Genomic DNA, 288,358 nt, shown 5'->3' on the forward strand with positions numbered 1-288,358 from the left:
TATATTTTTTTTAGTAGTTGATGGAGAAATCTTTCAACACACTGCTCTCTGATTTATAAAACAGCCCAAGATTAAAGCTGGGGAGACTGGATTAATCTGACACTAGGTTTTCCTATAACATAGTTGATATATGATACGATACCTGTAAACATGTAATAAACAGTCAAGGGAGTTTCAGTTCAGTTCAGTTCAGTCGCGTCCGACTCTTAGCGACCCCATGAACCACAGCACGTCAGGCCTCCCTGTCCATCACCAACTCCCGGAGTTCACTCAAACCCATGTCCATCGAGTCGGTGATGCCATCCAGCCACCTCATTCTCTGTCGTCCCCGTCTCCTCCTACCCCCAATCGCTCCCAGCATCAGAGTCTTTTCCAGTGAGTCAACTCATCGCATGAGGGGTCCCGATATAATTAAAAAAAAAAACCAGACAGTGGCTTTGCAAAGAATTAAAAATACAGCAATTAATTATCTGACTAGGGCTGAAATATATCCAAGTCTGGATATAAGATTCTATAGGATTGAAATGCTAGTAGCTGGAATATTACTGCACGGGGTAGTTGATTTTACCAGGTCTAGGGAATGAGCTTAGTCATCAATGTCTTATGATCTCTAAGGGGTCTTCTCGTTCCAACGTTGTATGATTTGGTTACTTTCTCAAATTGCTTACCCTCATCTTTCGTTACCCACAGTCCTTTCCCAAGTGTCCTTTTGTACCACACAGCTTGGAATGATGTATTTTTAGATTACTGGACAATATTGCTTACCTACACTCCCTTTTTTTTTTCCTTAAAGAACATTTTCACGAACTGTCATAGTTCTGTGTTATATGGCTAATTGATTAAAAGAGTAAAAATCCAGCATCTCAGCAAGTACTCCACAGTCAGCCATATTTATAAACACAGTTTCATAAAAATATTCCATTGGCTGTAGAATGACTAAACCCTAACTCCTTGGAGAATCCTGCTCACGTTCGGTGACCCATTCACAGACATTTTTATCTATCACCAAAAGAGCAACCCAGTTAAAGCCTTTCCCCATGGTAATCAAGGTTCAAGCCAGAGAAAAATTATATTCCCTTCAGAGACAACATCAAGATGAGCTGAATAGTTTTAGAAGACGAGCCTATTGGATCAATTTCTTTCCATGATAATATCGTCTTGACTAAATTTGCCTTTCCCGTTTCACTGCCAAGATGTTTGTTGACTTTTTTCTTGAAAAAAATATCAATTTCTAATGTCTTTTGCCTGGAGGCCAGAATATACTATTTCTTTTATTATTATACTTTATCTTTCTTCAATTGCTTGTTGTAAAGATTGCTATAAGATTTATTTGGTTCAGTGCTCACAGTTTCAACAGAGTTTTGGTAACATGATAATGTGTTTGAAGCTGTAAAATACTTCTAGTATTCTAGTGTTCCTAAGTTGGGCTTCCCTGGTGGCTCAGCGGTAAAGGATCTGTCTGCAATACAGGAGCTGCAGGAGACGTGAGTTTGATCCTTGGGTTGGGAAGATCCCCTGAAAGACAGCATAGCAGCCCACTCCAGGATTCTTGCCTGGAGAATCCCATGGACAGAGGGGCCTGGCGGACTACAGTCCATAGGATCACAAAAGGATCTCAAAGAGCTGGACGTGACTGAAGTGACTGAGCGCATACACAGGCGCGCATTCATAGGTCAATTCTTAAGAACGGTCAGGCCTCCTAATCTTGCTTCCAACGCGAGGCGCTCCTGTCCTCTGGACAGCTGCAGGTATAATGAACTCATTCAGCCCACAAGTACTTACTTGCTGCTGCTACTGCTAAGTCACTTTAGTCGTGTCCGACTCTTTGTGACCCCATAGACGGAAGCCCACCAGGCTCCCCCTTCCCTGGGATTCTCTAAGTACTTACTTAGATCTCCTATATGCCGTTCGCTAGGGTCGCTGTGGAGTAAGTCACCATCTGGGGAGCCTAGTGTTTAATAAGGGAGGCAACCAACATTCATCTTACAGTGTGAAAACCGAGACGCAGGGGCTGGCTTTAACAGCTGGGAGAGTGAGGGAGAAAGCCCGCCCGCGCTGAGTTGGAGTAGGAGTGGGTTCGCTGACTGCGCTCAGCATGGCGTGAAGGCTCCTGCGGAGGGAACAGCCTGTGCAACGTGTGAGGGAAGAGGGCCACGTCCAGAACGAACTGCAGGGACTTCCTGGGGGTCTGGGGGTCGGGGCATCACCTTCCGATGCTGGGGGTGCAGGCTTGACCCCTGGCTGGGGGCTAAGATCCCACGTGCCTCGTGGCCGAGAGACCAAAACATGGAACAGAAGCGGTATTGTGACAAGTTGAATAAAAAACTTTAAAAGTGGCCTGTATGAAAAACGACGACAAAACCCCAAAACACTAACCGTAGGGCATGTGGGGGAGGAGGGGCCCGTCTGGGCGGTGGGGCTTGAACGTGACGGCTCTTTAGGCGAAATGCGAGGCCCTGGAGATTTTAGGGGATCAAGTGGCGTGAGAAGACAGCAGTGTGATGGCTCAGCGCTGCACCAGCTGGGCTACATCCTGTCTCTGTTACTTTATTTTGTTCGAAAGACAGTTGATTTTCAGGGTTTCATGAGTCCAGCAAGGTGATTCCATTTTACATATATGTGTATGTGTGTGTGTGTATGTATGTGTAACTGAATCACGGAAACACACACACACACACACTTGCATGCTGCTGCTCAGTTGTGTCCGACTCTGCAACCCATGGACTATAGCCCGCCAGGCTCCTCTGTCCATGGGATTTCCCAGGCAATAATCCTGGAGTGGGTTACCAGTTTCCTCCTCCAGGGGATCTTCCCAACCCAGGGATAGAACCTGCATCTCCTGTGGCTTCTGCATTGGCAGCTGAATTCTTTACCCCTGCGCCCCTGGGAAACCCCCTACCTCCACACACACATACATACATATTTTTTGGCCGTGCCTCAAGGCATGTGGGATCTTAGTTCCCCAACCTGGGGCTGAACCCATGCCTCCTGCCGTGGAGGCTCAGAGTCTTAGCCACAGGATGGCCAGGGAATTCCCTGAAACACAGCTTAGCGTTTGTTTGACTCTGGTTCAGTTTCAGCAGGTTATCTCGCATGTGACAGAGCTGATGGAGAAAATTAATATAGGAACTAGGTCACGGAGAAGAAGGGAATTCTGTCGTGTACAGAGAATCTTGGTAGCTGGGAGCACACCTTGCGAGGTGGTATGTTAACAATACCTGGCCTTGATTGAGTTCTTACTCTCCGCTGGGTCCTAGGTCAGGGTCTCATCAAGCCTTCGCAGTGACCCTGTGACTTACTCCTGTGAGCATCACCATTTACAGCTGAGGAGGCTGAGGCTCCTCAGGTGAGCAGGTGGCAAGGCCTCACACTTAGGAAGTGGCAAGGAGGCTTGTGCCGGGGTCTGTCTGCACAGTCCCAGAGCGGCTCTCCTTTCTCCTTGGGTGGAAGCCAGCCCCTCACCGAGAACCCGCTGCCTCTAATTAAGTCTCCGGTTTCTTTCAAGCCTTTTCCTTCAGTCAGCTCTGGAGTATTTAGTTGATGGTGGGCTTTGAGCTATTCTTTTCACTGTAGCTGTTTCTCCCTCAGAAAGGTTGAGAGAAACCATTGCTCAAGGAAGGGTGGGATGTGCGTCTCACCCTCTCTGGTCATTGGTTAAGGCTTCCCTGGTGGCTCAGCTGGTCAAGAACCCGCCTGCAATGCGGGAGACCTGGCTTCGATCCCTGGGTTGGCAAGATCCCCTGGAGAAGGGAATGGCTACCCACTCCAGCATTGTGGCCTGGAGAATTCCAGGGACTGTGCAGGCCATGGGGTTGCAAAGATTCTTTTGTCCTTTGTTACATGTTCAATCTCAACAGAAACCCAGCTCAAGTCCCCAAGTTCCAGATTCAAGAGGGAGGCGTTTTCGTAAGGGGCGCAGGAGTCCATAGGTTTGTAAGCATTTTTTGGGGAAAATCCCAAGCCGCGTGGCCCTGTACATATGGAGCACTCAGGAAATGGCAGCTAAGCCTGGGGCTGCAGAGGGGGCCCAGCTCCCGGCTCCGAGTAGCTGGGCCTCGTGCTGAAGACGGCTGATAGGACTCCGAAGGACTTCAGTGGCGGGGAGCGTGTGGACAGAACGTGGGGAAGGATAGATCACTATGGAGTCAGAGTTTATCATGGATGTATGTGGCCAAGATGGGAGGTGGAGGCACTTCCCTGGGGGTTCCGTGGTTAATACTCTATGCAGGGAGCCTGAGTTCTATACCTGGCTGGGGAAATAAGATTCCACATGCAGTGTGGTGTGGCCAAAAATAAATAAAAATATTTTTAAAATTTTTAAAAAACAAAATCAACTGCACTTTAAAAAAGTACTTACTGCCTCATATTTAAAATAAAGTTGGGCAGCCGAGAGAAGAGTTAGGACGCCATTGGTGAGGGTCTAGGGGAGAGAGCGGAGGGCTGCCATGTTGGACATAAGGACAGAGCGGACGCTGGAGAGTGGGTCGGAGCCAGAGTACAGTATCAAGAACCGTTTACTAGTTAAGAGGGTTCTGGGCCGGTTCCTGGGTTTCTGACCGGGTGACCGGTGGTGCGTGTCGCTGGAATAGCTGTTGAGCAGGGGAACGGTGGGGTAGGGTCCTCGTCCAGAGGGTCCGGTGTGTCCCACACGAGGAACCCAGAGGGGAGCCAGGGGGCCCAGAGATGCTATTGTGGGGGAGAACGAGGCGATCAAATCAACAATAAAAAAAAGACAAATGATTAAAAACTTACGCTTTTGCTTTCTTTTCAGACTCATTTTCCCAAGGTGGCATTTCTTGAAACGCCATATTTTAGAAAAATATGAGAATTTCCTCTTTATGGCCCCCTGGCCTGTGAGATGAAGACTTCTTGCAGTTTCAATCTCTCTCGTCAGATCCGGGGGTAAATAGGCTTCAGTCACCCCTGACAACGGCGTGAGGAACAGCCCCTCCGTAGGATGGAGCGGCATTGATTTTTCATAAAAGTTTAATAAGATGCTACAGGTCAAAAGCTTTGCAAAGTTTGCTATAAATTTTAGTGAGGAACTGAGCAAGATGTAATTGGATGAGAAAATGGAAATGAAACTTGGATCAGGGCGGCAGCATGGATGGGGGACAGAGACGAGGAGGCCCTCCCACCCTCTCACTGACCTTCAGGAACAGGCTCAGGCCTGGCCCCTGACCGCCTGGTGCACCCATTACCCACCAGTTACCCGCATGTCACTCACATCGATCAGGTTCGTTCTAGGGGCACCCATTCCATAGGACCACCAGTATGCTTTGCAACTGGACTTGATTTCCAGGTTGTACTTTCTGGTTATGTTTGTTTAATACCAGAGTAAAGAACAGTGTACATTATCTTCCTTTAAAACCAGCTCCACAATTTCCAGCACCTATAATTTGTCATATTGATTTACTTGGAATTTTCTAGATGAATGCAAATTTATGTCACTTTTACGTAAGATGCTCTCTCTGCCTAAACATGACAGTATTTCACATCCACAATACATCCTAATTTGAGATTTTTAAAGTCCGCTTTCTTGCATTAGCACTGGAATGAAGGCAATCCATGCATTCCTGTTTTCTTATTATTACAAAGTGATGATCTCTTTAAAGACCTTTGGGTAGTGTCTGCCATTGATTTAAATTTTCTTGCTCTGTGCGCACTTCAGCAGCACATATACTAAATTTTCTTGCTCAACACAGCACACTCTACCCAGTCAATCTGTTTGTAATCAATTTAATGTCATGGAATATCACACACACACATGAACAATATTTCTTCCAACTGTGTTCCTGTAGAGCTACGGGGGAAGATAAGCTTGTCAGGGTTAATTTCGGGTGGGTCCCTTTGCTGTATTACTTTTTCAGTTGCCACATAAACCTCTTCTCCCCCTTGTTGGTGAAACTTAGGATAGCGTTAGAGGGATGCTTTTAGAATCTGTTCTCTGCCATGGAAAGAGCAGCTGGTTTTCTTTCTGGTTTAAAAGCCCCGAGCCTAACGAGACTGGGAGGGTGAGATCACGGAGGCAAAAACATGCTCAAGAAGCGGCCTTATAATTTAGGGTTCCTGTAAATTACTAGGAAGTTGTGCAACTGCTGTTTAATAGACATGGACTAATTATAGCCCCAAGTGGTGAGTCTCATCCTGCGGATATGCAGTGTAATTCCTTTCAGAGAAGCAATGACATGTTGTTAATACCGGGCCATATTAGTGTATATCCCCCCAATTTCAAAGGGCTCTCTAAAAAAGGGACATATGACAGAGAACCAGCAGGTAACCATCTGAGCTTTGGAACTGTCCTTTGGCGGCTCTTTTGTAAATGGATGGACATAACTCAAAGTTCTGTGTCCCAGTCCTTTACTCTGCAACACTTGTATTTATTAATGATCATGGCCAGTGATTACTGAACCTTCACTCTTTGCTTAGGGGTTTATATAACCTGCCAATTACCCGGAGAGAGTGTCATTCCATTATCTTATAACAGATGGAAATTGGTAGCTCAAAGAGGTTAAGGAACTTGCCCAAGGTCACACAGCTAATAAGTGGGGGAGCCTGGATTCAAACCTGAGTCAGTCTGTGCAGTACCATTCATCCTACTCAGAGATGGCTAATTGGGCCACTCCTAGTTCTGGGGCTCAGTGTGACTGAATTTTCCTGTCCCTTGAAGCTTTCACAGGTATTGGATGCTCTTGCAGGAAAGAGGCAGGTTGGCCCTTGAGCTCCAAAAGGACTGAGTTCTGTAATTTGACTACAGATTGTCCAGAGAGCTGGGTTTCATGCCAGTGGGTCTCTGGGAGCTGCTCCAGGTCTTGGAACCCTCAGATGCTCCTGGGGTCCTCCACGTCTCCTTGGTGGGAAGCACATTTATCCACATGATGAGTTTATGCCTTGTAAGATCCAGGAAGCGCCTAGGCATATGCATATGTGAACCTGTTTGTTTATTTGAGATCTACTTCTTCAGTCTCTGAGTGATGCCCAACTCTTTGCGACCCCATGGACTGTAGCACGCCAGGCCTCCCTGTCCATCACTGACTCCTGGAGCTTACTCAAACTCATGTCCATTGAGTCAGTGATACCATCCAACCATCTCATCCTCTGTCGTCCCCTTCTCCTCCTGCCTTCAATCTTTCCCAGCATCAGGGTCTTTTCCAGTGAGTTGTTGACTCTTCACATCAGGTGGCCAAAGTACTGGACCTTCAGCTTCAGCATGAGACATACTGGTAAGATTCAAATCCTTTTGGGTCTTTGAAGGACTCAATTTCTTGCCAGTTGCTCTTCTTGCCAGGAACCTTGCCTATTCTAGACACCGGGCCTCCTCGGGGGCTGGGGCTGCTGCACAGCAGCCTGGGTGAACTCTTGGGTCTTCGTGCTCCGGTACAGACGAGGGAGCCTCTCGGCGAGGAGGAATAATGCACATAATACAACGGATGTTAACTAGACTTTCTGTGGTGGTCACTTTGCAACATACACAAATAGTGAAGCATCACGTCCACCTGAAACTGGTATGTCGATGATACCTAATTTTTATTTTCTTGATTTTTTAAAAATTTGAATTTTATTGGCGTATAGTTGGTTTACAGTGTTGTGTTAGCTTCAGGTAACTCCCAGGTCAGCTCCTCCACCAGGCACCCAGCATCACCCCTTCACACCTTTCCGAGTGTCATGCCTGGGGTCATGGAAACTCCCTGGGGAAGGGGAGGCTGAGGTGAGACGTGGCGTACATGCAGTGATCATCTGGGCAAGGGGTGGACAGGGGGTTCCAGGTGCAGGGACTCACCCACGTGGGGTCAGGGGTCGCGGGAGGATGGGGTGGCAGTGCGGTGTGGACACAGCAGGTGGTGAGCGGGCGGGTTCGCAAGACTTGCAAATTGTACGTGACAGAGCCATGCATGAATGCATTTTTTAAAAATGAGGTATCAATATTCCATGATAAAGACTCTAAAAGAGAATGAATATATGTATGTGTGTGACTGAATCACTGCTGTACACCTGAAGCTAACACAACACTGTAAACCAACTACACGCCAATAAAATTCAAATTTTTAAAAAATCAAGAAAATAAAAATCTAGGTATCATCGACATACCAGTTTCAGGTGGACGTGATGATTCACTATTTGTGTATGTTGCAAAGTGACCACCACAGAAAGTCTAGTTAATATCCGTTGTATTATGTGCATTATTCCCAAACACACAATTGCATTTTTATTTTATTTTTTGGTTAAAATGGGATATTTATTCAATTTCAGTATCAGTACCAGTTCAGTCGCTTAGTTGTGTCCGACTCTTTGCAACCCCGTGGACTGCAGCAGGCCAGGCCTTCCTGTCCATCACCAACTCCCAGAGCTTGCTCAAACTCATGTCCATCAAGTCGGTGATGCCATCCAATCATCTCATCTGTCGTCCCCTTCTCCTCCTGCCTTCAATCTTTCCCAGTGTCAGGGTCTTGTCAAATGAGTCAATTCTTCGCATCAGGTGGCCAAAGGATTGCAGTTTCAGCTTTTGCATCAGTCCTTCCAACGACCATTCAGGACTGATTTCCTTTAGGATGGACAAAATAGACATGTTAGAAAACAAAATTCTCAGCGAGAACTCTGTTATGAAGCCCCGTCCACATATAATTCTGCACCCAGTTGAAGAGCGCGCTGGGTTTTTCTCATTTCACTTACTCTTCATAGTCAAGGCTTGGTACACAGGATGAGCTGCCAGGCATGCGTACAAACGCCTTTTTAAACTTCAGAAACAAGAGAATCCGCTGCCGTGCAAGATGCGAATCAGAAAGGGGAGAGGGGATGGTTAGTATCTGCAGTTTGCAGAGGGAGACTCGGACCCGGGGCAGGTCTCGCGTCCACACGACGCTTCTGGAAGCCGCGACGGCGGAAGGCGCACGGCCTGGTCCGGCCCGGCCCGGCAGCGCGCGTGCCCCTGCTTTCCGGCAGCGGCCCCCGGCGCCTTCATAAACAAGTTATCTTGGTAACAAAGGATGCGGCGCGGGCAGGAAGGAAGGTCAGGCAGCGCCCAGAGCGCGGGGAGGCCGCGCTTTCCGGGGGAGACGGTGCGGCCGCGGCGGCTCACGAGGGCCGGCGGGCGGCTCGGAAGCGCGCACCTCGCTGGCCCGGGAGGCGGGGGTCCGGGCGCCCCGGGGGCCCCGCTCGGGTCGCGCTTGCGGGTCCCTCCCCAAGACTCCGGGGGAGGCGGAGGCGACACTCCGGGCGCGGTTCATGGAATTCGATCTAAGTGAAAGCCATTCCCTGTGCTGCCTTGCTGCCCTGGGGAGCCTGAGGCACCCGTCCTTATTTAGTTCCTTTGTTTTCTTTTTGGTGACCGTTTGTGTGTAGCGTCGCGTGTTTCCTGTGCGCAGCGTTGTCCTTCCATTGCTGTTGACACTACCAGACGCTCACCGCCAGAAGCTGAGCATCGTCCATCAGCGTGGATCCCCTCCACCCGCCTCCCCGTCCCTCACCCCAGTGGAAGCCCTCGGGTTGCCGGTACTCTGTTTTCTGTAGCTACGCGTGATAAACCACCGTATTTAGTCTTCTGTTAATATATGGACTATGTTAATGGAGTAGCTGACAGATCCTTTTCCAAGGTGCATCTCCTAAGGGCGTGCTTTACGGATTTGAAAGATGGCTACTTTGTGCATATTTTGAAAACTCAGTGGAGCCCGAGGCTCTCTCTGGATGGTTTGTGGGTAACAGAAGAATTAGGAAGCATTTTATTTGGATGAGTGTGAGCAACTCTTGTTTACTTGAAGCAGTTAAAGACAAGACTGCTAGGAGGTCCCTGGTGGTCCAGTGGTTAGGATTGCAGGCTTTCACTGCTGAGGGTGTGGGTTCAGTCCCTGGTTGGAGAACTAAGATCCCACAAGCTGTGTGGCAGTGACTGGAAAAAAAAAAAAAAAGACAAGATTCCTCAAGAAACCATATAATAACATCTTTCTTAATAAGAATTCTGGTATAGCCATCAATTTCTAATTTTCTTTGAAGGATCTAGGCAAAAATGACCAAAGACTTTGTTATGTTTATTTGTGTGTGTTTCAAACTATTCTTTATGGTTCAGTTCAGTTGCTCAATTGTGTCTGACTCTTTGTGACTCCATGAACCGCAGCACGCTGGGCCTCCCTGTCCCTCACCAACCCATGTCCATTGAGTCGGTGATGCCACCCAACCATCTCATCCTCTGTCGTCCCCTTCTCCTCCTGCCCTCAATCCTTCCCAGCATCAGGGTCTTTTCAAATGAGTCAGCTCTCTGCATCAGGTGGCCAAAGTATTGGAGCTTCAGCATCAGTCCTTCCAGTGAACACCCAGGACTGATCTCCTTTAGGATGGACTGGTTGGATCTCCTTGCAGTCCAAGGGACTCTCAAGAGTCTTCTCCAGCTCCACAGTTCAAAAACATCAATTCTTCGGTGATCAGCTTTCTTCACAGTCCAACTCTCACATCCATACATGACCATGGGAAAACCATAGCCTTGACTAGACGGACCTTTGTTGACAAAGTAGTGTCTCTGCTCTTTAACGTGCTCTCTAGGTTGGTCATAGCTTTCCTTCCAAGGAGCAAGCGTCTTCTGACTCTTCACGGTAGGAAACTACAGATTGCATGTACATCTCTCTGCCTGTGTAACTGCATCATTATATATTTTGTTGTTGTTCAGTCCCTAAGTCGTGTCCCACTCTTTGCCACCCCGTGGACTGCAGCATGCCAGGCTTCCCTGTCCTTCACCATCTCTTGGAGTTTGCTAAAACTCGTGTCCATTGGAGCCGGTGATGCCATCCAACCAACTCATCCTCTGTCGTCCCCTTCTCCTCCTGCCTTCAATCTTTCCCAGCGTCAGGGTCTTTTTCCGTTCATATATTTACCTATGCATAAAAATGATACACTGCCAATTCAGCTTAAAAGCTTAGAAAGAAGTGATTACTGCATACTGCTGAAAGGGGCACAAAAGTTTTACTTTGCACCCTGATTAAGGGACTTGCTACAGAACTTCCTTCCTCGTTGCAAATAAGGCACATAGCCAGGTTGTCCATAAGGCAGGAAGCAGGCAAATACACAGAATGGCATTAGGACTATCTTCAGTCTTTACAAGAGATTGTATCACACCGTCTGTTTCCCGCCTTTATCAACACCCTGAGTTAGACAGCTGCTCTAAGAGGTGCCTGTTCCTCTGCCCCCACCCTCCTCCCACCCCACCCCATCCCTGCTCCCGGAGCAGGTCTGTGGTCCTCAAAGGGCATTTTTTTCTGAAGTTACTGAGGTTGAGCTTACTGGGTGTCTCTTAGAAAGCGTGAGTAGTTATACAAAGCAGCATTCTGGTCAAAGCTCAGAGACGGTTAGCCTCCAGGGGAAGCAACACAGGCTGGGGGAAATCAGGAAGGCTTTCTGGAGGAGGTGAAACTTGGGCTTGGCTTTTAAAGTAGGAGCTGGACTCAGACCAATTGCAGAAGATGAGGAAAATGGTCATTCTGGACAGAGAAAAGCTTCCACTCCTATCTGAGCCCCACGGAATGTAATAATGAACAGATGCTTCCAGAATGGTCCAGGAATCACAGATCCCCTCGGCATTTCATGAGCCTCATTTGTAAAGCCAGGATCTGGACTCCAGTCGCTGAGGTCCCCCCAGAGCTCTGTGGTTAATTGTGGTTCAGAGGCTCCCTTTCTCTGATTTCCTTCAAGAACGAAGTATAAACCCATCTGGTAGCGTCTTTTCAGCCCAAGCCCATCACAAACCTCCTGCTTCTGAGTCGAGGATCTTTGTCACTCTTGCCTTTTCTGGCGTGAATCTTCCTGTCTCTTCTCCAGAGTTTTCGTTCTCTATCTGCTGATTGAGACTGAAGTGATCACCGAGCTCCGGGCGGGAAGTGCAGGTGCCGAGTCATCAATTCTCCCTAATCCGTCCTCACTCAGCCGGCTCCCCTGCAGCCTTCATCCCAGATGAAGAGAGGAAGGAGGAGAGGATTCACTTCTGATGTCGGACATCGGAATGAGGGCCGGCTTTCCTGCCCTGAGGGGCTCAGAGGGATCTGGGGTGATGGACTCCCGCCAGGCTGGGAAAATGGCAAGAGGCAGCCCACTTAGGGATCAGGACGCTGCACTGAGTTTCAGGTCGAGTGCCGAGAGCACAGACGTCTCTCAGAGACTTCAGAAGTGTGCTCCCACCTCTGTGTAGACCTGGGAGCTGTCGTTGTTCAGTTGCTCAGTTGTGGCTGACTCTTTGTGACTCCATGGACTGCAGCGCGCCAGGCTTCTCTGTCCATCACCATCTCCCAGAGTTTGCTCAAACTCATGTCCGTTGAGTCGGTGATGCCATCCAACCATCTCATCCTCTGCCGTCCCCTTCTCCTCCCACCTTCAATCTTTCCCAGCATCAGGGTCTTTTCTAATGAGTGGGCTCTTCGCATGAGGTGGCCAAAGTATTGGAGTTTCAGCTTCAGCATCAGTCCTTCCGATGAACTCCCAGGACTGATCTCCTTTAGAATGGACTGGTTGGATCTCCTTGCAGTCCAAGGGACTCTCAAGAGTCTTCTCCAGCACCACAGTTCCCTTCTCTAAGTGACACTGATTCTGAAAGTTTCTTCTTCTTTTTTTTTTTAACACTTATTTATTTGGCTGTGCTGGGCCTCAGTTTCAGCACACGGAGTGTTTAGTTGTGGCATGCAAACTCTTAGTTGAGGCTGTGGGATCTAGTTCCCGACCAGGGATCAAACCCGGGCTCCCTGCCGTGGGATCACGGAATCTCAGCCACTGGATGACCAGGGAAGTTCCTGAAGTTTCTTAGGAATTAAACTGAAAAGTCAAATCCAAGGGCCCGTGGTCGGTAGAATATCAGCATCTTCAGAAGGCCTGCTTTGGGCTTAGCTGCCTGGCTCTATTGCCCCGTTCTCCTGCTTTGTGGGTATGTGGTGTACATGTGTGTGCTTCCGCGAGTGTGTGTGTGTGCACACGCCGAGTGCCTCTTTGCTCTTCAGACCATTCTCGAGTGAATGGAACTGGTGTCAGACAGCTGAGATTTGCAGTGAGAATCTGGATTAAAAGATTTCCCTGTTAGCGATGGAGTTACTGGTGCAGCGGGTGCAATTATACGATGCCCCTTTAGTTCTCGTTGTGCTAAAAATAGCAACGGCCCAGGACTGCCAGGTGGGAGGTTTGCGGTTTAGATTTAAATCCCTCTGACACGGTGGAAATCTCTCAGGGACAGTGCCTGCATCCTCTGCAGGCGAGGAGGAGGAGAGAGGAGAGATTTTCAGGCGTTTGGTGTGTCAGGTCGTGTGAAGCAAGCTCGCCTGTGGGTTACTGAAGGACGCTTCTGCCCTGACATAGTCTAGATCCTTCAGGAGGTTTGGGGAGAAAATGCTTGAACTTCATCAGCAAACGGCTGCTCTACAGATTTGCAATTGTGACTCTGGCCTGGAGACCCTTGGAAAATGCAGAGGACCATGCATTCATTGGTGATAACGACTTTTCTGAGACTTGGTTTCGGTATTTCGAAGTGAACTTAGGAGCAAGGTATAGAGAAAATGGGGGCTCCCCTGATGGCTCAGGAGGCTAAGAAGCCACCTGCACTGCAGGAGACCCAGGAGATGCAGGTTCAGTCCCTGGGTCGGGAGGATCCCCTGGAGGAGGACATGGCACCCCGCTCCAGCATTCCTGCCTGGAGAATCCTACAGACAGAGGAGGCTGGCGGGCTGCAGCCCATCGGCTCACAGAGAGTCAGACACGACTGAGTGACTAAACAAAGTAAACAACCCAGAAACGTCTTGATACTTATCAGGAGAACTTGCGTCCCCGTGGATCCTTGGAACACGTATTTTATTGTGGAAACTGAAAAAAAAAATCGCATTTACTGAGAATAAGTTTGAAAAATACAAAACTTATCTTGATCTTTCTAGCTGTTGCTATGGTTTTGAGTAATACATCATTAGCAGCCTGGCACCCCAATGATGTATTGAAGCCATACATCATACCACTGCCGTAGCTTTGATGATATATTAATGTAATTCGTGGTTAAGGCGCCATTGGCCCCATGATGTATGACTCAAAACACTACCAATTGGTTAGATCAACACACAGGGACCTGTGTGTTCGGGACAGGAAAATGGCAAATGGTTCTGGACGAAAACACAATTGAACTTCTCAGGGGTGTCTCAGTGGTCTGTGCTGTAGGTGAAGCGCGGGTGTGCAGCTGCTCAGACCGCGATGGAACCTGTGCCCGGGGCCAAGTTGGCACGAGGTGGGAGAGGAACAGGCCTCTGCTCTGCCCGCCCCAGCCGTGCCCGCGTGTCCCCCGTGCTGAGACGATAGCAGATGTTACTCACTTGGTGCTAGAGATCGGGAGCCCGGGGTCGAGAGGTGAGAGAGGTGACTGCCCAGAGTGACGGGGCCGTGGTGGGAGCGCTGTCTGCCCGGCTCTTGAGCCTGGTGGGGGCGGGGTTCCTTCTGATTTCGTGCCCCCCATTTCGAGGAAGGATGTTTTCCTCCCTGAAGAGGGACAGTGGAGAGTGAGGTGTCTTCCCCTCTTCCCCTCCACCTTCCTGGCCTCCACCCTGTGGGTGTACGGTGTCGGGAGGAGGGGTCTGAAGGCACAGACCTGGGGAGGCTCAGGCAGCGTGCTGGGCTTCTGGCGCATCTCCTCAGGGTCCTGCCAAGTGCCTGCCCCCCGGCTGAGGGCGGGTGGCCCCCGGAGGGCGGCTCAGTTGGCGGCCCGAAGCCCCACTTGGCTCCTTCGTTCTGCTGACCGGCCTCCTCCCTGCGGTCTAGCATTCACGCCAGCTCCCGGGACAAATGCATCCCACACACGGTAGCCAGCGTCATCATTTAAACATGTGAATCCCATCGCAGAGCCATTCGACTTGGGTCCCTTCGAGGCTCCCCGCTGCACTTAGAGGAAAATCGAACTCCTTACCCTGGTCCCAGGAGCCCTGACCCGTGTGGGGCTTCTTTCTGCTGCCCGAGGCTTTTACACGAGCTGGCGACCAGGACCAGCACTGGAGGGCCGCTTCTAAGGTCTCCCCTCAGACGCAGCATCTCAGAGAGGCCATCCCAGACCTCCCAGGCAGGCGTTTTTCTTTATTCGGCTGCGCTGGGTGTTCACACAGCCTGGGGGCCTTGCGTCCCCTTTGTGGGCCCTTCCCTGCGGGGCGGTGTGCTTTCTAGTTGTTGCTTCCAGACTCACTTGCCCCGTGGTGTGTGGGAGCTTAGCTCCCGGACCCGGGATTGAACCTGTGCCCCCGCCTTGGAAGCGTGGAGTCTTAACTGCTGCACCGCCAGGAAGCACTTAGGGGGTCCTCAACTCAAGGGAGGTTCTCTCTGCCCCTTTATTAATAGCTTAAATAATTAAGCCAATTTGTTGGGTGTCTTCCGAGTGGTAACTGCTGAGAGTTTAACAGTGACTCAAATCAGAGGCCGTGTCCCTTAAAATTACGTTTGAGGAATTATACTTCAATTTCCAAATTAAGTCCTAAATGGTCATGTTTTACGTGTCATTCACTAGTGTTAGAAAATGTAGAGTGTTTGACTTTAATATCAGACAATGCGGGGTTAGAAAATTTTAAGAATGCTTTAAAAAACTTAACCTGGCTTTAACTAGCAGTGAATATTAGTTGTCTATAATTCAGTTCAGTCACTCAGTCGTGTCTGACTCTTTGCGACCCCATGGACTGCAGCACGCCAGGCTTCCCTGTCCATCACTAACTCCCGGAGCTTACTATATTAATATACACAGTTAGATTCTCATGAGCAAATGAACTTGATAAGTATTATTCGTGTTTGTTGAGAGGCCTATTTAGGACTTGGGAGATTGGGGTAGAGAAGACATTTCATGGGGCCTGAGGACATAAAGGCTTAACTCGTCAAAAATAGAAATAACAGCCCCCAAAATAGCAAAAGAATTGTATTTCATGGTTGGTTGCTCAGTTAACTTATAGATGAAAATGCGAGGGTAGTTTTTATTTAATTTTAATTTTATTTGGTGTATTGCCGGTGTCCAGTGTGGTGTTGTTTCAAGTGTACAGCACAGTGATTCAGTTACGTGTTTGCACATGTCCGCTCTTTGTCAGATTCTCTTCCCTTATAGGTTACTGCAGCACGCTGAGCAGAGCTCCCTGTGCTGCACAGCAGGTTGGTGATCTAGTCTACAAACTGTGTGTGTATGTTCATCCCAAGCTCCTGGTTTACCCCTCCCCTGCGCCTTCCCCTTCGGTAACCGTGAGTTTGTTTTCCGTGTCTGTGGGTCTGTTTCTGTTTTGTGAGTCAGTGCGTTGCTATATCGCCGTTTTAGGTTCCATACACAAGTGATGCCATCTGGCCGCTGCCTTCCTCCTGACTCACTCAGGATGATCATCTCCAGGCTCCCCCATGGAGCCGCAGGTGGCGTCATTTCCTCCTTTCTTTTCAGCTGAGGGATAAAGGACCAAGGGGCCCTGAAGGACAGAAGGGCCAGGAGGCGTGGCGGTGATGGGATCTGAGCTCTGTCTTCCGAGGCTGAAGAGGGGTCATCAACCAGGTCAGGAGGTTATTAATTAGTCCCGTTATTTCATATGCTTATATCTTATCTCTCATCAGGCTAGCTGAATGTGAAATGACTTCTGCCTTCAAGATACTTTCAATCTAATAGGGGTAGTAATTAAAAAGATGGAGGCTTCCTAGGGGATGGGGTCATGTGGGCTACAGGACTAGGGGGCCGCCGTGGAGCCGGTTTGCCTGGAAGGGCAATTTCCTGAGAGCCGGGGAAGCGCAGGTGTGGATGGCTAAGGGGCTTCCAGAACTTTTCTCCCCGGCAGCCAGCGTTGCCGTTGTTCAGTCACTCAGTTGTGTCCAACTCTTTGCTGCCCCCTGGACTGCAGCACGCCAGGCTTCCCTGTCCATCATCTCTCGGACTTTGCTCAAACTCCATTGAGTTGGTGATGCCATCCAACCATCTCATCCTCTGCAGCCCCTTCTCCTCCTGCCCTCAATGCAGCCAATGAGGAATCATTTAAATGCCATGAGCAGACACGTTCTTCTGTGCTCTTCCCACCTCTGCCCATCCTGCTAAGCACATCCATAACACGACTGAATCCAAACTGCCTGGTCCCATGTTTTCAGGCGAGTGATGGAGGCAGAATTGACAGCAGAGGGACTGTGAGGCGGAGTCCAGACGGTGCAGGGAGCGAATCGGGACGCGCAGAGCGTTTTAATCACCTGAAACAGGAGCGAGATGCATGGCTGTGGATTAAGAAGACACGGGACCCGTATACAATGGAACAGTCCTCAGTACTAAGAAAGAATGAAATAATGCCATTCGCAGCAACACTGGAGATGATCATACTAAATGAAGCAAGTCAAACAGAGAAAGACAGACACCACGTGATATCACTTCATGTGGAATCTAAAAAGGCGATGCAAATGAACATCTTTACGAAACAGAAGCAGACTCTCAACAGACATAGAAAGCAAACTTATGCTTCCCAAAGGAGGAGGGAGGAGGGATAAACTTGGAACTAACAGATAAAAGGAAAGATGCATTGTAACAGCTCTTCCTTTTGGGCCAGCATGTCATCATTCCCCCCGGGTTGCTATTTTTTCCAGCTATTATTAGTTCACATACGACCAGAACCCATGGGGCTGCCCCCAGGACCCAGAGGGGCCTTGGTTACATGTCGTTCAGTCATAGGAACAGCTGCGTGAAACGTGACAGTGGTATGTTTCTTCAAGGTCTTTCCTGTACCCTAATTTGTGCACCTGCCTTTGAGTTTATCGAGACCAAAAAATCTAAGTGAAACATGAAGCCTGCAGGCTCTGGGGTCCCCAGGAGCCCTGTAGCTTTGGCAGCCAGACACAGTGGGGGTGCTGCCACAGACCCCGGCTGTCACGGGGTCACAGCCTGCCTGTCATGTCAGGACTGACAGGTGCCTTCTCGCTGTTCCCTTTGATCTGAGCTGCAAGGGGTTTCTTGGAAACCGTCACCCTCTCTTGCAGGCTGTGTTGGGGTCTCTGAGTCTGTGATAGGTGTGGCAGGGGACATGGTGTCTCCGCTTGCTAGATTGGCCCCTGGCAGGGCCCAAATCCCCCAGGATTTACGGCTGGTTGGAGGAACTGGTGGCAATGAAGGGGCAGGGTGAGTGGAAAGTGTGCCGGCCCTGATCTTGGTGGATCAGTGTGGTGAGCGGTGTATCCTGAGCTCCTGGCCATGAGGGAGGCCTGAACCCAGAAGGAGACAACTGGGGGCATTTTCCAGGGGTCTGTGATGTCACCCTGCTTATTTACTTATATGGAGAGTGCATCATGAGGAACGCTGGGCTGGAGGAAGCACAAGCTGGAATCAAGATTGCCGGGAGAAATATCAATAACCTCAGATACGCAGATGACACCACCCTTATGGCAGAAAGTGAAGAACTAATGAGCCTTTTGATGAAAGTGAAAGAGGAGAGTGAAACAGTTGGCTTAAAACTCAACATTCAGAAAACTAAGACCATGGCATCCGGTCCCATCACTTCATGGCAAATAGATGGGGAAACAATGGAAACAGTGGCTGACTTTATTTTTGGGGCTTCAAAATCACTGCAGATGGTGAGTGCAGCCAAAAAATAAAAAGATGCTTGCTCCTTGGAAGAATAGTTATGACCAACCTCAGTTCAGTTCAGTTCAGTCGCTCAGTCGTGTCCGACTCTTTGCGACCCCATGAATCACAACACACCAGGTCTCCCTGTCCATCACCAACTCCTGGAGTTCACTCAAACTCATGTCCATCGAGTCGGTGATGCCATCCAGCCATCTTATTCTTTGTTGTCCCCTTCTCCTCCTGCCTCCAATCCCTCCAAGCATCTAGACAGCATATTAAGAAGCAAAGACATTCCTTTGCCAACAAAGGTCCATCTAGACTAAGCTATGGTTTTTCCAATAGTCATGTATGGATGTGAGAGTTGGACCATAAAGAAAGCTGAGCGCCGAAGAATTGATGCTTTTGAACTGTAGTGTTGGAGAAGACTCTTGAGAGTCCCTTAGACAGCAAGGAGATCCAACCAGTCCATCCCAAAGGAAATCAGTCCTGAATATTCACTGGAAGGACTGATGCTGAAGCTGAAACTCCAATACTCTGGCCACTGATGCGAAGAACTGACTCATTTGAAAAGACCCTGATGCTGGGAAAGATTGGAGGTGGGAGGAGAAGGGGACGACAGAGGATGAGATGGTTGGATGGTGTCACTGACTCGATGGACATGAGTCTGAGTAAACTCCAGGAGTTGGTGATGGACAGGGAGACCTGGCGTGTTGTGATTCATGGGGTCGCGGAGAGTCGGACATGACTGAGAGACTGAACTTAGCTGAGCTGAGCTGAGCTGAGCTGTGAGGTTTTCCTGCAGTCACGTTTCTGGGATGGCTGTGTTTGCACCAGTGAGAAATTCACCTCAAGAGATAAGTAGTGACTGTTCTTTCATGAACTTTCCTGTACACATGGAGTACTTTTGCAAGTATATCTATAAGCTAATTTCCTAGAAATGGACTTATTCAAGTAGTCTACACATTTTAACTTTGTGTTCAGTTCAGTTCAGTCGCTCAGTCGTGTCCGACTCTCCGCGACCCTATGAATCACAGCACGCCAGGCCTCCCTGTCCATCACCAACTCCCGGAGTTCACTCAAACTCATGTCCATCGAGTCGGTGATGCCATCCAGCCATCTCATTCTCTGTCGTCCCCTTCTCCTCCCGCCCCCAATCCTTCCCAGCATCAGAGTCTTTTTCAGTGAGTCAACTCGTCGCATGAGGTGGCCAAAGTATTGCAGTTCCAGCTTTAGCATCAGTCCTTCCAATGAACACCCAGGATTGATCTCCTTTAGAATGGACTGGTTGGATCTCCTTGCAGTACAAGGGACTCTCAAGAGTCTTCTCCAGTACCACAGTTCAAAAGCATCAATTCTTCGGTGATCAGCCTTCTTCACAGTCCAACTCTCACGCTTATCATTAGGGGGACTTAAAAATGAGAATCCATCTGTCACAGACTTTAATCCAAGCACCCTAAGTACATAGATCCCAGACTTCACTGTCTCCACCATGTCTCCTTGTTTTTTTCCCCTTCCAAAGGAGCAAGACTTTTTATTATTTTTATAATTTATCTAGGTCTTCTTTTTTAAGAGTATATTTTTAAAATTAAAGAACTTATAACTTCAAGTTATAAAGGGACTGATATAATCTTCCATTTGCTAGAATAAAAAACTTGATTTTGAGGAAAAGAATGAACAAAATAGGAATAATTGGCCATGGAATGCTTAAACTGCATGTTACAAAGTAATCTACATTAGAAAGCAAAAAAGTGAGTTCAAATACAGGAAAAGTATATTTGAATTTTAAATACTGTAATTGATAGAAAATGCTTAATACGAGGTCTCAAAATTTATTTTTCAGCCAAATGTGTGCAGCTCAACTGTAGTTCGGAAATCTCAGTGCGCTATTTCTGTTTTCTGAGCGCGTTGTTTTATTCCCCTCCCTTCATTTCCAGGTTATGGTGAGCTAATTACGAAAATGCTGAACATTCTGTCTGGATACTTGAAAGTTCTTGACTTCTAAGTATAATGGGTACCGGGGAAATTCTCCCAGTCCTGTTTTACTGACCTTCTCTCTGAGTACATTCGTAAGAAGCTGCGTTCAAATCAGTGGAATTGTACCTTTGGTTTCAGCTAAATGCAGCTGGAAACTAGTGTATTCATACCAATAAAAATGTTCTTGTTTTCAGAAGCTGACTGTGACAGTCACGGCAAATGTCAAGTATTTGCAGTACACATTCAAGGGAACGGATTTCTAATGAAAAGGCAGAGACAGGGTTGGATGAGGCCAGGGGACAGCATCCCCCTTGGCGGGTTCTGTGGGGACACAGCACAGAAGCTGAGAGCTGAGCTGGGAGCAGCAGCTGATGAAAGACGCGTCCACCTGCAAAGAAAGTACTTTGCTGCTGTTCAGTCACTTCAGTCGTATTTAACTCTGTGACCCCGTGGACTGCAGCCCGCCAGGCCCCTCTGTCCATGGGATTGTCCAGGCAAGAATACTGGAGTGGGTTGCCATGCCTTCCTCCAGGGGATCTTCCCGGCCCAGGGATCGAACCTGTGTCTCATATGTCTCCTGCATTGGCAGGCAGATTCTTTACCACTAGCGCCACCTGGGAAGCCCCTTACATACATTTGTTGTTCAGCTGTCAAGTTGTGTCCAACTCTTTGCCACCAGGCTTCCCTGCCCTTCACTGTCTCCCAGAGCTTGCTCAAGCTCCTGTCCATTGAGTCAGTGATGACATCCAACCACCTCATCCTCTGTCGTCCCCTTCTCCTCTTGCCCTCAATCTTTCCAGCATCAGGTCTCTTCCATTGAGTCAGCTGTTCACATCAGGTGACCAAAGTATTGGAACCTCAGCATCAGACCTTCCAATGAATATTCAGGGTTGATTTCCTTTAGGACTGAGTGATTTGATCTCCTTGCAGTCCAAGGGACTTGCTTCTCCAGCACCATAGTTCGAAAGCATCAGTGATTTGGTGCTCAGCCTTCTTTATAATCCAACTCTCACATCCACACATGATTACTGGAAAAACCATAGCTTTGAGTAGACGGACCTTTGTTGGCAAAGTGGTCTCTGCTTTTTAACATGCTGTCTAGGTTTGTTCTTTTCTTCCAAGGAGCAAGCATCTTTTAATTTCACGGCTGTAGTCACCAATCTGCAGTGATTTTGGAGTCCAAGAAAAGGAAATCTGTCCCATTACCACATGTAAAATAAATGGCTAATGGAAAGTTGCTGTATACAGGGAGCTCAAACCCAGTGATCTGTGATGACCTTGAGGGGTGCGGTGGGTGGGAAGTGCGGGAGATTCAAGAGGGAGGGACGTATGTATCCCTATGACTGACTCATGTTGAGGTATGGCTGAAACTGATACAATATTGTAAAGCAATTATGCTCCAATTAAAAGTAATTTTTAAAAATAAAAAAAGAACTGTTTTCTAAGTATTTCCTTGATCCTAGATAAAGGATATAGAAATTAGGATATAGAAATTTCTACTGACATAGAAATTAGGACTTGTGAAAGCACAATGTTTGGTTCTGTTTGAAAGCAGTTATAAGGGCAGAGGAGGGTTTTCTTCTGTTTCAGGATGCATCTGTCTTTTTCACAGTGAACCATCATTAATCCTGCTTTTTAAACTATTTGTTTTCAAACATATGTTAAATTATGAGAAAAGCCATTAAATATTTGATTCAACCCAAGAAATGTTTATTAAGCCCCTATTATAAGTAGGTGTGGAGTTACAAGGGCTTCCCTGGTGTCTCAGAGGGTATAGCATCTGCCTGCAATGTGGGAGACCCGGGTTCAATCCCTGGGTTGGGAAGATCCCCTGGAGAAGGAAATAGCACCCCACTCCAGTATTCTTGCCTGGAGAATCCCAGGGTTGGAGGAGCCTGCTGGGCTACAGTCCACCGGGTCGCAAAGAGTCGGACACGACTGAGTGACTTCACTTTCACTTATGGTTACAAGACCCCAAGGATGTGAACAGGCTTGGAGGTCCCTGGTGGAGAGCCTGGCCCCCGAAAGCTTCCCCGCGGGAGAAACTCGGGGGTGTTGCTAGACCTCCCTTTTTAATTCTTTAGGCCCACGTGAGGGCACGTCCCCCTCCTGGAGACTTGTGACTGCTGCTCTGCGGGCCTGGTTCTCGGAGAGCACAGCAGGGTCAGAAAGGAAGCTGAGCGGGAGGATGGGAAGGACGTCTGGGCCAGGACCGGGACCCCTGCTGCCCTGAGCCCCTGACCACCAGTGGGTGGCCTGCCTGTTCACCTTCCTCTGCCCAAGGAAAGCGCAGGTCTGAGACTGTGTCCCCAGGATGCAGAGAGAGATCCGGGAGAGCTGGGGGCGACATCCGAGGCAGGGCGGGGAGCACAGTCTGAGACTGTGTCCCCAGGATGCAGAGAGAGATCCGGGAGAGCTGGGGGCGACGTCCGAGGCAGGGCGGGGAGCACAGTCTGAGACTGTGTCCCCAGGATGTAGAGAGAGATCCGGGAGAGCTGGGGGCGACGTCCGAGGCAGGGCGGGGAGCACAGTCTGAGACTTGTGTCCCCAAGATGCAGAGAGAGATCCGGGAGAGCTGGGGGCGACGTCCGAGGCAGGGCGGGGAGCACAGTGGCCTCATTTACCGGGAGCTGACGACAGAGCGGACGGCGAGGCGGGTGGACGGGGACCCCTGCCTGCTGCTCTCCCACTCCCCTCCCCCTCTGGGAGCTGGACGCTCTCTTGGCCGTGTCCCCCAGTATACAGGGGGCAGGCGTGTAGCCCCCATGTTCGCAAAGCCTCTGCACTTCCCCCGCCCACCCACGACAAGTCCACACTTCTGACCAGGGGCTGAAGGCGGCCAGGACCCCCGGGGAGGCACCTAGGGGACGATGGTAGCTCCTTTCCACTCCTGACGCCCTGAGAAATTCCTGGTGAGAGTCAAGAGGAGGTCCCAGGCCTTTATTCTGCTTGGAGGGCTTAGAAGCAAGCAGAGATGATTAACCATAAAAGAATAAGTGGCTCGTGAACAGATTACAAAATAAGCGGGCTTGGGGTTTCCCTGTGCCCCCCGGGATGATCCTGCACTGTGTTCACCATATAAACACACTTGCAGCCCCGGTCCCCAGCTGCCCCCTTCCTCCCACACCTGCTGGGGGCTCTGTTGCCCAGCAGATCATATCTGGGAAAGTTCCCCGCAGGGCTGGAAAAACAGGAACTTGGCACCTCTGAGGGTCGTAAATCAGAGCTGGGTGGAAACCCCCTTCTCCTGACTCTCTGCGCCAGGGAATCGCTTGTGGCTGCACGGGAAAATAAACGCAGGAAGTTTAGAGGGTGCTTCAGCGGAGCTGAAAACCACACAACCGGTGAGACTGTTCCATTCCACCTCCCAAACCCCAGCTCCTTATTTGGCCACGGTTGTCCACACAATGAGGTAATGCAGTGACCGCTTAATGTTAGAACAATGCCCCTTCTCATTGCTCCCCAGCGGATCCCAGATTACACACTTTTTCTCTTGCGGTGTGGGGTGCCCCCACCCCTGCTTTACCACCCCCCCACACTCTGGGCCCACCCTCCCGTCCCGGCTGGGCTCTCAAGTTCCTTGTGTCTCCCTCACGCCATCCGGTTCCCACTTCTCACCCCTCAGTCCTCACCAGGGCTCAGCCTTTCATGCCTCTGCGAGCAGCTTCCGCGTCTGAATACCGCACCTTCCACCAGATTCTCTTTGGCCAGTAATTCTAGGCACCAGTGCGGCTGCAGAAAGTGCCTGCATTTTAGTGTTGAAAATAACCCAGGTCCTCATTTGAGTCCCTTTACATAAAGCACCGAAGAACTGATGCTTTTGAACTGCGGTGTTGGAGAAGACTCTTGAGAGTCCCTTGGACTGCAAGGAGATCCAACCAGTCCATTCTAAAGGAAATCAGTCCCGACTATTCATTAGAAGGACTGATGCTGAAGCTGAAGCTTCAATACTTTCACCACCTGATGCTGAGTGGACTCATTAGAAAAGACTCTGAAGATGGGAAAGATTTGAGGGCAGGAGGAGAAGGGGACAACAGGATGAGACGGTTGGATGGTTATCACCGATTGAACGGACATGAGTCTGAGCAAGCTCCGAGAGTTGGTGATGGACAGGGAAGCCTGGCGTGCTGCAGACCATGGGGTCGCAAAGAGTCGGACATGACTGAGGGACTGAACAACAATAACATATTAAGATGAAATAAAGCAAAAGCAGACAAAGAGAAAACAAGCAGCAAAACTGCAGGGGCTCACTGCCGCCCGGGCTTACTGCCGCCCGGGCTTTCGACTTTAACTTCTGTGCTTAGTTATGTTGAGGTGGCTGTGTTTACTGACATGAAATTATCGCGTGACCAGGGTGTGTTGTCCTGCTGTTTCTTGATATGGACCTGGATCTCAACTGAACTTGGGCAAAGGGACGTTTGCCCCAGAGTTAGGCAGTGTGACGATGAGATGAACCAGCAGGCCAGGAGTTAGGCGCCTCTCTCGCCGTGCGCTTTCACGGGTCCATGTTGAGCTGCTGGGCTGCATGGAGAAGAGCTGGGTTTGCATCCTGGCCTGGCCCTGCCAGCTGTGTGACCTTAGGAAACCACCGTGATTCAGGCGTGGCTTCCTCGTCTGCGATGCGACAGTGAGAAACAGCCCACCTCGCAGGCTTGCTGTGAGGCTTGGGGAGGTGCTCGGCCTGAGCGGCGCTCAGCCCGTTTCAGGGCTCAGTCTGCTTCCCCACCATCACCCTCATCAGTGGCGCTGGGAGTGGGTCGTAGGGGGAGACCTCTTCTCCCATAGGATGGGCAATCGTACACTTTCTGCTCCTTCAAGGGAGGCGGGAGGTTGGGTGAGCACCGGCCGGGCATTGCCAGGGGAACTTGGCTGCAATCCAGGCCACACAATAGTTGTAGGAACATTTGACACTGGAATAACACAAGGCCGCGGAGGAGCAGAGGGGAAATGAAACCTGTTACGGCCACACCAGGGGCAGTGCGACACGTGTTTCCACACTTATTTATAGAAGCTGCTCCTCCGCGGTGCCAGAGAGATTTTGACAGTCCTGATTTATTTCTGGGGAAAATCCTTGGGACAAGATTTTTTTTTTTTAATACTGAATATGTTAGTAAGTGGGCTAATGGCAAAGAAAGTGAGCTGAATTGACCAAGTGTTTACTCTTCATAAACATTACTGCCCTGGATTTCCAGACAGGCTGGCTATGAATACTTTTTAAAATGTTGATTTATTTGGGTGTCAGGTCTTAGTGGGGGCATGCAGGATATTCAGCTGCAGCACGTGGAAGCTTTCCTCTGTGGCTGTGGCATGTGCCATCCAGCTCCCTGACCGGGGACCGAACCTGGCCCCAGACACTGGGAGTGCAGAGTCTCAGCAACTGGACCGGCAGGGAAGTCCCACAGACAGGATGTTATGAACAATGGATGCAAATAGGATGCTTCTCGAACGGTTTAGTGGTGACACTAAATAGGGAAACTACTTGTTGGACTATAGTATGGGAAAATTAGGGGAGCCCTTAAAGTTGTAACGTGGTCAGGGCTAACGGTGGGTGGCGCTGGTGCCGACGTTTCCTGTTGAGAAGGGGCACAAACATAGCTTTCCACCGCTGGTTCTCCTGTGGGTGAAGCTCAAACAATCTGTAGGTTTGGGGGGTCCCTGAGGTGCTTGGCAGTCAACACCTGCTTTACTTATGTATTCATTTTAAACCTTTTATTTGTACTGGAGTATAGCTGGTTAATAATGCTGTGACAGTTTCAGGGGGAACGGCAAAGGGGCTCAGCCATGCATCTATTAATACATGTGTCCATTCTCCCCCAAACTCCCCTCCCATCCAGGCTGCCACGTGACAGTGAGCAGAGTCCCTAGTGCTGTGTGGTAGGACTTAGTTGGTTATCCATTTTAAATAGAGCAGTGTGTCCCATCCATGTCCATCTCAAGCTCTCTAACTATCCCTTCCCCCATCCTTCCCGCCGACAACCGTAATTCATTCTCTAAGTCAGTCAGCACCTGTTTTGGATGTCAGTGGTTATAACTGATCACTCCTGCTCTTGTTGAGACAAAGTACGTTTTTGGGTTTTGGGTGCCATTATTTTAAAAAATGTGTCTGTCACCATCGCGTCTTTTGAGTCCTAAAGAAAAGGGTCAGTAATGAACACGAGTCCTGGGGTGCCTTGGTTTGTGCTTCCAGGGGTTTCAAAGCATGGCGTTTGGAATCAGAACTGTGTGCACCCTGCCCTACCACCTCCTGGTTGGGACTTGGGCAAATTACTTAACTCCTGTAAATGCTGGTTTCCTTTTGTGAAGATGGGGTTGCCTTGAGGATTCGGCAAGATCATTTTCGTATATTTGTGGAAATACCAAGCTTTTGAAACAGAGAGACGCCGTCATACAGTGGATTAAATAAGAGCAGTCATTTCTCTCTCATCTGAGCCTGGTGGGTGGACATGCCTCACCGGCCATTCTGGGACCCACTGTGCCCCCAGAGAAGGCATGTTGGGCAGCCAACACTTCCACTACCACAGCTTACCTCCACTCAATGGCAGATGCTGGAGAAGCAGGTTTTTTTTTTTTTTTCATATTGTATTGGCGTATGTTATTGTTCAGTCACCCAGTCATGTCCGACTCTTTGTGACCCCATGGACTTTGGCACGCCAGACCTCCCTGTCCCTCACTATCTCCTGAAGTTTGCCCAAGTTCGTGTCCATTGCATCAGTGATGCCATCCAGCCATCTCATCCTCTGACACCCTCTTCTCCTTGGGGTGAAGCTGATTAATAATGCTGTGATAATTTCAGGTGGACAGCAAAGGGACTTAGACGTACATATACATGTATCCATTCTTCCCTAATCCCCTCCCATTCAGGCTTCCACATAACATTGAGCAGAGTTCCCTGTGCTATAAGGACCTTGCTGTTTATCCATTTAAAATATAGCAATGTGTACATATCCATCCCACTCCCTATCCCCATGGCAACCATAAGTTCGTTCTCAAAGTCTGTGAGTGAGTCTCTTTCTGCTTTGTAAGTAAGTTCATTTGCATCATTTCTTTTTGGATTCCACGTATAAGGGATGTCATATGGTATTTCTTCTTCCCTGACTTAGTATGACACTCTCTGGGTCCATCCATTTTGCTGCAAATGGCATTATTTCATTCTTTTTAATGGCTGAGTAATAGCTTATACGCAGAGTACATCATGAGGAACGGTGGGCTAGAGGAAGCAGAAGCTGGAATCAAGATTGCGGGGAGAAATATCAATAACCTCAGATATGCAGATGACACCACCCTTATGGCAGAAAGTGAAGAGAAGCTAAAAAGCCTCTTGATGAAAGTGGAAGAGGAGAGTGAAAAGGTTGGCTTAAAGCTCAACATTCAGAAAACTAAGATCATGGCATCTGGTCCCATCACTTCATGGCAAAGAGATGGGGAAACATGTGGAAACAGTGTCAGACTATTTTTTTGGATCTCCAAAATCACTGAAGATGGTGATTGCAGCCATGAAATTAAAAGACGCTTACTCCTTGGAAGGAAATTTATGACCAACCTAGACAGCATATTAAAAAGCAGAGACATTACTTTGCCAACAAAGGTCCGTCTAGTCAAGGCTATGGTTTTTCCCATGGTCATGTATGGATGTGAGAGTTGGACTGTGAAGAAAGCTGATCGCCAAAGAATTGATGGTTTTGAACTGTGGTGTTGGAGAAGACTCTTGCGAGTCCCTTGGACTGCAAGGAGATCCAACCAGTCCATCCTAAAGGAGATCAGTCCTGGGTGTTCATTGGAAGGACTGATGTTGAGGCTGAAACTCCAATCCTTTGGCCACCTCATGCGAAGGGCTGACTCATTTGAAAAGACCCTGATGCTAGGAAAGATTGAGGGCGGGAGGAGAAGGGGATGACAGAGGATGAGATGGTTGGATGACATCACCGACTTGATGGACATGGGTTTGGGTGGACTCTGGGAGTTGGTGATGGACAGGGAGGCCTGGCGTGCTGCAATTCATGGGGTCGCAGAGTCGGAGCGAGCAACTGAACTGAACTGAGCAACTGAACTGAACTGAACTGAGTATTCCGTTGTATGAATGTACCACATCTCCATGATCCATTCCTCTGTTGATGGACAGTGAGGTTGCTTCTGTGGCTTGGCCATTGTAAACAGTGCTTCAGCGAACATCAGTGAACATTAGGGAGCATGTATCCTTTTGGATCATGTTTTTTTCTCCAGATATATGCCCAGGAGTGGGACTGCAGGATCACATGGCAGCTCTGTTTTTACTTTTTAAAGGAAACGCCACCCTGCTCTCCATAGTGGCTGCACCAATTTACATTCCCACCAAGAGTGCAGAAGGGTTCCCTTATAGAAGCAGTTTTGAATGAATTTATAGAATTTTTCAAAGTTGTCCTTGCAAGGACACCTCCCATCTCCTCTCGGCTCTTTCTCACTGACTTGGTTCTGAAAACAATCTTAGACACAGAGGCCCAGGGAGGCTGGTCTTGGGGCCACCAGACCTCCCGGGGAGTCCAGGGTCCGCCCCACACGGCCCTCAGCTCAGGAGGGGAGCAGGAGGGCCTGCAGTCTCCAGTCTGTTGGCTTCCTGATCATTTAGTGCCAGACTCACGTCAGGGATACTCAGCGATTAATCTAATGACACCCGCTTCTTCCCTCCTTCCCAGCAACAATTAAACATGTGACGTTTCAGAGTGGCTCTAAGCTTTCCTGCAAACAAAACCACCACCACACACTGATCTCAGTCACTGAATTATTAATTCCTCACTTAACATAAAACAAATGCCTGTGTGCAGCAGTTCAAGTCCTGCAGGAATATTTATTTTGAGTGACTAAACTATACACTTCCTGTTCGGTGTGCAGGAAAATTGGTCTTTATTATTCCAGGGAAATGTCAAGATCACTGAGTGTCGGAGCGTTTTGACCCACGTTGCAGAGAACAAACCCTCCACATGGTTCTCATAAAAATATACATCAGAGGTGGCTTCAAGCCGAACGTCAAACTTCGTTAAAGGTACAAACCCCTTCAAAGTTACTGTGAATATCGAATATAACAATCAAATGCACATCAGCAAGAACCATTTCCCGCCCCCCGCCCCCGCACCCCAGGGCTGGTTCATGCTGACGGACTCTGCAACTTTGTGAGAGTTACTCCAAGGGCTGGGAGTGAGGTCTCTGCTTATCAGAATCACCTTCACTGGCCGCCGGGCTGGGCTTTTGGAAAAACGGCCCCTCCACCAACTTTTTAAAAAATGTACATGGTCTCTTATAAAAACATTAAAAAAAACTATGTTCTATGACTCCCGTGACCTGTGTGATTACCTGGGTGTACACATATGTAAAAGTTTATGCACTTTTCTATGTGTTAAGTTACAGGTCATGAATGAACTATATAATATTTGTATGTATGAATGTAGATAACGTATGAACATATACATATTTTTTCATATCCCACGGAATGTCAGCAAGCATTTTTAAGTTCTTCCTAGTAAGGGGTGACAAGGGAGATGTCTTTTGTGGGCCACTGTTTACTTGATGAAAAATCTGAGCTCCATAATCGACTAGACCTTAGCTATGGCGTTCTGATTCTTTGGTGTCCTATGTGGGTAGTTGCTCAATTGCATCCAATTCTTTGTGACCCCATGGACTGTAGCCTGCCAGGCTCTTCTGCCCATGGAATTTTCCAGGCAAGAATACTGGAGTGAGTTGCCATTTTCTCCTCCAGGAGGTCTTCCCCACCCGGGGACCAAACCCTCAGTGCGCGTTATCTCCTGCACTGGCTGGTGGGTTCTCTACCACCGCTCCATCTGGATAACACCAGTGATAATGTATATCAAACACCAGTAACTCAGCACCACCGCTCCATCTGGGTAACACCACTGATAAAATGTATATCAAACACCAGTAACTCAGCACCACCGCTCCATCTGGGTGATACCACTGATAAAATTTATATCAAACACCAGTAACTCAGCACCACCGCTCCATCTGGGTAACACCATTGATAAAATGTATATCAAACACCAGTAACTCAGCACCACCGCTCCATCTGGGTAACACCAGTGATAAAATTTATATCAAACACCAGTAACTCAGCACCACCGCTCCATCTGGGTAATACCAGTGATAAAATGTATATCAAACACCAGTAACTCAGCACCACCGCTCCATATGGGTAACACCACTGATAAAATTTATATCAAACACCAGTAACTCAGCACCACCGCTCCATCTGGGTAACACCAGTGATAAAATGTATATCAAACACCAGTAACTCAGCACCACCGCTCCATCTGGGTGACACCAGTGATAAAATTTATATCAAACACCAGTAACTCAGCACCACCGCTCCATCTGGGTAATACCAGTGATAAAATGTATATCAAACACCAGTAACTCAGCACCACCGCTCCATCTGGGTGACACCAGTGATAAAATTTATATCAAACACCAGTAACTCAGCACCACCGCTCCATCTGGGTAACACCACTGATAAAATTTATATCAAACACCAGTAACTCAGCACCACCGCTCCATCTGGGTAATATCACTGATAAAATTTATATCAAACACCAGTAACTCAGCACCAGATGCCTGACTTTGTCTAACATATCTTTTCTTTTTGATGCAAATCCTAGGTGTCAGCCTGGCCTAGAGACAAACACAATATTGTGTTTAAGGGCTTCTGAGTCTTGGATCCACACTTCCCACCGACTAATGTACCACTTTGAGCAAGAAACTGTCAGAGGAAGAGGCTGCTGCCTCGTGAAGCTGATCTGCTCTTCAGTCGCTCACTCGTGTCTGACTCTCTGCGACCCCATGGTCTGCTGCGTGCCAAGCTTTCCTGCTCTTCACCATCTCCTGGGCTTTGCAAAAACTCATGTCCATTGAGTCAGACTTTGGAGCTGGTCCGAGGATCAGCTGAACTGACCTAACACCTGGGAAAATGACTAGCACACAGTGAGGGCCACAAAGACAGACCCGCTAAGGTATCGCCATCGGCTGTACAGTAAGTGAGACAGAACGCCTTACGTATGGAGTGCTAAGCACAGGTTGAGTTCAGGGCTTCAAGTTTCCCAGGGAGGACAGTGGGCCACCCGAGGAGCGTGTATGCGTGCGGAATGCTTCGGACTCCATTCCTAGTCAAGGATCTCAGTTACTTTAGATGCTTTAGAACCCTGTCGAATGAGGACACCATAAAAACTTTTAAAAATGATCAGGCTGGGCATATCAATATTTATTGAAATACTGAGAAAAAAAATTCCATTTTGTTGAGAAATTCCTGGCAAGAAGCAACATGACAATTTGATTTCACGGATACAGTTAAGTAATGTCAGCAAGGAACCGACTTCACACTCTAGACAGCGTGTGGATTCAGATCCAGGGGGCAGCAGAAGATCCACAAGATAAATATCCAGATGTGACAGATTGTCTGTTTATAAACACAGACCAACGACAGTGAACCTGGCCAAGCCCCAAACCTTCATATCTAAGTCTGCCTCTACTAGTAAATCCTGTAGCTGATAGGTCAGTGGCTAAGTCAATGTCTGGTTGCAGCCCAGTTAATGACAAACACCAGAGAAAGTCAGCATGCGCCATGGACACCAAGTGGCCTTCTTGTTTATCAGCTTCTGTCTTTAATGTCACCATTAGCATGGCTTAAGTCTCTATGTTCCCCATCTTTCTAACTGTTCTCATGGTGTAATTTATTAGGTTAACAACACAATACTGTGTGGCCTTGTTTAGATAAAATAGTCAGTGGGCAATACTGTACATTTAAAATAAAACTTGGACTTTGGGGATCAATGTATTTGTTTTTGAAAATCTTTTTTGTGTGTGCAATGTTAAGGACCCTCCAAATAACTATCTCCCAGATCTGGAAATTGTCTCAACCCGTGTTCCATATACATTGATGGAACCATCTCATAAACTGTTGACACTTTTCCAACTTGCGGAGAGTAAAGATGCTGCTCTATTTACTGCTTTGGGTATGGACTCTGATCAACTATTTTCCTGTTGTCCTTTGAGCCATGGAGACAACACAGGTGCCCTCTGAGTGATGAGCATGGCCCGGCTTAGCTATGGGTACCCTTCACTTGGACGTGTGTCAGAGGTGATTAATAAAAATAATAAAATAATCTTCTCTGTACTCACAGAAGTAATAACTAATATCTTTGGTATACAAGTTACAACGCTTGGAAAGAAAACCAGATAAGACTCCACCCTCGTTAAATTTACTAGAAAACAGAGGAAGCTACAAGTCACATAATTTACAATAGACATTAAATAAACTACAGTAAGAACCATGAAGATTTACTGACATGTAATCGAGTGAGTGATTTAAATTCATTAAGACCCCTCTCTGTCTCTGAACTATGCTCCACTAACTGGACATGCTACAATAGACACATAGATTTGGTTTCTTCAGTCTTGGCTATAGTTTAGACAAAGGTGAAACCAAGGAACAATAAATTAGCATCATAATTGTCTACAGTTGAAACTATGATATACAATATAAATAAACTATTCAAAAGCCAGAAACATTTATGAAAAAATTAAGGGACTAGGAGATACTTTCATTTTTTTACAGTTTCTACAAGTGATTGTGCCGCCAATAATTTCAAAAAAGAAGAAATTAAAATATAAATGAGATCCCCGTTTCTGATTTTAGTGTCTCACGACATACAATAACTAAGTACTGTTAAAAATAATTACCGATCAGAAAAATAACATTAAGGAAATTGCGACTTCAGCTCTTTCGTCACATCACAGCTCCCCACCTCCCCCCAGGGGACCTAAGGAATGTAAACACTCTATTTCGTTTGACTTTAAAGTATTAATACTTTATTTTAAAGAAGTGTTGATCCACATCTGCTACCTTTGAGAATTGTGAAGTAAGGCAAGACTTCTGTATCTCTGGCATCGCTTATTGATAATACTGACAGCGTGGTCTGGAGACTGTGTTTCGCAGTTCTCTGTCCTCCAATATTTGTTCTATAGCAGACTTTGGTCTATACAGTGACTTACAAAGGTCACTATCACTCTCTTCCTTCCCTACTGGGGAAGATTTGAAGCACACTGCTATCTTTCCAGGCTCACCGTTTCCTTTCTACGTTCAGGGGATGATCAATTGCAACACGTCAATCAATGTATCTGCTCACCCCCGCCTTTATTTTGCATAGCTTAACATGCTTCCGTGTTGTTTTCCAGTTCAGAACGGTGACTGACATTCCAGCAAAATATGTTTCCTATTGTATTTTTTTAATGAACTACAAACCTTGATGGTTAAAAAGGCTGATGTATCCTAACAAGCCTTTCCGCTGGGACTTTTTATGAAATCCAGTAATGCTAAAGCTAAAGCTTTAAAAGTTCATAGTTGCTGCCCTTAATATTAATGAATGCTTGTAATAGGATCAGAAGAGGGACACTGCCTGCCTTTTTTCCCAAACATTATGAACACGTGGCAAAACAAACCGGAACACAGTCAAAATAGCAAGCTCACGGATCAGTGGACTGTTCTTATTAGCTGTTGGCAGGTCTAAGATACAGATAGTCAAGATTAGGCTTTTCAAGGTTTGGCGGAGCTCCTGGGGGCTGCGGCTGAGCACAGGTCCTCGGTACAGACTCCGGGATCACAGGACAGAAGGTGCCGGGTCCTTAGAAGGAAGAGGAGAGGGCTGTTACTGGTGCAGCTGATGGATTCTTGAGGATGGTTTCAGTTCAGCTTTACCATGGAGGAATTCTGTAAGCTCAAATTCCCTGCCACGTAAGCCTAACGAATAACACAGATCAGTTCCTAGATTTCTTCACAGCGGAGATCAGTTTCAATATACAAGAAAGCTTCTGTCCGTTTCCAGCCTGACATGGTGTTGGGATCCGTCTGTGGGTTCAGTCCATTGCGTTCCAGTGTCTTTGCACGGAACGCTTTGGGGATGTGACACTTTTGATTCACAGTTTGCGATACAAATACCCTGATACATCATTTGTTGGCTATTCAGTATTTGACTACTATGCCTTATTAAATTCAGTATCTTTAAAGCAAGTGTTTAATCACGTTGCTCGAGCCACTCAGAGTATTTTGTTCCCCTTTCCTCCTGCTCCTCTCCTCCCCACCCACTGGTCTCTGTTCTGGCGGGAAGCCGCGCTCTGGGGGCTGGGACTACGCGCGTTTCGCGTGCAGCATCTCGATCAGCAGGTTGTTGTAGGGGACGTCCCCATTCAGGTGCTTGTAGTAGAGGTACTCCTCGGCCTGCATGCTGATGGCCCGGATCTCTGGGAGGCGGAGCAGCAGCTGCCCGAACTTCTCCGTCTGCTGCGGGTAGTTACACACCGTGTAGTCCAGCAGGGCGGCGTTGACTTGCTCCTGGACACCTTCGACCAGCTGGAAGTTCTCCAGGTTTTTGACATCTGGATTAAAAAAACAACAACAACACAATATTTCAATGGTGTTTTAATTCCTGTTTACAGCAGCATGTTTCAATTAAGGGTTGCATTTTCCTCCTGACATAAAGCCCACCTGACACACCGCTGGATGGTCGGTCAGCCCCACTCATGGAAACTACCTGAGGAAACGGTCACAAATGTGCTTTAGAAGAATGTCCTGTTGAAATTCTGCCTATGCCTCCAATCAATTAGACACCAGTGGGTTTTGAGCAAGGTCAGTTCTTTTCATATCTCACAAAAGAAAAGGTTTGAGGATTCCGAAAGTAGAAGGATCATAATATATTGCCAGCAAATGAGTCCCTTGAGGAAGACTGATCTTAACCCAGTATATGACACAATGCACGGAACTCTGTATTAATTTTTCTGACCCAAGGTGAAATCTGTGTCCAGGCTATGATGTAGTTAATTCTAATAAAAAGTGACAGGGTTCTTGTTTCTGTTTGACATTTTCTAAATGATTCTGAAAGCCTCTGACTTGTCTAGCCTATGCTAATGAACCATCTGGTACACTCCAGTGACTGCCAGTGGAGTTGTCGCTGCTGGGAACTCTCTAAAATATATGTCTTGGTGACTAATGATCTTTATCAAATGAAAGGTTCGTCCTTTAGGCAGAGTTCAAGCAGGATGGCCGGTGCCCTTTAACCTAAATGTGGTTTCCGCAGTTGATACTTTGCTTTTTTTTTTTTTTATTTTCCCTTCTAGACAGGAGCTGTTCACACAGAGGAGATGGATTCAGACAATCCACCCGGCCTGACTCCTAAGGATCCTCGCCCTGCAGGTCCTCATAATGTGGAGTAAGAGGGACACGGTCAAAAGGCAGACTGACACACACAGACAGTGAGCGGGGGAGAACGGTTATGGTGGATTTCCCTTCTGGAGTTTGTTCACGTGAACTGTACAACTTGTTTGCAGTGTGCAGACAGACGCCTCTGGGAGAAGTCTATAGATACGTGTGTGTGTTTACATACATCATCCGTGCTGAGAAAGTAAACAGACGCAGGCACCTCTCCCCCTGCTTTATCTTCTAATTGGACAAAAATAAATAAGAACGATTCCACAGAAAACCAAATAATACTATGGCTAAAAGGTTAAACGTACCAAACCCCGTGAAGTCACCAAGATACTCGCGTCCCAAGTTTTTGCCACCGTACGTTGTGACACTTAGCCTGTACACATGGGCATGGCCCTTTTGGTGTCTCTACGTGCTGCGACAACAGGCTGCCTCACATTTGCTGTTGAAACCTGTCCAGGATGATTTCGGTGTTTACATTTTGAGCTATAACTTTGCATGAAGCATGCTTCCCCAATTCCGTCCCCACATCTCTGCCCCAAATTAAAAACAGTGGGGAATTAGTACCGAAATAGCGTGGGCACTGGCACGATCACAGCTACTTCAACGTGCAATGGGAGAGTCAAAAATACTCGATTACTTATTAATGAGATGCACAAACAGACAAATGCTACCCGATGATGAGCTCGTGCCTTCCGAGGTGTTGGCCACCGGACACTACACGGGTGGCAACTGACAGTTAATTACGCGTTTTCCATCTGTCTCATCTCAAATGTCTTAGAATTTAATTAAAATACTTATTAGTTATATCTGGGTCAAAATTATAAGATGTAAACAATTGGAAATCCCTTGAACATGCTGTACCAAGACAGATGACAGAAAAAGGCACGTTCATGTCAGCCTGGTTCTCTGCCACGCTGTTTGAATTTCAGAGGCGCACACCCTGGTTACAGACACTGGTCCTTCCTAGAGCATCATGGCAGAGAACCAGTCATTCAAAAATAGTTCATCTGAATTCTGACCAGCTTCTTAGCGCTGCTTCTCTTTACCCTCCTGTGCAACCTAAAGAAAATATTTAAGCCTAAAACCTAATGAATAATTTAGTTTTCTCTTTTATATACTATTAAGAAGTTGAAAGGGAAAAAAAGACAAGCAAATTCCAGCATTAGAGTGATTTTAACACAATCATAGGAAAAAAATCGAAGTATTATTTTATGCTACATTGACAGATATTGTCACAGCAAGAAAAGCTAATGAAAGTCACCGAGATTCATAGGGAGGATGCAGGAATTTGCACAGAATAAAACGAAAGATAAACGAACAATAGTCTTTTCAGAGAGTTTTTTTTGAAACTTTTTTGATAAATGTATTTTTTGAGAATAAGGTTCAACCTTCTGTGATAAATTATGCACTCTCTTAATAAAAACGAAACACAACACAATGTGCTGCTCAGAAACAAAGCAAAGGACAGATCCTAAGTTCTGGTTGAATCACTTACTCCTGTTACAGACAAACACTTAAAGTCTTCAGGTCCGCATTTGCTGGATAATGTCTACGAATACTGGTCCGAACTCCCCAAAGTTTAGACACACAAGCAGTTGTCCTTCTGAGGGAAAATCCTGTTTAATATGTCTATCGTTAACTGTAACAGAAGCTGCGCTGCTGGTTGTCCCAAAGGCACCTGCTTACTGAGTGTCCACCTTGCTTCTCTGTCTGTACAGGCAGTTTGTAATCCAGGGGCAATGATTCTGATATTAAAACTACACAGTGAAAGAAAGAGAGAGAGAGAAAGGAAGGAAGGAAGTAAAGAAAAACCATTCTGACTGAGTTCCTGTCATCCACTGACCAGGAAGTTCCCAATCACAGCTCCGGCTGATCTGTCTCAGCTCTGTCCTCTTTCATTTCCCCATGGAAACTGCCAGCATCTTGGGATGAGAACTGTGTTATACTTTAGTCAAGGCCTCCCCAGAGGTTTCTTCAATTGTTTGCTTTATATTTAGGTGTATTTGTCCAAAAGCTGCTTGATTATAAAATGACCTATGACGTTAGCTGCTGCATATTTTTTATGTCACTTGTGTGTGTGCTCTCTGGCTCTTTGCGACCCCATGGACTGCAGCCCGTAAGGCTCCTCTGTCCGTGTGATTATCCCGGCAAGAATCCTGGAGTGGGGTGACATTTCCTCCTCTAGAGGATCTTCCCATCCAGGGACTGAACCTGAGTCTCCCGCATCTCCTTCAAAGGCAGGTGGATTCTTTACCACTGAGCCACCTGGGAAACCCTTGAGCTGCTGTGTATCTTCTAAGTCGGTTTCCTTTCTTTTTCTAGCTTGACACTGGCTTTCAAAAATCGACTTATACCATAAATCTCTCCCTGAAGTAAAACAGTTTAAGTGTAACAGTGTGTTCTACTCAAGAACCCTGTGGGAGCCTTTTCACGATCTGAATAACCGAGTCTCAGTCCACGTGTTCTGACAACGGGTCAGTTTCGCTCCAGGGAGAACCTGCCCCGCCCGCATCTGGGTGTGCGATATGGCCCCTTGTTAGTCTCTCGTATTTTCCATCCGACAAGCAGAACTTGGTGTTTCCACGTGGAGAATGTAAACTGGCGCAGCCACTGTGGAAGACAGCATGAAGGTTTCTCAAAAAACTAGAAATGAAGCTACCATATGACCCAGAAATTTCACTCCTGGGTACGTATCTGAAGAAAATGAAAACAACAACTGGAAAAGGCACATGCACCCCAATGTTCATAGCAGCACTATTCACAATACCAAGACGTGGAAGCAACCTCGGTGTCCATCAAGAGATGATAAAGAAGGTGTAATGAGTTCAAGCAAACTCTGGGAGATGGTGAAGGACAGGGAAGCCTGGAATGCTGCAGTCCACGGGGTTGCAAAGAGGCGGACATGACTGAGTGACTGAACAACAAATGTATATATGTATGTATATATATGTATAATGGAACAGTTTGCCAACAAAGGTCCTTCTAGTCAAGGCTATGGTTTTTCCAGTAGTCATGTATGGATATGAGAGTTGGACCATAAAGAAAGCTGATCGCCAAAGAATTGATGCTTTTGAACTGTGGTGTTGGAGAAGACTCTTGAGAGTCCCTTGGACTGCAAGGAGATCCAACCAGTCCATCCTAAAGGAAATCAGTGCTGAATATTCATTGGAACGACTGATGCTGAAGCTGAAACTCCAATACTTTGGCCACCTGATACGAAGAGCTGACTCATTGGGAAACACCCTGATACTGGAAAGATTGAAGGCAGGAGGAAAACGGGACGATAGAAGATGAGATGGTTGGATGGCATCACTGACTCCATGGACATGAGTCTGAGCAAGCTCTGGGAATTGGTGATGGACAGGGAGGCCTGGTGCGCTTCAGTCCATGGGGTCGCAAAGAGTTGGACCCCATAGACGGCAGCCCACCAGGCTCCCCCGTCCCTGGGATTCTCCAGGCAAGAACACTGGAGTGGGTTGCCATTTCCTTCTCCAATGTGTGAAAGTGAAGTTGCTCAGTCAAGTCTGACTCGTAACGACCCCATGGACTGCAGCCTACCAGGCTCCTGTGTCCATGGGATTTTCCAGGCAAGAGTACTGGAGTGGCTTGCCATTGCCTTCTCCGGAATAATGGAACACTACCCAGCTATAAAAAAGAATGAGATTCTGCCATTTGCAATAACATGGATACACTTGGAGGGCGTTATTCTTAGTGAAGTAAGTCAGACAGAGAAAGACACATACTGTGTGATATCACTTACCCGTGGAATCTAAAATACAACAAACTAGTGAATATAACAACAACAACTTTGTATCTGCGAGTATGCCGACTCGCAGATACAAAGAACAACGTGGTGCTCACCTGTGGGGAGAGGGAAACGGGGAAGGGAGATACACAGCCCGCGACACAGGGAGCACAGCCGGCGTGTCGCGTGAACAACAGTGACGAGTGGACCACCACCTTCAAACACTGTGAATTCAGAAGGGAAAGCAAGTAGAGAAGAAAAGTGCCAAACACGGTGCCACCGCCTCTCCGAAGACTTGGAACTTTCTCTTTCACAAGGGTCACGTGTGTGTACTTTTCAGGAAGAGGCCAGGTTTAAGTGAGCTCATGGAATTCATTTTTAGGCTAATTGAGGCCCTATCCTAAAAAACTGAACATGAAGTACCTTTAAAATGCGAATCATTTTCTCTGCGATGCTGCCTTACAAATCAAGCCCCACAATACAAGTAACAAATGGGTGCTGGCAGGCCTCGGGGGTCTTTACTCACCTCTAGCAGGAGTCCATAACGCTGGAAATTCGTGAATGAACTGATAGCTAATTATATGAGAAAGCAAAATTTGGACAAATTATTCCATGTTCTGGGGTCCTTGGAAATCTGCTTTTTGCGATTTGCTCTTCAGTTCCCAGATGAAACAGCCTTGCCCCACATGTGGGTTTGAGAAGGAGACCCAGCTGGGGGAGATCGACAGGAGACCAAAATCCGCCCCCAGCTCTTCTGGGGCGTCATGCCAGATCCCCGAGCCTCCTGCGTTTGGCACACTACACATTTCTTTGAAACTGATGTAAGCTTCATCTTAATACAATTTAGAAACGCAAGTTAATGAACCCCATCATTACAAATTCTGAGTCGGAAACAGTACGTAAACAGGCAGAGGCACCCCCAACCCTTTCTCCCCCTGCCTTTAAATTTTGATGACCAGCAAAAAAGCATTTTGAGCGCCTCCTCTAAGTATCCATCTCCTATCATCTATTCTACTTTACCCACTCAGGGACTAATTACCAACTTGTTATATGGAGCAGCCTGACGATCAGCTCACAGTGGGGGCCCAGAGTCTCTTCCATCCTTATTGGAAAGTAAACCCTTAGGTCTTCTTGAATACATTACAGCTGGCTTTTCGGTCACACGCAGCTTTCAGCCTCCTTCTGAAGCTAAAGATGCCACTTTCCGCCGCCCTGGTCTCTGCCGCATGGCCCGGCTCCCGCACAGCCCGCTCTTTTGGGAGACTGGTTCTCTACAGAGCCAGGGGGCTGGGGGCTGGGGGCTCAAATGGCCGGAGAATATAATTATCTTTGTTAACTTTCCGCACGTTGCGGGAAAAAAAGAAATCTCATCCGGTCCTTTCAAAGATACAAAAGTGGGGGCAAGAGGTACCACTTCGCACCCGGACAATACTGCTTCCCCTTGAGGCTTCTGGAGGGGCGACCTCTAAACTGGCTTGTGACTTGTCCTGCGAAGACCTTTTCCTCTGATAACGCGAGCAGAGGACAAAACAAACGAATTTTCTATTGGGAAATCATTTTAAAATTATTTTTAAAGGGCTAACCTTAAATAATTTGTAGAGATAATTTTGTAGCAACTTTTGGAGAGCAACATGCTACCTCTTTTCGTGTGAACCAAGTTGCCTGAATAAAGAGTAAGGGTTGTCTGGGGTTGGAGACGGGCAGACAGGGCACTCTGAAGTGCCGACGCCTGCAGTTAGAGTCTATGCTCTGTTTCTGGCAAAACTGAAACAATATTTTAAATTAACTATTACTAAGTCCTTTATAAAGCTAGTGGAGGTGATGGAATCCTAGTTTGAGCTATTTCAAATCCTGAAAGATGATGCTGTGAATGTGCTGCCCTCAATATGCCAGCAAATTTGGAAAACTCAGCAGTGGCCACAGGACTGGAAAAGGTCAGTCTTCATTACAATCCCAGAGGAAGGCAATGCCAAAGAATGCTCAAACTACCGCACTATTGCACTCATCTCACACGCTAGTAGAGTAATGCTCAAAATTCTCCAAGTCAGGCTTCAGCAATACATGAACCATGAACTTCCAGATGTTCAAGCTGGTTTTAGAAAAAGCAGAGGAACCAGAGATCAAATTGCCAACATCCAATGGATCATCAAAAAAGCAAGAGAGTTCCAGAAAAACATCTATTTCTGCTTCATTGACTATGCCAAAGCCTTTGACTGTGTGGATCACAATAAACTGTGGAACATTCTGAAAGACATGGGAATACCAGACCACCTGACCTGCCTCTTGAGAAACCTATATGCAAGTCAGGAAGCAACAGTTAGCACTGGACATGGAACAACAGACTGGTTCCAAAAAGGAAAAGGAGTACATCAAGGCTGTATATTGTCACTCTGCTTATTTAACTTATGTGCAGAGTACATCATGAGGAACGCTGGGCTGGAAGAAGCACGAGCTGGAATCAAGATTGCCAGGAGAAATATCAATAACCTCAGATATGCAGATGACACCACCCTTATGGCAGAAAGTGAAGAGCTAAAAAGCCTCTTGATGAAAGTGAAAGAAGAGAGTGAAAAAGTTGGCTTAAAGCTCAACATTCAGAAAACTAAGATCATGGCATCTGGTCCCATCACTTCATGGCAAACAGATGGGGAAACAGTGGAAACAGTGTCAGACTTTATTTTTTTGGGCTCCAAAATCACTGAAGATGGTGATTGCAGCCATGATATTAAAAGACACTCCTTGGAAGGAAAGTTATGACTAACATAGACAGCATATTAAGAAGCAGAGACGTTACTTTGCCTACAAAGGTCCGTCTAGTCAAGGCTATAGTTTTTCCCGTGGTCATGTATGGATGTGAGAGTTGGACTGTGAAGAAAGCTGAGAGCAGAAGAATTGATGCTTTTGAACTGTGGTGTTGGAGAAGACTCTTGCAAGTCCCTTGGACTGCAAGGAGATCCAACCAGTCCATCCTAAAGGAGATTAGTCCTGGGTGTTCATTGGAAGGACTGATGCTAAAGCTGAAACTCCAATACTTTGGCCACCTCATGTGAAGAGTTGACTCACTGAAAAAGACCCTGACGCTGGGAGGGATTGGGGGCAGGAGGAGAAGGGGACGAGAGAATGAGATGGCTGGATGGCATCACCAACTTGATGGACATGAGTTTGAGTGAACTCCGGGAGTTGGTGATGGACAGGGAGGCTTGGCGTGCTGCGATTCATGGGGTGGCAGAGTCAGACACGACTAAGTGACTGAACTGAACTGAAGTCCTTTATATAAATCTGTGTATGTGTACACATGTGTATGATTATTAGCCACGAACTATTTGTAGTGACCAGAACAGACAATCCAGTGTCTTCACAGAACAAGAAAATCTAAGTCTTTGGCAGGAACTGTGTGTAAAAATGTGGGCATATAGGATATGTATTATTTTTGTACATAGAAATGAGCCCTTACAACTTGTTCAGTTCAGTTGCTCAGTCATGTCCGACTCTTTGCGACCCTATGGACTGCAGCACGCCAGGCCTCCCTATCCATCACCAACTCCCGGAGTTTACCCAAACTCACGTCCATCATGTCGGTGATGCCATCCAACCACCTCATCCTCTGTTGTCCCCTTCTGCTCACACCTTCAATCTTTCCCAGCATCAGGGGCTTTTCAAATGAGTTGGCTCTTCCCATCAGGTGACCAAAGTATTGGAGCTTCAGCATCAGTCCTTCCAATGAATATTCAGGACTGATTTCCTTTAGGATGAACTGGTTGGATCCCCTCAAAACTAGCTGGAGCTTTATATATGACAAAGCACACTACCGTGCTTTACTACTTCACACCTTATGTATATACACCCTATGAATTCATTCCTTCATTCAGCCCTGTGTGAGATGATGGAGATATAGGAATAAAGACAGGCTCTGGGTCAAGTGCTAGAGACAAATGGTGGGTACCCCGGGCACACACAGGACCGAGGGGCAGAAGAGTTCTTGGGGGAGGTGATGTCTGAGAGGTTTCGAGAAACGAGGCAGAGTGAGCTGAGCAACACGCCGAAGTGAGAGGTGCGACCGCACACAGAGCCCCAGAAACAGGGAACGGGTCCTCGGAGCAGCTCAGCTTCTGTGAAGGGCTGCGGGGTTGGGGGGGCTGGGGGTGGGCACCGGGGCAGGAGCGGGTACAGAAGGGTGGACTGTAAGGTTTGGGGTGGGGGGTGCTGTACAAGTCTGCCTTTTGTCCTGGAAGCTACACAGAAGCGTTGCGAGATGTGAAGGAAGGACACGGTCAGCTCTCTGAGTGGGAAACAGCAGGTGTGCACAGGACCACAGGCGACAAACTCGGTGGCCAGAGGGGAGGGTGGGCCTGAAGGTCATCCAGGCCGTGCCCGCCACAGGGCTTGCCGGCCCCGGGTTAACCAGGAGTGGGAGAGAGCAGAGGCCCTGGCTGGTGGTTTGGGTGTCTGTCAAGGGGGAGAGTGATGGGCACCTCACCCCTGCACCCCGGCAGGAGGACAGCAGGAGGCACTGGACGTGGTGAGTCCAGGTGCAGCCACAGTGAGTTCAGGGGCACGTGGGGCATCCCCAGGGATGCAGGGCAAATGGCTGGAGACGGGGGGCGGGGGGGGGCGGGGCAGTCCAGACTCAGCAGGGAAGCTTGACTGGTGTCCAGATGCGGGAGCCATCAGTGGTCAGGTGAGGACGAAATGCCAGGAGTCAAGGGAGTGTGTGGAGAGAGACGAGAAGGGGCCGGGGCTGGGAGTCTGGAGACTACCAACTCGCCAAGGATTCTCTCGTGAGGAGGCATTACAGGTTATGAGATTTAGACTCGGAAAGATTAAATAGCTTTTCCACGATTTCTAAGTTAAGGACAGACCCAGAGAAGGCGGGAATGGCTAACATTCAGCCAGCATTAGTCAACCTGCAAAGGTTGTTTTCACAGACCTCTTTAGACTGTGAAAGTGTCACACAGCCCCAAGTTCCTGCCACCTAAGGGGGTTTCGGAATGGGACGTACTGGTTGGTCCAACAGCTCAGCTTCTAAAGGGTCTCAAGGTCTGTGAATGAACAGTTTTCAGAGAATCTGAATGAAGTAACATACCCCTGAAACTCATACTGATGCATGCCAAGTTGCTTCAGTCATGTCCAACTCTTTGTGACCCCATGGGCTGTAGCCCGCCAGGCTCCTCTGTCCATGGAATTCTCCAGGCAAGAATCCTGGAGTGGGTTGCCATTTCCTTCTCCAGGGGATCGTCTGGACCCAGGGATCCAACCAGCGTCTCTCATGTCTCCTGCACTGACAGGTGGGCTCTTTAACACTAGCCCATATTTATGTATTAGACACCTTAATCGTCGTAAAGCCCCAGGTCATGGTTATAGAAAGTCACAGTGACACTGAGCAGAGACCCGAGTCGTGAGTGCCCTCCTGGAGGGCTTTTCTGCACACCTCCCCACCCCAGCTCTTGACACTGGGGCTGTTTAATGGACAAACCAGTATCTCTGATGTTTTCCAAAATCAGTGAAAGGTAGAGGATTCCTTGCACACTTATCCCATTCTCAATCACAAAGCATATTCAGGAAAACATGGCCAAGCCTTAAGTTTCAGTTAGAGACTTTCCACTCTCTTTTCTTAATTTTGAAGTGCAATTTCCCCAAACAAAAACTACTAACTCAGTGCCTCCTGGGGCTGCCGAAAGCGCAGGCTCAGGAAGCGCCGCTGCATAAAGAACGTCACCCGTGGGGGCTGTGCGTGTGTCAGCTCTGCGTTCAGAGTTCGTCACCACCAACGGGCAGCAGCTTTCTCCCCAGTGGAAAAGAACACCGTGCACGAACCAAACGCCATGCTTCCGGTCCTGATCCCGTCTCCAGCTGTGAGATCACGGGTGCATCTCTCTTTGGGGCCCTGAGTTTCCTGGTCCCTGAAGGGCAAGGGCTGCATTCGACCATCTCCCATCACCCAGCCCGAAGAGTCCACAACTGCGTGACTAGGAGTCCAAGCTTTGGAAGGAAGGTGCTGGATTTGCGCTGTCCACACAGACGTAGTGACACGTCTCTCTCTGCACCCACCTGGTCAGCTGCGTTTTCACTCAACTGTCCCGGCTTGACTTCGATTCCCCGAGATGGTTTTGGGCTTGAATCGCAAATTATTTTGAACTCTGTTTAGTAGGCAGCCAAGAGTGGACACAATGTTAGGGAAACGGTGCCTCAGTTGATGTGCATCCACGTGGCACCCCTTTTGCAAGGAGGGGAGGGAGTGTGGTTTCTGTGTGGACTTGACCACAAAGCTCACAGACGGTGCAAAGCGGGCTGTGGAGTGCTAACCCAAGTCAGGCGGCCTGGTCCGGGGATCTACAGAGTGTAGACCAATTAAATACAAATGGCTTCGTTCAAATAGTCAAAGCAAACACTACTCAGGGACTTCCTCAGTGGTGTGGTGGGTAAGAATCCCCCAGCCAGTGCAGGGGATGCGGTCTGGTCCCTGGTCCGGGAAGATCCCACGTGCCTGGGAGCGGCTCAGCCTGTGCATCACGACTACTGAGCCCTCGAGCCCACGGCCGGGCGCTCTGCATGGAGAGAAGCCACTGCAACGAACAGCCTGTGCACCGCAAAGGACAGGCCCTGCTCGCTGCAGCTAGAGAGAGCCTGCGCCAGCAATGGACCCAGCGCAGCCAGAACACACCGCCGTTCCACTGAGCTCGCGCACTTTTCCTTCTCAGAACAGCACCGACATCCTCGCCTGGGTCCAACCCTGAGCCACGTCTCTGCCGGGCTCCTCTCCAGACACGCTGGTCTCCTTTGTTGACACAACTACAATTCAGTGAAAAACAAGAAATTTTATGTGCTGTGTATTTCACCACAGTTAAACATTGAAAATGGTACTGTTGGTGTGGTGTTTAAACACAAAAGAACAACGACCTGAGAAGCACCGCTCTGCAGAGCCAGACCATCCCCGAGGCTCTCCAGGCTGCCCGCAATGTGTGTTCCTCCCACGGACCAGGTTCCTGCAGCTGAAGGGTGACCACCGTCCACTCTGTGCTTCCCTTAGCTCACACCCTTACGCTGCACCTTCTTGCTGATGCCTGCCTGGCCGACTTCACAGTGCAGTTACTTATCTAATTCTTTATAAAGTGTTTATCTGATCTCTAAGCTTGCCTGTCGCCCTCACGAGGGGTGCTGTGAAGGCAGGCATACCCAGGCCGGGGGGCAGCATGTGGGACGCCCTCCGACGCAGAAGGGATGACTGCAGAGGACGCTTCTTGACCTAATGCTGCGCGGCCCTGAACCAAAGTGTTTCCTTCTTCCTCTTTTGGCCTTTGACACACTGTTCGTGCTTCCACATCAAACTCACGGCAGATTGTGTTTTTCTTTTGTGTAGAACCGTTTCATGATCAGAAGCAAAAGCAGCAACCCCACTATGCACTGTGCTTTCTAGGGACACAGATCCTGAACCGGTGCTGGCTGTGCACACTGATGACAGTGCCAGGCCCGCCGGCTTCCCTGGGCTGCTCCGCGCCTCCCATGTGTAGGGCACTTACTTCCTCTGCCCGGGGTCCACCTTCGCTGTGCACTCCAGGCGCAGGATGATGGCTCCAGGGCGTGACTTCACTCTAGATCCAACCACTTCTGCACATCCTGGCTTCAGGACCTCCTGCCCAAATGGCGAGTGGGCACCGCAGGCTCGGTGGTAACATCGCCCTCCATTCCCTGGGTACCCAAGCCTGCTGTCTGCCTCCGTATTTCCCTGTTCTGATCATCAGCCAACATCCCCAGGCCTCGGCCCAGACACCCTGGCCTCCAGGGGCCCTCTCCAATCCCATCTCTGTGGACTGTGCTCTGTTTGCCCATCGCAGGGGGCGTCGGGTGTCATGTGGTTACCTGTCAATCGTGGCGACGGGATGTCGACCTTGGCAATGGCCACTTTCCCCCGTCCTACCACGGGGCCTGGGCAAAGTCGGAGCCCCCTTCACACTCGGCGAATGGAAGAACGCATTCTCACATTAAGTACACATCCCTCTTCGCCTTGCGTGTGTCTGGAAGGCCCTCTGAACACGTCTGATCGGACCCTCCCACACCCACAGCCCGTGTTCTGCCTCCCCTGCGAGACAGCCTCCTTGGGGAAGTCAAGATGCCCAGCACAGACCTGAGAAGACTCGCCACTTGGAACCAAGCTCCCACGAGCAGGAACCACGTGCTGACTAACTCCCTAAGAAGGGCCTGCTAATCCTGCCTGAGCCACAGCCCCGGCGACTAGAGCCCTAGGCGGCTTCAGAGCTCCGCACGGCGTGAAGTCACGACCAACCTCAGATACAACAGCAGGTTGCCTTTCTATTGTTCAGCTCTGGAAAAAGAGATGAAACCGAGCTCAGTGAACTTCAGAAGGAAAAACATTTGGTTTGCCTGGTACTATGAAGCGGTGCGTCATCTGAAGATGCTGAGAAAAGCCTGTCTGGGCACTGTGAGCCGCGTCCGGCCCACCGCTGACACAGGGCATTCATCCTTTCCTTCACGGGTGTTTTCCAGAATGCTAGGGTATAAACACAAGGAAGGAAGGCCATACTGCAGGGGTTTTAAGATCAAGAATTGAAGCAGCTCGTAAGTTTTATCAAGTTCTATATGCCAGATGATACTGAAAGCCACATAAAAATGCATGCAGAATGAAAGGCAAAAAAACCCCAAAAATCTCTGACTGGGAATTAATGGAGTCGTTTGAAGCAGGAAACAGAGCTGAAAGGGGCACGGGATAGAACCCTAAATTTCAAATGAAACTGTGTGTCAGACAGACTTACTCCTTAGGGCAGATGCACACAGTGCTTGATAAACAGGAACTACTTCTAGCTGGAGCGGCCCTGGCCGGCCAGCCTCGGCAGCCTCGGTCCTTGCCTTGTCATAAAGACCATCTCTCTGCTCAGAAGACAACACGTCCACATGCAGGAAAACCTGTCCGCCTTCAGGGAAAAGCTCCTCTCCCCACTCCCGTAGTCACGTCCCAGAATAGGTTTCGACTCACAAGTTTGCATTTTTGATTTTGACTCAGGAATTTCTGTGGTTTTGGCCAAGTTTTCTTACTCTCTTCAAATAAGGTTATGTATGGTCTTCAGTTTGTTCAGGTGGCAAGTCAAGCCTATGAATAAACCAACGTTATCATATGAAAGAGAATTAAACAGGCAGATCCAAGTGGGGATATATTAAACCAAATTTAAGCTCCAGTTGTTGAATTTAGCCTGGGATCTCTGTCTGGTTTGCCTGGGGATAAATTCAGCTTTCCAGCTAATCGAATGAAGAAAACCGCCTCAGGTATGATAAAATTTACAAGAGAGCGCTGTCCAACCGTTCTTGTTAAAAATATTAGCTTAAAGGCATTCTTATCGTCTTTGGGATGAAGACCATATTTGCATTTAATGATCTGATTTCAAACTTTTATGAACTTGGATCCAATATTAGCTTAGCCAATTAAAATCTTATTTGGAGGGAGAGTGAGGGGCAAAAAGCCCGACCTACTCAGCTCTGGTTAGTATTTGAGAACTTCCTACGGACTCTCGAAGAGGTTATTTCTAAGAGAAAACATAAAGGGGGAGGTTAACGTTTCAGAATATAAATGAACATTTAGTAAACAATGTTATATTCACAATACGCAATTGACTTGAAGCTTTTCTGCACGTTAGAGCCTTGGTCCAGAAGACAAAAGAGGTAATCTTCCAGATATTTCCACTATACAATCAATACTCCTTCATAATTCAGCATTTGAAAGAAATGCTTTTTCTCTAAACTGCCGGTTAGTCCACAGGCCACAGGGTGGCTGCAGGGCCAGGGGTGGCCTGCTCCCCATCCTCCAGGCCTGGGAGGAGGCAGACGGGGCCAGGGATGTGAAGGGCCGAGGGTCCACGGGGAGAAGGAGCTGACTGCAAACTACAGGGTGGGTGGCAGTGTTGGGAAAAAGAGTTCAGAATCCTCCCCCGGAGAAGCAGTTTATTCTGCATAATGTGCACCGCGCAGACCTCAGAGCCCCCGGCTGACTGCGCAGGAGCCTCACGGACTCTCCCAGGGCACCACGTCCACGGCAGTCTGGGGTCATCCACTCCCCGGGGTGACGGCCATGGCCCTGGAGACATCACGGCTGTGGCCCGGCTTCAGTGTTCCCAGTGGCAGCTGGGACGAGACGGAAACGAATCAGACACCCCCAAACCAGTTCTCCTTTTACTCATTTCAACGGAAACTAAGATGCGAATAGAACACACACGTTATTTGGAAGAATAAGCACTGGTTATTTCAAAAGGATGAAACCCATGACAGGTAAGCCAGTACAAGACTGTGAGATGAGGTAAGGAACTCTGCCTCCCAAGCAGCCAGAAATAGGGACCGAGAACCTCCACTGCTATTCGTGTTTGGTTCCTGAATGAAGACTCAGCAAGTTGAACTCTATGCAAATTCAACTCTATGCAAAATCAGAGGCTGTATCTGGGCTTTCGTTTTGATAAGAAGTTTAAAAGATGCCTTTCCGTTTCAGAGTATAAATATCTTAATTCATGAGAAATAAATTCTATCTGAAACCAGCAGCAGAATCAGAAATTCAAGGAATTAAAAGCACTATTGGGACTTCCCTGGTGGTCGGGCGGTTAAGAATCTGCCGTGCAATGCAGGGGCTGTGGGTTCGATCTCCAGTCGGTAAACTCAGACCCCACACGCCTTGAGGCAGCGAAGCCTGTGAGCTCTGAGTCCTCGGCTCTGCAACTAGAAAAAAGCCCAGCACCACAAGGAAGACCCAGCACAGACAAAAAACAAAACAAAACCCAACTTACCATTAACGTGTCGTCTGCTTTAAAATCCAACTTTAAAATGTTAAAGGCTTTCTGTAAGGCATTTGACGGAATGTAGGCTCATCACGTTTTACAGTTTCTGAGGATGAAGTATTTGTTTCGCTCTTTGACGTGTCACCACAGCCTTTCCCTCTGCCTGAGCTCCTCCCCACCAGCACATGGGACGCCCCCAGCACCCGTCTTCTGAGACACCAGGGCGAATGCAACGGCTGGAAGGAAAACTGCGGATTTTTTAATGCTGCTCCTGGTGCCTCCAGTCCTCTTCTCACAGCACCCCACCCTTCCGTGTTGACTCTGTTATTTCAGAGGAAGCACTGGGGTGAGGTCACTAAAACGGCATTTCTTTAATTGCATGTGAATTCAGCTTTCTGTTGAAGTGCAACTGTTAGGAATTAGTGAGGTTTCTTGTAATTCGCGTGTTCTGTATCCACCTTCACTAAAAGGTACCATCACAGTCAGGAGGATGCTTGCAGCCCTCGGCCCACAGGAGAACTGTTATTTAGATGCAGCCGATGAACACCGCCAAGGTTTCTCTTTAGTTTGCAGGATTAAAACAAAACTACTGATGCTAAAACTGAAACTCCAATACTTTGGCCACCTCATGCGATGAGTTGACTCACTGGAAAAGACTCTGATGCTGGGAAAGGTTGGGGGCGGGAGGAGAAGGGGACGACGGAGAATGAGATGGCTGGATGGCATCACCTACTCTGTGGACATGAGTTTGAGTGAACTCCGGGAGATGGTGATGGACAGGGAGGCCTGGCGTGCTGTGATTCATGGGGTCACAAAGAGTCGGACACGACTGAGTGACTGAACTGAACTGACTGACTGACCCTTCAAGAGGTGGATATACTTGCTACTTATCATTACACCATTTTCCTCAGCTTATTAAAATTCTGCTCAATAAGATCAGACGTTGAATGAAGGAAAAAATCATTCAGCCAACTGATACTTATCAGAATCATTTGATATAAAAAGAAGAGAGAGGTCTTTGGGGTAAGAACCAGGGAGGAAGGGATACTGATTACCCAACGAGATCACTGAAGACAAATCCTTATCAACTGTTTGGATATAAATTAATAATTCACGCAACTGCTTAGGGATATGTATTTGTTAGTGAAAGACAGAAAATCCATCACCAGTTTGTTTTCTGTTTGTTTAATGATGCGAACTTTTCAGGGACTTCCCTGGTGGTCCAGTGAAGAGTGTGCCTTCCAACGCAGGGGACTCGGGCTCCATCCTTGGTCAGGGAACTAAGATCCCACGTGCAGCGAGGCAACTACACCCATGCACCGCAAGTCTGGACCTGTGCTCTGCAACCAGAGAAAGCCTGCGTGCTGCAGTGAAGACCCAGTGAAAAAACAGAAAAAAGAAAGAAAGACAAGGAGAGCTTGTAAGAGCCTGAGACATCGGCAGAGGAAGCTCCACCCGTCTCTGTGACTGGGTTTTGCTGAGGCAGGGAGAGCACCGGCATCACAACACCTTACACTCGACCATATTGTCCTGGAGAAGGCTGTGCTCAACTCCAAGCCTGCAGAGCAAGGGAACGAGGAAGAGTGGTCACCTCACCTTTCCCCACCGGGCATCGTGGATGTCAGAGTCGGCAGATGGTGCCCCTGAGGCTGAATTACAGCCAGTGCTTGACTGTTTAGGGGAATAACTGGTCTGTGCGTTTCCGCAGCTGGGAAAAACGAAAAGAGGTGATTTTAAATCTGTGAACGCCTCACTGGTCAAATGATCCTGGAACGAGGAAACGGCACCAGGTCTCAGGTTCCTCATGTTTGCAGTGAATTCCAACGGTGATTCCACGAGGCGGGACGCCGCCTGTGAGACTGTAAGGTACCTTCAGTCATTTCACCCACAGTGATGACTTCATTGCTGTGAAGCATCTCCAGTGCAGAGAAGGCTCTTCCTGACCCAAGGGTCACCCAGAGCGCTCCGGTAAGAGTCAGGGTCAGCGGGGATGACGCCGCACTGCCTGACCTCCGCACTGCCTGACCTCCACCCTGCGCTCATCCGCATGGCGAGGGGGCTGCTCCTGCAGCCCCAAGGACCTGGGGTGAAAATCGCTGTGTCTCACGGGCACTTCCAACCTTAAGTGGGTGTCCAGCACGTGAGACAAAGCACTGGGTGTGCCTTCCCCATGCCTGGCGGTGGCCCAGGGACCCGACCCATGTCAAGTTCAAGGGCAGCTCCAGACCACTCTCTGAGATGTGGCTGGTATTAGTAACAAGTCTCATCCTGTGCAGCAGGATTGAAGTAACTGTTTAAGATTTGATATGTGGAAATCTGCCCACTTTGTGTTGTCCTTCATTAACAGAAAACCGGGAAAAAATTTTAAATTCCCACGCAGTGACATTAGATCACAAACAGCAAACTGGGAGTTGACCTGGCTGTGACCAAAGGCAACAGTGACTCTGGAATCAGGGAGGATCTTTCAAGGGTGAACACGCTGTGGTTATTCTTCAGTTGTAAAGGAACATGGGCTTCCCTGGTAGCTCAGCTGGTAAAGAATCCGCCTGCAATGCAGGAGACCCTGGTTCGATTCCTGGGTTGGAAAGATCCCTTGGAGAAGGGCATGGTAACCCACTCCAGTATTCTTGCCTGGAGAATCCCTATGGACAGAGGATCCTGGTGGGCTACAGTCCATGGGGTTGTAAAGAGTTGGACATGACTGAGCAACGAAGCTCTGAAGCACTGTGAAGAAACAAGGAAGCTTCCATTTCCTAAATTTTAAAGAAACACTTCTACAAAGCACCAAGCACATCTCAAAAAAAAAAAAAAAAAAAAACTCCAGATGCTTGACATTTGTGGATAGAAATGTTTCTTTTTAAAAGGCATACATCTTAGATTGTGTGAGGTGAACAGAGAAACTGTTTACCTTCACTATTTCAAAGCAAACAAATCCCTCACCATCTAATCAAGACCAGTTCTTATTTCTCCGATTAAAACAGAAGTCCTGGCAGAAAGGAAATCCGCTGGATGTATGCAAATAAATATCTTGTAACAGCCGTCTGAGCATTTTTAGCTTGTAAGGGGGTGGAGCTTGCATATTTATGATGAATGGGCAATGTCAGCAAATTTCTTAAGTGTCTATCTGTGTTTGCGCTCTCTCATTCAAGGCTTCAGATAGCCCAGTGGGTTGACGGTGTTCTTGTCGTCTGTATTCTTTTACTTGGTGCTGGCTGGCGGCAGAACTGGGAGCTGGACTGGTCTCCAGTCTGCCCTCTGGGCCTTGACTCACGCTGGCCTTCTGTTCCCGGGAGCTTCGGTCGTCGGTGGGAGTGGAGGTGCGGGACGAAGCTCCCCCCACCCTCTGAAGGGCGCTGAATTTTGCTCCCAGGGTTGCAGCATCGATATTCCCGGAGCCCTGTCTCCAAAGGGGATTCCCTGAGAGGCTGGCAAGTGCAGAATGGATGAGGCAGAGAAAGGACACATCTAATGAAACTTCTGAAAGAGCTTCCAGTCGTTCAGGCAGACGCCGGAAGAGTAGAGATGTGGGACCAGCTTCAACACAAACCAGGCATCAGTGCGGAAATGAGGCGGCTTCTCGAGCACGGGGCGGCCACTGGCTCTGATGAGACCCTTCCTCACCGTTTGCTTGGGGTTCCCATAACCCTCTAAAGATCAGGGAGCCACTTCCGAGTGGTGGGACCACCACAGGAGAGGGCTCCCTCTGTCTTGCGTGTCACCCGTTGCTCTGGACACTCACAGGACGATGAGCAGACTGAACCAGTGCGAGGCCAGCCGGTCCCCCTCCTGTGGCTGGGCCAGGGCTGGTGAAGAGAGCGTGCCTGGCCTCTGCCGCAGTACAAGCCTGTCCCTTCCGAAACAGGTCGAGAGTGAAGATAGGTGTCATCGCAGGGGAGTCTAGCCCAGGAAACGACGCCCCCTGTGAGGCTGGTCCTAGAACCTTCCCTCACAGGTGCTTCTGACCGCGCTCACATGCCCGGCTTCCAGCTGTGACAGACCCCAGGGGTTCTACGCTGAGGAGCTGGAAGGGCAGGGCCAGCGGGGACCCTGCGATGGGAAGACCTCGTGATGGGGTGAGAGTGGAGAGAATGCTTGTGAAAATATTACACGTGTTCAAGTTATTTTTCTTAACTAATCTGGATAAAGAATGCACCAGTTGAAGAAGTCAGCTGGATCCCAGACTAACGTTCACGCCAGTGCAGTTCTAACTGACCCCTCCTCTCTCTCCTTCCGTCCTTCCCTCTCTCTTCCCCTTGTTTATCATACATATCTCATACATTATCACCTCATTTGCACTGCATCCTCAATTCCTGCTTAAAATGTATTCTTTTCCTGTGCCAACTTTTAAACGGTCAACCACGGGTGGTGATGTCTGACCCACAGCCTCCCTGGTGGGGAAGCAGAGGACTTGACAGCAAACGTGCTGTCCTTCTGGATTTCCCCCCTCACTTGAGCCCACGGGGCCGAGGAAGCTGGGCTGGGAAGCCCCCTCCTGGCACCGCACCCCGCTCCAGGGCTTCCTGCCAGGGTCCGTGCCCCCTGTCTGCGGCCACCAGCAGCCGTGCGGGCCGCCCCAGAGGGTTGGCTATCGGGGTAGGTGTGTCGTGGAAGGACTGCTTTTTAACTGTGCAAGATAAACGGTGTGCAGCGTGCTTTCTGGCCACCAGATGACACAATTATTAAAAAGCACGGGTGTGACATCGTGAGATGCGTTAGCCGAGTTCACAGAGATTCTGTAATGATGCCTGGTTGAAAACGGTCCAAATGATACTCCAAATGACTGAGATCTCCAGTTATAGAAGGGACAAGCACCTCTAAAGCAGGTTAAAAAAAACACTGCCTGTTAAGTAAAGGGGAGAAGAGCGAAAGAAATAATGAGAGCAGGGATACAATTAGAGATTAGCAATGTAGGAATTACCTGTGCAGGTTTAATTGTTGGGGCCGCTGCAAATAAAAATGGACATCATGGCCACCTGACCAGTCAGTCAGGGGAACACCTGTCTCCAAGGATGTTGGGCAGAAGGACACAGCCTGTCTGTCCTGTTGTCAGAATGTCAAAAGGAAATTTAAAACATTCTCACGCAAAGTCTAGTAGCATATAAATATGGAAGGAAAAAAACCAGAAATTGGGAAGACTATGAAAGGAAATAGAATATTTGGAAAATCCATCATGGAAATAGTCCCCCCTCCACCCCCATCTCCTCCAAACAAACCAATCCCAAGAACTCAAACTGCTGTTGACATTCAGCTGCAAATGCAGCTTTGCGAAGGCGGTCTCCTGCTCAGGGTTTTTGCTGGTTTGTTGTTTGTTTAATATTTCCAAAAAATATTTTTGTAATTCTTCAAGACTCTTACACAAATTCAAAAATTATCTACGTGTGAATTTCTACCTTCTTGATGAAATATATTATCTCTAAAGGTAATTTTTATAATGGGGGTTTGGAGTTGGCACACAGTTTTGATAGCCAACTATGAAAAACCTTTACACAGTAAGTCACCTACACACAAACAAGTTCTGTTCCGAGAGTGTGTTCATAAGTCTAACTTGTTCCAAGTCCAACAAAGTTAGCCTACGTGTCCAACTAACACGACTGGCTACATATGCCGCTTTTATGCTTGCTTCCGGACACGCTGGGCTTGACACTGAGATACTGTACTACCGTACTCTATAGAGTACACAAAAGCACAACCGCCCGTAAAGGATGCACGCATGTGACAGCGTGTGCCTCACAAGTGAACTAACCGACGTGACTGAACATGCGCGCACACGTTTGCACCTTTGAAGGTTCGCGTGTGGGGGACTTACTGTAGGACCATCACTGTCAGGAAGCAATGAGAAACGATAAAGCATTTCATGGTCCATGTATTTCAGACTGGGAATTCAATAGGACTTATGATTCCACACAGTTCAGATTCGAGATGTGTTAGGATCCGCTCTGTAAATTGCCTCTTTATGTTGCCCAAATTGATGCCGAAATGCTGGAGATGCCCGAGGTCTTACCTGTCCCCCAAGCATGATTGGTAGCCAAGCTCCTCTCTTTGTTTTAAACTCCTATTTCTTTTTTCGGTCCTCCAACCTGTGCTCTGAAAGACTATTCAACTCATCACACGTCCTTCTGGCCTCCGGGGCTGACTGGACTCTGCCGACATCGCTTTGCAGGGACATGGTGTGCAGGGGCCTCACGGCTGGGCTGGGCAGCGTGTGGCGTCTGTACCTTTCACCTCAGCAGCGGTCACTCCCGGCTCTGAGGGTCAGTCTGGGGCACAGTCACCTGGAACATCCTTCCACGGCCCAGAGGACCTGAAGGGCCAGTTGCAGAGCAGAACCCACAGGAGCAGCATCTTTACGTCCACTCAAAGATGCTTGCTCTCTCCATGCCATCTGAGTGGCTTTCCCAGGCTCTTTACCCTTCGCTTTCAAATACAGCAGCATTTCTAAAATTTCCTACAGCGGGGGTGCAGAACCCCACCATCTTCCGTTCAGCCTGGCAGAAACTGGTCACGTGCCCCTTTCGTGGCCGGCGAGCTGGGTCTCACCAGGTGTGCGCCTGCCGCTGGGGCTCTTTGCTTGATGTACACGGTAATGAAAGCTCGCTATTGATTTTCCTGTAGCTGCTTGTAACTATTATAGTTGATACATCAATAGAAAAGGAAAGCACAGTGTTTCATGAGAGGCAGAAAATCAGAGACTGCGTGATGCTCTCACAGTAAATCACGCCATAATCTTAGGAATTGATGGATAGTCCCTGCGAACGTGAAACCCACAGCTTTCCTGAAAAAGACTGCCCTATGGCCGCCCGATGTGTCCTGACAGACGGACTGCCCATGAAGCGGCTGCAGGATCAGGCTTCTCTTCTCAAAAGGCTCCTCTCCCTCAGGGCGGGGGTGGGGTGGGGCGTGGGGCTGAGTCCTCAGGGTGGGATGCGGGTGAGTGGGGTCACTTCAGGATGGTAGGCTGGCAGGAGGGCCATTTTCCTGTCCCCGTCCTCTCTCTGAAACGTCATAACCTCTGGGACACCATTAAACATTTGCATCATAGAGGTCCCAGAAGGAGAAGAGAGATAAAGTGTCTGAGAAAATGTCTGAAGAGATTATAGCTTTAGAAAACAGCCACCCAAATCCAGGAAGCGCAGAGCGTGCCACGGAGGAGCCCACAGAGGAACGTGTCAAGACACATAGTAATCAAACACATAAAAATTAAAGACAAAGAGAAAATATCAAAGTATCAAGAGAAAAGCAAGAATAACATACAAGGGAATCCCCATAAGGTTATCAGCTGATTTTTCAGCAGAAACTCCACAAGCCAGAAGGGAATGGCACAGTATATTCAAGTGATGAAAGGGAAAAGCCTGGAACCAAGAACACCCAGCGAGGCTCTTGTTCACATTCGACGGAGAAATCAAAAGCTTCACAGACAAGCAAAAGCTGAGAGAATTCATCAGCACCAAGCCAGCTTTGCAACAAATGCTAAAGGAACTTATCTGGGAAGGAAAAGGGCTGCAATGTCACATACTTGAGAAAGCAGAGAGTGGATCATTTCCGAGGACAGCAAACGACAGAGAGGAATCACAGTAAGCCCAGTCCTGCACTCCGTGGGCCCCGGGCGCTGGGGTGAGAAGAGTGCTTTAGTTCCTGGGTCAGAAAAGGCACCTGGGCTGGAAGGACCTGCCCTGCGGTAGTTTCTGCCTCTTAAAAAGGTACATGGTGAACTGTGACTCATGCATGATGCTATTATGTCACTAGAATCATTCTCAAAAAATGTCTGGGGCTTTAACAATGCCTGTATCCTGACTTTATAGAGCCTTAAAAAAAAAATCTTAAATCAATAGCACGAAGAGCATCCCTGGTGGTCCAACTGTAAAGAGTCCTCCTGCCAGTGTAGGGGACACGGGTTCGATTCCTGGTCTGGGAAGATTCCACTTGAGCGATGAAGCCCGTGCACAGCTATGACTGAGGCTCACACGCCTGCAGCCCGAGCTCCACCACAAGAGAAGCCCCCGCAACAAGACGCCTGCGCACAGCGTCTCGAGAGCAGCCGCCGCTCCCCACAACCAGAGAAAGCCTGTGCACAGCAGGGAGACCCAGCGCAGCCACGGAAGAGTAATCCTCAAAGATGACACCAAGACCTCTGTATCAGTGTGCTGTCTCAGGACCTTCTTCCCCTTTGTCTCCCGCCACTCCCCAGCCTCACTGACCATGTGCCCACTTTTATATACACAGGGTTAACACGGCAACAATTACACCCATGCCATACGCTTCGTGTTTAAGCCGTTTTACAAGCATCTTGTAATCAGTCCATTAATTATTGGAGCTCTGAGCACTGTTTGAAGCTCTCCCCATCACATGTATCAATTATTTAACAAGGAGTCATATTTTTAAGTGGTGCTGATAATCAGCCAGGGTCTTACTGCTATAAACACAGAGGCATGAAATATAAATGACACTCACTAATGTAATGTCCAGGATTGTTTTAGACTCTCCACCATACTGATGCTATAAAAACAAACCTAGCGATGGACAGACTGGTTTAGCTCAACTCCTTGAAGGGACAGCACAATTTCATATTGCCCCCACTAATATGCATCAAGCATGACAAGATACGGGTCAGGTTCTTAGTTTGTCATTTGATTTCGGTCCCTGTTTGTGTGATTCTGGGGACAGAATGAATTACTAAGTGTGTGTGAGTGCTGCTTCAAATTGCTCGACACGCCCGCTAATCGATGACTGATCTGTCCGTCCGTCCATGCATCATCCATCCCCCCTCCCTCCCTCCAGCCAGCCAGCCACTCCAGGCTTCTTGAACACCTACATCTGCCAAGACCGGGGTTATGACTTCAGCAAGTGGTGCAAACCCCGAGACAAACATAACTGCAATTACTACACGGAAGTTGGTAGAAAAACGTCGTGGGGAGTCAGGCAGGGATCTGGGAAGAAGCAACACTTAAATGGGTCCTAGGGAAAGAAGAGTGGAATGGGAAGTTCAGTGATGTAGGCAGGTACACCTCCTACTTGGTCAGCGCCGCCTGGGATATAACACAAAGAAAGATGTGCTCCCATGAGGGAGGAGCTCCTGGTGGGTGTGCTCCCAGCCCTGGGAGGCGCACACACTGCTGTCACCTGGGGCCTTCCGAGTTTGCAGCTCACCCTTGTTACAAGCAGCCCCAGCCCGCAGCCTCTCCCTGGGAGAAAGGCCCCTCCTCCCGAATTGGATTCCCCCGATGTGCCTGCAGTGTGCAGAGGGGTGGGGGGTGTGAGTGGATGCGGAAGCCACCATGTGGGTGGCGGGGCAATCCCAGTGACCCCGTGGCTGACGTTGACTTGGTGCTCACGGTCAGAAACAAGGAGCCGCTTGGGTTCAGCACCACTGGACATGTGATTCTAAGAGCCGAGAACAGAGGGGCCGCCCCATGGTGACCGGTGCTGCAGGCACCTGGGGGCCACGTGCACTGGGAAGCACCCTTGACCACACACAGCAGCTACCACAATCCCCTCATCAGCCACAGTCACTCTTCTGAATACAGGGGCACGAATTTATAGCACCCAGAGTATGAACAAACAGACTGTCTGCAAGCGCGCTGGGACTGAACCAAGAGCTGGGCCAGAAAGATGAAGGGACCCTCTCCACCCTCACGAGGCCGGAACACGCCCACAGTGTCCCCTTCACGCTTCCTCCTGGCCGGAGCTCAATTTTCATTCCATGTATATAGATGGTTCGGCTAAGGAGATGTATAAAAGGAAAGAGAAAACTACTCATGTAGAAATGGTGCTTTTAATACATTTTAAGTTTAACAGGGAAGTTTTCATTCTCAAAAATTGTTTTTTGCTCGTATTCACAGTCTATGTATAACTTATTTTCATTTTTTGAATGTAATTCTTGAGTATTGTTGATTAACAGTGAGTTTCAGGTCAACAGGCATCTCTGGACTCAGACTGTTCACCTTCTGTATCAGGACTGCACTGTTTTTCGTTTTTTTTTTTTTCCACTCTCTTGTACTGTTTTCTCCCCCAATTCTTGAAAAAAAATTTTTTACTAACATGATTCAGTTCAGTTCAGTTCAGTCGCTCAGTCATGTCCGACTCTCCACGACCCCATGAATCTTAACTAGTAATTAACCAGCCTTTGATTTGTTTATAACCACGGAAAAAGATAAAAGTGCCCATCAGACACCTACTCAGCATGAGATGACTCCTGGTATACTGACTTGCTGTCATTAAGTTAAAAGAAATGCTGTGTTATTTAGCCCTGGCGATCTTACTGCAGGTAAGTGTACAGTTTCTAAATGGAGTTTCAGAAGTACTGAAAATGCCTGGGGCGGTTTGAGTGCCCCAGGAGCCATGATCCTCAGGATGGACAGGGAGGGCATGCTCTGCACCTCTCCCAGCGAGCTGAACGTAGCGGTTGTTAATACATTGTTCTAACTTGATTTTATTTAATATTTAAAAGCCACAAAGATCTTTTTACTAGTGGAACACTAGACCTTGAACATACCATAAGTTGCCTTAGCTGCACCCCAGTACCCAGAAGCGAAGGAGAGCAGGAGGTCTCCACGGTTCCTACTGACGGCCACTCACACAGGCTATTAACATCACCGCGGTATCACGTCAAAGCAAATACGCCAAGAACACCGTCCTGCGTCTGCCTGCACACACTCCCTGCGGTAGCGCACCAGGCGATTCCGAGCGATGGGCCACTGAGCAGCGAGACAGGAAGCACAGCGCCTCTTGTTTGCCTGTTTACACATGCAGGGCTGTTGACAGCTCACGTGTACTTGAAGAATTCTCCACAAACCAGTGACGTACTCCCACAACTAAATTAGCAACTCAAGAAGTTTACTGTTAATGTTCAGCAACCTTACTAATCTCTAGTAATCTTGCATCTTGGATTTCACAGTAATTTTTAAAAATATGATTTAATTTTATATTGGGGTATAGTTGATTTCCCTGGGTCAGGAAGATCCCCTGGAGGAGGAAATGGCAACCCACTCCAGAATTCTCGCCTGGAGAATTCCATGGGCAGAGGAGCCTGGCGGGCTACAGTCCTTGGGGTCACAGAGTCAGACACGGCTGAGCAGCACAGCACGGCGTGGTTTCCAATAAACATCCTCCACCTGCAGAATGAGTCAACAAACTGTGGTCCATGAAACGACGAAATCAGTGATCAGTGAAAATGATGACCCAGAGCCACAGGAATCAAACTGGGAATCCAGAAAACATGGAGCACAAAGGGTGCATGAAAATGCTTTTCAATCCTAAAAGCCTCCATTCTTCCGTAAGCTCCGAGTAAGCTTCTGCAGCTACCTCTCTGACAGAGGAAGTTCCTTGGAGTTATAATTAGAAACGATACTGTTACAGTATTCATGGACCCTACCCTTTTTGACATGGGTTGTTCTGGACAAATGCCAGAACATGTGGCTATGCAATTTGCCCCATAATTTTTTTGCAGCAAGCAATAATGACAGTAACTTTTTTTTTTAATTTTAAAAGAAATAGATAATTACTAAAACTCCATGCTATGAGGATCAGGAATGCACTAGACTTTTATGATAGAAACTTTAACCTTGGTAATTCTTAAAATACTGTAGTGCACACACACACACACTCGACTTTTCATCCCTACATCCTGTTCTCCCGCTCTACGAAGCCCAGTCCTCTGAGTTTGAAACTAGCCACAGTCGGAAAGGGAGAATCTGCTAAGGACCCACGCTCAGCTTACCTGATAAATCTAAGATTCTGTCCACAATAAAGACCTGGAAGGTAGGAATTTGGAAATCTGCACAGAATCAGCTAATCAGTGTGAAAGCTAAGTGTCCTGGAATGTCAACAGTTCTGACTTTGCATTGAGAAAATCTGCCATCCCCTTCCTAAAATGGGTCAGGAGAAAGCAGCCCTGGGTGAAACCACACATGGCAGTCCTGAGCAGGATGTTGGGGAGGGGACTTCCTAGCCAAGAAGGAGGTCCGGCAGGTAATCCATTCTTGTTGCAAGAAAGATGTAGAAGATCAGACATCCTCCAGATTCCTGACTGGTCCACTTAGAACAGGTCCTCATTATCCTAAATGACAAACACTGGTAGAGAGCCTTATGGTTTATACGCTTAAGCACTGAGTACACTCACTAGGCAAGTACTGGTTTCGATATGACCGATTTTCCAGGCATGGCGCTAAGCACCAGGAACGCAGAATGAAAAAGAGCCCCAGAGCTGCACGCGGGACGTCCAGTTCGATGACGAAACATGGTGGCTGGTGGAGATTTGTGGAAGAAGCAATGGGAGCCCAGAGGAGGAAGCAGGAGCCCGTCTGTGAGACGAGGAGGAGGACTCGGAGTCAGCGATCTCGACCCGAGACACGAAGGGCGACCGCACACACCCGCGAGGCAGACACGGGTGTCCATGTTTTACGCTGGAGGCGGAGGAAGCCCCACGGAGATGCATTCCAGGCGGGAGGCTGCTGACGTCAGCCTGGGCGTCCCAAACCCCCACCCCAACATGCTTCTAGAACCCAGGACTCCGAACCGAAAATATTTTTAAAACATGCACGAGTTCAAGGTTTGAGTTTGAAGCCAAAAATATAAAAAGGGGGGAAAATCTGTTAATATTCCCATTGCTGTTGTTCAGTCACCCAGTCGTGTCTGACGCTTCGCGATCCCATGGACTGCAGCACATCAGGCCTCCCTGTCCCTCACCATCTCAGAATCACTATTAATAACTGTTATTAATAAAGCATCCTCTTATTTTAAAATGTGTTCACAAAAGAACAAAGTTAACTTCTTTGAAAGGTTTCAGTTCGTGAATTCCAACGACTCCATTGGAGGGAAAAGGTTATCCAGGATTTTTGTTCCAAAAGGAATCTCTCTCTTTCTCTAAGTGAAATCTTCCATTTTGTATATTGGAAGCTGTGAGAGACCAAGTATTAATATGACTGAAAGAAGAACTTACAACCTTTTTAGGTAAAGTTAACTACAGAGCATTGATAATCCTAGACAACTGGAGGGAAATGTCAAATCTCCTGGAGCAAACATTTTCGTAGCTGAGCAGGTGTTGACCCAGCTCCTCCACGTGGTCAGAACATCATGACTGGGGCCCCAGCAGCTTAGAAAGAGGATCGGTTGCTTATTTCGTGTGCCTTCGGTGGAATTTGAAGGTTTGTGGTACACAGAGTGAAGGGAAGTGGCTTGAATTTGCTTCCTCTCTCACATTTCAAAATATCCAAGGTAAGCATGGCGCCGTGGGTTAGAAGAGGGGAGAGTTCAAACTCTGTCCTTGTGCTAAATTAATAGAGTAGTTCCTGCTGCCACGAGGAAGATCTTTTCGAAATAATCTGTTCACCAGAGATTACATTTTGAAAAAAGGCATTTCCCAATAAGGGACCTTCACTTACATGACTTCGGCTGATGTAAACAGAGATGCTTTAAACAACATTAATAATTATTGGTACCTTACTGGGACCCTGGGCCAGGTGCTGTGCTAAATTCCTCATAATAATGATTGCATTTAGTCCTCACAACAGCGCCTTTAGGAGACCATTATTATTTTGATTTTACAGATGGGGAAACAGGAGAGCTAAGTTGCCTAGGAATGTGGATTCAAGCCTGCAGCCTTTCCTACCTGAGTAGTAAGCAACTGGTTACAAACACCTCCCCCTTCTCTCCTTTCCTACTTTAGACCCAGAACCTGAGACTACCTTCCCTGTGGGTATAGACGGATGACCACAGGTCTGGGATTAGAGAACCTGGCTTGGGTCACAGGCTCTCAGACTCCGAGCTGTGTGGCCTTGGGCATGTCAGCCACAGTTCCTGAACCACTTGTAATATTATGTTACATAGAAAGAGTACTTTCTAAATAAAAACTGTTCTGCATGACAATTGCTGGTATTGGAGGGGAAAAGTGAAACTTAAGTTGCTCAGTTGTGTCCGATTCTTCGCAACCCTACGGACTGTAGCCTGCCAGGCTCCTCCGTCCATGGAATTTTCCAGGCAAGAATACTGGAGTGGTTTGACATTTCCTTCTCCAGGGGATCTTCCCAATCCAGGGATTGGATCCGGGTCTCCCACATTTCAGGCAGACTCTTTATCGTCTGAGCCACCAGGAGTGTAATAAAAGGCAATGAGCACTCCTTACTTTCCTGGAAAATTGCTTTTATGAATCAGAATGATGACAGTTTTAGATTTCATTAAGAAAGATACCCAAGAAATAGCTCCGTCTAACTTTGAAATCATGCAAAAACAGTAACGCAGTCATTGCTGAAATCCGGACCCATGTGCGGAGTCGAACCTGTCAGTTCAGACTGACCCCGCGGGACCGGGCATGGGTCACCTGACCTGTTTGGCCCCATTTCCTCTTCCAGGGAGAAGTGCCTGGACTTGGCCTTGGTCTCAGCGCAGGGTCTTTTCTATGTAAAATTCTAGGATTTGGTGTCTTTTTGGGGGGCACACCCACAGTTTCTGCCAAAAATCCAGGCAGCCCAGGGTGTGGGGTGGGGTCCCCTCCAGAGTTCCCACCGGACCCCACGCCCAGCTTCCCGCTCCTCCTGCCCCTGCTGGTGGCCAGGCTCACGCCACGTGAGGGCTGACAAAGGCCTTCTCACTGCACGACAGGACCAGTGAGCCGGCCACATGTGTGGCCTGTGATGTGGTTCCCAGGAAGGAAGGAGGCAGGGAGGGAGTCACGGCATCAGAGTATGCGGTCCAGGGAAGGCCTTTTCTGGAATGGCGTCCCCGGGTCCAAGGTAAGTTCTGTGTCTCATGGGAAGCTTCCTTCTCTTTGGAAGGACTGTGATTGTCAGCTCACACACTGCCCAATGCAATGGTTTTACATGTAGCAGACACTTGGTGTGTTTCGTCATTTAATGCTTCAAAACGATGAAGGGCCTTTATCTTTTACACTTCCTCTTGGTTCCTGGCTTGCATTGGTCTGTCTTAATCAAATATCCTAAAGCAAACCAGTCCATCCTAAAGGAAATCAGTTCTGGATATTCATTGGAAGGACTGATGCTAAAGCTGAAGCTCCAATACTTTGGCCACCTGATGCAAAGAGCTGACTCACTGGAAAAGACACTGATGCTGGGAAAGACTGAAGGCGGGAGGAGAAGGGGGTGACAGAGGATGAGATGGTTGGATGGCATCACCAACTCGATGGACATTGAGTTTGAGCAGCCTCCAGGACTTGGTGATGGACAGGGAGGCCTGGCATGCTGCCGTCCACGGGGTTGCAAAGAGTCAAACACGGCTTAGTGACTGAACCACAACAAAACCCAAATGTGCCCAGAATTCAAGCTTGGACTTTATCAGTCAAGCAGGAAAGAGGGCTACGAATGTTTCAGCCATGAGTGACAGACAGGCGCCACTCTAGAATGCCCCGAGGGGTCTGGAATTAACTAGCGCGCAGGACCTGAACTGGCCACATTAGCCAACTAACCTCTTCCGAGTCCAGACTAAGACAGCCAGTTCTGGGATCGTCACAGAGCAGCTGGCAGGACCAAGGCAAGAGACACCTGGGCAGAACGCCCCATGCCCTCCACCACTTCCTTCCCTGGTCACTCCCAGTTTGCCAGGTCAATGGAACTCTGAAAACTCATCTCGCTAAATGGCAGTAGTTAGCAAAATGACAATGTTAGTGTGAACAACTAAAAAATGATAAATATTTTTAGGCACAAGCTATTCAGAAACATGCCTAAATAAATGCTATTTAGGCAATTATATTCTTGCGCTAGCAGATAACAAATGATAATCACTTCTTCCACGGCTGTAAATTCGTATCGATTCAGCTCAAACTTAGAACTCCAAAATGAATTATATCTGCTCACTGCTAAACTGCTTTGCTCACTGAAAGAAAAAAAAAAATCCACACAACACCTATTATACTGCATTTAATTAAGACAAGCATCAACTTTATGTGCCATTATTTGCTCCTGCCAAATCTCTATGGTGTAAATATTGAGCGGGGGCATCTCCTGAATGCTAATCAATCCTTTCTGAATTTCAAATGATTACATAAATTTTAGGAAATGCTTATTTGCCAGCATTACCTTCCGCTGCATCTCCATCAGCCGGGTATTACTATGGAGATCTGGAAAGTGTCTGGTGAGTGTTTTTCTAAATGAGAATATCATATACGAAAAGGGAAAAACTGAATGCTAATTGTAGGAAGAAGCCGGGAGCCCTCTTTCCCTTATGTTTCACAAGGAACAATTTAACCAGTGCACTTGGGGAATGATGTGAGGGGAATACATCCACCAGCCAGTGACGGCGTGCGTGTGTGCGTGCGTGTGTGTGTGTGTGTGTGTGCGCGCGCGTGTGCTTGAGCACACAGGTGAGGGTTTGGAAGGCGACAATAAAGCAAACATTAGACCAGATTCAGGAAAAGCAATGATCACACCATGGCAAAACTGGTTTTTGCTGTTTCATCTTTTAGGCAGATACTTTGTGAGTCGTTTTATGACTCGCAGAGAGCTATGCCTATTTTCAGACCTGAATTAATATTCAGACACACAGAGGGATGCACAGATACGGAGGTCTGCTAGGGTTCCAGCCTTCACGAGCTCTCCCGGCACTTCTGGACCGAGGCTATGAGCTGAGCACAGCAGCATGTCCCGGGTCGGCTGTGGGTTTGCTGCGCAGTTGACCCGACGCTCGCGTGTCGTGGTCTGATTGACAGAGAGCACAGTGCATTTTGCTTCAGGCGCTGCAAACACAGCGTTAACCACTGTCATCAAATCTGCTGGGTCTGGAACCCACTTTCGTGAACCGGATTTAACATTGCCAAAAAGCAAAGCAAAGGGGATTTTGCGTTTCCCTGGGTTCCTGCGACTTTGCTTAGAACTGTGCTCTCATCGGCCTTCCACTGCCCCTTCCAACTCCACAGGGGCACATGGTCCAAAGGCTAAACCCCTCGAACCCAGCAGGCTGCTGGGCCTCTGCTGGAGACGCGGGCAAAACAAGCTCTTTCTTCCACAGCTCCTCTCCTGGCATCCCCTCCTCGAAAGGTGACTGTCGCTATTTCCAGACTCATCCGGAAGTCGGGGGGCGGAGCACGGGGCCTCTGCTGTGTCCATATGTGCGCCCCCTTGCCAAGGCTGCCCTGCTCGGGGTCAGCGGGGCATCGGGGGCACAGCCCAGGCCAGAACAACCCGACGGCCATAAATCGCCAGTCATCACCGGATCCTGCAAAACTGTCTCCTCCCAAGAGGCGGGACTGAACACTGCTGCCTCGGTGACCTCTGGACTGGGACTGCTGAAAGGAATGCAGTTGAGCAACCAGCTCACACCCTGGTCTGTCCTCAGGGCCGCAAACTCCGAGTAGAGGGGGGAGGCGGGAGTGCAGGCGGGTGAAGTGAAGTCGCTCAGTTGTGTCCGACTCTTTGCGACCCCGCGGACGTAGCCCACCAGGTTCCTCCGGGATTCTCCAGGCAAGAGTTCTGGAGTGGGTTGCCATTTCCTTCTCCAGCAGGCGGGTGAGGTCTTCTCTTATTACAGGAGGGCACATGCCACCCTTGGCAATGGCTTCAAGGTGGTCTTTCCCATCCAGCAGCGACAGCAGTGAAGCAGCAGCAGTCTCAGTTAAGGAGGCCAGCACTGAACCAATAAGGCCGCCGGGCCGGGGACACGCGGGCCTTTTCTGTGAGCCACTTAAGGACGCAATGCTGACTATTCCCGCAAGTCCTGTGGCGTCTGGTTAATTGGGATGTGAGAGCAACAGTTGCTCTGCAATTCCGGGCCCATTAGAAAGCCCTCATTTCAAATGAAATCTACATGGATACACAGTCTGGTCCTGACTGTGACGCGAGTCCCCTTTGGTGACAGCTTTCTGAGCTCTGCACAGAGGCTCCGACTGCACAGGGCTCATCTCCCTCCTGGCGTTTTTCTTTGCCACCTGCTCCCTGGGGAGCCCTGACCGTGCCTCTTGGCCAGGTTCTGACACTGAAAGTCGGGAGGAGAAATGGTGTGTGCAGAAGGAGACAAGAGCAAACCCTCATTTAAAGGCCCCAAGCAGAAGAATCACCGGGCAAGATGAAAAAACAAAACCAAACCCATCGTATCAAAGAATAAGCTCTTTGGGAAAACCAGTGACCAAAAGTACGTCTCTTTAACCCAAAAGACTGAACTCACCATCCACATTCTCAAGCTAGAAAACCGAGTGCGATTTTACTATTAACAAAATCAACATCATATTACAAGAGTCAGGGCAGACCCTTTAGCAAAGCAGAAGACAGAACGTCCTAATTCCCCTCCCCACCAAGGAGCTTCACGCCCTGAACCTCCTAGACTCCTTTTTTCCTGTTCAGGGTGTTTGATGCTGATGACCAAAGGGGAAGAGGATGACGACCTTCAAGCTACTTTGGCTGATCGCCTCCTTTGAGCATCAGAGTCCAGCTGCATACAGAGCAGACACAAGTGCTGAAATCCCGGGACCACTCATGCAGCTTTCCTAAGGTATAGTTCGCGGTCAAAAAAAAGACAAAGTGGAGACAGCAACAAACCACAGGAGGGATTCTTTGAGAGGGAGGTGCCAAGGCGACGACACAAATGTTTTCCGCAAGCTTGCCGGAATCCTGAACCCAGAGTGCACACAAACACACACACACTCACACAAACACACACACACACACACACATACACAGACACACACACTCTCACACAGACACACACACACACTCTCTCACGCAAACACACACACACTCACACAGACACACACACACACTCACATTTAGAAACCAAGGGAAGTGGAAAGCTTTGCAATTACTCAGTACAGTCAATAAAAATGGGAAATTCATGTAAAGCAGTCCCTTGCTTTCACCCAAGACAGTCTGGTCTTCTTTCTGGTCCATATTCTTCAGATGGCAGTGCTGATTCCCCTCATCATGCTGTCTGCAGAGACGGTGCCTTAGGATGTAGGGGGCATTTAAGAAACGCTGACTGATGAGCGCGCAGGTCCCTGAAGAGTCTGTCGTACCAGACTGGACTTTGGGGTTGCTAGTTCTAGATGTGGTTCTGAGCCTAAAATGCTGGGGGTAAGCCACCTGGTCTTCTTTTTTTAAACATAAAATGAAAGGGAGATAGTAAGACGTTTACCCACTTGAAGGCATTTAAAAATGTTTTTTAAAATTTTGCTGAGTCTCTGTTGCAACACGCAAGCTTCTCTGTTTGTAGCACTCGGGCTTAGCTGCCCTGCGGCATGTGGGATCTCAGTTCCCCAACCGGGGATCAAACCCAGGTCCCCAGCGCTGGAAGGCGGTTTCTCAGCCACTGGACCAGCCGGGAAGTCCTGAGGGCACTTTACTGTTAACACTAGAGGAGAAACGCCTTCCTGCCTCCTCCCTGGCTCACGTTGACAGTGAGCCTCTTAGCGCCGCCGTTTCAACAGAACCTGAATACTGAGCATCGGTCCTTAATTGAAGTATGTTATTCCCAAAGGCGGAGAAGGCAATGGCAAGCCACTCCAGTACTCTTGCCTAGAAAATCCCATGGATGGAGGAGCCTGGTAGGCTGCAGTCCGTGGGGTCGCTAAGGGTCGGACACGACTGAGCGACTTCACTTTCACTTTTCACTTTCCATTTTCACACACTGGAGAAGGAAATGGCAACCCACTCCAGTGTTCTTGCCTGGAGAATCCCAGGGACGGGGGAGCCTGGTGGGCTTCCGTCTATGGGGTCGCACAGAGTCGGACACGACTGAAGTGACTTAGCAGCAGCAGCAGCAGCATTCCCAAAGGAGAAGAGTCTCTTTAGTCTCTACTTCCCTAACAAGAGCTCCCTTCACAATGCGAAGACTCATATCCTTAATTTCTAAAATAAAAAGATGTCAAATTCTCTAATATGTATCCAGAGGATCTATTTTCTAGCCTCCTGCCTTGAAACTTTGCACATTTTTTAAGACTAATGTTTCCAGTTTTTATTACTTAAATTTTTCTTTATGATATAAATCTTTTTTATTTTTATCGGCGTGTGACTGGTTTATAATGTGGTGTTAGTTTCAGGCGCGCAACACAGTGAGCCAGTTACACACACACCGCCACTGCTGTTCAGTCTCCAGGTCATGTCTGACTCTGTGGCCCCAGGGTCTGCAGCCCGCCAGGCTCCTCTGTCCATGGGATTCTTCAGGCAAGAACACTGGAGTGGGCTGCCATTTCCTGCTCCAGAGGATCTTCCTGACCCAGGGATTGAACCTGAGTCTCCTGCATTGCAGGTAGATTCTTTACCACTGAGCCACCTGGGAAGCCCAGTTATACATAGATATGTATCCTCTCTTGTTAAAACTGCTTTCCTATACCAGCCACCGCAGAGTACTGAGTAGCTTCCTGCAGTATACAGAAGGCCCTCATTAGTCAACTATTCTGTATATAGTACTGTGTATATGCCAGCGCCAATATTCCATTTTATGCCCCCCTCACCAGGTTTCACCCTTTTCTAACCTGGAAGTTGGATGGAAAAGCATTCTTTCATTTGTGAAGCACGCAATACATATTTCTTAAAAACCTACTATATGTTCAAGAGTAAGCTTGGAGCAAACCAGATACACATCCCCTGCTCACAGGCCGGAGAGCTGGTTGATCCAGGGGCTCGGTGGCCTTGACCACACTGAGAACAACCGCCGGCCCCCTGTGTCGGGTCAGGCTGCAAAGCTGACGGCAGCCACACAGACAGGAGAAAACCACTCTGTCCGGCCTTAGAAATACCTCGCTTTTCAAACTGTAGTTTTTCAGATTTTCGGACCTGAAGGCGCCACCCAGCCACCGTCAAAACTCCTTCTGACCGGGGACCAGTCCACACTAATGCTGTTCTGTTCTCAGACACCCAGCAGTTGCTCGGATGGTCACTGGTGTTTAAGACACTGTGCCCACCAGCCCTGAGGGGCAGGGGTTGTGCTGAGCCCGCAGAAGCCGAGCCAGCAGACGAAGGAAACGCCTCTGCCCGCTCGGTGCTCCTCCAGGGTGGGTCATGTTGGGTGAGGGCGGCTGTCAGGCCTGGGATTTTGCATCGAGTGGTCACCTGGCCCCACCACGCCCCTTCCCCGGGGTGTCCACCCTCACGGGATGACTCTTCCCTGCGCTGTGTTAGCGTGAGTGGCGCCCCAGTCAACACCCGGACGCTTGGAGCGAAGCTAAAAGCTGCCGTGATGGATGGAGACCCGACTGTGCCCACCACTATGGTGTCCACCCCGAGAAGGACCGGACCTCCGTGCTCAGCAATGTTCGTGAACACAGGCTCAAGGCTGACCGCCGTGCATTCATTCACTTGGAACAGATACGCATTAACCACCTGGTCTCAGCCACTGATATTCTTTCAGATGTTACTACAACTTAGCTTTCCCTAAGAGCTTATAAACGAATAGCTCCCCACATAAACTGGGAGAATGCAAACTGGTAACAGAAGCAATGTAACTGTGCAACGTGGATGGACTTAGAGATCATCACACTACACGAAGTGTCAGACAGGGAAAGACAAACGGAGTGTGGTATCACTTCTAGTTAGTTAGTGTGACTTGTTCAGTCACGTCCGACTCTCTGAGATCCCATGGACTGTCTCCTACCAGGCTCCTCTGCCCATGGGATTCTTCAGGCAAGAACACTGGAGTGGGTAGCCATTCCCTTCTCCAGGGGATTGAACCTGGGTCTCCTGCACTGCAGGCAGATTCTTTATTGTCTGAGCCACTAGGGAAGCCCATGATATCACTCACATGTGGAATCTGAAAAAAATGATACACATGAATTTACTTACAAAACAGAAATAGACCCACTGACATAGGAAACAGACGTATGGTTACCAAAAGGAAAAGGTGAAGGGGATAAATCAGGAGTCTGAGATTAATATACACACGCTACTATATATAAAGCAGATAATCAACACGGGCCTACTGTGTAGCACAGGAAGCTATAATTAATATCTTGTAACAAGCTATATTGGACAAGAATCTGAAAAAAATACACACATACGCTTATAACTAAATCACTTTGTCGTACATGTGGAACATTGTAAATCAACTACACGTCAATAAAAAAAAAGAAGGAATTTAATTTTGAGGAGGTAGTTGTTAGTACTTTGGAAAAACAAGTCTCTAAAAATTAACCTGCACCTGGATAGATAAAGAACCCACTGGCCAATGCAGGAGACATAAGAGGCATGGGTTTGATCCCTGGGTCAGGAAGATCCCCTAGAGGAGGGCATGGCAAACCACTGCAGTATTCTTGCCTGGAGAGTCCCACAGACAGAGGAACCTGGCCGGTTATGCTCCATAGAGTCGCAGAGTCTGACATGCCTGAATCAACTTAGCACTTTTATAGAACTTTCTGGCTGAAATACCTCCTATTACAGATCACAAACTATTTTGGTAAAGGCTTTGCCTTTGAGTTTAAAAATGAATAAATTGAACTGAATCATGTTTCTGTATACCTGAAACTAACACAGCATTGTAAATCAACTATATTCTAATATAAAACAAAAGCTAATAAAAGTGGCTGCTAAAAAAATAAGATAAAGTTGAGTAACTCTGTTGATGCATCTACGTCATCAGTGACATTTCCTAAGTCCCTGCTACGTACCAAGCAATGAAACCTGGGATATACCGAAAAATAAAGGACAACTTCTAACCCCAATCTACTTTTTAGGCCAGGGAAATCATCTCAAAGAGAACAAATGATCTCTTCCATTCAGCTGAGTATGGAAAAGTGCTGTCAGAGATACTGACCAGACGAGAGAACGATTCACAATGGTCAGGGCACACACCAAATGGGGTGCGGTGCGTGTCTGCTTTCTCCTGCCACCTGGGATCGAAAGGGAGCCCGGCAAGGCCAGCCACGGAGCCCCGAGGTGGAGCAGATCCTGGCCAGGGTGGCCCCTTAGCTGGGACACTGCTCTGAGCTCTCAGGCCACATTCACGGCCCTGCTGGCCTGGATCATGCAACGACCTTATCCAGGAAGCGGCAGTTACAGGCCAGGTGACCTTCTCAGCTCAGATTGGACCCTCTCAGCTCTGCTTGTGTTTTCAGGTGATGCAGTGGATGGGACCAGTCTTGGAAGGCATGTGGTAACGGCAGTTCTGGGGTCATGACCCCACACGCCTACCTCTTCCTCTAGGAGAGTCACCTCTGTCCTGGTGGCTGACAGCGAACGGCATCAGCAATCTTGATTCCCCTTTAAAAGGTGGGAGTTGCTACTGCTGCTGCTAAGTCACTTCAGTCGTGTCCGACTCTGTGTGACGCCATAGACGGAAGCCCACCAGGCTCCCCTGTCCCTGGGATTCTCCAGGCAAGAACACTGGAGTGGGTTGCCAATTCCTTCTCCACTGTATGAAAGTGAAAAGTGAAAGTGAAGTCGCTCAGTCTGACTCGTAGCGACCCCATGGACTGCAGCCTACCAGGATCCTCCGTCCATGGGATTTTCTAGGCAAGACTACTGGAGTAGCTTGCCATTGCCTTCTCCGTTAAAAGGTGGGAGTACAAGCCAATAAATAAACATTTTATTTTGGCCTCTCTTGGGGCATCAGTTTGCAGTGGACAGCTTAGAATTCTCCCCACGGATGCAAATGATGTTATCTCACAGTAAGGTGAGAAGGGTTCCCAGGGGGCTCGGTGGTAAAGAGCCCGCCTGCCAATGCAGGAGACACAGAGAAGCGGGTTTGATCCCTGGGTCAGGAAGATGCCCTGGGGGAGGAAACGGAAACCCACCCCAGTATTCTTGCCTGGAGAATCCCATGGACACAGGAGCCTGGGGGACTACAGTCCATGGGGTTGCGAAACTTGGAGACAACTGAGCATACACAGGTGAGAAAAAGAAGAAACAAGTAAGTAACAGGATTTTAAGAAAACAAAATAACCAGCGAAGACTGGGGCTCTGGGATCTATTCTATAACGCACAGAGAAATATCCTGGAAGACAGGGCATTTTTTCACTTTTTCTTTTTCTCAACCAGCTTAACCAACTGATGTCTGCTTACAGACACAATTTGAAGGGGAAAAAAATCAGGTAGCAGATTGGAAGAATTTTGGTCAGCTGCAGCTTTTACTTTAGTTCCGTCACTAGCTTTTCATGAAATCAGGACGCAGGTTCAGTGTAGGAACTTTGAGGAGAAGCCTAGTTGCTTCCCTGGTGGCTCAGATGGCAAAGAATCCGCCTGCAATGCAGGAGACTTAGCTTTCATCCCTGGGTCAGGAAGATCCCCTGGAGGAGGGCATGGCAACCCTCTCCAGTATTCTTGCCTGGAGAATCCCATGGACAGAGGGGCCTGGCGGGGTACAGTCCATGGAGGTCGCTAAGAGTCAGACACGACTGAGCTACCAACACACTAGTTGAACTCAGTCAGGGGACACTCCTGTAGAATCTCTTCTGGGTGAGGAGCCCAGAACCCCGAGATGCACCCCAGCCTCTCCTCTGCACCCGTCACATCCCGAGGTCTGTGCCCCGTGACAAGTCCACACCCATCTCACTCCTGTCTTCAAGGTGCGTTAAATCCACTGAACACAGTTTCTAGTCCGCTTTCCATGTCACTACAGGGAAGGCAAATCCCCTTCAGTGACGTGCCTCCACCCCTTTAAAAAGCATCCGGACTTTCTGCGGGATGAAGACTATGGTCCCCAGTTTTGGTGGCCACTGCACCCCCGAGGTAGGGACAGGAAGTGCTCAGCATCCGTGGAGTGCCTCTTGCCTGCCTCTCCAGCCACATCCCCTGCCGGTCCCCCGATGGTCCCCAGCCCACGTGCCCTCCTGCCTCCCGTGTTCTGCACGGCGCAGCATCCTGTGTCTTAGGAGGCTGGACCTGTGAGGGCTCACACCTACTGTCACCACATCCACCCGGAAAGCCCGCCTCATCTTTCAGCCCACACAGCCCCTGACCTCAGATGCGTCCACACGAAGCCCCAGCCATCTCCAGGATCCCAAAGGCTCAAGGCTGGAATATCTCAAGGGATACTGACCCCAGCAATACAGAAATAAACCTGGGATCGGACCACCACAGGTTTCAGACTCAGGGGCACAGGGTCAGCTTTTCGGGGAGGCCCTGATCTGATTTCACATCCATTCTGGGTACAACAGGCTTTGGGGGGTGGTGTGGGTGCACAATGGTGAATTACCACATACCTTCCAAAGATTGATTATTTATTGTTTCTAAGGGGAACTAATGTTTTCTATTCAGAGATTGGAAACTACTTGGACTTTACGGTCTGAAATTATTTGTGATTCTTTAAAAATGAACTCTTGGCCAGACTTGACTTACATCTAACCATGCGTTCCTTTCTTCCTTAAGCCACAAACAAGCACAGTTTTAAGGGACATTTAACTGGGTATTCCCTGATGCTCAGGACCCTGAAATGGTTAAACACACTCACTAAAACAGAGAGTGTGGTTCTGGTAAACACACGGCCCAACTGTTCAGGAGGATAACCTGTGAGGTTCGAGTGTTTCGAGCACTTCAGAACTGCCCCTCCCCCCGGCCCACGCCCCCGACCACCCATCCATAGGATTTGGCCAAGAAAATAGTAATGTTGAAAATGATGAAGCAAAGATAAAAGCGATGAAAACGAAACACGGCTGACGGTTAATCTCCGCGTCTTCAAATGTCACGCAGTTCTTCAACTAATTTAAAATACCATTGAAGTGAGATGACTCTCTTTAAATATTTTATCACTGAGACGCTGTAAGATTTCTTACACACACATTACCACACTTTTCATTTAATTACTGATCAAATGCATGAGTTGAAAAGACTAAGATCTTGTCATAAAGCAGAATAATTTGTGAGATGACAGCAAGCAGGCCTATGCTATATGTTCCTCTCCATTTAAAAAAAAATGCTCTTGGGTAAAATACATAGACTTAGTTGAAAAGAACTCTCCTATTTCTTGTGGTTAATACAGAAACCATGCAGGTCCCAGGGCTGGCATGGCAAACCTTTGAACACTACAGCTATGAAATTCTGTTGTCTTTTTAAATTTTCAGTAACATTTCTTTTTGCTATATTTATCACATTTTCCAAAATATGAAAATGTTCCTTTTCTTTTAAATGTTGACTACATGTGAAAAATTAACTCTGGTTCTATTACTTCAAACTATGCTTTATTAGCAACAGTTGTGCTGTGCTGTCAAGAAGAATTTTAAAACAAAAGTACCAAAATTGGAGCGTAGACACATCTGTTTTACTTTGCAGTATGTTTTATTGTTTTATTTCTTAGGATATGAATTCACAACTATCTTATAACTGAAGACTAAAGAAAAAACATATGTTGGTAAATCTGATTTCTGCATTTTTTTCATTCAAGGGAAGTTGCCTCCCTCAGCTGTCTGCCAATAAGTAATAAATGCACTTGGCAAAAAGTTTATTTAAGTTGGCTTTATTAAGCCAACAAAATACAGAAATCAAGTATGGGACAGGCAGAAAAATCTGTTCCTTTGAAGTCAATAAAAATCCATCTCCTTAATCCTTTTTTTATTCCAAGCAGTGGTGATTTTTCTCAGCTGACTCACTGGGAACCTTGATTTAGCTAATCTGTCTTGCTTAGTTATCTTTCTTCTCCAAAGCTTTCCTAAAGAAGCATCCTTTCCCCTTGACAACCGTCATCTTTTACTCTTGCATAGTGTGCATTTGGTTATAAACATACTCTAGTTAATCCTGATAGAGATTTAAGAATCAACTTTTTAATTACTCTCCATATTTTATAAGAACAAAACCAGCAGTAGCTTGCAAGCTGAAACAAAAGATACAGAGAAACGACCAACAGCAGATAAGGCAGCCAAAAGGAGACCCCACGTGTCCTTCCTGACCTCTGTCACAGCTATCAGGGTCACCCACTGTTACGGCCATCCGTCATGGCTCCTTCTCCACGCCCCAGTCCACCCACTACAGAGCTACAACTCAGCCAGGACCACATCGGAAAACATGATCAAGCTGGAAGATGTCATGATTAGAAAAGAAGGTTCTTTTCTTTTGGAAAAACAAAAACATGGATGGACTTCAAGGCACTCAAAGGTCGGGATCATTTAGTCACTTGGATGAGGAAAGGATTCCTTACCTGAACTAAAGAGCACCAAGAACTTCAGACATACGAACTCTCGTTGATCAAACTGTAGAGAACGAAGCTTTGCCACCAATTCCTGTGCGTGGCTCATGAGGTTGTTGAGTGTGGCCCCCGCCTGTGAGGCGATGACGGAATAGTCCACCTGCAAAATGGAACCGTGGCGTGTCAGTGGGAAAAAACTGCACATGTAGACCTGGCAAGTCTGTATATATTTACTACTTATTGAGACTTCATACATATATATACATACACATACACAGGGCTTCCCAGGTGGTTCAGTGGTAAAGGATCTGCCTACCAATGCAGGAGACTTGGGAAACTCAGGTTCGATTCCTGGGTCGGGAAGATCCCCCAGAGGAGGAAATGGCAACCCACTCCAGTATTCTTGCCTGGAGCATCCCATGGATGGAAAAGCCTGGTGGCCAAGAGTCCATGAGATCTCACAGAGCTGGACGTGACTGCACACACATACCACACCATATATATACATATATATATGTGTGTGTATATATATATATTTTTCCCCCTTGAGACTTTTAAGCACTGCAGGTAAAATCAGATTCATAACACAGGATACTCTGCCCATGAAAACAGTTTAAGACACAGTCTATTATGATAAATTGTATCATAATCTTTCTGACCAATCTCATCATTTTGATGAGCTTTGCAGGAAGCAGGTCTTGAAGACCTCAATAGTACATGCAGATATCTTTTATCTTTTTTTCCGATTGTGATGTGACATTATCACCTAAGATGAAAACTGTTAACTCATGAATAAGTTTAAAGGAAAATACACTAACCATAAAATGTGAATCCAGAGCAGCATTCTAAATGTATGCTCAGTCACTAAGTGGTGTCCAACTCTTTGAGACTCCACGGACTGCAGCCTGCCAGGCTCCTCTGTCCATGGGACTCTCCAGGCAGGAATACTGGAGTGGATTGCCATTTCCTCCTCCAGGGGATCTTCCCGACGCAGGGATCGAACCTACACCTCCTGTATCTCCTGCATTAGCAAGCGATTCTTATACCACTGTACCACCTGGGCAGCCTACATACTAAGTGTATACAAAGTTAAGTAATGAGGCAAGTGAAGGCAGAGATGTGTTTACTATTTCTTTATTTTTAAAATATTATTTAATACAATTATTAAGAGACTTCATTTTAAAGTAATCATCGTTCAAGACTCTATGCTTACAGATGATGAAGGCATCGCATTTAGATTACTCTTTGGTGTGGGTGAGTGAGTGATGGGGACTCAGCTGTGTCTGACTCTGCGACCCCATGGACCCACCAGGCTCCTCAGTCCATGGGGTTCTCCGGAAGGGACACTGGGCACTGGGGTGGGTTGCCGTTTCCTTCTGCAGTTCTAAGTCTGCTGCTTCCTAAAAAGCTACAACTAGCTGCCCTCATGCGGTTAGTAACACATCACTCTCTGAAGACACAATGATCTTACTTATGAGAAGAATAATTTCTTGATTTGGAAAACAAAAAAGGCTTATTTTCTTCTCCATTAAAGAAAGAAAAAAAAAAAAAGGAGCAGCAGATGCATCCATCTCAGATTATTCACAGAGACACCAAAAGTTCGACCTACAATAATAAGTTAAGATGTTGGGGTGGCTGTCAATGGCAGAACCGGCTTTGCTGCTGCAATTACAGCATAATGGAAGAGCCCAGTTGGTACCTGCCGAGCCATCCTTTTCTTCACTGGCGAGCTCTCAGGCAACCAGATACTCTTTTAGGTGCATTTAATATTTGCAGCAGCAGCAAATTTGTCTGGGAGGCAAGTCCTCATCTGCCACTCACCCGGAGCAGACTGTATTAAATTTTTATATTTATTGACATTTCATTACCATAATTGACTGCACTTGCTTCTCTAGGAGAGGCACGGGGCTGCCTCCTAAGCAGGAGAACGAGTCCCTAGAGGAGAATTTGCAATTAAAAACAAGGCAGAATGGATTTTTTTTTTTATTGTGTAAATATGATGAGTTGAATTTTCAGCTTTAACTAGAGAATACTGGGTGTACAGAAACCTTTCTTTCGAGAGTGAGAAAAATTATGAGTCAGTGGAAAGACGACCCCCCAAAGGTGTCAATCAGTTTACAGAGCGTCAGCTGCGCATGAAAAAGCCCCAGTCCATGCGCGTCCTCGGGAGGCCCCCGCATCCCACCACACCGGCCTCCTCGCCTGGGCCAGGTGCCCTCACCTCTCCCTGAATTCACACAGCGGCTGTTCTGAGTGCTCCTGTGGCTTCCGTCTCAGACCGTGTGAAAGGAAGGGCCAGCACGCGGGCAGCCTGAAGCCCGAGCTGGAGGCAGAGAGGCCCAGCGGAAGGATGCCACGACCACTGCAGGGTCACCCGCCGGGCACGCCCAGGGATGCCCCAACTTTCACTGGACCAGGTCCCGACAGGAGAACTTCCTCCTCCAAAGACATTCTTCTCACTTAACAGGGGTGGCTCGGCTCCAAATCTCTTGGGGACTGTGCAGGGCCTAACTACTCCTCCTAATAAGAAGAATATAAATCCTACAGGGACAAAGTGGGGTTGAACAGGAGAATGGTAGCCAGGGTCAGAGGTGGGGGTGGGGCAGAGCAGGAGGGCGGGCGGGGCCTGTGGAAGTCTCGGGAAGGCCCTGTCCCTTTGTGCCCTCCTCTCAGTGAGGCGTTCAGCTGGGTAACAGTAAGGGGCCACCCACTTCCACCATCATTAAGAAATGAGAACAGCTGGGACATTGCCAACTTAAACTTGGAATCACCAGCTGAAAGTATCATCACTATAGCTTAGAATGCACATAACACATTAAAAAAACACTAGTCAGCCCTACACCTGGAGAGTGTACTAAAGTAAGCCACAAATATGGTGCTACTGGAGAAGGGAGTGGCGACCCACTCCAGTATTCCTGTCTGGGAAACCCATGGACAGAGGAGGCTGGTGGGCTGTAGTCCACAGGTTTGTAAAGACTCAGGCATGGCTGAGAGACTGAGCACGTGATTCGTTTTTATTATTAAGATGGGGTTAATTCAATTCTGCTATGTGTGTGGTTCTAATAGGTAGGCAGTAAGTTACAAAGGAGATCAGTCCTGGGTGTTCATTGGAAGGACTGATTTTGAAGCTGAAACTCCAATACTTTGGCCACCTCATGCGAAGAGCAGACTCATTTGAAAAGACCCTGATGCTGGGAAAGACTGAGGGCAGGAGGAGAAGGGGACTACAGAGGATGAGATGGTTGAAGGGCATCACTGACCCATGGGCATGGGTTCGGGTAGACTACGGGAGTTGGTGACGGACAGGGAGGCCTGGCGTGCTATGGTTCATAGAGTCGCAAAGAGTCTGACACAACTGAGCGACTGAACTGAACTGAAAGTTACAAAACTAAAACTTCATAGTTGCAAGTGAAGTACATTGTAACTGAAAGGACTCTAAATTCATTTTTTAAAAAGATGGGTAAGTTAAAACTTGTGAGGTGTACAGATCTAACAGGTATGAAATAAGTTCAACTGTCAGAAGTCAGAATTTCATACTTGGAAACATAAACACACTCTAAGAGAAAGGAACTGAAATGGTTTCACGGGACTCTGAACTAGTGAGGTGGACTTCGGGAAATCAACTGGCACACCGACAACTTTATTGCTATATATTTATATACAGGCTAATGTGAGAGCTCAAACATGCTCATGAAGTGGGGGCTCTGATAACCTCTCCTTCAAGGATAATTTATCAAATCACATGGCTCTGAAGGAGGAGCAGTGATTTATTCCTGAAACAGCGCCCAGATCTGCAACTTCTTTACATTTTATTACAAACATAATTATATTTTCATTGTCGAATGTGGAGTTTGCGCTCACCGCAGGAGCAGCTGGCCTTGTCTTTTATGTACTTAGTAAAATTAATTTATTACTCCCTTACCCAGAATCTTTGTGCCATTAAATTCAAGGGAGATATTGAAGAAATACTATAAGTGGATGTCCCCTTTGGATAAATTTCGCTCATCATGAAGGGAGCAACAGTTTTAGCTAAATTGCTTTCCGTTCTGATAGCTAAAATTTTTGATGACTTGAATGCTGGAAGATGCCTGTCTTTTTAATACAATACACAATAACAGAAGATAATGAAAAAGGTGCCAGCAGGCCCTTCCCACAGGAAAATGTTACAGCGGCTGTTCATTAGTGACAATATGCAAACACTAAAAGCGGTACCACTTCAAAATCCTCTGTTGCTATTTTATATATGCACTTTCAGCCATACGTTTTGTGTGCGTGTGGTTTAAAAATACTGAAAAGAAATGAATTCTTATCATAGTGATAAGATGCTAAATACTGATACATAGAATTGATTTGGCGATGCTTAATGTTACTGACAATCATTTTTTTCCTTTTGGCTTAAAAAGGTTATTTAATGTAACCTTAGAGAAGCCAGAAGAAAAGACAGAATTAAAATAGCTAACTTCAGGGTTAAGTAAGAAGTTCCGTTGTGATGGGAAAACACAAAGTAGCAATAATTGATACTAAAGACGAGAAACACCATCCACCCCTTGACGGTTCTTGGTTTGGAAAATCGGAGGAAGAAGCGCACTTTCTCTACTTTTTACATGGTAATTGCCTTTACCCAGGGTCAGCACTTAGCGCAAAATGAAACGTGAAATGAGGAGCATTTCTAAGAGCAGGAACGGGAGTGCTCTGAGAAAGAACGGCACAAACCCATTTGATTTCTGGAACTCGGAAGGACGAAATCAAATTAATTTGTGGGCTGAGTCTTGTTCTTCTAATGTAGCTCCCCATGGGGCCCAGGAGGGAGGGGGTTGGGAGGCAGGCCGTGATGAGGCTCTGAAAATGGGTACACTTCTTCCAAAGACCCAGGTCACAGGCTGGAAACGCTCAACGGAAATTCAAAAGATCAGGAAGTCAAGCCCGCTGAGGCTTGATTCTAGAAAGCCTTTTTCTCAGGAGCGGTGCAGGAAGCGGGGGCCAGGCAGTGATGGCTGATCCGATCTGCAAAAACTCTGAGATGGTGCTTGGCTTTAACTTGATTGGGAACATGTGATTTATCTGTAATTCAGCAAATGATGTGGAAACAGCCTTTCACTTTCAAATATGCACTGCCGGGCTTTCACAGCGCATAAACATTTATGGTCGGATGTAAAAGATCACGGTGCCTGAGTCCTGAGGCCTGCAGCAGCCTTCAACACATGCCTGGTACAGCCCCCTGAACCAAACGCATCTCTGCATCCCTTGCATCCATTTTAATAACCCATAGAAAACAGAAAACGGAGGCCAAGAACCAGGAGGGACATGCCAGAACCCAGTAAAGCTGGAACAGGTTCACCAGGCAGACTCTCTCCTTCCAGGTGTCCAGAAGGCCAGGTGTCTTTCTTCCCTCAAGGCTTTGCTCCAATCTCTCCTTCTGATAAGGCTCAGTCGACCCGTCCCGTTACCACTGCAACCCATGGGTCACACAGCAACACACCAGGATGGACGCTGTGTCCCCTTTACATGGCAGTTCCTTTTTTTTTAATTCAATAGCACTGACTTCTCACATTTATTAGGATTATTGATTACTGTCAGCTTCTCCTGCTAAAGCGGTATAAGCCCCATTACTGTTGGAGTACTTTCTGTTTTGGTCACTAATATATGCGAAAGCCACGGGACAGTGGCTGAGGGACCACTTCAGGATGCTCAGTCCGTACCCGTGGACCAAACAAACACCCACTCATAACGGAGGAGGGCCTCACGGCAAGTTCCTGCTTCCTTCTTCCTTTTCGATAATGACTGGCTAGGGGAGAGTGGGACGAACTGAGTGAGTAGGATTGACACACATACACCCCCCTGTGCAGAGCAGATCGCTAGTGGGAAGCTGCTGCAGAGTACAGGGGTCAGCTCGGTGCTCCGTGATGACCCAGAAGGGTGGGGGCTGGGGGGTGGAGGGTGGAGGGTGGCCGGGGCGGGGGGAAGCCGACGAGGGAGGGGATGGATATGTACACAGTCGATTCACTTTCTGTACAGAGGAAACTAACACAGGAGCGTAAAGCAGTTCTACTCCAATTTAAAAACATAAAAAAATAAAGGTGGAGAGGGGGAAAGAAATCAGTGACTGACTCTTGAAAATGAACACTGCCTTTGCTTCTCACTCGTCTGCCTTTAGGCCAAAGATACAGATGAGTGACAGTATCTGACTCAGTCTCTTCCACCAACATGATTCCAAAACACCAAGATTTCATCATTTCCAAGTTGTTGTTTTTTTTTTAATAGCTAACAAACAAGTGTGATAGATTCATGCAGAAGCTTGGGGAAGAAACCCAAGGTACCAACCATTAATCCTGACTCAGCAATTGTTTTGACCCTTCAAAGCACCACTTGCAACCCCAGCAGGGGGTTGGCTGGCAGGGGTGGGCTGTCTCAGACAAGTTTCACTGTAACCACCCAAGCGGGAACAGGGAGCCCCAAGTCAGCGTCTCTAAATTATATGCAGCCAATATACATCCCTTTCAAAGCGCAAAAGAGCTTCTGACCTAGCTGAATTCCTGCCATCCTGCACATGCTTAATAAAAAGACACTTCTTTCTTCCTTCTGGCATCTACACTCACTTGTTGCCCAGTAACCAGGAAGATGGAGCCCTCCTTTCCGTGAACCACTTGTCGGTAAATGTGGTCGAGAATTAAGAGCTCACTCCAGCAGTTCTGAAGCAGCTTCATTTGGTCATCTACCTGTAAAAGAAATGGGAAAAAAAAATGACTCTGTAACTCACTACTATTTTTTATTTTGCATGATTTTTTTTTCCACAAGAGAACCTACCATATAAGCCAGGAAAAACCACCATCGGTCACCACATGAATTCACACCCTCCCTCCTCAAAGTCATTCTTTGCATTCGGACAAATACGTTTCAGGCCACAGAGAAATACTTAAGCAAAGTATCTATAATCAATGAGCTGCTAGGAAAAGGTACTCCATCAGATGGCTCTACTTGTCACGAGTAGATCTATTAGCATTTGCTCGTGGGAGGGACAGGTGCCTCAGACGGTCCTCAGTGGACCCCACTAGAATGACCCTGGATAGGGACTTCCCTGGCAGTCCAGGGGTTAAGACTCCGCCTCCCCATGCAGGCAAGTTGGGTTCCATCCTTGATCCAGAAACTAAGATCCATATGCCTCGGGGAGAAAGCCTGCACATCGCAGTGAAGACCAAGCACAGACAAAATACAGACAGCAACGAAAATGAGGAGAAGAAGGACTCAAATAGCCCAGGCTGGCACATCTTCCTAGAGGTTGATACACTGAGCCCAGGCTGAAACAGTATATGGGCATTAGCAAGTCAGGACTTGCCAGGTGGCTCAGTGGTAAAGAATGCCTGCAGTGCAGGTTTGATCCCTGGGTGGGGAAGATCCCCTGGAGAAGGGAATGGCAAGCCACTCCAGGATTCTTGCCTGGAGAATTCCATGGACAGAGGAGCCTGGTGGGCCCCAGTCCCTGGGGTTGCAGAGAGTCAGCCAGCAGTGAGTGACCGAGCACACACACACATTAGCAAGCCACCAAACCGTGAGGACTTCAGGAAGAGCAATCAGCTCGACAGTTCAAGTGACTTTTGAGTTTGGAGGCCCAGGGCCACTGTCGTCAGTCTCAGCTAGTCCACATCGCGCCAGACTGTGACTGGAGCAGTCACCAAGCCCAGTCCTGATGCTCAGCTGCACTTGCTTTACGATTCGTCCAGTCCTCCCACAAACGACCTCCACTTCAGTTTCGGCATTTGAAACATGGCTGCGGACAGTACCTCCCTCCCACGCCAGCAGTGGGGAGTCAAATGCAGAGAGCTGAGCCACACTGAGTGTTGCACCCACACGGTGCCACCCCCCTCCCAGGGGACGCATTCTTCACACACCTATTCAGGCGCAGGTCACATATCCACCGTCAGACGCGGAGGGCATATGGATCCATTTCCAGGACTATTGGTAACAGCTTCTCTTCATTTTGCAACTGTAACCAGCCAAAGATCTTGGTGGGCCTGAATGTTGATACATCATGCTTTTACACAGATAACACCTGACATTTAGATGTCTTGTAACAGCTAAAGAGTTTTAAAGAGTTTTGTGTCTTGTTCAATGAATTCAGAGAATCTGCCTGTGGAGCTAACAGAACTGACATCATTTTCTTCAATTTACAGGTGAGAAAATAGGGTCTCAGAGACCTAATTAGCTGGTCCACCTAGAGGACTCCTTTCTCTCTCTGAAGTTCTAGGGTGTTTCCAAATTACACCAACAGGTGCCAGACTCACAGATGTGGAAAACAGATGTATGGGTACCAAACGGGAACGGGGGGGTGGAGGAATAAATGAGGACTTTGGGATTAATACTACCCACGACTACATAGGGAATGGGCTTCCCGCGTAGCTCAGGTGGTAAAGAATCTGCCTGCATTGCAGGAGACCCGGGTTCGATTCTCGGATTGGGAAGACCCCCTGGAGAAGAAAATGGCAAGCCACTCCAGTATTCTTGCCTGGCTCCTCTGTCCATGGGTCGCAAGAGTCGGATACGAATTAGCCACTAAACCACCACTTACAGAATAAATAAGCAACAAGGATTTACTGTACAGCACAGAGAACAATATTCAATATCTTTAACAACCTATAATGGAAAATAATCTGAAAAAATAATCAATGTATATAATTGCATCAGTTTGTTATATACCTGAAACTAACACAATATTTTAAATCAACCATATTCAATTTTTAAAAAAAGGTGCTAGAATTTTCTGAACCATTTTTTTTTCAAATTAACTCACTTTTAACAAACTCATTTTTAAGTGAGTATTCAATGAGATCTGGATGGCTGGGGATTCTTAGGAAGTTTGCACTCACATGTTAGCAGTGATATGAGCTTGTTGTCGTTCAGTCCCTAAGTCTTGTTCGACTCTTTGCGATCGATGGACTGCAGCACGCCAGGCTTCCCTGTCCTTTGCTAACTCCCGGAGTTTGCTCAAACTCATGTCCACTGAGGTGGTGATGCCATGCAACCATCTCGTCCTCCTCTGTCGCCCTTTTCTCCTCCTGCCTTCAAAGTTTCTCAGCATTAGGGTCTTATCCAATGATATAAGCTTCAGTTCAGTTCGGTTCAGGCGCTCAGTCGTGTCCGACTCTTTCGACCCCATAAATCACAGCACAGCTTCAGCATCAGTCCTTCCAATGAACACCCAGGACTGATCTCCTTTAGAATGGACTGGTTGGATCTCCTTGCAGTCCAAGGGACTCTCAAGAGTCTTCTCCAGCACCACAGTTCAAAAGCATCAATTCTTCGGCGATCAGTTTTCTTCACGGTTCAACTCTCACATCCATACATGACCACGGGAAAAACCATAGCCTTGACTAGGCGGACCTTGGTTGGCAAAGTAATGTCTCTGCTTTTTAATATGCTATCTAGGTTGGTCATAACTTTCCTTCCAAGGAGTAAGCGTCTTTTAATTTCATGGCTGCAATCAGCATCTGCAGTGATTTTGGAGCCCCCCCAAATAAAGTCTGACACTGTTTCCACTGTTTCCCCATCTATTTCCCAAGAAGTGGTGGGACCGGATGCCATGATCTTAGTTTTCTGAATGTTGAGCTTCAAGCCAACCTTTTCACTCTCCTCTTTCACTTTCATCAAGAGGCTTTTGAGTTCCTCTTCACTTTCTGCCATAAGGGTGGTGTCATCTGCATATCTGAGGTTATTGATATTTCTCCTGGCAATCTTGATTCCAGCTTCTGCTTCCTCCAGCCCAGCGTTCCTCATGATGTACTCTGCATAGAAGTTAAATAAGCAGGGTGACAATATTCAGCCTTGACGGACTCCTTTCCCAGTTTGGAACCAGTCTGTAATTCCACGTCCAGTTCTCACTGTTGCTTCCTGACCTGCATGTGTGAACCTGTCACTACTCAGACTAATGAGGAGGCTTATAAAGATCTATAATCGAGGCTTTTAAACAATTACGATTGCCCTAAAACACAAACATGTTGTAATATAATACTGTCCATATCTTCTATAAATGTCTAGAGAAAAAATTGTCAAATATAAACTCATGCCAGATGGATTAGTTTTTTATAAAACAGTTACATATAATGAAACAATGGCCCATATGCCTCTAATGAAATTATAAATTCTCATTTGGTTGATTTTCTGTTTTTTTTCTTGGGTTATTGACTTCTGAGTTTAAGCTTAGGACTGATTATTTCCACGAGTCTAGGAAACCGTGAATATGGTCAAGCCAGCACTGAACTTATATTAAATCAAGGATTCCAGGCACAACTGTGCACTTTCCAGCTCCAAGAGCTTGGCCAAGCCACTTGGTTCTCTAACCCGTATCTTCTCGCCTAAAAATACACGAGATGGCTCTTGTCATGAGGACGGAATGAATAAAGTGTGAGCCAAGACATAAAGGGAGAAACAGTGCCAACACGAGGCTCCCCTCTGGGGGCAGGACTGACCCTGTTTAAGGGGAAAGGCAACTGCAGACGTTGAAGCTGCTTTGTGATCAGGAAAACAGATCCAGAAACATCTCCATCAGAAATGATCTGAGCTAGTAAGTCGGCTCTGACCAAGAGAATTGCACTCCTTGAGTGAACAGATGTGAAGAGCCACTTGCTTGCTGAGAGTGAGTGTCGGGTCTGGGGTGTAATGGTGAACAAGGCAGAAGCAGGCCCTCACTTGTGGAAACGACTCCTCTTCAGGGAGAACGCTCGCCAACGCTGGTGCGTGGGCTCATGAGAGCAGAAGCTCAGATCCTTCTCCACAGGAAACCTTGGGTGCTGTGAGTACAGGTTGGGCTGGGGCAGCAGCTGATGAAAACCCACCTCGCAGCTCTCTGAGCACAGCTCGTACTCGAAGGCGTGGGAATGTCTTCACATCCACCCCTGCCCGCATCCAGAGGCAGGAAGGAGACAGACTGGCTTTGGAAATCTATTTCCTGGGTCCTCAGCTTCTTCGGACCTGGAGGAGGAAATGGCAGCCCGCTCCAGTATTCTTGCCTAGAAAATCCTGTGGACAGAGGAGCCTGCAGGGCTACAGTCCATGGGGCTACAAAGAGTCAGAAATAACTGAGCAACTAAGCACAGCTTCTTCGGGAGTTGCAATAATGGGGGAAATCGATTTCTCGTGCTGGCACTTCATTTTCGGCTTTGAAATTTGTGCTGTTCACGTCATCATTTCTTCTGATCCCACCAAGTGCCATGCTTGTTTACCTGTCTCCCCGCGTTTTAGCCGGGGGTGCCCAGAAGCAGCAGCTCTTGGGGGGCCCAGCACAGCCTTGGCAGAAATGCTCATGAGATAAACGGAGGAAGACGTGACTGATGGAGGTGCCTTCACTCCTGCAAGTGCCTGCTTTCGGCCTGTGTCCCTGGCACTTGACAACAGCCAGAGTCACTCCTCAGGTGCTTGTGGAGGGCAGGGCCCTTGAACACTCAGATGACCCCACATGCGAGCCGGTGGGTCTGGAACCACCGCTGGCGCTCGGTAAAGACTTCTTGACTAGTTGTGCAACTGATCCCTTGTTTTAAGGCTCTCTGAGGAGGCTTTCCAGGCTGACATCTCATTTCAGTATTTCCATAATTGATTATGTGATATTTTATGTTATCTTGAAATTGGCGAGTCTGCAACCTCCCTGGGCTTTGCGTGTCCCAGTTTGTATCCAGCTCTTTGAATAAAAGAACAAGGCAAATCCTTTCTTATCTGCAGATAAGAGATGCTGGCAATTCCAAAGATAACTTCTCTTTAGAAAACAAGCTTACAGGTGATACGGTGGTGGAGTGGGAAGGAGAAAAACCGTCTTCTCCTTTTGAGTCAATTCTCGGGGTATTCACGTCGTCAACACTTTCGGGTGGTGTTTGGGGAGGCCACACGGGATGAACGGACTGTAATTTCCAGGACATGTCAGGACCTGTCGCTAGCTGGCAATGCCACCTCACACGATCCTGCGTTATCAGCGGTAATAAAAGGGAGGGCTTATCTCAGAGGCCTAGCTGCTCTGTGGGCAACGGCTCAGGCTGACATTATAGACGAGCGTGTGAATGAGCACAGGCCTCACGGGGTTGCCCGCACACCTCCCCACAACCCGGGAGGTTAATCATTAGCAAACTGCGCTTTCTCATAAGTGCAGCAAGGCTGGCAAACAATTAGAAGAAGGAAAACGTGTGGCTCTTTCTCAAGCCCACACTGACCTTATCAGATCCTCTCTGATGCGCCTCCGCCTTTGTCTTCTCACTGTCTGGCAGCGGACTGTGAGTCCAGGTTCCCTCTCCCAGGGGCCTTTATTTGAAAATCGACGTCATGAGTCACTGTGGTGCAGCTTTAAGAAAGGCATTTTTGGGAAAATATTCAACTGACGTGGGTCGGTAATTGAAAGTAGACGTGAACCCATTTCCTGTTTCTGATCATTAAATCTGATGCGTACCAGGCCTCGTACTAGAGACTCGGAGGAAAAACGGAGGGGACCAGGTCACACCCTGCCTTCAAGAAAGTCACACGCCAAGGAGAAGCATCAGAGGGGTCCATCTGTTGTTATAACTCCACGTGCACTAGATGCTGGGGCCATTTCACCCTGCTTCTCTCTTTTCTTTAATTTAAACTTTTTATCTTGTATTGGGGCAGAGCCGATTAACAATACTGTGATAGCTTCAGGTGAACTGTGAAGGGACTCAGCGTACATACACACGTTTCCACTTTCCCCCACACCCCACCCTGCTTCTTTCTTGGGAGGACCCAGGGGCTCAGGGAAGCTTAGGAGAACAGTGTGTTTAAGCAGGTCTTAATGTTGTAGGCTTCCCTGGTCTTAATGTTGACTTCCCTGGTAGCTCAGATGGTAAAGTGTCTGCCTACAATGCGTGAGACCCGGGTTCGATCCCTGGGTGGGGAAGGTCCCCTGCAGAAGGAAATGGCAACCCACTCCAGTATTCTTGCCTGGAAAATCCCATGGATGGAAGAGCCTGGTTGGCTTCTGTCCTTGGGGTCGCAAAGAGTCGGACACAACTGAGCGACTTCACTTAACGTTGTTCAGTTCAGTTCAGTTCAGTTCAGTTCAGTAGCTTCTATTAAAACAACTCAGAACGAAATATTTAAAAAGTAGTGGGAAGATTCTAAAGATAACACGTATACACTGCTATATTTAAAACGGATAACCAGCCAACAAGGACCTGCTGCCTGGCACAGGGAACTCTGCTCAACGTCATGTGGCAGCCTGGATGGGAGCGGAGTTTGGGGGAGAATGGCTAAGTGTGTGTGTGGCTGAGTTGCTCCGATGTCCACCTGAAACTATCACAACACTGTGAATCGGCTCTATTCCAATACAAAATAAAAAGTTAAAAAGTTCATTATGATGACTGCAACATATCTTAACCTATTTTCTGCTGTATAAGTCAATCATAAACCACTTATTATTTATATTGGGCTTCCCTGGTGGCTCAGCTGGTAAAGAATCTGCCTGCAATTCAGGAGACCTTGGTTCAGTCCCCTGGAGAAGGGAAAGGTTACCCACTCCAGTATTCTGGCCTGGAGAATTCTACGGACTGTATAGTCCATGGGGTCACAAAGAGTTGGACACGACTGAGTGACTTTCAATTATTATATATATTAAGTCAATGATAAACCACTTATTATTTAAAAAAAACCAAGATTCTTCAGAATCATTATTAATAACATCCAGCTATTATTTCTGGACAAAAGAAAAAAAAAATCGCTGAAAGTGGACTTCCATTCGTGACAATGATGACATTTATAAAGAAATATTCAGAAGCAGGGAAAGGAAAATAACCCCCCAACAAATCAGCACCAACTTAGCAACTCTTAATGAGAACCGGCTTTGAGCAAGACAGGCACACAACTACTTGACCCCTTTACTGTCTTTATAAAGAACACTGACGGTTATCTGCAACCTCTATAATAAACTGCTACAAAGTCCAAGAAAAAATGATTTCACATTAACAATGATTAAACAGGCACTAACAGCAACGTGTACAAGAGCAGGAACAGCCGGTCAAACCCCGTCAATTGTCGCAAAACCCAACAGATTTACGAGCAGAACTTCTTCCTCTCTCGGAGGACAACTGCAGTCACGCTCCTGTGCTTGCTAGACCATGTGGCTGCGGCGCAGAGCGCAAGGACTTACTGGCAACGCTCAGCCCTGGGCCTCAGCCCTTCTGCCCCTTTCTACGTTTCTCCAGCAAACCAACAAAGCTTTTCTTTTTTCTCCCCCTGGGATCGAAACTTTCTTCCCAGAGAGGCAGGCAGGAGGCAGAGGGGTTTAACTGCAGGGTATCTGCCTCGTGCTTCCATTCCCACCAAGTCCCTTCCATACAGGTCCCGACCAAGGCTCCATGGAAATCAGGACCCAGGTGAGTCCCCATGCTTCTCTGTCAAGTAATTCATCACTTGAAAGGTGACGGTCGGTCAGTCCTGTCCAACTCTCTGCGACCCTGTGAACTGTAGCCCGCCAGGCTCCTCTGTCCTTGGAATTCTCCAGGCAAGAATCCTGGCACACGGTTGCCATTTCCTTCTCCAGGAGATCTTCCCAACCCAGAGATCAGACCTGGGTCTCCCGCATTGCAGACAGATGCTTTACCGTCTGAGCTACCCGGGAAGCCCCCAGTCCATCACATACACAGTCACTAAAACGATCTATTGCAGTCAGGCTATTCCTTTGGACACAAAACTCTTCCACATTCCCTAGATCCCCCTCCGAGGACCTCTCCTGAAGCAGACCTCCCTGACCAGTGCTTGGGGAATGGGCACCACCGATAGGGGCGCCCACTGGCCCTGCATCCAGGAACTGAGGGGTCGAGTGGCTGCCCGACAGCTGGCAGCCTCGGCCTGTGGGGACGCAGGCCACCTCCACACGATGGAGAGGGGGAAGAGCTGGGAAATGAACATGCAAGCTGCCAGCAGAGGGAGGAGGCAGAAGATTAAACAGCCCAGCCCTCGAGCTACCTCGTGAACATCTGAGATCAGTCCAGGGGCAGGAGATGCATCAGGGTCCCAAGACCTCAGGAACCCTTAAGGGGACCACCCTGAACCCCGGGTCCAAGAGCACGTGCCCATGACCATCACGAGGCTTCACAACAGGCTCAGCAAACCCTCGGTTTGGAAATGAGGGATCCTGAGACTTCTGCTGCAGGCTTTCCACCCCCCAAAAAAATCACAAAATTCATTTCAAAGGCAGACGCTTCCGAAATTGTTTCATTTATCAAAAGTATTCAGGTTCCTGGTACACATTAATTCCCAGGAATGCTGAATTCAATATTCTTTTCTTTCTTTCAAATCTTTTTAAAAGATTTTTTAAAAAATGTGGACCATTTTTAAAGACTTCATTGCATTTGTTAGAATATTTCTTCTGTTTTATGCTTTGTTTTTTGGCCACAAGGGAAGCCTGATCTTAGCACCCTGACCCGGGATTGAACCCACAGTCCCTGCACTGGGAGGCGAAGTCTTAACCACTGGACCACCAGGGAACGTTCTTTTACTGAAAGATGTGCTAATGCCAGATATTCGGTGTCACCTTTTTATTTGTATACATACGAGGTAAAAGTGAGAGACATATGTGAGGTTTGGAGGAAAAAGACTGCATAATGTATCTAAGCGTGAAATATCACTGGAGATCTATTCATCAACAGACACCATAATACAGTCTAGCCGTTTCTTTCAAACAGAATGGTAACAATAATCTCAGAATTTGTCAAAGGGGAGGAAAACTTTTGCTTAGATTTTCCTCTTCCCCCATTTCAAACAGCTTCCTGATGAAATAAGAATTAATTATAAGCTAACAGGACGTTCATGGCGTTTGTGTGCTCAGTGAAGAATCTGCACCCAGCGGTCCTGGTCGCGTTTTCCGTTCAAGTTTCTAGGTGCGGCCACAGAATTCACAAGATCTGATTAAGGTGAGCGCTAAAATGTAAGAAGGCCATTTTTATTATGGAACCAATCACATCCCAGTGCTTCAAAAGCCTGTTCATATGCAAAGAATGGGAAGAGAAGGGGGTTTCCGCCACTCATGAAAGGTGAGCTGGGTCCATCCTTTCCCTAAGAGTGGCTTTGACAGGAAAACTCAGCAAGACGCGGTGATGCTTCTGTAAGGTCACAACAGTATACAAAGTAAAGAAATAGGAATTAGTATATCGGTGAATTTCATGGCCAACCCGGCTCCGGATTTGTGAGACTGACATTGAAAAGGATGGTCTGTAAGGGGGCACAGTGAACCTAGGAGTCATTATTCTTGTCAGATTATGGATATCTCTCAGTCAGCAGTCAGTCAAACAACACAGATTGGTGCTCGGTGCCACTGAGACTTGAATGGAATAAGACGTAATTCTTATGCTCAAGGAACTTACAAACAAACCAAACAAACATGACATACCCATGCAAAATAATCAGTGCACAAGGTAGCATTTAAAGTGTTAGGCTCTGTGGAACCAATTATTAGAAACTAAACACAGGTGTTTGTGTGTGTGAAATCTGACATCCTACACACGATTATCTATAAAACAGACAATCAGCAAGGACCTGTCTTATAGCACAAGGAAGTCTGTAATGACCTATACGAGGAAAAAATCTGAAAAATATACATATAACTAAATCATGGGATATGAGACCACCTGACCTGCGCCTTGAGAAATCTGTATGCAGCTCAAGAAGCAATAGTTAGAACCAGAATTGGAACAACAGACTGGTTCCAAATCAGGAAGGGAGTACATCAAGGCTGTACATTGTCACCCTGTTTATTTAATTTCTATGTAGAGTACATCATGTGAAACACTGGGCTGGATGAAGCACAAGCTGGAATCAAGATTGCTGGGAGAAATATCAATAACCTCAGATATGCAGATGACACTACCCTTATGGCAGAAAGTGAAGAGGAACTAAAGAGCCTCTTGATGAAAGTGAAAGAGGAGAGTGAAAAAGCTGGCTTAAAGCTCAACATTCAGAAAATTAAGATCATGGCACCTGGTTCCATCACTTCATGGCAAACAGATGGGGAAACAATGGAAACAGTGACAGACTCTATTTTGGGGGGGCTCCACAATCACTGCAGATGGTGATTGCAGCCATGAAGTTAAAAGACACTTGCTCCTTGCAAGAAAAGCTATGACCGACCTAGACAGCAGAGACATTGCTTTGCCGACAAAGTCCGTCTAGTTAAACCTATGGTTTTTCCAGTAGTCATCTATGGATGTGAGAGTTGGACCACAAAGAAAGCTGAGCGCCGAAGAATTGATGCTTTGGAACTGTGGTGTTGGAGAAGACTCTTGAGAGTCCCTTGGACTGCAAGGAGATCCAACCAGTCCATCCTAAAGGAGATCAGTCCTGGGTGTTCATTGGAAGGACTGATGCTAAAGCTGAAACTCCAATACTTTGGCCACCTCATGTGAAGAACTGACTCATTGGAAAAGACCGTGATGCTGGGACAGATTGAAGGCAGGAGGAGAAGGGGACGCCAAAGGATGAGATGGCTGGATGGCATCACTGACTCAATGGACAAGAGTTTGAGTGAACTCCGGGAGTTGGTGATGGACAGTTAGGCCTGGCGTGCTGCAGTCCATGGGGTCGCAGAGTCGGACTCGACTGAGCGCCTGCACCGCACTGAAATCATCTTGCTGTACCCTGAGACTAATGCGAATCTATAAACCAACCGTGTTGTTGTGCTCAGTCGTGTCCGACTCTGTGCGACCCCATGGGCTGTAGCTGGCCAGGCTCCTCGGTCAGTGGGATTTCCCAGGCAAGAATACTGGAGCGGGTTGCCATTCCTTCTACCCAATATAAAATAAAATAAAAAAACAATAAAACAAAACGCAACAAGCTTAAAAACTTTTGAAGCAGTTTCTACGTGAATAGAGTAAAAGATGGACGAGGACAGAAACGAAAAAGTGGAGACTAAGGGAAAATGAAGGGAGGAGAAGGAGCCGAAGCCAAGGCAGCAGCGTCCCCAGACCAGCTCCACAGGGCTGTTCCCAGCGGGGAGGGGCCACAGCAGGGGTCCTGTCGCGGAGCACCACCCTTACACTGTCTGCAGACACGTGCCACCCGACACGGCTTCCCTAGGCTGGACTCCTGAGAGGAATCTCGTGTGCATTTTCACAGGAGGACTCTTGATGGCATGCAAGCCAGGCAAGGCTTCACAGTGAAGCTGCCGGTAAAGCTGCCGGCGACGTCAAGGGGAGCTGTGACAATCTGATGCTAGAACACGGCTTTCTGATGGCCTGACTTCCAAAGATAACCTGGGACACTCCGGTAAAGGAGGGAAGGTGAGAGCTGCTCAGCCATGTCCAGCTCTTTGTGAGAATACTGGAGTGGGTAGCCTTTCCCTTCTCCAGGGGATCTTCCCAAGGATCACACCCAGGTCTCCCACATTGCAGGCGGATTCTTTACCAGCTGAATCCGATTTATCGCCTGGTTCAGGACCACGCAACATTGTGAAGGGAACATTTGGGCTTTACAACTCAGAACCCTGGGTTCCTGCCTTGCTCCTGGGTCCACCACCATGTAATTTTGGGCAAAGAAAGCAGATTCCTTCAACCTCAGCTGCTCTCACAAGCCACTGCTTTTGTTAAATGATATGAAACACAAGTGTGCCCAGCTGGGCGGCTGGCACACCGCAGACCAACAGTAGGTAAAGCTGAATGTGAGGGGATAAAGGAAGGCAAAATATCGGAGGGGCTAAAGGCAGCGAGAAGGAAAAGTTTCGGGTGATGGAAAAGGGTGATGAATGAGACATCTTTAAAGCAGATGAATGTGAAATACTTTCCAGTGCTTTCTGCTGGCAGGTATTGTTTCATTTATGACCACTGCCTGTTTCCTGTCTCGTTTAGAAGTCTCCTCTTGTACAATTAAGGCAACGCTCCTCACGTGTCCGACCAGGCGGGTGGTCCAGCCATGAGGACAAAGCCCTCTAATCCTGGTTGGAAAGGCCAGAAGGCATCTGTGAATTCGATTGTCATTTTCAGAAAAGGGCAACAAGATTAAGATTGCAATCTTCACTTTCCAGACACTGCCTTAAAGACAACAATGACACCGGCCAGAGAATCCTGGGGAAGCAGTGGCTCCCTGTCTGGACGACAGCGATTAAGGCGTAAGTGAGGGAAGGTTTTGGCTGCCCTACGCCCCATGAAGTGGACTCCCCGCTGGAGTCCTTGGGACACCAGGTGGAGAAGAAAGACGCAAGCTCTGTGACTCCCTTAAGGTCTGGGGACGCAGCTTCCCCTCTGTAGACTGCGTTTCAAAGTCAGACGGAAAAAAAAGTTCTTAGAGGCTAAAAAATGACCTTGGGTCCTTTTTGGTTGGCTGCTTCAATCAGGCTTTTAGCCAAAGAAAGGAGGAAAGAACCCAAGTGGCCTAAATATCACTCACCAAAAATACAATTGAAATTAAGGCAGAGGCAAAGGAGAGGTCCCTGGGGACCATGATGGGGATTCGCGGGGCACAAAGGCTGCTGGGAGAACCCCTCCACCCAGTTCCCCAGTGACACAGCAGGACCTGCTCCCTTCCCATGGTTCAACTCCCCTCTAAGGCAGCAGCGCTGAGGGTACGCGAACCTGTGCCTTCAGAGAGGCCCAGAAATATGTTCAGAGAACTGGTAACAACTAAAGATAAACCTCAAGAGTCTACATCTGTAACTATTCCTGTTTTGCAGATGAGTTCATTTGTAGCCTTTTTTAAGATTCCTCCTACACTGTTGGTGGGAATGTAAACTGGTATAGCCACTATGGAGAATGGTGTGAAGGTTCCTTAAAAAACTAAAAATAGAGCTACCAAAGGACCCTGCAACCCCAGTCCTGGACATATATCCAGAGAAAAACATGGTCCAAAAGGACACATGCACCCCAGTGTTCACTGCAGCACTGTTTACAGCAGCCCGGACGAAACTTAAACGTCCATCGACAGAGGACTGGATAAAGAAGATGTGGTATGTACATACAACGAATATTCAATTCCACTGAATACTACTCAGAAATTAAAAAGAACGAAATAACGTCACTTGCAGCAACATGGATGGCCCTAGAGATTGTCATGCTGAGTGAAGTAAGTCAGACAGAGGAGGAAATATCCTGATACTCCTTATATGTAGACTCTAAAAGAAATTATACAAATGGACTTACTTGCAAAACACAGACTCACAGACCTAAATGAAGTCATGGTTGCCAGGGAAAGGATAGGGGAAGGGATAGCTCAGGGAGTTTGGGATGGACATGGACACATTGCTACATTTAAAATGGATAACCAACGAGGTCCTACTGTATGGCACAGGGAACTCTGCTCAGCGTCGTGTGGAAGCCTGGATGGGAGGGGAGTTTGGGAGAGAATGATACCTATGTAGTAATATGGCTGAGTCCCTTCCTGTTCGCCTGAAACTAACACAACATTGTTAATCAGCTGTACCCCAATACAAAACAGTTAAAAACAAAACAAAACTCCAGGAGTCAAAGGGTGAGCCCCAAAGTGTGAGATGACTATTTCGAGGTAAATCATTTTTGCTTTGCTTAGTTAATGTTTACTTGACCAGCGCCAAAAGGACCCTTTAGCTCAAAGACTTCATTTTTACAGAGGGGAGACTCTGTCCAGGTGGGCTGTGATTCACAGAAGGTGACTCGGGGACTAGAGATGGGATGGGAGCCCAGGTGTTCCGAATCCTAGCACAGCGCCATCACTGAGCCTTCTTCATACAGGAATGAAAAACAAGTCTTTTTTCTCTAAACGTTTTTATTTTTTTAAAATATAAACTGCCTCAATTTATTTCCTGCAAGGAAAGACACTAAAGGTAATATAATTTCTCTATTTCAGATGTAAAAAAAGGTTGATCTGAGAAAAAAAAGTCCTTGGAAACACACAAAAACATAGTCACCCAATGACAGAAGCCTGCAGTTTTTATCTGGACACAAAATCTAGATAGGAGTCCTTTCGTATTTCTGTGGAAAGACTATGATGGTAACTTGAATGGAAGCAGAGCTAAGGCCTGGCATTTCCTTAATCCCAAGGGGGTCGGTTCTGAGCCCCAGCTGAACTCAGGGTGTGGTTCTCCTGGGTAAAAGCAGACCCAAGAGGGAGAGGGGCCGAAAGGGAAAAAAAGAGCGTCCTCTCTTCACATTTTTGAAAATGCACAAATTACGATCTGGGATGACTGACAGCCAGAGAAGGCAACCCACTCCAGTCTACGGAGTTGCAGAGGGTCGGACACGACTGAGCAACTCACACACACATGCATACACGACTGACGTCATCGACTCGACGGACGTCATCGACTCGACGGACGTGAGCTGGAGCAAAGCGGACAAGCGGAGGCAGAGGAGCCTGCGGCACTGCAGTGGGGAGCCGGACACGACGGAGTGACTGGACAACCACGACCGCGGTTAACCGTATTTTCCTGTTAAGACGCTTAGGTGAGGATGCGTCCCTTGGGTCAGGACAGTGAGTGGCCCCGGCCAGCTGTCCGTGGGACCACCTTTCTGGTCTGTGTTCCTGGGGCAGCACCGGGGCTCACCGCCGCCAAACCTCTCAGCCTGCTCTTTCGCAGCGACGCACCGGCACCCGGGGCCACCACTGAAAGGCCAGGGAGCCCCTCGTGGCCCGGCCCCGGCCCCAGGGGACCCGAAGCCGAGCTGAGTCACTGCGAAACTCCGTCCTGCAGCTCGGCGGGGGAGGGGGACCCAGGACTCCTCAACCCCCTGAAGGGCCGAGAGCTAACCATGAAGGACATCAGCTTTGTCGAAACACTGTTTCCCAACATCGTATTTGCACTGGTTTCAAACAATTTTTAGTTAAAAGGGGAAAACATCCTACGAAGCTGCACAGTAATGGTATTTGGAATTAAATTCACAGAAGCTAGACTTTTAGCAGCAGCACCCCGAGCTTTCTGCACCTGTATGAGGAGGGCAGGCCTTACAGCACGTTTCCCATTTCTTTGGCCTGTCTTAGTGACATTGGCCACTGCTCACGAGTTATTAATAGAAAGCAAAGGCCTTCCAGCTGTGACATGCAGGACTTTTCCTATTACGTCTTTATGACCAATTAAGGACTTTTCTCTGCAAAAAGAAATTAACAATTTTTCCTTGACTATGATTATACCGAATAATCCTAACTCACTCCTCGGCTAGAGGGCCCAAAAGCTTCACCGACACAGGACCCAGTCAGGCCGCAAGGTGGGCGGGATCCCAGCTCCCCGGAGCCCAACTCAGCCCTGTCTGAACCGCAGCCAGGACAGGCCGATCAGACGGAGGACCCTGGGGTCTCCTCGCTCTTTCAATTGCTCAGAATGAGCTCAAACACCAATAAACAAAGTGAAGCATGTCAGTAGGAGAAAGACCAGTATCGTATATTTGCACATATATATGGAGTCTAGCGGAGAAGGCAATGGCACCCACTCCAGTACTCTTGCCTGGAAAATCCCATGGATGGAGGAGCCTGGTGGGCTGCAGTCCATGGGGTCGCTAGGGGTCGGACACGACTGAGCGACTTCAATTTCACTTTTCACTTTCACACATTGGAGAAGGAAATGGCAACCCACTCCAGTGTTCTTGCCTGGAGAATCCCAGGTTCGGGGAGCCTGGTGGACTTCCGTCTATGGGGTCACACAGAGTCGGACACGACTGAAGTGACTTAGCAGCAGCAGCAGCATGGAGTCTAGAGGGCTTCCCAGGTGAAGCCGCGGTAAAGAATCCGCCCGCCAGTGCAGGAGACACAAGAGACTCGGGTTCTATCCCTGGGTGGGGAAGATCCCCTGGAGGAGGGCATGGCAACCCACTCCAGGATTCTAACCTGGAGAATCCCATGGGCAGAGGAGCCTGGTGGGCTACAGTCCATTGGGTTGCAGAGAGTCGGACAGAACTGAAGCGACTTAGCACGCATGCACTGCTGGAATCTAGAAAGCTGGAACTGATGAATCTATCTACAGGGCAGCAGTGGGGATGCAGACACAGAGAACAGACTTTTGAACACAGAGGGAAGGAGAAGGTGGGATGATCTGAGACAGCGCCTAAGTTTACTGCAGGCATGGAAACATACATCACTACATGTAAAGCAGAGAGCCAGTGGGGATCTGCCGGACGATGCAGGTAAAGGAGCCTGGCGGGCTACAGTCCACAGGGTCCCGAAGAGCTGGACACTACTGAAGAGACTTGGCACACACGCACAGAGGGAGCCCAAAGCCAGTGCTGTGCCAGCCTCGAGGGGTGGGATGGGGAAGGGGCTTTTGGAGCGAGGGGACCTGTGTGTGCCTGTGGCTGATTCATGGTGATGTATGGCAGAAACCAACACGATGCTGTAAAGAAATTAAAATAAAAAATTAAAACACAGAGCAGAGTGTTCCTTCTGGTGACTGCCTGCCGTCACAGCGGTGGGGGTGGGGACATTTGAGGAAAAGCCTTAGACGGGGAATCTCACAGAAGCCTGAAGAGGAGACCTTCCCTGTGAAGAAGTTTCAACAGGAAAACCTGTTTCAAAGTGGTATTTCACAGACGTCCATTTCAGAAACCCCTGCCAAGAATGAGGTGTAATTTTCATGTTACAAAAATCTCACTTGTCTACTCGCCTCAGATACAGGCTTAACTCTCTTTCCCAAAGCAAGATTTGGCTAGAAAATGAGCAAAACGGAGTCTAGGAGAAGCCTATGAGCCTCTAAAGCTGACCGCTCCTTGCTGAGCTCGGTGCTGGGCTGGGGCGGGGCGGCGTTCACGGGTGAGCAAGGAACTTCTCAGGGGGCTTGTCACCCCGTGGATGGTGGTAAGGGGGGCTGGCCAGGAGGCAGGGGCGAGTCTCTTGGAAGCCAAGTCTGAGGCTTAGCAGAGTGCCGAGCGTGTTCCCGTCCAGCTTGAATCTGGAATCTACACTTAAGAAGAAAAAGGAAATGTTTGCTACTGCACTTCTAGAATTCCCATGGTCCATTACTTCCAGGAAGAAGTACACAAAGGCCACATGAATGTTTTACGAGCTGGATCCAGCGAGCCACTGCTTCCTCAGCGCTCCAGCCACTAAAGGACGGCAGGAATACAGGGATGGCAGTGACTTCTGACAAAGAGAAACACGGCCAGGGTGACTCCTGGGTCCTAAAGACCATGCTGAGCAGGTATCATTTAATGAAGAAACGAGCTGTGTTTGTTAACACCCACGTTACGTTTGAAAGCAAACCATCTGTCTATATTCAAATGCATCTAATCCGTCCTTTGGGCTCACGTGATTTAGAGAGACTGCAGAAGAAAAACAACTCACATCTCTTACTTTTTTTTCTGAGTCAATAAAAGAGTCCCTAGGCACCGAACAGAAGACCTAAAACGAGGGTGTTTGCCCATCCACCTTTTGCCCTGCTAGGATCCTCAGCTCGGAAAGCTGGCCATCCACAGCACCAGTGAGCTGATCAGTTCAAGGAGGGGCGCGCCCATGAGCCCAGATCAATACGGTGAAGAATGGAGATGGATCTCAGCCCGGCCCGACTGCATTAACGAGCTCCTCTCTGTGACCTTTGCCCGGTGGCGCAAATTAGACTCCACCACAAACCACATTCTTCAAGAGGGCCCTTCCGTCTTTGCTGGCTTTTAATCAAGCACACTGCAGGCAGACCTCAAAGATGACCGTGAGAAATGACAGTGCGTCCTCCGTACAGACTAGGTCTTGAGGAATCTGTCCAGGTTCTCAATTACGGACGAGACAGCGTGCATGCATGCTTTTAAAGCATGTTCTCCTAAGAAGCACCCCTTTCTCCGTTTTTTCACTGAAGCTCCTGGAAGTCTCTCTAAGCAGGAAGCCCCGCTCACAGCCTCACGTCATCCTCATTCCGGAGGTCAGGAGATGCAGCACCTGTGTGTCTCAAACGCCAAAGCACCTCCAGTTAGCTGGGCTCCTGGTAAGATACAGTCTCGGACTCACCAGGCTGCAGGTCTAACAGGCTGACCGGGAGGCAGTGCTGACGGAGTCACCACCCCTTGAATAAAAAGCTTTGCAGATTTCCAGGAAACAGACAACCCCCTCCAAGTGTGAGTGCACACACAGTCTAATACACGCACACTCACAAACCGACGTTTGGGGCCCACAAATACGGTATAAGGAAATACACCCGATGGCAAGGGGTGAGAGCTTTGCAATCGGTCAGGCCTGATGCAAAGCCAGACTCCACCAGCCGCCCACAGAGGAGGGCTCGGCAGACTTAGAGCCTCGAGCCTTCCTTTAGTCAGTCCAGCATCCATCAAACTCCTCTTTTAAAATTTTACTGGCGTGTAGTTGATCTACAATGTTGTGTTAGCTTCAAGTGTACAGCAAAGCGATTCAGTCACACACACACATATATTCATTCTTTATCAGATTCCTTTCTCACATGGGTTACCACAGAATATTGGGCAGAGTTCCCTGTGCTCTACAGCAGGTCCTTGGTGGTGATCCATCTTACAAAAGTACTGTGTGTATTTAATCCCAAGCTCCTGACTTATCCCTAGCCCCTCCCCAGCCCCCATCGAATTCTAATAGATGCTGAGACCGTGAACTTGTGGTGGGAGTTCACCAAGCTAGCACATGCCCAGAACTTTGGGCCAGGCTTGGGCTCAGGAAATACTCGCCGTGTTTAGCGGACGCCACTGTGCTTCTTTCTACAGAAGTCGGGCACAGTCCTTCATCCTTAGTTCAGTCATTACTACCAAACAAGGGTTCAACCCAAAGCGAAAACCAAAGCACCAAGTCCAAGCTTCCGTCTGGACGGGGTCCCTCCGCTCACTTTCTTCCCTGTCCTGGGGGCGACCAGACAGAAATTGTAGCTGATGCACAAACCCAGGGGATCTTGACCTCAGGAAGGGAGCGCCGTGGGACCGGCCGCCCCTCACCAGGGGTCATGGTCCAGGTGAGTGAGCTTGTGCTGGGGAGGCCGGGGCTGAGCACGGCAGGGGACCGCGTGCCCTGTGGCTCCCACACAGTTCGGTCTGCCCCCACGGCTGCCCTGCTCCACGACAGCGACTTCACAAGCACCGCAGCAGGACGATTTCATTCCCTGGGGGTCTCCACTGACTGGCTGATGCGGAAATTCTGGTTTGGGAAGTGCATTCAGCTGGCATCACGCTTTAATTCCCGTGAGAGAGGAAATACCCACAGGAGGGATACCTAAACCAGCGGCTTACAAGTGCGGTCAGAAGGTCTTCCTGTTTGCACTCGGATGAGACTCGCCCTTTGACCCTCTGCCTCTCAGGACTGTGCCGAGGCCCCAGGACGAGATGACATCACTCTCCTGCTAAGTGGAACGGGGCCGGTGAATTCTTGAGCTTTAACCTTTTCTCAGTTCTAACCCCAAAGACATTAACATTGAGAGTTAAGACTCATGTGAACTACAGGCCTTGGCGTCCTGTCATTTTCAAGAGCCAAAGGGGCCTGTGATCAAAACAGCTGAGACTTCTGGGACTGGAATTCCCTGGGGGTCCAAAGGTCAAGACTCATGCTTCCCACGCGAGGGATTTGAATTCGATCCCTGGTCAGGGATCCCACATACTGCATGTCACAGCCAAAAAAGCATTTTTAAAAAAAGTTTGAGACCCCTGCTTTAAATCACGATGGCATTTTCATACGAACATGGGTGAGTTTCCGACAAATGAACCTTGCTATGTAGTGAGTTCAAAACTCTCTGCTCGGGTTTGTGGGAGGATCCTCCAGAGTGACAAAAAAACGGGTGCAGACAAGTAGGGGAGGCAGACACACAAGTAAGTGCCCCCGGGGGAAAGAAGCGGAGAGCCTCACCACGGGTCCCAGAGTCTGTCTGACACCCCAGTTTCGGAGACCTCCGTGACTATTCACTCTGGGCCCATCAGTGGCTTTGAGTCTGGCGGTGGCAGTGTTGGAATACATAGCCAGATCAGCTGAAAAAGAAGAACAAGCGAGAAACTGCAGTCGCAGAGGAAGGAGGGAAGTTAATTCCACCTCGGGCCACTGTGGAAGCTTCCTGGAACTGGAGTTTAGCCCAGCCGTGTCTGATGAACGCGGGCCCAGCACAGCGGTGGTTGTGTGTGAGCAGTTCCGTGTGTCTGGAGTCGAGGGAGGGACGTGAAAAGGCGCGGGTGATGAGATGCCTGCTGGCGAGCCAGAGTTTGTTCTGCACGCGCCGTGGGCAGCTGAGAGCTGCGTGATGAAACCACACAACCCGGGAAACAAGCTGGAGGGGCTATGACCCCAGGAGGCCTCTGGGCACTGATGTTGGTGATGAACCTGTGTGTCTGGAAACGGCGGAGTCTGGGGGAGAAGGTGTGTGGGCGGCATCTCCAAGGACGTGCAGCGTGAGAGGGAGAGGAAAACAGTTTGGGGGCAGGTCAAGGCAGGGAAGCCGGGCAGGGAACGGTCAGGAGGAGTTGCTGCAGGGGAGCCTCAGGGGTGCAAGAGGGAGAGCAGGCACAGGCTGGAGCAGACGTGGCCAAGGGCTGGGAGACTCTGAGATGCTTGAGCATCTCCCTGTGGGGTGGGGGTGCGGGCCCCGCCGACCCTGCAGACGCCCGCGGCAGAGTCCAGGGCGCAGGGACCCTGATGGGAACGGATGCCAGTTGGGAGATGGGCTTTGTTTGTTCAGAAGTGGAGTCTCGCACCTGCCTGTCGGGTGAGGGAACCTGGTGGAGGAGAAGCTGGAAAAGCTGACAGGCAATGAGACCTCTAACGAGAGTAAGAGAATGTGGGAGATGGGGCAGTGGAAAGGCAGACAAGAAGGGACCCTCGGGCTCCACGGCAGGAAGAGGGGCACCAAGCTAAAGGCATGGTGGAGAGCTTCTGAGTGTGTGTGTGAGTGTGTGAGTGTGGGTGTGTGAGAGTGTGTGTATGAGTGTGAGTGTGTGTGTGAGTGTGTGTGTGAGTGTGGGTGTGTGAGTGTGGGTGTGTGAGTGTGTGTATGAGTGTGAGTGTGTGTGAGTGTGAGTGTGTGAGAGTGTGTGTGAGCATGTGTGTGTGAGCCTGTGTGTGTGCGTGTGTGAGTGAGTGTGTGTGTGAGAGTGTGTGTGTATGAGTGTGAGTGTGTGTGTGAGCCTGTGTGTGTGAGCCTGTGTGTGTGCGAGTGAGTGTGTGTGTGTATGAGTGTGAGTGTGTGTGTGAGCCTGTGTGTGTGTGCGTGTGCGAGTGAGTGTGTGTGTGAGTGTGTGTGAGAGTGTGAGTGTGTGTGTGTGAGTGTGTGTGCGTGTGAGTGTGTGTGCGTGAGTGTGTGTGTGAGTGAGTGTGTATGAGTGTGAGTGTGTGTGAGCCTGTGTGTGTACGTGTGTGTGCGTGTGTGAGTGAGTGTGTGTGTGTGTGTGTGAGTGTGTTGACGGGCAGGTGTGTGCACCTATGGAGAATACCTGTAGCTTAATCAGGGCAGGTAGGTCAGGGCTAAGAAAGAACTCACCTGCACAAGCCCTTTGACTTCTTCAGAAGTCGCAACCTGCCTGCCCTTCGCTTCTCTGTCCCCGGTTTTAACCCGGGTCAGGGTTGCAGTGAAAAAAAAGGGACTCACATGTGCTGAGGCTTTCTTCTCCTCGGGGGACCTCTATTATTGCACTTGCCATATTGTAAAGCAATTATCTAAGGGTTTTGTTTGTTTTTTTTAATTTCTAAAAAAGTTTCCGGAACTCATTCTCTCCCCGCCCTACTGCCCCTCCATTAATAACAGACATAATGATTCGGCATAAATAAGCCTGTCTGACATGCTACAGTACGGGGAAGCACAGAGTCACTGAGCAACCCAGGGGAGTGGATCATACTTGACTCCTGCAGTCCTTTTCCTTCCCTCCAGCATTTGTCTCCTGACAGTGGAGCTGGACAGGCTGATGGCCTCACAGCTTCCCTCCCCTCCCTCCATCCTTCAGTGAGGACCAGAGACAGCAGGCCTTCCATCAGACCCAAGAGATGCAGAGAGAGCCATCCAGACGAGAGAGAATTGTCTTGTAAAGGTCTGGGAAACTAAAGAGGAGATGTGAAATGCATAGAAATCAACACGCCTGCTGGTTGCCGGTCTGCACCCAGGATCTCTCTGCTGCAGAGCCCTGGAGATGCAGTTCGTGCTGGGGGACAGCCTTCTCTCCTCTCCCCCCACCTCCCAAATAGCACTGGTCCTCGCATCTTACACACATGTGCCCGCCTATCTGAGGATGGAGACCGTTCCATCTCCGTGCAACCAGGTTCTTGCACAGTGCAAATATGATTTCACTTTATTTAAAACTACCACATCAACAGTACACAATCCCTATTTTATAGACAAGGACACTAAAGTTAAGTTCTTTTCCTGAGAGCATATGACCAGAAAGCGGCAGATCTAGGATCTGAGGCAAGTCTGACCCAAAGCCCACGCAGGAGTGGTGTCCAGTGGTGAAGTGCAGGGGACGTGGGCTCCATCCCTGGTCAGGGAACTAAGATCTCACGTACCACCCAGCAAATCCAAATGATAAAAAAAACAAACAAAAACAAGAAACAGAGGCCACGTGACGAGGACTCCACTGTGATGAGAGGCAAGTGACAGTTTACTCAGTGCCCAGCAACAAGCACAGGAATTCCCATCAAACACAGCACCAGACTTTCAGGTATCAGTTAAGGAAAGAAGAAAGTGATGTTCCCAGATCAGGAACTCACCCTGGAGCCTCCCTGGGGCAGAGTCCAGATGCTACTGCCTCCCATTACCTTCAAGTCATCTGACCTGGAGCAAAACAGCTTACAAAACGGCCTGATGATAGAACTCTTAAACAGCGTTACAGAACTGAACTTGGATCCCCTTGCTGGCCATGCATGCAGCAAAGCCAACCTACTGACACGGCGTTGTGGTGAAGGAAAGCACAGCGTTTATTGCAGGGCACCAAGCCAGGAGAATGGGCAGCTCGTGCTCAAAAGACCTGAACTCCCCATTGGTTTTCAGGGAGCAATTTTTAAAGCCAACATTTAGGGTGAGGGCTGTAGGGTGTGTGACTGTCTCCTGATGGGTTGGTGATGAGGTAAGGGGTGATGTGTGGGCAATCCTAATCATATGCTGTTTTACTTTGTTCCCTGACTGCTTTTTGTCAGCTGTGTTCCCTGACTTCCCTAATTAGTAACTGCTTGAGTCTGCTCTTTGGAAGTCAGGAAGGCCTAGGACACTAAACCCTTTCTCTACAAACATGAAACAGAGGACACAGAAAGGCTTTTGTATCCGGAAAGGCCCTGAAGGGTCCTGTGGTGGTGGCTTAGTCACTAAGTCATGTCCAACTCTTTGCGACCCCATGGACGGTAGCCCGCCAGGCTCCTCTGTCCATGGGATTATCCAGGCACGAATACTGGAGTGGGTTGCCATTTCCTCCTCCTGGGGATCTTCCAGGGGTCGAAGCCGAGTCTCCTGCTGTGGCAGGAGGATTCTTTACCACTGAGCCACCGGGGAGCTCAAGGGTCCTGCTCAGTTTCAGTATCAGATTTTAGCACTGCCCATCCCAACACTATTCTGTAGCTGGTTCTCCTGGTAAGTATACTTGCTCTCCTGTTACACTGTGTACTTGTAGGTTTAGTATGCTTTGATATGGCATTTTGTAATGCCAGAAATGTTTATTAGGCTTATATTATCAAATCAATGAATTAGAGAAGGTATCCCAAAAGGATTGATGCATTTTTAATGAAACCACATAACTTACGCAGCTCTGGAGAGCTACCAATCAAAGTCCACAAATGGGTATCATTCAGCTGTCACAGGAAAAAATATTTCTAGAGAGTCTATCAGGCTTTAAAAGCATTGTTTACCTACATGATTTTCACCCTTCTCTGATTCATCTAATAAAGTTACTATTAATTTGTGAAAAAAATTATTATTCTCCTTAATCATTAATCATTATTGTTCCTTTTCACCTTGACTCTGAGTGTTGAAAGGGACACTAACTATTAAAATTATCTTTGAACACAGCCAGGGAATGTACTTGAAATCATACTATGTACTGGATGGGGAAGCTGTAGAGTCTTTTGAAAACTTAAGCAGAGGAGGAGCAGCAACACTCCATGATTTGGACCTTTAATCCTTGATTAGGCTGGCTTGCTAAATTACAAATGCTTTTATTAAGTCAGTGTAATTACTCAGAAAAGATTCCATACCACTAAAATACATAAAAAATATACTTCTCAAAAGGAGGGATGCTGAATCTCTAAGTCCTAAGATGTAACTAGACACAACCGAGGCTTGAATCAAAGAAGGGATCGTACAATTGTCCGACCGACCCTATACGGCGATTCACGCGCACGCATGCTATGACTTCAACTGCTTATGTGCAAGGAAATCGTATTTCATGCTGCTTTGGTAGCTACTGTTGGTTACACACAGGATCCACGCTTCCATTCTCCAGGGTCTATTACAGGGCTGTACAGGAACCCATAGAATTCATAAAAATTCATCTCATCTCATCATTGAAATGGTTTAGAAACTCTGTAAGAGCACATATTTAGATCTTAAATTATGTGTAAAGTTGATAAGAAAACTTAAATCTCAAATGACACTGGCATTGACAATTTGGATAACAAAGAGAATATTCATTACTCTAGAAGCCCCTAGAAAAGGCAACTGGAATTAATACTTTAGGGTGAAATTAACTGATTTGAGGAATACAGTGAGTTGAATTATAGTATATATCTCTTTAAAAAGTCCTTCTTACTCTGCCCTACCCTATTTGTAGGTAAATCTAAATTGTTTATGTAACATCAAAATATAGTGACAATAAGATCACAATATATGTTTTATGTTGGTGGTAGTGTGATATCTGAAACCCATTGTCTCATTTAAAGTTACCATCAGAAATTTAAGTTCTGAAAAACATCTTAACTGGTAGAAAAACTGTGACTTTTTTACCTTTAAATTAAAATAAATGCTACTCAAAAAAATCAGAATTTCTAGACTGAAAAAGTTAAGAGACATATAGTCTGAGTTTAGTTTCTAAGGGCTTATGTTAGAAGAGCCATCCTAATTCCAGAAAAAACACATATAGATTCTTTTCAGATCGCTTGCATACATTTTTAGATGAAAAAAACTGATTAATAAATGTAAAAGCTTTGTAGATTCACAGCAAGTGTTTTGGGGGCTTATGTTGAAAAGCTGACAACAACTAATTATACAAATCTGACTGGACTAATCAATTACTCAGATCAACATTAGGTGCCTATTATAGGCATAAACACGGGAATTATATCTCCCTTAAGTAATGCACTAAAATCATGAGCCTAAAACATTCTAATACGAAACGTGATGGTATAAGCAGTCTAATTATTAAAAGTCCTTCCAAGCAATGAATTGACTTTTATGTGAACACTGTACACATGAAAGACACTTTTTTGTTTCAGCTTGATTCCTATTTTTGTAATTTGCTTTATATTTTTATAACAACAAATGTCAATGAAATAATTAACTGATACAAAGGACCCTGGAGCAAAGCATCTAATGTGATGATCTCATAACCAGCACAAAACATCATTTTTTGTTCTTTAAGGAAATTTTTAGAATTGCTTACATGAATATGATTATGATCTCTAGAATGTAAACATCTTTTAAAAAGTGCATCTGTGGTATCCAACTCTGTTCTCAGCATTTTCCCCCTAAACCAGGGGTATTCTTAGAATAATAATAACAAAAATGTCCTCCTACAAACAAGCTTTCCAGCTGCCTGTCAAATATATGCTGTTCCTTCCTCCAATGAGGACGCTGATATTTAGGAAAAAGCAAGCTCTTAAATACATTCAAACCAGAGGAAAACCAAAAATAGACGCAACCAGACACCTGCTGACGAAGTGACAAATCCCACTGACACCGCAGTGACCCCCAGTTAGTCAGGATTTAATTAAGGGCATAATTAAGTCAGTGGAACGGAACGCTAATGAGTGTTTTTTTAATACGGGTAATTATACGTAAAAATACAAACTGTGATGGAGACTTAAATATATCATTAAAATGAATGGTATAGAATAACAAACAGAGGCAAAGTGTGCCACTTCTATTGCGGTGAAGAAGAAAAAAAGTTGAATCAGTCTCAGGTTGAATAATACTCGGGCAAGTTTATGTTGGCTCCATGCTGGGAACATTTGTTATTCTAATTTTGCAACAATAAGCGACTACGGGTATTGAGATCCTGTTTTCAATGCAGATTCCATTGGCTTTGAAGTCTTTCTGCGGTTAGCGTTCTGTCCAACTGCAAATGAGCAATTAAGAGACTGTTTGCAAGTATGTGGCTTCCTCGTTTGCCTTGTGGAAGAGTCCATCTGAGCGGGAGACCGACAGATGCAGGGGGTGGGGGCTCCTCACTAATTCAGAGTGAGCTCCCATTATGTGAGAGCCTTTGATCTGATCTCTGCCTTAGGCAGGGACAGAACCCACACAGGATGGGGGTCTGCTGGCGGGAAATAGCAGGAGGAAGGGGGAAAAGGGCTGAAACAAAGTTGCCAACTCTGCAAAAGGTGAAAAGCAGGCATTCAGGTCACAAGCGAAAGTCTACAGCCACCACTTCATATCCCAGTGTGGTTTGGGACCTCCCTGCTGCTGGGATTATCTTATCTATGGTTCCTTTGACTGGTTTGTTGTTGTTTCGTCGATAAGTTGTGTCCCACTCTTCACGATCCCTGTGAACTGTAGCCCGCCAGACTCCTGTCCATGGGATTTCCCAGGCGAGGATACTGGAATGGTTTGCCATTTCTTCTTCCCGACCCAGGAATTGAACCTGCGTCTCCTGCATTGGCAGACAGATTCTTTACCATTGAGTCACCAGGGAAGCCCATAGGGACCCCATCTATCCAAGCAACAAATGGACAAGGAGATTCCACTCAACTACCTCTATAATAAGCGGTTCTGATTTTAAAGCTTTCCTTTAAAACAGGGCATCTTCTTCCTGTGGCTCTCAAGTCTGGTCTAACCTGCACTTTTACAATATTCCAGAGGAAAAGAAAAGAACAACTCTATAAGCCTACAGTATTTTCCAGGTGGCTCAGTGGTAAAGAATCTGCCTGGAGATACAGGAGATACTGATTTGATCCCTGGGTCGGGAAGATCCCCTGGAGAAGGAAATGGCAACCCACTCCAGTACTCTTGCTTGGGAAACCCCATGGACAGAGGAGCCTGGTGGGCTACAGTCCAAGGTGTTGCCAAGAGTCAGACATGACTTAGAAACTACCCAGCAATAACATAAGCATATTACTAGCAGAGCCAATGGTCAGACACTGTATCTTTCCACTGAAGGCCAGGCTTGACGGGGTCTGAATAAGGATTGGGACAGTGGTGGCGTATATGTGAATCTGGGTCTCTCACGTAAAAATTAAATTCCTATCGGCACTTACATATTATCAGATGGGTTGCCCAATATCAACTTCTTATAAATCCCAACGTACCTATGATGATAATGAGTTTGCCTTTGACAAAAAGTATTCAGTATAAAAATGTCCACAAATAGAATTTTGACACTCTATATACTCACCAAACACAAGGGCACTGGAACACAAAAGAACTGGAAAGAAAACTCACCTTTTGTTTAGATGGTGAGTTTACAGAGCTCATTTTTCCTGAATGCTTGCCATAAAAACAACCATTATCTCTCTGACAAGGCTTGTATAACAGTTATCAGGAGTTTTAAAGTTGAAGATTTTGTATGGACACACCCCACAACTAGAGTTAATAATTAATTGCAGAAGACTTGCACGTTAAGGCCTACCAGAAAGCCTAATATTTTCATGATCATTATCGATGAATACTAGGAGTGACTTTTGCAGCTCTAGAATCTCTAGGACAACTTCTCAGAGGCCGAGAGGCATTGGTTCCATTACTCTGGGGCCCAGTTCAATTCACTGAAAACATCTGAGCTACGAGATGAATTTTTTGGTTGCACTGTCCGGCGGTTCTCATTGGGCAAATCCACCACTGGTCTGTGATCTCTCCCTCCCCCAAATCAACTCAAATTTTCTGAACAAAATAATAAAGCAGACTAAGCATCTCCCTGGGTTTGCCATTTTGTTTTTTAAGAATTTTTTTGATGTGGGCTGTTTTCAAAGTCTTTATTGAGTTTGTTAACAGTAATGTTTCTGCTTTCATGATTCTGGTTTTCTGCTGCGAGGCGTGTGTGATCTTAGCCCCCCGACCAGGAATCGCACCTGCACTCCCTGCACGGGATACGAGCAGTCAACCACTGGCCGGCCAGGGCAGTGCCCCCATGTTCATCTCACACGACCCTCACACATGCCTGACAGCACCGTCCCTGCCACGCTCCTTTTTCTCGGGCAAGGCCGCCCGTATCAAGTTCTGCATGAATGAAGAGAGGTGTCTTTCACCCCCCACTTGCCTCCTGGTTCAAAAGGAACTACTAAAATAGCAACGGCATTACAGCTGCAGCCTGGCAGCCGGCTTGCACGCGTCCCATCCTTGCTCCCTGGGCCTGTGAGAGGTTGGAGAGCTCAGCAAAATTTTTATGTACGGGAGCGGGCCCAAGGAAAACTCAGCCGCCATAACCAATTGTGGACAGGGGGGTCATCTATCAGCAGACAAATGCAGGAACTCCAGGATGTCTCTCCTCAAATGAAATAATATATCTTTGAAAGCCAATGCCCGTTTTAGGCCCGAGGCCCATATATCAAGGCTGAGCGGCTGGTGGAATCGCTCCAGGGCCATTAACCTTCCACCTGTTTCCCCTTGTCCTTCAGGATGAGACCCTGCCCTTGGTTTTACTCCCTTCCCCTGTTCATCTTCCGACAGAGTGTAAATGTAAAGCAGCGGGCCTGTGAAATAATTCAAGAGCAATGGACCAGGCGCACGGTTACAAATCTCTGCCACTGGCATTGTGACTTATGCAAGCAGTTTGTCACACATGAGCCAGGTGACCTCTGTGACATAACAGAGAAAAATACCGCCGGAGATCAAAGCCGGGATGTGGAGCTCCGAGGACTCTGCTCCACGGACGGGGCGGGTTATCTCGTCCCCCAGAGTGTCCCTGATGCCCATAACATCTGCTCCAGAGAGTATGGACAGGAGGGCAGGGTGCCCTCCTTGGGATCACTGCTGTCAAGGGGAGTGGGGGGCTTTCCTGTAACATCGGGACTAGAATTTCTGTGTTCTGGAGAATGCCTTAGACCGGCTGGGACTGCCAAGAGGAGGCAACATCCATCTATCTAATTTGACCTGAACACAGAGAAGTTAATAGAATTCAAAAAATGTAAAAGGGAGCCCATGAAGAATGTGTCCGCTTGAGAACTTAAATGCTGTGGCTGTGATGATAAAAACAAAGTTTTACTGAAGCTTATAAATTTGCTGGGTGAAAGAAGCAGGTGAGTAGATTTTTTGAGACTCATGTGACTCATTAAAAGGAATTGCACACATTTAGAGATGTATGTATTCCTTCCTCCCCCATCCCCCCAAAAAAAAGATAGCTCACTAAAGGACCAAATAAGATCACCTACATGCAAGTACCTTACAAAGTCCAGGAATTCCCTGCCAGTCCAGTGATTAGGACTCTGCATTTTTACTACTGAGGGCCTGGGTTCAGTCCCTGGTCAGGGAACTAATATCCCACAAGCCACATGATGCAACCAAAAATTAAAAAAAGTCCAAAGCTTTCTCCAAATGACATTAGAATTTAGAAAAATGTTGAATCACCCATGGCTGGCTTAAAAATAGACCTACACTGGAGGGAAATTAGCAGTTTAAATATTCTTGAATCTGCTTTAGGATTGATTCCTATTTTGTACTTATGTATGACGAGTTATGATTTTCTCCTGTAACTCTGTCCATGCCATATTCTGTGCAGGGTACAGAAAATGAACAGAGCTAGAGACGGTCCTCCCTAGGTTCCTAGTCTTTTTGGTATATACATACATACATACATAGTAAGTCGCTTCAGTTGTGTCTGACTCTGTCTGACCCCATGGACCGTAGCCCACCAGGCTCGTCTGTCCATGGGATTCTCCAGGCGAGAATACTGGAGCGGGTTGCCATGCCCTCCTCCAGGGGATCTTCATGACCAAGGGATGGAACCTGTGTCTCCTGTGCATCCTGCGCTGCAGGCAGATTCTTTACCACTGAACCACCCGGAAAGTCCTTTGTTCAGTTCAGTTCAGTTCAGTCGCTCAGTCGTGTCCGACTCTCCGCGACCCCATGAATCACAGCACGCCAGGCCTCCCTGTCCATCACCAACTCCCGGAGTACACTCAACCTTTGTTAGGAGCATTTAATTTTGAATTTGTCATAAATTAAAAACAACAACAAAAGTCTCGCCTCGCTGATTGGAGATGCAAGCAGACCTCAGTTCATTACTTCCTGCTCTGAAGCGAGGCCTTGGCTGGGACGGGTGACACCCTCTCCTCCAGCTGTGTAACACACAGGGTCTCTTCCAGGCACCACACACACTGCTCTTCAGTTGACCAAGTAACGTGAATTTCCATTCTTCAAGCAGGCTGACACCAATGTCCAGCCTACCACGTGGAAACGTTAGAGAATAAAAATAGTTAACCTAAACAATAATTTTCAAAGCTCCGCTGCTAAAGTTTTCAGCTATTTTTAAATGCCTGGTCAAATTTTCACAAAAATATGAAGCTACCCAGTCATGGAATTCTTAACCTGGGGCCCCTCCCTGGGCTCCAAGGGGTCTGTGAAGCCCCCAGACCGCAGGCGAAGTCCTGCTCATGCAGTGTCCTGGGGAGTCACGATTATCCTCGTCAGACGCCCAGCGCTGCCTGTGATCCCAAGAAGGCGAACACGGATTGACAAAGTAGAATCTGAAGCCACACTGTTGGTTTTACCACCAAGCAAAGCAAGAATCTGGAACTGCGGGAACTGGAAAGGCCCCAGAGGTCCCCCAGCCTGACCCTTCGTCTTACAGATGAGACAAGGTAGCCTGAGATGAGGCCGCCGCAAGGCCGTGGTTTTAAACATCACGGTGTGTGGAAGGAGACTGCAGACTCCTGCTTCCAGCCTGGGACTTCTCCGTGTGTGATCCCAGTCTTTCTTTCCTTTGGCTCTTGTTTAAAAGTCAGATTTTGTTTCATGTCCCCTGAAATAATTTTCCTGTGATGCGGAAACCTAATTATAAGAGATACCTATGTCTTTTAAAAAAAACATAGAACATTTTATAATTATGGCCTTAGGCAACTGCTGTTATGAATAAACATGAAAAGACTTTCCTTTGCGGATTACAATTTGTTTTGATAAAAACAGCAGCAGAATGATGGATATGATGCCTCGAATTCTTGTTAGGTTTCCTTCCTGAAAAAGATGTGTGTGAGTGTGTGTGTGTGTGTGTGTGAGAGAGAGAGAGAGATAGAACATGGTGGGCCTAATTTTTAAGTGGATTTGTAGTACCTATTTCATTGTAAGCATATTTTAAGCTTCTTTATAAATTAATATTTAATTTGCACAGATAAAACCATTGTCTCTTAAGGTAAGCGTGGCTGCTCCTTTGGAATAATCATGAAAAGTTCAAACCAAGATCATATAATGCTGCCTATTAGCAATAAATGTTCTACTTAATGTTTGATTATTTTGAATTCTGTATGCTTTCAAATTATGAACAAAAGTAAGAAGTGAGGCAGGTATTCATTTCTCTGACTCCTCAGATAAAAGCAAGGCACTGAATATTTCCAGTAAACCACCTAAAATAGTGACTCCTTTTAGAAGGAAATGCTGGACCCCAAAAACGGAAAAGATACTCTAATAATAAATTACCCTAAATTTTTTAATCCATTAATGGTCTGCGATTTAAAACAAACAAAAATATGATCAGCCTTCAGCCAAAAAAAAAAAAAAAATTCCTGGGCATGAATCACTGCTTACATTCTTTTCCATCCACAAACAATTTCGTTTGGGAAAGTTGCCACATAGCATCGACAGTGACAACAAATGGCATTGTCCCGTGAACATCTGTTTCCGACACCCACACTGATACTGCAGGCTGAGGACGCCGGGCCTGGTTGGTCTTCACAAGTTGCCACAAAGGAACTGGAAGTCACTGGTACGCTGAGGTTTTATTATTGGAACACAGGAAAACTTTATCATCATGCTGGGAAGTTCTGTATCTTTTGAAATATTGGAACCGGGGTTATGTTAGCACATTAAACCATGCGGAAGACTACTTCTGAAGAAAAGGAGGAAAAAAATGGTTTCTTGTCTATTATGTCCTTGGGTTGACGTTCCCACTCAATCTTCATATAACTTCCTCACCCACCCTCAACTGAAAACTATTTTGTTTGCTAAAGATGGGACTGAGTTTTGCTTCTCGTAAAAATTGAGAAGACCGAATACCAAAGAAATTCTAAGCCAAACATGATAAATAAACACTATTGTTTCTTAACAAAAAGAAATCAAATGAAAGCAGAAGACCTTTCATATACACTTTGATTTTTTTTTCTTTCTAAATTCAAACTACCATGCTTACATTTACTGGAAACCTGGAAACAGGGGGCTCATGAAGGTTCCTGACTAGAGAATTCTCAGCTCAGTGCGAGCTGCTAAAAGGAGGAAGGCAGAGAGCTTCCGGGAGAGAAGCCAGTGTGAATGGACTACAGGGAGGGCTGGACCCTGGACACAGTCGTGGGGCTGTGCCTTTGAACTTGAACCTGGGCTGTCAGGGTGAAGCTTTATGCCAACCTGTCAGTAAAGGAGCAAGGGCACAGGACAGACTGCCTCTTTTCCCCCTTTCTGTTTCTCGTCTACTTTTAACAAATGCAACATTGGAAGTCAAAGTTATTCATGATGGTAATTTTAAATGGTAATTTGTCTGCTCAAATCCTTTGTATACTCCAAATTAATTTGAATACTGCCAAAGCAATAAAGAGAGGCTTCCCTGTTTTTTTGTGGTCAAACACTGATTCACTTATATGAATGGAGGTGCCGAGTGGGAAATGCAATCCATGATTGACTTGCATCTTTGCTTAAGTGTTTCATTCTATCTAAAAGAGAGGAGATATAGGTATATGATGTATAACTGATTCATTTTCCTATACAGCAGAAAGTAACACAATGTTGTAAAGCAACTATACTCCATTAAGAATTAATTTTAAAAATGTTTCATTCTAAAAAGACATATTGCTTGGGACTTCCCTGGTGGTCCAGTGGCTAAGACTCTGCACTCCCAATGCAGGGGGCATCAATTCCTGGTCAGGGAACTAGATTTCACATGCAGTAAGTAAAACCTAGTGCAGCCAAATAAATAAATAGACACATCAAATAAATATTTTAAAAAATAAATAAAAAGACATATTGGAATATATTCCATTTGCTCTCCCAGTTTGACAATGCACAAAACAGGTACTCAAAAAATACTTGTGGAATAAATCAGTAAATCACAGTGCCAGCTATCCAACTGCAGATAAGAAAATAAATATTAACTGGACAGAGATAAATCTGATATTTAATTTGCCTAAGAAAGATGATCTCTTTCACCTGAAAACACATAGTTTGTGCATAAGGAATCTGTCTTTTCTTTAAAAGTGATCTAATATTAATACTAATTACCACACTGTCATAACTCCACATCCTGAAAATCACCACACATATAACTACTTCAGAAGTAATTACTATCATTACTACTTATGGGAAAACATATCTGTATTTTGGAGGAATTGTCGTTTCTTTTGATTCTGGACCATACTGATCAAAAACAAAAACCAAAAAGCACTTGAGATTCGTGTTTCTGTCACTTAACTACACTTTCATAGTCAGTTTTCAAACAATGACACTCATCATTAGTTATCAGAAAAGAAAAAGAAAATTCGCAGGCAGCGAACTATTTGTGCACTTCCCAGATGGCGCGGTAATAAAGAACGGGTCTGCAAATGCAGGAGACGTGAGAGATGTAGGCTCGATCCCTGCGTGGGGAAGAGCCCCTCGAGGAGGACATGGCAGCCCTCTCCAGGATTCCTGCCTGGAGAATCCCGTGGACAGAGGAGCCTGGTGAGCGACAGCCCATGGGGCTGCAAGACTCACTGACGGCGCTCACAAGCACAAGTACTATTTAAGCGAGGCTTTTGTTATGAAAAGTGAGACAAACTAGAAGTTGGTTGCGAGTGTCGTTGGGACGAGAGTAGCCTATGCTTCTATTCGTTTCATGTCACTTTTATGACGCTATTGGTTTCTCACCAGACCCTTGGCAGAGAAGCAAGTACAGCCGCCTCCGTCTGCTTTCATAGATGAGGCAGCCTCCGAGATGGAGTTGATTCAGATGGCCCCATTTTTACACAGCTTTCCTCAGTGACCTCAGAGCACAGCTCTGCCCTGCTTTTTTTTAAACAAACGTTCAAGTTTATTTTTACTCTGTTATTATCATCCTGGCTTCACGGCACATGGCATCTCAGTCCTGCAGCCAGGGATCGAACCTGTGCTCCCCTGTGTGGGAAGTGCAGGGCTGGCTGCTGGACCACCAGGGAAGTCCCTGCTCTGTATTCCTGCATAGAGCCCATCTCTACGATGTATCCTTCATCAACTCTGGTCTGGCCCCCCAGCCATGTGTGGTCTGTGGGCAGGAACCAGGTTTTCTCACTGACCCCATAACCCCTGCTTCGTGGTGCACCTGGGGGACTCGGAGCCCGACACACACCTGTCACGTTCATCAGCCGGCAAACTGGCAGGGACGCATCTGCAGATGCTCTGACTCGGAGCTCAGGGCTGGTGGCTCAGGCAATGCTCAGACCTGGCCAGGGCTGCCCACCACCCCCTCCCAGCTTTGGTCGCATCACCTGATCCCCTAGAGAAATAATGTGGGAATAACCAAATAAGACAAGCCTTCAGTGCCGACTTTAGTAAGGAAGTCAGGGTAAGATTCTTCATCACACCTTGTGTCACGCGGAGGAAACGTCGGCCTGCCAATTTTACAAACATGCCAGTAAAAGGAATTTCCTTGGCAAATGGACAGCATGGAAATGTCCTTTTTCAAAATCAATTAACCCCCTAAATTCATGAGCTTGCTAGAAGTATTTCCTACTCCGTAGAATACAAGGCTCCTGGAGAAGCTCTTCCCCTTTCTATTTCTGGAATATTCTTTTGTTCATCACTGCTAATAATAGTGACAGAGCAGGGGGGATTATTTATAGCAGCATGGCTCTGTGAACACTATATTCATTTATATTTCCTGTGTTTATTGTTACCTTACCTTTCTGGTAATTAAAAGTGCCCCTCCAAGATTGTATTTAGTAACAAATCACCTGTAAATAGCTTTTCTTTTAATATATGAAAGCTTATATTTAGACTCAATAAAATATTTCACTCCCATTTCCTATTAACTAAAAACAGATTTCAATGGTGGTGGGGGGAGGGGTGTGTTTTGTTTTCAAGTTTTATATGAAATGTTATTATTTGACCTTTAAACGTTTTGATTAAAAGAATCTCACTTTATATGGTAGCTCATGTATCCTCAAGTCATTCAAATTTTGTCTTTTGATACTGAAACAAAGTTGTTATGATGACTAACCCACAAAGAGTTTATTAGTAAACAGACTATCATTTAAAAACATATCTGATTACTATATAGTATGATAAAAAATAAAATATCAAAAAATGCCTCATCTTCTCCCCCATTTGCCCCCAAACTGCTTGCTGGAATACAGTCCCTATAAATGGTCCCATCTAGGGATTCCCTATGGGTTTTCTGGTATAAAAAGCACCCAGAATCAGAAAGATCAATTTTGTCAGATTTACTTCTAATATTTCTTTACCTTGATTTAAAAAAATTTCCATTTTATATTGGAGCATAGTTGATTAGCAGGGTTATGTTACTTTTAGGCATACAGCAAAGTGATTCAGTTATACATATACATTTATCTATTCTTTCTGAAATTCTTTTCCCATTTAGTATCCTGACTTTTGATGAGTTAGAGCCTATTCCTTTATGAATATTTCCTTGGGAAGACAGTCATAGCAAAGATGAATCAATTTCTTCTTTGTATCTAAGACAACATACAGGTATATTCTGTCAACGTGAACCAGTGTCCCATGTCCATGGGGTCCTTTATAACACAGCATAGACTGTTTTAATCACAAAGTCAAAGTCAAGATAGTCTGGGTACATGTATTTTTAAACTGATCGACTCTCAAAACATTCAGAAAAAAAAAAAATCTGCTAAATACTGTGCTTGGCTCTGTCTAGGGGTAGGTGAGATGCTGAGTAACACAAGGGTACCAGCTTCTGAGGTCTTCCTTAATATCAGCTCTGCTTTCCATCAGAGTCTTAAATCCATGAGAATGGAGACAATTAAGGTTTTTTTTTTTTAACTGAAAATAGTATATTTCTCAAAAACTAAAAATAGAACTACCATCTGACCCAGAAATCCCACTCTGGGTATATATCTGGAAAAAAAAAAAAGAACCCACTAATCTGAAATAATACATACATCTCAGTGTTCACAGCAGCATTATTTACAACAGCTAAGGAGGCCTGGCGTGCTGTGATTCATGGGGTCGCAGAGAGTCAGACATGACTGAGCCACTGAACTGAGCAACTGAACTGAACTGAAGACATAGAAACAACCTAAGTGTTCATCAACAGATGATGGATAAAGATGTGGCGCGCGCGTGCACACACACACACACACACACACACACACTGGAATACTACTCAGTCATAAAAAAGAACGAAAATGTTGGCGATTTGCAGCAACATGGATGGACTTGGAGAGCATTATGCTAAGTTAAACGGGTCAGACAGAGAAAGCTACACACTGTATGACATGACATATATGAGGCTAAAAAATGCAACAAAGGAGTGAATACAACAAAAAGAAGCCGAATCACAGACCTGGAGAATACTAGTGTTTGCCAGTTTGGGGAGGGGGTGAAATAGAGGTGAGAACAGGGTTATTCTGAAACTACATGACATTATGTGTGTGAAACTTCTGAAAACTGCAAAAGGACCGCAGAGTGGAAAGAATCGTTTATTCAACATAAATGTGAACTGGGCGATTCCCTGGTGGCTCAGTGGTAAAGAATCTGCAAACGACCGAGCCGACGCACCCTAGAGCCGGTGCTCGGAAACAAGCCTGCATAGCAGCGATGACCCAGGATGGCCAAAAATACATAAACAAACAAAATTATCTAAAAAAAAGAAGTCATTTTAAAAAGTAAAGCAATATTACAAGGGGAAAAAAAGAGAAAATGGTCTATTTAGAGAAACGACCAGTAGTTGGTTAAAGGCCGCAGTCTCAAAGCTCTCTTTTATAATATACATATTTTCTACCTCTCTGCTCTAAAACTGACCAGACTAAGCAAATCAGGAAAAGTGGGAGCAGTTCTGTACACATTTGCTCACCAATCTCAATATGGGGCGATTTAACGACTGGGTTTGCCCAACTCTCAAATATAAACAAGCAACAGATTTCGGACACCTCTGCGGTTCCAAGTGCCCTTCTACATGCTTCTACCTAGCATTTTACTTTGAGAAAGTTAAAGCTAAACAGATACTCCTTATCTCAGAAACCTTTGTAAAACGTTATTTCTGAGCAGCAAAGTGCTTTTGAACCTAAGCTAATTATTGATATAGTGGGGTTTTTTCCACCTCCTGAAGTGAAGTGCATTAGGGCTCAAAACTGTGGAAAACCTTACGGCTAAAATTCTACTTTGTGGATCCAAGCTCCTGTCTGTGAAAGTGTTCTGTGTGGCACATTTGATTTAGAAACCAAAGAACATTAGTCTAAATGGCTCTAAAAATGATGTGACTGGTGTCTAATTTCTTACCAGGTAGCCATCTGGGTAAATTGTTCCTAACCAAAGAAGAAAATGGCTCAAAAAAAAAAAAAATCTCATAAAACGGCAGGAATCTGGAAAAGCAGGTAGTTTGTTCTCATTTCACAAAATAAATTCATTTTAGTAAGAACCTACTGTATAGCACAGGAAACTCTACTCAATACTCTGCAATAACCTATATGGGAAAAGAATCTAGATAAGAGTGGATATATGTATACGTATAATCACTTCATGGCAAATAGATGTGGAAACAGTGGCTAACTTTTTCTGGTCTCCAAATTCACTGTGGATGGTGATTGCAGCCATGAAATTAAAAGACGCTTACTCCTTGGAAGGAAAGTTATGACCAACCTAGACAGCATATTAAAAAGCAGAGACGTTACTTGGCCAACCAAGGTCCGTCTAGTCAAGGCTATGGTTTTTCCAGTGGTCATGTTTGGATGTGAGAGTTGGACTACAAACAAAGCTGAGCGCCAAAGAATTGATGCTTTTGAACTGTGGTATTGGAGAAGACTCTTGAGAGTCCCTTGGACTGCAAGAAGATCCGACCAGTTCATCCTAAAGGAGATCAGGCCTGGGTGGGTGTTCACTGGAAGGACTGATGCTAAAGCTGAAACTCCAATACTTTGGCCACCTCATGAAAAGCGCTGACTCATTTGAAAAGACCCTGATGCTGGGAAAGATTGAGGGCAGCAGGAGAAGGGGACAACGGAGGATGAGATGGTTGGATGGCATCACTGATGCAATGGACATGAGTTTGGGTGGACTCTGGGAGTTGGTGATGGACAGGGAGGCCTGGAGTGCTGCGGTTCATGGGGTCGTAAGAGTCGGACACGACTGAGCGCCTTAACGGAACTGAGTAACCAACTCACTCTGCAGTACACTTGAAACACAGCACTGTAAGTCAACTATGCGCCAATAAAAAAATCTGAAACTAAATTCATCCTCACTCTTTTGTTTCAAAGGATGCCAATGAGTTTCTCCTCTGCCTTACAAATTCTTTCAGAGTTCTCCCATTTACTATCATCATTGCTCAGTTTATACGTCACAAGGGAGCGCACGTTCCTGCAGAGCGAGAGTCAGCAGCCCAAACCAGCTCTAATCCAGACCCACGGATACACCTGATTTCTAGATCAGACTTTCTGTCAAATGTTACTATGCAGAAACAGTCCACGAAGTCTCTTGATTGATCGCTCTACGAATAGGACATTCTTAGAGTTTATTCAGATATAAAATCCACAAGACACTTCAAAATATGACTTGGCTCAGAGTTTGCTGGACCCCCTTCCCTCACCCCCTCAGTCACTCGTCAAAACAGAAGTTCACGGCAAATGCACAGAGGGGCCTGTTACTCACCCGTTCAACCAACACATGCTCCTTTGGTTCCCTGTACAATAAACTATTTATTTCAGTTTTATCAGTGCATTTAGTTGACATATCAATTCGCTAAGATACTTAAAGTGTATACTGTGATGGTTTGATACAACTGTATCGGGTTTTTTTTTTAATTTTTATTGGAGTATAGTTGATTTACAATGTTGTGCTGGTTTCTGCTATACAGCAAAGTGATTCAGTTATATGTACACATATTTCCCCTCTGCTTTAGATTCTTTTCCCATGTAGATCACCAGAGTGTTGAGTAGAGGTCCCTGTGCTGTACAGTAGGTTCTTACTAGTTCAGTTCAGTTCAGTTCATTTTATATATAGGAGTGTGTGTATGTCAATCCCAAACTCCACCTTAATTTTAGGAGGATTCCTCCATTTAGTTGGGACTTTCCTGGTGGCTCAGACAGTAAAATGTCTATCCACAATGTGGGAGACCCAGGTTCGAGCCCGGGGTTGGGAAGATCCCCTGGAGAAGGAAATGGCAATCCACTCCAGTACTATTGCCTGGAAAATCCCATGGACAGAGGAGCCTGGTAGGCTACAGTCTATGGGGTCACAAAGAGTCGGACACGACTGAGTAACTTCGCTTTCACTTTTTCTTTCTTTTTCCATTTAGTTAATTAGCATCCATCACTTCATTTCTTTCTTCATTTTTATTTTGGTGAGGACACTTAAGTTCTTTTGCACAAGTTTCATAGCCATACCACCTCACAAACAAAAACCACTTGAGAAATTCACTTCAGTGTTTTAAAGCAGTATTAGAAGTGAGAAAAATTCACTTTTTAAAAACTTCTCAAAACATTTTAAATTTATTTTGAACACTGAGTTCTCGAGAGTAGATTCTTCACCAGAAAGTTCTCTAAGATCCCATTTGAAAGCTAATGAGAATCCAGCTGAGAGGTAACCACTCACGGACGCAAGCATTGAACTGAGACCCAGTGAGAATCTCTCTCTCAGTGCTCCTCCCGACGAATCCCTGCAGAATTCTAGTCTTATCACTCAGAGGTTTCAGTTCAGTTCAGTTGCTCAGTCGTGTCCGACTCTTTGTGACCCCATGAATCACAGCACACCAGACCCCCCTGTCCATCACAAACTCCCGGAGTTCACTCAAACTCATGTCCACAGAGTCGGTGATGCCATCCAGCCATCTCATTCTCGGTCGTCCCCTTCTCCTCCCGCCCCCAACCTTTCCCAGCATCAGAGTCTTTTCCAGTGAGTCAACTCGTCACATGAGGTGGCCAAAGTATTGCAGTTTCAGTTTTAGCATCAGTCCTTCCAATGAACACCCAGGATTGATCTCCTTTAGAATGGACTGGTTGGATCTCCTTGCAGTCCAAGGGACTCTCAAGAGTCTTCTCCAACACCACAGTTCAAAAGCATCAATTCTTCGGCGATCAGCTTTCTTCACAGTCCAACTCTCACATCCATACATGACCACTGGAAAAACCATAGCCTTGACTAGACGGACCTTGGTTGGCAAAGTAATGTCTCTGCTTTTTAATATGCTATCTAGGTTGGTCATAACTTTCCTTCCAAGGAGTAAGCGTCTTTTAATTTCATGGCTGCAATCAGCATCTGCAGTGAATTTGGAGCCCCCCAAAATAAAGTCTGACACTGTTTCCACTGTTTCCCCATCTATTTCCCATGAAGTGATGGGACCAGATGCCATGATCTTTGTTTTCTGAATGTTGAGCTTCAAGCCAACCTTTTCACTCTCCTCTTTCACTTTCATCAAGAGGCTTTTGAGTTCCTCTTCCCTTTCTGCCATAAGGGTGGTGTCATCTGCATATCTGAGGTTATTTATATTTCTCCCAGCAATCTTGATTCCAGCTTGTGCTTCTTCCAGCCCAGCGTTCGTCATGATGTACTCTGCATATAAGTTAAATAAGCAGGGTGACAATGTTTAAGGCTGGGTAAATACGGAAATCCCTGGCAGTCCAGTGGTTAAGGCCCCGTGATCCCAACACAGGGGGAACAGGTTCCATCCCTGGTTAGGGAACTGGAACCCACGTGCTGCATGGCAGGGCCAAGAAATAAAACAATTTAAAAAACAAAAAAAATTTTAAAAGACTGGGTAAATAAAATCCAAGAGAAAATGTATGACTCCTCAAAAGTTGACTGTGCCATTCCTCTTTAGAAAAACTGAATTTCTGCAATGTGAGGCTCTTCAAACCTTTATATCCTGCTTCACCACGTCACTACAGGAAACCCTCACCCTCCTCAGCAGGCCACTATGACACCTACATGGACGCACAGTACGCCTGTCACTGGAGAGTGCGAATTCTTCACGGATGCTTCAGCGAAACTGACACAGAACTTACGGCACTTTCGACTTAAATATAGAGACGTGCGTGAGTCACGCCTCAGGGCAAGGAGAGTGGAGCCGTGGAAACAGGAAGATGCGTGCAAGCGGCCGGCCGGTGCGTCCAGGTGAGGCGGTGGACCCGCGGGAGAGCCCCGATGCGCTCGTGCTCACACTGCAGCTACGCCGCGAATCCACAGGCAGGGCTACCCTCGTCCTCCCGCGCGTGGCGAGGCGTCATTCTTGGGAGGAAAACTCAGTGGAGGTGTCTGGGCTTCTTACCTGTTATTCAGTGTGGACGGTCGTTGTTGTTCAGTCCCGCAGTCTTCAACTCTTTGTGACCCCATGGACGGCAGCACACAGGTTTCCCTTTCCTTCACTATATCCCCGAGTTTGCTCAAATGCATGTCCATTGAGTCGGTGATGCCATCCAACCATCTCATCCTCTGTTGCCCCCTTCTCCTGCTGCCCTCAACCTTTCCCAGGATCGGGGACTTTTCCAATGAGTCGGCTCGTTGAATCAGGCGGCCAGAGTATTGGAGCTTCAGCATCAGTCCTTCCAATGAATATTCAGCTTGATTCAGTGTAGGTGGTCTACACTTAACTCCTATTTGACTACGGTGTAGATTCTTAGCTGTATCCCCAGCTCCTTCCTACCCCAGGGACATCCGATGCAGGAAAGATGTAGGAAATTCCTTATCGGAATAGAAATCAGAGGCACTCTTTCTTGAAATGAATGAGCTTAAGTTTCAGAAACCTTCCCAACTGCAGAGATACCAGACAAAATAAAGACCAAGGTATTTTTCAATGTCAAGAAGTAAAGTACGCAAGGTACAAGCAGTGGGAAACGAAGTCCTTTTGGAGTATCAGGAGATATAAGAATTATAATACATGAAATACGCATCGCTGTGGGCAGGGTATGATCCTGGTATGTCAGGCATAGGTCCGACTCTTTGGGATCTTAGACTGGAGCCCGCCATGCTTCTCTTTCTATGAGATTCTCCAGGCAAGGATACTGGAGTGGGTTGCCAGGCCCTCCTCCAGGGGATCTTCCCGACACAGGGATCAAACCCACATGTCTTACATCTCCTGTCTTTGCAGGTGGGTTCTTCACCACTAGTGCCACCTGGGAAGCCCTTGGAATACTCATGCCCATCTATAATTTTGTAGATAAACCCCTGGATTTGTTTTATAATCCAAACCTGGTCAGCACTGTGGGGAGAGAAGCGTTGGAGAGCCTGTAGCTTGGATTATCTCTGTTACTATAGAAAAGAAAGTGAAAGTTCTTAGAAAAGCAACAAAGATAATGAACAGATTGGATAATGTTCAGTAGAACATTTAAAATACCCAGCAATTTTCTCCTCATAAAAAAAGACACGGCTGTGGAGGAAAACAAAGGTGGGTCCATATCAAGGAGGTGGCTCAAACTGTGGAATCAAATTCTTCTAGACAATTTTAAAGGTCTGATGGTCCAAAGCTCCCTTCTACTTTCTCAGAAGGGTGAGTCACGTTGGCCTCAGCCATTCATCGAATGTGCCACTCCGACTGAATTTCCAACCTGGTAAGCTTCTGGTGGCAGAGGGGTTTGGTCTTAACCAGACTCCTATCTTAATTACTGAAATACATTTGGATCCCTTAAGGAGAGAATACTGGTAAGTTTTCATGTAGCTGCAACTCAACAAGCTGTAACTCAGTAAGAGATTAGAACCAAGCCAAGGGTGCCCTCCTGTTTTGATTTCACTGACAGGCTGGTGGCACTTGTGCAGGATGAAGGGTCTGAGCTGCAAATCAAAGAGCATCTTGATGCTGCAAAACTCTGAGGCCGACTGCATAAGGGTGTCAAGAATCTGGGTCTCTGGGAAGAACTTGGTTTCTTGTCTGCTGGGGATGTTGCAGCTACAGAACGTCAGAGGGTCCCCAAGGCAGTGTCTAAGGACCTGTCCCAGCATCTGAATCTACCTGTTCCAGGAGCATGTCAGGCGCTCTGCGGGCCCTGCTCCCAGAGATGCTGGTTCCCCCTTCTTCTCCACAATGGCTCTCAGTGGCTCAAGCCACAAACTCAAACTGTGCTTGTCTCATTCTTTTCTGCGAAAGCCCCTTTCCGCAGATCTGTCCGCTTTACCTTAACCTGTGTCCCGAGTCCGTCCACGCCGTCACTTCTCCCGTCCCATCGTCACGCCCTGTCTAAGCCTCCGGCCTGCTGAACCTCCTACGTCCCTTCTTGCTCCCTTCTGAACCACTTCCCACCTGTGGCCAGAGAGATGTTTCCCGTAATGAGAATGCAGTGAAGACACTGAATTGTCTAAAATCTTCCTGAGCTCCTGTCCCAAGCAGCACAAAATCCAAGCCCTACGTGGGCTGGACCTCGCCAGACTCTGACTCTCTGCACTTTGGCTTTCTTCATGCTTCTTGAGAATACTGAGCTAGTTTCCACCCCGGGGCCTTTGCCTTGTGTCTGGACTGTGTCTCCGAGCTGGGCAAGCCTGGTTCTTTCCTGTTGCTTAGGTTTCGGCTCAGTGTCCGCTCCTCACGCTGCTTCCTCTGATGCCCTCTCCTCCCACATTTATTCTGGTCACGTCATCTTTCCTGTCTGTTTACCGCGTGCTTCCCTCCCACTACAAAGTGAGCATCAACAAAAATGGTATCCTGGTTAGTCTTGTTCACGCCTGCATCCCCTGGTTTAGAATGGGGCTTGTCAGTGAGTGGATAATTTTAGTTTTTGGCCTCACCATGTGGCATGTGGGATCTTAGTTCCCTGACCAGGAACTGAATCCATACCCCTACACTGGAAGCACAGAGTCTTAACCACTGGATCTCAGGGAAGTCCCCTTAGTGGGTATTTAATTAACACGGACCGAATGAATGATTTGAACAAATAATTTTAAAAGCTGGCATGTGATCACTCTAGATCCACTGGGCTAGCTGAACCCTCTCACCAACACTGTCAATATAAACTGGTGCCGTTAAATCAATGACTATGAAACAAACAGGAATAGATCTGTGTAAGGTTACAAAGAAAAAAGTTTCCTGGTCAAAATACGAGTTATACTGAAGGAATTTTAAAATGTCACACAGGTTTAAACATGAAATAAAAACCAGAACCTCGAATATATCCATGTCACCAGTGACTGGAATCTACCAAGAAGAAAAGGCCTATTGGAAAGAATAGCAGAAATAACAAAGTATATATAAAAGACTTTATACCTTCTTCACATTAACAACAGCGTTCAAGCAATACATAAAAAGAAGTCATTGGAATGCATTTCAGATAAATACTGGGAAAACAAAGGAAAATGACACCAAAATTGAACGCAAAAAAAGAAACAGAAAAAAAAAAAGGCTTGAATAATAAAACATTATTAAAATAAAAAATAAAGCTTGAGAAATAAAATAGTGGTTTTGAGGTATAATAAACATACGAGAAAAGTAACTCCCCCCCAGAAAAAGAAACAGTCAGCGTGTATGTCCAACGGCCACCGTGCAAGTTTCCAGTCCCTCTGGGTCACTCCTCAACCTCCCCTGGCGGCTTCCCTTTGCCCAGGACAGGACCGATACATAGGAGCCCAAGTGGGGACCTCGCTACCTGTCCGGTCACCTCCCCCTACGTTCCCCTTCCTGCGAAAGGAATCATGCAGGTGTCCCCAGGTTACGGGGCCCAGGCCTTGTGCTCTCTGCACCAGCTCCTCTCTGCTGGAGACACCGCCCTGACCTGCTCATCTGGCTGGCATCTCCTACTCATCCTGCAAGACCTCCCCTCCCCTGACCAGACTTGCCCCAGCTCCACGCAGGGTGGGCGCCCCAGGAGCTTACCCTGCATTCTAGGCAAACCTTCCTCTCCTGGGACTGGTCATTGCTGGACTACTGCCAATGGACCACTGGTTGGTGGCGGTTCAATTGCTCAGTCGTGTCCGACTCTTGCGACCCCATGGACCATAGCCCACCAGGCTCCTCTGTCCATGGGATTCTCCAGGCAAGAACACTGGAGTGGGCTGCCATTTCCTTCTCCAGAGGATCCTCCTGACCCAGGGATCGAACCCAGGTCCCCTGCACTGCAGGCAGATTCTTCACTAACTGAGCCACAAGGGAATCCCCAAACGTATCAATAGGACGTTCCAAATTCTGCACCATAGACCGTTAACGGAGCTACACAAACGGCACTTTCCACAAGGGAAGCCCCAAACGCATCAATAGGATGCTCTAAATTCTGGACCATAGACAGTTAACGGAGCTACACAAACGGTACTTCATTTTCCTCATCTTTACTTTCTTCGTCCACATTATTTTATAGCTAAGAATAAATAAGACTCTTGAGAGTCCCTTGGACTGCAAGGAGATCCAACCAGTCCATCCTAAAGGAGATCAGTCCTGGGTGTTCATTGGAAGGACTGATGTTGAAGCTGAAACTCCAATACTTTGGCCACCTGATGCGGAGAGCTGACTCATTCGAAAAGGCCCTGATGCTGGGAAAGATTGAAGGCAGGAGGAGAAGGGGATGACAGAGGATGAGATGGCTGGATGGCATCACTGACTCGATGGACATGAGTTTGAGTGAACTCCGGGAGTCGGTGATGGACAGGGAGGCTGGCATGCTGCAGTTCATGGGGTCGCAAAGAGTCAGACACGACCGAGAGATTGAACTGAACTGAACTGAAGAATAAATAAATATCTTCTAATATTCACCTCCGTCAACTATGGCTGTATGAAATTGTTCAATGTCATTTTTTACATGAAAAGTTTATTTTTAAACTTGTGACAGAATTAAACCTAAGTTTTCTTTATACAAAACAGAGTCCCCTCTTTAAGAGGCATGAACTGCCCATGTACTCGATGCAATCTGCCACTGCTACCACAAACCCCGCCGTGTTTCTCAGGGGTGGGCGTGCTGTCCATGAGAATTCGATCGACTCTTCAGTTTCAGTACCGTTTCAAGCATCACGTAGCTGCACAGGCTTCCAGAGGCAGGGTCTGCTGGGTGTTGCTCCTACTTGAATTGAGCAAAGCGCCCCGGAGGACACGGCTGGTGTCGGGGGCGGGGAGCCCACCTGTCCTGTCTGCAGCACACGGATCGACGAAGTCAGAACTCAGTAAAGGCTGCGTGAATGAGGGCATGAACAGGTAAGAGATAAATGGATAAAATCTCAGACCTGCCCTGATCCTAAGTCACAGTCCATCATTTACACCAGAAGTGTTTTACCAATGGTAGGGGGTCAAGCCTTCTTGAATTGATTAGATTCTTGAAGGATTTCTTTAGAGATTCACGCCTAAAGAAAAAACCACTACATCCTGGTGAACGAAATGCGGGCACAATGTGTTCTGGCTCTTTTCAAAAGCCAGCCCTCAATTGGACCCGTCCAAATCCATGACTGGAATGAAGTTATGTTTTCAAGAGTGTGACATGTCATTGATAAAACCATAGAAGGAATTCTCTGTGGTCGAATAAAACTCCTCTGAAAACATTCATAACCACAAATCCCAATACATGAGCGCAAACTATTTATGCTTTTAAAGCAAGTTAGACCCCACAAAAGTGACGGCTATTGTTTCCACGCTAAATATCTGGCACGAGTTGAACCTTATATAAATGGCAGTATTTTTGTGCCCAAGCATCTTCCCTCCTTCATTTGCTTGCCAAACAGATCCAGAATTTTTTTTTCCCTCCGAAACTGGAGCAAGAATCAATTAAAATGTATAATAATGTGTTAACTAGCTAATACAGCAATTAACGCTAAGGGGCATTTCAAACCCTGAGTTTTTAGCAACAGCCCTGTTCTTTCATTCTCTCTGTCAGATCTGTAATTGAAAGAATACCGTGAGAGAAGCCTTTCATCAGCTCCAAGAGTTACATTTCCCGCTTTGATAACCGTACAAGGAAATCTGAGGCACTTCAAGCTTCCAATTACATTTGATTAGCCAGTCAAAATCATCTAACAGCTTTCATCACCCAAAGGAGAACTTTTGAAGAATTCTGTTGCCCACACTTCTGCGCAAACACTAATCTATATCATTATTTTACAAGGGGAAATGTAATATTTAGTAAGTTTTTAAATTAGGCAAGAAGCAAAAGCCTCTTAATTCATCGCGACTTTGGGATCAAAGAAGCACAATGGTGGTGCTGAGATGTGTGAGGTAAAGGATTTGTGGTGAGTTCAGAGGAGGCAAGATAGTCTGGTCAAAATGAAACAACAGTTCTTAGAATCTGCCAACATTTCAGAGAGCATGTCTGAAAACAGGATATGCCCTCAAAACTCCTGTGATGCAGACATACAAGATCTGCCCGGGAGAGCCACGGGGGACCCGAAACCTACGTGTGTGTGGAATTATTTCCTACCAAGTGCGTGTGAATGTGGCTCTATCAGCCACCTCAGGGCCACTGCTTGAGAAGTCATTGAGAGCATCCTCCTGGGAACTTTCTGAAGACCAGTTAGGAATTTAATGCGGCTTTAAAGTGAAGACGGGATGTTATCAGTGCTGCCGTGACCCAGCCCCACGCCCCTCCCCACCCTGAGTGTATCCCTGCAACACAGACCTGATACGTTCTGTGTCTCATCATCCATAAAAATGTGCTTTTAATTTAAGTGAAGTAATTATCCTGCTCTCCCAGGTAAAGTATTCTGTAAACAGGCTATTTAGAAATGCGATCGTCATTTCACAGGAGGTGGCCCTGCTGCATAGACTTTAAAAAGCAACACTGTGAGCCAGGGATCCTCCACGCTCCCCAAATGAATGACAGAAGGGGTTACCCTCTGCCTCCGCAACCCTCGTCTTGTGCAATAAAAGACAGACTTTAGACCTGTTGGCCAATTAGTCCATCTGCCACGTCAAGAGAAGGCCTTCTTAACAGAGTCAGAAATCGGATCACGGTTGGCTGCAAAGTTAATCCTGAATGTTGTGTAATCCTGGGGACATTTCTAAATATTCAAGATAATGTGGCACTCTTTTAGTCGGCTAAATGGAGAGAACCAGGACCCTTGAGTCCTGCGCCCTTCAGATCTGTACAATTTCTCTTCCAAGTGTTTGGCTTTTCCTTCCAAGGGTGCTGGATGTGAATCACCCAGGCGTGGTCCTGGAAGGTCAGAAACACGGCGTTTGAAAATGATTTCCAGGGGACTTCCCTGGTGGTCCGGTGGTTAAGAGTCGCTTCGCAACGCAGGGCACATGGGTTTGATCCCTGGTTGAGGAACTAAAAACTCACATGGCCGGAACAAGGAAACCCCTGAACTGCAACTAGACAATCTGTGCAGCGAAATGAAGACCCCGCATGCTACAGAGAAGTTCCCACATGCCGCAGCTAAGACCCCACGCAGCCAAGTAAACCTTGTTTAAAAAGAAAGATTTCCATGGAGGAAGTAAAAAGGCAGGGACACACGGGCAGCCAGCCCTTTGAGGGACTGTGCGGAGGTGTCGCTTACACAGTGTAGGTGGGTGTTACAGGGGTCCCCACACCCCCCGGTCAGTCTCCTGTGCCCTGGCCCTGGAGGCTGACCTGCTTCTGCAACAGGAAGCCCCACTGGGTGGAGGCCTCTTGCCCCGAGTCAAGGCCACCCAGACGTTCCACCGACTGCCCGCGAACGCTGCCCGCTCCTGGGTTCCCCGACCTGACCGTTCTCACATCTTCTCCATCTGCACTCAGACCTCCAGGGCTCGGGGGCCCTCCCGGCCCCACCACGTCCCATCTGCAGGGAAATATAGACGCAGCCCCAGACGGGGCGCTCCCAGGACCCACAACACTGCAGGCGCCTCTGGGGAGCTGAGAGACCCCGGGGGAAGGAGAAGCCACGTGAGTGAGCAAAGAGAAAGGGGCTCTGGGCAGATAGAAAGGAGAGACAGAGGCAAAGGAAAGGGGAGAAAACCAAGAAGACGACACAGCAGGTCAGAGTGTCTCCAGAGACGCCGGCCGGGGCCCCGTGCACTGGAGGCCCGAGCTTCGCCTGGCGCGCGGCGAAGGCAGCCCCGCAGAGGAAGCAGGTGTTAAGCATCAGGTGTTTTGAGAAAGACCCAGGGCTGGCAGAGGGACGCTGCGGACCGCGCTGTGCTCGAGGCGGGCGGCATTCTTGGGTTAGAGATGAATGTCTTTAACGTGAACAACAGCACAAACGCGCAATTTCCATGCAGCCATTCTGCAAATGGATGTGGAGCCCGCAGAGATTTGTATGATCGACTTCCCGAGCTGCAGAAGAATAAGTCAGAGCAAGTCATCCTTCACTTGCCCTGGAAAATAGAAAGCCCTATTTTACCTCACAGGTTCAGAGGGCAAAGCCCTTCAAAAGTGTGTTAAGGAGTGTCACACATGAGTCACGTTTGCGGCGTTGTCACCCACGATCAGACTTGGTGTGATGGCGGACGTCGTCGGCAGACGGGGTCCCGGGGCTTGGGGACTCGGGGCGCTCCTCTCCCCGAGCCTGAGGAGCAGACATTCTGGACTTTCTGTAAGATGTGTGAGCAGCCTGTGTGTCCCGCTGGGCAGACGTGTGGGCCTTGGGCCGACCAGGGACCCGGAGGAGTCTCGGCAAACAGGTTTGGACCAGCTTCTAAGCAGACAGGCTGACACACTGGCCTCTACGGGCCACGTGGTTGGAACCAGAGGTGGGCACTCGGGGTGGGCTTCAGGGTGGGAGAGCCTGCCCGGTGTCCCCAAGTGGGGAGCACCACGCCCCTGCTGACCCTCCAGTTACATACGCTTTTACAGATTAAGGTTTAGAAGTTCTGGAGTCTACAACCAACGGCAAACTCCTCCTCTTCTCTGGTTCTGTATTCCAGCCCTACAAGGTCACTGCCAATTAAGAAAGCAGGAATTCACAAGTTATTGGGTCATTTTAAGCAATGGCTCTCTGCAGCTGAAGCACACAGGTCTTTCAGACCCGTTATAAAGCAGTACTCAGATGGGCGTAGTTTACAAAAGACCGCCACATGCATTTTTGGTTTCAAAGACATCATTAGTACTTAATAGCCGCGTGACTTGGGAGAAATCAGTGAAAGTCTTTAGGTCTCGGAACCTCAGCTGCACACTGGGAGCAAACATGCTCACTGCCCAGGAAGTAACGAGTATTAAATGAGATACAATACTGGTAAAGCGATCGACAATTGTCTGACTCAGTAGTAAAAATTCAGTAAGTGACAGCTACTATCACCTGTTTTCCAAACAAAGTATTTTCTGTTGACCTTGAGCCTTCCCTAAGCTCTCTCCTATTAATGTAACTCCAAGCCTTGGGGGCAGGTTATCTACTGAGCTTTTTTTTTTTCCCCTTCTGTCTTTCTTCCTCCATCTCTCTCATGCCTGCTTCCCACCCCCCTCCCCAAACTGGCTGAAGTGCCTCGGTTAATTCTGCCAGTGACAGGTTATTTGACTGAAAAAAATCAGGTGGTTTAAAAACCTGGTTAGCAAAACTACAATGAGGTCAGACCTGACAGTGGTCAGAACGGCCGTCGTTAGAGAGTCTACAGGTAAGAAGTGCTGGAGAGAGTGTGGAGAACACGGGACGTTCCGACATCATCGCTGGTGGGGATGTAAAGTGGCACCGCCACTCTGGGGAACGGACAGAGGCTCCTGAAAACACGAACAACAGAGCTGCCTGCAGGCCCACTCCTGCGCACACGTTCAGACAGAACTGCAGCTCCAACAACGCACACACCCCTACATTCACAGCAGCGCTCACTACTGAAAACAGCCAAGACGTGGACACAACCTATGTGGCCATTTACAGAAGAACGGATAATGAAATCGTGCCATTCGCAGCAACGTGATGGACCTGGGGATGACCATGCTGAGTGAAGTAAAGCAGACACGTGCCGCACAACATCGCGGAGGTGTGGAACCTAAAACACGACACAGACGAACTCGTCTGTGAAGCAGACTCACAGACACGGCGGCCAGACCTGTGGTTTCCGAGGTGGGGGCTGGGGGAGGACGGATTGGGAATTTGGGATTAGTGGGAGCAAACTATCATACACAGGATGGACAGACATGGTCCTGCTGTATGTAGGACAGGGAACTGTATTCAATGCCCCGTGATAAAGCAAAGTAGAAAAGAATATGAGAAACAATATACACATGTATAACTGAATCACTCTACTGTTCAGCAGAAACGAACACAACATTGGAAACCAATCATATGGGAATAAAACAAACTCCAGAAAATTATAAAATAAAAACCTAGTTAGCAAAAGTTTATGAATCAGTTAACTCTGTGTCTCTCTGGATCCAGAAGGAATAGACGGACATGTCCTCTGGAAGGACCACCTTATGTGACAGCAAGGGTCCAGGGCTTCCCCTCCTGGGCAAGAGGCGACCTTGTCCCGCCCTCCCGCCCCAGGAGGGAAGGAGTGGCCGGGACAGGAGCCCGGGGAGAGGTACCCAGCCTTCAGCAGGCAGACTGAGCGGCAATCAAAGGGGCCTCTTCCCTCCACCGCCCGACCTGGAGCAGAGCAAGGGAGATGCCCGTCTTCTTCCCACCCTCACCGTTCATTTCTGACGCCTGACAGCGGCCCAGCCAGTTAAACACGGGGCCCCTGGTGTGGCGGGCTTCTCCCACGCTCCCCACCATCCCGCAGGTAACACACAGGTTAACAGGAACAGGAAGCGCGTCGGGTGTGTGAACAAGCAAACCCAGCATGAAGCCACGCTCACCGCTCCCACCAAAGCCCCGGCTCCCACCCGACTGCACAGTAACTATTAGTGTCTGGTCACACGGAGACACAGAGTCTAAAGCCAGAGTCTGCAGCCTGTAGATGTATCCTCACTGAATAAAGCAAACGTAATACTTTTAAGGAGTTCCCTGGTGGCTCCGTGGTAAAGAATCCACCTGCCATGCAGGAGACACAGGTTCGATCCCTGAGTCGGGAAGATTCCCTGGAGGAGGAAATGGCAACCCACTCCAACATTCTTGCCTGGAAAATCCCACAGACAGAGGAGCCTGGTGGGCTACAGTCCACAGGGTTGAAACAGGGTCCAACCTGACTTAGCGACTTAACAACAACAACACTTTAAAAGAAATCGAGAGGGTGGAGCATCTAGCACTCCACAGTTGGTGGGGGGTCATTTCTGTCAAAGAACAACACCTCTACCTTAAACAGGTATTGATGGGGGAGAGCCGATTCACCTGGCAGGCAGTGACCAAGAAGACTTTAACGGCCACAGGAAGATTCCTCACAGTAAGCGACACGGGTGCAGGAACACGTGAGCCTGGACAAGCACGGACAGCCAGAGGGATCCACATCTCAGCACCAGCAACCAGACCAGAGGCTCTGTGCCACGTCTGCCCAGAGGAGCCACAGAAGCAGACGTCTGATGCCCAAGAGCCCCGAGTCACAGAGTCAGACCTGCAGATTCCAACCTCCCCTCCAAACTCAAAGGCAGCAGAAAACTTCCATGCCCACCCCCAGTGGAAGAAAAGCCACGTTTCCAGTTTCCTTGTCAACCTACGGAAGGTCCATTTATTTCCTTCTGAACTCTTATTGAGAAATAGGTTTCATGGTCAGAGATGTTTTTATTTGCCTTCGAACAGAAATACTTCTCCCCTCTTTATGGGAAACCACATTAAATACTGATCATCTGCTTCTAGGAGGAACTACTTTGCATCCAAAGAAATGAAAACACAGGTAAGTAAAGTGACGGACTATGATTCTGGGTACATGAGCTTGAAAGCTCAGGCAGAGGCAAAAGGGAGCAGTGGGGGTGTGTGTGCACTCTGCTGTGTCTGACTCTTTGCGACCGCATGACTGCAGCCCACCAGGCTCCCCTGTCCATGGGCATCTCGAGGCTAGAATACTGGAGCAGGTTGCCATTTCTTTCTCCAGAAGATCTTCCCGACCCAGGAATTGAACTTGCATCTCCTGTGTTGCGTCTCCTGCACTGGCAGGCGGATTCTTTACCAGTGAGCCACCTGGAGGCATTAAAGAGAGCAGGATGGCAGATACGGCAGGTGAACACACAGACAGAAAGGAAGGGCTAAGCAAATCCACTAAAGAACACGGCTTCAAACTGGGCAATCCAGCAAACTGAAGACTGCAGACCTATGTTGGCTGGGAGAAGTCAACTGAGGCTTGGGAAAAGGCAGCTAGGGTGTTAACGATAAATAAATTAAAACTCTGCTCAAAAAGCATCTGCACCAGAGCAGAGAAGAAAGGGCAGCTGGCTTTCGGGAAAACTGGCTTCTGCGTGGCTGAATTCCTTTGGCACAAACTCCCTGAGCCTCTGAGCCCTATTTTCCACAGAAACACTAGTTACGCGTCTCAGTCAGGATTAATTTAGACTTTTTTATTCCTCCATGTACGAGAATCGTTCACGGAGGGGAAGTTCTTCTCCATCCATTCCCAGAATCCTCGGAAGACATCTGGTCTCATTAGATGATCAAACAGGTCCTGCAGATTCATTAGTTGTGCAACAAAGTGGGAATCACTTGCCCACTGCTCTTGTGTTTGTGAGATGCTCAGGACAGAGACGAGAGAAAAATGAGTGAAGGAAAAACAGCACCATCTTTCTGACCCGTGATGGCGGCACTTTCTGGGATGTTGGGCGAGGGGGTCTGGAGTTCACTCTTGATTTCCAAAAACACAAGTGAAAGTCAAGAATACAGGCCACTGTAAGACAGGTGGAGCTTAAAGATTCGAAGGTATAGTGAACAGATGCTTGACCCCAGGAATGCTGTCAGGCTGGGGGTAATTCAGGGCCATCTGCCACTTGGTTACAATCCTAAGCTCCCTTCCTGACTGTTTTCACAAACACACAGAAAGGAGCCCAAGCTGATGCACCCGGCACCCAGCCGGACCCAGGACATAACTTCCTTTACCCACTTTACAGCAGGGCAGGGCCCCACGTGGCCGCCTGTCCTCCCGAGGGCGGTGGGCACAGGGGAGGCACTCAGAGGGGTCTGGACCCTCCTACAGGGCTCAGGAGTGCCAGCGGGAAGACACATGTCACTCGCAGAGGTCCCCGTGGCCTGCGAGAATTGGAGCCGTTTTCTAAAGTGACTCCCTCCCTCCAAGGGATGGGTCTGGGCTCAGAGGAAATCTATCTCGCTGATTATCAGTGATTTAGTAACTGGGCGGTAGTGATGGACTTCTGATAACCGGGAGGTCTGCCGTGGCTTCCCTGGGAAAGGCGTGGATTTTTGGAGTCAAAGGTGAAAGGGCTTGTGTGCGTGCGTGTGTGTGTGTACGTGTGTGTGTGTCTTGGGGCGGGGGCGGGGCTGTGGAGAAGCACAGTTTCTTGTAACCTGAATGGCCAGCCCCCCAGTTCTTCCCTGCGGTAGACAGCTGTATAATCTCGGACAGGCCACAGCCCCCCTGCCTCAGCTTCTCCACATGTAAACGAAGGGGCTACAGTCCAAGGACCCCCACCATCTCATCCCACTCTGGAAAGCCTGTGGTGTCCGGGCCGCGAGGATCGCTAGACGCACTGGTGCTGGCTGGACAGCTACCCCGGCTAGTTCACCTTTCCCATGCCATGACTTTGGACAGAAATCAGAACTGCCCCTCATATAGGAAACAAAACAGCTCACTTATATGTACTCTCTTTTCCCTGGCCATCGCCTAGCTCTGAAACTGCACGGTTTCTATATTGTATTTTTATTTTTTTTGCTGTTTATATGCTGTTTTACAAGATGTACATATGGTAGTTAAAATTTGCTCTTTCCCATTCCAATATTTTAAATGGGAACCAGAATATCACTTCTTTTTTTGTACCGTGTAGCTAAACAACCCACCAGATTTCCTCCGGCCCTTTGACCCCTTAGACAGTAAACAAATGAAATCTGCTTTCCCCTCTTCTCCACGCAGAGAGTAACGTGTGAGAGTTACTCCCTGTGAGAGTGAGCAAGGGGTCGTTTTCAAAACCACCCGATTATCCTGTAACTTCTCCTGCAGCAGACGTGTGCCTTTCCAGGTCGGGGTTGTGGAGGAATAAGCGACCTGCTCTATAAGTATACCGCCTGATGGGTAATTGATGGTGAAGTTAACGATAAAAAGACAAATGTGAAAAAGGGGCCGACTGTCTAAATCTTCACAAACGCTATTTTAAAAATCACAAGGTTTGCAGGAAGGTGGGCGCAGGACTGGGCTGCAGGTGTCCAGGGGGCCCTGGAGGCCAGGCCGCGGTGAATGGGGGTTGGGGGAGGCCTTGTGCAGGAGGTGTTCCTGGCCGGGGCAGGTGGAGCACGCCCGGTGGCTGGCCCACGACCCTGCCCAGGAGTAACCACTCCTGGGCTGCTGGGCCTGCCTCCTTAGTGGGTCGGGAAATCAGCTCGGGGGGCCGTGAGCGGGAATTTTTTTTTTTTTTAAAGCATAAAATAAATTCGACTAAAGCAAAATAGAATAGAAAATATCAGCATGCGTGGCATGCACAAAAGCATGTATTGTCTCGTGGAACTCTGGCCCAGCTGAGTGTGCGTGCATGCGTGCGTGCGTGTGTGTGTTTGGTACACCAGGTTCCAATGTAGAATATGTTTCTTACTGCGGGCCTTAGTTCAAAAGTTTGCAAGCCTCTGCCCTGAAATACAGGGCAGCACACATTGTCTCCACGCTGGCTTCAAACGCCTTGGTCTGGTCTCCACAAAGTGACTTTATAAACAAAGGAAAAGGGATTCTTCCGAAACAAATGGTCACCTCTCAATTCTGTATTTAAACAATCCCTAAGTTATTCTGGAATTCTACTTTTAGTCCTCTGAAAAATACTTCAAGGGCAATACCTCTTTCAAAAATATAAGTCCAAGGCCACCAGTGAAGACGGCCTAGTTGTCTTTCTCTCCTGGGGTCACCCCTGCCTTTCACAGGAGCCAGGCCAGCATGTGCATCTGTTCCCTTCTCTTCTTTAAGGCATTTTCTCACAGAAGACTGATAAATGCCTTAAACAACAGTATAAAGTACTCAGAATGCTTACACGTCCCATTCCCCAAAATGTTCACATTTTAACCAAATATGAAATCTCATGCCCTAGAAAAGAACGGCACACGGTTTAACCACAGGGAAAGGAAAAGAGAAACTTGGAGAGCATGTTTCTCCCACCTGGGGTTCTCTATGCTCACTTCACAACCTTCTCTTTTCTCATGTAAATAGCACACATGATTTCTTCCCTCATGAGTTTGTGAAACAAACTTCAGCTTTGCTTTGTTTTTTTAAGTAGATATTTATGAAACTGTGTTTGACAGCAAATATTTTATCTTATTCAACCTTGTGTCCATCTTACACCCAACGCACTGCCTGGCAAGTTTGAGGTCCTCAACGGGAAGGAATTAATTACTATTATAGAATTTTACTTCTCTATCAAGCACATGGTAATTCTGCTTTCCAATGTCAAACTGAAAAGAGTACAAGTGCATGTTTCTTCCCTGAATATAAGGGTATTAAGTAAAGCCTCCAACATTTGTCGTAAAACAGTAAGAACAATTTTAAAATAGCAGTGATCTACTAAGAATATAATATATGCTGGTTCCCAGGACTAGATGCTTTGACCATACAGTCTCGTTTATCCCTTGAAATATCTCAATAGACGTATTGTTATTCCCTACATACCTCCACCTCCCCCACAACACCACACCCAGAAAACTAAGGTTCAGAGATTGACAGCTTGCCCAACAAAGACAGTTACTAAGCAGCAAAGATCTAAAGCCAACTGGGTCCCTCTGCGAAGGCCAGGTTTCCCTCCTTCTGTGTTTCCTAACCTGTCAGCTGCATCTGGAACCATCATTTTCGTTTTCACTTTCCAATCCCTTACCTGTTCTCTTAAGGGACAAAGTTGAGAACCCAAGACCACCATCAGGAAAGCATTGCTTGTTTTTGACCGTAAGCACCTGATGACCCCAGGGTGGTCCACGCCAGAGGGTCTGGTCTGGCAGCCAACATGGCACCTTGCTCACTCCCAGTGTGATCCCCACTATCCGCCCTCTGCACACGCGGGACAGGGGCCCCGGGAGCTGGGCTGGACCCGATGGCAGGCTGACAGCAGCCCAGTGACTCGCGTGGGTCCATTCAGGTAACGTTTCTGTTTCAGATCACGGTGCCGAGAGAAGGCAGCCATGGAAAGCCAAGTTTCCCATCTGCACTTCGTTTCCACACTCCAGACCATCCACACACACAGCTTTGGACAGAACCTTTAAGTGAAAAGTCTGCTTTGTGCTGTCCTTCTTGCAGAGATTTTTAAATCTCCTCCCAAAGGCTGAAGCCGCCACGGTAACAGGAAGAAACTGATTTTATAACAGACGGACTGGAAATCAAGCCCAAAACTCAGCTCCGTCTTTAACACAGAGAATGAAAGCACTAACCACCAAGCACTACTACTGGCAGTCCTGCAGTTACTGCACGATCCCAAACTTGGTGACAACTTTCCCATATTAATTCAGTCTTCAGTTTCAGGAAATAAAATAATTATGTAGTTAAACAGAGATCCTTGTGCAAACAAGGACTGTGTTTACAATGTACCAATCCATTAAAATCAACGACAGACACAGATTATGAGAACCGAAGCCCAGCCAAGCAGACTAGCACTCACACAGGGCCCATTCCCCAGCCAAAGGCAGTAAACATCCCATTGGAATCTGCTCTGAAAACAAAAGGTTTACCAACCTAATGTCAAGGTAAACAGGTAGTAAATGCCTACTTGACACTCTTCACCAGCGGCACCATTTGCATTCTTTAGTGTCTAAACACAACAAAACGTTGGCTTTTCCTTCTAAATCGGCACCACTATAATCGAGCTCCTTACTTGGTAATTCTTCACAAGTTTACTGCCTTCTGTTTCTCGTCGGCTTCAATGTTTCAGCCATAAACCAAGGTAGAGGGAATAAGGTAATAATAAGGGAAAGGGAACAGCATTTTTCCTGTTCAGAAAAAAAAAACCCGACTAAGTTTACCGTGTGTGACATTAAATGCCACGCCCCTAAATGAAGAGCTGCAGAAAATACAGGCCCATAGAGGGAAGCCACGCAGTTCTGAAGTCAAGGTCTCAAACACCGCTTTACAGGGAAGGAAGGACAACCTGTGCGCGGCTGGCAGACCCTGCGCGGCGGGCACAGAGCTGGGCCTGGGGAGGGTAGCGGCACCCTGCGGCCGGCACGTACCTTGAGCTCCCTGAAGAAGACGCTGCTGCGGGCCCACTCGACGATTGAGAAGAGCGTCTGGTCTGCCATCTTGCACATGAGGCCGAACGTGCTGAGCCGCTCGTGCTTGCTGCGGTTGGCCTGCTCCTGCTGCAAGTAGGCCATGATCTTGGCCTGCACCTGGGGCTCGTCGGGCTCGCACTTGAGCAGTTCCAGGATGAGGTGGGGAATGCTGGCCGGGGAGCTGGTCTGGTAACTATCCACGTAGGAGTAGCCCATGATGGACTCCGGGGAGCTGGTGTAGGGGTCGGGGTACTCGGACTTGATGGCGCGGCTGGGAAGGTGGCTGTAGGTCTGGTACCCGGGCAGGCTGCCGTGGGGGGGCATGGCCATGCTGATGGGGGAGGTCACAAAGGGGCTCCGATCGTAGTCTGCAGGGGGCAAGGCAGCGTGGTTCAGAGGGAGGCCTTTGGAGGCAGAGTGGATGTTCTGAATCGCAGAGGAGAGGCTCAGCTCGGGGGGCATGGCCTGGATCACCTGAGACATGGCTTCCAGCTTCAGTCCGTTGGCCCGGATGAGGGCTTTCTTCTGCTGCTTCAGGGCCCTGTCCCTCTTGTACATGGGCCCGAACTTATTCCTCCCTCCGCGCATTCGGTCTGCCCTTACCGCTGTTGGTGTGGGCATGAAGAAACAAAAAAAGGAAGTAAGGGTATAAATAAGATGTAAATCCTGAGCACTGTCCAGATCTCCGGACAGTTAGGCTCAAAATGGACCACAAGTGGCCTGTGTGTGGTTATGTTCACCACAATAGCTCTCAAAGAGTCCCCCAAAAAGCCATGTCCTCTTTATTTATGAATTCTTTACTCCAAGTGTGTTTGTCATCAAAAAAATATTTCGGCTATGTGGGGACACATTAACCCTTCGGTGGACTGAAGAGACTCCTAGTCTGCTACCCATGGGGGATGCTCTGTGTTGCTAAGGATGAGGATCAGATTCTGTCCTGCCAGCAGGCTGGGCTTCTCTTTATGGAAAGGCAAACTGCTCAGAGAGCGCACACCCCCTCCCCCCACCAAAAAAATCAAACGGGCCATTACTGGATCAAATTGTGACTATTTCTCCTGAGAACAGCTTCCTCTCTCAAAGTCTTTTTGGCTAATTTGCTGCAAAACTGCTAGGTACATGCTCTTCTTGGGAAACCATCCTCACCCAGACTTGATGGGTACACACCAGGCAGCCAGCGGTTACTGTTTTCAATTAAGCGGAACTGGCCCTAACTAAAGCAGATGCATTTTGGAAGCTGTCGAAAGGGTCCACCATCACAATACTGGGTGGTGTCCGGGGCCACGTCTAGCAATATCCTTAGTGGGTCTTTGCTAGCTCATAGTGACCACTGGCAATTAGACCAGACACAGCGACCTCTGACAGCTTGTGACATGGTGAAATTGCTGGAGGTTAAGTTCTGGAGCTTTTTATCTTAGGATTAGTACAGCATTAAAAATTTATTGTGAATGCTAGGCACCCAGAATTCCACACAAGATAATACAGAGTTTTTCATCTGGATGATCGTTTATTGAATATTCGATTGTTTCATCTCACTGTGAGCAAAGTATGAGCATGCACCGCAGGTGACTTCCTACTAAGAAAGCACACTTGTTAAGGTAAAGAAAGGCAACCTTTTCCTTTTGTTTTTAAATCCAACGACATCATATGAGATCACAACATTTAATTTTTAACACTCTATTTTCTGAGTCTCATACTATCATAAGCATCTACCACACTGTTTTGCTGTTTGGAAAATAATAAAGGGATTGGTAATGAAGAAATTGACAAGAAGCAGTTACATCCTTTCCCAATCTCATCACAGTCCCTGGATAACCCATGAGGCTACTTCTACTGGGAAGGAATCTATTAGCAATTTCTGCAGAGTGTTTGAATTTTTTTGAGTATTTCCATCAAGTCTGAGTGCCACACAACAGAAAAGCCCCAAAGACAACTAGTCTGTGCCTCACTGAGCAAATGGAATGGGCCCCCGCATCCGGCACATCTCTGGGGCCTGTATCCCTTCTTATTACTTTATTTACAGTATATACAATCTGTGGAAAGTCAGCAGGTCAGAGACCGAAAAACAGCAACACACCATAACATCCATGAGCCACAGGTTATTTATAGCAGTCACATATTAACTTTACTTCCTCCAATCTGTACAGCATAAGCGCAGATCCTACGTTTGCAACATAACGTTTAATGTGGCTTTGGGGGAACCACTTTCTTGTTCTCGTCAAACCACTGTTACCGACATGACAGTTCATTAGTTTACATGTTTCCTGATTCTCAAAAATTTTTTTAAAAATTTTGCAGGCTCAGTCATCGTCTTCAAAAAAAATGTGCTTTCCTACACAATCAAAAATGATACTCTCCATCAGAAAAATCTCTTTATAATTAAAGGTTTTAACTCTTACTCAGGAATCATGAAACTAATAGTAACAATTACGACAAGTTAACCTATTTAAAAAGATTAAAATCAAACTTTTTTACTAGGGCATCCTGATTTGAAACCTTTAAAGGACTTTAAAAAATATTTTGGCAAATTATTTTTACTTGTTCTCAGCGGAATCACATTGGTCTTGCTTTCATCTACCCTATGAAATGCATCTGCTTCTCAAACTAAAAAATGAGTTGGGGAGGCGAAATGCCAACGATAAAAATTTTTTTCCTAGATTTCACCAGCCTTTAAATGAGACTCAGACTATACTGCTGACAAAACATAAAAAGATATTATTGTCAATAGTGTTAAAAGACTAGGAAAATACTGTTACCATGTTATAAGTACAATGTTGTTTTAAATCCCATGTCCTTGGAGAATTTGAACAGGCAGCAGTCTTTAGAAAAAACTTACCTTCTAGCTTCATTCCAACACTTAGACATTTTTGAAATCGACAGTAAGGACAACGCTTTCTCTGTGTTTTGTCAATTTGGCAGTTCTGGTTTTCTATACATGTGTACCTTTTATTATTTTGGACTGTTCGCTTAAAAAAGCCCTATAAGAGAAAACAGTAAGACATATTATAAAGCTAACACCCGTCTCTTCTATTGTTTCATTTTAAGGAAATCACCAGTAAATCTTTGCACCGTTTGAGTCCTTATGTGGTTCTGTGGCTTGTTTCAGGTTTTAACAAGATCAACCCTTCAAAACCAGACTATGGTAGAGATTTTTCTGACATCAGAGTTATACTTCACAAGAATCACATCAAATCTTGGAGAGCTTTGTCTACACACCGTTTTAGCTCAGCATTCAGGGGAAAATACGTACTACATTGACCAGTAATTTTTTTTTTTCTCTTATTAACCTTCATGTTCCAGACAAGGCACTTTTAGAGAGCTGAATTATTTTTAAGTAGTCTGATATAATTTTGGTGGCAAACTACAGTAAAATATCAACAGAAAAAATGAAATAACAAAATATTTCAGACGTTTTATAAATGTCAGCTCCAAAGAGTTAAAACAAAAGCATTTAAAGAATAAAATGGAAAAATGTGGAAAATGTTCATAATTCCACTGGAATACATTCAAGTTGGGGAACTGCAAAGAAAAAGGTGAAACTTAAAAGGAAAAGAGCATGTAGAGCAGAGAACTGGGTTTTAGCAGAGTGTATGCCTTCCTTATACTTCACCCAAAAGAATTAATCAGAAATAAAATCTGTAGCTTTATAACACAGTAACTGCTTGGATGGTATATTCTTTGTTAGCCCTACTGACCACAAAGTGAAACCATCTTACTTTGTTATAAAAAAAGAGAAGAGATTTTCTTGGCAGTGGTTTAGTAATTGTACTGAGTTTTCTACTTTTAAAAATGTTGAAAAATAAGGAGTATTAAATTTACTGAGAATATATGAAAAAAGTCTGAGATAAATCCTTACTGTATAGTTAATGTTATTAGTAATAATACAGTACATCTCACATATTAAAAACTCTTGCATTTAAATAAGTCACCATATACTTAAAACTACTAGTATTATAAACTTAAGATCTGATTTCTTATTCTTTCTGATATAAATTCCAAAAGTCTTAAAAATTATTTTGGGGATAAATCAGGATGAAATCGATTATGCAGTTGGGAATTTAGACTTTTATATCTGTGGATAAAAAATGTTTGGATGTGTAGCACAGAATACTCTGAAGTTAAAATGTATTTGGGAAATACTTTGTCATGTTGGCTCTCAAGAACAACGATGCTTTAAATATATATAAGTCAAGCAAAATCAATATTCTGGACTGTTAGAAATAGAAGCCTTTCTACAGCTACATCACTTTCCTACAATAAACTATTTTAAAGTCATGATACTGGCAAAGTTTTCTAAACAGCATAAATTTCTTTGCTTTGGGGATTAAATCAGACACATATTTCTAAGAATCATCTCACTAAGACTCACTCTTTCCCTCTCTCATTTTTGAGTCCAAAAAAGACAGCCTACATTTAGCTTGAAGAAGTAGTCCAATGGTTTATTTTGGCTTTGAACATTATATTTCTCAGGTATCAACATAGAAGCAAACCTTGCAGCTTTCACAGGTGAGGAGCCCATAATGGTACCCAGACACTTTATCTCCGCACACCGGACACAGCTCTTCAAGATCTTCATCATAGGAGTAATTCACCATTTTAAACGGGGACACTGAAACAAGAAGAGAAATGCACACATCCAATTAATTTACTAGGTAGGTTTCAATCCTGCAATAGGAAGCGTCTTGGTGACTGGAGGGCAAACATCACCAGGTAAAACAGAAAATTAAGATTATTACAGGTGTACTGCAGAGAGTTATTTTTACAGTCAAAGTAAAACCTCTTATGGCGTCAATGAGTAAGCACTTCACATTACTTTAAAAATAATTCTAAATTCTTTTGTTAAACATTCTTAAGCTGATCACTGTTGAACACAAGTCTCCTAATTCTGCAAAGCATGAAGTAACAACTTAGAATTCCTTTTAAATCGCCTTGTTGGTAAGTTCCAAAACGTCACCTTTTCCTAAGGAAGAGAAAGAAGCACACAGCGTCACCCTCGCACTGTAACCGAGTTTGCCCAAAGTTCACCGAGCCTTAAGGGTGTCTGGGTGAAAGCAACGCCAAACTTCCACCGAGAACTGGGAGCCCCGGACACTTGGCCAGCAGCACTATTCCAGCCACAGCCCGAGACTCCCAGCCTTCAGAGCTGTTAGGTTAATCCAAACACCCAGTTACGTACTGGTTGGGCTTTGATCTCTGCACTTTTGAAAATCTACTGTAAAAATTACTAGAAAAAAGGGGAGGGAGCACGGACGGGAAGGGAAAGAAAAAAAAGGAAAAGAAAGAAAGCAAAAGATACACACGAGAGTTTGGTTTCGTCGCGAAGTACTGAAGTCCTTTAATGAACTTCACATGTTTCCGATCATCACTGCAAAATATAAACACCTCGCGCTCCCCTGTTAAACAGAAATCAGGCGGCAGATTCGCGCGGCTCCCTGCAGGGATCGGGTAACCGTCCAGCTCCGGACGCAGTCCCTGGAAGGCGTCTTCGCAGCTCCAAGACAGAGAAAAACTGCGCAGGAGGGGCGGAGGCTGGGAGACCCAGGTAATACCTGATCCGGCCCCTCCCGGAGACTCGGTCCACGCCGGGGGAGCCTCGCAGAGCACGCCGCGGGGAAGGGGACACGCCGAGGGCAGATCCGCGCGGCCCGGCCGCCGCCCGAAGCCTCCGGGCGCCTCCCGCGAACCCCGGGGCGCACTTGCCTCTCGCCCCTTGCTCAACTTTGGGCTACAGACAGGCGCACAAACGCCCCAGTCAAGTTTGTTTTAAGTTAATCAGTGGCATTTTGGGGGGGGGCGGGGCGGGGCGGGGGGGGGGTTGGGGAACTGATGGCCGGCAGGAGTTTCCTCTGATTTGTTTACCGAAAAGGAAAGGGAGAAATAGGCCCCCCACCCATCCCCAAAGTGCCAGGCCACTCCAGCACCACTGTGGCCTCCTGGCCAAAGAGTTCTGATTTTTTTTCCTTTTTAAAGTACAGTTCTGTTTTCTTTACGGATTCTGGGGGCCTCTGGAAAGGGCCTTTAGGGTGGGGGGTCCCTAGCCGCGCTCCTCGACTGACCTCCCTACCGGCAGCCTCTCCCGAGACACGGAGTCCTGGGCTGGGGCGTAGATCGGGATGAGTTAGCCGGAGTTTGGGGAGTCGGGATCGCAGGAAAAGATGGGAAAAGCCGAGGCAGGCGTCTGAGCTCCGAGAAATAATAGAGACGCAGAACGCAGTCCTCTCGGCGGGGCCAAGGGAAGTCCCCGCTCGCGTTTGGGGACCCTGGGGGTTTGGCTAAGGCTGAGATTTCCAGAAGTTTGTTAATAGCCTCTCCCTCATAAAAGGTCGTGACTGTTGTCTCCAGGCGTGTTTTCGGACAGGGGAAAAAGTGGACTTTACCAAGTAAAAGTACCTTTTACTTGCAAGTACCTTGCCTTGCTCCTTCCCCCTTTCCCCAGCAAAGTTAAGCCTTCACTTCGCACTTGAGAGGTGAGGAGAGGTAGGGGACCCGGTGCGCACCTCGGGATGCGACATCCTAAAGACCGGGGCTGGGGACCCTCTTGGAAAATTCCAAGACCGAGGCCGCTTGGGGAGACCGATGCCGTGGTGCGAGACCCGGGCATCTTTCAGAGGCGCCCACGTGCTGTAGCCCGAGTGAGTCTTCGGAGAATCCAATGCATCCGAGCAAAGAAGTCCCGGTCTTGAGAAAGCAGAGGGGGACGCCGGCGCCTGGGGCTGCAGAGGCCGCGCAGGCAAGTGGACGAATTCTCCGAACCGTCCCGGGACCCGGTAGGGGGTCCCTTTGCTGCACCTCTCCCCCATCCCCCACGGTTCGGACGGCGGCGCGGCCCAGGCCAGGGCCCGAGCGGGTCTAGGGCGTGGGGTCCGCGTCCCAGGGGCTCCCCTCGGGCCGCAGGCAGCGTCGCCTGGAGGAAGCCGCGCCAGGCGCTTCCCACCAGCATTCCACCCCGGGGCTGAGCAAGCAGCCGGCGACGTCCCGGCGCCCCAGGCACCAGGGAAGGCCGGCTCTCTGCTCCCGGGCGCTGGGTCGGGTCAGGAACGGCCCTCTCGAACTTTACGAAGAAAACACCGCAGTGCTCTCTTCCTCCCGTCTGCCCCCCACCCGACTTCCTGCTCCAACTTCTCCCTGCGCTTCTTTTCCCGAGGCGCTCAGAATCGCGCGCGGGAAAGAGAAGCCGAAACTTTCCCTTAGACGCCAGCATCTCGCCCGCCCCGATAGCGCCCAAGGGACAGTCATCGGCAGTGGCGGCCGAGGGGCCCGATGCGGCGCCCCGGGGCCGCTTCCCCTGGGCCCGCTTCGCGGAATCCCAGGTGCCCGGCGGGCAAGTCTCTTTGGGCCAGACGGGTCCTCCCCGGGGCAGCCAGCCTCCAGGTTGGACTCTAGGGGCTCGGCCCCCGGGGACTTCCACGGCCCTCCCTGGAGGCTGGGCAAGACCCCCGGATCCTCTAGGCAGGACCGACCCCACAGGCGGGAACGCACGCCCTCCAGCCGCCCCCTCGTCTCCAAACAGCGCGGCGACCTCAGGCCCCGGGCCCAGCGCCGCTTCTGCCGTACCGCCGCGGGCGCCAGCCCTGAACTCTGCTCTCGGGCGCGTCCCCGGCCCTTTCAAGTTCGCTCGAAGGGATGGCAGGAAGCGCTCGGGATCACAGATCCGCCGGCCCGCACATCCTGCGCGCTGGCGGGGGCGAGAATGCGAGGGCACCGGAGACTTTTCCTCGCATTGTTCCCTCCCTGGCCCCGAGCAACTGCGATAAACTTCTGAAGGGCTTAACACGGCCAGGTCTAGAATTGCTTCTTTTGGAACGCGGCGAAAATACAGCGTAGGGGATCTGCCATTCCGCCCCGCGCTTGTTGTTAGCAATCAAAAGCTGGGGAAACAAACGGGACTTCCAGATTCCCAGGTACCCGACCGAAGAGGCTGGAAGCTAAGCCGCCGCCCCCGCCCTGCACTCACTCCGCAGTGCCCGGCTGGAGGGTGGGCTGGAGACAACTGGTTCTTTCCAGTTCTGCCTGTCGTTTTAAGAAGTTGTTCCAATGCCAGCCGACTCCCCGGGTGTGCCGGGGCTGCAGGGTGCCCAGGCGTCCTGACACCGCTAAGCAAACTCTCCCCGAGGTCGTGCGCTTTCTGCAGCTGACTTTCCCAGGCAGAGGGTTCTTCTGCACCCAAGAGCACTGGTTCAAGTTCCCCCGATTCGAGTGACCGGGAACCTGCTCGGGCTTCCCAAGAGAAGTTCCATTTCTTAGAAGGATCGTCAGAATAATTAGATCTCTAGACAGAGGCTGCCCCGGCTCCGGTCGCCGGAGCTCGAAGCCTCTCTTCTTAATTAGAAGCGACCAATTAGGCATTGCTTGGAAAATCCCCGCCCCGCATTGTTCAAGAGCCATAAACTTTTATGCCTTCCTTTGGGGAGGGGGCCCGATGCCCGCGCGCCACCCCGCAGCCCAGCAGCCCCGCGGCGGCGAGCGCCGGGTGGCCAGTCCAGCGCCCGCGCGGGGCCGGCGGCTGCAGCCCGCGGGGCGAGCCGGGGGCGGGGGAGCCGCGGGAGCCGCGCGCCGCGAGCGCCTCCTTACCTTGCATGTTTTCCGGCATCTGACCCTGGTCCCCATGCGACCGAGCCAGTCCCAGGGCTTCCGTCTCCACTTTGGGCAGCATGACAAGGCGGCCGCGGGCGGGAGTAGGGGGTCCGTGTCCGTCCGGAAGCCCTGCACCTGAACGCGGGTGGCACGGCTTCAACTCCTCCGGGAAGGAGGAGGGGGCGGCCGGCAGGCTGCTCTCTCGCCGGCGCGCTGGAGCGCGTCCCCGCCGCCTCCGGGGCTGCCGTCAGGACCCCGGAGCCCCGTCCAGGCTCGCTGCTCCTTAGCCGCCCCTGAACCGCAAGGAGGAAGCGGCGGGCACCGAGCGAAGACCGCGTCCGGGCGCGGGGGCCCGGCTCGGCGAGGGCGCAGCTGCCGGGGGCGCGGGGGCGCGTCCGGCCGAGCTCCCGGCGCGCAGCGGAGGCGGCGGCCGAGCTGCTGCTGCTGCTGCTGCTGCCGCCGCGGCTCCCGGACGGCTCGGCTCGGCGACCAGCACCCCGCCCTCTGCTGCCCTCCGCTCGGGATCCGCAGGGTCTCCCGCTCGCGCGGTCTCTGGCCTCCGGCTCCTCTGCTCTCCGCCCCTCGCCCGTGTCTGCCTCCCTCGCGCTCACTCCCAGGCGTGGAGCTGGAAGTTCCAGCCTCCCTCCGCCGCCTCGTCCACTCCCGTCCGGGAGCGGTCCTCTGCAGCCCCGGGGCGGCGAGGCTGGGGTGGGGGAGAGGGAGGGGAGGAGGACCGGGTCGGGGGAGGCCGGGATGCGGGGTGAGGCTCGGGGATGGGGACGCGGGTTCCGGACTCGGGTCGGACCCAGGCGCCAGCCAATGAGGACGAGGCGCAGGCTTCCCGGCCGCTCGCTGCCCCAACCTCTGCACCCCGCCTCGCCCCCTCCCACACCGCCGGCCCGGGGCGGGGGATGTGCGCGCCTCGGGTCTCAGAGCGGCTGAGAGGCGACCTCTGTCTGAGCGCGGCGGCCGAGGAGAGGCTGGTTGGAAGTGTCGGCGGGAAGGGAGGAAGCCCGCGGGGGTGCGCCCACCGTGCGCGCCGGGTGAGGGACTGCGGGGGGAGTTGAACGCGTTTCAACAAACCGGGAAAGAAAAGAAGAGCTGGCCTGCGCTCCAGGGTCTCCGGGCCCCATTCCCCTCGCAACGAGTCCGCAGCTCCCCACACCCACCCCCAGAGGGGACCAGCGGCGCGGTCCACCTGCTCAGGAGGGAACAGCCGCGTCGCCGAGAGTTGGCGCAATTGCCGGCAATCCGAACGGCCCTCCCCAGCCCCCCATACTCCTCCAGCTCCTTCGCTCATTTATAAACACCACCCGCCTCCTCGAGCCCCCAAATCAGGCCGGCGACAAGACTTCCTAAAATGTTAGTGAGCCGTATTTCCATACTGCATAAAGCAGCGCCGGCTTCCTCTTCCGTCCCCAGGTCTCAGGTGGGACGGGCCACTTGAGGCCCAGAGGCCCAGCCCTTGAAAAAAAGTTTTAAAGAACCATCTGTTATGCAAGCTCTTCCACACCAGCTCAGCCCCATCTTCAAAGTTTTCAGATCTCATCTCAACAAGATGAAAACACTCTATCCCCAGCCTCCTGACTGCATGTGAGACGCCTCATATTCAGTATCTGCAGAGTCCACCCACAAGGGGGTGAATTTGAATCTCAAAGGCTCTGAATTTATTCTATGTGAATGGCATAGAGATCACACATTCAAACTGGCCAGTCCAGTATTTGATGAATTGAAAAGTACTCCAATCACTGCCATGCATAATCTACACTTTTGAATGAAATGGGTTGTTCACCACATCCCCAGGCCTGGCCATTCACACACTGCTGCCTCTCAGAACTGACTTGTCATTTTGCTGCTTAACATAGAGTACTCAGGATCTAAGTCATTCAGACCTCAGTTTTAGCAGCAGCAGCAGCAGGTTTCATGAAAACTTTTAAACTTGGTGAGCAGGCCGCCCCTTGGGTGGTAAAGGGGAGTGGGTTGCAGTCGCCGACATCGGTGGCCCTTTTGATGCTCGTATTTTGGTGACAGTATCCCATACAGTCAGTCCATTTTCAGTATTGCCTGGTTGTTTTAAGCATCGTTGTGAATGAAGCTCAGAAACGGCTCAAATCAATGCTAGTACCTTGCCTGTGGATTCAGATGAACTTTCCGAATAAGTTTATTACGAAGGCTTAATCAGTTTATTACGAAGCCCTCCCACAGCAGAGAGCATCTGGGGGCACTTTGACCCTCCTTACCAACACCAGGTTGGCAGCTGGGGGTAGAGGGGCTCTAGTGCTCCCCCCAGTGCAGGAGGGAAGGCCCGCCGGTTGCTGGAGCAGGAGGAAGAGGTTGGGAGGGTTGAGAAAAGGATGCAGCGCGTCTGACAGGTCCGCGTGTTGCAGTGTGGCCCGTCTCTGCCCGCACTTGAGGAGTGTCTGACCTGGCAGCAGGCAGAGGTCTGGTCAGGTTCAGAGCCCAGCCTCACCCAGAGAGGGCCTGTTGAGGCCACACAGGTGTGGAGGCCACTCTCCCCTCTCATCGCTCCCCAAAGGCCTGGCATGCGGGTGACAGAGAGCCAGCTGGCATCCATTTCTCTCACAAACGGGAGCGGCGACGGTGTCAGAAAAGGGGCCCGGGTCAGGGTTTTTTTTAAATCGGCTCTTAATGCGCAAGCGTGTAACAGTGGAAAGGTTTCGCTTGCTTTGAAGCTCGAGTCCAGGCTGACGGCTCTGCCGGGTCGGCTGCGAGCCCAGCGGGCACCGAGTGCAAAGGAGGCCTCAGACCCGGAGAAAACTTCCCTTCCCGAGAACCCCGGGCCCGAGGGCTCGTTCCAGGAACGGGCGGAAGAGGGCTGTCCCGAGGGCCAGAGCTATGCCGATCCCTCCGGGGGACGTGCAAACCCGCCTTTGGTGGACGAGGCGGGGAACCTCCCGCAGGAGAGACCCAAGGGCCGGACATCTTCCCCCCGAGGCGCTCCGCGTGGGGTCTGAGCAGCAGGCGCCGAGGGAGGGCGGCAGGCCGGCCCCGGGCGCACCCTTCCCCCTCTCCGCACTCCCTCCGGTCCTGGCCCCTTCAATTCCGCGGGGCCGGGGACCCGCTCGCCCTGTGACCTGGGATGGGCCTGGGCGTCTCCCCGAACACCCAGGAGGAAGCAGAGCGCCGGGGGAAGGCGCCTAGCCCGCCCGCGGTGCCGGGAAGGTTACCTGGGGATGGTTCCAGGTGGCAGAGGCCGCGCGAGGCAGGGGTGCGCGGACGCCAGGAAGGGCCGGGAGCTGGGGCTGAGGGGCAGGCCCGGGGGGTCTGCGCCCTCGGAAGTACACACCCCCCGCCTTGGAATCGCAAAGCCCGGGCCCGCGGGCCGACGCCTCCCACCCTCGGACGTCTCGCCCGCGGCCTCCCGGTAGAACGCCCCGGGGAAGCCACCCCGGCTGCGGGGCAGTTAACTGGTGGGGACCGGAGGCCCAGTGAGACGGCTCCGGCTCCGGCTCCAGCCACCCCCAACATACTCAACTTGCTCCCCGCTCCCCTGCAAACTTCCTCCCCTCCCCCCCGCGTCCCCCACGCCTCCACCTCGCGTCCTATGGGGCCGGTCTCCAGGCTCGCCCTTCCCGGGTCTGACTTTGTCTTAGAGCCTTGATTGACGGTTGCAATTACGAAAGATGATGGCTCGGGGAGGCTCCCGCAGCCTTGACGAGCCTGAGAAGCGCAGTCCCGGCATATTTTATCCAGGCTCAGCTTCAAGGGGCCGTGCGCCCCCTGCGCCCGCGGGCAGCAGCGGAGGGGGTCTCGCGCCCCCGGCCCAGGAGGAGGCTACTGCCCGGCCCTCCCGCCTCCGCCTGCCCGCAGCTCGGGATCGCGTTCCCGGGCGCGCCGGGCAGCGCCTGCCCTTGACCTGACCCGAGGCGTGCCTGCCGGCCGCGCGCACTTCCCGCGTGCAGTCTGCAAACGCGTAAAATGTCAAGATTTTCAGGACTTATTTCTGGACTCGACAACACGGGTCCCCGGAGGAACAGCATGGAAGACCCTTGTCCTCGCGCGCCTGGGTGGGGGAAGCCCCCCCGACCCACCCCAACTTCTCAAAAACTTGCAAATCCGCATCCTTGTAAACCTTGTCTAGCGCCTCCTCCATTCCTACTTTTCGGTGCTTTGGAGAAACCGGAATACTTTCCTCGGAGCACGTGTCTACTTTTCAGAAGAAATCTAGATTCCCACCCCACCCCGCCGCCCTTTCCCCAGAAAGTCTCCGCGGCCAGGCCAGGCCAGGCCAGCCTGGGGGGACATAGAACACACCGCTGAAGCGCGGGCTCTGTTTCATTTCTCCGCCCCTGCCACTCGACAAGCCCATCAGAAGTCACTTTTGCTTTCCTCTGAAAATTAAATTTAGCAAGAACTCTGGAGTCGCGCTCCCGAGCTGGAGGGCGGGGTGGCTGGGGTGGAGATGTCCCAGCCCCGCGCTGGAAGCATTTTTTTTTTAAGAGTTAAATTTTAGTGCAGACATGTAAGTTACCGAAGAGCGTGGAATTGGCCGAAGAGTTCAGAAAATAAACTGGAATAAACTGGAATAGGTGAAAAGTCGTGTCTTTAAAAAAATTTTTTTTTTCTGACGCTTGCATAAATAACTACTTCCGATATCCTCGACAACAACTTCCAGTCCAGGAGGAAGAAGGGCAGCCAGTTTAGACAGTCTACCCCAGAAAGACTGCCTGGTAGGGTCTACCCCAGAAAGACTGCCTGGTAGGGTGGCCGCCAACAGCGATGCAAGCACAGCCACTATGGGAGCAACTCAGTATATCTTCGGCCCCGACTTGACCAGCGAGAAAAACGCAAGGTGACACAATTACCTGGGTAACCAAGACCCCCCAAGCCCTCCCCAAGCAAACTCGCATCTTTGTCCCGAGGGAAAAGTGAGGTTGGGGAGACTTTGGCCTGGAGTATCGGAACCTGCCTCTCTTGTTATGAAGGCTTCCTTGTAGAACTGCTTTGCAGAGAATTGCCCCAACCCAGGGACCCAGGCGCGTCCCACCTTGGTAGAGCTGGTGGCCCTCGAGGTGAACGGGGACATCCGGTCTTGCGAAAGGAGCCGGCTGGGACCTGACCATGGGTAAGTGCTGGTCCAACCTAATCTGCCCGCTCAGTCGCTTCAGTCCTGCCTGACTCTTTGCGACCCTAAGAACTGGGATCCACGGGCTTCTTTGTCCTTGGGATTCTCCAGGCAAGAATACTGGAGTGGGTTGCCGTGCCTTCCTCCAGGGGGGGTCTTCCCAACCCAGGGATCGAACTTGCGTCTCTTAACGTCTCCTGCACTGGCTCTTTACCACTAGCGCCACCTGGGAATCCGCCAATGTAATCTAGCTGTTCCTCTCAACTCAACTCTGGGAACCACCTCGTCCAGGTTGTTGGGGACAAACCAGAACGGTGAGTGATATCCACGACGACGTTGCTGGCCCAGAGCAGACCACCAAGCCCTGGGTGAGAGCTGCTCCCCGGGCGATCCCACTCCCCAGAGCCCCTCCGCAGCCTCCCCCTCTCCCCCCGGAGCAGGAACTCTGATCCCAGCACTAGATGACTCTAGACTGACGTCCCACTGACTCAGGCCAGACTGGAAGCTCCAGGAGGGAAGGGGTGACGTGGGACCCAGCTTCCCCTTCCTGGGCTGGGGCCGTTTGGGGATGGACCGCCTCGAGGCTGTGTCTTAGGGAAGCCCCCCGGGGAGAGGGTTCTTAAGATCTAAGTGTGCCGGACCCGCTGAGCTGCGGCCGTCGAGCAATGTGGGTGCCTCTTACCCAGCAAAGAAAGTGTGGGTTTGGAAAGGTGGGGCTCACGGGGGGACCGTGCCCCCGGGACTTGCCGCGCGGGCAAGTTAGGGTCCCCCGAAGGGTCGCGGATCGCGCGATTCGGAGGATCCTTTTCCAACCTGCCTCCAACTGGAAAACAACTTTCGTGGTTAAGAGGAGGTGGCCAGCGTGCGCCGAGCCTTGGGGCGAATCCTTTCGCTTTCCCCTGGGTTTCTCCTCTGGACACTGCGGGGCGTCGCCTCGGGGACGGGATGGGCGCGGGGCGGGTTCCGAGCAGCTTTCTTTCCAGGCCCACAGAGACCGCTGGAGGCGATAGAGCGATGGGACCCTGAGGCTGCAGACGGCAGACCCGCAGCCGGAAACAGCGTTTACAGTGAAAACACGTTAGCGCCAGGCGTGGGAGACACACCCGGCTTTGTCAAAAGTGCTTAAAAAGGGCGGGGGGGGGACGGTGTCTAAACTCTTTCCCTGTCCGCCCCCCTCCCCAGGAGACATTTGCTTGTTTGTTAGGAGTAAAATGTTGATCTATTGGGCTTCCCTTGTGGCTCAGCTGGTAAAGAATCCACCTGCAATGAGGGAGACCTGGGTTCGATCCCTGGGTTGGGAAGACCCCCTAGAGAAGGGAAAGGCTGCCCACTCTGGTATTCTGGCCTGGAGAATTCCATGGACTGTATAGTCCATGGGGTCGCAAAGAGTTGGACAAGACTGAGTGACTTTCTGTTTTATATATAGGAATAAAAAGTCCTTTGAAAACGCCCTCAATTTGAGGGATTTCCCTGCCTTCCTCATACCTCTGATGATAACAAGTGGATGCTATGAATTTTCTATTTCCAGGTCATCCGCTCAGTAGCCCCACAAGTTGTCACCAGAGGCCACAGAACTGCAAGCTCAACGTCAAAGATCCTTTCAGGCAATTCCAGAGTCTGAGACAAGCAGGGCCTCCCTCCCCTACGCCCCCATACCGCCCCCTACTGTCCCTACCCCCCCACCCCCCCCACCCCCGTCTCCATTGCTGCTCTGCCCTCAGGGCTCCAGATGCTGGCTGGGCCCACCCTTTCAAACTCTTGGGGGTTCTAACCCTGATTTGCACTGTGGATGGAGGAGGAAGACAGAGAGCCATTGACCAGTGTCTTTCTTAATCCAAAATATCTTTGTGAAGAAAGTCTGAACGGATCAACATTGCTTCTGATCATTACTTCTTTATATCAGCAGGGACGAAAAGGTATAACCTTGAGGAAAATGCATGGTTTTCAGAGTCCCATCCATGGGTTCCACTTACAGCCCACTCTTCCGACAAACTGAGTGACCTTGGGTAAATCACTTGACCTTTCTAAGTTCTTTTTATTTTTTTCATCAGTAAAATAAGTCTTGGACTTCGCTGGTGGCTTAGTGGTAAAGAATCTGCCTGCCAACGCAGGAGACCCGGGTTCAATCCCCGGGTTGAGAAGATCCCCTGGAGGAGGAAATGGCAACCCACTCCAGTATTCTTGCCTGGAGAATCCCATGGACAGAGGAGCCTGGTGGGTGACAGTCTGTGGGGTTGCACAGAGTCAGACACAATTCAGTGACTAAACAACAAAATAAGGTTCACAAAGAACACTTTTTTTTAAACAAAATAAATTTTACATGCAGGCGATTGTGTCAGGAGAGCAGCCCACCACACTATTATTAATATCAGTTCATCTTTTTCTCTTTCCCCCTAATTTCCCCCAAAGCATCCTCTGAAAGGAAAACAACTATGCTAAGTCGCTTCAGTCCTGTCTGACTCTTTGGGACCCTATGGTTAGTAGTCTGCCAGGCTCCTCTGTCCATGGGATTTTCCAGGCAAGAATACTGGAGTGGGTTGCCATGCCCTCCTCTAGGGGAATCTTCCTGCCTCAGGAATGGAACCCACTACTCTTAAATCTCCTGTTTTGCTGGCTCTTTACCACTAGCGCCACCTGGGAAGCCCAGTCATTCTAAGGACCATGAAAAATGGATCCTTCTAGTGGAAGGGTCTTGCCAGCTGCACTGTCTTGCAGTGTTGGACACTGTCCTCAGGACTCAATCGCATTATCTGCAGATATTCTGCTTATTTGAGATTTAAAAGTTAAATATATATTTTCTTATGAATCACGTAAGCATACGTAACAGAGCTTCCTAAAAGAATGAGGAGGAGGCAGCCTTTATCGAGCGGTCTGGTCAGTTTCAGTCCAGGTGGGTTTCCAGGCTCTGTCTCTCATACTCACACCATTCCTATTGGGCTCTCCCCTAGGCCCTCCCCGGATACAGTGCCTCCCAAATTCCTGAAGCTGCCTGAGGCCACGTGGATTTCCCAGAGAAGTTCCAGCGAGGCGAGGAGTAAGGATAAACCCTCAAAGGGCGAGAAGCAGATGCCCCGCCCCGCACAGGGCCCGCCAGGGGCTGTCTGCGGAGGTCGGACCATGGTGGGAGACAGTCCCAGAGCCCTTTTCTCTAGCTCAGTCCAAGTTCAAGGCTAGAGCCAAGATAACCCTAAACATTGTGTCTGGGTGGAAGGGTCAAGTAAAGCATCACCAAGCCTCTGTTCTTGCTTTCTCTGTATATCTCTCTTGGTTCATTAAAGAAGTTCTTTAAGTCCCATCACAGTTGCGGATCCAGGCCAGTACAGAGAATCTCGGGAGCAGTGTTTGAGAGGCCAGCAGGAGCCAGGGAGGAGAGGAGGCTCCGGGGCTCAGCTTCCCAGACGAAACTGGCCGCCTGAGCCCAGCTCGAGGACCAGAGCACGGGCTTGGGTGACGGTGTTCTCAACGGCAGTGCAAATAGACCTGGCCTAGAGGTTAGGGTGACACAGCCGGCTATCTCCCTGTGCTGGCTTCCAGAGACCTTCAAGGGCACAGAGCTCGCTGAAGCTTATCATCCGAATAAAATCAGTCTCCAAGAGCAGCAAGGGGGCCAGAGAGCCTCCAGGCAGCACTCTCGCTGCGTCTTATGTACCTGTGTGTGTGCTTAGTCACTCGGTCCTGTCTGCCTCTTTGCAACCCCATGGACGGTAGCTCTCCAGACGCCTTGGTTCATGGGATTCTCTAGGCAAGAATACTGGAATGGCTTGCCATTCCTTTTTCCAGGGGGATCTTCCTGACCCAAGGATCAAACCTTGGTTTCCAGCATCGAAGGTGGATTCTTTACCATCTGAGCCACCAGGGAACTCCTATTATATACCCTAACTACACAGAACTTACTGTGGCTCATATGCAACATTATATGGACTGTAAAATATTCTTTGAAAATGCACTTAATTAGAAGAATTACATAAACTTAACACAAATCAACCATAATGTTGAGCACATAGCTGGGGGGTCGCTGATGACATGTTTCCTACGACACAGATGTGGCTCTTTTGCTGATATAGACAAATACCTTATTCTCTTTCTCAAACAATTACTGCATATCACTCTGTAATGTCACCCTATTTATGAGAATGTAAAAAACCTAAGCCGGAAATCGAGAGTCTGGAGGGTATCTGAGACCAGTTCCCTTGAAGGGAACAATATAGTTATAGCCCAGGTCTGCTGCCCTCACTCTCTCCGACAGCCCTGCAGGCAGGCGGAAGACACGCCGGCATCTTATTTTCACTTTTCTATATGAGCACAGACTATATGCAGTTGTCATGGAACCACCAAAACATAAAACTGTCATGCCAGCTTGGACCCACAGAGACTGCTTTTTAGATAAACAGGCACATTCCCAGCAGAACAGAGAAACTGAGGCAGAATTCAGTCCCTGACTGCGCTGTACATATAATGGGCTCGGTTTGGCCTCTCCCCCGGTCCCAAAGTGCCATTTGCCATCAAAGCCCCAGGGACTGCAGACACTCAGCTGCACCGGTGGGCTCTCCTCTGTGGGCCTGCCCTGGGCGGTCAGACCCACCCCCCCCCCCCCCATTTTAGAGGCGAGTAGCCTTCAGGGACGCACTGAAGGAGCTGATGGAGCACTGTCCCTCTGAGTGACCGCCTGGCCAAGCATCCCGGAACGGGCCCCCAGCACCCCGGGAATGACACCCCCACCCCAGCATCCCGGGAGGCTACGCTGTGGAGCAGACGATGCTCAGAGCCAGCAGCCTCCCGAGGCGACCAGGGTGTTCCAAAGAGGGCGTCTCAGCCGCCGGGGGGCTGCCACACGCGGGCGCCTGGGGGGTAGCGGGTCGGGGAGCGTGCCTGGGCCCAGAGCGGGCGGTGCCGCCAGTGAGGTCCGGGGAGAGGCTCTTCGAAGGGAAAGCTGTCCTTTGATCGGCCTGTGATCTGGCGCCCTAAAGTGCCCGCACAGGTTTCGGGGGTCGGGGTGGGCTCCTGGGTTCTTCCTTCAGGCCCTGCTTGAGGCTCAGCCTCCAGCGGCTCCTCGGGGATTAGACGGCCGCCCCCACCCCGACCCCTCGGCCGCCGGCGCTGCGGACCCTGCGGACCCCAGGCGTGCAGGGGGTCCAGCTTCGCGCCCCGGGCCGACCCCGCGCTGCCTGAGCGCCGGGCGGGAGCCCAGGCCACGCGAGGCGGCCCCTTCCGCCGCCTCGGCCGGTTCGTTCACCCCGGGCTGGCGCCGCCAAGTGAGGGTCCCGAGCGCGGGCCCGGCTTTCCTCAGCCTGAATTCGCGTCCGCAGAAGGTGCGTCTCCGAGCACGCGCTCGCGCGCGCCCCCGCACCTCCGCGCCTCGCCGCGCGCCCCCGCGCCCCCGCTCGCGCGCGCCCTCGCCCCAGCGGCCTCCGCCTGCAGGGAGCCTTTGCCCAGGCGCCCGGCGGCTGCTCCCCGGGCAAAGATGTGAAGTCGCCCCTGTGTTCTCTTCCAGCTCATTTCTGTACCCGTATTTTCTTTTTATCTGCAGAGCAATTGAATTCTGTTGCACTCTGCCTGCCTTCGGTGTTTTCCTTTTCGTAAGTACAGAACTTTTTTTTTTTTTTTTTGCCATTTCCTCAATTGATATACTTTAGGGTGTAATTGACCCATAAAAAAGCAATCACTGCGTTCAGTGGAGTCAGCTGGTTATGAAGGGAGAACGAGGGAAAACCCAGACTTTGGTTCCCTTCTTAGCAGAGCTGGAACTCAGGCCTTTGCGAATTACAGAGACATTTCAATTCATTCCAAAACCTAAGAAAGTGCTGCAAGAAAGGCCTTAGGGCCTTCAAAAACTAGTGCGGAGGAATAAAGGCAAGATTTCCCACAGACCAATAATGACAGAGGTCTGGGAGTCTTTTCTTTTTCACCCTTTACGTTTAGGGTTAATTGAGTGTTCTTGCTGTAACATTAACGTTTGTGACTTGGCATGGCTTGTTCTTTTTAAAAATGAAAATTAGCTTTGTATATTTATTCTGTTTATAAAAAGAAGATAGACTCATTATTTTGAAAATCTGTAATCCTTAACTTCTTCCCTCGTGATGGGATGATTTTGGGTTTGGGTTTTGTCTTTTGGAACGAAAAACAGTTTTCTGTAGTTCCCGCAATGAATGGGACACACTCTGGTGTGGCTTCAAACTCCACAGGCAGTTGAAAGCATTTGCTAAGCATCGCTAAGGCCAGATCAATGATGACTCCATATGGCTAACTTGTTTCAAGTGCTTCAACTTTTAGTTTACTATTTCTCATTTAAAAGTATCAGAAAATATTAGGGATGAAATGAATATATTGTACATTTTGTTTTCTGGCTATTTTAGGCTGGTGGAATGAAGTCCAAAAACTAAGGCTATAAGAATATTTGAAATATTAATTTGCCTCTTTAACTTCAAGAAAGATAAATGTGTGACATATATGTGGACTTACGTGCTTTTAATAAATACAGCTGGAAAAGCAATGGCTTAGCATAGTGACTACATCAATGGCATTGAATTACATGTATTAGTGTCATAGCTGGCTAATGAACAGATGATAATAGAACAGCTCCTACTTACCAGTAGGCGTAAGTCCGTGCTTCAGAGATTCTTGTAAATCCCCAGTATCCGAATTAGAAGACATTCTTAATGAAATTATAGGCAGTCCTTTGGTTTAAAGCAGATATCATTGAGTGTAAGAAGGAAGTGCAGCTTGTCAAAATTTGTAGCCTTGGGCAGGACACATCAGACTACAATAACCCTGAGTGAAAGTTAAGAAAAAGCGAGGGGAAAAAAAAAAACCTCCAAGAATCCAGAAAGTTGCAAGCAAGTCTTTCCCTGGACTCTGTACTTTTTCCAGCATTAGTGATCTGCTGTAAACCTGTATCCAGTTTCGTGATGGTTTCTAATCAGAGGAATGGAAACTTTTGATAGGCTTGGATGAATCACGTGACTCTAGGCAGGTTGATAAGAGGACCCTGTTATAAAGTGACAGCAAGAGAGATAAGAACTCTTGGCAGATAATGGCACAGAAATGATTAACTCAGAAGTGGAGAGTTGGTGTGTAGCGCAGAGAGTAGAAGGTTGTAAAACTGAGGGGTCAGAAGATCACACTTAGTGGGGAAAACTGCAAACCAGCTTAAATCCACTAACTAAACTTAGGCTTGTGACATACCCCCTGGATGTCATCACCTCTTTGCATAGAGGAGGACAGACGTAGCTCTTCTGACCTCTGTAAATATATTTTAGATGATAACGTGGGCAGACATTCATTCTCCAAGTGATGACCAGGGATATGATTGACACTTCGAAACCCCGCAGGCAGCCTTGCTGAGCTTGTGCTCATTTATCTCTTCTTGTTTTGTCAACCAGTTTTTTTTTTTTTTATCGTTCCTGTTCATTAGCTGAGGAGTTAACCTTAGCTTGTTTGTAGATTGGTCAGTTGATTAAAAGGGCAGACTATTTCTTTGCCCCCCAAAAGTAACACTTTATACTTTGAAGTTAATGCTGGCAAATACATTTCCCATAATTTAAAAATTATCATTCTTTCCTTGAATCCATGAAAAAAAAAGGGTTACTCCTCACATGAAAGAGATATTATTCAAATGACCAAGGTTAGTTTTAGGCTCTTGTAGAATATCTCTGTTGTTTTCCAAAGTAATAAAATCTGGATTCTTAGAACAATGTGTGTCTTTTCTTATGTTGTGGAACAGTTAGTCGTTTCCCTGTATGTTTTGATTTTGCTAACGGAGCAATTTTTTTTTTTTTTTTTTGCCTAAGATTCTATTGGAAAACCCAGAATGTTTATATACAGCATTTTCTCCATCAAAATTATCTTTTTTTGGATTAAACTTGACTGCATATAATAGAGAAATCAGAAAGACGGTGGTTTAAATAAGACATTTATTTTTCTCCTATACAAGAAATTCAGAGGTGCGATGGTACAGTGCCCCTATGAAGTTACACAGGACCTCACTCCTTCCCTTTCTCTATCCTCTGTCTCTTGTCCTCATGTTCCAAAACAGCTGCTGGAGGTCAGCCATCACTACCAGGAAGCAGTACAGGTGAAGGGAGAAAACACGTATTCCTTTTTCAGTACATTTCCTGAAAGTACTGCGTAAACACTTTGTTTATGTTTCACTAGGCAGAAATTTGACACATAGGCACACTTAGCTGCTTACCTGATAGCTCGGTTGGTAAAGAATCCGCCTGCAATGCAGGAGACCCTGGTTCAATTCCTGGGTTGGGAAGATCTGCTGGAGAAGGGTTAGGCTACCCACTCCAGTATTCTTGGGCTTCCCTTATGGCTCAGCTGGTAAAGAATCCACCCTCAATGTGGGAGACCTGGGTTCTGTCCCTGCATTGGGAAGATCTCCTGGAGAAGGGAAAGGCTTACCACTCCAGTATTCTGGCCTGGAGAATTCCACGGAGTGTATAATCCATGGGGTCACAAAAAATTCGGACACAACTGAGCGACTTTCACTTTCACTTTTTCTTTCACATTTAGCTGCAAGGGAGGCTGGAAGTGAAGTATTTTAGCTGGACAAGTAAATACATATTTCAAGCTACAAAGGACTGGGTGATTATAATTATCCGTGTCAGTTCTTTGTTGTTATTCTTTCAGCAATCAGACAATAATGTGGTGCAGTGCAAGAAGTGTACCCACATAAATGTTAAGGGACGTGACGTATGACCCTGAGAAGCAGCTATTCTCTTAAAAATTATTAGGACTCCAAAAGGTTTTTGCTCATGTAAGTTATGTCAATTAGTGTTTATTGCGTTTGGAATTAAAATTGAGAAAGTAAAAATTGTTAGTTATAAGTATATTAATTTATTGTTATCAAGGTGTATTATGATAACACATTGAGAATTGAAAAGAGGTATTTTCCAAAGCAAAAGAATCTTTAACAAGTGGCATTTTCAGAAGTCTTTTTAATGGGGTCGCACGGAGTCGGACACACTGAAGTGACTTGGTGGCAGCGGCAGCGGCTTAATAGAAAGCTGCCTTCTCACGTGCACCTCTGCATTCAGTCTGCAGTAATACATTGTGTTTTTAAAATTTCAATCTTCACCAATTACAAAGATTTATTTGTTGACTTGTGTTTTGGCTGCAGTGGGTCTTGTCTTTGCGCCAGCTTTCTCTAGCTGCGCTGAGTGGGGGCCGCTCTTCTTTGCGGTGTACGGGCTTCTCTTGCTGGGGAGCATGGGCTCTAGGTGCAGACCTGAGGAGTTGTGGCAGGTGGGTTTATTTGCCCTGCGGTACGTAGGGTCGTCAGGGATTCAACCTGTGTCCCCTGCATTGGCAGGTGGATTCTTAATCACTGGACCTCCAGGGAAGTCCCAGAAGTCTTTGTTTTATTTTTTAAAATTATTTACTTGTTAAACTTCTGGCTGTGCTGGCTCTTCATTGCTGCCTGGGCTCTTTTTCCAGTTGTGGTGCGCGGGCTTCTCCTTGCAGGGGCGTCTCTTGTTGCAGAGTCTGGGCTCTAGGCGAGCGGGCTTCAGTGGTTTTGACATGTTGGCATGTAGTTGTGGCTCTGGAGCTTGGGACATACGCTTAGTTGCTTGCAGTATGTGGGATCTTCCCAGACCAGAGATGGAACTGATGTCCGTTGCATAGCAAGGTAGATTCTTAACCACTGGACCACCAGGGAAGCCCTCCAATACTCATTTTGATGTCATTAAAAACCATTATGGACTGTGTGACTTGGGGTCTTGGGTGAGAGACCCATCTTCAGTAAATGGAATTTTGGAAGATATGTGCAAGTTTCTTTTCTGTGTTTTGTTCCTGACGCCCATTCTTAGCCACAGGTACGACCTGACACCCTATGGAAGACCTCCCATGATTCGTAATTTAATAGCGTCACAACATTCTTTGCTTTGGTCCTCTTCTTTTGTGTGTATGGCTAATAAAGCATGGAACAATAAAAAAGACTGGATTCCATGCTTTGTTATATACGTCTGATTAGACAGACTTGTTTACAAAATATACGAAAAAATATTGAAAGATGATAGTGTTACTGGGTTCCCTTAACTCTCGCTAGAACCTTTAAAAAATACAATTTGCTATTTGCCTGTCTTATTCACGTCCTGTAGAACTTACTGGCATGCTGAGGAAATGTCACATTAATGAGTTACTTTGGTCTTTTGAAGGTTATCTATGAGACTAATTGACTAGAAATAGGCACCCAGAACTTTGTGAGAAATGAACATATTTTTGTGAAAGAAGGCTGGAATAACATTCACATGTGATACAAATAACAGGTGCACAGAACTCAGCCCGAGAGATGGTTAATGAACAATTCAGGTTCCAACCAGGCTGGGGGAAAAGCAAAAGAGGAATTACAACCTCAGTTTTTAGTAATTATTTTTCTCAATGAAGGCACAGTCTAACCATTTCCTTTGGGCAGATGTGGGCATTTAATCACCTTCTCTATCCCACTGAACTCATCAGATACCACCGCAGAGCAGATCTGCAGTGACTTACATGCACAAGGATCCTTGTTTATACTGATAAAACATTATTTGCTAACTGATTTCAGAAAGGATTTGTAAATGATTGACAGATAACTAATGACTCCAGGACATCTTTGCCAAAATCCAGAAAGCATTCAGTAATGTCATCTGAACCCATATTGCATGATGATGTTGAAGCTGGGTTAATGAATCACTGTCGCTGTAAACTTCCTGAATATACTCTTCCAAGACATTATGACATATCCATTAGGAACTGATAGTCTTGTAAAATCGGCTTTCTGGTCAGCACTGTGCATGAGCACATAGCAGAAAGCCCTGTGGGTCTGTTTATATTTGGATTCACTCAGAACAAGCGCCCTAATGACTCATCACTCGAAGGGACCGATTGTACCAGTTATTGGGGACTTTGTGTGCTCAGGCACTCAGTTGTGTCCAACTCTTTGCAGCCCCATGACTGTAGCCCGCCAGGCTTCTCTGTCTATGGGGTTCTCCGGGCAAGAACCCTGGAGCGGGCTGCCGTTTCCTCCTCCAGGGGACCTTCCTGACCCAGGGATCAAGCCCACCTCTCTTGCAGCGCCTGCGGTGGCGGGCAGATATTTTACCATGTCACACATAGCACATACACATACCCCATTGCTCGCTGGGGTATTTTTGCTGGTACCCTTCACTAACAAAGCCACTTGTCACTGATCTCATTTAAGACCCGGGCTAGCACTGGCCCTTAAAAAAAACCCAGCTTCTTTAACAGCCCTCAAGCCCCCAGTCATATAAGGTGATGGGGTGGCGGATCTGGAGAGGTAATGACTGTGTGAAGATTTCTTTTCATTCTTTTTAGTAACTGTGAGAAATGGGGCACCTGGCAGGAAAGATAAGTTACTTTTACATAGTACTGTTATGGCCAGGTAAATATTACTCACTTTTTATAGCACTAATAATTAAACAGAGCCTTAGTCAATCTTCCCGCAAGTGAGATCTTTCAGACTTGATTCTTCTGTAGGCTTGTGTTGAGTTCCCCATGTTTATCACAATCTGTGATCTGGGTCTGATGGCTTTTGGTTCATATCTTTATTTAGAGTAAATGAAATAAATTCAGTGCCATTTGTTTCCATTTAAGGCCTTTTAAAACGTTTAGGCAAATAACTAAATTATCTACACTATTTTTAAAAGAGGGATATGTAGAACATCCAAAGTGATTTCTCTAGAAATTACATAGTAATTATTTTCTAAAAGGTGTGGAGCCACAAATAGAGCTCAGATATTTTAAATTCATGGACCTGAAGGTTGTATGTTACCTGGCATCATCTGGTAGACTATCTGAGTGAAATGATCTTTCGAGTAATAAGTGTTCCTCTAGAATGAAATATTCACACAGCTAAATCTTCCATAGGGCCATACAACTCAATCTTAATTGTGTTGAAATTATTCTTATACACACTGTTTTAATGTTATTTTTTTGTCCTCTCAATCCTTTGTGAAATAAGAGAACGTTTAATCAAAAATGGTAAATGAGGAAGGATTTTAAAACATTGATGGCAACTCACTCTAGTATTTTTGCTTGAAAAAAATCCCACAGACCGAGAAGCCTGGCGGACTACAGTCCCTGGGCTTGCAAAGAGTCAGACATGATTTAGCGACTGAACACGCATGCATACACACACCCATGTAAGCAATCCTTAAATGGTTTCTGAGCACACAGCAATCTGTAATTAGTCAAAACATCAATCACCAGTCTACTGATAGTAATAAAATAAGGGCATAAATGCACATTACGTTTTGGGAAAGAAAAGATAAAACCAAAAAAGAAAGCATTAATTGAAGATATTGGGTTGACCAAAAGGTTTGTTCTGGTTTTTCTGTAAGGTTTATGGAAAAACCCAAATGAACTTTTTGGTCAACCCAGTACTTAGAAAGGTTGTCTAATATTGTATGAAACAGAGAAAAACGAAAATGAGTTTCACAGAGTGAGGCATACTTTCTACCTGCTATTTTTATTTCCATGAATCTAATGAGTTATATCCTCAACCACTATTTATTTCATGCAAAGATGGGCTCGATAAAGGACAGAAATGGTATGGACCTAACAGAAGCAGAAGATATTAAGAAGAGGTGGCAAGAATACACAGAAGAACTGTACAAAAAAGACCTTCACGATGAAGTTAATCACGATGACATGATCACTCACCTGGAACCAGACATCTTGGAATGTGAAGTCAAGTGGGCCTTAGAAAGCATCACTATGAACAAAGCTAGTGGAGGTGATGGAATTCCAGTTGAGCTATTTCAAATCCTGAAAGATGATGCCGTGAAAGTGCTGCACTCAATATGCCAGCAACTTTGGAAAACTCAGCAGTGGCCACAATCCCAAAGAAAGGAAATGCCAAAGAATGCTCAAACTACCGCACAATTGCACTCATCTCACACGCTAGTAAAGTCATGCTCAAAATTCTCCAAGCCAGGCTTCAGCAATATGTGAACCGTGAACTCTCAGATGTTCAAGCAGGTTTTAGAAAAGGCAGAGGCACCAGAGATCAAATTGCCAACATCCGCTGGATCATGGAGAAAGCAAGAGAGTTCCAGAAAAACATCTATTTCTGCTTCATTGACTATGCCAAAGCCTTTGACTGTGTGGATCACAATAAACTGTGGAACATTCTGAAAGAGATGGGAATCCCAGACCACCTGACCTGCCTCTTGAGAAACCTGTATGCAGGTCAGGAAGCAACAGTTAGAACTGGACATGGAACAACAGACTGGTTCCAAATAGGAAAAGGAGTACGTCAAGGTTGTATATTGTCACCCTGCTTATTTAACTTCTATGCAGAGTACATCATGAGGAACGCTAGGCTGGAAGAAGCACAAGCTGGAATCAAGATTGGTGGGAGAAATATCAATAACCTGAGATATGCAGATGACACCACCCTTATGGCAGAAAGTGAAGAGGAACTCAAAGGCCTCTTGATGAAAGTGAAAGAGGAGAGTGAAAAGGTTGGCTTGAAGCTCAACATTCAGAAAACGAAGATCATGGCATCTGGTCCCATCACTTCATGGGAAATAGATGGGGAAACAGTGGAAACAGTGTCAGACTTTATTTTTGGGGGCTCCAAAATCACTGCAGATGCTGATTGCAGCCAGGAAATTAAAAGACACTTACTCCTTGGAAGGAAAGTTATGACCAGCCTAGATAGCATATTAAAAAGCAGAGACATTACTTTGCCAACAAAGGTCCGTCTAGTCAAGGCTATGGTTTTTCCCGTGGTCATGTATGGATGTGAGAGTTGGACTGTGAAGAAAGCTGATTGCCGAAGAATTGATGCTTTTGAACTGTGGTGTTGGAGAAGACTCTTGAGAGTCCCTTGGACTGCAAGGAGATCCAACCAGTCCATTCTAAAGGAGATCAATCCTGGGTGTTCATTGGAAGGACTTATGCTAAAGCTGAAACTCTAATACTTTGGCCACCTCATGTGACGAGTTGACTCACTGGAAAAGAGTCTGATGCTAGGGGGGATTGGGGGTAGGAGGAGATGGGGACGACAGAGAATGAGATGGCTGGATGGCATCACCGACTCGATGGACATGAGTTTGGGTGAACTCCGGGAGTTGGTGATGGACAGGGAGGCCTGGCGTGCTGTGATTCATGGGGTCGCAGAGAGTCGGACACGACTGAGCTACTGAACTGAACTGAACTGAATGTATTTTTAGATCTTTCCAGTTCTTTTGTATTTCCCAGATAGCCACAAACCATCTTTATCTTTAACTAATAATTAAAAGAGAGTTGATTTTTCAGGTAAATAAAAAATTTGGAATTGTTGTGAGATTTCCACTGTTCATTCTCTTTTTCACTAACTTCTATTACCACCCAATAGAATTCCACCAAACTTAATTGCGCTATGCTTAAATTTAGTGTCTTTTTTGGGCCGTTATTGTGATCTTGGAGTTTTATTGCAATTAATTATATTAATATTAGAATACATGTGAGATTTAGAATAGTTGTAACCAGGTATGTGATTTTTTTTGCTGCTTTTCCAACTTCTTTTTCCTTTTATGCCCTCATGTGTCATTTCTGCATTTGTTGAACACACACTATAAGCCAGGCACTCTGCAAAGTGCTTTATGTACGTGCCATCGTTTAACCCTAAAACTAATTATTGTGAATTAAATGGTTTATATGCCTGGCACACAACAGTCATTCCATAAATATCCACTGATACTATTAGTATTGATGGCTAGAGGATTTAAACTAGGGAAATGCACAGAAATTTAAACATAGAATTGGTAATGCACAGTGTCCTTAAATAATATAAATATATACATAAATATCAATAATTCATAAGTGCAGATCCAATTCATCATGTCCCAGATGGAACTCATCATCTTTCATTTCAAATGCCAAATTTTTTGAATGAAGGACACCGCCAAACTGCTAAATCAAAAATTTGAGTATCCCTCTAAAGATCTCCCCCTGATTAACTCACTGTGTCTATTCAGCTGCCCAGCTCAGCCCCTTCTGTTCCCTGACATCCCTCAGTGGCGTCCCATCTTCTGGTCCTGCTCTTGCCTTGGTTTCCGACGTCCAGACCAGACAGCTCACTGGCCTGGGGCCAGAGGGACTCGAGATCTGGTCCAGCACCTCACTGGTCACCGGTGTGGCCCTCGGTGGGTTCTGTGTTCCCTCTCCCACTGTTTTCTCAGCAGGGGTGCAGCATGGACCACAGCTCCGGAGCCGGCGGGACGGCCGAGGGAGAACACGAGCCGGCGCATCCTTTCTGCCTCTGACTCATCTGCCCTCTCCTGATGGTTCTCTGCCTTTGCTCTGGCTTCCTCCAGGCCTCTCCCCACACTCCTGCTTAACACACTTCTTTTCTTAAAGTGATTGATTATTCTACTGCTTTAAATTCCTCAGTGGTTTGCCCTACTCTTTAGAATAAAATATTCATGCTGTTTATTACACATGACCCTTTAGGATCCGACTGTTTTTTAACATTTATTTACTTTTAATCGAAGGATAGTTGCTTGATGATATTGTGCTGGTTTCTGCCATACATCAGCATGAATCAGCCATGGGTGTACATATGTCTCCTGACGTTTTTTCTTTAAACTTCTCTGACCTGCCTTCTCCCCACCGTCTCGTTCAGTCTGTACTCTGGCTGTGAAGAGCTCCTTTTGGGTCCTCAGAACGCCCTGACGCTCACGCCTCTGCCTGTTCACTCGTATCTTCATCTGCGTATCCATCCGTCCGTTTGCTTCATCATCGCTCTTGCACTAAAATGTGCAGGAGGCTGTAACTGGCGCTGGGGATGAGGAGCAGACCTTGTGAAGTTTGGTCTGGCGGAAGAGAGAAACGAGGGGAGCTGTTATCAGAGTTTAGGATGCTGGGGGCACCAGGCATCCCTAGTGCATCTTGGGAGGGATGAGAGGCAGCATTCCGGAAGTGGGGCTGGAGCATCCTTGAGGGCACCGCAGAGTGGGCCCAGTAACAGGGGGTTCCTGAGGGGCTGTGGAGGGCTCGGGGCCCTAGCCCTGCACCACCCGAGCAGAGCCTGGCCTGGGTTTAGCGTCTGTCCTGGGAGCATGGAAATATACAAGCAGAGAGACCAACCACCGACTGGGGGATAGCTGAAAAAACTATAGAATCTCCACTTGATTGGCTATAATGCAGCCATTAAAGAAAAGCTATGCAGAGCCTTCTCAGGAAAGCTTTGAGGGGGTCTCGTGAAGATTTATAGTAGACGAGCAGAGCCAGGTCGTTGCGTGAGTGGGAGAACGAAGCCAAGAGAAGGCAAAGCAGGGGCGTGTGGTCACAGTTGCGCATTCAAGTAAAACATCGGGGGCACACAGAGATGTGTGCAGACAAAGAGACCGAGACAGCTCAGAAAACGTGGCCCAGCATGAGGGCGTCGCGGTAATCCTGGCTTCCTGAGCTCTTTTGCCGTTGTTCTTGTTCAGTCGTGTCCCACTCCGTGCAACCCCATGGTCTGCAGCACGCCAGGCTTCCCTGTCCTTCACCACCTCCCGGCGTTTTGCTCAGACTCATGTCCATTGAGTTGGTGGTGCCATCTCGTCCTCTGTCGTCCCCTCTCCTCCCGCCTTCAGTCTTCCCAGCATCAGGGTCTTTTCCTATGAGTCGGCTCTTTGTATCAGGTGGCCAGAGTATTGGAGCTTCAGCTTTAGTGTCAGTCCTCCCAAAGAATATTCAGAGTTGATTTCCTTTAGGATTGACTGGTTTGATCTCCTTGTAGTCCAAGGGCCTCTCAAGAATCTTCTCCAGCACCACAATTTGAAAGCCTCAGTTCTTAAGTCCTCGGCCTTCTTTATGGTCCAACTCTCACATATATACATGACTACTGGAAAAACCATAGCTTTGGCTAGACAGACCTTTGTCAGCAAAATGATATCTCTGCTTTTTAATACACTGTCTAGCTTTGTCATAGCTTTCCTTCCGAGGATCTGATCTTACAGTTTGAAATATTTTCTTCTAGTCTTTTTCCAGTGTATATAAGTTCTGAAATACAGACAAAATTGGTGTCATATATATTGTTTTATAGTCTGCCCTTTTAGACATTTACATTATATGATCAATATTTTTCCATCTGATATGTTTCTTTCTAAAACATAATTTTGAATTTCTGTAACTTACCATTCTCCTATTGTTGGCCATTCAGAAATAAGCCCACAGACATAGAAAACAGACTTATGATTAAGTCTATGGGAAAGGGTGGGGGAAAGATAAATTAGAAGTTTGGGATTAACATATACACACAGTTCAGTTCAGTTCAGTTCAGTCGCTCAGTCGTGTCCGACTCTCCGTGACAACTATAGATAAAATAGATACTCATCAAGGACCTACTGCATAGCACAGGGAAGTCTACTAAATAGTTTGTAATAGTCTATAAAGAAAAGGAGTCTGAAAAAAAAGACCATATTTCTGACTCCCTGTGCTGTACAGCTGAAACTAACAGCACATAAGTGGAGATTCGTGAAGCCAAATTATTTTCCCGGAGTCAATCAGCTCGGGGATGGAGCTGTGCTTGGCCCGTTTGTCTGGTCCTGGAGTCTGGACACTCGTCGCTCTGCTTTCCCCCATCCTTTAAGGAGCTCGGGCCAGACCTGGCTTTCCTGCTTATCCCGCAAGGCCACGTGTGTCCTGTCAGTCGCCGTGGTGACTTACACAGCCCGCCCAGCTCTCCCTGCTCCTCTCTGTGAACGGTTGGGCACACGGGTGTTGACATTCTCACGGTGCCCCCTGGTGACCCGTGGAGAGACAGAGGCCTCTAGTAGGAAGCCAAACGAGGAAGGTCAGCATGGCCCCCGGGAGATGCCAGAGAGAGCCTGGTCCGCGTGGACCGAGCAGAAGGTACACTGTGGTCGTGCCGCTTGTCATCCGTAGCTGTGCGGCCGGGCCTGCCTGGCTGTCCTCTCATGGCTCGTGAGTCATCAGTGAAAAGTCAAGGAAATTGAGGACAACAAGCAGACACAGGACAGGAGGTGGTATTTTCCTGTATTCACTGGTGGAAGGGTAGCACAATGTTGGTTCCATTGGCAGGGAGACATTAATAGCCAAACCAAAACCTATTTTATTTTTAAACAGGGATGTGAGCCCAGGAACTTTCAGCAGTTGAAGAACTAAAGGCCAAAACACTTGAGAATATATTTTTAAAGATCCCAAACATGTGAGCCTTGAGGAAGACATAGTTGAGATGCCGGAAATGAAAAGATCACCAAGAAAAGAAAACAGAGAGACTAGAGCTGAGGGCACCCAGTTTCTACTGCAGGTCAGTCCGTTTTGATGGGGTACTGCAGCAGGTGGCCGAAGTACTGGAGCTTCGGCTTCAGCACCAGTCCTTCCAATGAATATTCGGGGTTGATCTCCTTTAGGATGGACTGCTTGGATCTCCTTGCAGTGCAAGGGACTCTCAAGCGTCTTCTCCAGCACCACAATTTGAAAGCAGCAATTCTTCAACTCTCAGCCTTCTTTATGGTCCAACTCTCACATCCATCCATGACTACTGGAAAAACCATAGCTTTGACTATTCTAACCTTTGTCAGCAAAGGGATATCTTTGCTTTTTAATATGCTAAATTCATCATAACTTTCCTCCTGAGGAGTAAGCATCTTTTAATTTTGTGGGGGCAGTCACTGTCTGAAGTGATTTTGGAGCCCAAGACAATTAAATCTGTCACTCTTTCCACTTTTCCCCCATCTGTTTGCCATGAAGTGATGGGACTGGCTTCCATAACCTTAGTTTTGTGAATGCTGAGATTTAAGCCAGCCTTTTTACTCTCCTGTTTCACCCTCATCAAGAAGCTCTTTAAGTTCCTCTTCACTTTTGCCATTAGAGTGGCATCATCTGCATATCTGAGGTTGTTGATGTTTCTCCTGGCAATCTTGATTCCAGCTTGTGATTCATCAAGCCTGGCATTTCTCATGATGTACTGTGCATATAAGTAAAACAAGCAGACTGACAATATATAGTCTGGATGGACTCCTTTCCCAGTTTGGAACCGGTCCATCGTTCCATGTCTGGTTCTTCACCTGCGTACAGGTTTCACAGGAGGCAGGTAAGGTGGTCTGGTATTCCCATCTCTTTAAGAATTTTCCACACTTTGTTGTGATCCACACAGGCAAAGGCTTTAGCGTAGTCAATGAGGCAGAAGTAGATTTTTTTTTTTTAATTCTCTTTTTTTGGGAAATTTTCTATGATCCAGTCTGCTATTGCCTCTGCTCAATCACTTCAGTCATGTCCGACTCTGTGTGACCCCATAGACAGCAGCCCACCAGGCTCCTCTGTCCATGGATTCTCCAGGCAAGAATACTGGAGTGGGTTGCCATTTCCTTACATATGTTTATACTCATGTAAATACCACCCAGATCAAGTTAAAGTGCATCACCAGTGTTGGGGGAATATATTTAAAAGCAAAATCTCCTCCAATGCATGCATGCATGCGAAATTGCTTCAGTGGTGTCTGACTCCATGCGACCCCATGGACAGCAGCCCACCAGTGTCCTCTGTCCACAGGATTCTCTAGCCAAGAATACTGGAGTGGGTTGCCATTTCCTTCTCCGATGATCTAGTCAGATGTTGACAATTTGATCTCTGGTTCCTCTGCCTTTTCTTCATCCAGCTTGAACATCGGGAAGTTCTCGGTTCATGTACTGCTGAAGCCTAGCTTGGAGGATTTTGAGTATTACCCTGCTAGCTCAGTCCGTTTTGTGTTTTTTAATTTAGATGTAAATCAAATTAAACAGCCTAAAAACGCAGCGTACTTACTGTTGGATGCCAATTTTTATTCCTTCCTCAAAAGGGAAACTTTGTGCAGTGCTGATGTTCGCTTCCAGTTGACCAGTGTAGACACCTCCGGTGCCGGGTGCCGGGTCTGTGTGGACGCCGTCTGTGCCTTCTCTCCCGTGCTCCGTCTCTCTCCACGCTGTTCTCTGCTCGCTCGCTCTCTCACTCACAGAAAGTACCTCTTTCCATGACTCTCCTCAGTGTGAGAGCCGCAACTCTGCTCACTGGACAATATTTCTAAAGAACAAGAACAACGATGAAAGCCGTCACATTGCACTCCCCTCCCCCTGGTTATTCTGTCCCCGCCGGGGTCGTTGTCTCCACTGGCTGGCTGGACGCCCAGCCGCTACAGAAAGTGCCAGCAATTGGGCTGACTCTGTTTCTAAGTTCCATCACCCATTCTTCAGGATTATCAAAATCAAGTCAGCAGGCAGTCCTGAGAACTGATGAGGTCCTCCCAGAGCTGTCCTGGGCTTTGTGGGGGACACGCTGAGTCAGAATAACAGCAGCGGATTCGGACCTGAGGATCGTCACAGTTCCCTTCCTTCCTCGTGTTTGGTGTGTTATTAGATCACAATGTCCGCAGCACGTCTGATGGGAGAGTACATTCCTAGGACCAAACGGGAAGGAGGGTGCTCATTTGGAGTGAGCGGAGGGTATGCATGCGTGTGTGCCCAGAGGCAGTGAAGTGCTAGAGGCCAGAGGCATTGCTGAGCTGTGCTGGATGACCTTGGGCAAGCTCCTGTGCGCCTTGACACCTCATTTCTTCATCTGTAAAAGAAGGGTTGCACCTACGTCCTAAGGTTGTGAGGGTTCAGTTCAGTTCAGTTCAGTCACTCAGTCATGTGCGACTCTCCGCGACCCCACGAATCACAGCACGCCAGGCCTCCCTGTCCATCACCAACTCCCGGAGTTCACTCAAACTCATGTCCATTGAGTTGGTGATGCCATCCAGCCATCTCATTCTCCGTCGTCCCCTTCTCCTCCCATCCCCAATCCCTCCCGGCATCAGAGTCTTTTCCAGTGAGTCAACTCGTCGCATGAGGTGACCAACGTATTGCAGTTTCAGCTTTAGCATCAGTCCTTCCAATGAACACCCAGGATTGATCTCCTTTAAAATGGACTGGTTGGATGTCCTTGCAGTCCAAGGGACTCTCAAGAGTCTTCTCCAACACCACAGTTCAAAAGCATCAATTCTTCGGCGATCAGCTTTCTTCACAGTCCAACTCTCACATCCATACATGACCACGGGAAAAACTATAGCCTTGACTAGACAGACCTTGGTTGACAAAGTAATGTCTCTGCTTTCTAATATGCTACCTAGGCTGGTCATAACTTTCCTTACAAAGAGTAAGCATCTTTTAATTTCCTGGCTGCAATCAGCATCTGCAGTGATTTTGGAGCCCAAAAAAATAAAGTCTGACACTGTTTCCACTGTTTCCCCATCTATTTCCCATGAAGTGATGGGACCAGATGCCATGATCTTCGTTTTCTGAATGTTGAGCTTCAAGCCAACCTTTTCACTCTCCTCTTTCACTTTCATCAAGAGGTTTTTGAGTTCCTCTTCACTTTCTGCCATAAGGGTGGTGTCATTTGCATATCTGAGGTTATTCATACTTCTCCCAGCAATCTTGATTCCAACTTGTGCTTCTTCCAGCCCAGCGTTCCTCATGATGCACTCTGCATAGAAGTTAAATAAGCAGGGTGACAATATACAACCTTGACGTACTCCTTTTCCTATTTGGAACCAGTCTGTTGTTCCATGTCCAGTTCTAACTGTTGCTTCCTGACCTGCATACAGGTTTCTCAAGAGGCAGGTCAGGTGGTCTGGGATTCCCATCTCTTTCAGAATGTTCCACAGTTTATTGTGATCCACAAAGTCAAAGGCTTTGGCATAGTCAACGAAGCAGAAATAGATGTTTTTCTGGAACTCTCTTGCTTTCTCCATGATCCAGCGGATGTTGGCAATTTGATCTCTGGTCCTCTGCCTTTTGTAAAACCTGCTTGAACATCTGGAAGTTCACGGTTCACATATTGCTGAAGCCTGGCTTGGAGAATTTTGAGCATGACTTTACTAGCGTGTGAGATGAGTGCAATTGTGCTGTAGTTTGAGCATTCTTTGGCATTGCCTTTCTTTGGGATTGGAATGAAGACTGACCTTTTCCAGTCCTGTGGCCACTGCTGAGTTTTCCAAATTTGCTGGCATATTGAGTGCAGCACTTTCACGGCATCATCTTTCAGGATTTGAAATAGCTCAACTGGAATTCCATCACCTCCACTAGCTTTGTTCATAGTGATGCTCTCTAAGGTCCATTTGACTTCACATTCCAAGATGTCTGGCTCCAGGTGAGTGATCACGCCATCGTGATTATCTTGGTCGTGAAGATCTTTTTTGTACAGTTCTTCTGTGTATTCTTGCCACCTCTTCTTAATATCTTCTGCTTCTGTTAGGTCCATACCATTTCTGTCCTTTATCGAGCCCATCTTTGCATGAAATGTTCCCTTGGAATCTCTAATTTTCTTGAAGAGATCTCTTGTTTTTCCTATTCTGTTGTTTTCCTCTATTTATTTGCATTGATCACTGAGGAAGGCTTTCTTATCTCTCCTTGCTATTCTTTGGAACTCTGCATTCAGATGCTTATATCTTTCCTTTTCTCCTTTGCTTTTTGCTTCTCTTTTTTTCACAGCTATTTGTAAGGCCTCCTCAGACAGCCATTTTGCTTTTTTGCATTTCTTTTCCATGGGGATGGTCTTGGTCCCTGTCTCCTGTACAATGTCATGAACCTCCGTCCACAGTTCATCAGGCACTCTATCTATCAGATCTAGTCCCTTAAATCTATTTCTCACTTCCACTGTATAATCCTAAGGGATTTGATTTAGGTCATATCTGAATGGTCTAGTGGTTTTCCCTACTTTCTTCAATTTCAGTCTGAATTTGGCAATAAGGAGCTAATGATCTGAGCCACAGTCAGCTCCTGGTCTTGTTTTTGCTAACTGTATAGAGCTTCTCCATCTTTGATTGCAAAGAATATAATCAATCTGATTTCAGTGTTGACCACCTGGTGATGTCCATGTGTAGAGTCTTCTCTTGTGTTGTTGGAGGAGGGTGTTTGCTATGACCAGTGCGTTCTCTTCGCAAAACTCTATTAGCCTTTGCACTGCTTCATTTCGTGCTCCAAGGCCAAATTTGCCTGTTACTCCAGGTGTTTCTTGACTTCCAACTTTTGCATTCCAGTCCCCTATAATGAAAAGGACATCTTTTTTGGGTGTTAGTTCTAAAAGGTCTTGTAGGTCTTCATTGAACTTCGTTCAACTTCGGCTTCTTCAGCATTACTGGTTGGGGTATAGACTTGGATTACTGTAATATTGAATGGTTTGCCTTGGAAACGAACAGAAATCATTCTGTCGTTTTTAAGATTGCATCCAAATACTGCATTTCAGACTCTTTTGTTGACATGATGGCTACTCCATTTCTTCTAAGGGATTCCTGCCCACAGTAGTAGATATAATGGTCATTTCATGCAAAGATGGGCTCGATAAAGGACAGAAATGGTCTGGACCTAACAGAAGCAGAAGATATTAAGAAGAGGTGGCAAGAATACACAGAAGAACTGTACAAAAAAGATCTTCACGACCAAGATAATCACGATGGCGTGATCACTCACCTGGAGCCAGACATCTTGGAATGTGAAGTCAAATGGACCTTAGAGAGCATCACTATGAACAAAGCTAGTGGAGGTGATGGAATTCCAGTTGAGCTATTTCAAATCCTGAAAGATGATGCCGTGAAAGTGCTGCACTCAATATGCCAGCAAATTTGGAAAACTCAGCAGTGGCCACAGGACTGGAAAAGGTCAGTCTTCATTCCAATCCCAAAGAAAGGCAATGCCAAAGAATGCTCAAACTACAGCACAATTGCACTCATCTCACACGCTAGTAAAGTCATGCTCAAAATTCTCCAAGCCAGGCTTCAGCAATATGTGAACCGTGAACTTCCAGATGTTCAAGCAGGTTTTACAAAAGGCAGAGGACCAGAGATCAAATTGCCAACATCCGCTGGATCATGGAGAAAGCAAGAGAGTTCCAGAAAAACATCTATTTCTGCTTCGTTGACTATGCCAAAGCCTTTGACTTTGTGGATCACAATAAACTGTGGAACATTCTGAAAGAGATGGGAATCCCAGACCACCTGACCTGCCTCTTGAGAAACCTGTATGCAGGTCAGGAAGCAACAGTTAGAACTGGACATGGAACAACAGACTGGTTCCAAATAGGAAAAGGAGTACGTCAAGGTTGTATATTGTCACCCTGCTTATTTAACTTCTATGCAGAGTGCATCATGAGGAACGCTGGGCTGGAAGAAGCACAAGTTGGAATCAAGATTGCTGGGAGAAGTATGAATAACCTCAGATATGCAAATGACACCACCCTTATGGCAGAAAGTGAAGAGGAACTCAAAAACCTCTTGATGAAAGTGAAAGAGGAGAGTGAAAAGGTTGGCTTGAAGCTCAACATTCAGAAAACGAAGATCATGGCATCTGGTCCCATCACTTCATGGGAAATAGATGGGGAAACAGTGGAAACAGTGTCAGACTTTATTTTTTTGGGCTCCAAAATCACTGCAGATGCTGATTACAGCCATGAAATTAAAAGACGCTTACTCCTTGGAAGGAAAGTTATGACCAACCTAGATAGTATATTAAAAAGCAGAGACATTACTTTGCCAACCAAGGTCCGTCTAGTCAAGGCTATGGTTTTTCCCATGGTCATGTATGGATGTGAGAGTTGGACTGTGAAGAAAGCTGATCGCTGAAGAATTGATGCTTTTGAACTGTGGTGCTGGAGAAGACTCTTGAGAGTCCCCTGGACTGCAAGGAGATCCAACCAGTCCATTCTAAAGGAGATCAATCCTGGGTGTTCATTGGAAGGACTGATGCTAAAGCTGAAACTGCAATACTTTGGCCACCTCATGCGATGAGTTGACTCACTGGAAAAGACTCTGATGCTGGGAAAGGTTGGGGGTGGGAAGAGGAGGGGACGACAGAGCATGAGGTGGCTGGATGGCATCACCGACTCTATGGACATGAGTTTGGGTGGACTCTGGGAGTTGGTGATGGACAGGGAGGCCTGGCGTGCTGTGATTCATGGGGTCGCGGAGAGTCGGACACGACTGAGCGACTGAATTGAACTGAACTGAACTGAACTGAAGCGCTGTATCCAAAGATACTACTTCCGCACTCAGAGAGATCTGCCTTCTGGTTCCCTTGGGTCTGAAATTCCAGGAAGATGATTCTTCCCGTAAGTAATTGCGAATACAGTCCCCTTTCGTATCATATGGACACTGGAAATATTGAAAGCTTATACAATGCCCACACCCAATGTTTATTCTTCACTGGCCTGCGTTTTTTAAATCTTAAATGTGATTGTTACAATGGACTCAAATGTAGTCTTATATAAAACGATGTTTCTTTATGTACTTATTTGGCTGTGCTGGGTCTCAGTTGCTGCACTCGGCATCTTTAGTTGCGACATGAGAGATCTATCTCCGTGAGCAGGGATGGAACCCAGGCCCCTGCCTTGGGACCTTGGAGGCTTAACTGCTGGACCCTCAGAATAACCACCCCTCTGTGTGTCTTTTAATTAATCCTCCGCAGTTTCCAGCTGCATTTCCTTTATCTGTTTGAATCTAAATATTGTTTTACAATCTGCTACATGCTTGCACCTTTAACCTGAAATCCCCAACCAGCTGAGTTTATGCCAGTGTAGCCTGCAGAGCTGTTCTCTGAACGCACAGGACTGGGCACCTTTTGAATGACGCTCGCTGGCCGTGATGATAAGAGCAAGGGGACAGTTCATGGTCACATGGAGACAAAAATGTACTGTGATGAGAGCCACCATCATATTGCTTGTGGACTTCAGAAGCTCTGCATAGCTGGTATTGGGAGACTTGAGACGGGACTCACTGCTCAGATGTTACCTTCCTCTCCCTGAATTATTCTCCAGGGGCCTTTCTTGCATATTACTCATTTGTCCTGTTAGCATTTGGCCTTTACCATAAGGAGGGACTGATGGGAACAGACATAGGCAAAGTGAAAAGGAGCTTTTCCTATGTTTGCGGTCGGGGCAGGGTGGGCGGGCCTTGTTCTCTAGAAATCTCTGCATCCTTGGCATAGTCGCCGACGGGGACACATCTCTGGGTCACCCACATCTGAACCTCGAAGAGGAAGGATGGGAATCGTGAGTGGAGCTGAGGGGTTTTGCCCCGAGAGACTGAGTCCTGGTGCTTGAGTCAGGAAGGCTGGTGTTTTTTTCAGCTTCTAGTTTTAATTTGGGGCAAGGTTTGGGGCTACAGGCACAATGAGAGCTGTCTGCCAGACTTTTAAAAAATCAATCAGACACATTGTTTGTTCCCCTGGGTTTGATAGACATGTTGTAATAAGGTCCTGAACTGCTCCTCTCTCTTTATGTACCTTCTGTCTAAAGGCTTGGTACTATTGTGACCTATATTCATGGAACCACAAACAATGGGTTTAAGCATTAACTTTCAAACCACCTCTAAATGAATTCTTTTGTAAGATGGGAATTATACGGGCTTCTACTGGTTGCTCAGAGGAAAACAGAAAAGGATTCGGGTTGAACTAGGTTATTAAGGACTTGGGAGTTGATGGCAAGGATGCCCCTAGACTTGGACAGGTAACTTGCTTGAACCTGACCATGTCAGATAACACTGTTTAGCTGACATTCCCACATCCCTGAAAATCATAAGGTATTCTAAAATTGGTCTGTCTGAGAATAAAATAAATTGTGGCAGTATCTAGGTTCATTGAGTTAAACCTGGCAATCCATGTGAATACTTAGTGTCCATTAAGGCACAATTTGATGTCAGGTATCTATTTTCAGGGCCCTTCCTGGTGAGACTCCAGCAAGGTCCGGCTGGAGCCGGATACATTGTTTTCTCAAATGATAGGAAATAAACACTGAAATCCTGCCCTCTCCTATTCATAATTATCTGTGAATTTTCTCATCTATTTTTAATTGAGCAGCAATCCAAATAAAGGGTGGATTTCAGAAAGCTATACAACCCAATAGTGCCTGATGTTTCAGGTGAGACAAAGGGGCCATCCCACTGAGGTGGGGAAGCTGACCTTATACAGATGGCTCTCGAAATACTATCAGAAACAGGAGCCCCTCTTGGGATCTTCCAGAGTTTCTATGTTTTTGCTTTTTCAATGGGGTGTAATTTGCACACGCTCCTTAGGATCCATTGGACTTACTCCATCGTGGAGGATTTTCTTCCCCTATAACTCCAAGCCAGGCTTCAGCAATATGTGAACTGTGAACTTCCAGATGTTCAAGCAGGTTTTAGAAAAAGTGGAGGAACCAAAGATCAAATTGCCAACATCCACTGGATCATGGAGAAAGCAAGAGAGTTCCAGAAAAACATCTATTTCTGCTTCGTTGACTATGCCAAAGCCTTTGACTGTGTGGATCACAATAAACTGTGGAGCATTCTGAAAGAGATGGGAATACCAGACCACCTGACCTGCCTCTTGAGAAACCTGTATGCAGGTCAGGAAGCAACAGTTAGAACTGTACATGGAACAACAGACTGGTTCCAAATAGGAAAAGGAGTACGTCAAGGCTGTATATTGTCACCCTGCTTATTTAACTTCTATGCAGAGTACATCATGAGGAACGCTGGGCTGGAAGAAGCACAAGCTGGAATCAAGATTGCTGGGAGAAATACCAATAACCTGAGATATGCAGATGACACCACCCTTATGGCAGAAAGTGAAGAGGAACTCAAAGGCCTCTTGATGAAAGTGAAAGAGAAGAGTGAAAAGGTTGGCTTGAAGCTCAACATTCAGAAAACAAAGATCATGTCATCTGGTCCCATCACTTCATGGGAAATAGATGGGGAAACAGTGGAAGCAGTGTCAGACTTTATTTTTGGGGCTTCAAAATCACTGCAGATGCTGATTACAGCCATGAAATTAAAAGACGCTTACTCCTTGGAAGGAAAGTTATGACCAATCTAGATAGTATATTAAAAAGCAGAGACATTACTTGGCCAACCAAGGTCCGTCTAGTCAAGGCTATGGTTTTTCCTGTGGTCATGTATGGATGGATGTGAGAGTTGGACTGTGAAGAAAGCTGATCGCTGAAGAATTGATGCTTTTGAACTGTGGTGCTGGAGAAGACTCTTGAGAGTCCCTCGGACTGCAAGGAGATCCAACCAGTCCATTCTAAAGGAGATCAATCCTGGGTGTTCACTGGAAGGACTGATGCTAAAGCTGAAACTTCAATACTTTGGCCACCTCATGCGACGAGTTGACTCACTGGAAAAGACTCTGATGCTGGGAGTGATTGGGGCAGGAGGAGACGGGGACAACCGAGAATGAGATGGCTGGATGGCATCACCAACTCGATGGACATGGGTTTGAGTGAACTTTGGGAGTTGGTGATGGACAGGGAGGCCTGGTGTGCTGTGATTCATGGGATCGCAAAGAGTTGGACACGACTGAGCGACTGAACTGAACTGAACTGAACTGAATAACATTAGAAAAGCCTTTTTTCCTGTCCTTCTAGTAGATGAATTATTTTTTGGAATCTATCTCGGGACTGCTTTAGCCTGCTGGCACCAATTTTCAGATGGAAGCACAGCAAGAGCAGGCGATGGGCTGAGCACAGTGCAGGAGCCAGCAAGAGCCACCTCCGGTTCCAGCCCCGAGTTCACCCTCGGAGTCACGAGTCACTACTTTAGAGTCAGTTCTCTGATCCAGAGACATACAGGCTGCTTTTGATGAAAGTGCTTAATTAATCTGCATCAATGCTTTGACAAATTCATGTATATGCTCTCATTTAACAATTCATTATATAATGTGCCAGGTTTCTCAAGTTACACAGTGGGCGCTCAGTGAATGTTAGCTGCCCTCAGGCCCTGGAAACAGTAGGCATTGGTATAAACGCCAGCGTGGGAAGTAAGCACGTATGTGATCCTAGTCATGCGTTTGAAGGGTTCCGTTCATGTCTGATTCTTTTCCTGAGACACGCCGAGCACTGAGCAGCCTCTGTGAGTGCGCTGGGTTTATCTCTGTGTTTAGTGCTGTCAGGGTACAAGATGAATTGGATGTGGCCACTTTTGCATCGAAGAGCTTGGGTTTATTCAGGGAGTAAGGCTCCCGGGAGACCCACGTGCGTGATGGAGAGAGAAGAGGGCAGGAGGAGCAGAGGGCAGGAGTCTGGGTTCGGGAGGAGAGCACTGGTTCCATGAAACAGAGGCAAATGGTGAGAATGGTGGACGTCGTTCTTACTGTGTTTGCAGACCCACTCCAGCAGCTGCACGGATGTGAGTTGCTATTCGTGTGTGTCTATCATGTTTCACTTTATGGAGTTAAACTGAGGAATGAGAATGGTTTTTTTTGTTTTGTTTTGTTTTTCTACCCTTTAATTGGGGTGTTTAGACTCTTTACATTTATTATAGTTATTGATATGGTTAGATTTAAACCTATCATCTTTCTGTTTATTTGTCTCATCTGAGTTTTATTTCAAAAAACTTTTTGTTTTGTAGGGCTTCCTTTGTGCCTCAGCTCGTAAAGAATCTGCCTACAATGCGGGAGACCTGGGTTCGATCCCTGAGTTGGGAAGATCCCCTGGAGAAGAGAAAGGCTACCTACTCCAGTATTCTGGCCTGGAGAATTCCATGGGACTGTATAGTCCACGGGGTCGCAAAGAGTCAGACACGACTGAGCGACTTTCACTTTAGCTTTCATAGCCAATTAACAATGTTGTGACAGTTTCAAGTGAACAGCACAGGACTCGGCCATACATACACATGTGTCCATTCCCTCCCAGACTCCTCTGGCATCCAAGCTGCCACCAACATTGAGCAGAGTTCCATGTGAAGAGCGTGGGTTTTTGAATCATACTGATCTGGGTTTAAATCCTAACTCTGTTCCCTGCTGCCTGACTTTGGGCAAATTTCTTAACACGCTTGAACTTCTGTCTCCTTGTCTGTAGAATGGGGATGGCACGCAGAATTGAAGATGGCTGAAGATGGGTGTGTTTCCAGCCCCAGCACGGGGACCCTTATCAGAACTCCCGCTATTGGTGGTTGTTGCTGTCGGTAATAACGGAGCTTATAGATTCTGGCAGGCTTTTCTGGCTGAGATGTGATCTGTGAATTTGTGCATCCTGGAGAGTTGTCAGAGAAGAGAGCATGACGTGCTAATCCTCTTTTCTCATGTGCTAAGTTGCTTCAGTCACCTCCGACTCTTTGCAGCCCTGTGTATCCTGCCAGGCTCCTCTGTCTATGGGAGTCTCCAGGAAAGCATCCCTAGAGACGGTTGCCATGCCCTCCTCCAGGGGATCTTCCTGACCCAGGGATCGAACCCGAGTCTCTTATGTCTCCTGCATTGTCAGGCAGGGTCTTTACCACTAGTGTCACAGTTCCCTCTCCCTTTGGTGACTTTTAAGAAAGGGAGTAAGATCTAGAAGTTTGTAACCTCTATGGGAAATGAATATTGTCACTTTACTGATGGCTCAGTGGTAAAGAATCTGCCTGCCTGTGCAAGAGCCACAGGAGATGCGGGTTCAATCCCTGGGTCAGGAAGATCCCCTGGAGGAGGGAATGGTAACCCACTCCACAATTCTTACCTGGAGAATCCTCATGGACAGAGGAGCCTGGTGGGCTACAGTCCATGGGGTCGCAAAGAGTCAGACACGACTGAAGCAACTGTGCACACACTAGTATTAATCTTAATTGATCACATATCATGTCCAATTGATTCCTTAGGTGGCTGTTTTCGACATACCTAACGGTGAGTTCTGTTTTCATTTCTTTCTTCTTCCTGCTTTAGTCTAAACTCAGTAAATAAATGGCACGTCAAGTGAAACCAAGTGCCATGATCTTGCCCTTCTGTGGAGATGGCCTGGAGATGTGGTGGCTTTGGCTGCAAAGTCCAAGACAGTCACCTCCGAAGGTCAGAGCCCGCCAGCTCCACACTGAACTCCTGGGTTGACCGGCTGTCACATGGAGGCCTCAGGGTGTAGTTTCTTGCTATTTAACTCTTTCTGCACTGTCCTTCATGGCTGGTGGCTGCAGTAATGGACAGTGTGTGTCGAGCACATTTCCAGCCTCCCAGGGAGCTCCGAGGGACTGTGCTGCTTCCCGCCCCCTTGTCCCCCAGGGGGAACCGAGCTGAAGTGTCAAACAATGGACTACTTTCACTTTCACACTTCATATGATAGCTAACATCGTATGTTAGAGGAATGGATAAATTCTGATGACAAAGATGGAAGAAGATGCCAGAAGAAGGGATCAGAATCAAGATACTGCGCTGTGAACACTGGCACACGTTAGGGATCAATATACTGGCTCACACATATATTATGCTCACATTAAGGATCCAAAGCTGAACTCAAGTATGATGAGAACGGTTCTCCCAGTACCAGAAGAGCTAGTACATGCTGGTCTTGATTGGACTGCTGAGTGCTGCTGTCCTGGAAATTCATCAGGGGCATCTGGGAGACTGAAAATACTGGTGCTTACACTATTGCTGGGTCGGACACAGCTGGGCGACTGAACGCACATCCCCGCACACAGATTGTTGCCACCATTTCTGTTCTCAGTGGATTCCAGAGGCCAGCTCTCTAGTATGTGTCTGTCTTCCCTTGTAGCAAATTAGAAGGATTTCCCTATGGACTTCCCTGTTGGTGCAGTGGATGAAAAGCCATCTGTCAGTGCAGGGGACACAGGTTCGATCCCTGGTCCAGGAAGATCCCACGTGCCGTGGAGCAGCTCAGCCCGTAGCCCTGGAGCCACAACTCCTGAAGGTCAAGTGCCCAAGTCCTTGCTTTGCAACAGGAGTAGCCACCGCAATGAAAAGCCCATACGCCACACTGAGGAGTGGCCTCCGCCCGCCGCAACGAGAGAAAGCCCTGAGCAGAGAGGAAGCCCCTTCACACCCAAAACAAATACAAAATTAATTAATGAAAAATTTTCCCACAATGAGCAGAGGAAGAAAAATATTCCAGTTCTTTGCAGATCCATTGTGCTTACAAGAATGGATGACAGTGTCACCCGGTCACCTGCGTTGGTGCAGCTGTTACTAACCCTAAGGTGTTTTAAAGGCTCTTTCAACTCCATCCCCTTTAGGTTTTAAATTCATTGGCTCAAATGAAACAAGAAGGATGACTAAGATTTAAGGTCACACTTCTCTGTATTTCTGTGAAAACTTTTAGAGTTTTTTTATTTTATAAAATTTGGATAAAGATTCTAAGTGTAGATTGTTAAAAGTCAGTTTGACACGCTTGAAAGTGAAAGTTGCGCAGTCGTATCTGACTCTTTGCAACCCCATGGACTATGCAGTCTCCAGGCCAGAATACTGGGTGGGTAGCCTATTCCTTCTCCAGGGGATCTTCCTGACCCAGGAACCAAACCAGGGTCTCCTGCTTTGCAGGTGGATTCTTTACCAACTGAGCTAAGATGCTTCGGTTCAGTTCAGTTCAGTCGCTCAGTCGTGTCCAACTCTTTGCGACCCCATGAATCACAGCATGCCAGGCCTCCCTGTCCATCACCAACTCACGGGGTTCACTCAAACCCATGTCCATCGAGTCGGTGATGCCATCCAGCCATCTCATTCTCTGTCGTCCCCTTCTCCTCCCGCCCTCAAACCCTCCCAGCATCAGAGTCTTTTCCAGTGAGTCAACTCGTCGCATGAGGTGGCCAAAGTATTGGAGTTTCAGCTTTAGCATCAGGATTGATCTCCTTTAGAATGGACTGGTTGGATCTCCTTGCAGTCCAAGGGACTCTCAAGAGTCTCCTCCAGCACCACAGTTCAAAAGCATCAATTCTTCAGCGATCAGCTTTCTTCACAGTCCAACTCTCACATCCATACATGACCACGGGAAAAACCATAGCCTTGACTAGATGGAGCTAAGATGCTTAGGAACACTCAAATACTATAAATGGTCCCTTCTTTTTTGTTTTTCCTTTCCATCTCTGTTTCCACATTTTAGATCATTATAATCACAATGATTAAAGATAACACTTATTTTTGAGTGGTACCTTATATTTTAACACTTTCCTATGTTGTTCTGTTACTCTGAGAATGTTTTCCAGACTTCCTGGACAGTTCAGGGCTGAGAATATGAGCTTCCACTGCCAGGGGCTCGGGCTTGATAGCCGAATTGTCTAGTGCTCAGCGCATAGCGAATGCTCATTACTTTTACTGTCATTAAAGTCTTTATTTTTATTTCCTTAACTACCAACAGGCACTGTTTTATAATTTTCATCTTCTTTTGTTGACTTAGCTGTTTCCATCTTTTGTCTTTTGGCTTTTTGAGTTCTGTTATTCTTAAACTTTAAGATGAGATATTTATGATACTCCTTATCTAACATTTATACTAATTTTCCTCTAATCTTGATTTTTTTTTATGGAAATTTAAGTATTTTGTTTTATTTGATAGAGTTCTGTTTTCTTTCAGATTTCTTCAGTTGTGTCAGATCTGAGGAGCATGTGATTGTTCTTCTAAAGACCTACTTGGTTTTCTGCTAAATTGTAATGATTTTAAAGCTATTTAATGTGCTCCAGTTTGGACTTTGATTTTGTGCATTAATGTAAATCATGGTCTTGCATCCTTTTTCCTGCCCACAAAGCTATCTAGTTATCCTGATACCATTTAAAAATAATCTTTGCTTTTCTGTTGTCTTGTGATAACTGATTTTCCACACATTACCTTCTGTTATATGACTGTTCTAATCAGTAATGAGCTGTGATTTGACTATTTCTTTGAGGTCACTGGGGCAAGTGGTATGCAGGAATTTTCACTGTCTTGGGAGAGTCCAGCATTTACAAAGAAACTTGGCCACCATATTCTGTGTCACAAAGGTACTTGTGGGCCATGCACAAGAGCTTAGCCGTGCTTGAAAGCTGTAAATCTTATCTTAGTAAATAAAATAAAACTGGCTAATGATCACCGACTGCATTTTCTTTTCTTCTAAGGGATGGGCTTGAAAAAGAAAAAGAAGACTGGGATCTTATAGCAGCACTAAAACAGCTTTTAAGCAAAAAATAGCCTTATGTCAACCGAAGACGCTTATCCTCATTACACAAACACACCTTTCTCAATTCTGCCCTTTTGTGCTCTGATTGTTTCCACGCTACAGAACTCCAGGAGAGATTAGACCCAGGAGACATTCACTTGCACAAAAACATTTTTATGTGCTTTATTTTCCAGAAGACCAGGAGCTGGTATGTCAGGGCAAGTTGGTTTAGAGGGAATATACCCCAGGCTAACAATTCATCTGCCATGTATAATTCCAGTTACCCCTAAGGAACGTGGGGAGCCAGTTGGGTGTGGAGTTTGGGGGAAGATCAGTCTGGTTAGCTGTAGCTTATTTAATATCTAGCAACGGTGGAATCACTTGCTTGGTTCTTGTTTGGGAATCTTTGTTGTTGTTGTTCAGTGGCTAAGTCGTGTCCAGCTCTCTGAGATCCCACGGACTGCAGCACTCCAGACTTCCCTGTCCTTCACTGTCTCCCGGAGTTTGCTCAGATTCGTGTTCATTGAGTCGGTGATGCTGTCTAACCATCTCAGCCTCTGCCGCTCTCTTCTCCTTTTGCCTTCAATCTTTGCCAGCTTCAGAGTCTTTTCAAATGAGTCAACTGTTTGCATCAGGTGGCCAAAGTGTTAGAGCTTCAGCTTCAGCATCAGTCCTTCCAATGAATATTTAGAACCGATCTCCTTTAGGATGGACTGGTTTGACCTCCCTGCAGTCCACGGGACTCTCAAGAGTCTTCACCAGCACCACAATATGAAAGCATAAGTTCTTTGCCACTCAGCCTTCTTCATGGTCCAGCTCTCACATCCGTACGCGACCACTGGGAAAACCATAGCTTTGGCTTTACAGACCTTTGTCAGCAAAGTGATGTCCCTGGTTTAATATGCTGTCTAGGTTTGTCATAGCTTTCCTTCCAAGGGGCAGTTCAGTTCAGTTCAGTCACTCAGTCGTGTCCAACTCTTTGCGACCCCGTGAATCACAGCACGCCAGGCCTCCCTGTCCATCACCAACTCCCGGAGTTCACTCAAACTCATGTCCACAGAGTCGGTGATGCCATCCAACCATCTCATCCTGTCGTCCCCTCTCCTCCTGCCCCCAATCCCTCCCAGCATCAGAGTCTTTTTCAATGAGTCAACTCTTCACATGAGGTGGCCAAAGTATTGGAGTTTCAGCTTCAGCATCAGTCCTTCCAATGAACACCAAGGACTGGTCTCCCTTAGGATGGACTGGTTGGACCTCCTTGTAGTCCAAGGGACTCTCAAGAGTCTTCTTCAACACCACGGTTCAAAAGCATCAGTTCTTCAGCGATCGGCATTCTTCACAGTCCAACTCTCACACCCATACATGACCACTGAAAAACCATAGCCTTGACTAAATGGACCTTTGCTGGCAAAGTAATATCTCTGCTTTTTAATATGCTGTCTAAGTTGGTCATAACTTTTCTTCCAAGGAGTAAGCATCTTTTAATTTCATGGCTGCAATCACCATCTGAAGTGATTTTGGAGCCCCCCCAAAATAAAGTCTGACACTGTTTCTACTGTTTCCCCATCTATTTCCCATGAAGTGATGGGACCAGATGCCATGATCTTCATTTTCTGAATGTTGAGCATTAAGCCAATTTTTTCACTCTCCTCTTTCACTTTCATCGAGAGGTTTTTGAGTTCCTCTTCACTTTCTGCCATAAGGGTGGTGTCATCTGCATATCTGAGGTTATTGATATTTCTCCTGGCAATCTTGATTCCAGCTTGTGCTTCTTCCAGGCCAGCGTTTCTCATGATGTATTCTGCATATAAGTTAAATAAGCAGGGTGACAATATACAGCCTTGACGTACTCTTTTCCTATTTGGAACCAGTCTGTTGTTCCATGTACAGTTCTGACTGTTGCTTCCTGACCTGCATACAGGTTTCTCAAGAGGCAGGTCAGGTGGTCTGGTAGTCCCATCTCTTTCAGCATTTTCCACAGTTTATTGTGATCCGCAAAGTCAAAGGCTTTGGCATAGTCAATGAAGCAGAAATAGATGTTTTTCTGGAACTCTCTTGCTTTTTCAATAATCCAGCGGATGTTGGCAATTTGATCTCTGGTGCCTCTGCCTTTCCTAAGACCAGCTTGAACATCTGGAAGTTCACAGTTCACGTATTGCTGAAGCCTGGCTTGGAGAATTTTGAGCATGACTTTACTAGCATGTGAGATGAGTGCAATTGTGCGGTAGTTTGAGCATTCTTTGGCATTGCCTTTCTTTGGGATTGGAATGAAGACTGACCTTTTCCAGTCCAAGGGGCAAACATCTTTTAATTTCATGGTTGCAGGCACCCTCTGCAGTGATTTTAGAGCCCAGGAAAATAAAATCTGTCTCTGCTTCCACTTCCCCCCTTCTATTTGCCCCAAGTGATGGGACTGGATGCCATGATCCTGGTTTTTAAAATTCAGAGTTGTAAGCCAGCTTTTCCACTCCCCTTTTTGACCCTCATCAAGAGGCTCTCTAGTTCCTCTTTACTTTCTGACATTAGAATGGTATCATCTACGTATCTGTGGCTATTGATATTTCTCCTAGCAATCTTGATTCCATCTTGTGGAAGCTTTGCTGGCAGATAAATCTGGATCTGTCATTGTGAACCAAACCAGGTCAGGTTTATGGTTCTGTTCTAGTTCAACGGAGGCATAAAAAAGATGGTCTTTATGATCTGATCGTACCTACTTTTCTTATGGTATGCTCAGTCGCTTCAGTCATGTCTGTTTCTTTGTGACCCCATGGACCGTAGCCCGCTAGGCTCCTCTGTCCATGGGATTCTCCAGGCAAGAATACTGGAGTGGGTAGCCATTCCCTTCTCCAGGGGATCTTCCCCAGCCAGGGATGGAACCTGCGTCTCTTATGTCTCCTTGTATCGGCAGGCGGGTTCTTTACCACTAGTGCCGTGTGGGAAATCCGTTTTCTTATGGTGGAAACACCGCAGGCTTGGGTTGATGACAGTTTGTGAAATGTGCAAGAACATAGTGAGCTGTGTATCTAAGCTTGGATCGAGGCTCTCTCTTATGGAGAGAACAGAGCCCTTGTGTTTTAGTTGTTTACAGTTCAGTTGGGGAGACGAGACTGACACATATAAAATTTTAACTAGCAGTAAAAACCAGGATACGAATCAAAAGCAAATGATGGAGCAGTGAGTGAGCAGGAGGTCAGAGAGGGGAATATCAGTAGGAGCGGGGGTACCGGCAGTGGCTTCCTGGGCGCCCTCGGACACACCTGAGCCTTGAAGGATGGATGGTGATGAGGTGGAGAATGGAGGATGCTCGGGGGAGGAGCAGCCTGAGCAAAGACACAAAGCTCAAAGCCTGAGCTTGAATGAACAAAACTTGCTGGAGCAGCAGTGACTAAACAAGGCAGGGTGGGGTTGAGATTCCAGGGGGTGCTTGGAGTCTGATTCTGAACAACCTTGAACGTCAGAATTTTTTCGTCCCCCCTAAATAACTAAAGGAAAACTAAGTTTATTCACTTACTTAATCTTATCCAACCGCTTTCTGGATTTGAATGCCAGACATCACTGTATATACATTTGGAATGTTGTCTTTATATTTTTCTTGAATAGGGTAACAGTGAAGGGTTCATTTGAATTTTTAAGAATGAAAGAGAGTTAAAAAAAAAGATCCCCAAACCACAGAAGACATTTAGGGCAGTGAAACTACTCTGTCTGAGATTCCTATGGTGGATTATATTTCTCTAAACCCACAGGATGTATAACACCAGAAGTGAACCCTAAATGTGAGCTAGGACTCTTCCCTGGAGGCTCAGTGGTGAAGAGTTTCCCTGCTAATGCAGGAGACTAAAGTTTGATCCCTGGGTGGGCAAGATCCCCTGGAGGAGGAAATGGTAACCCACTCCAGTATTTTTGCCCAGGAAACCCCATGGACAGAGGCGCCCGGCAGGCTACAGTCCATGGGATCACAAGAGCGTCAGACATGACTTAGCGACTAAACAACAACAATGATGATAGAGTCAGTGTAGCTTTATCAGCTGTAACAAGCACACCACACGTGGGGGGTGTTGACAGTCAGGGAGACGATCGGGGGCATGTTGGAAATCTCTCTACCTTCCGCTCAGTTAGCCTGAAACTGCTCCAAGAATAAATGCTATTAAAAAAAACACGAGAGTAGTAGACCTACGGCAGTTCCTTCTGCTTATTCGTTTGGGCCGTGCCAGGTCTTCGTTGCGGGGCGGGCTTCTCTCCAGTTGCTGCGAGCTGGGGCTACTGTTCTTTGTAGCGTGTGGTCTCCTCTGTGGCGGCTTATCTTGTGGAGCTTGGGCTCTAGGGCGCACGGGCTCAGTTACCCTGAAGCATGTGGGATCTTCCTGGACCAGGCATTGATCTACTACCCTTGCACTGGTGGGCAGATTCTTAACCTCTGGACCACCAGGAAAGTCCAGATTTCTTTCTTTTAAAGATTTAAATTGAGATAGGTAAAATTTTTCTATTTTTTATTAAAGTTTAGTTTATTTACAATGTTGTATTAGTTTCAGGTATAAATCAAAGTGATTCAGCTATATATTAATATATAACATAATATTATACTATGCATAGTGTTACATATAGTATCGTTGCAGGAAATATTATATAACACTCCATATAGGATTGTTACAGCAGAGCGACTGACTGAACTGAACTGAACTGATACATCAATATATAAGAATGCTATACATAGTGTTATATAAATACTGTATATATAGTGTTATAATATATCGTGCATTTGTTAATATATATGTACAATATGTTATGTATCTGTATATTATATAACACTATACATAGTGTCATTGCTGGAAAAAGCCAGTTCTGACTCAGTGTTGGAACGCTTGCCTCGACAGGCTTTCCATGGCTATTGTTATTATAATCACACAGAAAGGTCTGCCTCAGAGAATCCTTCCCCTCTTCCTGTTAAACTAAAATACCTTTGTTCAGAACACTGTCCACTTGGGGATGGCTGCTGTGCTGCTAAGTTGCGTCAATTGTGTCCGACTCTGTGCGACCCCATAGATGGCAGCCCACCAGGCTCTCCCGTCCCTGGGATTCTCCAGGCAAGAACACTGGAGTGGGTTGCCATTTCCTTCTCCAATGTGTGAAAGTGAAAAGTGAAAGTGAAGTCGCTCAGTCGTGTCCGACCCTTAGTGACCCCATGGACTGCAGCCTACCAGGCTCCTCTGTCCGTAGGATTTTCCAGGCAAGAGTACTGGAGTGGGGTGCCATTGCCTTCTCTTTGGGGAAGGCAGGAAGGAAGAAATTAACATCCCCCCCCGCCTGAGGCTTGCCATTCTAGGAGATATTTGCAAGATTATTGGCCTTTTTACTCTGTTTCCTCACCTCCCCCATCTCTTACCCACAGAGGAACCTGGCATCAGACCCAGGGAAGATGGTTATTTGATAGATCAATCTGCCATCTTCTCGGTCAGCCGGCTCTCTTTGCCAAGCAGAGCGAGCTTGGATTCGGTAACAGTTATTATATATAATAATATGTATATTATTTCTCAGATTCTTTTCCATTAGAGGTTATTTCAAGATGTTGAGTATGGTTGCCTGTGCTATACAGTGGATTCTTGTTCAGTTCAGTCTCTCAGTCGTGTCCGGATTCTTGTTATTTATCTCTTATATATATAGTGTGAAAGTGGAAGTGTCAGTCCAACTCTGTGACCCCGTGGACTGTAGCCCTCCAGGCCCCTCTGTCCATGGGATTCTCCAGGCCAGAATACTGGAGTGGGTTGCCATGCCCTCCTCCACCGGATCTTCCTGACCCAGGGATCGAACCCAGCTCTCCTGCATTGCAGGGAGATTCTTTACTGTCTGAGTCACCAGGGAAGCCGTCTTCTCTGAGTGGAAACGAGAATCAAAACCTCACCCAAACCATCTGCACACAAGTCCTTAATACATCAGCATCTCGTTTGAAACTCCCCACTTGGGAGGAAGGAGCAAGCCCTCTTGCCCACTGGCCATAGGAAAAGAGCTTATGGGGAGATTTGCACAAAGTCAGGTCCACAATTGGAAACAAACACTGTCTCTTGAAATGGAGATTTGAAGTCCAGGGGGGATTTTTGCATCTGAACTCCAGATAATTGCCACAGTCTCTGCTTTTGACTCGCTTATGAGGAATTTAACCCATTGAAATGCAGCAATTGGAAAATTGACCTTCAGACTTTTGGCCACTCATGCAATGCCTTTGCTCATTGGATAATAAACCTGTCCTGGGCACTGTGCTGACCCGGCCCTGCAGTGGAGGACAGACTGAGCAGCTGTTTGCCTTCATGGAGCCTGTGTTTGAGGAAGATAGCAAAACCGAATGACCGAGATCATTTTGTTACCCAGCAGGACTCCATAGGGTCTTCCTGGGACAGACCCCCCTCCCCCAGATCCTCTGCTTTAGCTTCTCTCTAAAGTACCTCAGTTCAGTTCAGTTCAGTGCAGTCGCTCTTTGCGACCCCATGGACTGCAGCACGCCAGGCCTCCCTTTCCATCACCAACTCCTGGAGCTTGCTCAAACTCATGTCCATTGTATCGGTGATGCCATCCAACCATTTCATCCTCTGTTATTCCCTTCTCCTCCTGCCTTCAATCTTCCCAGCATCAGGGTCTTTTCAAATGAGTCAGTTCTTCACATCAGGAGGCCAAAGTATTGGAGTTTCAGCTTCAGCATCAGTCCTTCCAATGAATATTCAGGACTGATTTCTTTTAGGATTGACTGGTTGGATCTCCTTGCAATCCAGGGAACTCTTTAGAGTCTTCTCCAACACCACAGTTCAAAAGCATCAATTCTTTGGCCCTCAGCTTTCTTTATGTCCAACTCTCACATCCGTACATGACTACTGGAAAAGCCATAGCTTGGACTAGACGGACTTTTGTTGGCAATGTCTCTGCTTTTTACTCTGCTGTCTAGGTTGGTCATGGCTTTTCTTCCAAGGAGCAAGCATTTTTAAAAATTTCATGGCTGCAGGCACCATCTGCCGTGATTTTGGAGCCCCCTAAAATAAAGTCTGTGACTGTTTCCATTGTTCCCCCATTTATTTGCCATGAAGTGATGGGACTGGATGACTTGATCTTCGTTTTTGAATGTTGTTAGATAACAGTGTTTGATGCACGTTTCCTGAGTTGTTTTGCAGATGTGAAAACCTGTCTCCAATAGAAGATGTTAACTACTTGATAAGCAGGAGCACATGGCCCTAGGGCTTCTGGAGCCTAGGGACTGACAGCGGACTCCTGTGACCCGCCTGTTCCCTCACCATCAGCCAATCAGAGGGTTGTGCACGAGCTGATCGCACACCCTGTGACTCCTCCCCGCCCCCCATCCTGGCTTTAAAAGCGCTTTGCCGAAACACTTCACACTTCGGGGAGTTCGGGGGTTTTCAGGGCCCGAGCCAGCTCTCCTTGTGCGGCCCCGAAATAAACCTTTCTCTGCTCCGAACTCCGGCGTTCCCGCTTGTTTGGCCTCACTGCGCACGAGGCACCGGGACTCGAGCTGACGGTTTCCGAGGGAGGAGGGTGACCGCTGTCTCACCGGGCGGGGAGGCCAGACCCCGCTTTAGACGGGTGGTCCTGGAAGTGAGAGCTTCGGAAGCTTCCGGGAGGAGCAGCCGGCTAAGTGAACATCTGGGGATGGGCTCTCAGGAGGAGGGACCACAGGGGCCCGGGGTCTGAGACCCAGAGGGCTGGCTGTGTGTGATCGGCCTTCTGTGTGGGGATCCAGGCAGGTGTGGTCCCTGATGACCCGGGGAGGGGACGCTAGCGGCGATCTTAGCCGCAGTCCGCGTAGATGCAGGGAGCTGGGCGCTCGGTTCCACTGCCCTGGCTCCTGTGATCTCACCCCGGCGCGGTGGGAGGCGCGAGGTTGTGGGAAGCCCGCTGGCCCTTAAAGAGCACGTGGAGGCTCTCCTGGAGGGCGCTGGTGGTAGCCGCGCACGCCCGAGCCGCCAGGCCGCTCCCTCACCTGGCTGCACAGATGATGCGGGGAGGCAGCGACCGAGGCGAGGAGCTGCGACGTACTTGCCTTTTAGCGGAAAACCTGCACTCTGGCAGTTTCGTCCAGGGAGCTCCCCGCGGAGGAAAGTGTTGCGAGAATTACGCTTCACTTTGATTTCTCGCCTGTGGATGCTCGAGAACCTGGTCACATTCGACCACTTGCTCCACGTTCTGAAAGGTTTTTAAAAAAACCTCACAAGCAAAGGAAGAGCCAGAGGAACCTTGTTACCAACCCACTAATTTTTTCTTTAATTTTTATTATTTGTTTTTTGGCTGTGCTGTGTCTTCACTGCTGCTCAGGTTTTTCTCTAGTTGCAGCATGTGGGCTTCTCGTTGGGGTGGCTTCTCTTGCTGTGGAGCACGGGCTTCGGTAGTTGCAGTACTTGGGCTCAGTACTTGTGGCACACGGGCTTAGTCTCCCTGAGGCACGTGGGGTCGTCTCTGACCAAGGATTGAACAGGTGGCCCCCGCACTGCACGGTAGATTCCTAACCACTGGACCACCAGGAAAGCCCTCACTTCTTTTTAACTCAAGGACTCACCTCTGGGAGTGCTCAGGATTTTAACCCTGCCTTTGCATGGGTTGCCCTATAGAATCATGGACTTGGAGAAGATGCAACTCTCACATGTTAACTTTTTGAAGAATGTGGTGTGTTGTATTTGCTTGTCGCCGTCTCATGACACGAGGTGCAATAGAGAACAAGGTAAAGTTCCCACCTGAAAGGGCTTTTCGTCTGATGGGGTGACAGACGGACAGACGGACAACGATACCAGGATGCACTGAGTGGCATGGGGAGCAAGTGCAGCCAATGGCGGAGCTGAAGGTTTGGGGGAGATTTCCTAAAAACATGATTTGCAAGGTGATAGCTCAGAACGTTGACAGGCGGACAGAACAATCCAGGAGGGTGAGACCACTGGCAGAGTGTACTGCCTGCGGGTGAACAGCAAGCAGTTCTGAAAGGGGCCGCTGAGGCCAGGGAGTGTGTGAATGATTAGGAGAAGACTTAGGAGGGGGATTCTGGGTTTTCTTTTTTTTATGTGGACCATTTAAAAACTCTTGATTGAATTTGTTGCAATTTGCTTCTGCTTTACGTTTTGCTTTTTTGACTTCGATGCATGTGGGATCTCAGTTCCCTGACTAGGGATCGAACCTGCACCCCCTACATTGGAAGGTAAAGTTTCAAGCCCTGGACCTCCGGGGAAATCCCTGGATTTTTACTCCATCTGGAGAGCAGGACAGAAAGAGAAGCCAGAGATGAAATCAGAGAGATCAACAGGTCTAGATTAGGAATGCCATTCGTAAACTAGGCTAGGACTTTGGTCTTTATCTTGGGGATAACCGAGAATTGGGAAGGCAGTTAAAAAGAAGTCAGAATGGATTGTGGGGAGGCTAGGAGAATGTTAGGCTGTTGCATAATATCAGGTGGCCCATGATGCACTCTGGGGCCAGAGCAGTGAAGCTGAGTTGGGGCTGAATGGATACTTCACACATACGTGGAGGTAGAGTTAAACACACTTGCGGGGTGAGCGAGGAGGAATTAAGGAAGGCGGCCAGACTCCCGGCTTGAGCAGCTGCGGCGGGTGGCTGTTTGCCAATCCAAGGACACCTGAGACGGTCTGGACTCCCTCTCGCTGGCTTGGAGACGCAGAGGGCCACGAGGCACGAGGGTGGGTAGCCTATCCTAGCTGATATGGGCCCCTACCTGGCAACCCGCCTGGAAACGGGGTCCCGTCACATAGCTGCAGGGCACTGAATTCTGCCAACCCAAAGGATGAGCCCGGAAGTGGTAAACTGACAAGGAGACAAGAAAGCGAGACTTCCATAGAGTAAAGAGGAACACGGGGTGGGCCTGTCACTGCCTGCCCGCTTCAGACTGCATCAGGCGCTTGGGAGTCGTTTAGGAGGAAAGATTCTGGTTTTCTTCTGTTACGGGGCTGTGGGGCGATTCACTACCCTTTGGGCTTAAGAAGCAAAGCCCAGGCTGCAAGTGACCTGACACTTCTCCGGCAGAAAACCTTAAAGATACCTGTGTTTACTCTGTGTGGCCTCTGAGCCCAGACTGGAAACCTAGAATAATGCGTTTATCTGACTCTCTTATCATCCTGAGTCCACATCCCCTGATTTATGTCAGAAACCAGATTGTGTTGTGATTGCCCATGTGTTCATTTTGTTGTTGTTTTCAGTAGAATGTAAGTAGTGGGCCTTTCCTGTAATCTAAAGCTGGAAGACCTCCGGAAGGCAGGGGGCAGGGGCTGCCTTTATTTTGGTTATATGCCTGACACATGTCCCTCTTTTAAAAATGGCTATTGTCATATCATAACAGTAAGTAATATTTATGTATTCAGCCAATACTTGTTGAATGCCTATTATGTGCCAGGTATTTTTCTAGGTGCTAAAAATTCAGCTGCGAATAAAGCAGAATATACTTTCATAGAGAGGAGACAGAGAATAAGTGAGATGAATAAAATATATCACATGCTAGATGTTGATAAGTACTGACAGTGTTAATGGCTCAGTCATGTCCAACTCTTTGCGACCCCATGGCCTGTAGTAACCCGCCAGGCTCCTTGTCCATGGGGTTCTCCAGGCAAGAATACTGGAGTGGGTTTCTATTCCCTTCTCCAGGGGATCTTCTTGACTCGGATTGAAGCTGGGTCTCCTGCATGGCAGGCAGATTCTTTACCATCTGAGCTACTGGGGAAGCCCTAGTAAGTGCTAAAGAGGAAAATAAGAGTGAAGATGGGGCCTGGGATGGGGTGTTGGGAAGGGCAGCCAGGGGCCATACCCCGACCCCGACCCCGGAAGGAGAGGCGGGGCGGTCTTGCAGGAGGGATCTTTATCTGGTAAGTTTGTTGTTGTTGTTCAGTCACTAAGTCATTAAGTCACTTTGAAGCCCCATGGGCTGCAGCACACCAGGCTCCCCTGTCCTTCACCATCTTCCAGAGTTTGCTCAGACTCATGTCCATTAAGTCAGTGATGCCATCCAACCATCTCATCCTCTGTCGTCCCCTTCTCCTCCTGCCTTCAGTCTTTCCCAGCATCAGGTTCTTTTCTAGTGAGTCGGCTCTTCACATCAGATGGCTGAAGCACTGGAGCTTCAGCTTCAGCATCAGTCCTTCTAATGAATACTCAGGGTTGATTTCCTGTAGGACTGACTGGTTGGATCTCCTTGCAATCCAAGGAACTCTCAAGAGTTTTCTCCAACACCACAGTTCAAAAGCATCAATTCTTTGGCATTGAGCCTTCTTTACGGTCCAACTCTGACATTTGTACATGACTACTGGAAAAATCATAGCTTTGACTATGTGGACCTTTGTGAGTGAAGTAATGTCCCCGCTTTTTAATATACTGTCTAGGTTTGTCATAGCTTTCCTTCCAGGGGGCAAGGGTTTTTTAATTTCATGACTGCAGTCACTGTCCGCAGTGATTTTGGAGTCCAAGAAAATAAAATCTGTCACTGCTTCTACTTTTTCCTCTTCTATTTGCCATGATCTTAGTTTTTTGAATGTTGAGTTTTAATCCAGTTTTTCCCTCTTCTCTTTCATCAATAGGCTCTAGTTTCTCTTCACTTTTCTGCTATTATGGTGGTGTCATCTGCATATCTGAGGTTAAATTGAGAGGTGGTGCTTTATCTTGGTGCACAGAGAGAAATCCTAATTTTTAATAATGATAGTGACCTGAAATTCAACTTCTGCTACTTCTAAGAGCCCCTTCCTCTGTATATTGGGAAATCAGCCTGATGAGTGTCACAGGAGAGTAGCCATGTCTAGAAGGGAAAGTAATCTAGCCAGAAAATGTTAAAATGACAGGGAATCTCAAAGATTATTTAGTGAACTACCCACTCTGTTGCAGCAAAAAACCCCAAAAGACTGATGATGAATTACGGCAGACTCAAGTCTTTCTGCTCTGAGTTCTGCCGTGGGCCACACCCATCTCTGCCTGGACCACAAGTCTTCCCAAGCAGTGATGATTACAGAGCCCTAGTACCTACCAATAAGGATCAGGTTAACTTCCCTGTGAGTTGATCCGCCCCAGGGTAGGTGAGTTACACCACCGGCTGGTGGAGTCACCCTCCATCCTCTGAAGCTTCTTGCCCCAGGCAGGCTTCTTCCAACCAGTTGGGGAGTAGCAAAGTCCATTCCGATAAGCTCCTCTGTGCTTGAGGATTTCTGGGTTATCTCACTTGTAGCTTCTGGTGGCCACAAAAAGAAAACAAACATGGTGATTGACAGCAGAAAAGGAATTCTGTGATTCAGATTCTGAATGTGTGCAGAGCGGTTTGGATGGGACCTTGGAAAATTCTGCTGATTCCTGTGGAAATATTTTTTTTTTTTTAAGATTGTCTACAAAATGGAAATGGAAAAAATATGAGTGGGTTGGAGTCAGGGGTATCATTGTGCGCCCAAGCAATTTCCCCCAAATGTCTTGCATGTCACGACGACAGTCCAGTGGATTTTGCTCTCTGTGGTTTTTATTGCACAGTTTTGGGGGTAAAATGATATACCTTTAAATCTCTATTTCCTTCTGTAAGGAGCTAAATATATGGACATGATCTGCTGGGTCCTAACATATCTTTCTGGGAATGTGGGATGTGCTGAAGTCAGAGTGGGCTATGACCCAGCTCCTGAGCAGGTGACACCTCCGAGAGGCAGGATGGAGACCCAGAATCAGAGTCGCCGAGAGGGGGTGATCCAGGCAGGGAAGCGAGATTAGGACTCCTGTGCCAAGGGTCCCGACGGAGGGCCGGGGCTCATCTTCTGTGCCGTGCTGCCTTCGCTAAAGGCCCAGGGCAGAGCCCCTGTGGTTTGAGTGGGGAGGGAAAGAATGGGAGGAGTTTCCTTGGTTGTAAAGCCATAATCTGCTAACATCTGCTCAATGAAACCTTTCCAGACTGCTTTGCAGATACGGTCACTGCTGTCTTTGAGCTACCAAAGCAGCTGTGCTTCTCCCGCGCCGTTGCACCGCCCCGCGCCGCCGCGCCTCACGCCGCCTCGCGCCGCCCCGCGCTGCCGCGCCTCACGCCGCCCCGCGCCGCCCCACGCCGTCGCGCCTCACGCCGCCCCGCGCCGCCTCGCCTCACGTCGCCCCGCGCCACCCTGCGCCGCCCCACGCCATCGCGCCTCACGCTGCCCCGCGCCGCCTTGCCTCCTGGCGCCTACAGGATCGCGCCGCTGTCTCGTGTCGCAGTCGCTCGTGCTGTAGTCTTTATCGCCTTCACACGGCCTGGGACTGCTTCACGCACAAGTGCCAGAGAAATGTTTACTGACTTGAACAGATAAGTCCGAATTCAGATAGATTCCATGAAGCAGGAATGCTAATAATACCTAGCATAGAGCGTGACTGTTGCGATAAAGTAAAATAATTGCTATAAAGTGCTTTGCTCAGGGCTGTGCACAAAGATGCTCGTTTGATATTAACTATCCTTATTGTTATTGTGAGCATTACTAGAATTGAAGCAATGCATCAGAATTTAAATAGTTTTGCCTACTGGTCTTTTCGCTTCTAACAATTATAATATGGGCTCGAGTAAGTTTTGATCATTAAAATATGGTATTACATTTTTTTTTTTTTGGAGTGTAGTTCATGTACAATGTTGTGTTAGTTTCAGGTGTATGGCAAAGTGAAACAGTTATACATATACATATATCCACTCTTTCTTTTGGATTCTTTTCCTATATAGACCATTACAGAGTTTTGAGTAGAGTTCTATGAGACAGAAATAGAGTCCCGGATGTACAAAATAAACTTACTGCTTTCAGGGGTTAAGGAGGAGTGGGGAAGAGATAAATTGGAACATTGGGATTGACAAATGCTCACTACTGAAATATGATATGTTAAATGTCCAGTGAAAACTGTGTTTGGAAACACTTCTTGTGCTCTGATCGCTGATATTTGACCTCAGAACCAGAGTTGAATTGATTAAATCAAACACCGTCAACTTTAAATATTTCAGGTCCATGGAGACCATATTTGGATCACAAAATGATGAAGAATACAAATTATTAAGACCAACTTGCATTTATCACTGAAGACTCCTATGGGAAGATCCTTGAACAACCCAAGTGAGTCTCATGAAGAAACCATGATGTTCACAAGAAATGAGATAATGCGGTTTCTTTAAAGGCCAGGAGTTGCTCAACAGGAACGATGTGTTTGAAATCATAGATGATAGTAAGGATGAGACAGCAGGGGCTTAGCTGCAGCCTGATGGTCTTCTCAGACTCGGAATCCATGGCAACATCCCCATCTGTGGACCACTAATTTAGCGAGTCTGTTCATTTGTGGTTTGGACATTATAAACGGTGATATTTCAAGGGTCCCTGTGACAGGGCAGGAAATGACTTTTCACCCTTTTGGTCTCTTTGTTGGTGTGACTTGTGGAGTAAGTTTCCTGAACACAGGAATGAATTATGGTGATACATACAGTGCTGTGGGCTTTCCTGGTGGCTTAGTGGTGAAGAATCCACCTGCAGTGCAGGAGATTCGGGTTCAGTCCCTGGGTCAGGAAGATCCCCTGGAGGAGGAAATGGCAACCCACTCGAGTACTTTTGCCGGAGGATCCCACGGACAGAGGAGCCAGGTGGGCTGCAGTTCATGGGGTCACAAAGAGTCAGACACAACTGAGTGACTGAGCATGCGTAAGGCAGTGCTCCCTACAGAAGTGACATCATCACCTTGTAATTTGAGATGTCTTTTCACATGTCTGCTCTTTCGTCAGAGCTGGACATGAAACCTGATGAAGGCAGGAACTGTGCTTTATTTTTCTGTGTGTCCCTGACTGTGTTAGTATGGGGGATTGGTGATTATAAATTTACTTTGATTTGAGTTTGGTGTGTCGTTTAGGTCAGTTTGATTTAGTAAAAAACCAGGGGGAGAGTTTGGCAGTTGTCTGATGGAGGCTGACAGATGTCTGTTAGGAAAACTTTGCTCTAGTCACCAGGGCCTTGACTTTCCAATATTTACGGTATCTTTTTCAAAAATTCATGCTTTTCTAAGATCAATATCTATACTCTGTATGTCACAGAAAGAGTGAACAAGACAGGCCACAGCTGGGAAAAGATACTTGCAACACATATACATGACAAATGATGAGTCCAGAATACCACACAGAGAGTTTCAGTGAATCAACAGGAGAAAGTCTAATGAATGGAGGAGAAAAGTGGGGAAAGATTTGAGTTGTCATTTTGGGAAATGAAAACTACAAGGAAGACACCACTTTATTCCCACTAAATGAAATTTATAAAAAATTACCTAACACTTGTGTGAAGTCGCTCAGTTGTGTCCGACTCTACGACCCCATGGACTGTAGCCCACCAGGATCCGCGGTCCATGGGATTTTTCAGGCATGAATACTGGAGTGGGTTGCCATTTCCTTCTCCAAGGGATCTTCCTGACCCAGGGATTGAACCCGGGTCTCCCGCACTATAGGCAGACGCTTTACTGTCTGAGCTACCAGGGAAGCCAAAACACTTGTGTAGGAGGGCATTATTTTATAGACTTTACACACAGTAGCTATTTAATTCTCTGAGCAACCCTATAGGGAATGTTCTGTAATTATCTCCATTTACCAGATGAAATTAAAAGATGATTGCTTCTTGGAAGAAAATCTATGGCAAACCTAGACAGCATATTGAAAAAAAAAGAGACATTACTTGGCCGACAAAGGTCCATCTAGTCAAGGCTATGGATTTTCCAGTAATCATGTATGGTTGTGAGAAGTTGGACCATAAACAAAGCTGTGTGCCGAAGAATTGATGCTTTTGAACTGTGGTGTTGGAGAAGACTCTTGAGAGTCCCTTGGACTGCAAGATCCAACCAGTCCATCCTAAAGGAGATCAGTCCTAAATATTCATTGGAAGGACTGATGCTGAAATTCCAATACTCTGGCCACCTGATGCAAAGAACTGACTCATTGGAAAAGATCCTGATGCTGGAAAGATTGAAAGCGGGAGGAGAAGGGGACGACACGACAGAGGATGAGATGGTTGGATGGCATCACCGACTCAATGGACATGAGTTTGAGCAAGCTCTGGGAGCTGGTGATAGACAGGGAAGCCTGGCGTGCTGCAGTCCGTGGGGTTGCAAAAAGTCGGACACGACTTGAGTGGCTGAACTGACTGCCTGACCAGATGAGGAAACAGAGGCACAGAGTGTTTGGGTGAGCCTGCGAGGTCACACAGCAGGGAAGTGGCAGAGCCAGGGGCTGCGGTCTGCGTCCTGGCTCCCGAGGCCTCTGCTCTGCTCTTCCCCCTGACGGTGTGGAGGCTGGAGAGGTGCACATGGTTCATGCTTCCCTGGTTTGGGAGGCCGTTTGATGTGATCCAGTAAAGCTGACTGCAGACCTCGTGACCTGGCAGTTCTTCACATCTTCTCTGCAGACTAGCTCATCATTGCATGTGTGGACTCAGATTTGGAGTAAAAGATTCAGGGTAGCAGTGGTCACAAAAGACAAGGAAAAACTTGGCAACAAGCGAAATGTGCGTTCACAGCAGAAAAGGTGAGTAGGCTGGAGTCTGTGCACGTGGTCGGCTTCTTCTCTCCAGCACTGACGTGGGATCAGTGACAGCTCGCGTCTCTCTTCCCTCATGAGAGGCGTCCTCGCTGCAGCACTGCCTGCATACCCGGCCCTGAGCGCCTCCTGTGGGGGATGCGCCCAGTCCTACCACTGTTCTGTTCCTCATCGCTGCAAAGCAAGGCCCGTTTTTTCTCCATAGTCATAGGGTCTCTGCAACCACTCAGTTCTGCATTAGAGCCACAGGTGACACGGGGAACGAAGGGGCAGGGCTGGGTGCCAGTAAAGCTTTATTTCTGTGACAGGCTCTATTTAACTCGTCTGTGGTCTGCAGCAGCAAAAGGCATGACCTACAAGCCCCTTCATCTACTGACCTCATTCTCCTATATTTTCGTTTCCCTAACACACTGTGAAGCTTTCCTTCCACACTCCCGTGCAAACTCTTCTTTCTAAATGTCCCCCTCCACTTTTCCTTACAGATGAACTTCTTCCAACAAAAAATCACCCAAAAACTCCACCAAAACAGAAAATAAAACCTCAAACAAGAAGCAAAACAAAACCTCACCTGTGAAGTCTTCCCAGCTCTATTTCCAGGAAGAAGTAGGTATTTTTTCCCTTGTATTCCCATGGAACCCTTCTGCATTTCTATTACATCAGTTGCTACCAGTTTTTGTGACTCTTAAATGTTTTTGCTTTTCTCATCACCTTCCAGGAAGCGGTAAATCCCTGAGAAGGAAAATTTGTCTCAACCATATTTGTGCTATCAGAGCCGGCATGGCGGCTGGCGCAGTGCTGAAGTTTAATACATGCTTAGAGAGAGGATGCAGAAAGCACGCGCGAGAACAGAGTGGGGAGTGCACATCATGCGCGTCCTGTCTGTCCACGCCATGTCGTGAGCGAAACTCAGGTTTCATCACTTGATCGTTTGAGTTGTTTTCCTTTTTATGGCGTCACATGAAGAGTTCATCTGGATCTTCAGTGCTTCACTCACTAAATGTTCGGGGTGCCACCTACGTAGACACTAGTGTCAAACGTGGAGAGAATGTTTTTTAAAATTTTTATATCTATATGCTGCTGCTGCTAAGTCGCTCCAGTCGTGTCCGACTCTGCGACCCCATAGACGGCAGCCCACCAGGCTCCCCCGTCCCTGGGATTCTCCAGGCAAGAACACTGAAGTGGACTGCCGTTTCCTTCTCCAGTGTATCTATATATACATACATTTATTTATTTGGCTGTCCTGGGTCTCAGTTGCAGCACGCAGAATCTTTATTTGCGGAACGAAAACACTTAGTTGCGGCATATGGGATCTAGTTCCCTGACCAGGTTTTGAACGTGGGTCCCCTCCACTGGGAGGGCAGAGCCTTAGCCCCCGGACCACCAGGGGAGTACTGAGAATGTTCTCTTTTTAAGAATCAGAAATAACATAGCAAAGAAAAGATTGGTTTTGCCACCCAACCTTCTATGCATACCATAGAGTAAAAAAACAGCTTCATCTTGCCTGTTTCACCCTTTTTATATAAACAGAATCCTACTATGTATATGTGTGTGTGTGTATGTGAGTTCAGTTGCATCCAACTCTTTGCGACTCCATGGACTGTAACCAGCCAGGCTCCTCTGTCCATAGGGATTCTCCAGTCAAGAATACTGGAGTGTGTTGCCATTTCCTCCTCCAGGGGATCTTTCTGACCAAGGGATTGAATCTGTCTCTCGTGTCTCCTCACATTGGCAGGCATATGAATTGTGTCTGTTTCCCCTTTCACTATTATGCTATTGCGGTTCCTCCACAGTTTAATCAGGCTGCTATTTTTCACTCATTTTAGTCTTTAATTTTAGAGCTTCCCTAGTGGCTCAGTGGTAAAGAACCCGCCTGCCAATGCAGGAGACACAGGAAATGCAGGTTCAATCCCTGGGTCAGGAAGATCCCCTGGAGGAGGCCATGGCAACCCACTCCAGTATTCTTGCCTGGGAGTCCCATGGACAGAGGAGCCTGGTGGGCTACAGTCCACGGGGTCACAAAGAGTCAGACACGACTGAGCAACCAGGCACGCACACACTACAGCCTTATGGATCTGAGGCAGAGTTGGAACATCTGATAACTTCTCAGATGGATGGATCAAAAGAAACCAGAAGGCTCTAGAGTTTTTTCTTGTTGCTGGTGATGCATGGGAGATCTGGACTGGAAGAAAAGCGTGAATTCACCGGGGTGAGAGGATGGACTTGGATTAGTGGATGGAGAACAGAACGCAGGGTACAGGACGGGGGTGGACAGACTTCCAGGGAGGCAGTGCGTTTAGAGGTGCTGCGGGCACAGCCAGGCGGCAGGCTGGGCAGGAAGCTGGGAGACAGAGTGTGGGCGTGTGATGCACAGACCTGGAAGTGTTGCTCATCACTTTGGTCCACATTCCACTGTGTGAGCTCTGCTCTGTGACCTGCCCCGACCCTGGAAACGTCAGAGTATCATTCTTGGCTTTTAGGAACATTTCATGGGGAGAAGGGCTGAGGAAAATGTGCCATCAGCAGAAAGGCGTGCTTGGGAGGTCACAGGTGGCTGCTTGCTCTTGTCTTTTGAGCTTCCTTCAAAGAAGAAAAGCTCCTCCAAGACCTTGCCAACAAATGCTTGCTTATCAGTTGCTTGAACTAGCAGCGTGGCTCTGACCTAATACTGCCCCTTCAGCCCCGATCCATAGCCGTGTGGAAATGGCTTCTCTCTTCAACACATGCAAACAGAGGCATGAATGCTGGGTCTCATTCCCGTTGGGAAATAGCCAAAGTTATTTGACAGGACTGTATTTTGAGCAATGTTGGCTATTTGTTTTTTGGAGCACAAAGCAAGCAATAAATCTGTCACTCTGAAAAATCAGGTTGTGACCTAGAGGAGAGAGCAAATTGTGACTTTAGGTAAAAAAGAGTGACCTACCGGGTAGGATAATTTATCATGATAACAAAATTGCTGGAGCTCTCCTGACGGACCAGGAAGAAGGGCTGCAGTAAGCAAATTCAGGAGATGCAAGCGTCCGAGTATTTGTAACCCTGATCAATATTTCCAGGGTTCCCAAGCAGCCAAAAAGCTGCCAGCATTTGGAGGAAGTACACTGCTCACCTGATTTGTATTAAAGGGAAAACTGAGAGCTCTAATTATTCTCTTCAAAAGAATGTCACCACTCCACTGTGGGTGCTCTTTGTAGGAGGAAAAGAAATACTCTTTGGGAGATTGAAGTGATGATGCTTGATTTTGGGGGGGGTGAGGTGGGGAGGAAGGAGGAAGCAGGAGTTGATGTGCCTGTGACCTGGAAGAGCTTAAGGACACTGACCAGGGGAGAACAATGTCCTTCACTCGTTCCTGTGTTAACACTGGTCCTCCTGGACCCTCGACCAAGCAAGTGTGTCACCTCGGGAATTAATTTATTCATTTATTAAAGGTATTTTTAAGTCTTTACTAAATTTGTTATAATACTGCTTCTGTTTTATGGTTAGGTTTTTTTTTGCCACTATGCAAGTGGGCCAACCAGGGGTCGAACCTGCAACCCCTGCGTTGGTAGGTGATGTCTTAACCGCTGGACCTCCCGGGAAGCCCCCCACCAGAGGTTATTCACATTCTCTCTTCCCACTTACATGGGTGTCTTTCATTTCCCCCTCTTGATCCACTCTCCCTTCTGCCCTGTCCTGCTCGGTGGCTTTTGGGAGGTGGCCTGCCCCCTCCCCCGCCCATGCTGGTGGGGTTCAGTCAGTGTTACCTGATGGGAAGCAGAGGGGAGAGAGGCTGGGGACACCCCCTCCTCCCTGCAGGCAGCTCGTGTCCCTCTTCTGAGGTCACAGCTCCCAGAGGGAGCTCTTTTCCACAGAGCCACTTTTATCCTGGTTTGTGGCGACCTCTCCCCTTGACACTAATGTCTCAGGGGTGCCCGGCGTCCCCACCCTGGGGTCCTCCATGTCCCGGGATGTCCCCATTCTGCGGACTAAGCCAGCCTCAGTTGCTGTGTGCCCTTTCCTGCCCCCACCATCGCTCCACAGACCCCCTTCCACAGACTTGAACCTCATCCTGGCTTTTCAAGGACTGCAGTTCAGTTCAGTCACTCAGTTGTGTCCAGCTCTTTGCGACCCCATGGACTGCAGCACGCCAGGCCTCCCTGTCCATCACCAACTCCTGGAGTTCACTCAAACTCATGTCCATTGAGTCGGTGATGCCATCCACCCACCTCATCCTCTGTCGTCCCCTCCTCCTCCTGCCTTCAGTCTTTCCCAGCATCAGGGTCTTTTCAGGGACTCCAGCGGGCCTTAAACAGGGGAGAAGAATGCTCTCAGTCCCTGGGTGAAGAATGCAGAGTTTACATGACGCGGCTCAGGGTTGCAAACCACACGATACACCCGAGCTTAGTATGTTATCAAACGCGGGTCCTTATCTCTCCATTCCGCCGAAATGTACAACTATGACGAGCCTGGCTTTGTGTCGTCATCGCTTCTCCACGAAGCTGAAGGCTAGATAAAGCGCTCCATCCCTGAGCTTGAACAAAACCCATGATCTCAGCCGCACTGACCACAAGGCACTCGGTATTTGCACTTCTGTGGCCCACAGACCCAGCTGTGCCCCCGCGGACTTGACAGGCTCATCCCATTTCTCAGAAGAGATGTAATGGCAGAGAGTTCATGTCCGGCTAAGACTTCATTACTTTTATTAGCTCTCCGTGCTTTCCTGTTTGCTGGGGCACTGAGAGGTCTTACTGAATAATCCATACTCGTCAGAAATATAAATGTGCCCTAGCTCCAGATGACTTTGATCCCACTATTGCACTTTCTTATTTAGGATATTCTGGAAGGGGTTAGACAGATTCCTTCTGTAGGGGCCTGGCTGCAGTGTGGTGTTGGCTTATGTCCAGTATACTCCAGTGTCTTTGCCCGGAGAATCCCATGGACAGAGGAGCCTGCCGGGCTACAGTCCATAGGGTCACAAAGAGTTGGGCACGACTGAGCACCTCAGCACGCATGCACACACAGGCAAAGCGGGAAGGTCTGATTTCCTTGTGCCCGAGGTCCCCGATGAAATGCATTCGTGATGCTGAATGGCTCCCAGATGCCTGTTGCTTTTCAGGCTGAGGCAGGTTTTCAGGGAGAAAAGGACTTATTTCCTACTTCTTTTGATTTTATTATTCTCCAGGCAAGAGTACTGGAGTGGGTTGCCATTTCCTTCTCCAGGGATCTTCCCAACCCAGGGATCGAACCCAGGTCTCCCGCATTGGAGGCAGACGCTTTAACCTCTGAGCCACCAGGGAAGCCGTTATTGACCTTAGATAGGTTAAATATTTATGTGGATCTGTTTTCCCACTCGTGTCTGTCGATGCATGAATTGTACCCTGAATGTCTTATTTATTTTAAAATTAACTTTATTAATCTTTCCAAAGAATCAACTTTTGCCTTTGCTGATTTTTGGTGGCAGCATGTGACTTGCAGGATCTTAGTTCCCCAACCAGGCATGGAACCCATGTTCCCTGCATTGGGAGTGCAGAGTCTTAACCATGGACCACTGGGAAAGTCCCCCAATGTCTTTAAAAAACTATTGAATAGCATCTTATAACATATTTGGTTATTAAATTTCTATTAGTTAAAATAAATCATAATACAAGTGGGTAAGTACTAACAGAGTATGAAAGAAATGAAATAAGCAGAATGTATCCAGTTGAGATTAGTGTTGATAAAGCAGAACAGTCAGCACTGATCACACAAACATTTTCAGTTGTCTTTAGGCTTTAGTATTATTCATAAAAAGAGAAAAGAGAAGACGGATATTTGTGTCAGGCCCTGAAGTAGGATATTTGTGTCAGGCCCTGAAGTAGGAACTTTATGTATCTTATTTCATTTAGCTATTTAAGTTAAACTTACCTCAATAGCAAAGTCACAGAAGCACCCTAAATGTCAGTCAAGAGGCAAGTGGCTATAGATATGGCCCATGCATGCAAGGGGCTTCCCAGGTGGGGCCAGTGGTAAAGAACCTGCCTGCCAATGTCAGACACACAGGATACCTGGGTTTGCTCCCTGGGTCATGGAGATCCCCTGGAGGAGGGCACAGCAACCCACTCCAGCATTCTCGCCTGTAGAATCCCATGGACATGGGAGCCTGGTGGGCTACTGTCCATGGGGTCACAAAGAGTCAGACATGATTGAGCATCTTAACACTTCACTTCTTTATTTTTCATGACCAAATTCCAAATTTGTTTGCTTTTCAACTACGTATCAAAATATAAGCATTTTGTGCCAGAGTTAATACTTAAAATATGTACTGATGTTTAAATTTTTTATATCGTTGACTGTCAGTCTTTCTCTGCTTTGGCTCCCTTTATTAATACTGTGCTTGAACAGACGTCTTTCACTAGAAGATGACATAAATTTTTGTCGACTTTCTATGATAGAGCTTTTCTTTAACAAATATTACCTTTTAAACTGGGTGGAGTGTAGCTGACGGCGCGATGTCAGGTAGTGACACCTTTGTTCTCCATGTAATACCTACTTTTCCTTAGAGACCTCGTTGAATGCTCCATCTCTTCCCCAAAGACTTTCCATGCCACTTTTGTTTGCTATTTTGTGTGTATCTCAGACTTGTTTGAGGTTTAATTTTGGACTGTTGCTCTGCCATTTTGGTGACACGTTAGAGTTCACCTTTGGACAATGCAGAGCATTAGGGGCGCCAACCCTTCCTCGGATTCAACCAGCCACACACCACAGGGTCCTGTAGTGTTTACTACTGAAAAAAATCTGGGTATATGTCAACCTGTGCAAGTTCAAACCCATGTGTTGCTCTGTTCAAGGATCAACTGTGTTTCAGCAACACTTGACTTGATAAAGCATTGAAATAGACATTTCTGTGTTGATGTATTTACTGTATGGTTGGGTTGGTTACCTGTTGCTGCAGTTATGCTGTGTGCGTGCGCCATGCTCAATCGCACAGTCGTGTCCTCCTCTTGGCGACCCCGTGGACTGGAGCCCACCAGGCTCCTCTGTCCTGGGATTCTCCAGGCAAGAACACTGGAGTGGGTGGCCATTGCCTCCCCCAGGGGATCTTCCCCTCCCAGGGATGGAACTGGTGTCTCTGGCATCTCCTGCATTTGCCAGTGGATTCTTCACCACTGAGTCACCTGGGAGGCCCCTATGCTATATAAAAACCATCCAAAATGCAAGGGCTTAGGGACTTCCCTGCAGTGATTGAGAGTCTGTGCTTCCACTGTGGGGGGCATGGGTTCAGTCCCTGGTCTGGGAACAAAGATCCTGCATGAGGGGCCAGAAAGAAAAAAAAAAAAAAGAACCCCCCCACTCAAGAAAAAAACCCCAAAATGCAAGGGCTTAAAATAGCCCTTTTAAACAGGGTTTCAAGAAGCATTTAAACCTTAATACCCTAAGGCATTTATTATATGTAACTAATTAACTTATGTTCCAGGGGGGAAGATTAGAAAAACAGTCACTCAGATATTTTTTCCAGAGGGCTTAATTTTCTCATGGAGACTCCATTGAGAAACGGTGGCTTAAAACAGTACACATTTATTTAGCTCATGAATCTGCAGCTTGATTTAGGTCAGTCTGCCAATAAAGGTCCTTCTAGTCCAGGCTATGGTTTTTCCCGTGGTCATGTATGGATGTGAGAGTTGGACGGTGAAGAAAGCTGAGAGCTGAAGAATTGATGCTTTTGAACTGTGGTGTTGGAGAAGACTCTTGAGAGTCCCTTGGACTGAAAGGAGATCCAACCAGTCCATCCTAAAGGAGATCAGTCCTGGATGTTCATTGGAAGGACTGATGTTGAAACTGAAACTCTGATACTTTGGCCACCTCATGTGAAGAACTGACTCATAGGAAAAGACCCTGATGCTGGGAGGGATTGGGGGCAGGAGGAGAAGGGGATGACGAGGATAAGATGGTTGGATGGCGTCACCAACTCGATGGACATGGGTTTGGGTAGACTCCGGGAGTTGGTGATGGACAGGGAGGCCTGGTGTGCTTCGATTCATGGGGTCACAAAGAGTCGGACATAACTAAGTGACTGAACTGAACTGAACCGAAGCTGGTTTTAGCTGGGCTCATTCTTAGCCTGATGGTTTGCCAGCTGTGGACTGAGGAGCTGCATGTAACCATGCTGCATATATTTTATCCTCCAGGTGCCAACCCAGATGTTCCTACTGCAAGGGACAGAGGGCAGGACAGGAGGCAGATACAGTGTTTTCAAACCTCTGTTTGATGCAAACTTGCTAACATCTCATTGGCCAAAACAAGTCACATAACTGAACTCAGCCCTGAGGGACTGGGAAATCTACTTTACCTTTTGATAGAAGAGGCTGCTGTGGCACCTTGCACAGAAGGTGCAGGCAGGGAGAGGTACAGAAACTGGGACCGTTAAGGTAATTAATGTACCGCCACGGTAGTCTCCTGTTGTCACTCTTTAAGGCTTTTTACTGACTCTTCCTGAAAACTTGTTATGTTTTGGAATCATTTTGTCAAGATTAAAAAATTGTCCACTGGGATTTGCACCATCAGATTGTGTAAATTGACTACTGAACTCGATGCTTTTAGGTATTCATGCCATTTAGTCTTTTCAGTAAAATGAAAGTAGCTATTCAGTTCAGTTCAGTTGCTCAGTCACGTGCGACTCTCCGCGACCCCATGAATCACAGCACGCCAGGCCTCCCTGTCCATCACCAACTCCCGGAGTTCACTCAAACTCACATCCATTGAGTCGGTGATACCATCCAGCCATCTCATTCTCTGTCGTCCCCTTCTCCTCCTGCCCCCAAGCCCTCCCAGCATCAGAGTCTTTTCCACTGAGTCAACTCTTTGCGTGAGGTGGCCAAAGGAGTTTCAGCTTTAGATCGGTCCTTCCAATGAACATCCAGGACTGATTTCCTTTAGGATGGACTGGTTGGACCTTCTCGCAGTCCAAGGGACTCTCAAGAGTCTTCAGCACCACAGTTCAAAAGCATCAATTCTTTGGCGCTCAGGTTTCTTTATTGTCCATCTCTCACATCCATACATGACCACTGGAAAAACTATAGCCTTGACTAGACGGACCTTTGTTGGCAAAGTAATGTCTCTGCTTTTTAATATGCTGTCTAGGTTGGTCATAATTTTCCTTCAAAGGAGTAAGCATCTTTTAATTTCATTGCCACCTCCATTTTACAGGTAGTGACACTGAGGCTCAGACAGATTAAATGCAGTCATCTTTTGATATCTTCAATATTCTCGTCTTGAGAAACCCATGAACAATATGAAGACTCTTGAGAGTCCTTTGGACTACAAGAAGACCAGACCAGTCCATCATAAAGGAAATCAGTCCTGAATATTCACTGGAAGGACTGATGTTGAACCTGAAACTCTAATACTTTGGCCACCTGATGTGAAGAACTGAGTCACTGGAAAAGACTCTGATGCTGGGAAAGATTGAAGGCGGGAGGAGAAGGGGACGACAAAGGATGAGATAGTTGGATGGTACCACTGACTCGATGGACATGAGTTTGAGCAAACTCAGGGAGTTGGTGATGGACAGAGAAGCCTAGCATGCTGCAGTCCATGGGGTCGCAAAGAGTCAGTGACTGAGCGACTGAACTGAACTGAGGTTAGTTATAATACCTAATACAATGTAAATACTATGGAAATAGATGTAAATAGATGCCCGCAGGTGGCAAATTCAAGTTTTGCTTTGAGGAACTTTCCAGGATTTTTTTTCTGAATATTTTCCGTGTGGATACTGAGGGCCATGGACACATAGTTAAATACTGCAACTGTTTATCTTGCAGGAAGTACGGTGGGAGCCTGGGCTCCAATTTAGGGTTCCTGTTAGAAGTCTTCCCCTTCCTCTGGTCCAGGGAAGCGTCCTTTGATAACCGCCTGAGGCTCCAGCAGGACGAGGTCCATGAGTGGGCCTGGAGAGTTAATGTGAGCTAAGACTCAGTGATGCTCCAGTCCCCACACGTTTCGGTAAATACCGGCGTGTCTCATTTCAGTGTGCTTTCCTTTATTTTGCTTTTTACAAATTAAAGGTTTGTGGCAACTGTGCATTGAGGAAGTATATCTGTGCTGTTTTTTCCAACAGCATTTGTTCGTTTCATGTCTCTGTCATACTTTGGTAATTTTCACAAAATTTGAAATTTTAATTATTATTATATTTGCCATGCTGATCTGTAATCAGTAATGGTAAAGAACCCACCTGCCAATGCTGGAGACTTAAGAGACGTGGGTTTGATCCCTGGGTTGGTAAGATCCCCTGGAGGAGGGCATGGCAGCTCACTCCAGGATGCTTGCCTGGAGAATCCCATGGACAGAGGAGCCTGGCGGGCTACAATCCTTGGGGTCTCAAAGAACTGGACACGACTGAAGCGACTTAGCATACACACATAATCTTTGATGTTACTATTGCAAAATGATTATGACGCCACCTCATGTGATGAGTTGACTCACTGGAAAAGACTCTGATGCTGGGAAAGGTTGGGGGCGGGAGGAGAAGGGGACGACCGAAAATGAGATGGCTGGATGGCATCACCGACTCTGTGGACATGAGTTTGAGTGTACTCCGGGAGTTGGTGATGGATAGGGAGGCCTGGCGTGCTGTGATTCATGGGGTCGCGGACAGTCGGACACGACTGAGCGACTGAACTGAACTGAACTGAACTGAAGGCTCAGGTGATGTTTAGCATATTTTTAGCAATAAGGTATTTTTAAGTTGAAGTATGTACCTTTTTTAAAAGATGTGATGCTGTGGCACATGCAACAGACTACAGCATAGGAGAAACACAACTTTTTATTTTTTGAAAGTTTTTTTTTTTTGGAGGTGGTTCATTTTTAAAGTCTTTATTGAATTTGTTATAATATGGCTTCTGTTTTATGTTTGTTTGTTTGTTTTTGGTCTCAAGCAAGTGTGAGCTCAGTTCTCCAACCAGGGATTGAGCCCCTGCATTGAAAGGTGAAGTTTTTGTTCCTGGACCACCAGTATGTTGGTCACTCTTTCGTGTCTGAGTCTTTGCGACCCCAATGACTGTAGCCCGCCAAGCTCCTGTGTCCATGGGATTCTCCAGGCAAGAATACTGGAATGGGTTGCTGTTTCCTCCTCCAGGTGATCTTCCAGACCCAGGGATTGAACCCACATCTCCTGTGTCAGCAGGTGGATTTTTTTTTTATCACTGTGCCACCTGGGAAGCCCCTGAACCATGAGGGACGTCCCTAAACATAATTATTATGTGTACTGGAAATCTAAAAAATTCATGTAACTTGTTGTACTGTGGGTGTTGGTCTGGAACCAAACCTGCAATATGGCCAAGGAATGCCTTGTAAAGCTCATGAAGTTTTAAATTTGCCCGAGAATCTTTTATATCTCCTTCCTGTTTCAGGCATCAGTTTCCGTGTACACAATGTCAATTATATAAATTGCATTACCTATATAATTGACAGAAGGAGATAAATAATCACAGGAAGTGTAGTTGACATTTATTATGGAGGCACTAACTTTTATAGCTCTATTGTGTTATAATCCGTTCAATTTTCTGGCAGTTTGGAAGAACAACTATTTATAAGGGGATTAGCTATGTCTTCAGGTTGCCAAAATTTTCCCTTAGGAAGCTTTGATTGGAGTTCAGAAATGAGGTAAAGGAGCTGAGGGCAAGTGGCAGGGTCTCGTGGCAGGGCTGCCAAGGGTGATGTCAGATGCTGACTTGCTTTATTTTATCATTTTGGGAAACTATGCTTAATAAGTTTGAGCATAATTTGAAAAGTGAAATTATTCATGTTAATTTTGATTAACGTGTTTTTTTTTCCCCTAGAAATTCTGGAAGCAAACAGCAGTAGAAAAAGCAGCAAGAAAACTGCTTGAAATTAAACTTGTGAATATTTTTAATGAGAGCCAAACCACTTTGCATCTGAAAACCAGTCATATAGCCAGGAGTCTTAATGCTTTGGGTGGTCCCATCAATTCAGATCATGAATTGACCCCACATGGAAATGGCTGAAGTGGGACAGGGTGGTTGAATTCCAGGAGCGCTGGCCTCTTTGATTGCCTCGTGGCTGAGCACGAGGGTCTGCATTGGGTTATTCATACCAGCTTGTGAATCATGAGCACATGAATTTCCTCTGAGTTTGTTCATCTCCTTGATCATTGCAGCGCTGCCATGCCACCAGCCTGAGAACAGTATCATAGATTCCCGAAGGTCCCGGGAAACATCCCTGAGAACGTGCTGCTGATGAGAAATGCGACTCAATTGCTCTCTCGTCTTTGCTTTGATGGCAGGACTTTGCTGGAGCAACAGGCGGAAACTCCATAATGCCCATCGAGGAAAGCACCGAGGAGCACCGAGAACAGTGCTGAGCCTCTGGAGAGAGGAGGTCGTAAGAAGTTGTCTGCTCAGGGCATGAGTTTAAGAGGGGTTGTAAAGACTGGAGACAATGTATATGAAAGTGTCTGTCCACAGTGGGCACCCCATACATGTTAGCTGTTACTCCTACAATCGAGGCGTGGTCTGCGTTTGCTTCCTTCTGAATGGAAGGAGGAAATTGGGCTAGATCAGTGGGGTCCACGTACGACTGACCATCAGAATTCTGGGAGGAGCTTCCTAAATGCCCAGGTTACCAGATTGCAGCACTGGCAATTCTTAGTCAATAGGCATTTTATTTATTTACTTTATTTTTTATTGAAGGATCATTGCTTTACAGAATTTTGCTGTTTTCTGTCAAACTGTTTTATTTTTAAATAAAGCTGTGCAGCTCCTTCTGTTGGTCAGCTAGAAGCCACTAGAGGAGATTTCTAAATTCCCTCTTGTCTGCACCCTCCAGAGTTTGCATTTGGAACTTGGAGAAGATTCCTTCCTCAGTGTTTATTGCTTGAGCTTCTGCAGATCTGCATTAACCGAGGTCACTGGGCCCTGGGCCTGTCTCAGGAGTGAAAACTGGAAACCTGGTTGAAAACAGACAGGGACCTGACTGAGGTCCCTTTGTCGTTGCTCAGTCGCTAAGCCGTGTCCTACCCTTGGCAGCCCCGTGGACTGCAGCACACCAGGCCTCCCTGTCCTTCATTGCCTCCTGGGATTTGCTCAGACTCGTGTCCACTGAGTTGGTGATGCCATCCAACCATCTCATCCTCTGCCATCCCCTTCTCCTGCCTTCAATGTTCCCCAACATCAGAGTCTTTTCCAATGAGTCAGTTCTTCCCATCAGGTGGCCACAGTATTGGAGCTTCAACTTCAGCATCAGTCCTTCCAGTGAACATTCAGGGATGATTTCTCTTAAGCAGAATCAAACTGAGAACCTATTGACTTTCAAGTGGTCATGTTAAGGCACCATGATCTTGTTGGAGCTGGTTGTTTTCAGGGCAAATTGGCTTAAGGGGCTGAGCTGCTTTCGTGGCTACACCCAGACTTCAGGGAGTTCATGACCGGGGGTGCGTGGGGACACACCTCAGCCCTCAGCCTTGTCCAGATTTCAGGTCGTCATTTCCAAGTGTGTCTGTGCTATGAACAGAAGAAGTGAATGTTACAAAAGTATCTGCTGTCACAATTTTCTTTTGCTACATACAACACTTTATGCCCCTTCGGGGTCACATTCCTAGACGTGTACCCTGTTGCCCATGTATTTTACTCCTAGTCAAAAACGTCATTCAGAGCACAGGTAACTGAGAATAATTTCTTCAGGAATCCTTATGTACAATCAGTATCTGTGTGAATGCGTTCATGTGTGTATCAATATATCCACTTGAAAAAAATTCACCAATTATTTATAAGTGACTACTCGACACTTATGGAGCTTCTCTGGTGGCTCAGTTGGTAAGGGAGCCACCTGCAATGCGGGAGAAAACCTGGGTTAGATCCCTGGGTCGGGACAATCCCCTGGAGCAGGGCATGGCAGCCCACTCCAGTGTTCTTGCCTGGAGAATCGCCATAGACAGAGGAGCCTGGTGGGCTGCAGGCTGTGGGATCGCAAAGAGTTGGACACAACTGAGCAACTAAGACAAGCGCTGAACACGTGCCGCATGACAAACGAGATAGACCTTTGTGGCCAGACGTCGCTGTGGAGAGCCACCAATGCCGAGATTTCCGATGCTGGAGAGAGTTGCCCACTTTGGCTCCGTCACCACCCTCTGTTGGAAGCAGGACCATGGGACTCTCTTTGTTCTCGGACGAGAGATGCTTCAGCTCTACTCTGGGTTACATTGGGGCCTCTGGCGAGGACAGTTCTCTGTAATCTTACCCACAGAAGAGAGGTTTGTGGAACACATGTAGGTTTGAGAAAGCTGCCGTATTTAGCACAGGGTCATTTGGGAATTGTCCATTTTTCTGAGTATTCATTTGCCAAGATCTTGAATTGAACTGAACCAGGGACTCAAACCAGAGGCTGGTGAACCAATTTCGGTCTCTGAATAAACGAATTGGTTAACCACAAACCAATGTAGAACTATTTCAGATTTAACCTACTCGACCTGTTTCAACCAGAACTGGTTGTAAGTACTTTTTTTCTTTCCTTCTAAAAACCATAGAACCATAACAGAAAAATGTTTTCAGATCAGAGCTAAATTATATTTGGTTTGAGCTCCTGACTTCAACTTTGATATTTGAAATGCTTTAACCTTCTGCATGCTTCGTGTTGATGATAATTTGGTAGAAATTTGTGTTTGAAGATCAGAGAAATGTTGCCCAAGTTTGGAAATAGCATTTCAAATATATTATCTTTATCATGAAGTTGAAAAAGGCTGTCATTGATTGTATTTACTGAGGGTTCACTGAGGGTGAAATCAGGAGTCAGAGAAAGAGGCACACGGTGTGCGGACGACCTCTTTAGGTGTTTGTTGCGTTTGCATTTGTCACTGAGCTAAGTGGCCCACATTTATATAAAGTTTTTTTTTTTGCATGTTATTCACCAAAGAAAGAAATAATAATAGGCTCACCCTCTTGTTCGCATGCTACTCGTTACCTTGTACCAGCAATGAGCAGATGCTAAGAGCACCTGAATTCATTGATGAATATATTTCCTTGGAACTTAATTAAAAGCTCCATTCTTTTTATTATTATTTATTTTACACTGCACTCCTCGGAGTTAGTTAGGACTTTCCAGGTGGTGCGGTAGTAAAGAATCCACCTGCCAATGCTGGAGACGAAGGAGACACAGGTTTGATCCCTGGGTTGGGAAGATCCCCTGGAGAAGGAAATGGCCACCCACTCCAGTATTCTTACCTGGAGAATTCATGGACAGAGGAGCCTGGAGGGCTGCAGTCCATGGGGTCGCAAAGAGTCAGACATGACTGAGCAGCTGAGCACACGCACTTGCATAGTTGATTTACAATATCATGTCAGTTTCAGGTGCACAGCGATCTGTTCTTTTTTGTAGACAGAGACCCACAGGCTCTGCGATGGTCAGGTCTCACAGCGTTAAGTGAAAGAGCTATGTTTAAGCCCAGTGTTGTTTTGATTCATGGTCCAGCGTATTAACTACCATGTAATACACCTCTGTCTTGAGACACTATTCTGTTTATCCCCGTTTCCTTCTGTATTTTTAAAATTTACTTATTTATTTGGCTGTGCCGGGTCTTCGTTGTGGCCGCAGGGTCTCCTCTGTGGCGGGCAGACCACTAGTTGCGGTGTGCCGGCTCAGTTGTGGCTCTTGGGCCTGGTTGTCCCATGGCAGGAGGGATCTTCATTCCCGGACCAGGGATTGAATCCAGGTCCCCTGAATTGCAAGGTGGCTTGTTTCTTTCTTTCTTTTTTTTTTTTTATTGAAGGATAATTGCTTTACAGAAGGTTGTTTTCTGTCAAATCTCAACATGAATCAGCCAAAGGTGTACATATGTCCCCTCCCTTTTGAACCTCCCTCGCGTCTCCCTCCCCGCCCCACGCCTCTAGGCTGATACAGAGCCCCTGTTCCCTGAGCCATACAGCAAATTCCTGTTGGCTATCTATTTTATAATTTTCTGTGTATAGTTCTTTTGTCTCCTTCAGTTCAATTCAGTTCAGTCGCTCAGTTGTGTCCGACTCTTTGCGACCCCATGAATCACAGCACACCAGGCCTCCCTGTCCATCACCAACTCCCGGAGTTCACTCAAACTCATGGTCCATCGAGTCGGTGATGCCATCCAGCCATCTCATTCTCTGTCGTCCCCTTCTCTTCCCGCCCCCAATCCCTCCCAGCATCAGAGTCTTTTCCACTGAGTCAACTCTTCGCATGAAGTGGCCAAAGTATTGGAGTTTCAGCTTTAGCATCAGTCCTTCCAATGAACACCCAGGATTGATCTTCTTCAGAATGGACTGGTTGGATCTCCTTGCAGTCCAAGGGACTCTCAAGAGTCTTCTCCAGCACCACAGTTCAAAAGCATCAATTCTTTGGCAATCAGCTTTCTTCACAGTCCAACTCTCACATCCATACATGACCACTGGAAAAACCACAGCCTTGACCAGATGGACCTTTGTTGGCAAAGTAGGTAAGCTTATTCCTAGACATTTAATTCTTTTTGTTGCAGTGATGAATGGGATTGATTCCTTAATTTCTCTTTCTGAGTTTTCATTGTTAGTATATAGAAAGGCAAGTGATTTCTGTGTATTGATTTTGTATCCTGAAATTTTGCTAAATTCACTGATTAGCTCTAGTAATTTTCTGATACTATCTTTGGGGTTTTCCATGTACAGTATCATTTTATCTACAGAGCTTTACGTCTTCTTTTCCAATCTGGATTCCTTTCATTTCTTTTTCTTCTCTCATTGCTGTGGCTAGGACTTCCAGAACTATGTTGAATAACAGTGGTAAAAGTGGACACTCTGTCTTGTTCCTGATCTCAGGGGGGAATGCTTTCAGTTTTCACCATTGAGAATAATTTTTGCTGTAGGCTTATTATATACGGCCTTTACTATGTTGAGGTAGGTTCCTTCTATGCCCATTTTTTGAAGAGTTTTAGCGCTAAATGGGTACTGAATTTTGTCAAAGGCTTTCTCTGCATCTATTGAGAAGGTGGCTTCTTAACCACTGGGCTACCAGAGAAGTCCCTTCCGGAGGAGTCTTGATGGGAAAGGTCACAGCCCAGACTGTGTGCCTGCTCAGTCTCCTCAGTTGAGTCCGACTCTTTGAGACCCAATGGACCATAGCCCCTCAGGCTCCTTTGTCCTGGGGTTCTCTAGGCAAGAAAACTGGAGTGAGTTGCCATGCCCCCCTCCAGGGGATCGTCCCAACCCAGGGATCAAACCTGTGTGTGTCTCTTGAGTCTCCTGCACTGGCAGGGGGGTTCTTTACCGCTAGTGTCACCCGGGAAATGCTGGAATTGGCTAAAAACTAAGCCGGTTACTTCTATGCTTTGGCAACACCATCCAGATTTAAGCTTTTCTGGGCCGTTTTCTCTTCAGACAATTAAGCTGAGTGAGAGAGCGAGCTAGAGAAAGCCCTGGTCTGCCCCTCCCACTTTAGCGGGGGGATGCTCCAGGGAAGGGGAGCTTGACCACCGCAAGGCCCAGCTCAGCTTCTCACTCTGCGCGCCGTCTCGGGTTGCTTTTCCAAACTACAGGGACACGGTGGCAGCAGAAAGCCAAGTGCTGAGCAGAGACTACAAAACCAGCCCAACGTTCTCAGTGGCATCTGCTTTGAAACACATCTCTTCAGTTTCTTCTTCCCAGTAGCGGAGTGTTTCAAAGCCTCGTCCCAAGGAGACAAATTTGACTGTCTGTTCCTCCAGGTTTCCGGGGCCTCCTGTGACTTTAATTGCAGGCGTGCATCGTCGGAGGCCAGGCGCAGCCCATTAGGAGAGCCCGGGCCTCGGCTAAGTAGCCCGGCCGCAGTGTGCCTGTTGCGCGGCGCGCGCGTCCGGAGGCCCATTGTCCTTATTGCTGTGATTTGTTCTGATTCAAGGATTCCACGGAGAATGACGTTTCTGGCCGGAAATGCTCAGCCGCGGTGGCGGTGCAGGACGCAGACGGCCGGCGGAGCCTGAAAGAGGGATGGGAAGTGTGACCACGCGCCTCAGTGTGCAGCGCTTCTGATTTCTATATGGACATTAAACTTGGTCAAGCTGAAGTGCCGTTTGCTCGGAGAGAGGATAATGTGCACAAATCCCCATGAATTCTCAAATACAGACTGAAGCTGGGGCGGCAGCGTGCGTAGGGCCGCCTACACGCAGGACGCCTGAGATCTAGGGCTGTGGGGGAGGAATACGCACATGTTGCCTGTGGAGTTCTTGGCAAAGTTATTTTGACTCTTGACAGATGACGTCAGATCATAAATCACGTCAGTTCAGTTCAGTCACTCAGTGGTGTCCGACTTTTTGTGACCCCATGGACTGCAACACTCCAGGCTTCCCTGTCCATCACCGACTTGTGTAGTCTTTCTTTAATTGCAAGGATGACAGTTTTTATCGATGACTCAGCAGAATGCTTATTATGGGCCAGGGACTACACTAGGCGTTGTTGTTTAGTCACTCAATCGTGTCTGACTTTTTTGACTCCATGGATGGTAGCCTGCCAGGCTCCACTATCCATGGGATCCTCCAGGCTAGAATACTGGAGTGGGTTGCCATTTCCTTCTCCGGGTGGTCTTCTGGACCAGGGATGGAACCCGGGTCTCCTACATCTCCTGCATTTTGTAGCTCCGGGACAGGCTGCCTGGGCCTCACTCAGGCTCTGCTACCCACGAGCTGTGTGACCTTAGTTCAGTTCAGTTCAGTCGCTCAGTCGTGTCCGACTCTCCGCGACCCCATGAATCACAGCACGCCAGGCCTCCCTGTCCATCACCAACTCCCAGAGTACACTCAAACTCATATCCACAGAGTCGGTGATGCCATCCAGCCATCTCATTCTCCGTCATCCCCTTCTCCTCCCGCCCCCAACCTTTCCCAGCATCAGAGTCTTTTCCAGTGAGTCAACTCGTCGCATGAGGTGGCCAAAGTATTGCAGCTTCAGCTTTAGCATCAGTCCTTCCAGTGAACACCCAGGATTGATCTCCTCTAGAATGGACTGGTTGGATCTCCTTGCAGTATAAGGGACCCTCAAGAGTCTTCTCCAACACCACAGTTCAAAAGCATCGATTCTTCGGCGATCAGCTTACTTCACAGTCCAACTCTCACATCCATACATGACCACGGGAAAAACCATTGCCTTGACTAGACGGACCTTGGTTGGCAAAGTAATGTCTCTGCTTTTTAATATATTATCAAGGTTGATCATCACTTTCCTTCCAAGGAGCAAGCGTCTTTTAATTTCATGGCTGCAATCAGCATCTGCAGTGATTTTGGAGCCCAAAAAAATAAAGTCTAACACTATTTCCACTGTTTCCCCATCTATTTCCCATGAAGTGATGGGACGAGATGCCATGATCTTTGTTTTCTGAATGTTGAGCTTCAAGCCAACCTTTTCACTCTCCTCTTTCATTTTCATCAAGAGGCTTTTGAGTTCCTCTTCACTTTCTGCCATAAGGGTAGTGTCATCTGCATATCTGAGGTTATTGATATTTCTCCCGGCAATCTTGATTCCAGCTTGTGCTTCTTCCAGCCCAGCGTTCCTCATGATGTACTCTGCATAGAAGTTAAATAAGCAAGGTGACAATATACAACCTTGACGTACACCTTTTCCTATTTGGAATCAGTCTGTTGTTCCATGTCCAGTTCTGACTATTGCTTCCTGACCTGCACACAGGTTTCTCAAGAGGCAGGTCAGGTGGTCTGGGATTCCCATCTCTTTCAGAATGCTCCACAGTTTATTGTGATCCACACAGTCAAAGGCTTTGGCATAGTCAATGAAGCAGAAATAAATGTTTTTCTGGAACTCTTTTGCTTTCTCCATGATCCAGCGGATGTTGGCAATTTGCTCTCTGGTGCCTCTGCCTTTTCTAAAACCTGCTTGAACATCTGGGAGTTCATGGTTCACATATTGCTGAAGCCTGGCTTGCAGAATTTTGAGCATGACTTTACTAGCGTGTGAGATGAGTGCAATTGTGCAGTAGTTGGAGCATTCTTTGGCATTGTCTTTCTTTGGGATTGGAATGAAGACTGACCTCTTCCAGTCCTGTGGCCATTGCTGAGTTTTCCAAATCTGCTGGCATATTTAGTGCAGCACTTTCACAGCATCATCTTTCAAGATTTGAAATAGCTCAACTGGAATTCCATCACCTCCACTAGCTTTGTTTGTAGTGATGCTTTCTAAGGCCCACTTGACTTCACATTCCAAGATGTCTGCCTCTAGGTCAGTGATCACATTATCGTGACTATCTTGGTCGTGAAAATCTTTTTTGTACAGTTCTTCTGTGTATTCTTGCCACCTCTTCTTAATATCTTCTGCTTCTGTTAGGTCCATACCATTTCTGTCCTTTATCGAGCTCATCTTTGCATGAAATGTTCCCTTGGAATCTCTAATTTCCTTGAAGAGGTCTCTTGTTTTTCCTATTCTGTTGTTTTCCTCTATTTCTTTGCACTGATCACTGAGGAAGTCTTTCTTATCTCTCCTTGCTATTCTTTGGAACTCTGCATTCAGATGCTTATATCTTTCCTTTTCTCCTTTGCTTTTCGCCTCTCTTCTTTTCCCAGCTATTTGTAAGGCCTCCTCAGACAGCCATTTCACTCTTCTGCATTTCTTTTCCATGGGGATGGTCTTGGTCCCTGTCTCCTGTACAATGTCACGAACCTCTGTCCAGAGTTCATCAGGCACTCTATCAATCAGATCTAGTCCCTTAAATCTATTTCTCACTTACACTGTATAATCATAAGGGATTTGATTGAGGTCATATCTGAATGGTCTAGTGGTTTTCCCTACTTTCTTCAATTTAAGTCTGAATTTCGCAATAAGGAGTTCATGATCTGAGCCACAGTCAGCTCCTGGTCTTGTTTTCACTAACTGTATACAGCTTCTCCATCTTTGGTTGCAAAGAATATAATCAATCTGATTTCGGTGTTGACCATCTGGTGATGTCCATGTGTAGAGTCTTCTCTTGTGTTGTTGGAAGAGGGTGTTTACTATGACCAGTGCGTTCTCTTGACAAAACTCTATTAGCCTTTGCCCTGCTTCATTCCGTGCTCCAAGGCCAAATTTGCCTGTTACTCCAGGTGTTTCTTGACTTCCTTCTTTTGCATTCCAGTCCCCTATAATGAAAAGGACATCTTTTTTGGGTGTTAGTTCTAAAAGGTCTTGTAGGTCTTCATAGAACCGATTAACTTCGGCTTCTTCAGCATTACTGGTAGGGGCATAGGCCTGGATTACTGTAATACTGAATGGTTTGCCTTGGAAACGAACAGAAATCATTCTGTCATTTTTAAGATTGCATCCAAGTACTGCATTTCGGACTCTTTTGTTGACCATGATGGCTACTCCATTTCTTCTAAGGGATTCTTGCCCACAGTAGTAGATATAATGGTCATCCGAGTTAAATTCACCCATTCCAGTCCATTTTAATTCACTGATTCCTAGAATGTCTATGTTCACTCTTGCCATCTCCTGTTTGACCACTTCCAATTTGCCTTGATTCATGGACCTAACATTCCAGGTTCCTATGCAATATTGCTCTTTACAGCACCGGACCTTACTTCTATCACCGGTCACATCCACAACTGGGTATTGGTTTTGCTTTTGCTCCATCCCTTTATTACTTCTAGAGTTATTTCTCCACTGAGCTCCAGTAGCATACTGGGCACCTACCGACCTGGGGAATTCCTCATTCAGTATCCTATCATTTTGCCCTTTGTTACTGTTCACGGGGTTCTCAAGGCAAGTATACTGAAGTGGTTTGCCATTCCCTTCTCCAGTGGACCACATTCGGCTGTGGTCCATGTAATCAGATCGGCTAGTTTCCTGTGATTATGATTTCAGTCTGTCTGCCCTCTGATGCCCCCTCGCAAAACCTACTGTCTTACTTGGGTTTCTCTTACCTTGGTCGTGAAAATCTCTTCACAGCCGCTCCAGCAAAGTGTAGCCGCTGCACCTTACCTTGGATGAGGGGTATCTCCTCAAGGCCGCCCCCCTGACCTTGAACGCGGAGTAGCTCCTCTCGGCCCTCCTGCGCCCGCACAGCCACTGCCTGTTGGACGTGGGGTAGCTCCTCTCAGCCGCCGGCCCTGGCCTCAGGCGTGGGGTAGCTCCTCACGGCCGCACCTCTTTGCGTGGTTTGTTGCGCCGGGGCCGGTGTCTCTCGCGTCGCGTCTGCGCCGCCGGCCCCGGCGTCTCTCGCGTCACGTCTGCGCCGCCGGCCCCGGCGTCTCTCGCGTCGCCGGCCCCGGCGTCTCTCGCGTCGCGTCTGCGCCGCCGGCCCCGGCGACTCTCGCGTCGCGTCTGCGCTGCCGGCCCCGGCGTCTCTCACGTGTGTGACCTTAGCCAAGGGTCAAATAGAGCATGTAAGCCTCCATTCCCTCCTCTGGGCTTAATTGTAGCACATGCCTTATGGGATTGGAGGAAGGCTTAAACAAGATAATTTAGGAACGCACTTACACAGCACTTGGCACATAGAAGACGCCCAAAATATCAGCTAGGATTTTCACTGCTTTTTAACGTTTCCACACCATTGTTGAAGTCGCCTGCAGTCAGGTAGGAGATAAAAGGAAGACGTGAATGCGAAAGGGATCCATGATTTTCCGGGGGCGGGGGGTGGGGTTGGAGGGGTGGGGGGAGCCTTGAAACAGGTAATTGAAATTGACCAGGAGAGGGAGAAGCATGAGCTTCAGGTCAGAGGGTTTCATGGATAGAAGTGTTCAAGAGATGGTCTGAGAGTAGCAAGAAGCAGGTAAGAGAGTATTGAACTCTTCCCTGCTGATGTGAAGATGCGAATTCTGGCGGGGGAGGTGGAGGAGGAAACGGGAGAGAGCCAGGGAGGTACGTGGGTGAAAGCATGAGCGGGCCTTGGCAGAGCATACGAAACTGAGTCCAAAACGGGATGGGTGGCTGGCAGGGCTCGCATTGAGGGTGTGCGTGAGGAGCACGTGATGATGGCAACTGGAGGGAGTGAAAGTAACTGCTTGAGAGGTCACGTCCCAGTTATTTTAGCACCCATGCATATCCTCCTGACTTTCAAAATCCTCTCTTTACTGCGATTACAATATCAGTGCTGGGATTCGGAAAGGTCTAGGGGCAGAGGGAAGTGTGTAACTGTATATAGCGGTGTTGGAGGAGGGGGTGGGGTTAGCTTACTAACTGGAGCTAGGGAAGGCTTCACGGAGGAGGTGACATACTGGGTTTTCACAGGTGGTGAAAAGGTATCATGAGTGAGAAGACAGATTAAAGAATTGAAACAAGAGAGAAGGTCATCCCTGGTGGTCCAGTGGCTAAGACTCTGTGCTCCCAATGCAGGGTCCTGGGTTCAATCCCTGGTCAAGTAGCTAAGATCCCACAAGCTGCCCGGCATAGCCAAAAAGTAAAGAAAAAAGAAAAAGATCCTGCATGTTGCAACTAAGACCAACACAGCCAAATAAATATTAAAAATTTTTTTAATTAAAAAACAAATGAGAGAAGAGTAAAAGTCAGACATCTCAATATAGAATAATCATTGACAGATTAAAAAAATAGTGATAGGATGATTGATTCAGTGAGAAACTTGTACGCAGCGAGATAAAGATGAACTTGGCACGTTGAATGGATCCCTTTATTGACCTTTACCGAATGTCGGGTTAATAAAGCTGCTTTTCAGAGCAGGTCCCAGGAACTTCCTTCCAGAGAGCCATGCAGATACCTTGGCCATCTCCTACACTACTCTGGCCACCATGATGCTACAACCTAACTAAAACCTTTATTCCCGATGGTGAGTATGCCTAAGATGAGTAATTAAAAATCCAATACCATGAAAGCATCGGCCCCTGTTTTTAGACCCAAACCTGCTCTCAGTGTGCAGTCTGGGTCGTCAGTTGATGAGACTGGGGTAAGCAGATAATCAATCACAAGCAGATAATAGACATCCGTGATATTGCTTTGCAAGGTATATGCTCTGATTTATGTTACTGGATGGTCGTTTATGATACTTTTAAAATATCTGTGATGGAATAAGGCTTTTATAACCAAGCACCAAAGACAAAGCCGTTCTTTCATTTATTTATTTACTTATTTAAGCAGTCCACTTATCCTTATGCTGATTAAATCTGAATGCTTTGTATGGTTGTCGGGAGCTGCAGTTCATATAACTTACCAAAATGAAGGTGTTTCACACAAGAATATTAACCAAGGGGCGATACTAAGTTTAGTTGTTGGTTTCAAAGCTCATTTTCAGTTTGTCATTTAAAACCTGTGTTTACCCAGATCTCCGAGCCTTGTCTAAAGCTAGAGGGTTAAGAACATTATTTTACTTGCAATTTTACTCAACCTCCGTCAAGAGTGGGTTCTTCTGGCTTTGGCAGCACATGTACTATTTTCTCTTTCTTTTAAGTTGTTCCATGCAGCATGTGTTATACTAGTTCCCGGGCCAGGGACTGAACCCACGCCCTTGGCAGTAAAGTGTGGAGTCCTAACCACTGGACCTACATGTGCGATCCCCTACATGTAGGGGACTCCTACATGTGTGATTTTTAAGACTGAGAGAAACCCTTAAGTATCCCCAAGTGTGTTTCTTCGATTCAGCTGCTTTGATGGGTGTGCCAAATCAACGTGCAAACAAAAACGGGAGCTTTAGAAAATCAAGCTCTGAAGGCTTACTTCTTTCCTCCAAGTGTGTGTGTGTGTGTGTGTGTGCTCAGTCCTTCAGTCGTGTCCGACTCTGCAACCCCATGGACTAGAGCCCACCAGGCTCCTCTGTCAGTGGGATTCTGCAGGCAAAATTAGTGGAGTGGGTTGCCATTTCCTTCTCCAGGGGACCTCCTGACCCAGGGACTGAACCCACATTTGTGTGTCTCCTGCAGGGGCAGGCGGATTCTTTGCTGCTGAGTCAGCTGGGAGCCCCCTTCCTCCGGGGGTGCTTCCTTCTTGTCTCCCTCGTCCACCGTGGCCCTGATCCCGCACCGCCCCTGCTGCGGAGAGCAGACAGACCCTGCTGCTGTTGGAGAAGGCCGTTTTTCCTGATGCCGGTCATGCTGCTTTCTCTACCTCTGCCCCGTTTCTTGCCCTCTTCCCATCAAAGGACTTGCCACCTCCGCTTGGAATCCCACCCCTCCCACCTTCAGGAACCTCACATTGCTGATTATTTCAGCGATTTCTTCTTTTCCAGACACCTTCGCCCTTTCTCTTGATCAGATTCTTCCCGTCTGTTTTTTAATCACACCTTGTTGTTTAGTTACCAACTTGTGTCCGACTCTTTGTGACCCCATGGTCTGTAGCCCGCCAGGCTCCGCTGTCCATGGGATGCTCCAGGCAAGAATCCTGGAGTGGGTCGCCATTCCCTTCACCAGGGGATCTTCCCGACCCAGCTGTCGAACCCTTATCTCCTGCATTGGCAGGTGGATTCTTGACCACTGAGCCAACGGGGAAGCCCTCAGGTGCAGACAAGTACTGTGTGCTTCTGCTATAGGAGGCATCTGAGTCGTCAGATTCACAGTCAGAAAGTTTGTTGGTAGGCCCCAGGGGGTGGGCGTGGGGGCGAGGGCTTCGTGTTTATCGGGGGCAGTTTCAGTTTAGGGAAGTGAAAAATTCCGGAGATGGGTGATGGTGAGAGCTGCACAGCAATGTGAACGTACTTAGTGGCCCTGAAGTGTACAGTTAAATATGGTTCAAATAGTATGTTTTATATGATATGACTTCTTACTACAATAAAAACAAGTTGTTAGAAAAACCCCACCACCACTCCCCATGTCCCTGCGAGGCCTGCCGGATCAGCCGCCTTTCTTTTGCGGTGAAACTACATTAAAGACGGGCAAGTCTCCGTGCCCTCCCCTTGCACTGACTTGCCGGCTCTCCTGGACCCTGCTTCTCGCCTTCGCAGCGTGGAGAGCCCCTCTTCTCTCTGACGTTCTCAGTGATCGTCTTGTCAGCAGCCTGATGAGTCTTTCCCAGTCGCTACACCTGGATTCTCACCCACGGTGACCACTGTCGACTTCCTAGCTTTGGCCTCCAGGGTGCCAGCGCCCTTGATGCTGCCACTGCCTGCCCCGTCCCCTCGCCCAGTTGCCTTCTTCCCTGGATTGTCAGCTGCTGGCGTGGCGGGCGCACGGAGCCTCCCCTGGACCACGCCCCTTCCCACTCTGTGCAGCTCTTAGGCTCATTGGGACAGGGCTGAATGTTGGGGAGAAGAGGTTCCTTAAAGGAAGATGAAACGCTGTTGCAAGAATAAGGAAAAGGGAAACAGACGCTGGGTAAGCCACCACCACCGCCACACAGCAGACACTAAAGTTCCATCCCCATGGGCACCCTATCAGTTACCTGCCATCTGTAGTCAGAATGATCCTTCCTGTTCTTTATTAGCCATGCTCCATCCAACTTCAGATCCCTACCATTTATTACCTCTGTGCTTTGGAACCAGTGCACGTTTAGAATTTTTGCGTCTGGACTTCCCTGGTGGGCCAGTGGATAAGAATTCACTTGCCAGTGAGGGGACAAGGATTCAATCCCTGGTAAGGAAGATTCCACATGGGGTGGAGCAACTGAAGCCTGCGTATTCTAGAGCCTGTGCTTCTCACTGCAATGAGAAACCCACGCATCGCAAGGAAAGGTAGCCCCCAGCTGCCCGCAACTAGAGGAAAGCCCGCTCAGTAACAAAGATCCAGCACAACTAAAAATGAATAAATGAATAGTATCAAAAAAACCCAAACAGAATTTTTGTTTCCGCTGTAAACCTGCCAAATGAGATCTTTACCTATTTCCTAAGACTCAGAACCTGTCTCTCTGGAAAACCTAAATGAAAGCTTCCTTAGGTAAGTTCCCATAACAGTCTTTTCTCCTTGGGCACTTACCACATTTTAATTTGTACCATCATTTCTGTTTTGTAGGCCAACCCTTTACTTGAATGTAAGCTCACGCTCTGCAAGGCCAAGGACTATATCTTGTTTATCTTTTTCTTCCCTCATTGGGTCCAACCTGTGGCCAAGTTCATGGTAAGGACTTTTTGGTTGGTTTCATGATCATTATCTGTTCCTAGTGAGCCAGAAACAGGCATATTGGAACTTTCAAGAATTAAAAACAAAAGGAAAAGAGAAGGACAGTTGAAGAAGGAAAAGAAGAGGTTTCATATATATATATATATAAATATATATTCAATTGCTTAAGTAATTAAGTCCATCAGAAATAGCCACGATTTAAATTCCTGAGAGACACGATGGTATAACAAGTGCCCATTCTGTCTCGTAGTTACACAGAGCAGATATCTTAATCCTAAATATTGTGAGTTTCTCCCGTATTCTTGTTTTATCTCTAACGAATGACCTGCCCTTTGGTTGTTTGTGTTGGTCAGACATGAGCTCCATGTCCTAAACACATGTAAATTATTATGGAATAGCCTCTCTAAACAACCAAGTTCTAGGAAAATCAAATCACAACTGTGATAGTTTGGTAAGAAGAACTGATGACCTTCGGCCTCAAAGCAGCGCAACTGCAAGTTGTCGCAGGCGCGGTTGATGCGAAGCCTTGCTCTGTGAGTCCTGGGGGCGGCAGGAATGGCCCTGCTCCTACCCCAGGGTGGCTGGCTTTCCCAAGGATGTGTTGGGGGAGCAGCATCACTCTTATCTTTCTAAACACTGGGCAGGTCTGAGGTGAATGTGACCTCAGCTCTTCCTTCTCCAAATCAGTTCTGCTTACAGGATTCCAGGATAATCATTTCGGTGAAAGTGACTTTTAACCTGAATGTGAGGCTCTGACTGACACGGGTGCTCAAGCCGGGCGAACTCAGCCCTGCGTCGCACAGGAAGATGTTTTTGTGACGACGTCAGTGAGGGAGGAGTTGATGGAGACAGAGGTCAGGGATGCTCTGCCAGTGGTCCCTCACTCTTCACGTTGAGTATTTCGACCTCCGTGTTGCTCTGGATCTTAAGACCTGTCTAGTCATCTGCCCTGAAATACAGTGTTGTCATTTCCGAACCACCTGGCTTCTGCAGTCTTTAAGCTTATCTCACGTACATATTATATCTTCTGCCAAGAACAGAGTAAAACTTTAATATACCATATTTAAAGAGCAGAATGCCACGGAGTCCATCATATCCTGGTTGATTAAAATGATGTCTGGCAGTTTTTCTTCCTCATTTGTTTTAGTGTCTTTGTCTTTGTGATACTTGAAGTTCATTGCTTTCTTTGCTGCCTAAGTCCTTTTATGAATATGCATTTCTGTGTTGAGTCTGAACAGACAAGAAGAGTCTTTCTTCCTGTTTTAAAATTGTGCTTTCAAAGCTGTAGGATACTTTGAGAAATATACTAAACAAAAATTCAAACATGCAAAAGTGTTACTTTGGGGCAGGATTGTCATAGAGAGGGAGTCTGCTTCACTAAAAGACTTATCCTGACTTCCTTTAAAAAGAAGGTCGCTTACTGTTGTTTATGCGAAAAAATGGCTTGTTAGAAAGCCTGGCTAGCAGAGCCTTTTTAAGTTATTTCTTACCAATAGGGTTACCAGGTAAAATACACAATGCCCAGTTCCATTTGAATTTCACATAAACAACAGATAATTTTTAGCGTTCAGTTCAGTCGCTCAGTCGTGTCTGACTCTTTGCGACCTCATGAATCACAGCACGCCAGGCCCCCCTGTCCATCACCAACTCCAGGAGTTCACTCAAACTCACCTCCATCGAGTCGGTGATACCATCCAGCCATCTCATTCTCTGTCGTCCCCTTCTCCTCCTGCCCCCAATCCCTCCCAGCATCAGACTCTTTTCCAGTGAGTCAACTTGTCGCATGAGGTGGCCAAAGTATTGGAATTTCAGCTTTAGCATCAGTCCTTCCAATGAGCACCCAGGACTGATCTCCTTTAGAATGGGCTGGTTGGATCTCCTTGCAGTCCAAGGGACTCTCAAGAGTCTTCTCCAACACCACAGTTCAAAAGCATCAATTCTTCGGCGATGAGCCTTCTTCACAGTCCAACTCTCACATCCATACATGACCATTGGAAAAACCATAGCCTTGACTAGACGGACCTTTGTTGGCAAAGTAATGTCTCTGCTTTCTAATATGCTATCTAGGTTGGTCATAACTTTCCTTCCAAGGAGTAAGTGTCTTTTAATTTCAGCTGCAATCAGCATCTGCAGTGATTTTGGAGCCCCCAAAAATAAAGTCTGACACTGTTTCCACGGTTTCCCCATCTATTTCCCATGAAGTGATGGGACCAGATGCCATGATCTTAGTTTTCTGAATGTTGAGTATGTCCCAAATGTTACTTGAACATATTTGTACTAAACTAAGCATTGGTTTTTTGTCTGAAATTCAAGTTTAAGTGGACGCCATATTTTAATTAGCTAAATCTGGCAATTTACCAGGGTAGAAGAAAATCTTAAGGTATTTATTAAGCATCTTATTACAAAATTTCAGTTTATAAGCACTGTTTCTCTTTTGGGGGGCATCAGAAGTGGCCCGTGTTAGATGATATATGCAGAAATTCTTTGTGAATGGAAAATATGGGCACAGACATTGTGTTTTTATGCGTCAGTGACACAGCATGATTCAAAGTCTGATACGCAAGGGCCTAACAGGCCCACCGTACAGGCTGGTGTGGAGGATGGCGGGGATTGTTTATGTTCCCTTCTTCACTGTTGTTTCAAGCCTCCCAACTTCCAGTGGCTCTCACACAAACTCTTTAAGAAGAACATGATGAAGTGAGTTGTATTGGATCTGAGTTAGGGCAAGAAACAGAAAAAACAGAGAAGCAGAAATGGCCCAGGCACTGCAGTAAAAGGGACCTGGGTTCAGATTCTGTGTGCAGACAGCTCAGAAGCTAACGGCTTTGGTCACGGTACGTAACTTATTCTGGTTGTCATCATTTATGTTACTTGAGATCAATGACTTGTCTCATAAGTGGCTGTATGATACTAGGCATTTGCTATTGTAGTTATTGGTAAGGATATAAAGGAACAGCAAAGATGAGAAAACAAGGAGGGTACAAGAAGGGAAGCAAGAGAGAACGATCACAGGATAGAATGTCGGCGTCTTTTAAAACACCTCTTAAAGAATGAAGTTAAATAGAAGCAACCATCCCCACCTGCCAGTGGTAACAAAAATCCCAGTGTGTTCAAATTCTTTCTCCCAAGTCTTGCTGGGACCCATGAAACAAAGTTGCAGTACAACTAAGAGAAGTCTATAAACCAAAATTCCATATGAGGAAAAAATTAATATTTGAAATCTCTTGATGAGTAACATGGCCTTTGCCAGTTTTCTAAATGATTGATCAATGTTTTTTTCTTTTTTTACTTTTTAATTTTCCATCTTGATATAGTCTACTATCTTTTGGGCCATTTGCTTTATACAACATATAACTGAAATTTAAAAAAGCATGAGTATAAAGCAAGTTCTATTCCTAGAAAGTGACTAACAGCATACAACTTGAGATTCCAGGATTTGAGGAAATTGTAAGAATCCTACTCACAGAATATTGAGAATATCATTGTCTTTCTACAGAGAGCAGGGTGCTTTTGTCTTCCCCCCTCCCCCCTTTTTTTAAAAGAAATTGAGGTATAATTGGTATATAACGTAAAAGTTTCAGCTGTAAAATATAATAATTGTATACACTTCAAAGTGATCACTACCATGAATCTAGTTATTATCACTATCTTTTTTTTCTGATAATAGGAAAAGTAGACTTAAATGGAGGTGTCTGATGCATTTATTTTGTTAGAGCCTTAATAAGTCAGTTGGGGTCCAATCATGATTAAGTAGTATTTCACCCAGAGAAGTACTGCATTTGGCAACATGTAGATTAGCAAACTGGCACATGAAAGTTCCTGAGATGTAAGTTATAAGACCCAGCGTCGCTTGCCTGTGTGAGGAGCTTGTCCTCAGCCGTGAACAATTCCCCAGCTTCCGAGCGCACTCCAGGATGTGAGAGATCCCCAGAGTGGGGTGAAGATCACTGGTGTCAGCCCCTCGGGTCATCAGTCCCCAGCCCGAGGCAGGTTCATTGCCGCACGTCCAATTGGTGGGTAGAGCTACAGATGAAAATGACAGCCACGAATGCTTTCTTCTTTTCAAAGGAACGAGCCGGAGGAGCCTCCCGCCTCTCACTGGCTGGGGTCCGAGTGACCACATTGCTCCGGATGGTGACCTCTGACAGCATCCCCAGCTCCAGCGCCCCAGTGAGTCTGAGCTACAGCAAGCATGCCCCAGTGGATTTAACAGCGCCATTTGGGAACTGCTGGCCCTAAATCGTTCACAGACACACTCGGGGCGTTTTCAAACAGGCGTCCACAGAGAAAGCTTTGGGGATCAGGTGAGGGCTCCCCAACCCGCCCTCCTGCCCATAGCCTGCCTCTCAGACGCCTGCCGTTGGGTCCCAGCGGTGCTGGGGCATCTTCGGGGCTCTAATGGAGGCAGTCAGCTTAAATGACCCCAAAGGAGGCTGTTGGTGCCTATTAGCTATCTGCTTGACCTTGGAATCACGAAAGGTTATCCAGGCTGAGCTCCGAGGCTGCCCTGTGTGCTCTGGACCACCTCGCCCTCATCCCTCTGGGACCACTGCTTCTGGTGCTGACCAACCTCTTCCTGTGGCCCTTTTCTGTCTTGGAGGATTCTGAACCCCCTTCGGGACATCGTAACCCTCATGGTGGTTCAACGTCTGTGTGTCTGTATTGTTGCTTCTTTTTCATTCTTCCTGCGATACGTAGTTGAAGCTGCGTTAACTTAGTTTCCTGTAAGTTAATTTCGTTTGCTGGTAGTACTGGCAAGGGCCAGAAAGCTTCAGAGGAGAAGGCGTCATTTAGGAGTTCGGAGGAGGAGGAAGGTAAGAACCGAGGCTCCCCTGTAACTCTCAGGAGTTGTTTCGTTTCCCCAGAGAGAGAGGAGGGCGTGCCTTTCTCTGGAGTGCTCCGATGGGGACTCAAGTGCTCCTTCTCAGTGTTCCCTGCAGCTCTGACGTTCCGTTGGTGTGAGTGTGAATCAGGGGCCTCTCAGCCTTTTTCATTGTCACAGCACACGCAGAGAAGTGACATATTTGTTCTGCATACAGGAATAAACAGGAGGAGTGGGGCTCATTATATCTTGTGTTAAAAGATTGAGACAGAAAGAAGTTGCAGAGCCGCTTTCTTCTTTAGAGCAGTTTTAGGTTCATCAGCAAAATTGAGTTAGAAACACAGAGCATTTCCATTGCTCTGTTTTCAAGGCCCAGCTCACATACCATGATCTTTAAGAAATCTTGAGTTTCCCTGGATGAAAATGTTCTCTTCCAAATGTTCATTGCTCCTTGGCTTTATATGTTCACCAAGATTTTCATCTTTCTAACCTGTTTTATATCCATCTTGTACTTACCTTTTCTTCTTGGCTAGACTGTAAATTCCATAAGGGCAGTGTTCACATCTAGTTTGTCTCTGAATCCTTCAAAAACTACCTGCCCTGGTCCACTCACTGTTGTGGCAGATATTAGGTTATGCACGTATCACACGTACTGCTAATACATTTGTAGGTCTGTCCTCCTTTTCTTTCTTGTTTTTAAATGCTTATTTATTTGACTATGCTGGGTCTTAGTTGCAGCATACAGATCTTTAGCTGTGACATGCAAACTCTTAGTTGCCCCATGTGAGATATAGTTCCCTGACCAGGGATTGAACCTGGGCCCCCTGCATCAGAAGCATGGACCTCAGCCAGGGATGTCCCAGGTCTGTCTTTCTTATTAGACTGAGAGTGCTGGGATCGTATATTTTTTGTGTGTGTTTGTACCTCCTAGGGCTTTGTTCCATGTCAAGTATACAAGTGTACACTAGTACCTTTCCATAAGGAAGCTGATTGTTGCATGGTGGAATTTCAGTTGAAATATCAATACATATTAAGTAGTAATCATAAACAAAGATCAGCAGAAAATGTAAAAAATTAGATTTTAACTGAATATCTGTATTAGGTTCTCAAAAGTACATGTTTATCTCCCAGTGCTTAGGTCACCCAGGCTTGATTACCCCTGCAGGATCAGACATCTCTCATGGATTAAAATAGATCTGAAAATATAACTTCTTACAACAGCAGAAAAATAGCAAGGAAAGAAGAGCTTGAGTCAAAATACAACTTTAAAGTGCTCTTTTTCTTGGAACATCTGACATTTAAAACTCATTATCTCTTGCCACTTGAGCCTCAATGTTGACCTCAGAGATTTTATAGAAGATACAGGATTTAGAGGGCAAAAGAGACGCAAGAAGGCAGGACGATTGAGAGTGAAGAGTCGAGGCATAACTTGGGCTTGAGGCTGTTAATTTCAGACCAAGAGCAGGAAGGGTGGATCAGAAAGGAAAAGGATGCGTGATGGACTGAAGGGCAAGGGCTGAGTGGCGAGGAGAGCAGCGATGTTACTGCTGCAGACGACCAAGATGGGTGCGGCTGAAGGGCAGGGCCCGGAAGAGGGAGGAAGGGGCGTTTCTGCAGTGAAACCTGTTCAGTGCATGAATAACTTCAAGCTATCATTAATGAAAAATAAAAACACCGTCTTCCCAGCATATCAAATTTGTTTGCCTTTGTGATCTTTGTCGGGAGAATGGACAGATTTAGAGAGACAGAAATCCATTAAGGATGCCTATAAATGACTATGAAGCTGCTGCTCTTGTAGAGTTCCTGAAGTGTGGCTACAAACCCTCTTTTCCTTTTAGGAGACAGGAGAAGTGTTTGGCATTGGCAGATTTTTTTTTTTTTTTTGTCTTTTTGGTCACACCTTGCAGCATACGGGATCTTACTTCTCCAACCGAGGATCAGAACCCTTGCCTCCTGCAGTTGGAAGTGCAGAGTCTAAACCGGTGGGTGCCGGGGAAGTCCCAAGTCCGCAGACCTCATCTTTACTTTAACCGAGTTAAGACACCTTCTTTCAAGATGATTCTCCTTCCCAATCAAAAAGCACTAGAAACCTGGACCCAGGATGTTGGTCCAAGGGGGTCCAGACTTTAGTTCTTCACGTCCTTACTCTCATTAACCTGGTAGACTTTCTGGAATTTAGAAGTGCGTGATTTTTTTCTATCCTAATACATGTTAATGAACACTCATAGGTATACCATTTGCTCATGAGCATATTTACATTTTGAGAAGTCTTCTTCTTACTGCCAATTTGTGGAGAAATGAAGTGCAGAAATAATTCATAATTCCCTTTAAAGCTTATTAACTATGGACCGTGCATGCACAACGTAGGCGGTAGTTTACATTGATTCTTTGAGAATTATCAAAAAAACTATAATTTTCCCCCGTAACTCAGAAAGTGCCAGAGAATCATTCTGACAGCATCCTAAACAGTAATTGAGCATAAAACGCCAATCACAGCTGTTAGCACATTGTTTGTGGCGAGTTCCTCCGCTTCCCGTCGCTCCCGACGCGGACGGTGTCCGAGGACAGTCACTCTAACATGACACGGTCGTGAACTGTAACCTGTCGGACCCCTAGGAAGACGTTCAGTCCCTGACAGTGAGGCCAGTGATTATGGACCTTGAAATCATTCTCAAACGCCTGGTACATTTTCCTACCTAGGTTTCAACATAAACCACTTTTGTTTCTCTTGGGAATCCTCTGGCTGAAACTCAAGGCCCTGCTCCAATGCCAGAATCTAACATCTCTGTTTCATCAGCTTTGAGTACATTTAGAAAATGTCAGAATGCATCACGACAACTTTATGATCACATAAAGCCAGAAACATCCTTCTATAGTCTTCAGATACTCAGAAGATTTAATCATGAAAAAGTATCAGAGACGCTTCTGAACTTGCCAAACATTTACATTATGGTCGTTTAGCTAGTATCTTAATTTCCTGCCACAAAGGGAGAGGGGGCTTCCAGCCAGTGAGTTTTACAGTTCATGCCTGGATTCATTGTTTCCTTCTGTGTGAGAATATTCCAGGGCATCTGACTACAGACCAGAGGTGTAATTAAAACTCTTGAGTACTTTCTGTGAACAATGTACATTAACTTTTAGATTTACGTTCTGGGTTTAAAAAAATAAACCATCTGGTCCCAGTCCTGAAGAAGCTCAAACTGTAGGTGGGGGAAGCCATATGAATAGGTGATAATGGGCTTCCCAGGTGGCACTAGTGGTAAAGAACCTGCGTGCCGATGCAGGAGATATAAAGAGATGTGGGTTTGATCCCTGGGTCGGGAAGATCCCCTGGAGAAGGAAATGGCAACCCACTCCAGTACTCTTGCTTGGACAGAGTGTTCTCTGAATATTCCAGTATTCTCCCATGGACAGAGGAGCCTGGTGGGCCATGGTCCATGGTGTCGCAAAGAGTTGGACACGACAGAAGCAACTTAGCACGTGCGCACGTATGTAATGTTTTTAGAAAGTTGTCTGAAGCGCTGTGTCACGGATCACCATTGCTGCCTGGGGAAGCCTTCCCAGGAGGGAGAAACTTTGATCTGGGTCTCGAAGGATGAGCTGGAATTTCCAGAGAAGAAGAAGCCCAAGGGTCTCTCAGCAGAGGGAGAGCATGTGAAGCTTTGGGGAGGGAGAGGTTTGGGGGAAATGCGAGCTGCTCTGCGGGAGTCAATTCAAGAGGCAAGTCACCGCTTTGGCTTGACTCCTGCTTGCAATTTATTCCTGGGGATACCCTCCGGTGTCTCCTGTCTCCTGCTTTCTGAAGAGTTAAGCAAACTGAGATCCAAGGTGGCTTCCCTCGCCCTTATGGAGTGGGTTACGTTGTATCTTGAGGGTTTATAAATCACACTGCTGAAGCACTCACAGCACACTGGCCGACACAAAGGAGACGCTTTCTGCTTCTGTTTGCTCCAGTCGAAGTGGGGAGGGGGCTGAGGCAGGAAGAGTAGTGAGTGACCCCTCCAGAGGGGTCAGGACATGCCTGCGGACCCCTGAGCGCCAGGGCAGACCTGGGGTCACACCCACACACCGCCCGAGGTCGCTAGTCCCTGAGCGCCTTAAGGGAAGGTAACAGAGCAGCCGTCTCTGCTAAACGGAGACCCTCCACTCTGGAAGGAGGGACCACTGGTGCTTGCTGTTTACCACTCATCAGGACAGAAAGCAGTTGGCTACTCAGTCCTGGGTAAAGGTCCCCTGGAGGAGGAAATGGCAGCCCACTCCAGTGTTCTTGCTGGAGAATCCCATGGACAGAGGAGCCTGGTGGGCTACAGTCCATGGGGTCACGACTGAGTGACTAATGCTTTCCCTTTCCTGGGTATCTACTGAGCCTGACCCTGTGCTCAGCACAGTCCGAGGGGCACTGGACATCTATCGGTCATGTTCTTTACCCTCTTGGACTCCACAGTCAGGATGGGGACCTGTTACACAGAGCGGGCTGTAAGAGCACAGGAGTTCAGCTTTCTTTTCCTTGGGTTGTCTCGGTCATTCCCATCAGTATCAGATTTGCTGTGCACTTTGAGGCCTTCCAGAAACTTTTTCTGAATCAGAATTTCCATGGCCTCCTGGGCATCTTTATTTGGGTGTTCCCAAGACCCAAGACTGTTGGAATGCAGCAGTGGAGGCTCACAGTCCCAGAGACCAGATGAGGCTCTGACATCCCTGATGGTTTAGGGGAGAGAGGGGCTACTCCCCAGGGATGAGCAGGAGGGCATCTCAGCTGGAGACCAGCACAAAATTGGTGATAGCACGTGGATCTGGACCTGAGACACACACACACACACACACACACACACACACACACACACACACACACAACTACACCTGTCAACACTGGGGCCAATGGTAAGGATATAGGCATGACCTTGGCCGAGAGAGGTGTCCTGGGAGATTGACCTCATTCAACACACAGCAGTGTGCAGAAGACCCAGGAATTCCCAGCTGTTGAGGATTCAAGCGCATGCTGGGAGGGCCTGTGAGGTGGCTGGGACCCGGGGTCAGCGTGCAGAAGCCACACAGAGCAGGACTCCTTCTTTTGGAAGAAAAAATACTTAATGAATAATATATATTTCTGGTTTAAAATTTTTGTATATACATGATATTTTATATAATCATTTGGGCAAAATTTTTTCTTAAGTCTTGAACCTAGAAATGTAGCCATGGGGGCAACATAATTGCCTTTCAGGTTAGCAACATTGCCTTTGAATTTCCACCTGTGTCTCGGCTCTCTCCGTGGCTTCCTGCAGCAGCAGGACCTGAAGCTTGTCATGGCAGGTCTCCCCATGGGATGCTTACCCTCTTGGGACTGGCTCCAGGTGACAAACCCCAAGGAACCACTGGCTATTGGTGGATTCTGAGCTGCAGATGCTCGTTGCTACAAAGAACAATGCGGAGGCTTTCTTTGGAAGTCCGTTTTAAATGTTTTTCTTGCTGTTTTTAAAAGACATTCAGTAGCTACAATTCTTGGTCATGTCATAAGGGTAGACAGTAGACAGTCTGGCATTTCCGAAAGGTCTTACCTGCCGTGTTGAAGTCTTCCGCCGCAGGAGAATGAGGGATGAGGCCGTCGTGTTGCTGCCCACAGCCTGCATTTCTGTCCCTTTTCATTCCACTGTGGTCCCTTCCTGAGCCCGCGCAGCTGAAGGGCGTGGACAGGACGAATGGCTGTGGTTCTAAAGCGTCTCAGAGTCTCGCTTGTTCCCTTGTCAACGACAAAGTCATGATTTCTCATTCTACCGGAGTTCCTTTCATTATCCTGATATGGAAGATTGGTGTTTAAGAGGGGGACGTTTCTTCACATGAAAGGAAAACCAAACACAGTTGAATTTATCATTAATGCATGGTTCTGAGATGCAGACAAAAGACTTCCGGCTGCTTTTAAAAATTCATGTGTCTAATATACAAGGTACTGGATATTTTTGATAATAATAGCCATTCTGTACAAAGCAGACTGTGATTCTATAGAGAGTCCTTTAAATCTCTGTAGAACGAGATCTATAATTCCGACGTATTTATAAACGAAGATTCTGATAGTAACAACAGGACTCTGCTGACTGATTTCACTTTAAATGGACAACTGATCCTGACTTCAGTACCACATGCCTTTGGACCTCATCACACCGTCGTCTCTTCTGTGTGTCAGTGAATGATTCGAACGTTGACAGTGCTGACAATGGCTGCAAAAAATGTGCTACTGAGTTTGGCTGTAATGTCCTCATTTTCATACTCGTGGCTCTCAGAATGCAGTTGAGGGCACACATCCATCCTTCGTGTCTTGAGAGCTCTGTCTTTAACCACTTAATGAAACAGAAAGCAAACTTTCCAAGAGAGGCTGAACAGCAACACATCCTGCAGATCAAATAAGGTATTTTCAGTGCAAATAGAGTGCGCAGATATTACACGGGAAGTTGGCTCTATTTACAGGGCACACATTTCATTGTCGGACTGAAGCTTAAACCGGGTCACGGTGTCAGGTGAGTTGCTAAGGATCTGACATCAGAACCAGGAGTTGCCTTTTTGCTGCAGGGGACTTTAAGAGGCCCATGACTGAGCTGTTTGTGGGGTGATGGGGGTGGGTGTATCGTCAGAAGTATCAAGTGCTCCTGGTGCTGAGGATGGAAACTAGCAGCAGGAAGGAAAGGGAGGCAAGGGTTGAGGTGCTGCACAGCACCTTTTTTTTTTTTTTTTTTAAAAAAAACATATGTGTTTGTTTATTTGGCTGCACTTAGTTTCAGCACGAGGGATCTATTTCCGTGACCAGGGACCTCACCTGGGTCCCCTGCTTTGGGAGCATGGAGTCTTAGCCGCTGGACCACCAGGGAACTCCTGTGTACAGCATCTTAACAGTATCTAACTCTGCTGTCTTTGGGGGAAAAAAATAAAAAAAATAATTTGGGAAGGTCCTTGAGAAATCATTTAACTCATGTTCTGGGTGTTTGAAAGGATTGTTCCTAAAGTCCTATTTTTAGATACTTTCAAAGTAATTGGTTCTATTAATATGGCTTCTCAGAAGCACCAAGTTGGGTAAGGAGGTTCTACCTGACATCTCACTTTATCCTCTCTCTTCTTCTGTCCTCAGTGGAGTCAGAATTTGAAGGGTCTTAGGGAAGTCATTCCTCAGTTTTCCTTTTCTTCTTATATCTAGATGCTGACAACAAATCTGCATAGTGTTAATTAGTACATTGTGGAGAACGTTTTGATGTTATTAAATGTGTAACTTTGTGGCTATATACTATTTTAAGGCTGGATGTTTTTTCATCAGTGAAGTTATGCGAATATCATATTAAAAATACGCTTGTTTATATCTACTGGAAAATTAATTATAACTTAGTATATGCCCTCAGTGCAATATTTGTAGCATTTTCCTTCCTGAAGACATTTTACCATTTCGACAAGCAATAATCCCTATATTTCTGATTCCCATAACCCCCAAAGAGTGTTAGCTGAGTGATGAGTCATTATTGATGTCCGGGTATTCATTTATTTGTGAAGCCCCTTCTTTGTAAAAGGCACAGGTAAAAGATGTAAAGATTAAGATCCTTGATTCTTATAGCTCACAGTTAAGGGCAGATGCTTGTTAATTAAATAGTGATTCAGTGATGTAAGCCAGACAGTGCAAGACAAGTGTCATATGATATTGCTTTTATGTGGAATCTAAAAAATGATACAAATGAACTTATATATAAAACAGAAATAAACCTGCAGACGTAGAAAACGATCTTACGGTTACCAAACGGGACAAGGGAGGAGGGCTAAGTTAGGAGTATGGGATTAACACATACACGCTGCTATCTAAGGTAAGCAGCCAACAAGGACCTACTGTGTAGCACCGGGAACTATACTCAATGTTTTGTAATAACTTATGAGGGCAAATGATCTGAAGAAAAGACATATCTTCTGTATACCTGAGTCACTTTGCTGGACAACTGAAATAGAACACTGTAGATCAAATACGAGTGCTGTGCTGCTCAGTCACTAAGTCGTATCCAACTCTTCATGACCCCATGGGCTGTAGCCCACCAGGCTCCTCTGACTGTGGGATTCTCCAGGCAAAAATACTGGAGTGAGTTGCCATGCCTTCCTCCAGGGGATCTTCCTGATCCAGGGATCAAACCCAAGTCTCCTGCAGCTCCTGCATTGCAGATGAATTCCTTACCTCTGAGCCACCGGGAAAGTATAGATCAACTATGCTTCAAGTGAAAAAAAGAAGTGAAATAGCAATTCAAGGCAGTGTCTGATTATGTATCAAGCTGACTACATATCAAGACTTTGAGATTCCAGAGAAGAGGGCATGCGGGTGGGCTTCTGCTGGTGGACAGTATTTTTAGGGAGGATGGTGACCCCAGTTGGGTCTTGCACCTCAGGCAAGGTGCAAACAGCTGGAGAAGAGGAAGCCACGTTGGGTTTGGGGAAGGAATGGATTAGAATGAGCTGAAAAGCATGAGGGGAATAAGGTGGAGTTCATCCTGAAGGGAACGTTTGTGTTGGGGAGCGTCAAGCTAGTATAGCAAGCTATGATCTGGTGAAAAGAAGCGTGAAGATTCCTAGGGCTGGGTTCCTTTGGGCGATGGGTTTGGATGCAACTGATGGAGAGGTTTTTTTTTAAATTATTTTATTTTTAATCGAAGGATAATTGCTTTAGAATATCGTTTTGGTTTCTGCCACATATCAACATGAACCACCACCCCCCTCCACTCTTGAACCTCCCTCCCACCTCCCACCTAATCCCACCCCTGTAGGTTGTCACAGAGCCCCGGGTTTGAGCTCCCTGCGTCACAGAGCAGATTCACCGTGGCTATGGATTTTGCATATGGTGATGCGTATGTCTCAGTGCTGCGAGTGACGGAGTTTTAAGGAAGCGTGTCTGGTGGCCGCATGCAGTCCCCGCCGAGGAGGCGAGTACGGGTGCAGAGCCAGACACACGGCTGCGCTGGCTGACCTGCTGCGTAAACTTGGGCAAGCAGTTCAGCCCCTCTGGGCCTCAGTTCCCTCATTACGAGACTTAATTGCTTCTCACTTCTAACTGTGGTGAAAGCACAGTTCCTCATTTTTAAACAACCCTAGCGTTACTGTGAGGCACGAAGGAGAAGTACGTGAAGCGCTTGGTCCCTTCCCTAGTGCCTCTGACATGCTCATCCTTCAGGACGGGGGAGCTGAAAATATTACTTAAAAGCGAAGAGGCTCTGGAGAGTCAGAGTATAAGAATACGTCAGCTGTGAGCTGGCCAGTCAGTCTCTAGTAAAGAGCTGCCAGTTTATTTTTGTCACGTTGCGTTATGTGTTCATGGTTCTGATTTGAGCTCCTTGCAGGCCAGAGCGTCTCGTGTGGTAAGATGCTAGTGTCTAGTGAACGTCTAGTGGATGTCTCGTGAAAACAGAAAGTGAAAGTCATGTCCGACTCTTTGTGACCCCATGGACTGTACCCGCGCCCCCCCAGGCTCCTCTGTCCTTGGGATTCTCCAGGCAAGAATACTGGAGTGGGTTGCCATTCCCTTCTCCAGGGGATCTTTCCAACCCAGGGATCAAGCCCAGGTTTCCTGCATTGCAGGCAGATTCTTTACCAACTGAGCCACTAGGGAAGGGTGTCTAGTAGGTCCACACCAAACACTTGTTGAATCCATAATTAAGATGCAGACTGAGTGGGTCATAGTGGACGGGGACGGTTGGGTTAAAAAGCCTGGTGAGGGAAGAATTAATTATACCTGAATGTCTGAAGTTGACCAGCAGAGCAAAATGGATAGTACAGGTGATTCCCGGGTTCTGAGCTCAGGCAACTGAGAAAATGATTTTATTATCAACAGAAGAAGTAATGAGTTTTGGAGAGAAAATGATGAGTTTGGTTTTATTGCAGTGACTTTAAAATTAGTGACTCGTTTACCTATTCATTCAACAAACATTACTGAGTTTTTGTGACATCAGCTACTTTGTCAGAGTTTTGCTTATGATGTAAAATGTTGTGTTTTCCCTGTTATGAACTTTTCAGTTTCTTTCCATTTTTCTTTCCTTTAGCTACCTTTTCTTTTGCTTGACTTTTAGAGGAATGGCTTTATGACCTTTTTCTCATGCTACTTTTTTTTTTAATGAAATTTTTATCAAAGCATGGTTGTTTTACAATGTTGTGTTAATCTCAAGTGTCCAGCAAAGTGATCCAACTATACATATATTCTTTTTCATATTTTTTTCCATTATAAATTATTGCAAGGTATTGAATATAATTCCCTGATTTATACAGTAGGACCTTGTTGTTTATCAGTATTTTATACATGGTGGTAGTATAATAACTGCTTACCCCAAACTTCTAGTTTATTTCTCCCCCATCACCTCTATTTTTTTGGGGTGGTTTAACATAATAGTTGTTCTGTTCCCTGTTAGTCTCAGATCTACTTTGAACCCCCTCATCCTTGCTTGTCTTCCCTGCCTGGTTGTCATGGCTCGTTTTCTCTGTCTCTCTCCTTTTTTCCTTGTAACCCATGAAATGGAAGGTTCTCTAGCCCATGGTGAGCCCCGTCTGAAGAGCTGGGTTGTGAGCACAAAAGTGAAGAGGGCCCATTGCGATTTAGTAGGGCCACGTGTGTGTATGTGTACTGGAGTGGGGATTGACTCTGTTTCCGTTGTATCTTGATGCAAAGAATGATTCCTTTGGAACATGTTGATGGCTTGCAGACCTTTTCTTCTGATCACCTAGGATAGTCGGGTCATGGCAAGATAAAGACATAATAGTACCCTGAATGTAACAGGGTCAGATCTGTTTTGGATAAAGCCAAGTTTTCGTGAGGAATTTCCATATGGGAGGGCTTATAGTTTGCAGGCTGTGTTGAGATGGGCCAGCGTCAGCCTGATGGATAGAAAAGAGCACGAGGTGGGTGCACAGAATCAGAACGCCCAGGCGCCTGAATTCTGAGACCGGAATTTAGAGACCCTCTTTTCTTCCCATTTCAGTGCTTTACCATGATCGCCTGTGCCTAAAACTAATGGAATTGGAACTTGGGTGATTTCCAGCTCCTGATGGTTGAGTTTCTGTTAGGTCCATACCATTTCTGTCCTTTATCGAGCCCACCTTTGCGTGAAATGTTCCCCTGGAATCTCTAATTTTCTTGAAGAGATCTCTTGTTTTTCCTATTCTGTTGTTTTCCTCTATTTCTTTGCATTGATCACTGAGGAAGGCTTTCGTATTCTCCTTGCTATTTTTTGGAACTCTGCATTCAGATGCTTATATCTTGCTTTTTCTCCTTTGCTTTTTGCTTCTCTTCTTTTCACAGCTATCCATTTTGCTTTTTTGCATTTCTTTTCCATGGGGATGGTCTTGGTCCCTGTCTCCTGTACAATGTCACGAACCTCCGTCCAGAGTTCATCAGGCACTCTATCTATCAGATCTAGTCCCTTAAATCTATTTCTCACTTCCACTGTATAATCATAAGGGATTTGATTTAGGTCATATCTGAATGGTCTAGTGGTTTTCCCTACTTTCTTCAATTTAAGTCTGAATTTGGCAATAAGGAGTTCATGATCTGAGCCACAGTCAGCTCCTGGTCTTGTTTTTGCTAACTGTATAGAGTTTCTCCATCTTTGGCTGCAAAGAATATAATCAATATGATTTTGGTGTTGACCATTTGGTGATGTCCATGTGTAGAGTCTTCTCTTATGTTGTTGGAAGAGGGTGTTTGCTATGACCAGAAGCAGAAGATATTAAGAAGAGGTGGCAAGAATACACAGAAGAACTGTACAAAAAAGATCTTCACGACCAAGATAGTCACGATAACGTGATCACTGACCTAGAGCCAGACATCTTGGAATGTGAAGTCAAGTGGGCCTTAGAAACATCACTACTAACAAAGCTAGTGGAGGTGATGGAATTCCAGTTGAGCTATTTCAAATCTTGAAAGATGATGCTGTGAAAGTGCTGCACTCAATATGCCAGCAAATTTGGAAAACTCAGCAGTGGCCACAGGACTGGAAAAGGTCAGTCTTCATTCCAATCCCAAAGAAAGGCAGTGCCAAAGAATGCTCAAACTACTGCACAATTGCACTCATCTCACACGCTAGTAAAGTCATGCTCAAAATTCTCCAAGCCAGGCTTCCGCAATATGTGAACCGTGAACTCCCAGATGTTCAAGCAGGTTTTAGAAAAGGCAGAGGCACCAGAGATCAAATTGCCAATATCCGCTGGATCATGGAGAAAGCAAGAGAGTTCCAGAAAACCATCTATTTCTGCTTCATTGACTATGCCAAAGCCTTTGACTGTGTGGATCACAATAAACTGTGGAACATTCTGAAAGAGATGGGAATCCCAGACCACCTGACCTGCCTCTTGAGAAACCTGTATGCAGGTCAGGAAGCAACAGTTAGAACTGGACATGGAACAACAGACTGGTTCCAAATAGGAAAAGGAGTACGTCAAGGCTGTATATTGTCACCTTGCTTATTTAACTTATATGCAGAGTACATCATGAGGAACGCTGGGCTGGAAGAAGCATAAGCTGGAATCAAGATTGCTGGGAGAAATATCAATAACCTCAGATATGCAGATGACACTACCCTTATGGCAGAAAGTGAAGAGGAACTCAAAAGCCTCTTGATGAAAGTGAAAGAGGAGAGTGAAAAGGTTGGCTTGAAGCTCAACATTCAGAAAACAAAGATCATGGCATCTGGTCCCATCACTTCATGGGAAATAGATGGGGAAACAGTGGAAACAGTGTCAGACTTTATTTTTTTGGGCTCCAAAATCACCACAGATGCTGATTGCAGCCATGAAATTAAAAGATGCTTACTCCTTGGAAGGAAAGTTATGACCAACCTTGATAGTATATTAAAAAGCAGAGACATTACTTTGCCAACAAAGGTCCGTCTAGTAAAAGCTATGGTTTTTCCCATGGTCATGTATGGATGTGAGAGTTGGACTGTGAAGAAAGCTGACCGCCGAAGAATTGATGCTTTTGAACTGTGGTGTTGGAGAAGACTCTTGAGAGTCCCTTGGACTGCAAGGAGATCCAACCAGTCCATTCTAAAGGAGATCAATCCTGGGTGTCCATTGGAAGGACTGATGCTAAAGCTGAAACTCCAATACTTTGGCCACCTCATGCGATGAGTTGACTCACTTGAAAAGACTCTGATGCTGCGAAAGGTTGGGGGCGGGAGGAGAAGGGGACGACAGAGAATGAGATGGTTGGATGGCATCACTGACTCTGTGGACATGAGTTTGAGTGTACTCCGGGAGTTGGTGATGGACAGGGAGGCCTGGCGTGCTGTGATTCATGGGGTCGTGGAGAGTCCGACACGACTGAGCGACTGAACTGAACTGAACTGAACTGATGGTTGAGTTGTAGCAGTGCTGAGGTTCCTTTTGATAAGTAAACAGGCTATAGATACCACCCATTAAATCTGTAAACAAGACCTGAGGGTGGGCGGAGATTTTTAATTCATTCCTGTTTTGAGGCCCTGAAAAAATTCCACTAAGTACTTCAGAAACAGAATATCTATGTGGATAATCGATGTGCTAATTGCAATTTGAAGTCTTTTAAAAATCTCTACGAGGTGATTTTTTTTTTACCTCTACATGAATTATGTTGCTTGTACTTGATTGAATGAATCTGTATATCAAGAATGTTTATAGTTCAGGTGCCTTACAAATTCCAAGTGTTTCTCATCCTTAATTAGTGGCATTTTATGCAAAGAACCTGCCTGCCAATGCAAGAGACATAAGAGTGGGTTCGATATCTGGGTTGGGAAGATCCCTTGGAGAAGGAAATAACAACCCACTCCAGTATTCTTCGCTGGGAAACCCCATGAACAGAGGAGCATGGTGGGCTACAGTCAAGGGGGCTGCAGAAGAGTCAGACATGACTTAGTGACTAAACAACAAACATTCCACCGTATAGATGGGCCATTTCCTTTATCCAGTCATTAGTTAACGGACATTTGATGTGTTTCTACTATTTGGCTATTGTGGATAATGTGTTATGAATGCTCATACACCAAGTGTTAGATGAGCATATTTTAAATTCTCTTGAGAGTACCATGTTTCCATCAGCGCCATGTGAAGCTTTCGGTTCCTCTGCGTCCTCACCAGCCCTTGCTGCTGTCTTTCATTTTGGTCATGGCCGCCCTAGTGGGTGTGACGTTGTACCTTATTGTGGTTTTTATTCTCTTCCCCTTTTTGTTATGATGTTGAACATCTTGCCTGGAGAATCCCAGGGATGGGGGAGCCTGGTGGGCTTACGTCTATGGGGTCGCACAGAGTCGGACACGACTGAAGTGACTTAGCAGCAGCAGCAGCAGCAGTTGAACATCTTTTCATGTGTCGCCCGGTGCAATCTTAGTGTCTGTGATGTGAGCAGAGCTTTTAAGTCTTCCTGTGGGTTTGTCTTGGCTTCTTGTGCGTCTGCGGACTTCTAGTGTGCCCTTCGCACAGGTCTGTTACATGTACCTTTACCCAACACGCCGGTTACCAGGCAACCGTTACCGCGGACCGTTAGTGGCCCCGCTCAGCCATTGGCTGAGGCTGCAGTGGGCCCCGCCCCCAAGCCAGCAACGGTCGATGAGCGACCGTTAGTGGCCCCGCTCCGCCATTGGTCGGCGCTGTGTTGGCCCCTCCCCCAAGACCGGCTGTGGGTGAGGGCCGTTAGTGTTCCGGTCAGCCAACGGTCGGCGGAGCCGCGGTCCTCACGTGGAGGCTGAGGTAAGGGGCGGATCAGGGCTTCTCCCTGGGGCTCTCCAGCTCACCCAGCAGGTGGCGGAAGCTGTGTCCTGGTGGCTCCAGAGTGCGGCCGGGCCCAGGCCTGAGGCGCTGGTGACTCTCTCCCGCATCCCCACCTCTAAGACCTCATGGCAGCAGCCGTCTGCTCGGGACCAGCCCGGTATTCGGGGAGCCTGAGGAGCCTGCGGCCGGCTGGGTGCTGGGCGCCCAGCTCCCTTAGTGATGACGCTGTGCGGGGTCTGGGGACCCGGCCCTAAGGGGGCGGCCAGAGGAGCTCTGCTTCCTCTCAGCCACCACTGGACCTCAGAGGGAGACAGCTGTGCCTGGCACCCTGGCCCTTTCTCGTCAGAACAGAGAATAGCATTTGTTTGGTTACAGGAGCATTGTTAACTGACCATGACCTGTCCTCCGGAACAAAACATCTGACACCCAGACTTTACAACCTCTCCCCACGCCGCTCCCCGCCTTTCCTAGAAAAGGGCGTCGCTGAGAGCTTTCGGGGAGTTTGGGAAGTTTTTAAGGCACGAGCCTCCCTTCTCCTTGCAGGGCCCTCTCTACACCTTTCTCTGCAGCAGAGCCCGACGTTTTGGCATTGTTTGGCCTCACTGTGCGTCAGGCACCTGGCTTTGTGCTTCCTAACACATACATCCCCTCCCTCTTGAACCTCCCACCTAGCCCCTATCCCACCATCCCACCACCCCACCCCTCTAGGTCACCACAGAGCACCGAGCCGAGTCCCTGTGCTAGACTGCAGGTCTCCACTGGTCATCCGTTTGTTGATTTTTGGCTGCACTGGGTCTTGTTGCTTCATTTCTCTAGTTTTGGCAAGGCGGAGGCTACTCTCTACTTGTGGTCTGCAGGCTTCTCATTGTGCTGGCTTCTCTTGTTGCGGAGCATGGGCTCCAGGGTACACGGGCTTAGTGGCTCCATGGCATGTGGGATCTTCCAGGACCGGGGATCAAACCCATGTCCCCTGTATTGGGAGGATTCTTCACCACTGGACCACCGTCCTTATCCATCTGTTTTACACATGGTCGTGTACATGCATCAGTCACAATTTCCCAATTCATCCCATACTCCCCTGTGTCCACATGTCCATTCTCTATGTCTGTTTCTCTATTCCTGCCCTGCAAATGGGCTCATCTCTACTATTTTTCTAGATTCCACATATATGCATTAATATACAAATTTGTTTTTCTCTTTCTGACTTCACTCTGTTTGACACTCTAGGTCCACCCACATATCTACAAATGACCCAGTATCATTCTTTGTTGTGCCTGAGTAATATTACGTTTTTATTATATAAGTAACACATCTTTATGCATTCCTCTGTTGATAGACATTTAGCTTGTTTCCACATCCTGGCTATTAATATTCTAACTAGTTTACATTTTCAACATTATGTTTCTAAGATTAGTCTATATGGATGTGTGCAGTTGTAGTTCATTTATGTTTATTGCTGTAGTCCATTGTACAAATAAGCTTCAATTTCTTTAACTAGTCTATAGTTTATGAACATTGGGGTTTTTCATTTCGGGGTTATGACTGCAGTGCTCCTATCAACCTTATTGTACATATAGTATGGGGCACAGTGTATATGCCTATGACTGAAATTGCAAGATCAAGGGACACACACGTATTCCATTTACCAGGCGATGTCAAATATCTTCCAGAGTGGTTTCACTAACCCCACCTCCACCAGCAGTGTGTGCGAGGTCCCACTGCCTCCCATGCTGGACAATACTTGGTGTTGCTAGGAATGTAAATGCATGCCACTTTGGTGGGTGTGTTACAGAATCTCATTGTGGCTTATTTTGCATATGTCTCATTACTAATGAGCATGAGCATCTAATTAATGTTTCTGTTGTCTCATGTCAAGAGCCCATTCAAGTATTTTTGCTACATTTTTATTAGATTGTTTTCTAATTTACAGGTATTTTCAAGTATTCTGTATGCTAATCATTTGTGATTTGTGTTGTAAATATATTTTCCCACTTGTGGTTTTGCTTTTAGCGTTGTTGCGTCTTTTTAATGAACATAATTGTTAGTATAAGGGCCAAACTAGTGAACAAAAGAAACTGAGTCATTGTTCTCAGAGAGCCTATATTCTGGTAAAGTAAGGCAGATATTAAAAAAATACAATAAGTAAATGATGTAGCATGTTGGCAATATGTTGCTAACAAAGGTCTGTCTAGTCAAATCTATGGTTTTTTCAGTGGTCATGTACAGATGGGAGAGTTGGACCATAAAGAAGGCTGATTATTGAAGAATTGATGCTTTCTAACTGTGGTGCTGGAGAAGACTCTTGAGAGTCCCTTGGACTGCAAGCAGATCAAACTAGTTACTCCTAAAAGAAATAAACCCTGAATATTCATTGGAAGGACTGATGCTGAATCTGAAGCTCCAATACTTTGGCCACCTGATGTGAAGAGCCAACTCATTGGAAAAGACCCTGATGCTGGGAAAGATTGAAGGCAGGAGAAGGGGGCGATGATGAGACAGTTAGATAGCATCACTGGCTCAATGGACATGAACATGAATTTGAGCAAACTTAGGGAGATAGTAGAGAACAGAGGAGCCTGGCATGCTGCAGTCTGTGGGGTTGCAAAGAGTCAGATGTGACGTAGCCACTGAACAACAACAATTGTAAACATAGAAAATTCTAAAATTTAGTGAAATGCTGAGGTTCCTCTTTGCTCAGCTTGGACAGACTTCAAGCTTCCATAAGCACTGAGAAAGGGGAGTTTGCTCAGCAGCTTCTTGTCCATCAGTCCTTCACCTCCCTGTCACTTGATTGCTTCTGGCTGCACTAGAGTCAGAGATCAGTTGAAAGAGAGGTAATGGGCAGAAAAGAGTATCCTGGTGGGTAGATAGCGACAGATTTAACCAGGGTTTGAAGGTGATTCTTCCCTCATGGTGATGATTTCTGTGTGTTTTCAAAGACCCTCAATGTGGATCCATTCACCTATCCATCCAACCATACATTCATCCATTCTGCCAACCATCTATTCACCTATCCTTCCATCCACCTGCCCCTCTATTCTCCAACCATCCATCCATCCATTCATTCACCCATCGGTTTGGAAGTTCAGTGATTTGACTAGGGGAAGTGGTGGTCCTGATTTTAAAACAAGCAGCCAAACCAGATAGTAATATTCACTCTTATCCTTGATACCTTTGTGCCCATTTGCCTGTGCCCCTGCAGCTGGACTTGGTTTTGATACCCCAGGCCAGTTTCTCATTTTAGAACAAGTAGAATGCATAAATATTTCATAGCAGCTAGGAAAAAAAGAGTGTTTTCCACTTTGCTTCTAAGTATCAGGATGTTTAACTTTAAAAAACTCTTCATGGATGATTTTCTTTTTTTATTGAAGTATAGTTTATTTACAATATTGTGTCAGTCTCTGGTGTACAACACAGCAGCTCAGTTATAGATACATATATATTATATACATATTCACTTCCATTATAGATTATTATAAGATATTGAATATAGTTCCCTGTGCTATACAGTTGAACCTTTTTCTTTACTCATTCTATGTATAAGAGTTTATATGCTAATGCTAACAACCCATCCCTGCCCCCAGCAACCATAAATCTGTTCTCTATGTCTGTAAGTCTGTTTCTGTTTCATAGATATGTTCATTTGTGTCATATGTTAGAGTCCCCATTCATGAATGATTTTCTTACGTGAACAGAGCACTGGCAGTCTAGTTTATTTTTTTGGGCTCCACAATCACTGCGGATGCTGATTGCAGCTATGAAATTAAAAGACGCTTTGCTTGGTAGGAAAGTTATGACCAACCTAGATAGTATATTAAAAAGCAGAGACATTACTTTGCCAACAAAGTCCATCTAGTCAAGGCTATGGTTTTTCCCGTGGTCATGTATGGATGTGAGAGTTGGACTGTGAAGAAAGCTGATTGCCGAAGAATTGATGCTTTTGAACTGTGGTGCTGGAGAAGACTCTTGAGAGTCCCTTGGACTGCAAGGAGATCCAACCAGTCCATTCTAAAGGAGATCAATCCTGGGTGTCCATTGGAAGGACTGATGCTAAAGCTGAAACTCCAATACTTTGGCCGCTTCATGCGAAGAGTTGACTCACTGGAAAAGACCCTGATGCTGGGAGGGATTGGGGGCGGGAGGAGAAGGGGACGGCAGAGAATGAGATGCCTGGATGGCATCACCGACTCGGTGGACATGAGTTTGCGTGAACTCCGGGTGTTGGTGATGGACAGGCGTGCTGTGATTCATGGGGTCGCAAAGAGTCGGACACGACTGAGCGACTGAACTGACCTGACTGATGCACTCTAATCAAAAGTCAGGCACATTGGTCCACTGTGAGATCCTAGAACAATGGAGCCAGACCAGACGGGGATTTCAAGACTCTTAAATCCACCTTCAACCTTTGGCAGGGAAGGAAATTGAGACATCTGGCTTACATCACACGTCAGGTGACTTTGTTACATGGAGGCTGAGCTGTGGGGTGAATCTCGTCTGACCCCCAGAAGAGTGTGTACGTGTGGTGGGGGACCCACTGCCTCCTCTGTTCTCGGTGCATCCGTTGTGGTTCTCAGTCCCGACGCTTCTTCTGGTGACATGTAATGGGCTTGTGACCATGACGATTAAGCTAGTTTATCACTGGCTGGAGACCACGAGGAGGCGGACAGACCATGTCTCCATTGATTCAACACCTGTTTAACGAGTGCCATCCCTTGTCATGTGACGTGCTGAACACTGGGACGGTGTTCAGAGGCCAGTGGGGGTGAGAGACCCACCAGAGACTGTGGGAACTGAGTCAAGGTGGCACTTGGAGCTAATTTTTTTTTCCTTCAACAGATGTAGGTTATTAGATTGTCAATGTACATTTTACTTGTAAGATTTCTGTGTATTGCAGATTGTTAGATATTTGATACAGAATTTCCTATGCAACACAATTCTCTCTGTTTCCATTGCCTGGAATATAGTTTCATTGTCAAATAAGATGAAAGACTCTGATGCTGGGAGGGATTGGGGGTGGGAGGAGACGGGGACGACAGAGAATGAGATGGCTGGATGGCATCACCGACTCGATGGATATGAGTTTGAGTGAACTCTGGGAGTTGGTGATGGACAGGGAGGCCTGGCGTGCTGTGATTCATGGGGTCGCAAAGAGTCGGACACGACTGAGCGACTGAACTGAACTGAACTGACGATGATAGGAAGGTGTTTGTCCACGAATCCTTGAGATCTGGAAGCAGAACATGAGTTAGGTCTCTTGTCCAGTGTTAGGTGATGTCCCCCTAGCTGTGAGTGCCACCGGTGGTCAGGAGAGTCCCACTGTGGGGAGCTGTGGCTGGCAGGTGGGAGATGTAAGAGTGATGCCATGCGGATAGTGGGCTGGAGGCAAAGGCTCGGGGAGCAAGGGTTAGTCAGACGAGAGCCTGGCAACCGGGGAAGAATTGAAGAGTCTGAGCCTGTTTTCAGAGCAGAGAGGTCTGTCACCGGGAGTATTTAGGAAATGAGGATGTCAAGATATTAAGAGGGGACCTTCAGCAGCGGCTCAAGAAAAGTCACCATGGCCAGGTTACTGGTCTGGCTGAGACAGCACAGAAATAGCCAGGTGCTCAGAGGAGAATTCAAAGCTCAGAGGGGAGCCCTGGTAAAGCCTGTTTTATGCTGAGTCATCAAACATTTATCCCAGTGTATTTCTTGCATAAGGACTAGATAAGACTATAAAAATGTTTAGGGTGCTCCAGGTATGGGGAATAGGAAAGAGAGAATCTGTGGACTCAAGGGGCTTGCCATCGAGGGTTGCTGTGATCGACATTATCTTGCAAAAATGGCTTCACACTCTTCAGTGTGTCAGTCACCCCGCAGGATCAATGAAACACGGATTGCTGGGTCCCACCCCTGGAGGGCTGATGTGTAGGTCTAGGCTGGGTTGACTAGATTTAATATAATGAGTTCTCAAGTGATGCCGACCATGTGTGTCTGGAGACCACACTTTGAATACTCCTGTCTTGGAGTATCAAAGATGCTTAAAGTATGATAATGGAGGTGGTCAGGTGGGTTTCTTCCACCAAAAAAAGCAGGCAACTCAGGGAACCTGTCTACTTTGAATTCCTTAGAGTACATGTGAAAATGTAAACTCTTCAGCATTATTGTTCAGACACGACGTTTTCCCCGTTAACATAGGTCTCGAATCGATATGTATCAATTTGCTTAAAAATGAGTGTTCGTTCAAAATTAGAGCAAGGTCAAGTATTTGCAGCACGTTTCTTCCTAGCACATCACTCCTCTGGAGGTCAGGGCTGCCTGCGTTTTGCTTGTTACTGCATCCTGATCCTGTACCACTTACACCTGCCAGGGAAGCAGGGAGTGTTTGCTAAGTGAGCAAATAACTGAATTTAATGTGCACAAAATTTTAATGTATATTTTATTAACTTTTCTTCTCAGGCAGCCTTGAGGTAAGAATGCAGCGTGCCTGACATGAGGGGGAAGGTGGGGAACAGCAGCAGGCAGGCTTCAGGAGCAGAATGCCAGCCTTCCCTTCCCTCCACCTGTGCCGTGACTGGAGACGAGCTCGTGGCTGCTCGGTCTGCTGGTCCAGACTCCCTCTGTGTAGGCTGACAAGCTGCGGTCAGGGTTTGTCTAAGGCCGGGTGAGTGAGGGAGCCTTGAGTGAGGGGGCTTTGGCCCCGCCTGCTCCCCCACCTGCCCCGGGCACCTCTGCCTCCAGAAAGCCCGTTTTGCTTCCCCCTACTGCTCCATCCTGCGTGCTCTCCTGCGGGAATCACCCAGCCGTCCCTGACACGCCTGCAGGCTGACAGTGATTCATTGGCCTGTTTCTACAACTCTAATATAGAAATAAAACTTTTGTGTTCTCTAAAAGAAACTTTAGGAATAAACTGGTATCTATCTGTGAGGTTTACTGAGCTTCTCTGAATAGCAGAGAATTTAGAAATGCAAGAAATTTATTCTTATTATCCAATATCTGCTTCTTTTACCCCCAACCCCGAATCTCTTGCTTTCCAATTTCTCTTTTAGTCAAATCCATAATTGTCTAAACAATTGTTTTTTTAACTCACTTTTTAAAATGATTTCTTTAAAAACTAGGATTTTTTATTTTAAAAATCATTATTATATTTTTTCTGTGTTTGTAACCTGTTATGAAATATTTCAGACACATAAAGGATAAACTTTAGCCATTAGTTTTTATTGAAGTAAGTCTACAATATTGTGTTGGTTCCAGGTGTACAACAGTGATCCTGTTATACATGAATGTCTCTTCTTTTTCAGACTCTTCTATTACAGGCTATTACAAAACACTGCATGTGGTTTCCTGCGCTCTACAGGAGGTCCTCCTTTCCCATTATGTATGAATTTGCTTGTCTACATCAGGGCTTAGTTGTGGCACTAGGGTCCTTACTTACATCACGTGGGATCTTTTGTTGCAGTGCCTGGGCTCTCTGTGGCCAGAGGCTCCAGAACACATGGGCTTCAGTAGTTGTGGCTCGAGGGTGCTCTAGTTTTACGGTGCACAGGGTTGCTGGGATCTTAGTTTACCCAGTTCAGTTCAGTCGCTCAGTGTGTCCAACTCTTTGCGACCCCGTGGACCGCAGCAGGCCAGGCCTTCCTGTCCATCACCAACTCCTGGAGTTTGCTCAGACTCATGTCCATCGAGTCAGTGATGGCATCCAACCATCTCACCCTCTGTCATCCCCTTCTCCTCCCACCTTTAATCTTTCCCAGCATCAGGGTCTTTTCCAGTGAGTTAACTCTTCGCATGAGGTGGCCAAAGTATTGGAGCTTCAGCTTCAGCATCAGTCCTTCCAATGAACACCCAGGACTGATCTCCTTTAGAATGGACTGGTTGGATCTCCTTGCAGTCCAAGGGACTCTGAAGAGTCTTCTCCAACACCACAGTTCAAAAGCATCAATTCTTCGGTGCTCAGCTTTCTTTATAGTCCAACTCTCACATCCATACATGACTACTGGAAAAACCATAGCTTTGACAAGAGGTACCTTTATCAGCAAAGTAATGTCTCTGCTTTTTAATCTGCTATCTAGGTTGGTCATAGCTTTTCTTCCAAGGAGCAAGTGTCTTTTAATTTCATGGCTGCAGTCACCATCTGCAGTGATTTTGGAGCCTAAAAAAATAAAGTCTGTCACTGTTTCCCCATCTATTTGCTATGAAGTGATGGGACCAGATGCCATGATCTTAGTTTTTTGAATGTTGAATTTTAAGCCAGCTTTTTCACTCTCTTTTTTCACTTTCATCAAGAGGCTCTTCAGTTCTTCGCTTTCTGCCATCAAGGTGGTGATATTTGCATATCTGAAGTTATTGATATTAGTTACCCAACCAGGGATCAAACCTAAGTCCCCTGCATTTCAAAGCCAATTCTTAATCACTAGACTGCCAGAGAAGTCCCTCCTATCTTTTTTAAAACCAGGAAATCTTTGATTCAAACAAGTCCCTGTAAAAAGTCAACATCTGCACCGGAAGTGGGGGTGTCCTGGGGACCCCACACTCTGTACAACCCTGGCAAGGTCACTGTTTGTGGCAGTTCAGCCCAGCACAGTATGTGACAATAAATTAGCTAAGACAGATTCAACACAGTTACTTCCTCAACAGTTACATACTGGATGCCTGCAATGACTGCTTCTCCGGGTGCCCATTTCAGACAGCGTCGGGGACGAGAAATAAATGGAATCAAATGCTGAGAACCAGGGATGCTGCTTGTGCTTCATCTTCTGAAATAGCTTATGTGTTTCTCCTGTGAATTTTAATCTGACCACAGGCAGGAAGGTGATCATTAGAGTGAGACGGTGTCCTCTTTTTAATGCACCGTTACACTGTCCACAGTGAAGACCGGGCTGACATTCTCCCTCTCCATGGAATGCGGGAGAGCACACTGGGTCCTCTGAGCACCGGTTTCTGTAAAACGTCCTCCAGGACAAGCAGCCTGAGTCAGGAGGACAAGATTTCAGGGGCTGGCGGCCAGACCACCGGCCACAATGGGGCGGAGGTGAGCCTCTGGGCTTCGGAGCCCCCGTTCTACAGGTGTGCAGTGGGGACAGTCATCGTGCCGTTTGCAGAGCCTGGGATGGACCCAGAGGCTGTCATACGGAGTGAAGTACGTCAGAGGAGAAAAACAAATATAACATTAATCCACTAGAAAAATGGCACAGTTGATCTTATTTGCAAAGCAGAGATAGAGACTCAGTTGTCAAGAACAAACATATGGTACCAGGGAGGAGAAGAGGGGATGGGATGAACTGGGAGACCGGGATTGCCATGTATAGGCTACTGGTACTATGTATAAAACAGGTAACTACCAAGGACCTCCTGTGCAGCACAGAGAGCTCGGCTCAGGGCTCTGTGCTGACCTAAGTGGGAAGGAAATCCAAAAGAGAGGGACAGATGTAAACACACAGCTGATTCACTTTGTTGTATAGCAGAAACTGACAGCATTGTAAAGCAACTATACTCCAAAAAAAAAAAAAAACCTGAACAAATTAGAAAGTTCAAAACAAATATGAGGTTCTATGATGTAAGCATTTAAAAAATATTTTGGGTGAGGGACACAGCCATGTTGTGAAGATGTCTTCGGTGTGGAAGGCTGTGTCTTCAGCTCTCTGGGGAGGGGGTGGGGACCCAGGTCCTGCATCCAGAGGAGGATGCTCTCAGGAGCGCAGGACCAAAAGAGGGCATCTTCTCTGTGCCAGGTGCTGAGGTGAGGCATCTCCATGCAGCCTTACTAAGTGGGAACAGTGGTTCCCACTACGAAGGAGGAAGCTCAGGTGCGGGAGTTTACAGTGACCTGTACCGGCTCAGAACCAGGATGTGCACACTGGTCTGGCCCACTCCACCCTGGGCCTGGACCCTCTGCTGCTCTTCCTCCCTTTCCCCCCATCTCTCTCCTCGCCACCTTCCTTTTCCTTGTCTGGCCCCTCTCCCTTCTACACACACACATACTCAGTCTGCCCATCCCACACTTAAAATTAAGCATAGTGTTTATCAGCCAACTGGATTCATCTTCCTGCTAATTTATAGGAATCATATTTTAATGTTCTCATGGTTTAATTTGAATGGTTCACGTTTTTAATTTTCAAGTTTTACTATTTTTAAACAAATTGGGTGCTATAGATGATTAACCTTTCAAATAAAACGGTCCAGAGCATGGTTCATTAGATCTGACATCAGATCTATACTTTAAAAATATGACTGGCTTAGTAAACCAAGCCTATTTTTTTCCATGTTATGTTATATCTCTGGAATATTGGGTTATTCATGCAGTAAAAACCTTGTTACAGAAAAAACCCTTTCAGTTGTAACTACAACTTGTTCACGTGACAGCAGTGAGCTTTGCTCTGCTTCTTACTCAGAGCATGAGCTTTCTCTCAACCAGGTGCGATGACCGTGTTTTAACACATGTCATCTGTTAAATAGTAAATTCAGCTTTATATTCAGCCCATATGATGTCATAGCTTCAGCTTTCCTAGATGACTTTCTAACTTGGCATGTGGGATAAGGTAATGGTAAAGGTGAGAATTTTTAGCAAATGCCTCCTATGAATCTCCTAGATTTCCTCGTGGGAGCGTGATTATGGTGATATAAATTGGGTTGCAAATTATGTATCGTGTGTCGTGGAGAGCTTGTTATGAGCAGGTCTTAAATATGCATGGAAAAGAGTAACTTTTCAAATCATCCTTTGGAACTCATTGTGAATAAAAATATATACTTAAAACAGCACAGATTGGAACAGGGCATAGAATGTAATGGATGTCTCTCACACCTGAGGGACCCACACCTTTCTTCAAGTCTAGGCCTTGAGGACCAAGGAAAAAGAGATTAGGGGTCTGATTGTGAGCTAGGGGTCTGGGTGGAGTTTTTCCACTTTATCTGCCAAAATTGGTTTGCAAAATGTTTATTGCTAATATTTAATGAGCACGTGCTGTGTAAGTGTACACTTCCTGTGCTTGTGTGAATTGTTTTTCTGAATCTCCTACCCCACGAGGCACTTGGTCTGATTATCCCCATTTTACAGGTAAGAAAACCCAAAGGTTACCAGCCGGTCAATAGGGGATCTAGAATTGAACCTGATGTTTTGAAAAACAAACAAACAAACATTTTTTTTGGAGTACAGTTACTTTACAATGTTGTGCTAGTTTCTGCTGTACAGCAAAGTGAATCAGTTATATGTATGTATACATCCCCTCTGTTTTGGACTTCCTTCCCATTTAGGTCAGCACAGAGCACTGAGGAGCATCCCCTGAGCTATACAGCAGGTTCTCATCAGTTGTCTGTCGGTCATGTACATATGTCAGTCCTAGCCTCCCAACTCATCCCATCCGCCACCCTCCTCTTGGTGTCACACACTTGTGCGCTACCTCTGTGTCTCCATTTCTGCTTTGCAAATACGATCATCTATATAATTTTTTTTCAGATTTCACATATATCCATTTGTTGTTGTTCAGTCCCTCAGTCATGTCTGACTTTTTGCAACCCCATGATCTGTAGCATGCCAGACTTCCCTGTCCTTCACCATTTCCTGGAGCTTGCTCAAACTCATGTCCATTGAGTCAGTGATGCCATCCAACCATCTCATCCTCTGTCGTCCCCTTCTCCTCCTGCCTTCAATCTTTCCCAGCATCAGGGTCTTTTCCAGTGAGTCAGTTCTTCACATCAGGTGGCCAAAGGATTGGGGCTTCAGCTTTAGCATCAGTCCTTCCAATGAATATTCAGGGTTGATTTCCTTTAGGATGGACTGGTTTGATCTGCTTGCACTCCCAGGGACTCTGAAGAGTCTTCTCCAACACCACAGTTCAAAAGCATCAATTTTTTGGTGCTCAGCCTTTTTTATTGTCTAATTCTCACATCTATACATGACTACTGAGAAACCCACAGCTTAGACTATCCAGACCTTTGTTAGCAAAGTAATGTCTCTGCTTTTTAATACACTGTCTAGGTTTGTCATAGCTTTTCTTCCAAGGAACAAGTGTCTTTAATTTCAAGGTTGCAGTCACTGTCTGCAGTGATTTTGGAGCCCAAGAAAATAAAATCTGTCAGTGTTTCCATTGTTTCCCCATCTACTTGCCATGAAGTGATGGGGCCGCATGCCATGATCTTCATTTTTTGCATTATGTATATGCATGTATAATGCATATTAATATACATCAATAATTAATACATTAATACCTTGTTTTTATCTCTTTTACTTCACTCTGTATGACAGTCTCTAGGTCTATCCATGTCTCTGCAAATGACTCAGTTTTGTTCTTTTTTATGGCTGAGTAGTAGTCCATTGTGTGTATATATGCTTTTGAACTGTGGTGTTGGAGAAGATTCTTAAGAGTCCCTTGGACAGCAAGGAGATCCAACCAGTCCATCCTAAAGGAAATCAGTCCTGAATATTCATTGAAAGGACTGATGCTGAAGCTTCAATACTTTGGCCACCTTATGCAAAGAAATTGACTCATTTGAAAAGATCCCGATGCTGGGAAAGATTGAAGGCAGGAGGAGAAGGGGACGACAGAGGATGAGATGGTTGGGTGGTATCACCGACTTGATGGACATGAGTTTGGGTAAACTCCGGGAGTTGGTGATGGACAGGGAGGCCTGGCATGCTGCAGTCCATGCGGTTGCAGAGTTGGACACGACTGAGCGACTGAACTGAACTGGATGTATATATCTATTTATCTATCTATCTTCTTTATCCATTCCTTTGTTGATGGACCTTTAGGCTGCTTCCATGTCCATGCCCAGGCTCTTGTGAATAGTGCTGCTATGAATATTGGGATGCATGTGTCTTTTTGAACCATGGTTGAACTCAGTCCTCTGACTCCCAAGTTTTGGCTGTTAACCATAATGTTCATCTATAACATCAGTGTGAAAAAGTTAATACAAAAAAGAAACTATAGGACAAAATGATGAAAGATAAGACAGGGAAATAGACAATTATTTATGCTTCTCATTTTTTCCCAGCTCAGTGTCGGCTCATCTCCTTAATTCTTTGGCGTTCTCCTTGAGGGTTTCCACCCCAGGGACTATTATGTAAATATCTTCTCCAAATTAGAACAGTGCTGGGGACGAGGTTCTGGTCAGGCTCCATCGTGAATGTTTCCATGGAGTAAGTGCTCTCTTTTTGGAAGAAACCATGATTTGCCCTAAAATAATGCCTATGGTGCTGCTGGCAGATAACTCGGTTGGCCCTTTGTGGAGAGAAGCAGCAGGCGAGCACCAACCAGTGTGAGAGGAGTCAGAGGTTTGGTCCTTGGGTATGTATTTTCTGATAGGTCTCTGGGGTGGAGAAGGGGGCAGGTTTGGGATGTGCCGGGGTGGAGGGAAGGAAGTAGGCGGTTCCATTTCTACAGAAGCGGGGTCGGCCCCAGGCAGATAATTGTTGCAGCAGGAAATGGCATATTATTTCTGGAGAGCAATTCCTGTCCTGAAAGGAAGGACTTATCCACTTCGGACGTTTCCCAACTTGGGCGAGGGGCTTCCTAAGAGGAAAGCGGTGCTGTTTGCGTCTCCACGTCTGTCTGTTCAGCAGGGTCTCTGACAGCCCTCTGAGGACTCACGTGCTGGAGAGAGGGAGGTGAACAGACTCACCCTCTCCCCGCGTGCCACCCCACACTATCCATTTGTCTGAAAGCTAACTGACTACTGATTTTTTTGACTGTCATTTGCTGAGAATCTCTTAAGGTCCACGTGTGGCCTCCGGTTCTGAGCCGGGGGACTCTGTCCAGCTTACCCCTTCCAGCAGAGGAAGCCTTGAGGAACATTGGTGGAGGGATCCCAATGGCTGAGGTCCCCGTGCGTCTCAGGCTGGGTGATCTTGCCGGCAGATGCTGCCTGGGCCTGCTCCTGCCTCCTCGATTCTGTGCCCTTGTCCCTTCTGACCAGACACCCCTGTTCCATCTGAGATGCAGCAAAACCCCACTTCTCCTCATTTCTAAGCATAGCATTTCTCCACTGGTCATAACTAGCTGGGAGGTGCCACTGACCACTCATTTTATTGGACACTAACCCCCAAAGATTATAAACACCACACACTTCACCAGGTTAAAGCTTTGAGACAAATGCTTGACCCAAAGCAAGAAGCTACTACAAAGTCAGGGTGGTAACATCACACCTCACATATTAAAATCAACTCTTGGAAATAACCTTGGAATAGTCATAGCATTATTTTTATATTACCACAAAAAGGAATATGGAACCTCACGTATTCTTTGTATTTCATTCACCTCGTTCTTCTTTGTTTTACACAAGCGTTTTCCCTCGTCTTTCATGCAGACAGATGGCCTCCACTCTGAGCAGGGGCTCCATTCTCCACGTTGCTATGCGACAAAACGCATCCTATCTGCCTTCTCTCTCTGTTGTATCCCGTTTCCGTTCAACAACTCAAAATAACTAGCCAAGTGCTTCAACATGCTACTTCCTCCTTTCTGCAGAGTTGAATGTCTATCAAGTATCTTCCTGGGCTTCCTATCTCTTCCTGTTACAGCCTTGAAAAAATGTGTTTCCCCAAATTGATTTTCCTCATCACTTCCTATTTACATCAACCCTCTCATTGCTAAGGCAGGCAAAACATACAGCAGTGACTCATGCAGCTGCTGGCCCATAGGAAAAAAATGGGTCAGCCAATTGTGAGATGTTTGAAACCAAGGTTTTTTATTGCGGTCAGGTGTAGGGGCTCCTCTGTGTCCTCTTTACCACAGCGTTGTTTCTCAACTGATACTAGAAAGTAAAAAATGAAAATGAAAACCAAGCAAACGCACATCAGAGTGCCTCTTTTCTCACTTCTGACCTTAAGAATGAGGATAATACCCTGGACAAGTCTTACAAAAGAAGAGGCAAGCCGAGGACATGGAATGTTCTTCTGTATTTTGAAAATAGGAAGCTTTGGAGTTTAAAGAGGAAAATTCCTCAAAAAAAAAAAAAAAAAGCAATAGCAGGAAATGTTTCTGAAGACTGTAGGTCAGGTTGGGGACTTCTTTCTTGTTTACACTCAAGAAAATTAGGCTCCTTATGGATTCTTTCGAAACTCATTTCATGGCCCCTTAATTCACACCATTTTTCTTGTCCCTAGCAGTCACAAATCTCAAATAATTAGGCCAGAGTTGGCCCCCCTAAGAAACCAGTGGGGGAGATGTGGTGGGGGAGATGGTGAGGTGGAGGTGGGAGAAGTTGGGAAAAACACATTCATCATTCCTGGCTCTTTGTACACCCATGGCTGATTCACATGAATGCATGGCAAAAACCACTACAGTATTGTAAAGTAATTAGCCTCCAATTAAAATAAATTAATTTACCAAAAAAATTCCAATTTCTGAAGGAGATGCTAATGTCAAGTGGGAAAGCATGCATGTATTTGAAAATTCAGAGAACACATGATTTACATTAGTGTTATTTTTCCTGATTTGAAGAATAAAGGTGCTACAATATTGCATGTTTTGAAACAAAGCATAAAACACACAGAATTATAATGCTTCACAATTACTGTGTCTTAAATTTATGTGAAATTGCTCAAAATGTTCTCTTTAAAGGTGAGTGTGTTGATCTTTTCCAGGACGTTTTGGTTTCTCGGTCAGTTGTCCTCTGTGGGGTCATTGCAGAGCTCCTCTGGCTCTGGCTGGGGATGGGGGAACACGCTGACTCCCATCTGCAGTGGTTTTCATGCCCAACATTGCTACATCTATGTCGGCCTTGTGCCTGGAGCAGGCTCTAAGGATGACTGTCAGAACAGATGGTAACCATGGCTGGCCCCACCGCCCTCTTTATCTCCATACTCAGAACACTGCAACTTACAGTGGTCATCTTGAGCACAGAGAAGCTGAGTCATGCTGCGGCCTGAGTTTTCTGGTTGGACCCCTTGGATGTCTCTGTGGCCTCTGGCTACTCTCAGGACCTTCTCAGTGTTGCCACAACTCTGCACGTGCCTGGAGCACTGCAGCGAGGTGACGTGGGAGCCAGGACCAGGTGAAGCAGGAACTCAGGTGATGGCAGCGTCAGGATAAAATCATAGAAGATGGGTAGTGAGCACCTGTTAAGTTCATATGTATATAAATGTGTATATATGTATATGTGTGTAGGTGTATGTGTGTAAATATGCATCTATGTGTATATACGTATACATGCATGTATATATGTGTGTACATATATATTTGTGAGTAGTATGTATACATGTTTGAATGTATTTGTATGCATGTATATGTGTGTGTGTATGTGTGTGTGTGTGTGTGTGTGTGTGTGTGTGTATGAGAAATAGATGCACAGTCATGGAAAACAAACCTATGGTTTCCACAGGGGAAAGCGGGAGAGGGCTGAATTAGCAGTTGGGATTAACAGATACACTATATATAAAACAGGGAAACAACAGAGTCCTCCTGTGTAGCACAGGAACTCTACTCCATATCTTGTAATACCCTATAAGGGAAGAGAGCCTGGAAAAGAATGTGTACACACGCACATATGTATAACTGAATCTCCTTGCTGTCCACCTGAACTAACGTAATGTTGTAAATCACCTATACTTCCATGAACAAATGTAGGTTCAGTACCTCTGTTTCATTAGATATTTTAAAAATATTTAAAGGGTTGTTCGGAGAAGGCAATGGCAAGCCACTCCAGTACTCTTGCCTGGAAAATCCCATGGATGGAGGAGCCTGGTAGGCTGCAGTCCGTGGGGTCGCTAAGGGTTGGACATGACTGAGCTACTTCACTTTCACTTTTCACTTTCACACATTGGAGAAGGAAATGGCAACCAACTCCAGTGAGAATCCCAGGGATGGGGGAGCCTGGTGGGCTTCCGTCTATGGGGTCACACAGTCGGATATGACTGAAGTGACTTAGCAGCAGCAGTACAATAAATTTCATCAGCTCTCCGGAGTTTTTAAATCTTGTGATTGACCCTGTCCTCTGATTCACATCATACTTAGGAAAACAAACAATAGATTCAAGGAAAAAGAAATTCATTTTTGGAACTCTGTTCTGAGGGCTTGGGAACACCCCGTCCACCTCATCCTGCCCCCGTGTTTCATCGTCATTTTAAACCACGAGTCTGAAAATCCCTTCCCATCTCGACCACAGTGCACGTTCCAGGAAAGACAGTGAGTCTGCAGAGCAAGCCCCCTCCTCCCCAGCTCTGGCTCAGCGCTGCTGGCACCCGGCACCCGAGGGGGGCTGGGGAAGCAGCTCCCGCTTGGGGGGAAGCAGCTCCCGCTTGGGGTGAAGCAGCCTGTGACGGGGACCGCTCAGCAGGCAGTGCTGCCCGGGTGGGAAGGCTGATCTCCAAAATCCACGTGGCTAGAAGGATTCAAATCAGTCTTTTTTTCCATTTAAATAAGTTTTGTTATTTCTCTTAATGCTGGAGTAAAGAACATTCATTGTAGAAATTTTAAAAAGCTTAGCTTGAGAAGCACACCTTGTTGACTGATCACATCAGTAACATTGTGGTATTTTTTTTTTTCCCCTTCTCTCTTTCTTCCTTAAGGTTGCGATTGTTCTGCATAAGGTTTTCTAGTCCACTTGTGAATTTCTAGCCTACTTAATGTTTTCCTACTAATGAATGGTTTTCCATGTAATTAAATATTTTAAGTTCTGATTGATAATAGCTGCATTTACCTCTCATGTACAAATAACTTTGGTTATCTGCCCAAAGGGTAAATTCATTCTACTTTTAAAAATACCTATAAATTTTATCATGAAATAATGTAAAAGTGTGAGAAAGGCAGACTTTGCATCTGGTCCTCACCCTTCTCTTCCTTCTGATACCTGCTCTTGTCTTGGCATACAACACACACCACCCCTAATGACTGTGGTCTGTTCAGGCCCATCTCTCCCAGAACAAACTGATGCTTGAAAATCAGACCTTTCTCCTGAACCCAAATGACACCTTTATTTTAGGACATTATTCATAAATTCTACTGTTTTCTAGATATTTGCATTTCATGGATATACTGCAAATGTAGAGAAGCAAATCTCTCACCAAATTTTAGTTAGTGCATCCTCAGCTTGTGTGTGGCAGGAATCCTATGTAGGAGACAACATACTCTATGAGCATTTGTGGCCAGTTCTGTTTAAGGGGCCAAAATTGTTTCCCAGTTAGTTCGTGATTTTGGCACCTGTCTCCCCAGTAATATTGTCAGTTCCTTTAATAGAGGTCCAAGGAGTGGAATTTCTTTTTTCAGTTCAGTGCTTAATACAATTCTTGGAATGTTGCAAATGATGATGATAAAAAGCAGTTTATTTAATTGGAGTGGTCAGACAGGAAGGACAATCAAACTTGAAATCATGAGACGTGTCCAGTCTCAGCAATGAAAGGATGGATGTTCCTTCTAATACTAGACTCAGGGCAGAAGTCATGTGGAGAAAGACTAGTGGGGGCAAATTTATGGGGCGGATTTGCCTGATAAAAGAGAGATTGGGTGATATTAGAATAGTTAGGCTTATGTCTAGGGTTAGAACATTTTAGGTACATGAAGTAAATTTTGAGATAGTATCCCCCAGAGTCATAATGTTGTCAGAATTTTTAAAGAGCATGGCATTCTTTTCTGTTGAACCATATTCAGGGAAACAGATAATTCTAGTCATCAGAGCCATGTTTCCACAAGTGGAAGATGAGTAATACTCTGCTCAGTGACCGAGATAAGGACACGCCTAACATCACACTGCTTTGCCATTCCTGCTCCTCTCCTAAAGCATTCTTTGTTTTCTAACCATCTTACCCATCCTTCAAGATCCAATTCAAATATTCTTCACTTACTGATGCCCTAGTCTAACTTTGCAAACCCTAAGACTTCCTTTTCTGTGTTCTCACAACATTCTTGTTCTACGTTCACAAATATTCCATTAATTACTTGTTCTTATTTTGGCCATGCTGGGTTTTCATTGTGGTGCGTGGACTTTGTCTAGTTGCAGAATGTGGGCTTAGTTGCCCTGTGGCGTGTGGAATCTTAGTTCCCTGAATAAGGATTGAACCCTTGTCCCCTGCATGGGAAGGCAGATTCTTAACCACTGGACTACCAGTGGAAGTCTCTGTTCACGAACATTTACTTATCACATGTAGGCATCATGGTGCTATTGAATGTCCCCCAGCCCCACTGTCCTGATAACTCATCAGGTGTCAGGACCGTGTTCTATTTTGCTTTGAATTCCAGGGACCCACTGTCCACAGTAGGGACACAGCAGTTTTACCAAGTGATTGAATGATGATCTGCAAACCATACTGCAAGCTTTGATAAATCTAGTAATGTCAAGTACAGTGTTGGGGTTCTTTCTACTGCTGTTTCTTGGACTGTCTTGACCAGGATGCACAAAGAGATTGGGGTATTTAGGCTCAGTGTGGGACGTCTAAGGCCATGCTTTCCTGTTGCCCATCGTTTGCCTTAGATCACGCTCCTCAGACCCTAAAGGCCAATTTCCTATTTCCAAGTGTACTGAGCCTGCTCCTACCTCAGAAACTTTTTCTCTTTTGGGTCCCTCTCTGCTTGCATGGCTCAATTCATCACTACATTATGTCTCGTGTCCTCAGGGAACAATCTCTTTTCATTTCGGCAGCATTGCATGGCTTATAGGATTTTAGTTCCCTGACCAGGGATTGAACCCGGGTCCTAGGCAGTGAGAGCATGGAGTCATAACCTCTGGACTACCAGGGAATTCCCTGATCACCCTGTTTTAAAGATCCATTTCTCAACCTCTCTGTATCCTGATTTATGTTTCTGTATAATACTTACACTGTTTGCCATTATGAGATACAGTTTTCATCTCCATGCTTGTGGGTATCCTCTCCTAGACCATAAAATCCTCACAGAAATGGACGTTTGTTTTTCATTGCTCCATCCCCAGCACTCAGCACAATGTGTGGGTTAAGGCAGCTTATGACTAAATGTTTGCTGAATACTCAGTAGGCTCGCCTGCTCTGTCTGGGTCTAAGAGCTGAATGACAGCTTAGATGAGTTGAGTTTGCATTGGCATGCAAAAAACACGATTTTCTTTTAAGAGGAAAAGTGAAGGAATTTTTTATCGTTGAATAGCATTCATGTAAATTTCAGTATTTCTCATTAAAAATCCCATTGAGTAACTCTTATTCCACAAATATGTCTGGTGGTTTTTGACAACAATACAAAAACAATACAATAAAAGAAGAATAGACTTTTCAACAAATGGTACTAGAGCAATAGAACATCCGTGGGCAGATGAATGAACCTCAAACTAAGCCCACCCCCTCCAATTAACTCAAAATATATCATGCAAAATAGGAAATGTGAATCTATCAAACTTTCAGGAAAAACATAGGAGAAAATTTTTGGAAGGGCTAGGCAAAGAATTTGTAGACTTGACATCCAAAGAACAATTCATACAGGAACAAAATCAAGAAATTGGACCTCATCAACATGAGAAACTTCTACCCTATAAAAGACCCAGTGAAGAAGATGAAAAGATAACCTACAGATTGGGAAAAAAATACTTGCAAATCACATATCTGACAAGTGCCTTGTACCTAGACTATGTAAAGAACTCTCAAAACTCAACAGTTAAAAAAAAAAAGCAAAACAAAACTCTTAAACAGTCCAATTAGACCACCACAACACTGTAAAGCAATTAAATTATCCTATTAAAAAAACAAAGATATGAACAGACATTTCACCAAAGAGGGTATACAAGTGGCAGATAAGCACATGAAAAGGTATTCAACATCATTATGCATTAGGGAAATGCATATTAAAATTATAACAAGATATGGCACAACTAACAAAGCGACTAAAGTAAATGCGGTGACCACCCCGAGTACTGTCGGGGGCAGGAAACTGGTGGCTCACACCTTGCTGGTTGAGATATTCCATGGTGCCTCTGCTCTGAACAGTTTGGCAGGTTTTTCTTTTTTTTCCTAACTAAACATGCACGTATCATACAACTCAGCATTTGACACTCGTGGGCATCGATTCAGGGAACGGAAAACTCATCTTTACACAAAAATCTGCATGTGCATATTCATAGCAGCTTTACTTATAGCAGCCCCAAACTGAAAATAACCCCAAAGTCCTTCAGCAGATAACTGGTTAAATCAACCATGACAGAGCATCCAGACCATGAAACAGTCCTTGGCAACCAAAGGGAATAAGCCACTGAGGTCTGGATGCATCTCAAGGGAGTTTTTCTGAGTAGAAAAACATGACATTTCATATGATTTTGTTTAAGTAACAGTATTAAGACAACATCAATCCTAAAGGAAATCAGTCCTGAATATTCATTGGAAGGACTGATGCTGAAACTGAAACCTTGGCCACCTGATGAGAAGAGCTGACTCATTTGAAAAGACCCTGATGCTGGGAAACATTGAAGGCAGGAGGAGAAGGGGTCGACAGAGGATGAGATGGTTGGATGGCATCACCAACTCTATGGACATGAGTTTGAGCAAGCTGTGTGAGTTAGTGATGGACAGGGAGACCTGGCATGCTGCAGTCCATGGGGTCGCAAAGAGTCGGACACGACTGAGCGACTGAACTGAGCTGAACTGATTAAGACAACAGAATTATAATGATGGAGAACAGATTAGTGGTTGCCAGATTTTAGGGGAGGGGAGCGAGGAAGGGCTTGTTAAGGGTAAAGGGATGAGACAAGGGAGCATTTGCTGCTCTGGATGTTGATTCTGGTTGTGATGACATGGATTTGCACACGTGATAAAACTGCATATTGTGATTTAAAAATAAATTAAGTAATAATAAAAATAGAGACTTCCCTGGTGGTCCAGGGGTTAAGGCTTCACCTTCCAATGCAGGGGGTGTGGGTTCCATTCCAGGTTGGGGAGTTAGGATCCCACATGCCTCGTGGCCAAAAAACCAAAACATAAAACAGAAGCAATATTGTAAACATTCAATAAAGACTTTTAAAACGGTCCACAGCAAAGAAGTCTTAAAAAACAAATAAGAAAATAAGAAAGAATAAAAATGAACAGTAAAGTTGCACACATGCACACACACACACATAAACAAGTGCGTGTAAAACTGGTGGAATCGGAGGAGCATTTCTCTTAGAGCTGATGGCAGGAGAATTAGGTTGTCACTCAGTTTATTAGGGTGTTACAGAGACCCAGCAGGAGATGCACACCCAGCAGTGCTTGTCACTTGATACGGGAGAGGAAGCTCCCTGCTGGTGTGTGATGTTAGTTTCCCAGGGCTGCCACAGCAAATCACCACCAGCTGGGTGGTTTGTGGTGCGTGGTGCTTTCATTGCTAAGCCGTGCCCAACTCTGTGTGACCTCATGGAGTGTAGCCCACCGGACTCCTGTGTCCATGGGATTTCCCAGTCAAGAATACTGGAGAGGGCTGCCATTTCCTCCTCTGGGGAAATCTTCAGGGACTGAACCTGGGTCTCCTGAATTGGCAGGTATAGGGCGCCTTCCATGTGCTCACAACAAGATGGCGCCTGACAGAGGGCAGGAGGGCGCGGTCCCAGATAACCCCCAAAAATTCTGATTGGCTCCTGAACACCTCCCCTCTCATGCTTTAATGTGACTGGAAAGCCTTTTTCAAAAACCCCGCGCTTGCCCATATGTACAAGGAGCTTACACCAATAAAACGGAACTGCCTTGACAGAACCCCGCTGCGTCTGGGCGTCTCTCCGGCGAGGGAGGCTGTGGGGCGGCGGTCCGCTCACCTCTTCTCTGGGACTTGCTCCTCCGGACCTAGACCCCCGGAGGGGCTAACCCCAGCCGGCTCTCTTGCCGAGACTGAGGCTCCCCTCAATCTCTGGCTTCCGTCTTGGAGCGCTACGGGGTGGGAGAAGGGAAAGGGAGAGAGGGGATTCCACGCTTGGCGCTGGAAGGACCCACATCTGGCGCCGTCACTCGGATCTTCTCGGTGAGAGCCACCCCCACTGCACGGTCTTGAAAGAGAGACGACGAGACAGTCCTCCGGCTTCAGTGCAGCGGTCCCACTGAGGACCACAACCCCAAGGTAAGTGTTTGCAGGTTGAAAAGAAACCTCCAGGGGTGAGTACAGCAACTGACCCTACTTCTTCACATTTTCATCCTTTCTTCATTTTTCTCTCCTCCCGTTTCTTCTTCTTCTTTCTAAGGAGTTCAGTGAACGGCAATCATTCGGTGGAGCAACTGAGGTTTCCTGCCCAGGGCACTCCCTGGGGGATAACTGAAGGCTCTCCGAGTTGGTGGCCTAGTAACGGGAGCCCAATCGGGTGAACTCCCTCCTTCCCTTTCATTGCTAGGGGCAAGGCCAATACCACCCTGTGGGCACGGGTCGGGCACTTAAGAGCCACTGGGGGCCCGCCCCTAGAAGACTCCCATGATAGGATAAGGAGGTCACGGAACGGGCCAGAAGCCATCAGGGCGCCTGCCTCCTGGAAGCAAATTTCCATGCAACGTTCAGGCACATCATTGTTAAAGCATACCACAATCCCAAGATACAGGACGCCACTGCACCCCGTGAGGCTTTTTCGGTGGATATACCTGGCAACCTTTCTAACTATCCACGGTCTCTCTTGAATCATGGGGAACTCCATAAGCAAGACAGATGAACCTGCCCTTAAGGCCCTACGATATATGCTCAAAAGTGGGGACTAAAAATTTCTGACACCCAGGCCATTAAGGTCTGGGGAACTATCACCCGGTTGGCTCCATGGGTAGACTCAGCCAACCAGTTCTCCTGGGATACGTGGGACAGAATACATGTCCTAGCAAGAAAGAGGGAAATACGAGATGAGGAAGACCCACCCCTAGGTTCTACTCTACCATTACTGCCCTTAAGAGTTGTTTCTCTACTGAATCTAAATCCCCCAATGGAGAAGGAGCTTCTACACCTGATTGTGATAAACAGTGGGAACAATTTGAGAAAGAACAGCTGACCCCGGGCAATGAGGAGAGAGAAAAGGACATCACCATAAATAATAACCTAAGGCCACCAATATGGGGGGAAGATAAACCCAATAATGGTGAAAGCCCACCTACCACGCCCAAGCCTGAGATTCCCAAGTCCCACCTCTACCCTCCACTGATGCCCACCGACAAAAAGGCGGTCAATGATGCCCAGCCCCATCCGGTAGGAGAATCCCCTTGGAGAAGAAAAACCTACCCAGAGGACCCTTGGGGAAGGCCACCACCTTTTACAAATTCAATACAAGCCTTCCCTGTTAATGTAAACCCTGGGGACAATCGACCAGCAGCTTGGTACCCCTGGGAACCAAATGATCTCAAAGAGCTCAAAAGGGCAGTAGCAGAAGATGGCCCCAACTCCCCATGGGCAGAGACTATTCTCCAGGGCCTAGCCCACCAACCCTGTATGACACAGGATTGGAAAATGTTATGTAAAGCGGTCCTTCCTAGTAACCAGTACATTAAATGGTGCGCCTTCTTTAAGGAGGAATGCCTACCCAAGCTGAGAGGAACCAGGCCGCCAATCCTGTTATCCCCATAACTTTTGGAATGTTATCTGGCATGGCCGATCAATGAAGTAGAGGTATACAACAAGCCACCATACCGGCCCCATACACGGATCAAGTTCGGACCATTTGCCTAGCTGCCTGGAGAAAGTTAGAGGAAGGTCCCAGTGAGCCTGTAATATCAGGGATCACCCAGAAAAATAATGAAGACCTCCCCACCTTTATCGACACAGTAGAAAAGAGTATGCAAAGAAAGTTCCCTCCAGGCCCCTTGAGAGACCACTTCATTAAAATGTTGGTATGGGAAGGAATGAATTCAGACCATAAGTTGGCTTGTGCTGGGCAGAAAGATAGGTCAATGGAACGCTGGGTGATAGCCACCAAATATATCGGAACACACCATCACCAGGCGCAAACAATGGTGACAGCCCTAGAGGCTCAAACTAAGGCTCTGGCCGACGCTTTGTCCTCGTCTCTTAACAAAGTGACAACCACCCAAAGCTCAGGCTCAGAAGGGACCCAAAAGGAGAATAAGGGCAGATGCTGTTACCAATGTGGAAAGGAAGGGCACTTTAAAAAGGACTGCCCTCTGAGGCCGGGGAGAATTGGAAATAGAGGACCACCTACAACCCCCTGTCCATGTTGTAAAAAGGGATACCATTGGAGAATAGATTGTAGGTCCAGATTTGATAAAGATGGGAAGCCTTTAAACTAAGTGAGGGGCACTCCCCAGCCCCGTCATCCCAAGGGGAAGCCCCAAGCCCTCCTCCCGGGGTATGCTAGCCTGAAGTTACTGAACTCTCCCAAGAGATGTCTGATAAATTAGAAAAGCCCTTCCCCGGGTGCAATTCTACCAGAAAGCCCCCTTACCAATTAATGGGCATTAATAAACCTATATATAGGAAGCCTGAAGTCAAATGGACAGTCCCCATAGTGCCTGAACTTAGGCCAAAAATGGACGTGACTATAGGAGGAAAAAAATTCAGATGCCTAGTTGATACAGGTGCTGACAGAATTATATTGAGACAAGAAGTGCCCTCCACCTGGTCTACAATAGACGGCCCTCAATTAGCAGGCATCGGGGGTAACACCCGCTCTCGAGAGTCCGCTAAATGGCTAAAATGGGAAGACCCACACGGGACTGAAGGCTTAGTCAAGGCTCTCATCGCCCCTGGGATTAATGCCAACTTACTAGGTCAGGATATCCTGGGACAGGCAGACGCTTACATAACCACAGATTACAGAGGTAATACTAGATTAGATGAGGAAGACTACCAACAATTTACACCCCCTGGTATCCCAAACTACCGGGGGGACCTGGAATTCGAAAAGTTGAGAAAAGGAGAACCACTAACAAGATGGAAGGAGGCCCACCCCCAATTCTAAAGGCCACTCCTCCCTCGGCGCCCCCTATCACATGGACGCCAGGACCCCCAATATGGGTGGAGCAGTGGCCACTCCCCTCAACAAAACTTCAAGCCCTAAAATTATTGATAAAAGAACAACTCCAACTTGGACATATTAGACCCTCCAATAGTCCTTGGAATACACCTATTTTTGTGATCAAAAAGGCCTCAGGGAAATGGAGACTACTGCAAGACCTTAGAAAAATTAATGAAAGAATGAAAGTACAAGGAACCCCCTTAAGGGGAATGCCCTGGGTCCCAGCCATTCCCAACGGTTTACGCCTTTTAGTGATAGACATTAAGGATTGTTTTTTCTCAATACCCCTGAACCCTAGAGATTGTGAAAAATTTGCCTTCTCGGTGCCCTCCACCAACTTTGAGGGACCTGACGAACGGTATGTTTTGCCCCAGGGTATGGCCAATAGTCCTTCTTTCTGCCAACAATTTGTATCAGATCTAATACAACCCGTTCAACAACTGCCAAGGGTGTTATTATATTTGTACATGGACGATATCATCCTTGGCATGCCCAGTGCCCTGGAATTCTTGCAGGCATCTGAGTTATTGCTTGGGTGCCTCACCAGAGGGCAACTCACAATTTCCCCCCAAAAAATTCAACATGTGCCTCCCTTTCGAGTTTTGGGCTCTCAACTTACCCTAGAGGCCGTTTCCCCATTAAAACCTCAGATAGCAATCAAAAAATCCTACTCCCTAACAGAACTCCAAAGCCTGTTGGGAGAGATTAACTGCTTATGACCTTGGCTCTCCATATCCACTGACGAGCTAATCCCACTCTTCGACCTCCTTCGAGGTAAACTCCCTCATGACACGATAACCCTCTTGCCCTGCCACGAGGCGATCCTCCAGAAGGTCCAACAAGCCCTTGACGCCGTCCAACTCTCCAGATTTGATCCCACCCAAGAGCTTCAACTATGGGTGCTAACCTCTCCCAAGACACTCCTAGCCACATTGATACAAAAAGACAAGCCCCTTCAATGGATACATGTCTCCTTGGGGGGAGCCCCTTGGGTCTATACTCATCTAGATCAAATGGCTGACTTAATCCAAAGGGGCAGAGATACAGCTCTTAGATGCTTTGCCCGGGACCCTGACAAGATTGTTGTACCATATAGGATGGCAGATTTCCAATGGGCTCAAACAAATAATAAAAGAATAACCCTAGCCCTAGAAGGTTTCCTAGGAAAGGTCGATTGCCACTATGGGCCCCATAAATGGGTAGCCGCTTTCTCTCGGCTGCCATGGAAGGCTCCCCAATTATTCCCCTTTAAGCCTATCTTAAATGCTACTGATGTTTTCACTGACGGGGGAAAACAGGGAGCGACAGTAATCGTCTTTACTGACTTAAAGACAACCCCCCATAGACATTACTCCCCCTGTGAAGTGTCAGCGCAATACAAAGAGCTATTCGCTGTCATTCTTGCACTTTCCAAGGTCCCTGAAGCCATGAATCTATTCACTGATAGCCTCTACGTATAAAACCTCCTCCCTGGGTTTATTGATCCTCATATTCGGCTTGATGATAATCCTATTACCCCCCTTATGATGCAAGCCCGCTCCCTTCTCCAAGCTAGGAACCAACCCCTCTACCTACATCATCTCCGAGGCCATCAAGCCCTACCAGGGCTTCTTTCTTTAGGAAACTCAATGGCTAACCAAATCGCCTCTGCCAATACATACACTGTTCAACAGGCCCAAAAATTCCATGATCTTACCCATGTTAATTGGAAAGGACTATATCAAAGATTCCCTCAGGTCCCTATCAAAGACCTAAAAAGAATCATACATACCTGCCGATCATGCATCCCCTTCCTCCAGGTCCCCCCTCTGCAATCAGCAGGAGTCAATCCCAGAGGAATGAGGCCCAACACTCTCTGGCAGACACATGTCACACACTACCCCCTCTTTGGCAAACTTAAATACATTTTTGTCTCAGTTGACACCTACTCCCATGCATGCTGGGCCACAGCTCACGCTGGAGAAAAGGCACAACACGCTAACAGTCATTTCCTTCAATGTTTTGCCACTTTGGGACTACCAATACAGATAAAAACTGACAATGGACCATGCTTTATTAGCAAACAATTACAAGAATTCTTCAAACAATGGAATATTCAATATACCACAGGGATCCTCTACAACCCTCAGGGACAGGCAATCATAGAACGACAAAACAGAACATTGAAAACTGAATTACAAAAACAAAAAGGGGGAATAAACCCCCACCAGCAGCTAGGAATGGCCCTTTATACCTTAAACATTTTAAATTTTTCAAAAAATGAGCCACTCACAGCCTTCCAAAAACATTGGACTGGCCAGGAGCCAAAACCAGAGGTGGTAGTAAGATGGAAGGATCCCCTCATGGGGCAATGGAGGGGACCCGATCCTCTGCTAACCACCGGGAGAGGATTCGGATGCATCTATCCCATAGGAGAAAGCAACCCAATCTGGGTTTCAGCCCCAAATCTTAAATATCTTGACCATCCTGGAGATAATAAACATTCAGCCCAAGAACAATAAAGAGTTCATGAGGCGATACTCTCTCTCTTTTTCAGATTGCCCCAAAGAGAGGCACAGGAAAACTGGTTCGAGGCTTGGCTTAATAAGTCCCCCTGGCTGCTCTCCATCCCGGGACCAATAATGCTCATTGTTATACTTCTTTTGGTTGGGCCCTGTCTTGTCAACCTTTTCCAAAAGTTCCTACGGGAGCGGATTTGGACCATTTCCCGGGAACAAGTGAAGACCGTCCTCCTCGCTCAAATACGGGGGACAGACCCCAAATCCCAAAAGACCCCTGGCGACCGTCTGCTTCCTTTAGGCTACAAGCCTAAGGTGGGGGACACTCCAGCTGCCCCAATGAGCCAATCTACTCGCCCACGACACAAAAGGCCCAAGAACCTCAATACCCGGTGGGTCTAGGGCCAAGCCCCTCGCCACAGAGCCTAAGTCCAGCCAGCCCTCCAAAAGACCTTCAGCCAGGCCTCAAGCCGCCAGAGCCTATGCTGGACTGGGTAGCCAATGACGGGTAAGATCCCCAGAGGGGGACAACCTAAGACAGGCACAGTCTCTGAGTCTCCGGCGAGGCCATGCGGGTGGCCCCCGGATGGCTCCTTCCCCCTAGAAAAACAAATAAAAAAGGGGGATATATAGGGCGCCTTACATGTGCTCACAACAAGATGGCACCTGACAGATGGCAGGCAGGCGCGGCCCCAGATAACCGCAAAAAATTCTGATTGGCTCCTGAACACCTCCCCTTGCATGCTTTAATGTGACTGGAAAGCCTTTTTCAAAAACCCCGCGCTTGCCTATATGTACAAGGAGCTTACACCAATAAAACGGAACTGCCTTGACAGAACCCCGCTGCGTCTGGGCGTCTCTCCGGCGAGGGAGGCTGTGGGGCGGCGGTCCGCTCACCTCTTCTCTGGGACTTGCTCCTCTGGACCTAGACCCCCGGAGGGGCTAACCCCGGCCGGCTCTCTTGCCGAGACTGAGGCTCCCCTCAATCTCTGGCTTCCGTCTTGGAGCGCTATGGGGCCAGAGAAGGGAAAGGGAGAGAGGGGATTCCACGCTTGGCGCTGGAAGGACCCACAGGCAGGCAGATTCTTTGAGTCACCAGGGGACCCTGGGTGGTTTAGAACACCATTTACTCCCTAGCTCTTGAGGCTAGAAGTTTGAAAGCAGGGTGCCGGCAGGACTGCGCTTCCTCTAAGGCTCCCTCTGGCAGTCGCTGGCCCTCGTTGGCGTCTCTCTTTCTCTGTGTCCTTCCTCTCATAAAGACACCAGTGTTTTAAAATTAGTATTTAATTACTTTTGGCTGTAACGGGTCTTAGTTGTGGCACACAGGAATGTTGGTTCCCCGACTGGCGGTCAAACCTGTGTCCCTTGCATTGGAAAGTGGATTCTTAACTCCTGGACCACCAGGGAAGTCCCTACTGCTTGTTGCAAAGACCCTGTTTCCAGTAAGGTCACATTTAGGGCTACTAGGATGATTTGAATATATGCTTCTGAAGGACAGCGATCAACCCCCAGTGGCTGTCACTGTTTTCTTTAGAGCTGCGGGGGTGCAGGGGAGGGAGGCCCATAGGGAGGGCGCACATGTGTACAGACAGCTGACCCATGTTGCACAGCAGGGACCAGCACAATATGCTAAAGCAAGTGTGCTCCAATTAAAACGATAAATAAAAATAAATTAGCTAAACAAAGGAGGGAAATCTTGTCCCAACCTTGAGGCAACGGAAATCTCTTAGCTGTGGCCAGGTATTGACTCAGGAAACGTGTCTGTCCACATGGAAAGTACTGGTGGTCACTTGCTGGTTTGGGGGAGCAGTAAGGGGAACTGCAGTTGACACCCCCTGCCTGTGAAGGAAACACAGCATCTGTATTGTTTCCTCGGCCTCAACACCTCTTACCCACTTCACATAGCTTGTGAGTGACAGACTCAAGACAGAGTGTCCATGAGTGAAACTCAGTTTGCACTAAAGGAAAATGCCTCTCTGTGTGGACATGCCTGAGATGTGACTGTCTAGCCAGATTCACTGCATACTTTGCTTTCCAGCCAACAGAGGCATTCATTTTAGGTAAACCTCATTTATATGATGAAAATTAGGGTAAACCTGTGTTATACCATGATGCTTCTAACCAGGGCAGGAAGTCAGATCATGAGCCCAGGCACATTCCTTCTGGAAAATCTGTTAAAGGAAGGAAGTTCCTGGAGGGATTTTTAATCCTCCTGCACAGACCTTTTTTTTTTTTTTGAGGGTCATTAAAAAAATGTATACATCTGTACAAAATGGCCTGTAGGGCACTCATGACACACTTGGGGAAAATTTATAACGCTGCATCATGATGCAAAAGGGCCTGTTGTGCTAAAAGACACAGGATCCCTGTCCTCGCTGAGTAAGAACATCACGTGAAGAAGCGGCAAGTGTGCTCAGAGCTACTGGCATGTTGGGAGGAGCTCGCAGTGGTCGGAGCAACTTAACTCGAAAGCTCTGCAGACAGGACCAACCCAAAGGAAAGAAACTGGGGTGGAGCGAGCAAACAGGATTTTTCCTTTTCCTAAGGAAGATTGCTTTCTTGCATTCTTTGTACAATACTTCTTGTATTCTTTCTTGCTTTCAGGAACCAAGAGGCTAGGTCCCACTGAGTTTCCTATTGATGCTTAGTATACTATGGGGGAATGCATTGCTCACAGCTGTGCTACTTTTCTGCATTTATTCCTTCTTTCATTCACTCAAAATTATTTGTAGAGCAGATGCCAGGCATTTTGCTGGGAAATCATAGTCACGGACTCAGAGATGCAACCCAAGTCATTAGGGACCAAATGACATTCACAGGCCTAGGAAAGGAGAGGCGGGGCAGGGAACCCAGAACAGGTGAGCAAGCTTCAGTGGACAGAGGTGAAGATACTGATGCTAGAGTTTGCCTGAAAGATCATTTCATCAGTCTCAGCCTCAGGAGGAGATAGAGTCGGTTATCTGCTCTGTAGGCGAAACGGGGCTCAGAACTGAGATAAATCTCCCCTCTGCTCACCAGGGTTACAGGGTATGCACTTTGCCCCCTTCATCCCAGACATCATTCTTCCAACAGCTACCCTGACTGCTGCGAATAGCGAAGGGCAGCAAGAGTGAAAGCAGGAAGAGAGGAGGACCCGGGATGGTGGTCCATAGAGAGAGACCAAAGTGGATGGGTTCATCTGTTTTGGGGACAGAGCTGAGGCGGAGCGTGGACAAGAGGAGCAAGAGACTTAAAGATGCCCCCTGGGTCTTTGGCTTGAGCAGCTAGAGGGTGATACTGCCTTTTATGGAGAAATAAAAGACTAGGGAGGGCCTGGTGTCTTTGAAGAAGTGCAGGAACAAACATGACTGGAGGATGGAAATGGAGGGGACGAGGTTGTTCTTGGACCATCAAGGTCTGTCTTTATTCCCTGGGGGATATGAAATCTCATTCTCTCTTTCCCCATCCCATGATTAGGTGTAGTTCAGGTCTTGCTTCTATATATATATATATGACTGAATCGCTGTGCTGTTCACCAGAAGCTAACACGATATTGTAGATCAACTGTACTTCAGTTTCAAAAAGAAATACTGTGTCTCTTGAAAGCAAGGATTTCTTTTTTAAAATCATCTGAGACACTAGAGAGACAGTAAACATTTTTTTTTTTAATATTCTCTTTTCCTTGACCGTCCACTTTAGCTCTCTACCCACTTCCAAAGGTAGTTTCAGGAGTTCGTTGCCAGAATGGTTATTTCTGCTTGTCATCGTTGTTCAGTCTCTACGTCGTGCTTTTTGCAGTCTCATTGAGCGCTTCACGCAGGCCCCTGTCCGTCACTGTCTCCTGGAGTTTGCTCAGACTCATGTCCGTTGAGTCGGTGATGCCATCCAACCAGCTCATCCTCTGTCATCCCCTTCTCCTCCCGCCTTCAGTCTTTCCCAGCGAATCAGCTCTTCGCATCAGGTAGCCGAAGTATCGGAACTTCAACTTCAGAATCAGTCCTTCCAATGAATATTCAGGGTTGATTTCCTTTAGGATGGACTGGTTTGATTCCTTGCAGTCCAAGGGACTCTCAAGAGTCTTCAACACCGCAGTTCAAAAGCATCAGTTCCAATGCTCAGCCTTCTGTATGGTCCAGTCTCACATGTGTACCTGACTACTGGAAAATCCATAGCTTTGACTAGATGGCTCTTTGTTGGCAAAGTGACGTCTCTGCTTTTTAATATACTGTCTAGGTTTGTCATAGCATTTCTTCCAAAGAGCAAGTGTCTTTTAATTTCATGGCTGCAGTCGCTGTCCACAGTGATATTGGAGCCCAAGAATATAAAATTTGTCACAGTGACAGATTTATGATTAAGACTCACATTTAACTTTTTACAGCACATGGCACTTAGGACAGGTGCAGAATAGTACTGGAGTACTGAGATGATGCACCTCATGAGTGGAATTCAAGTTCTCTTTATTTGACTACAAACCTGCATGCCGTGGGGATCAATGGCTAATTACAGTAGTTGGCTGTCTCCATTACAAAGTCAATAACAAAGTTAGTGCCCCTTATGGAACACTTCAATATAATTGACATCTGTTTTAAAATCTGGTAGAATAAACTTCCCCTTACTCTCGTATTTATGTGTGTGTTGAAAATAATCAGTGCGATATTGAAAACAAGCCATATGTTCAATGACAATAAATGCTTTGAATGGTCTCTCTGGACACGTAGTTCATTTGGAGCACACCAGATGATTAATGCAGATTATTTTACAGTTTCCATGTGGATAAAAGGATTTCAGACACACTTTCTTCTCACCTCAAGTACATTGTTGACTGACGTGCACTTCTGGTGTTTACTGCTACCTAAAATAAAAGAGCAGAACATGTGTTTGCTGAGAAAGCAGTCACAGAGGGGCAAGACGGCGGGTCATGGCTGGCGAAGATTTATTTCCTCTGCTTACGTATTGCACAATTATTCTTGTATTTATTTGGTTGTTTGGAAGGAAGAGGACAGAAGACTATTCCTGGAACATTCTCTTTGCCCCAAACATCCAGAGTTCAAGAAAATATGAAGTAAAATATGTATGAGAAAGGAAGAATGTTTTAAAAGTTGTGGTCAGTAAATGATTATTCTAAAAATGGTGCTAATAATGAAAGAATTTAAGATAAAAATCAGCAAAGCCCATTCTGTCACTTATTCCTTGTTTACATGTTAGAAACCCCAAATAATAACATACTTCTTTTTTTAGATAATGATTATTTAAAAATTTTTATTTTACATTGGAGTATAGTTGGTTTGCGATAGTGTGTTTATTTCAGATGCACAGCAAAGTGATTTAGTTATTTATACATCTATTCTTCTTCAGATTGTTTTTCCATATAGATTATTATAGAGTATTGAGTGTATAGTTCCCTTTGCTATACTGTAGGCCCTCTTAAAAAATTTATTTTTTATTAAAGGATAATTGCTATACAGCATTTTGTTGTTTTCTGTCAAACCTCAACATGAATCAGCCGTAGGTATACATATATCCCCTCCCTTTTGAAACCCCCTCCTGTCTCCCTCCCCACCCCACCCCTCTAGGTTGATACAGAGCCCATGTTTGAATTTTCTGAGACATACAGCAAATTCCCATTGGCTGTCTATTTTACATACAGTAATGTAAGTTCCACGTTCCTCTTTCCATTCATCTCACCCTCTCCTCCCCTCCCCCCATGTCCATAAGTGTATTCTCTGTCTGTTTCTCCATTGCTGCCCTGTAAATAAATTCTTCAGTACCATTTTTCTAGATTCCGTATATATGCATTAGAATATGATATTTATCTTTCTGACTTACTTCAGTCTGTATAATAGGCTCTAGGTTCATCCACCTCACTAGAACTGACTCAAATGCGTTCCTTTTTATAGCTGAGTAATATTCCATTGTGTATTTTATCCATTCATCTGTCGATGGACATCTAGGTTTCTTCCATGTTCTAGCTATTGTAAATAGTGCTGCAATGAACAATGGGATACATGTGTCTTTTTCAATTTTGGTTTCCTCACGGTATATGCCTAGGAGTGGAATTTTTGGGTCATATAGTGGTTTTAGTCCTAGTTTTTTTAAGGAATCTCCATACCATCTTCCATAGTGGCTGTATCAATTTACATTCCCACTAACAGTGCAAGAGCATTCCCTTTTCTCCACACCCTCTCCAGCATTTATTGTTTGTAGACATTTTGATGATGGCCATTCTGACCGGTGTGAGGTGATATCTCATTGTAGTTTTGATTTCCATTTCTCTAATAATGAGTGATGTGGAGCATCTTTTCATGTGTTTGTTAGCCATCTGTATGTCGTCTTTGGAGAAATGTCAGTTTAGGTCTTTTTCCCACTTTTTGATTGGGTTGTTTGTTTTTCTGGTTTTGAGTTGTATGAGCTGCTTGTATATTTTGGAAATTAATCCTTTGTCAGTTGTTTCATTTGCTATTATTTTCTCCCATTCTGAGGGTGGTCTTTTCACCTTGCTTATAGTTTCCTTTGCTGTGCAAAAGCTTTTAAGTTTAATCAGGTTCCACCTATTTACTTTTGTTTATATTTCCATTACTCTAGAAGGTGGGTCATAGAGGCTCTTGCTTTGATTTATGTCATCAAGTGTTCTGCCTATGTTTTCCTCTAAGATTTTTATAGTATCTGGTCTTACATAGGTCTTTAATCCATTTTGAGTTTATCTTTGTGTATGGTGTTAGGAAGTATTCTAATTTCATTCTTTTACATGTAGCTGTCCAGTTTTCCCAGCACCATGTATTGAAGAGGCTGTCTTTGCCCCATTGTATATTCTTGCCTCCTTTGTCAAAAATAAGGTACCCACAGGTGCATGGGTTTATTTCTGGGATTTCTGTCTTGTTCCAGTTCAATTCAGTCACTCAGTCATGTCCGACTCTTTGCGACCCCATGGACGGCAGAACGCCAGGCCTCCCTGTCCATCACCAACTCCCAGAGTTTACCCAAACTCAT

At 47.0% G+C, this 288,358-nt stretch overlaps 1 protein-coding gene and 1 long non-coding RNA gene across 3 annotated transcripts; one reads left to right on the forward strand and one right to left on the reverse strand.

Annotated features, from left to right (window-relative positions):
- Window positions 1–31,780: 31,780 nt before the first annotated feature.
- Window positions 31,781–152,012, reverse strand: NR5A2 (nuclear receptor subfamily 5 group A member 2). Of its 2 annotated transcripts, none has more exons than XM_055418959.2 (7): window positions 151,195–152,012; window positions 147,114–147,232; window positions 145,460–145,601; window positions 142,585–143,231; window positions 83,837–83,956; window positions 77,253–77,400; window positions 31,781–34,918 (listed from the first exon to the last, which is right to left on the reverse strand). In XM_055418959.2, exons 1-7 carry the CDS (start codon window positions 151,274–151,276, stop codon window positions 34,671–34,673), a joined length of 1,506 nt encoding a protein of 501 aa, XP_055274934.1. In that variant the 5' UTR covers window positions 151,277–152,012; the 3' UTR covers window positions 31,781–34,670. The 2 variants fall into 2 exon arrangements, with proteins under 2 accessions (XP_055274934.1, XP_055274937.1); XM_055418962.2 differs by lacking the exon at window positions 151,195–152,012 and adding an exon at window positions 147,924–148,233.
- Window positions 152,013–153,227: 1,215 nt separating this feature from the next.
- LOC129551205 (uncharacterized) lies at window positions 153,228–159,514 on the forward strand. Its single transcript, XR_008685001.2, has 4 exons — window positions 153,228–156,283; window positions 156,504–156,597; window positions 158,190–158,289; window positions 159,232–159,514. It is a non-coding gene; the product is annotated as an uncharacterized LOC129551205 (long non-coding RNA).
- The last annotated feature ends 128,844 nt before the right edge of the window (window positions 159,515–288,358 follow it).

This window comes from Moschus berezovskii, chromosome 17 (assembly GCF_049115385.1).
Source record: "Moschus berezovskii isolate FMDL1 chromosome 17, NW_MosBer_1.0, whole genome shotgun sequence".
NCBI lineage: Eukaryota > Metazoa > Chordata > Mammalia > Artiodactyla > Moschidae > Moschus > Moschus berezovskii.

Bases quoted from the DNA above. Each gene is read 5' to 3' on its own strand.
- NR5A2 (XM_055418959.2), bottom strand. From the start codon at position 151,276: ATGCTGCCCAAAGTGGAGACGGAAGCCCTGGGACTGGCTCGGTCGCAT. The intron at 143,232-145,459 runs GTAAGTTTTTTC...CCACACCAACAG, and splicing joins TGTTGGAATGAAGCTAGAAG to CGGTAAGGGCAGACCGAATG. The intron at 77,401-83,836 runs GTGAGTGTAGAT...TCCATTTTGCAG, and splicing joins TCCTGGTTACTGGGCAACAA to GTGGACTATTCCGTCATCGC.